At 43.5% G+C, this 243,233-nt stretch overlaps 5 protein-coding genes, 1 long non-coding RNA gene and 1 pseudogene across 40 annotated transcripts; 4 read left to right on the top strand and 3 right to left on the bottom strand.

The window, feature by feature from the left end:
• The first annotated feature begins 73,948 nt into the window (after positions 1-73,948).
• On the top strand, positions 73,949-75,794 carry LOC141276532 (uncharacterized). Its single transcript, XR_012326256.1, has 3 exons — positions 73,949-74,165; positions 74,615-74,735; positions 75,738-75,794. It is a non-coding gene; the product is annotated as an uncharacterized lncRNA (long non-coding RNA).
• A 913-nt stretch (positions 75,795-76,707) lies between these two features.
• On the bottom strand, positions 76,708-105,866 carry LOC109552665 (uncharacterized). Of its 3 annotated transcripts, none has more exons than XR_012326255.1 (6): positions 105,666-105,864; positions 104,580-104,909; positions 104,137-104,227; positions 103,862-104,053; positions 80,381-80,453; positions 76,708-77,535 (listed from the first exon to the last, which is right to left on the bottom strand). XR_012326255.1 is itself a non-coding variant. In XM_073792830.1 (6 exons), the coding sequence occupies exons 1-6, from the start codon at positions 105,772-105,774 to the stop codon at positions 77,494-77,496; spliced, it is 750 nt and encodes a 249-aa protein (XP_073648931.1). In that variant the 5' UTR covers positions 105,775-105,866; the 3' UTR covers positions 76,708-77,493. The 3 variants fall into 3 exon arrangements, 2 of the variants coding, with proteins under 2 accessions (XP_073648931.1, XP_073648932.1); XM_073792830.1 differs by having other exon boundaries at positions 103,862-103,966; positions 105,666-105,866; XM_073792831.1 differs by lacking the exon at positions 103,862-104,053 and having other exon boundaries at positions 76,711-77,535; positions 105,666-105,861.
• Positions 104,872-157,126, top strand: PSMF1 (proteasome inhibitor subunit 1). 2 transcript variants are annotated; one of them, XR_012326254.1, is made up of 7 exons: positions 104,872-105,138; positions 111,399-111,551; positions 113,066-113,148; positions 124,910-125,092; positions 149,809-151,202; positions 154,821-154,874; positions 156,002-156,138. XR_012326254.1 is itself a non-coding variant. In XM_019950795.3 (7 exons), exons 1-7 carry the CDS (start codon positions 105,010-105,012, stop codon positions 156,751-156,753), a joined length of 813 nt encoding a protein of 270 aa, XP_019806354.2. In that variant the 5' UTR covers positions 104,872-105,009; the 3' UTR covers positions 156,754-157,126. The 2 variants fall into 2 exon arrangements, 1 of the variants encoding a protein (XP_019806354.2); XM_019950795.3 differs by lacking the exon at positions 149,809-151,202 and adding an exon at positions 156,702-157,126 and having other exon boundaries at positions 156,002-156,160.
• On the bottom strand, positions 154,447-200,126 carry TMEM74B (transmembrane protein 74B). 31 transcript variants are annotated; one of them, XM_019950891.3, is made up of 6 exons: positions 199,431-200,085; positions 195,797-195,838; positions 186,870-186,923; positions 183,424-183,517; positions 180,960-181,062; positions 154,447-172,342 (listed from the first exon to the last, which is right to left on the bottom strand). In XM_019950891.3, exon 6 carries the CDS (start codon positions 172,299-172,301, stop codon positions 171,603-171,605), a length of 699 nt encoding a protein of 232 aa, XP_019806450.1. In that variant the 5' UTR covers positions 172,302-172,342; positions 180,960-181,062; positions 183,424-183,517; positions 186,870-186,923; positions 195,797-195,838; positions 199,431-200,085; the 3' UTR covers positions 154,447-171,602. The 31 variants fall into 31 exon arrangements, 22 of the variants coding, with proteins under 22 accessions (XP_019806450.1, XP_019806441.1, XP_019806443.1 ...); XM_019950882.3 differs by lacking the exon at positions 183,424-183,517 and adding an exon at positions 181,346-181,762; XM_019950884.3 differs by lacking the exon at positions 183,424-183,517 and adding an exon at positions 181,491-181,762.
• C15H20orf202 (chromosome 15 C20orf202 homolog) lies at positions 190,369-194,480 on the top strand. The gene is made up of 2 exons (XM_033840995.2): positions 190,369-190,475; positions 192,370-194,480. The coding sequence occupies exons 1-2, from the start codon at positions 190,410-190,412 to the stop codon at positions 192,601-192,603; spliced, it is 300 nt and encodes a 99-aa protein (XP_033696886.2). The 5' UTR covers positions 190,369-190,409; the 3' UTR covers positions 192,604-194,480.
• Positions 200,127-211,965: 11,839 nt separating the features above from the next.
• Positions 211,966-238,472, top strand: RAD21L1 (RAD21 cohesin complex component like 1). Of its 2 annotated transcripts, XM_004316458.4 has the most exons (13): positions 211,966-212,140; positions 213,331-213,460; positions 215,025-215,118; positions 216,790-216,896; positions 221,082-221,252; positions 222,176-222,271; positions 223,241-223,351; positions 224,678-224,904; positions 225,136-225,235; positions 226,077-226,201; positions 228,412-228,507; positions 230,820-230,897; positions 237,777-238,472. In XM_004316458.4, exons 1-13 carry the CDS (start codon positions 211,997-211,999, stop codon positions 237,963-237,965), a joined length of 1,668 nt encoding a protein of 555 aa, XP_004316506.1. In that variant the 5' UTR covers positions 211,966-211,996; the 3' UTR covers positions 237,966-238,472. The 2 variants fall into 2 exon arrangements, with proteins under 2 accessions (XP_004316506.1, XP_073648921.1); XM_073792820.1 differs by lacking the exon at positions 211,966-212,140 and having other exon boundaries at positions 213,283-213,460.
• LOC109552636 (small ribosomal subunit protein eS27-like) lies at positions 235,655-237,357 on the bottom strand (annotated as a pseudogene).
• Positions 238,473-243,233: the final 4,761 nt, after the last annotated feature.

The raw sequence follows: 243,233 nt of genomic DNA, 5'->3' as shown, positions 1-243,233 counted from the left end.
CTATTCTGATTAGCTCCACTTTACAGGGGAGCAAAGGGAAGCTCAGAGAGGCCAAGTGACTTGCCTAAGGCCACACAGCAGATCAGTGGTTTGTCTGGGTCCAGTGTCCACCCTTTTAGCCACTGCTTGGGGCACAGAGGAACTTACTCTTGACAGTCTCTTGCTGACCAATTATCCTTCCTTTATCCTGTGTGTGTAGTTTGATTAAAAAAAAAAAAAAAGGAAGGTAAATGCCGGCATCTCCTTCTCCAGCCCCTTGTCCTCATCCTTAGTAAGGCCCCCAGTATAATGAAGACATTTGAGGGCATGTCGGGGGAGGGAAACACAGAGAGTGAGGCAACTCTGCCCTGGCTGTTCTTCTTCTGTAGGGCTCCACGAATACTGACAAACAACATCCTAGGGGTCTTGGTGGAATGTCAGAGCCACCCCCCCAAAATGGCTCTATTCCACAGATGGGGCTACTGAGACCTCGGGATTGGAGGTGCCTAGCTCAGGCAGCCCAGCAAGTCTAAGGCAGAGGTGGGATGGGCACCCAGGTGTCCCAGCATGGTCCCCATCCACCAGACCCTACAAAGCCCTCTTGTTCTTACTTCTTTGATCTCTGTCTTTCCCTCTACTCCACCTTTCACCCCCTTAATCCCAGATCTCAACTCCTTGCAGTATTTCACAGACACCTCTCACACCTCTGAGCCTTTCATTAGTGGCCTCTCCATGGGATGTTGGTCTACATGCCATCCCCATCCCCACTGACTCATTCAGGACCCAGTCCTGAATAGCCCCTCATCCAGAAAGCCTTACCTGATTCTCAGGCCAGGTCCAGTGTCTCCTCTGGGCTCCCACAATCTCTTTATTACAGCTTGTATCACAGCAGGTGGTAACTATGGATTTGTCTGTCCCTTCCTCTGAACTGTCAACTCTTTAAGGCCAGAGATGAGGTCATATTGGGATGCCTGGAGCCTAGCTCGTGCTGGACACAGAGCAGGTATGCAACATGTTTGTAGAATGAATGAATGAATGAGTTCTCCAGATGCAGGAGTCTCCCAGCTTATACATGGAATTTGGGTACTTGGAGAAATGAGATGACCCTAGAAGTTCAAACTTTAAGAAGTTTGAAAGTCAGCCCCTACCCAGCCACCACCGGTCCTGAAGTCTCCAGAGTCCAGAGCAGGCCATCCCCCAGGTGAGCAGGGCTGGGGCAGGGCAGGGTGCATGGGAATCAGGCAGAGGCTGGGGCCACTTAGTAGCCACAGAGCTCCGCAGCCTGTAGCCTCTCGCCTCTTCTCCCCCTGACTCCCTCTGCTCCACCTACACCGCCCCCCCCCGCCCCCGCCCCCGGCCTTCTGCTTCTCAAACTCTGCCATGTGTCCCCAGCAGGGCTTTTTGCTGTTACCTCTGCTTGGAAAATTCTTCCTCACATATCCTTAGGGCCTGTCTCCACTCAAGGTCACCTCCTCTGAGGGGCCCTCCCTGATCACTCCAGACAAAATAGATGCCTGGGCCCTTTATCCCCTGGTCCTGCTTTATTGTCCATAGTACCGAGCACCACCAGGCCTGTTCCTGTTTGTAATTTGCCTGTTTGTGAATTCCATGAGGGCAGGAATCTTCTGTTTTATCCTTGTGCCTGACACATAAAGTGCTAAATAAATATCTGTGGAATGAATAAAAGAATGAATGAATGTTCACTCATCCCTTCATTCATTGTGGGACGTCAGCTACCTCCTATTCTCTCTCAGGGCCTCAGTTTCCCCATTCATTCATTGGTATGGATGGGATTTTGTGTTCTCCAGGGGCCCTTCCAATCCTTTCAGAATTTGGTATTTCCAGGGTTCTAAGAGCCAGAACTCAGGCCCCCACCAAACCTTGAGCTGCTCAGAGGGTCTTGGGTTCTCTGTAGCTGTAGAGGGCTGTCTGGGAATCCCAGCCTGCCATCCAGTCGCCTTCCCCCAACATAGGTACACAGGGAGGACATCAAGACCAGTGGTGCCGATGGCAGAATAGGAGGTGTACACGCCAGGGGCCATCAGTTAAGGAACCACTGGACACCGTCACAAATAAATGAAGATGGGTATAATGGCTGCAATGCGTTATGTTCACAGTGCGTGTTCCTGACCAGCAGATCCTTCTCTGTGGGATAGCCAGGACCGAGGTTCCTTCCAGCTTGTGCTCTGCTCTCTGGTACATGGCTTAAAGCTCACTGAGGAAGGGGCAGGGCATGGAGGACCACATATTGGAGGCGAAGATCATGTCCCCCCACATCTCACTGGCCAGAACTCAGTCACGTGCCACATCTGTCTGCAAAGGTGGCTGGGAAATATAGTCTAGCCATGTGCTCAGGGGGAAAACAAACATTTGGTGAACATCTGGCCGGTCTGCCACTCTGGCCCCATTGATGTAGTAGCTCCTGGCTGTGGCAGTTCTGGCCCCTACAAGCTCTTCTTCCTAAGCAGCCAGAGGACCGGGCTTTTCTTCCAGGTGAAGCCCAAACTCCTCCTCGGAGCTACAGGGGCTGCTGGATGGCCTCTGCTAGAGTGACCAACTCTCCTGGTTTGCCAGGGATTGAAGAGTTTCCTGGGATGCAATTTTATCTCGTGTATAGTTTCATGTAGCCACTACCACATCAAGATGCCTAACTGGACCATGACAAGACTCGCGCTCTTGTGCTTTCCTTTAGGACCCCACCCACTCCCTCCCCTCCACCCTAACCCCTAACAGCCACTAATCTGTTCTCCATTTCTATAATTATGTTGTTACACTTATGTTATATAATAGAATCATGCAGTATGTGTCCTTTTGAGACTGTCTTTCTTCACTTAGCATAATTTCCTTGAGATGTGTCCAAGTTATTGCATGTATTAATAGTTGCTTTTTATTGCGGAGTGGTATTCCATGATATGGATGTATTATAGTTTGTTTAACCATTCATCCACCAAAAGGCATTTGAATAATTTCAAGTTTTTGGTTATTAAATCTAAAGCAACTGTGGACGTTTGTACACAAGTTTCTGTGTATCCTCTTTGGCAAAAACGTCTGTGCATGTCTTTCTGCACATTTTTAATTAGATTTTTTTATTGTTGCATTTTAAGACTTCTTTATTCTATATGTTATTTGCTAATATTTTCTCCTAGTCCATAATTTGTCCTTTCATTCTCTAACCAGTGTCTTTCATAGAGCAGAGGTTTTACTTTTGATGAGGTCCACTTTATCAATTTTTCCTTTTATGGATCATGATTTTGGTGTTAAATCTAAGAACATTTGCCTGGTCCCAAGTCTCAAATATTTTCTCCTATTTTTTTCTAGAAGTTATATTGTTTTACATTTAAGTCGATGATCTATTTCAAATTAATTTTTGTATAAAGGGTGAGGTGTAAGTCAGGTTCTTTTTTTGCCTGTGGATGTCCAGTTAGTCCAGTATTATTTGTTGAAAAGGCTGTATTACCTCCATTGAATTGCTTTTGCTCTTCTGTCAAAAATTAACTGGGTATATTTGTATGGATCTATTTCTAGGTTATCCATTTTATTGCATGAACTCTGCGTTGTTCTGGCTGCCAGTACCACATTGTCTTGATTATGGTAGTTTCATAAGAAATCTTGAAATTGGGTAGACTGATCCTACCCATTTTGTTCTTTTTCAAAACTGTTTTAGCTATTCTAGTTCCTTTGCCTTTCAATATAAATTCTGTAGTAATTTTGTCTATGTCTTCAAAAAATCTTGTTGGGAATTTGATCAGAATTGCATTAAGTATGTATATCTATTTGGGGAGAATTGACATCTTGACTATGTTGCATCTTCCAATCCATGAACATGATATGTCTCTCCGTTTATTAAGATCTTCTTTGATTTTTAAAAAAATCAATGTTTGGTCATTTTCAGCATATGCATATGTTTTATTAGATTTACACCTAAGTATTTCTTTTCCTTTTTTAAAAAGCAATTGTGAATGGTACTGTATTTTTAGTTTTGCTGCCTCACGTGTTCATTCCTAGTATATAGAAATGCAACTGATTTTTAAAAAACTGAAGTATAGTTGACTTACAATGTTGTGTTAATTTCTGATGTACAGCAAAGTGATTCAGTTATATATATGTATTCTTTTTCATATTCTTTTTTATTATAGGTTATTATAAGATATTGAATTTAGTTCCCTGTGCTATACAGTAGGACCTTGCTGCTTATCTGTTTTATATATAGTAGTTTGTATCTGCTAATCCCAAACTCCTAATTTATCCCTCCCACCCCCATTTCCCCTTTGGTAACCATAAGTTTTGTTTTCTATGTCTGTGAGTCTGTTTATGTTTTGTAAGTAAGTTCATTTGTATCATATTTTAGATTTCGCATATAAGTGATATCATATGATATTTCTCTTTCTCTGTCTGACTTACTTCACTTAGTATGATAAAATCTAGGTCCATCCATGTTTGCTGCAAATAGCATTATTTCATTCTTTTTTATGGCAAATTCAGATATATATATATCACATTTTCTTTATCCATTCATCTGTTGATGGACATTTAGGTTGTTTCCATGTCTTGGATATTGTAAATAGTGCTGCTATGAACATTGGGGTGCATGTATCTTTTCGAATTAGAGTTTTCTCTGGACATATGCCCAGGAGTGGAACTGCTGGGTCATATGGTAACTCTATTTTCAGTTTTTAAAGGAACCTCCATACTGTTTTCCATAGTGGCTGCACCAACTTACATTCCCACTAACAGTGTAGGAGGGTTCTCTTTTCTCCACACTCTCTCCAGCATTTATTGTTTGTAGACTTTTTAATGATGGCCATTCTGACTGGTGTGAGGTGATACCTCATTGTAGTTTTGATTTGCATGTCTCTGATAATTAGGGATGTTGAGCAGCTTTTCATGTGCCTCTTGGCCATCTGTATGTCTTCTCTGGAGAAATGTCTGTTTAGGTCTTCTGCCCATCTTTGATTGGGTTAATACAACTGATTTTTATGTGTTGCTCTTTTATCCTGCCACATTGCTGAACTCACTTATTAATTCTAGGAGTACTTTTAAAAAGATGTTTAGGGCTTTTCAAAATAGACAATCATGTCACTTGCAAATAAAATAAAAGTTATTATTTCTTTCTTTCTGATTTATGTTCCTTTTATTTCCTTTTCCTGCCTTATTGCATTGGCTAGAACTTCCAGCACTGTCTGAACAAGAGTGATCCTTGCTTTGTTCCCAGTCTTAGTGGGAAAGCATTCAGTCTTTCACCATTAAGTATGATGTTAGCTGTAGATTTTCTGTAGACGCTTTTTATCAAGTTGAGGAAGTTCCTCTCTATTACTGCTATTGCTATTGCTATTTTTTTCTGAGAGTTTTTATCATGAATTGGTGTTGGATTTTGTCAAATGCTTTCTTTGCATCTATTGATATAATCATGTGATTTTTCTTTAGCCTGTTGATATGGTACATTCATTGATTTTTGAATGTTGAATCAGCCTTTCCACCCTGGAATAAACCCCACTTGGCCATGGTTTATGATTCTTTTTATATATTACTGAATTCTACTGGACAATATTTTATTAAGGATTATTGCAGCTATATTCATGAAGGATATCGATCTCTATATATTTTTGTCTACTGTCTTTGTCTGGTTTCGGTATTAGGATAATACTACCCCAGTAACACCAGAAGAACAAAGCAGGTCAGAAGAGAATTGCAAGGGCTGTGGAAACCAAATGGTCATTGCAACTACAGCCCCCAAAGTAGGTGAGAAATTATATGCTATACCTAAACCGTGAGACTGCATGCTAAAATGAAAGATTTAAATAGGACCTGGAGTTTTCCAACATAATAGCCCAAATGTCCAGGATATACAGAAAATTACCTGTCATACCAAGAACCAGAAAACCATAGTTTGAATGAGAAAAGACAATCAGCCAGTGCTAAACCATGATGATTCCAATGTTGGAATTATCTGACAAGGATTTTAAAGCAGCCATCAAAAAAAAAATCCTTTGAGAAGAAATTATACAGTCTTTTGAAAAAAATGGAAGAAGGAAATCTCAACAAAGAAATAGAAGTTACAAAAAAGAACCCAAAAGAAATTATAAAACTGAAAAATACAATAATTGAAACAAAAACTTTGCTAATAGACTCACTAGCAGAGTGGAGATACCCAGTGATGGACAAATACCCCCACTCCCTGCTTCAGTAAGTGAGAGAGCCTGAGGCACGTTCTATGCTGTCTCCCAGAACTCTCCAGCACGGTTGAGCTCAAATTGTGCCCAGTGGTAACTGTCTTGATGAGCCATCCTTCATGGGCTGCCTTTCGGTCCTGTTTCACTCCTTATTCTCATTCTTGTGTTTCTCAAGATCAATTCCCAGATAAACTTCCTGAACTCCAATCTGTGTCTCAGGGTCTGCTTCTCAGCCACCCCAAACCAAGACAGTATTTTACTAATTCTGTCCTGACTGCTTCTGAGGTAGTGCAGGTAAAAGCAATGCCTAATCCAGAGTAAATCTTCACTAATAATTTCCATTGTCTATACCTCAGTTTCATCATCTGTAAAAGAGAGGCATTGAACCCCCCACCTTCCTCCACCGGACTTCGTCTTGTTCTCCTCTTAAATCACAACCTCTGCAACCCCTGTCTTCATTCTTCACTTTGGTTTTTCCCAAGGGAAGGCAAGCAGCCTTGGCCCTGGGATGCTCAGGCAAACAAAGGAGCTACTTCAAGTCATCCACCCCTCCCTCACCAACCCCAGTGGAATCACAGCCTCTGTGGTAGGTTGGGTTGTTGTTTTTAATACCAGTGTGAAATAAATTGAAAAATTACCCATAAAATACAGGTTTTCAGCAGCTGGCCCGAAATTTCTTTCCATAAACAAACAAGTTTAAAGAGATGCCTTAATGCCACCCACCAACTCCTCCCCCCAGCCTTTTAGGTCCCTGTGTAGGAGTGGGGTCTGCTGAGAGACTCAGCCTCCTGGGCACAGGCATGCTGCTGGGGGCCATGGGTCATCCTTAGGCCTTTTGCTGACCTGCATCTCTTACCCCTGTCTGTCTGTTCCATGAAGAATCCCCCAGACTCATCCCCCACCCTAGTTCCTATACACAGCATAGACTTGGGAGCCAAACTGCCTGCGTTTGAACCAGAGATTTCCTGTGTATTAAGTGTGACTTTAAGCAAATTACTTATTTCTGCCTCAGTTTCCTCCTCTGAAAATAGGGATGATATTAATACCTACTTCTTAGGGTTGTTTGAGGATTAGATTAAATATACATGAAGCTCTTAAAACAGTGCCTGGCACAAGGCCATGCTGTGTAACTGTTAGCTATTATTAGTTTTACAGACAGAAGAGAAAGTGGGATAGAAGATGGAGTAGGAGGCTTAGTGACATTTAGATTTTTCCACAATAAGCCTTGTTTGGGGTTTCCTCTGGGGTGTTTATATAAACATCTGCCCAGTGCCCTACAGTTTGCAAAGCTTGCTGACATCTACTATTTCATCTGGCCTGACATTTAACTATGGAAGGATTCAGAACACAGGTTATGGTTAGCCCAGGTTACAGAAGAGGAAAGTGAGGCCTCGTAGGTGGACTGACTCACCCAAGGTCTCAGGAAGTGATAGACTCCTATTTGGTCATTCAGGGACCCAAGATGAATCCTGATCCTGGTCGTAACATTGAACCCTGATTCTCTCATCATAGACTGAGCCTTGGTCCTTCATCACACACCGATACTTGACCCTGATCTTAGACTGAATCATAATCCTCGTCCCAGGTGGGGCTTTGACCCCATTCTTTATTTTTTTTTAAATAAATTTATTTATTTTATTTGTTTATTTTTGGCTGCATTGGGTCTTCAATGCTGCGCACGCGCTCTTCTCTAGTTGTGGCGAGCGGGGGCTACTCCTCGTTGTGGTGCGCGGGCTTCTCATTGCAGTGGTTTCTCTTGTTGAGGAGCACGGGCTCTAGGCACACGGGCTTCAGTAGTTGTGGCTCGCAGGCTCAGTAGTTGTGGTTCGTGGGCTCTAGAGTGCAGGCTCAGTAGCTGTGGCGCACGGGCTTAGTTGCTCCGTGGCATGTGGGATCTTCCCGGATCAGGGCTTGAACCCGTGTCCCCTGCATTGACAGGTGGATTCTTAACCAGTGTGCCACCAGGGAAGCCCTGACCCCATTCTTGATTATGGACTGAGTCCCAGACTAAGCTACCATCTTGGATTTGGTCAGAACCTTGAATGTTGTTTCACAGTTTCCAGCCTCCGACTGAGCCTGATCCTGTGACACGCTGAGCCCTGATCCTTCTTGTAGACTGAGTCATACCCCGGGCCCCATACTGACTTATGATCTTGGTTTCACACTGACCCCCTGCTTTGGCCCCAGACGGAGCCCCCAGTGGGGTCTCTAACCTGGGACTCCAGATCTAGCCTCATCCTGGATCTGCTGTATGAATCCAATTTCCCATCTTCCCCAGGCTTCAGTCCATCTCCCAGAAAAGGGTGGAAAAGAAAACTGCTCTCAGCACCCTTTGGAGAAGGTGCAGGCATCAGAGCAGGATTTACAACCTATTACTGGAGGCAAGATCCCCATATCCTCTCCTGTGTTTGCAAACCCTGTAAACCCCACCTGGGGGCAGCCTCAAAGACCCAAGTCCTCCTGATGCCAGAACTCTGAGGAGTTCTATTGTTTGGGTAGTTTTCAGTTCTGATTATTTAATACAGTCGTTCCTGGTTTTACACTCACAGCCATTGTCTGCTAGGACAGGGTTTTTCTTGTTCCTGCGGTTGAAGTTGTAACACGTTTTCAAATAAAGGGAAAATGTTTCAAACAATAGTGAAAATATTTCTAAAACATGTTCACAATCAAGTTGATCTCTCAGTAATTGGCTGGGGGAGAGAAGGGAAGGACAAAGAGAAGTTTTGCATAGTTGGGGGCAGCAGGTCTCTGGTGGGCTGGGGGCAGGGGTGCTGGGACCAGCCTTGGCTCTGGGAAGATGAGGGAGAACTGAGTGTAGAAAGGTGGAGGAAAAAGCCAAGGTTCAGGCCTCTGAACTTCCCACTCTGGGAGGAGCTGAGAGCCAGAGCCTCTTACTTTCTGTGCACCCTTAAGTCTGAGCCTCACTTTTCTCATCTATGAAATGGAGATAATACATGCCCAAGGAGGACTCTGGAGATCAACAGATAACTGCAGAGCACGCAGACAAGTGCTGACCCTGGGAAGGTGCAAATTATAGCAGGTGATGCCACCATTATTATTTATATCCATTGTTTGTCAGCTGAGAGGCGGTAGAGCTTGGTGACACATGGAGGCTGGCATCCAACTGCCTGGGTTCAAGTCCTGATTCTATTACTTACTACTCATGTAACCTTGGGCAAGTTGCTGAACTCCTCTGTGCCTCAGTTTCCTCATCTGTAAAGTGGGGATGGTAATCAAGTTATTGTGAGGATTAAATGAGTTAATACCTGCAAAGCACTTAGAACTGTGCCTGGCACATCGTAAGTGCCTAATAAGTGTTAGCTATTACTATTTGTTCAAAAAATATTTCATGCAGCCCTATTATGTGCCGCTTTTAGGGATAGAAAAATTACTTCACATGAAGTGCAGTGAGGGACACTGGGCCCCCAAGTTTTCTTGACCCATATCCCCTGTCTTGATTCCAACCTTTAGTAGTTGGATAATTGATTGATTGATTCATTCATTCATTACCTAACACCAACTGTGTGCCAGGGAGCGGTGAGGGTTAAAGACACAAGGTCTTCATGGCCTGGTGGGGAGCAGAGAGGGAAAGCAGGCAATTACAACAAAATTGGATAAATTCTAAAGTGCAGGCATGTTGCAGGGGTGGTGGAGACCCCAGGAAGGTGCTGGAAGGAGGCCTGCAAGAGCTGATATCTGAACTGAGTCTTAAACAACTCCCAGAAGTTAAACATTCATTTATTCAACAAATATTTACTGAGCACTGGTCCACACGCTGAGGACTCAACCAACAACATGACAGGTCCAGATCCCGCCCTCCTGGGGCTTACAGTCCAGCAGGGGAGAGGGCGAGTGCTATGAAGAAAATGAGTGGCGTGAGGAGGCAGAGAGCGACAAGGGGTAGTCAGGGAGAGCTTCTCTGAGAGGTGACACTGGCCGGAGACCTGAATGAAGTGAGGGAGCGAGTTGTGTGGAGATCTGGGGAGAGCATTCCAGGCAGAGGGAACAGCAGATGCAAAGGGTCGGAGGTGGGAATGAACTTGGGGTCAAGGCAGTGAAGGGAGGTAGAGTGGCTAGGATGGAGGGAGCAAGGGGGTGTGCAGGAAGGGGAGCGGAGCAGTGGCAAGGGTGGTGGGATTGGGGCAGGCGTGGCCTTGTCTGAGTGTATTCCCAAGGAGATGGGGAGGGGGCGGGTGGCTGGGGGTGGGTGGGAAGAGAGGAAGTAGGAGCTGCCGCCCTTGAGGAGGACTGGGGAGGGACAAGATCAGACACCGGCCTTAGAAAGGCTAGAGTTCTGGGTCCTTCCACACTCTGTCCTTAGTTCCCATAACGACCCATTTCACAGGTGGGGAAATGGAGGCCCCAGAGAGTCACACGGAGAGAACACAGATCTGGCTGCCTCTAGCTTCCGAGCCCTGGTTCCCAGAGTTCCCCACTGTCTTCTCTGGTGTCTGACTCCCAGCCCTAAGGATCCTCGGGACCCCCAGCCTCCCCCAGCCTACAGAGTCCTCAGCCACCTCCTTCTCAGCCAGCTCCGCCAAAACTGGGCTGAGGAGGAAACGATAGGCACCAACCTTCTGATCTTCCTCAGCCCCTTAATCCCAGTCCCTACCTGGGCCTCAATGGTCCCCCACCAATCGCTCGTGACTTCTGACCAGTTCAGCTCCTGAGAATTCTTGGCAAAGGCATCCAGTCCCAAGTCTCTCCGTCCTGCCATTTCTCCGGCTCTGTCAGTGGGTGCCCTGCCCATACCATTTGGTGTTCATCATTCAGGTACTTGCTGTGCAGAACCCAGGGCTCCAGCCACCCACCGGGCAGGCTGGGAGTGCTGGTAAGTTAACACACCTCCTCCTCGCCCCGTCCCAGGATGATACTGGGAGTTGTGGATAAGCCCGCAGCTTCCTCGCCCCTTGGGTGGGATGACTCTGTCTCCAGACTTCCCAGTGGGATTGAAGCCGGGTTGCCCGACTTGATCTTCACTCCTTCCATTCACTTCCTTTCCTTCCCTGTCTTCCTTCACTTCCTTGCTTTCTGGGGTCCACTCCCAAGTAACCAATGTGCACTTGAATTCTAATTTCCAGGTCTGCTAAGACAATGACCGTGACTCGTCAGATTTGCCTGTGAAATAGCTCTCACACCAGCCCTTTCTGTCCATCACCTCTGTGACTGCTTAGTCCAGGCATCCGGCACCCCTGACTGCACACACGTAAAGGCCTCCCAGGTGGTCTTCTGCTTTTACCCCTGCCCTCTACCCCCACCCCCACTCCCACCCGGCCCCAGGAAGCCAAAGGGATCTGATATAAAGAGAACCAGGTCATCCTCTCCTGCTTAACACCTGCCATGGCTGCCCCTGGTTCTCCCCTTATCACGGCCCACAAGGCCCACAGGATCCAGCCCCGCTGGCCGCTTCTCTGTCTCTCTGCCCCAGGCCACACTGGTTGCCTTCCCGCTCTTTAAGCACATCTGTTCATTACTATCTCAGGGCCTTTGCTCTTGCTGTCCCCTCTGCCTGGAACACTCCCCAGATCTCCAATGGTGAGCTCGTTCTGGTCCTCCTGGGCTCATCTTGAATGCCACCTCGCCAGGGAGGCCTTCCCTGACCACGCAGTCAAATACACCCGGTCCCTCGTCACCACGCTCCATCCCTTAGGCTGCTTCGTTCCCTTTATGCCTTTCCCGCCATCTGAACCGATCTTGTTGATTTGTTGTCTTGCTGACTGTGCCCCCAAAGCAGGGACCTTGTCTGCACACATTGGGCTTCTTGCCCCAGGCCCTTGGCCAGCTTCCTTGTTTAGCTGTGGGTTTGGTGATGTCCCTGCCCTCCTGGAGTTGATAATCTGGTTGGACAGGGGCTGGGGGGAGGAAGGCAGATGATGCACCTGTTGTGGAAAATGCCACAGAGGAAGAGAACTTGGAGAGAGAAAGTAGACAGCTGGGGGAGCAGTGGGTGCCTAGATCCTGTGTAAGAACAGAGAGCTGGGATAAGAATGATTTAAATAAGGTGCAAGTGTAACTCTTCCCACAGCAGCCTGGATGTGAGCAGCGCAGCCTGGTGTCCCTGGTGCGCGGCTCCCCGCGCGGCTGCATGGTGCGCGGCTCCCCGGGGGCTGTCCGAGATAGCCCCCAACACATCTATCCTCCAGCGGGTGGGACAGGTCAGCCCACGACCACATGGCTATGTCCAGCCACAAGGGAGGCTGGCAAATGTGGTATCACGCAGGGCAGCCATGCGCTCAGCTAAAAATCAGGGGAAATATTATTCTCCAAGACAAAGGGAGATTGGGTATGGGGGCTGCCTGGCGGTCCTTGCCTCAGGCACCAGCAGGAAGCCACCAGCCCCGGCTTGCCTGTTTTCTGCATGTCTGTCTCTTGGTCCTTCTTTGTGTGAGGAGGAGGGAAAGGTGGCTGCTCGTGGTCCTGAACGAGCCTGAATCCCACCTCTGGGATCCCACCCCCTCTGCTAGTTCCCTCCTTCCCTTGGTCCTTTCTCAGCGATTCCAGCTGGGCCCTCCCCCTCCCCCGCCTCCATCTGCCTGTCTCTGGTCTCTGTCCTCTCTGTCCCCTTTGCTCTGATCTTCACTTCACTTCTCCCTCTTGTCATGAAACATCTTAGAAGTTCTGCCCACCTGTGTGTGGGCTGCTTTCTCATCCTCTTCTCTCTCCACCCTCCCTGGAGGTCTGGCCTCTCCACTCCCTGTTTACTCAGGGACCAAGCTCTTCCCACGCATCAGCTCAGACACGCTGCCCTTCCCATGGCCCTTCTGTGCTCTTTTCTCCTTCTTTTCTAACTCCTCTTGCTCTTCCCTCACCTAGCTACATTCCTGAGTCAGTTTTCAGCTCCGTTCTCCTATCTCCGCCTCCGGGGGGCTCCCCAACCCCGTCCCCAGCTGTGACATGAGGCTCCATCTGCCTGGCTGGTCCTCTCCACTTGAAGCCCTGTGGGCATGTCAAACTTGGGGCATCTGGAACCTGACTCAGCCTCCTGCCCTCCTGGCTTCCGACCCTGGGAAGGGCCGATCCACCTCTTCACTGGGTCTGTGGGGCCAGGCCTGGTCCTTGGTAGCCCCTCCTCCATCCCCAGCCCCAGCAGGGCTGGGCTGCAGTGTCTGCTGCGACCACTTCCCCGGGCCTCAGCCTCTGACTTCCTCCCGTCAGTGCCCGCCTGCCTTCCACAGCTGCTCAGTTATTCTTTCTAACACACTACTGTGCGTGTGTCACCCCACCTATATCACAAGCTGTCGTTGTCCCTTTGGTGTCAGTGTGCCCTTGGTGCTCGCCTTTCCATGCCCAAGGAGCCTTCCCAAAACATCTGCAACTCTCTGCCCGAGGCCAGAGGTGCTGGGGAATCAAGGGTCCCCCAGCACCTTTGGCCAATGACTAACAGGATTTGATGGGTAGATACGCAGCTCCCAGCCCTCAGTTGGGATGCCTCTTTGTTGTGTCTCTCACTGTCTCCCAGAGGTCCCCGGCTGAGGTCCTGTTGGGGTTGAGCTCTCATAGCCCACATCAGCAACCTGCTGGATTATTTTGGTTGCCTTTCCTTCCAGGCCTCACTTCCCTCTCTTCACAGTGCTTCCTGGAGTCACCTCCCAAATTAACCATTTGCTTGGTTCCTCATCTCTGTGTCTGCTTCATGGGGAACCCCAAACAACTCCCTCTTCTGTTTAAAAATAAAACACAAATCTTCAGTGGCGTCAGTGGCTTACCCCAGTGGACCCATTGTCTCTGGGTCACAGAATTTTATGAAAGTGACAGCATCTCTCCCCAGAGCCCATCTGTGGAGCCCCTATTTGAGAAGCCCTGGTCTCCAGGATGACATCCAAGCCTGGCCTTTAAGGCCCTCAATGCACTGACCCCACCACACGTGTCTGCCCTTCCACACTGGACTCATGCTGTTCCCTCTGGTCTGAAATGATTGTCCTTTGCTTAATGAGTTGAACCTACCCTCAAGATTCAGCTCAAATCACCTCCTCCAGGAAGCCTTGCATACTACATTAATCCTTGGAGAGTTCCCACAGCCCTAAGTGTCTGCTTCCTACTTGTGACACAAATAGTGTCTTGAGTTTTACGTGGTTTGTTTCTCCGGAAAATAGTTAGGTTAACACTTTCTCTGAGAGCTGAGAGAGCCAAGACATGGAAGTGAATCAGCACAGACCCTCCCTTGAGGTCTGAGCAATCCAGTGGAGAGGATGTACAGGAGATGGCATTCCAGGTAAGACCATCAACTCTAAGAAGAAAGGGACCATTTTTATACACCGTGAGAAATGCATGAATCATTTATTTTAGTGGCTTAAAGCAGGGGTTGGCAAACTATGGATCAGAGACTGAAACTGACCCACTACTTTTTATTAGAAATAAAGTTTTATTGGAAAACAACCACATTTATCTACGGCTGATTTTGCTCTCGAATGACAGAGTAGTTATGACAGTGACCACGTGGCCCACAAAGACTAAAATATTTACTATCTGGACTTTTACGGAAAAAGTTCACTGACCCCTGGCTTAAAACACCAATAATTATTTATTATTTCACACAGTTCCTAAGGGCCAGGAACTTGCAAATGACTTGGCTGGGTGGTTCTGGCTCAGGGTCTCTCAGGAGGTTGTTGTCCAGATGTCAGCTGGGACAGCACTCACCTGAAGATTTGGCTGGGACCAGAGGGTCTGCCTCCAAGGTGGCTCACTCACATGGCCAGCAAGCTGGTGCTGGCTGTCGGCTGGGTGTCTTGGTTCCTCTCCACGGGGGCCCCTCTGCACGGCTGCTTGAGTCTCCTCACTACATGGTGGCTGATTTCCCCAGTGAAGGGTTCCATGCTAAGCACTTTACACACAGTCTCATTTAATCCCCACAACATCCTTAAGGGCCAGAAATGATTATTATATACATTTCTCAGATGAGGAAACCAGAGTTCAGAGAGAGGAAGCAACTTGCTCAAGTCAGGGACAGAGCTAGGACTCAGCTTCAGGTCCCTCTGGCTCCAAAGTGCTACTCCTAACTACTGGGCTGCCTCTCTGAATCATCACAAAGTTCCAACAAAGAATCCGTGGCTGGGGGTCCAGGAGCATTTTGGTTTGGTTTAGATCTCCCCTTGCTGGGAGCATGGTCCCACTCTCCCTCCAGTTTCCAGCTCCGCTGTGGGCTCCACCCTTTATCAGACCCTCTGTTAAGTGAATCGCTGGTCCTACCCATCCTTCCTTCCCAATATTTTTGCCATATACTTCTCCTCTTTTCCAGCCCCACAACTTCATTTTTATCGTGGGTCATCTGGTCTCCCACATGGAGACAAAGTCAGAAGAGGCAATACTTGCTGCCGATGTTCCTTGCTTTTACCCACCCGATCCACCCTCAGCTCTGCCTCTGCCCATTCTCTTAGAAGATAGAGGTCCAAAGGATGACCCCATAAGGCAGGATTCATTCTGCGTATTTTGCAGATACGGAAATAGAGGGTCAGCGAGCATGAGTAACTCAGCTAAGGTAACATAAGGAGTGGGCAGAGGATTGGAACAAAAACCCAGGTCTGTCTTATTCCAAACCCAGTGCTCTTTCCAATCTACTTATTGACCCATCAGCTCATCAACCCACCCTCCCATCCTCTCATCCATCCATTTCCCCATCCACCTATCAATCAAACAATCAACCCATCCTCCCATCCACCAAACTATAATCACCCATCTTCCTACACTACCATTCTCTCATCCATCCATCCTCCCATCCACCAATCCACCCAATAATCCCTATTTATTCGATAGTTACTGAGAGCCTACCATCCCGCAATCACTGTTGTAGGGTCTGAGGTTGACTTGGAGCTAGACAAAGTCCTGCCCCCTTGGAGCTCATACTCTGGTTGTGGGAAGCAGACAAAAAACAAATCAATACACACTGTACATGAGGCATAAGTGCTGCAAAGAAACGTAAAGCCGGGGAGCAATGTTGGGAGTAACTAAGGCAAGATGGAGGTCAGGGAAGTCCTCTCTGAGACCTTGTGACAACTTTGGAGAAGAGCATTCCAAGTGGAGGGAACAATGGGGCAAAGCCCCTGAGGTGGGAACAAGTTTGATGGGCCTGAAGATCAGTGAGGCTGGTGTGGATGAAGCAGAACAAGGGACGGAGAGAGAGAAGGTGAAGAGGCAGGTTGGGCTAGATGACATCAGCCCTTGTTGGTCACTGTGAACACAGGTTTCCTCTGCTATCTGAAAGTAGAGGGTTCCTATGAAAACTTTTGTAAGCCAAAATGGTGTAGGGTGAAAAAACGATTGCTTTAGGACACATCTTGCTAATGGATATGCATGAAATAAATTGAGATGAAGCACAGATGCCCACAGCCACAGTTCAAAGCTAGGGCAGCTTGATGCTGAGATGCTGAGTGTAGTTCTGGGCGGCGGTTGGGGGGGGGGACGAGCTGGATGGGGCCATTCTCACTGCTCAGGGGGTGCGCTGCCTCTCTAAGGGCTCGCTGCAAAGCAAACGCTGAATGCTATTTTCTGTCTTTGCTTTTCACCTTTTTTTTTTTTTATAAAAGTGTAAATCCTCTTCAAATTTCTTTTGGTTAGTGATAACAGGTACTAATATAGATGTTTCATAAAAGCAGAGTAGCGTAAAGCAAGCTTTCGAAAAGAGGGGGATGCCGGTGAATACATTTTATTTGAGGTGAGTTAGCCAACAGAGTCTCCCCAATAGCAGAGTGATTCCTCATCTGCCAGGGAAGGGGCCACAGAGCTGTGGGCATCATTACTTCCTGATATCTCCCTCAAGCAACCAGCCAGTGCTTTTCACAGCTGCCACTGGAGCTGGTGCCAGAGATGGGGGCCTACGAGGCTGAGACCTGTGCATCAGCTTCCACAGGAGACGAGTCTGTCCTTCACTGGGTAATGAAGGGGAGGGGCCAACCATTCCTAAGCACTGTTCACATCCCTTAACCTGTTCCATCTTCACCACTTTCCGAAGCTGGCATCATCGAATCCATTTTACAGAAGAGCAAGTCGAGGCTCGGAGAGGTCATGAGCTTGCATGAGGTCACATGGCCAGGAGGTGGCACCAAACTCGCCCACATTCTACCTTTTCAACTCTACTCAGTTAAATCTTTCAAAAAATTAGTTTGAGTTCTTACTGGGTGCTGGACTTAGCGTGAGAGACACTTGTAGGCTTATGGCCAATTCTGGAGGCGAACTCCACAACCACCCGGCAAAATCCACTATTCCCTTGATGGGGAAACAAGAGGCTCTGTGAAGGTACATCCTGCAGGTCACACAGCATACAGAGGAGGGAGCTGGGCTAGTAACATTCAGCTTATTTTACTACATCTCTGCATGGTAGGAAAGGGAAAGAGCCCATATTTTCCTCCACAATTTTAGTAACTTGACTTGGAGCTTGACAACAGATGTGTTCTCAGACTGTTGGCTGTAAAACGAACCAGCTTTCCCCCCTGATTGTCATTGTGTTTTGGGGAATAGAGCCTAGGACTTTGCTGTGTCCATACTGGGTCAATAACTCTCCCAAATAAGCACATCTGGTAAACATGGGAATTAATTCATCAATAGGTTTCTTAATTGATTGATCAATTGATTTCTACGTCCTTATTGTACAAAGGGTTCGAGGCAGCTTAGGAAGAAAGCCAAGAGTGGAAACTGGTCATCTTCTGTGCTTCTTACATTCCACTCATCAAGGAATAAAAAAAAAAATCCAGCTGCTACATAGCGGGGGAACAAATTCTTGGTATGGAAGTAATTCTGCTAAGGCTAGCCTCCTCAGAGTACATTCCAAATGCTTTTCCTATTTTCAAATTTAATTAGAAGACGTTTCTGTAATGTGAGTCATCACTTAATAATGGGGGTGTATTTATTAGGGAATGGGTGGGAAGGGGACAGGACCGTTGGACAAGTCAGATTCGAGCTCTGTGAGTCGCTCACTGGCTGTGTGATCTTGGGTGAGCCACTTCACCTCTCTGAGCACCAGTTCCTTTTGTCTGTAAATTAAGATTTAAGTGGCAACTGTTTTCAGCTTCTTTCTTGTGTTTCCACTCAGAAGTGGTTTATGCACTTGTGAGCATATGCACATACATTCCCTCCTCCCCTTTTTTCTTTACCAAATGGTACCTTACTTTTCAGTGTTTTGCACTTCATTTGCTGCGACACTCCCTGGCCAGCGGTACTTAGAGATCCGCCTTTTTTCTTTTTCACAGCTGCATGAATTCCATGGTTTAGATGTGCCATCACTTATTTAATTGGATGAATGTTTAAGTTGTTTCTTGTCTTTTGTTATTGCAAAGGCTGCAACGCCTGTCCTTACGCAGACATCATTTTGCAAATATGAGTACGTGCAGAATAAACTCCTAGAACTGGAATCAGTGCGGAGATGTGTTTGTAACCTGCTAAATGTTGCCAAATGGCCTGACACTCCAACCAGTGTAGCAGAATTCCTGTTCCCCACTGGCCAGTCTGTCACCCAGTACTTTTCATCTAATCTGCAGTCTGTATTCCAACTTTGTCAACTGTTCCGATTATGTCCCTTATACATTTTTTTTTTTTCCGGTGCAAGGTGCAGTCGTTACCCATTTGTATTAGTTGTTGTGCCTCTTTAGTCTTCTTTAATCTGGAACAGTTTCTGACCTTTCTTTGTGTTTTATGACTTTGACAATTTTGAAGAATATAAATATGTTGTTTTATAGAATGTCACATCCCTCACTTTGGGTTTGTGCACTGTTCCTCATGATCAGACTCAGGTTATGCCTTTTTGGCAGAATGCCTTAGAAGTGGTGGTGTATCCTTTCCCGTGTATTACATCAGCAAACACATGGTGTCAATTTGTCCCCTTATTAGTGTTAACTTTGATCACTGGGTGAAGGTGGTGTCCTTTCTCCACCATAAAGGTATTACTTTTCCTTTTGTAATTAACGTTTAGGGATGTACTTTAATATCTTTATTAAATAGCTGTCCTTGTCAAACCCATTGTACATTTTAAATGTAAATTTCTTCATTGGGAGTGATGGGGAGCATTTGCTCCTGTATTTAGGAAACACTGGGTTTCCTTTTTATTAAATTTTGATAATGATTTTCTTTTCTTAAATTTAGATTTTATTTAATTTAAATTTTACTTTATTTATTCTATTTATTTTTAAAAACCTGCATGGTTTGAGCTTAGCCCTATAGCTCTTGATCCACGATGATACTAATAATTTTTTTAAAATCCTTATTTCTCTAGCACATGCAAGTAGGATTGCTTTCCAAAAGTCATCTGGGTCTCAGGTCGAGGGATGGGCCTGGCATGCCTCGCCCTTCCTGATGACAGCCAGAGGCAATCTTTGCTGCAGGAAGGGGCAGAGAAATGCCTCCTGCTGTTCCCAGGGACTGCAGCTGTCATAGGCTGTAGGTCAGAGGTGGCCCCGGCCAAGATTACAGCCTGCCCTGAGAGCCAGCCCTAGCCCTACAGTTATCACCCCCTAACCATGCCCCGGGGAAATGGTTATCACCCCAGTCCAGGGAAAGTCCCTCTACCCATTGCATCCTCTGGATGCTGAACTTTGCTCCAGAATGGTGCCCCCCGCCACCACCACCAATGTTGTGCTGGCCTCAGGCTCCCAGTACTGCCCCTACTACTCCAGACTGTCCCATACCACCTTTCCCACCCGGGAGAAAGCCCAGGAGTGGCCCCAGGAGAGGAACGTTTCCAAGGCATTTTAGCCACAGATCTCTGCTCACATAAAATCCTACTCAAAACTCCAGCTCATTCAACATCTCAAGTTGGAGTTGAAAATCCTTTGTAGGTTCTAATTTTTTTCACTTTGCAAGCATTCCCAGGGGTGCATGCCAACTGCCATAGAGTTTAGACAACTGCTAATGAAATAAATTATTCATAGCCAGTAAAAGGTAAAAGATTTAAACTCTTTCAAGTTATGTATGGCTAAAAATATATTTAGTGTAGGTACATTTTAGAATATTTGATTCAATTTGATTTAAAAATAAAGGATGTCAGGGGCCCATAGTGAGTCACCCTCTCACACCTCCCCCCTGCCAAATAAATCTGGTTTTGTCGGTCTCTACACTGTTCCCTTTAGTGTTATCCTCACTTCGCATGTTATTGATGGGACTAAGTTCTCTCCCCTTCGACTGTTAGCTCTGTGAGGCAGCCTGCCACCATCATCTCCCCAGCTCCAAGAATAGGGCCCTATCATAAAAGAAAAGATTGATACATTGGGCTACATTAAATTAAGAAGCTCCTTGAGGTAAGGTGCTCAAAAAATAGCTGTTGGATAGATGAGGGAATGAATGAATGAGTAAATGAATGAGTGAGTGAATCCGTGCTAGTTCCTTGTGAGGTCTGAGGGGTGTGACGCCTCATTTGCGCGGTGATTACAGAGTGTTTTCAGTGATTGGATCTGGAGGGAGAGAGGCTGCCCTTTGTCCCCACTTCTCATACCCCACTGATGTGGGGAGCCACTCCCACGAGACTGTGGACACCCTGAAGCCACCTCATCCTTCCCTGGGGGGTGTTTATTTCGATGCTGTCTGGCAAAGTGACCAATCACATCAGTGACTCTGCCAGACCCCATGGGACTGCAGTGCCCTCTCTCCACCATATCTCTGAGAGGGAGAGGAGGACGCCCTGTTTTTTTTTTTTTGTTTTTTTTGTTTTTTTTGCGGTACGCGGGCCTCTCACTGTTGTGGTCTCTCCCGCTGCGGAGCACAGGCTCCGGACGCGCAGGCTCAGAGGCCATGGCTCACGGGCCCAGCCGCTCCGCAGCATGTGGGATCTTCCCGGACCGGGGCACGAACCGTGTCCCCTGCATCGGCAGGCGGACTCTCAACCACTGCGCCACCAGGGAAGCCCAGACACCCTGTTTTTAAGGGGGCTAACCTGGACTCCAGGGGTGAGGATGGGGGAGGCCTTCCTTGTGTCCGGCTGGTGTTTAATGGGAAGGTCCTGGGACCACGTCTGGACATCGGCTCCCATCACCTGTAGGGGTGCTCCTGCCGGGAACACTACACAGCTCTGGGAGGGCCCTGTCACAAGGAGATCTGACCTCTTCTCCCAAGCACTAGGGCAACCTCGGCCCTGGCTGCAGGCGGGCAGCTGGAGGGAATGGAGCTGAGTTGACATGCCCACTCTGGCACTTTGTAGCCCTGTGACCTTGGGCAGGTGACTCCTCCTCTCTGGGTCATCCTGAGTTTCCTCCTCAATAAAATGAGGATAATCATCCTTGCAGCTCTGCACCCGCATAATGCCAACGTGAAGTTCAGACAAGGGTGGATGTGAAAGGGCTTCGCAGGGAGCTCTGCACACACAGGGGAAACATTCTTATTAAGAGGGAAATATACTTTTATTCAAGGAAAAATAAAATTCTGAAGAATGAGCTGCCCAGCATCTTTAAAAGAAGTGGCAAACAGGACAGTGCTTATTCCTGGCTCATTCCTGACCGCTGCACTCCTCCTCCACCTGGCAGGCTCCTGCAGCTCTCTGAGGGGCAGTATCTCCCCGAGAAAGCCCTGCCAGGCTGCACTGTCCTCCCATCATGGCTCCTCCATCACCACCCTAACTTATGACTGTTTACCTGACAGTCTCCCCTACTGGCCTGGGAGTTTCTCTGGGTAAGATCTGCATCTGATTCATTTCAGAATTTCCAGCACTTAGCACAGAGCCTGGTGCATAGTAGGTACTCATAAATGTTTTTAGTCAGAGTGACTGGCTAGAGTACAGTTAATGGTGGAATATCGGGGGCTGGAGTCTAAGGTTGGTGGAAATTTAAAGCAGGCAAGTTGACACTTCCTTCCTAGCAACTTCTCTGGATGACTTTCTGCATCCAGGTTAGAGACAACGTCTAGTCTACCCCTGACTTCAGGCCAAGTGAAAGCTCCTTGGCATAGGGTGACTGACATGTCCTGGTTTGCCCAGGACTTTCTCAGTTTTAGTTCTAAAAGTCTCATTTCTCAGGCAAACCAGGGCCTTTGGTCACCCTACTTTGAGTTAAGGATCTGGGCCCCGTTTGCCACTGAATCTCTGTGGCAGATATTGTATTTGCTCACTGATTAGATATTAGAGAGCAATCAGAGAGATCAGAATCAGAAGTTCTCTTCTTCTCCCATGCTGGCAGAGCCCACCTCTCATGGTAGAGGCCAAAAATGCCAGATACTTTCCTAGCCTCCCTTGTAGTGAGGGTTGGTCATGTGACCCAGTGGCCAATAAGGCAAAAGAAAGAGTCAGCTGAGAGCTTCTGGGAAAGGGTTTCTTCCCTCTATCTATACTTATCTCCCCCACTCCCCTTCTTCCTGCTTTTGGTTATTGTCATGTAAGAATGTGTTGCCTAGAGCTGTGGCAGCCATCTTGTGGCCATGAGGGAACATCCACACAATATACAGAAGGATCAAAGGAGCCCAAGACTTTGATGATGAATCAACCCTGGGATCAGAGATTTCTTACCATGTGTGATAATAATAAATCCCTTTTGGTCTAATGAACGTTTTTTAGAAGAAAACATATTATAAAAATATTTTAATAATCTTGGCAATTGTCATATACCTTACACAGAACACAAAAAGCATGATCACAAGAAAATTGACAAATTGGACTACACTAAAATTAAGAATTTTGTTTATCAGAATAATCATTAAGAGAACAAAAAGACAACCCATGTGCTTGGAGAAGATATTTGAAATATCTTTCCAACAAAGAACTCATCTGTATAATATATCAATGATAGATGAACAACCCAATTTTTAAAAAGTGGGGCAAAACGTGAATAAGAACCCCACAAAAGAAGAGATCCAAATATCCAATAAGCACATAAAAATGTGCTTAACTTCATTATTCATCAGGGAAATGCAAATTAAAACTACAACGTGATATAACCTCATACCCACCAGAATGGCTAAAATTGAAAAGACTGACAATACAAAGTATTGGTGAGGACATGGAATAACTGGAACTCTCATATTCTGGTGGTAGGAGTGTAAATTTGTATGATCACTTTGAAAAGTGTTGACCAGTAGTTACTAAAACTGAATACAAACTTACCCAGTGACCAGGTAACTTCATTTCTTGGTATTTACCCAAGAGAAATGAACACATGTCCACCAAATGATTGTGTCCATGTAGCTTTATTCATAATAGCAGAACACAAGAAACACCACCAATGTCCATCAACAAGAGACTAGACAAATAAGTTGTGATATATCCATACTATTCCATACATAATGGAATATTACATAGCAGTAAAAAAGAATAAACTACTGATATATGCAGTAACAGGGATGAATCTTAAAATCATTACGTTGAGCAAAAGAAACTAGACATTAAAAAGTACATACTGTATGATTCCATTTCTATGAAGTTCAAGAACTGGCAAAACTAATCTATGCTGTTAGAAGTCATGTTAGTGGCTACCCTTTGCAGAGGTGGCAGATGGAGGGAGAATTAGCTGTGAAAGGGAAATGAGGTTGGCTTCCTCATTATGGGGTTCCAATAATGTTCTATAGCTTGATCTGGGTGGTGGATACATCTGCAAAAATCACTGAACTGTATGGCTCAAGATTTAGGCACTTTATTTATGCAATACACCAATCTAAAAAGTTAAAAATAATAACATTTATGGTTTAAGTCACTTTAAATCAGGTATTCTGTTACTTGCAGCCAAAAGCACTCCAAGTAACACATTTCTTTAACACACCCTGGAGGCTCAGAAGATGTTTGTTGGGTGAGTGATGATAATGGCCATGCAGAGCTTTCTTACGGGGAATAGAGCACAGAGCACATTCACATCCAATGCCCATCATCCTCACCTCAATCTTACCAGGGAGAGTTTATTAATCCCATTTTACATATGTGGAAACTGAGGTCCAGAAAACTGAGGTCCAGAAAATGGACCTGCCCAAAATCATACAGTGAGCTGGTCAGTCTGAAATTTGGGCCCAAGATTATTTCATTCCAAACCCACTGTTCTTTCTTCTACTTTTCTCTCACCCCTGGGCACATCCATCAACAAGCATTTATTAAGCTCCTATTGTGTACACTTCAGGGAAACCTTCTCTGGTCTCTACTTCCACTGAGCTTATAGTCTAGTGTAAGATTTTCTCTTAGAGCAAGGATTTTCTCTAACAATAATAATTATGTATTTTTAAAGTAATAGCATTAAAACTACTTCCATTAATAAGCACCTGCTGTGTCCAAGTTCAGCGGTTTCCAAAGTGGAGGTCAACCACTGCAGGATACAACCTAGTGGGTTGCAGGAAAATGATTAGTAATTCTATCTGCATATTTTTATGTCATTAAAATTTTTTTTCATTATTGTGTATATCATATAATAAAGTAATGATATATTGGGACAGTGATACATGTTTTCACTTTATAAATAAATAAAATATACTAGGGTGGATGAGAAACCAAGACCTTCGAAGACCCATTGGGTCACCTGATGACATTTAAACCTCACAATACCCACAAGGACCACCTGTATTACCCCATGTTACAGATGAAGAAACTGAGCCTCAAAGAGATCAGGGGATCCAGGCCACACAGCCATGTAAGCAACAAAGCAGGGACTGGAATCAAACTTGGTGGGCCCAGTACTCCTCTCTGTCAACTGTCCTGACACTAAGACCTCACTGTCCCCTTGATCAAATCTCTTCTCAGAGTTCCAGTCCCTTTGTGTAAAATTGAGGGGCAGACTAGATTCAATTTAGATGGACCCCAAAATATAGTGATGAGGATGTGACTGTCCTCCAGAAAACCCATGTGGGGGGCCATTGGGAGCACAGGGGTTCCCCCTAACTCCACTGGCCGGGGTGTCAGTGACACTCTAGCACATGCCCTTCGGGTGGCTTGAAAAGTATGAGTGCTACACACAGTGGCACAACCAGGAGCCTAGCGTCTTTATTGCCCTTGTGTGATGTGGTGAAATTCTAAATTTACCTCCCACTTTGCAGGGATGTAACCATTACCTCACCTGATCCAAAATGCATCTCAGTATCTTTAGTTGTGTCTGCTGGTATTGACTTCCACATTTCTGAATCTCACAAATGTATAGCTATTTCTTGATGCAGCAGTCTGCAACATGTTTGGCACCAGGGATTGGTTTCGTGGAAGACAGTTTTTCCACGGAAGAAGTGGGGATGGGTCAGGCAGTAACGCGAGCTATGGGGAGCGATGGGGAGCATCAGATGAAGCTTTGCTCGCTTGCCCGCCACTCACTTCCTGCTGTGCGGCCTGACTCCTAACAGCCGGTAGCAGTCCACAGAAGCCTTGGCAAAAGCCCAGAGGTAGAAAAGAGGGGTCGAGGTACGAGGCCAGTCTGTCCCTGCTATGGCAGAAGTGCCACTGTTCCCACAGCCCACTCCTTCCTCCCTGCAGGTCTCTGCTTAGACATCCCCTCAAAGGGAACTTCTGCCCACCACCATTTTTACCTACTACCTCTGCTTTATTTGTCCTCACTTGACTGCCTGGCAATGGATTAAATATTGACTTATTCATCTTTACTGTCTCTCTAACCCACTAGAATGTGAGCTCCATGATGGCAGGAGTTGTCTGCACTTCTGTAGGCCCAGTGCCTAGCACAGGGCCTGGTATATTAGTAGATGCTCAATAAAGAGCTGTTGAATGAACCAATGAATGAGTGGCTGCATGAGTTCCAGGTTTCTATGAGAAGGCTGAAGCTCCGAGGACACAGACAGAGGCCAAGCGGCAATGAGAGAGGCTTGTGGCCCAAGCAGTGAGGCTTGAGCTGCCTACCATGGTGGCCCCTGCTCTTGGGAAGCCACAGCTGCTTCCTCTCTAGTATCTCCCTCCTTGGAAGCCAGGGGGCTATGAGAAAGAACACAAAGTCCCTTTATTCAAGGGAGTGGATTCCATCTCGAGACAAATTGTTACCTCCGAGGCCACCAGCCGCCCAGCCAGCCCATCACCATGGCCTCCCTCTCAAGGATGTGGGCACAGGCTGAGCCAGAGCTGAAATTGCCCTGGAAAATAGTTCTCTCTTTAATTAACAGGGAGAGAGACCAAGCCTGCTAATGGGGTGGGGTATGGAGTGGGGGTAAGGGCAGGTTCAAAAACTCCCCAAAGGATCAAGGCGTCCTTGTTTATTTTCCTGAAAATGTTCCCCTTTACACAGAACAGGGTGGGGGCCCGGCGGGCTGCAGGCAGGGAAAATGCTTTAACCTCCTGCCTGCTCAGCTCAGCACGTCACAATTTGACTTGCACTTTTGTAATAACTGCAAACTTAATGAAAAAATAACCTAACCCCCAAACAGAGCAGGGACTCATGGCAGTTGGCGGGAGCCCCTGGCAGCTGTGAGGACAAGACGCAAAGGGTACAGAGGAGCCACTGGAAGATAGGGGACACCCTTCATCTGGAGACTCCCTCTTTCCATAGCCAGCCTTGGCTCCCTATTGCCTTTTGTATCATGTCCAAATGTCTCAGCCTATTCTTAGAGCTGATTTTCCTTAGGCCCTACGTGGAGGACATGGAACCCAGAAGGGAAAGTTGTCAGGTGTGTGCATGTGAGAGCTGCAGCAGGTAGTGAAGTTGGTTGGGATGACTTCTCAGAGAGAGCTGGAGGGAAGTGAGAATACATCCCTGTTACAATCTGTGCCCCGGCTGGCTATGCCCAACATACCAGGCAGCTAGTCCTGGGAAGCAGGCAGTATGATTACCTGTTTTCACATCCCAGGACTTGAGCCCAGGCCTGCCTGGTTTTACCCACAAATTAAGCGCTCTGAAGGGAGCAGGGGGTAGAAATCAAACAACAACAACAGCAGCAGCTTCAATGGATTTTGGACTTGCTCAGTGCCAGACACCGAGCTGAGTTTCCACCATCACTATCTTTGTTTAATCTTTACAGCAATCTTACATGGTAGGTGGTGTTATTGGCCCATTTTACAAATGTGGCACAGACTGCTGATCCACAGTTCTGCAGTCAGGAAGTGGCCTATGCTCTTACCCCCTGAGCATAATGCTCTACAACGAGTGGGGCCAGAAGTGAGTTTCATGATCTCCCAAGAGCAGAGACCTTATCTGTTTTATTCACTTTGTGTCCCCAGGGCCTAGAACAGAGTTTAGCATATGGTAAATGCTTAATAAATATTTGTGGAGTGAACAAATGAATGCATGTGGACCTAGAAGTAACTTCCAAAAGAACCGTCTCAAATCTCCTGTCCCCATTGCAGATGACCTCAACTTACCATGAACTGGACAAGGTAGAGAGGGGCTCCAAAAGCCAGGCTGAGTTACAGAACTTGGTTTGAAAGACACTGGGGAGCTATAGCAGGTTTTTGAGAGAAGAAGTTCCAAGTTATGGAGAGGGGGTGGGTAACTGTCTTCCTGTGTCCCATGGATTTCAGGAAATAGTCAAGGTCAGTGAACCTTTGGCCAGAAGGTCAAGTTATCTCCGGGGCCATGTGTGTGTTGAGGGCAGAAGAGGACACTCCTCAGAGTTTGCAGATCCCAGGCTTGTCATTCTCTTTGGGTTGGTGGCTGGGAGTGCCAGGATCAAGCCAATCAGCCAGGCTCCTCAGCTTGCCCTGGTAGATCCTGATCCCAGGGCAGGGACATCAAAACACGTATGCCCACAGCCAGCCTCCAGAATCAGTGCATCACTGAATTTTTTTTTTTTTTTTTTGCGGTATGCGCAAAAAAAAAAAAAAAAAGTACCTGCACTGCCTCAGGTACTTAAAATCATTGAGACTCAGAATCTCAGGTTTTTAGAATCATAGAAATTTTCATGGCAGGGACTTAGAGCCACTGAAATTTAAAATCGTAGCGTTTTAGAACTACCATTGTTGACTTGTCAAATTCTGCAGTCAGAAAATCTGGGCATTTTATAATCCTGGAATTCTAGGCTCTTGGGGGCTTTGAGTTAGCGAGGTTTGGATTCTGGTGTATTAGATCGACAGAAAGGAACTTGGGTTACAGGCCCTCTCCCATGGCAGACAGGGATACTGAGGACCACAGAGGGGAAGAGAGGTGTCCAAGAGAGGCAGAGTCTGGCGGACTGGGTGTTGCTGTTTAGAGAGAGAAATCTGAGTGAACAAAGCAAGGCCCTGGGTGGGCAGGGATCTGCCTGTGATTAGCTGTGGGTTTTAATGCTGCGGAGGAATGTGCCCACGGTACCACTACCCTGCAGGTTGCTGCCTCCTTTCTTCCCCGTCAGATGTTTTCCTCGGAGCCTGCCTTCACCAGCCTCAATACCCTGTTTATACTGCTGACAAATTGAATTTTCAGAAGTTGGCCTCCTAGAAGCGTTGGAGGTTTTCTTTGCCTGTATGCTGTTTCTTGGTGAGATGCCTGCTCTCCAGAAGCCCAGAGGGAGCCCATAGAGATTTTGAACACTCAAATCAGCAGCCCAGGATAGAGGAGGGGCAGGAACCATGGGACAGGTGATAGGGGACATGGAAAGACCCCAGGGCAGGAAGAGAGAGGGAGTGTCCCAAGGCAGGGGGTGATAGGCCTTCACAGGCTCCATGCTGCTCAGGCCACACCTGGGAAAGCAGCTCCTAACTAGAGGCCCTTGATCTTTCAGTGACATCAACCAAATGGGGCTCGTCCAGTGGAGGGATGGGGAGAGGTGAGTGGGAAGCCCATGCACTGGGAGGTCTTTAGCCTGGAGCCATGTCCTGAATTCTAAAGCTTAGCCTCCCAGGTGCTGCCTCCTTGAAGGCAGAGGAGAGACAGGTGGAGTTCTCCGGGGCAGACCTAACACCAAAGGGTAGAAACCATCCGGATATTTTGGTTCCATCAAAAGCAATGGTTCCCAAAGTACAGTCTGCAATCTCTGGGGTCCTGAGACCATTCCAGGGGGTCCATAACGTCAAAATTATTTTTACAACACTGAGACATCATTTGCCCTTATCACTCTTAGTGGAATTTTCCAAAGTTGATGTGACACATGATAGCACTATTGCTTCAAAAACAATGAAAAAAATTAATGCAAAAAAAATTTCATGAACAAAATATCATTTTCAATAAAGATCAGTATTACTGATTTTTTCTTTTGCTTTCACCTCAGGCTCCAATATGGATTTTTCAAAATATTGCATTAAAATATTTATCATGTGGGCTTCCCTGGTGGTGCAGTGGTTGAGAGTCCGCCTGCTGATGCAGGGGACACGGGTTCGTGCCCCGGTCCGGGAAGATCCCACATGCTGCGGAGCGTCTGGGCCTGTGAGCTATGGCCGCTGAGCCTGCGCGTCCGGAGCCTGTGCTCCACAACGGGAGAGGCCACAACAGTGAGAGGCCCACATACCGCAAAAAAAAAAAAAAAAAAAATGATCGTGATAATTGAGATTTTTGGCACCCTTTAAATTTTATGCTTATTTAACTCCCCATGGTCCTGGCTCTAGATATAATCCACATGAACAGAAGCTCTTTGGGGTCTTCAACTTTTAAGGGTATAAAGGGAGCTCAAGACAAAAACGTTTGAGAATCACTGATCAAAGGGACCATGTTCCTTCAGCTCAAACCACCCGACAATGAAAGGGATTATGTTCCAAGGTACTGAGTTTCCAGTACAAGGTGTGTGCAAACAAAGTGATTAAAACATCAGGTGTGGGGAAAGGAGACAAATGTCCAGCATCTCTTGTCCAGATGCCTAGGGCAGCTGCCCCTCTGGCTACCCCATGGCCCCTGGCAGGCAAAGGATCTTCTCATTTTCCCACTTGACACTTCCCAATAGTTTCCCATCATGCTCAAAGTGAAAACCAAACTCTTGACTATGGCCTGCAAGGCCCTGTGTGCCCTGACCCCATCTCCCACTCTTAACCCATAGCTGGCTCCACTGTCACCACACTGGCCTCTTTCCAGTTCCAGACATGTCAAATCCTTTCCCACCTCAAGGCTTTGCACATAATGTTCCCTCTGCCTGGAACACCCTTCTCTTCACTCTTCCTCACAGCCATTCCTTCTTCTTCTTCAGCTTGATGGTCACTTCCTCTAGGGAGCCTTCCCTGATTACCCCAAAGAAATCAGGATTCCTCTAACATCATCTCTCACCCTCTTGTTTGCTCTCTTCACAGATGTCACACCATCTATTTTATTGTCAGCATGGATTGTTCTCATCTGTTCTTCCCATGAGACCATGAGCTCCTCCAGTGCAGGAAGCGTGTCCTGATGTTGGGTACCAGCATCTGACCTGGCATGGAGGAGGCCCTTGAGAAATATTTGTTGAGCAAATAAACAAATTCATTATGAAACAACAAATGAACAAATTAAATAAGTAAGTGGTGAAAACAGTGGCCTGCTGATGCCCTGACACTTACCAGGAAGCCCAAGTCAACACAGATTGCTGGAAACGTCAGTAACCAATGCTGAATGGTGTGTGTTAAAGTGTTTGCCCCTCAGCATTAAACAAGTGGGAGGAGAGAGAGATCAGCCTGCCTGGAGAAATAAGCTAGAACTTGGATGAGTTGGGGCCTGAATACTAACCTCTAGGCCTTTGCTAAGGCAGTTGCCCCTGTCTGGAATGCCTTCCTATCTTTCTCTGATGATTCATATTCTATTCACTGTCAGGGCTCAGCTCAAACAGCCCTGCCTCCTAAATCCCTCCTCTGACTCTCCTTGGGTCAGAACGAATCACTCCTTGCTCTGAGTATTCTTTTATTAGGACAACAAACCTTGTTTATTGCACTGATTTGAAAACATTAGCTAATAGAAATGTCCAGACAGCCTAGATGTCATTGTCCCATTTTATTTTATTTTTTTATTTTTTTTTTAACATCTTTATTGGAGTATAATTGCTTTACAATGGTATGTTAGTTTCAGCTTCACAACAAAATTAATCAGTTATATATATACATATATTCCCATATCTCTTCCCCATTGTCCCATTTTAGAGACAAGTAAAGGCCCAAGAAGCATTTACATTCCATGGAAGAGACTCATCTGAGGCAAAATAAACAGATCCCTATTATATGGGGAGTGATAAGAGCTATGGTGAAAATATTGCAGGGCAAGGGGATGAGGGAGGCCTCTCTGGGGGCTCAAATAGATGTGGGTTCAAATTCTAGCTAAGAATATCTGCTAAAATTCAGTTAGCTGTTATTCTAGTTAGCCTTTCCTTCCAGGACGTCTGTCCCATGGGGGCAGGAACTGTGTCTGTTTATTCACTTCTCTGCCCCCAGCACCTAGAATAGTACCTAGCCCGTGGTAGGTACTCAGAGTATGGTGTAGGGTAAATACAAGTATGCACCAGGCATTATACATGTATTATCTTATTTAATCTCAATGGTCAGTGAAATAGGGGTTATTATTATCCCCATTTTATAAATAAAGAAACTGGGGCACAGCAAAGTTAAAGTTAAAGACTAATTTACCCAAGAACACACCACTAATAAAGGTGGAGCCAGAGACCACGGATTCTACTCCAGTCCGGCCTGCCTTGCATCTTAGCCATTACCCAGCATGGCCTTACTCCACTTGCTTGTTGTGTGATCATATTGCCTAACCTCTCTGAGCCTCAGTTTCTTTATCTTTTAATATAATACCCATATCACAAGGTTACTGTGAAAGTTCAATTCCTGCAGAGCTCTTAGACCCCTGCCTGGCACACAGTAACACCTCAGTTCCAGCGAGCTATTCTCATTTGATATTTTATCAGCTATTATGGAACAAAAGGACATAGAATGAAACTTTCCAAATGGACAGACCTTCTGTGATTTCTGGAAAGCCTTAGGCAACTTGGTCAGTTATGGAGCCTTCAGAGAAGAAAGGCTTAGGGGGGAAATGGGAAAATGGTGACCCTGCCCAGGCAGGTTGATTTGTAAACTACCTTCAGAGGGATTGCATAGGAGGTAGCACTTATGCTCTCTGCCCCCCAGGCACTGTGCTAAGAGCTCTGTGTGCCCCTTGTTGATTCTCCCCAGACCCATTATACACTTGGCACCACTGAGGCCTGAAGAAGTGAAAGGACTTGCCCAAAGTTCCACAGAGGGTCAGAAACAGAATTGGGACTCAAACTCAAACTCAAGAGAGGGCCCCAAAGCCAGTACCCCCAACCACTGTGATCAGTCAGCAAGGAACAAGGCGGGCCGTGAAGACAAGGGCAGGAGGAAGGTTGGAATGTTCCAGAGACCCAGAACGGGGCCACCTGGCTTTTCTGGGCCAGGGCCCCACCCTCTTCTTCTGGCCTTCCTTTCCATCTCCACCCTCCCGGGTTCCTGCCCTGGAACTCCTGCCACACCACCTCTTCCACTGGTTCCCGAGATGGAGGTCAGTGTTCAGGAGTTTATCCACGAGAGCTCTCAGGACTACCTGTGAGACGGTGGGGAAGACAGGACTGCGGGGACAGAAGAGCTGACACATGGTGGAGCTGTGACAGAAATCTCAACTGATCCCACAAGGAGTTCTGGAGTTGAGATGGCCCTTCAGGGTTGCCCCCAGCTGAGGGGTGTAGTCGAATATTTATAATACAAATCACCAAACACAAATTTGGTGATTTGTATTACATGTCACCAGGGGTTGCCCCCCAGAAAGGATGTGTCCTTGGGCAGGGCAGTTACCAGCTGGGAGCCATCAGTAGCCGATATTCCCATCAGCCAGAATGGGTGGCTGAGGGGATACGGGCAGAGACCCCAGCGACCACTCCACCTGCCCGTTGTTATGTAACCATGATTGTGATATGGAGGCTCCCGCTGACCAGGCACTGTCTACCTCTCAGGAGCCTCCCTACATGTGTCACGTGGATTCCCTCATTTCATCCTTGAAGCGGACGCTATTATCTCCCACTTTACAGATGTGTTCACTGAAGCTCAATGAGACGAAGAGCTTGCTCGGAGTTATATGACTGCAGAATGCTGCAGCTGGGATTCTACCGCAAGCTGTGGGACCTCAGGGTCCTACTTTTGTCCCTTATAAGAACTCCTTCCTTTAATCCAACTCAGCACTGGGTCTCTGGAATCAAAGTTTCTGCCTTCAAGGAGCTTATAGTCCAGACAACTGATGTCTTGTAATAAATGTTGTGATGAGATGCAATCTGAGGGTGGGGGATGGAGGCATCCTGCCCAGGAAGCCAGGGAAGAGAAGCAAGGTCAGCCAGGTGGAGAGGCTCCAGCCACAGGGCGCTACATGACATAGTCTCTGCCCCTCGGGAATATTTGCTGAGTGAACAAATGCATGAATGGTCAGATGGATGAATGGATGGCTGCTGGTAGAGCGTGAACTGGAAGATCAGACAGGAGGCAGGGAGACCAGTGAGGCATCTAGAGCAACTGTCCAAGTGCGAGAGAGTGGGACCTAACCCTGCAAGGAATATGGGGATGGGCAATAAGAGAGATAGGAGGTGGACCCTACAGGATTCTGTGCCCTAGAGCCTCTATCTGCACCATCACTCAAAACCCCACCCCGTGTTCCCATCTCCATGCCCTGCACTGTGCTGATTCCTTTCCTTTTCTCTCTGCATCGCCAGGTGTTGCCCATTTTCCCCAGCTGTCCCAGCTCTGCTTCCTCTGGGAAGGCTTCCCGACACTGCAGCTCTCCCTCACTCACCCTGTGGCGACACTTCCCATTCCCCTCACAGTTTAACCTTCCATTTGCAGAGGCCTGTGTTCAAATCCCAACCCTGCATCACTTGAATGCCACGCCAGTAAGGAACTACTGAATGCCCCTGGGCAGGGGTGGAATGGGAGGAGTGTGGCGCCACATACCCAGCACGGTGGGATCTCTCTGCCCCCGTATCACCTGCTCATTAGCCCTCTAGAGGCAGCATCTGAAGGCAGAAGTCAGAGCTTGGAATTTGGATCATTGAAAAGAGGACCATCTCTGGGGACGGTCCCTAAATTCTCATGGAGCAAAAAGCACAGCTCTTCGCAGAGGGGCTTTGCAAGAGCCCTTAATTAAAAGGTGCCATGAGAGCAAAAACTCTCCAAAGTAAAAGAATTTGGATCCAATCAGAGCCCTTAGTCCAGGGAACCAGGCCTGTCCGAGTGTGCAGCACAAAACCAAATGAAGCCTGAGGAAGAAGAGGCATGTTGCCCATGTGAGGGACCCTCATGTCTGTATCTGTTTTAGTTGACTCCTTTGGTTGCCGGCAAACTGGCTCACTCAAAAGGGGATCTACGGGACTGGAAAGCCCAGGCATGAGCTCCAGGTGGGAAGGGTCTAACAGTTCCAATGATGTCATCAGGGTGAGTTTCCATTTTTTTGCTCAGCATCCTTTAGAGTTGACTTCATGCCCAGGTCCCTGTGGAGGCATAATGGCATTAGGAGTGTCTGCTTGGACCGGTTTGGTCATACACCCTGAACCAATAGCTGTGGCCAAAGAGTGCAACACTCTGATTGGCCAAGGTTTGGGGGATGCCCCACATTACACTGACCAAAGAGCAGTAAGGGGTTCCCTAAACAGAAATCAGAAGAAGAGGGAACGGACTCTGGGGAGGTAAGTAACCAACGTTTACCATAAGGACCTATACTATACACTAGGTAGCTGTCGTTTGCTTTGCTACCTATAGATGAGGAAACAGCCTCAGAGAGACGAAGCCACGTTCACAGTTCAGAAGGGCCAATGGCAGGCTTCCATCTGGCACCAGAGCCTGAACTCTTAAGGACTCCAGCATCCTGTTGCTAGGCGACATCTGCCAGAACTCGGGCTTGGTGCAGGGTGATGAGGAGGACGATGACACTCCCAGGAGGCCTTCCTGGACCCCCTCTCAGACAGCCTGACACCTGACAGTATGGGCTTTCGTTAAAACCACACTCAGAGCAAACCCGTCTGGGACTATCTGGGGGGATAGGAGAGCTGGGAGGCAGCAGCCACAGCCTGTGTGTATGACCTTGGCCTCACCAGGCTTAGAGGAAGAGAAGGCTCCATCCTCACAGGGTTCTGTGGGGTTATTCTGAATAATGGTAAGTAACATTTTTTGAGCACTTTTTTTTCATGGCAGGCACAATTCTAGATCCTTTACGTGTCTTAACTTCTATAATCTTTTCAGCAACTCTGTGAAGTTGGTGCTGTTATTAATTCCCATTGGTGAATTATGGAAACTGAGTCACCATGTGGCCTCAGCTTGGAGGAAGTGCTCAGTAGGTGCCACTGTTTATCGTTATATCAGAGGATCTTTAAATCTTGGATCCTGTGGGTTTCTCTAGGACTCAGTTTCCCCATCTGCAGCTCTCGCCACCTCTCAAGGACTGAGTTTCTACCACATCATGGAACCAGTATGTCTATTCCCTTTCTCTCCTGCCCTCTCTCCACTCAAAGGGCAGAGTTTGGACAAGGGTCATTCTGCACTTAGACTTGTGAGAATGCACCCCAGTCACCAGGGGGAAAGTCCAGTTAGGTGCCAAAGAACAGAATTATTCTAGAAAGATTGCTGACTTTGGAGCCAGCCAGATCTGAATCCAATTCTGATACTGTTTCCATAGACTGTGGTGTAAAAGATGCCTCCAAGAGCTGTGCAGTGTGCGACCTTCACAGCCTTATGTGGCAGCCCAGCAAGATGTCTGTGTCTATAAAGTAAGTAGGGGGCTGCCTCAAAGAGCTGCTGAGAGAATTGAATGGGCCAACATTTGTAAAGTGTTGAGCATGAGGCCTACATATAGCAGTTGCTCAAAAATAACGTTGGCATGAAATTGTCTAAGGTCACTAAGTCTGTAAAAGCAGAGCTCAGATCCAATCCCAAGTCTGATAGCCAACAAAGTAAGACTTTTCACTATGTACTTTTCATCATGTGACATAAAGGCTGGAGGGAATGGAATGAATGATTTGCTCATCTCTATTTTAGTCGAAGGCACAAAATTAATGCCAGTTAGATCTTGGATCACCCTGCCTTGGAAGGACAGATAGATGTGTGTGTGTGTAGATGGATGAAGGGATAGACAGAGGATTGAATGGATGGGGAGTAGATGAGTGGTAGGTAGAAGGATGGATAGAAAAGGTGGAAGGTTGCATGCATGCTGGATTATTGGCTGGGTGGAAGAGTAACTTGGTAGGTGGTTAGGTGGAAGGATGGACATGTGAATAGGTGGGCAGATACTTGAATTCCTGGGTGGGTAAATGAATGGGTAAGTGGAAGGAAAGGTGGAAGGCCAAGTAGGTAGCTAGATGGGAAGACAAATAGAATAATCCTGACAAAAGCACAGGTGAGTGTCTCTGGCCTCCTGATTACCTCTTCCTGGCTGACTTTTCCAGTGGAAAATTGAAAATCATGGGCCCTGAGAAGACATTTCCCTGTGTGGTCTGTTAATAGAGGCCCAGAAAGGCCAGCTGAGGCTGAAAGCTCACCGCCTACCAGGACCCTGTCATTAGCCACGCTCCCCTACCCTGCCCTTGGGTGAAAGCATGAGCTGGTGGCCACTGAGTGTCTGGGCCCAGCCAGGCCCCTCATTAAGCCTTATTAAGCCTGTAGACGGGGAGGAAGAAGGGGAGGAGACCTTCCTCCCAAAGGTCAGCTGTTGGAAAAAGAAGGTACAGATGGACTCTGGGGGTGGTCGTCTACTCTCAAGCCCTGAGGAATGTGGAAGTTTGCCTGACCCAACTTGCTCCACCCCAATCTTGCAGGCTGGGAGACCAAGGCCCAGACAGGAGAGAAGAAGGACACACACAGAAGTCAGCACAGACTCAGACTCAAACCCAAGCCTCTTGACTCACAGACCACAGCCTAGCCTTTCCTTGAAATCTACAGCCTCAAGATCGACATTGGAGAAAGAAAAGAATTAACATGAACGGGGCCCCTACATAGGCCGAGCCCTGGGGACAAGTATTTTCTGTCCTTGAAGTCACTGGTTTCCTCGCGTCCCTACTGGTAAAATGGAAATTATTTGTCCTTTCGTTGATTCAACACCTATTTACTAAATGTCTACTATGGACAAAGCACTGATTGAGGTGCTAAGAATATGGCATTAACTAGCTAAACAAGATTTTCACCCTAGAGCTTACCCTCTAGAAGGGGATAGAAACAATAAACTAGCAGGTAAATAAAATGTACTATGAAGAAAATCAAATAGCGATATGATTTGTATGGTAATGGGACATTACCATACCTATCATGTATGGTAAAGGGACATTCTTTGGGTGGGATGATTGGGGTGGGAGTGCCTCTCTGAGAAGGTGACCGTGGCCAAGGTAGTCAATTGTCCATCAGATCCATGCTCCCCTTTGTGGGTATATGGCTGGAGCTGACAAGTGCTTCCCAAGCAGGGGCAATGTTTCCCAGCCCTCTCTGAGCATCCAGGTGTGGCCATGTGACCAGCTCTTGCCAATGGGGTGGGAGTGCCACTTCTAAAGCTAGGCTTTCAGAAGTGGGTGAGCTTCCTGCATGTTCTTTCTTTTCCCCTGGTGGAGTGCAAGTGACAGCAAGGATGGAAGATCCTGGATCCCTGTATCACCACGTGGAGGAGAGCCACCTACTGCATCGGCACATCCATTACATGAGTGAGAGACACACTTCTGCTGTGTTTGAGCCATTGCACATTCCAGGGCCTTTTTGTTTCAGCGCTTTAGCAGAGTTGAGGCATACCATGATGTTTGAACTGAGACCTGAAAGACATGTGATGAGCTGGGTTAGGGCATCGCAGACAGAGGAAATGGAAAGTGAAAAGGCCTCAAGGCAGGACTGAGGAACAGCGGCATATCAGAGGAACAGAAAGGATACCAGTGTGGCCAGAATGAATGGCACAAAAGGTGAGACACACAGACAGAGCCTCAATCTGGAGTACAGACTTTAGGGGAGGCCACTGTGGGTTGGGCCACAAGCAGGGGAAAAAATATAGACTGATTCACATTTTGTAAAGGTCCCTCCAGCTGCTGTGCAGAGATGAGCTGGAGGAGGTGGGAGTGGATGTGGGACCATGAAGAGCTGGTGCAGTCATCCTGGCAGGAGGTGATGGTGGCCTGGGTGAGGCTAGAGGGTAATAGGGAGTAAAGTGAATCGATTCAGGGTATATTTTGGAGGACTTGCTGACGGGTTGTTTGTGGAGGGCAGGAGAAACTAAATGAGTCAAACAAAGTCTAATGCAGGAGCCAATACATATTAATAGACAGTTTGGGGGTATCTTTCCAGCTCATAACTGCTTCCCCTGAGAACCTCCCACCAATGGAAACTGCTTAGCTCACAACCTGGGCCGTCCCCTGTTGCTGAATGGACCAGGAATGGGCTCCTGATTGGGGCTCAGCCAATCAGATCATCCTGGCTGTCAGAGGTGAGGCTGAAGTGGGAATGGGACCAGGTCCAGGGCTCTCTCCTTGATAGAGACCCCAAGGAGATGGGCCTAGAAGCAGAGGAAGAATGAATCCTCCCAGGGTCATTCACCCACCCCTTAGGAGAGGAAGCTTGTAGCTGCAAATGGAGTCAATCCCGCTCAACCACAGCTGGAATCGCCACCAGCCAAGCAAGGAGAGGCTCACCTTTGCAGAGCCCTGGATGGCAGGGCAGGAGTGGGTCTCCCAGGGCAGAGGACAGATGAGGTGGGCTAGACCCTGTGCCCCAGGCTGGGAGGCCTGACCACTGGGGTCTGTCCATGTGTGACTTCCCCATCTGTCAGGTGGCTGAGTGGGGTAGATTGTGCTTTCCAAAAATGGCCACATTTTAATTCCCATGCTCTTCAAGAACCTTGGCACTCTCTTTCATCAAGAGGGGAGTCTATTTCATCTACCCTGGTCCTGGGCAGAACTTGGGACTGACATTGAACACAATGCAGCAGAGGTGACACTGTGGAGCTTTCAAGGCTGGGATAGCAAAGATGATAGAGCTTCACTCTGGCTCTGTCTTGGGACACACCCTTGGAACCCAGTTTCCACGTTGTAAGGAAGCCCAGGCCCCAAGGAGAAGTCAGATATAGATGATCAGGCTGACAGCCCAGCAAGGTTAAGTGTGCAGGTCCTGGAGTCTAACTGGGTTCAAATCCATGACCCTCAAGCAGTTCTTTCACCTCATTTCTTCATCCGTAAAATGAGGATGACTGTAATAGTACCTCCCTCCAATTGTTTTGTCAGGATCATAAATTAATCCATTTAAGCACTTAGAACAATGCCAGGTAAGGTGAGCTAGTTATAAAGTGGTATCAACAGCTGCAGAGTCCTCCACCAGTGCATGGGCTTGGCACATGGTAGGTACTCAGTAAACCGAAGGGACCTTTCTTCGATTTCTCTTACTCTGTATCATGGATCACCACCCAGCATGGTATTTATCTGCTTACTGGATTGTTGTCCCTGTCCTCCACCAGCATGTGAGCACCATGAGGGCAGGGATTCTCTTTTATTCTCTGCTTCATCCCCAGAGGCCAGAACAATGGCTAGTACATAGTAGGTACTCAATAAATATTTGTTAAATGAATGCATTTCTATTCTGGTTTTTAGTTCCATGCTTAGCAAGTACTCAATAAATGCTGATCCTCCTCACCCCTACCACCTTCTCCATCCTGCCAGCCCCATTTCAACCTGCTCCAGGAAACCCTCCTGGGCTTTGCAGCACCCACCGATCACCCTGTGGCCCTAGGGTCTTAGCCGCCCCAGGCCAAGTTCCCCACTGACCACCTGAGCCCACCTCGCATATGCTTCATCTTCCTGTTGAGCAAACACTCATCTTGTTTCCCCAGCCCTCCTGCCTGGCATGTGTGTCATGCCAGGACTTGGGGACCAGAACCAGCCCAGAGAGAAACCCCTACTTCCCTGTCCACCTCTAATCCCAGCCCAGACACACTCCTGTCCCCGGACAGACCACAGAGATTTTCCACATTGCTGAGGGCCCCATGGTCAGATGCCACCAGGCCCTCCCCTCTGCCACCCCTCCTGGCTGCAGGAACTGCAGTCCCAGGTGGGCCATAGCCATCCCCCATGCATGACTCCAACATCTGTAATACTTTCCCTTCTCCTCGTAGACCTCCTCCTCCAAATTCCTCCCACTTCATTACTAGTATATATAAAAAATTTTAAAAATTAAGCTGTCTTATCATTTTCCATAGTAGCTGACAGCCGGCTCCCATATGCCTGGGAGTGAGACCATTCCTCCTGTGCTCCCGTCTGCTTTTCCAAAATAACTAACACCAAAAAAAAACCCCAGTTGTCAAAAACCCTCAGTCTTGGAGGCTCCACAGCCCTGTCTCCTCGGGGTTCCGTCTGGCTGGTGTGGCCTGAGTCAGAAGTAAAGGGTGGAGGTTCTCTTACGTCCCCAGCAAGCACAGAGCTCAGACCTGGGCTGATAATGGTTCAAATCCCATCATCATCACTCACATTTTTCCTTTGTCTATTTTGTCTAGCCCAGACCCAGAAAAGGAAAAGGTACGAATTCTAGAGCAAACAAATCTGAATTCAAACTCCAGTTCTGTCATTTACCAGCTGTGCAATCTTGGGCCAGTCACTTAACCTCTCTGAGCCTCAGTTTCCTCAACTGTAAAATGGCAGAAACAATAGCACCAACTTCTCAGTGCTGTGATGAGGTGTCAGGAGCACCATGAACGACATCCAGTGCGCCCTGCTGCATGCCAGGCACTGAGCCAGGCCCCTACCTTCATCCTCTCATTTAATCTACACTACACCAGCTTTACAGAGAACAGAGGGCCTAAGAGATTGGGAATCTCCCCTGAGGACAAGCAGCAGGGAGGTAGAGGAGTTGGATTCTAACCTAGGTTTCCTGACCCCAGCCTCCACATCTTCAGGACCCATCCTGGTGCTGGCCTCCCTCCCACTCAGGCTTCACCTTGGTCTTTCCTTCTCTCTTGGCCTTGAACCTGGGCACCAGGAATTGGCAGCTCTTCTGTGTCTGCCCCCACTACCCCCACCCCCTCATTGCTAGGCTGTGGGCATGAGGAGGTAGGAAGGGGCCTGTGGCCCATGCATGGCTGACTCAGGCGGTCCCAGCTCCACTCTGGTTGCTCATCAGAGTCACCTGGGGCACCTGTGTTCCATCCCTGGGGTTGAAGAAACAGAGGTTCTGGACTGAATTTGAACGGAATGTGAAGTCCCAAGCCAGAAGGAGATACATTATTTTTCTAGACCTCAAACTTGAAGACTATTTTTGTTTTTGCTTAATTGACTTTTTTTGCAAATGAATTTTTTTCTTTACCAAAAAAGTGAGTCAGTTCATAATAGAAGCCCCCAATATATCTCCTAGAATTTCCCGAATAGAGCTTGGCTAAAATAGCCACCCCTTCTTAGAATATTTATACTGATATTGATATGTCATAGAGACTTCTAATACTTCCTCTACACCCTTGATCCAAACCCCAGTGGTTTTAGTTCTCTATGTTAAGTATTCTTTGTGAGCCATGCACTTTCCTTATACAATAATTTCTCATCCTTCCTACAGCCCTTTGAGGGTGGTATCATTTATCTCCATTTTAAAGATGAGGAAATTGAGGCTCAAAGTGGTTAAATGATCTGTAAGAACCGTGAGCTGGATTTGAACCCAAGTTCCTGCTGCAGAGCCACGTTTGTGTTAACAGGGCCTCCACATGATTCTCCAGGAAGCCCCTGGCGCCACCAAGAAACAACCCCTTCCCACAGCCCTGACCCATAGTCCACGAACCTCCCTCCTTAGACCAGACTGGCCTCTGCCCTGAGAGGCAGCATCAAGTCCAGCTGCCTGGGCTCGAATCCCAGCTCAGCCTCTTACTGACCATGACCAAGGGGACAAGTCCTTTACCTCCTCAGCTTCTATATTCCTCCTGTGTTCAGTAGAAATACTATCCCTCACCTTTTAGGGCTATTGTATGGAATGAGCAATCATGTACCTAAAGAGCTAGCCCAGAGTAGCTAGAATTCTTACTTTTCTTCTAAGTCCGTAAGTGGGGTGTGTAGAATAGGTGCTTGAGAATTACTCATTGATAGTGAAAGGAAGACTTAGAACAACAAAAACAAGGGACTAGAAATATTACAAGATGCTGGCAATAGATCCCTTTGGGAATGAGATTATGGGTGATTTTGTTGTCATCTTTGTGATTTTTCCCCCCAAACTCTCAGCTTGAAGACTATTACACCATGTTTCCCTAATTCTATGACATTGTAAACTGTGAGATGTACCACCAACTTAACAGCATTTTTTCAGAGGAAAAAAGGAAATCTGACCATATGTTATTGTAAGACTTCTCCCAATTTTAGAAAAGTTAAAATCTATGGGGGAAGGTGTCTTAGAGTCAAGGAAATATGTTTGTAATCAAGCAATCACGGTGGTGGTCTGCAGGGGAGAATGAGATTTATTTATTTATTCATTTTTGATTTTTACTTTATTTATTTATTATTGAGGCATAGTTGATTTACAATATTGTGTTAGTTTCAGGTGTGCAGCAAAGTGATTCAGAATAAATAAGTACACACATATATATTCTTTTTCAGATTCTTTTCCATTATAGGTTATTACAAGATAAGGAATATAGTTCCCTGTGCTGTACAGTAAATCCTTGTTTATTTTATATACAGTACCGTGTAACTGTTAATCCCATACTCCTAATTTATCCCTCCCCCCACCTTTTCCTTTGGTAACCATAGGTTTGTTTTCTATGTCTGTGAGCCCGTTTCTGCTTTGCAAATAAGTTCATTTGTATTAGATAAAATTTATTTTTTAAAAAAAGAAGAGCATACAATGAAAGTTTCATCGCTTTCTAGAACCCTGGAACATCAGTTTAACCCTGCTGCACACACCTGAATGACATGGGGCACTTGAAAGTAAATACGGTACCCAGGGTGGCCCAGGTCCTAATAACCCAGCATCTCTGGGCTGGGCCCTGGGGGTCTGGGTTTTAAGTTGACCGGGAAGATGCTGGGAACTGTGTTGGAAACAAACCTCCTCCTCCACTTTGTCTCCGTCTTACAGATGAGGAGTCTGAGGTCCCCGAGGCGGGTCACTAGGACCGTCCTGCTTAAGTGGTATAAGAAGCAATCTCCTCCTTCAGCCCAAGGGTCTTTCTCACCCTCAGCCCCAGCCCTTCTCCTCCTCCCTGCTCTGTCCGCCTGGAGCTGTTTCTTCCCTTTCTCCCTAAGGGAGTGTCCCCTGTTCTTTATTAAGGAGTCTCTGGGTACTTCCACTTCCTTTCCCTCCTAATTGGAAGTCAGGTGCAGAGAGTTAAGTTAATCACATGCCGTGGCTCCAGCCACACTTTGTTACTAGTCGAAGGAAACCCTTCCTTGTTTTATTATTTGTCCCTTTCACCCACCCGCCCGGCTCCCATCCTTCCTCCACTTCATCATCCCCTCAAACACATCTGGTATATGTCTTTAAACATGAACATGCCCTTGGAAAATGTACAATGTTGTTTTCTGTGTGCATGCTTTTAATTTACGTAAATGCTATTAATATCGTTTCTTACCTTTTCACTCAACACTGTTTTAAGATCTAGGCTCTGTGTGAATGCGCAACCACCATTTCTAACTCCTGAGTAGTCTATCACAACGGGCATCCTCCATGCTTTACCTGCCTATTCCCTGGTGCTGGAGGCCTAGGTTGCCTCTAACTCCCCACAAGAAACCTCCAGACCACTTGTCACGCAAGAGGACTTAACAGCTTCTGATTATTGCATAAGCCCTTCATTGTTTAATGATAAGTGGCACGTGCCTAACTCAAGCTGGTTTAAACAAAGGATAGAGTGTAGATTTGGATGTTCATTAGCGGCCGCTGCTAATTAAATGCCACTCTCTCCATCTTCGCAATTCCTCACTCGCAGCCTCCCACCTCTAGCAACTGCAGGGTAAGGAGAGCTCCTGCAGAGTGGCAGCAGGTGACTGCCAGGACCACAGTCTTTGCCCACCTCCTTGATGATAGGGCCGGGTTTTTTCCTGTCTTCAGCTCCCTCCCCAGATGCATATGTTTCAGAGGACGCAGTCTCCAGGCTCAGGAGGTGAACCTTGGTCTAAGGCAGTGTTTCTCAACCTTTTTTTCCCATTATCATCTTCCTAAGGAGCCTTTTAAGACATTCTTTCTCCTAATTGTGCCCCCATGAAATTTTAATGCCACAGATATATACCTGTTTATATGCTATGGCCCTTTGGAGAGCCACAGATCGTTGTAATATCTAAGATTTTTTTCCCATCACCCTCCACTAAACAAATTTTTGTCTCCTCGGGGGAGATATTGCCCTTATTGAGAATGCATCAACAGAGGCAATTTCTCTGGCCTGTGATTCGTTAGAACATGGGCTGGTGAGACCAACGTAGATGATAGATGGGAGAACCACAAAGGAGGAAACAGTCCCTTTTCCACCTTTGGTCTTTATCATGGCTGGATGTGATACCTGGATCTGCAGCAGCCATCCTGTGACTGTAAGGATAAGGTTGATGGCCAAATAGGAGATAGACCCTAAGCCACTGATCATATTGTTGAATAGCTAAAGTAACCATTCCTGAAGGCGCCCTGACCATAAACTTCTCATTATGTGAAATAATGCATTTTCTCTTTTTAAGCCTGTTCAGCTGTTTTATTGGTATTTGTAATTGCAGCTGAAGGCATCCTAACAGATTTTGTTCTTTTTCCTAAACGTTCTAGCAACGGTACCAATGTACCGTTCTAGCAATGTGCCCAGGAAGTATATATAGTCTACCCACGCTCTTGAGTGGCCAATCTTCATGGCGTGAAGCACCTATCCACCCAACATTAACTAGCACTTTTCTGTGGCCATCCCCAGGCCTTGGGGTACCAAGAAAGAATAAGACATGATTCCATCCTCAAGGATTTCACAGTCCAGGGGAAGAAGCAAGACTCACGGGCATTGATGGGCCTGTAGGCCAAGAGCCCATCCCCAAACCAATCATGTGGGAGGCTTGTGGCTTAGGGGTACAAAGGGGCCAACTCCACCTGGACTGAGAGTGGGGGCCTCTCCTCAGAAGAGGACCAGGAAAGTATTTCCCAGAGGGATCCTGAATGCTGGGAAGGTAGAAATTACAGCTGGACTCCACACTCACACTGTCTCTTCTGCATGAAGCATCTCTGCCCGCATCCCCAGCCCTACACACTCATCCTAGTGCAGCTCACATCTTCCTCCACTGGAAGCTCTCCCCAGAGACCAGCTGAAGTTTATCCTTCTCCTTTGGTGGTGCCCAGGAAGTATATATAGTCTACCTGTGCTCTTGAGTAGCCAGTCTTCATGGCATGAACCACCTACCCACCCATCATTAACTAGCACTTTTCTGTGGCCATCCCCAGGCCTTGGGGTACCAAGAAAGAATAAGACATGATTCCCATCCTCAAGGATTTCACAGACCAGGGGAAGAAACAAGACTCATAGGCATTCATTCAATACACATTTTTTTAGAGCCTTCTCCAAGCCAGTTCCCAGCTTACAGAGGTAAGATATCCTTATCCTCAGAGAAAGCAGGAACTCCTTAGCTAGTGGGACAAGCAGACTCAGAACAAATAAGTAAAATGTATTATGAGGTCACAGAAGCCACTCTCCGTCACTCTGACTAGGAAGAAACAATGAGATGCCTTAGACAGCACTGGCTGTGAAGATGCCAGGCAAGTTGGCACCATTTCCAGGGGTTGGTGCAGTGGATGCCTTCGTGGCCTGACCGAGGGGACGCTTCACCTCAATCCCAGGTTTGCCAAGCTCATGCCTGGGGGACCTGCTTGTGTAAAGAGACCTGGCTCTTATGCGAAGAAGAGGTGGAGGAGACAACGCCTGAACTCTGGGAATCAGAACTAGGGCTGCAGGAGATGAGGTCTATGCAGGCAGAGGCTAAGAGTTGGAATGGAAAGTGATTTTTTAAGGAATCAACATCTATGGAAGGAAAGGGGAGGAAGCAGGGCTGAGCAGCAGGTCTAGTAGAGCTTTGGGCAACATGGAGAGGAAGCTGGGAGAAAGAATAGCCCTTCAAACTGTCTCAGACGAGGATTAGGTTTCTGGACCTTTACCCCTGTCGCTCTCATTCATCAGATGCAGGCTGCCCCAGGAAGGCACGACCTCCATCCAAGCAGACACCCTGATGGGGCTGACACTGAGGCACTCTGCCTTCAGTAGTCCTTCAGGATTAGCCTCAGTGACTACCATTAACGAGTGGGGGGGGAGTCGGGGTGGCCCAAGTTAAGGTCTAAAGGGAAGGACCCCCTGAAAAAAAACCAGTTGTTTTGCACGGTTAGCTTTTTGAAGCATGAAGCTAAATCTTTAAGTTTGAGGCTGCCCGAGAGACCTTTGATAGAAAACTTCATAGACAAGGAAAGCAGAGGGGGTGCACGTAATGACTGCTGATGCCTCACCGCAGTCAAAAAGAATGAGGAGGAACTACGTGTGCTGATGTGAAAGGTTCCGACATGTTTTGGTCTCATGGCAAAGGGCATGAATGCTGGAAAAGGTGAGAAATTTGGAAGAATAATATAATCTACCATGGCATTTCTGGTGAATGACAACCCCTCCAACTTCATCCCTTCATGACCCTTACTAACCTCACTGGCCCACCATGCTCAAGGTCAATTCCTCTAACCTTCAGTCCTTTGCAGCTTTTCTGTCTTTTTTTTTTTTTTTTTTTTTTTTTTTTTTTTTTGCGGTACGCGGGCCTCTCACTGTTGTGGCCTCTCCCGTTGCAGAGCACAGGCTCCGGACGCGCAGGCTCAGCGGCCATGGCTCACGGGCCTAGCCGCTCCGCGGCATGTGGGATCTTCCCGGACCGGGGCACGAACCCGTGTCCCCTGCATCGGCAGGCGGACTCTCAACCACTGCACCACCAGGGAAGCCCCTTTCTGTCTTTTGAACACACTGTACCTTTTGCCTAAAATACTCCTTCCTCCCCGCCTCCCCATCCAGATCTCAGCTGAAACGTCGCTTCCTTAAAGCGTCCTGGGGTCTGTGCCAAGAGATTTGCATGGACACCAGCTTTGCCTCGGGGAGGTGGTAATCCCAGAAACAGGCCTGAATGGGTGAGCCCAGAAGTCCAAATCTAACCCGAGCCCCACCTCTCATGGCCGTGAAACCCTGGGAAAGCCTCGTCTCCTTTCTGTACCTCCATTTTCCCTTCTGCTGAAAGTGGACAAGAATACATTCCTGTATCAGGTAAGAAGGATCTCAGTTGCAAATAGCAGAAACCCCAAGTAATAGTTGCTTAAACAATATCTGACAAACAAGAAGCCCAGTAGGGCTTCCCTGGTGGCACAGTGGTTGAGAGTCCGCCTGCCGATGCAGGGGACACGGGTTCGTGCCCCGGTCTGGGAAGATCCCACATGCCACGGAGCGGCTGGGCCCGTGAACCATGGCCGCTGAGCCTGCGCGTCCGGAGCCTGTGCTCCGCAACGGGAGAGGCCACAACAGTGAGAGGCCCGCGTACCGCAAGAAACAAAAACAAAAACAAACAAACAAACAAAAAAAGAAGCCCAGCAGCAGGAAGCTCCAGGGCTGGTTTACCCGCACAGAGATGTGATTAAGGACCCAAGCGCTCACTCATACTGTCTCCCCTCTTCCCTCCCCTTCTCACTCTTTCCATTCTATTTGCACTCTGCCGTCTATCAACCATTGCCTTTCATCTGCAAGCTGTTGCCTCATGGTTGCAGGATGTCTGCCACAGCGCCAAGCATCTAGAAGGAAGCTTGGAAAGGAGGGGTGGCGTCTATGAATTCTGCTCACATGCCTGTTTCTTTTATCAGGAAAGAAAATATCTTTCCCAGAACCCACCCAGCAGCTTACCCTAACAACCCACTGGGCAGACATGGGCCACATGGCCACTCTAGTAGGTAAGGAAAGTGGGAATGCCAGGATTAGGCTTTTATCTTCAGCCTCCCAAGTGGGAGGCAGCAAAGGAAGAGAAGGTAAGAACTGGCTCCTGCAGTCAATCCACAGAGTCTATCTTTCTACCTCAGAGTTTTTGTGAAAACTTGGGTTTGCTGGTAGCACTCTGAAGGGCACAGTCTACTTTTATTGTTATTCACGACCTATTAAGAGAAATCAATATTGGAAGAGAAACATAATACTTTGCATTTGTTCAACAACAGACTTTACAAAGGTGGAGAGAAAAGCTATTACTGACGAGGCACAGCCCAGGTCCCCAAGACCATGCTGAGTGCCTGACCTGCAAACCCATTTCCTCCCCCAGTGACCTCTTCAATCGGGCTGAAACAGCCTCTGCTGAGCCACCCAGGGTCTCCATGCTGCCAAATCCTGTGCTCATCTTCCTGCTGTTACATTTATTTGAATCCCCCTAAGCATTCATGTTATTTCATCGACCAGTTAATTGCTCTCCCCTTGATACATGATCCTATTTGGGCTTCTGTAGTCTCATAGGCCTGGCTGCTCCTCCTTCACCAGGTTTCTCAATTCAGACTGACTCAGGACTCACCTGTGCGCTCTTCTCCTCTTACCCCCCCACCTCCACTCCATCTATCCCAGGGCTTCTCAGATCCTAGCTTGGATCAGCCTCACCTGGAGGGCTTGTTAACACACAGGGCACTGCGTGTCACCCCCGCAGTGTCTGATTCCATAGGCCTGTGGTGAAACCCGAACATTTGTATTTCTAACCAGTTCCAGGTGATGGTGATGATGCTGGTCCTGGGACTCCACCTGGAGAACCACTCACTATCTCAGCCAGGATTCAGAGCCATGGTTCTCAGCCTTGGCTACATATTGGAATCACCTGGGGAGCCTGAAAATACTGGTGCCTGGGTCCCAACCCCACAGAGATTCTGATTTTAATAGACTGTGTTATACCTTGAGCACCTGGAGCTTATAAACCTCCTTTGGTGATCCCACTGTGCACCCCCTGTGCAGCCAAAGTTGAGAACCACTGGTTTGGATACTACGTAAATGCTGATGACTCCCAGCTTTATTTCTGCTTCCCAGACTTGTCCTTGAGTTTCAGCCCAGCATACCCAATTACTCACGCAAAATCTCCACTTGGATGACTCACAAATGTCTCAGCATTAACACATCCAAAGTGGAAGTCTGAATCTTTACTTCCAAACATGCTACTTCTCTATCTTCTCCATCTCTGCAGACAGCAATTACATCCCTCTTATTGCTCAGGCTAAAAATCTTGGAGTTATCCTTGATTTATCTCACCCCTTTAGGTCCCAAAGTGCAATCTTTCAGCATTCCCTGCTGGTTTCACCTCCACAGCATATCCTCCAGTTCTCCTCTTCCTTCACCTGCACTGCAAACACCTGGGTCAGGATACTATCAGCTCTTCCTTGGGTTGTCTTTGCAGCATCCTGACCATACCCCTACTTCCTCTCTTCACTCCCTCGCCAATGCATCCTCCACATAGCAATCAGAATGATCTCTGAAAATCATAAACCAGACCATGACATACCCTCTATTTAAAGTCCTACAAAACTTCTTCCCCTTGACATAAAATATAAGCTCTTGTCCCCCTCTCAAACTGATTTATTCCACTCTTTCCCTGGCTTACAGGCTCCAACCGTACTGGCCTCCCTTCTGTTCCTTAAACACATGCAGTCATTTCTTGCATTTGCTGTTCCATTTGTATTTGCTGTTCCGTTCACCTGGACTTCTATTTCCCTGGGTCTCTGCTTGGCCAGCTTCTTCTCATCATTCAGGTCTAAGCATCACATCTGTGGAAAGAATAACCCTGATCCATCTGTTATTCTTTTTCTTTTTAAAGTCTTTTTTTAGCTTTATTGAGGTATAAATGACAAAAATTGTATATATTTAAGGTGCACAATGTGATGATTTCATATAAATATATACTGTGACATGATCACCGCAATCAAGCTAATTGGCATTCATTACCTCACGTAATTACCTTTTTCCGCCTTTTAATCCTCCCTCCCTACTCCCCTCTGGCAACCCCATTTGTCCTCTATGAGTCTATTTCTGTTTTTTTGTGTTTGTTCATTTGTTCTGTTTTTTAGATTCCACGTATAAGTGAAATCATACAGTATTTGTCTTTCTCCGTCTGACTTATTTCAGTTAGCATGATGCCCTCAAGGTCCATCTATTTTGTTGCATATGGCAAGATTTCATTATTTTTTATGGCTGAGCAGTATTGCATTGTGTATATATAGCACATTTTTATCCATTCATCTGTTGATGGACACTTATGTTGCTTCCATATTTTGGCTATTGCAAATAATGCTGCAATGAACATAGGGGTGCATATATCTTTTTGAATTAGTGTTTTGGTTTTCTTTCATCAATATCTTACAGTTTTCCAAGTACAGGTCTTTTACCTCCTTAGTTATATTTATTCCTAGGTATTTTATTCTTTTTGATGCAATCATAAATGAAATTGGTTTCTCAATTTCTCTTTCTGGTAGTATGTTGTTAGTGTATAGAAACAAAACAGGTTTCTGTATATTAACTTTGTATCCTGCAACTTTACTGAATTCATTTATTAATTCTAATAGGTTTTTGGTGGTGTCTTTAGAATTTTCTATATATAGTATTATGTCCTCTGCAGACAGTGACAGTTTTACTCCTTCCTTTGCAATTTGGATTCCTTTTATTTCTTTTTCTTGTCTAATTGTTGTGGCTGAGACTTCCAATACTATGTTGAATAAAATTGGCAACAGTGGACATCCTTGTCTTGTTCCTGATCTTAGAGGAAATGCTTTCAGTTTTTCACTGTTGAGTATGTATGGGCTTGCCATACATGGCCTTTATTACATCGAGGCATGTTCCCTCTATAACCACTTTATTGAGAGTTTTTTTTAAGCATAAATCGATGTTGAATATTGTCAAAAGCTTTTTCTGCATCTATCGAGGTGATCATATAATTTTTATTCTTCAGTTTGTTAATGTGGTGTATCACATTGATTGATTTGTGGATATTGAAACTTCCTTACATCCCTGAGATAAATCCCACTTGGTCATGGTGTATGATCCTTTTATTGTATTCTTGAATTTGGTTTGCTAATATTTTGTTGAGGATTTTTGCATCTATGCTCATCCCTGATGTTGATATTTTTTGTTGTTCATTTTCTTTTTTGTGGTATCTTTGTCAGGTTTTGGTATCAGAGTAATGCTGGCCTCATAGAATGAGTTTGGAAACATTCCTCATTTTGCAGTTTTTTGGAATAGTTTGAGAAGGATAGGTATTAACTCTTCTTTAAAGGTTTGGTGGTGTTCACCTGTGAAGCCATCTAGTCCTGGACTTTTGTTTGTTGGGAGTTTTTTTTTTAATTACTGATTCAATTTCATTACTGTTAATTGGTCTATTCATATTTTCTCTTTCTTTCTGATTCAATCTTGTGAGATTATACATTTCTAGAAATTTGTCCATTTCTTCTAGGCTATCCATTTTATTAGCATTTAAATGTTCATAGTAATCTCTTATGATTCTTCTATGATATTTCTATGGTGTCAGTTGTAACTTCTCCTCCTTCATTTCTGATTTTATTAATTTGGGTCCTCTCTCTTTTTTTCATGATGAGCCTGGCTCAAGATTTATCAAATTTTTTAATCTTTTCAAAGAATCAGCTCTTAGTTTCGAGTTTTCTTTTTTCTTGAGGAAGGCTTGTATTGCTATAAACTTTCCTCTTACAACTGCTTTTGCTGCATCCTATAGGTTTTGGATTGTTGTGTTTTAATTTTCATCTGTCTCCAGGTATTTTTTAATTTCCTCTTTGATTTATTCAGTGACTCACTGGTTGTTTAGTAGCATATTGTTTAGCCATCACATGTTTGTGTGTTCTGCAATTTTTTTCTCACAGTTGATTTATAGTCTCATACCACTCTGGTCAGAAAAGATCTTGATATGATTTCAATCTTCTTAAATTCGTTGAGACTTGTTTTTCGGTCTAACATGTGATCTGCCCTGGAGAATGTTCCATGTGCACTTGAAAAGAATGTGTATTCTGCTGGCTTTGGATGGAATGTTCTATAGATATCTATTAAGTCCATTTGACCTAATATGTCATTTAAGGCCAGTGTTTCCTTATTGATTTTCTGTCTGTATGATCTGTCCATTGATGTCAGTGAAGTGTTAAAGTTTCCTACTTTTATTGTGTTACTGTCAATTTCTCCCTTCATGTTTGATAGTATTTACTTTATGTATTTAGGTGCTCCTGTGTTGGGTGCATATATATTTACAATTGTTATATCTTCTTGTTGGATCAATCCCTTTATCATTATGTAATGTCTTTCTTTGTCTCTTGTTACAGTCTTTGTTTGAAAGTCTATTTTGTCTTGTGTAAGTATGCTACCCTAGCTTTCTTTTCACTTCCATTTGCGTAGAATATCTTTTTCCATCCCCCCACTTTCAGTTTGTGTATGTCTTTAAGTCTGAATGCAGCATGTATATGCATCTTGTTTTTATCCATTCAGCCACTCTGTCTTTTGATTGGAGCACTTAGTCCATTTATATTTAAAGTAATTATCAATAGACATGTACTTATTGCCATTTTGTTCATTGTTTTCTGGTTGTTTTTATATTTCTTCTTTGTTCCTTTTTCTTCTTTTGCTCTTTTCCCTTGTGACTTGATGACTATCTTGCTGTTATGTTTGGATTCCTTTCTCTTTGGGATGTGTGTGTGTGTGTGTGTGTGTGTGTGTGTGTGTGTGTTATAGATGTTTGATTTGTGCTTACCACGAGGTTCATATATAGCAACCTGTATATATGGGATTCTGTTAAGTTGATGACCTCTTAAGTATGAACACATTCTAACAACCCTTCATTTTTACTCCTTCCCCCAACATTTAGTGTTTTTGAGATCATATGTTACATCTTTTGGTTTTGTGTATCCCTTAACTGCTTGTTGTGGATAAGATGATTTTACTACTTTTGTCTTTTAACCTTCCTACGAGCTTTATAAGTCATTGATCTACTACCTTTACTATATATTTGCCTTTGCCAATTAGATTTTTCTTTTCATAATTTTCATATTTCTAGTTTTGGTCTTTTCTTTTCCACTTAGAGAGTCCCTTTAACATTACTTGTAAAGCTGGCTATTGGTGCTGAACTCTTCTAGCTTTTGTTTATCTGTAAAACTCTTTATCTCTCCTTCAAATCTGAATGATAGCCTTGCCAGGTAGAGTATTCTTGGTTGTAGGTTTTTTCCTTTCACCACTTAAAATATATTATGCCCCCCTTTCTGGCATGCAAAATTTCTGCTAAAAACTCCCTGATAGTCTTATGGGAGTTTCCATGTATGTAAATAATTTCTTTCCCCTTGTTGCTTTTAGATTCTCTCTTTAACTTTTGCCGTTTTAATTACAATGTGTCTTGGCGTGGATCTTTTTGGGTTCATCTTGAGCTTCCTGGACTTGGACGTCTGTTTCCTTTCCAGGTTAGGGAGGTTTTCTGCTATTATTTCTTCAAATAAATTCTCTGCACCTTCCTCTTTCTCTTCTCCTTCTAGGGCCCCTATAATGCAAATGTTAGTATGCTTGATATTGCCTCAGAGCTCTCTTAAACTAATCTCATTTTTAAAAATTCTTTTCCCTTTTTTCTTTTCAGCTTGGCTGTTTCCACTACTCTGTCTTCCAGTTTGCTGATCTGTTCCTCTGTGTCATCTAATCTACTGTTGATTACTTCTAGTGCATTTTTAAATTTCAGATATTGTATTCTTCAGCTCTGTTGATTCTTTATATTTTCTAGCTCTTTGTTAAACTTCTCACTGTGTTCATCCATTCTTCTCCTGAGTTCATTAAGCATCTTTATGATCATTAGCTTGAACTCTTTATCAGGTAGATTGCTTAGGTACTCTTCACTTAGCTCTTCTTCTGATGTTTTATCTTGTTCCTTCATTTGGAACATATTCTTCTGTTGCCTCATTTTGCCTTATTCTCTGGTTTTATTGCTATGCATTAGGTAGGTTGGTTACATTTCCCAATCTTGGAGAAGTGGCCTTATTTGGGAGATATCCTGTGGGACCCAGCAGCATTCTTCCCCTGCTCACCAGAGTTATATGCTCTAGAGGTGCCCCCCTATGTGGGCTGTGTGGGCCCTTCTATTGTGGCAGGGCCAACTACTGTGGTCATGCTGGTAGGTGGGGCTATCCATTGGCCTGGTTGGCTGCCAGTTCCTGCCTCATGTGGAGGCTACTGGCTTACTGGTGGGCAGGGCCAAGTCCCGGGGTAGCTGGCTGGGTTACCCATGGGGGCCTTGGGGCTGTTGCCAGGTGCTTATGAGCAGGTCAGTGCTCCTGAATGGCTGGATGGTCACTCTGCGGGGGGGGGGGGGGGGGGCGGTAAGCCGCTGGTACTAATCAGCTAGAGGGAGGACTCCAAAATGGTGCTTCTAAGCACCAGTGTCCTCATGGTAGAATGGGCTCCCCAAAATGACTGCCACCAGTGTCTATGTCCCCAGGGGAGTCTAAGATGCCTCCTGCCTCTCCAGGAGGCTCTCCAAGATCAGCTAGTGGGTCTGACCTAGGCTCCTTTCAAATTACTTGCCTCTGCACTGGGTCTCAGAGCAAGTGAGATTTTGCATGCACACTCTAAGGATGGAGTCTCTGTTTCCTACAACCCTCTGGCTTTCCTGTACACAATCCCTGCTGGCATTCAAATCAAGACATTATGGGGGGCTCACCTTCCCAGTATAGGATCCCCAGGCTGGGGAGCCCAATGAGCGGCTTGGACCGCTTGCTCCTCAGGAAAACCCCTACAGTTGTGATTATCCTCCCAGTTTTGAGTTGCCTACCCAGAATTGTGGGTATTTACTATATATACCACATCTCTGCCTCTCTTACCTGTCTTGTTGTGGTTCCTTCTTTATGTCTTTAGTTGTGGAAAATCTTTTCTGTTAGTCTTCGGGTCATTCTCATCAATAGTTGGTCTGTAAACAGTTGTAATATTGGAGCACCTGTTGGAGGAGGTGAGCTCAGCTTCTTCCTACTCCACCATCTTGGCCACCTGTTATTCTTTATCATCACACTTTATATCCTTCTCAGCCCCTAAGAGTCTGCAATTATTTGTTTTGTAAATTTACTTGTTCATTGTCTTTCCGACTAGACTATGAGCTCCTTGAGGGCAGGAACCATGTCTGTCTTGTTCAAGGCTAGAGCCTCAGTACCCAGAAGAGGGAATGAGACTTAGTGGGTGCTCAAAAAATATTTGGAGAGGGAGGAAGGGAGGGGAAAAAAGGGAGGGGAGAGAGAGAGAGAGAAATGGGGGGAAGGAGAAAGGAAGGTCTGGCAATTCTCAGAGCACATGAACTACCCACTACCCCTCCCTTGCTTCCACCCAAGAGATGGTTCAGATCAGAGATTAGATCTCAAATCTCCAACTTGGTAGCTCAGAACTGCTTTTACTAGAGAAACAGAATATATAGGTAGCAGAAGCGAAATGTGTAAATGCCTGTAAGTTCTTTGAAAGCAGTGACCACAGTTTGTTTACTCTTTTCACTGGTGTGCTGGTGTGTGCACAGACCCTGACCTTGAGTGGGTGTTCAATACATGTTCCATGAATGATTTGAATGGCTTTTACCTGAAGGAACTCTAAGATAGTCTTGTCTTGGTTTCCCCATTAAATGAGGCAAGCAGTTCTGATATCCACTTCCACAGGACTGCTGCCAACCTTAGAAATTCATCCTGAAAGAAAGGACTGGCAGTTACTTCCAGCTGATGGGGATTCTCAGCTGCCCTGGCTACACCTGCAGCCCTGCCCTTCCTAGGTGACCCCAGTGGACTGGCCTCTCCCAGCAGCTGGAGCATATCCTTAGTTATGAGCACTCTGCAGGAAGATGTCTAACTGCCCTTGCTAGCACATAGTTAATCCCCCAGGGGGCTTCCTCTAATTAAAACCAAAACCACAATTATAGCTGTGCTAAAGCATATGCACATGGTGCTGCTTAAAAGGGACAGATTTACAAGGTGTTAACAACTCCAGAGGCAGCCCTGTCCCAGCACCGGGTGCTAGAAATCCTCAAAATTGGAACCAAATGAGTCACTGGGGCTCAAGATACAGTATGCTAAATATGCTCCTGCCACAGGGCCTTTGCATTTATGATTTATACTTAAATCATGGATTTAAGTATGGTTTATGCTTTTCAATCCATTGCATTTTAATCTTAATTGACCCTCAAATTGTCTCATCTTTGGCCAGTAGGAACCTCTTGGCTCCTGAGTCCTTTTGACATATCTCCATTGGTTTTATATGTAGTAAAACATCTATGTAGAATGACAAAATATTCCAGGCTTTTGTTGTCCTCACTTCTTACCTCAGACCCAGAACAGCCATTTCTCCAAGGAGTCCTGGTTTCTTTCAATGGGAAATGGTAGTTCAAGACCACAATCTGAATGCTGGGAATGTTCATTGCTACTGGGCTTGTCATTATTTCTAGACCTTGTCAGTGGACAGAGCTGTAATAGCTCATGAGTTCATACTGGTACTTTCAATTCTAACTTAGAACTCAGGTTGTTTATTCAACTTCTTTATATTTGTATCTTTTTTCTTATGGACTGAGAATTCTAGTTCTTAATGTCACAGAGGATGATAGCAATAGTCCGTAATTAGTCATTTTCTTGATCCCATGCTATACACACAACAATCTTAGATTAATAATACTAACACTATTACCATTAATTATAATTACTGAGAAGAGATTTAAAATTTTTGCATAGGTGATCCCATTCCCGTCCCCATTTTTAACTTTACATTATTAGATAATAAATGTTTTAATACTATGTTCTCTTCTTTTCAACCATCACCTATCTTGGTTCTATAAGTAAGTATATATTAATGTTCACCGCCAGTCTTTATTTTGACATCTCTCCACCATGTTCTTTTTTTTTTCCATATTAAAGTTTCCTTTGTTTAAAAAAAGAAAACCAGGATTGCAAAGACAAGGCCTTAGGGAAATTGGCTACCAATAAAAGTTGAAAAGAAAACTTAAATAATCATTTCAGAAATGGTTAACCATCTAAGTCTGGCAATGGTGTAGAAAATGGGCAGTTTCATAACTTGTTAATAGGAATGAAAATTATTACAGCATCTCTGAAGAAAAATGTGGCAATACATTATTAGTGTATTTGAACTTGCATACCTCTTGACTCAGCAATTCTCCCTCCGGAATCAAAGGGGAAGGGGCCTTTAGGCATACAAAGATATACCATGTTCATTTTTGTTGTCTGAAGCTCATTTTCTAATAGATTCTTCTGGAAAGACTCATGGAAACAATATTCTCTAAGTTCCTGTGTGTGGATAATAGTTTGTGTCCTTTGCATTTGAAAGTCAGTTTTGACGGATACAAAATCCTTGGTTATCACTTTCTTTCCTCCAGTATTTTAAATATGTTGCTCTATTTCCTTTGACCATAAAGTAGTGCTTTCAAAAAAAAATATGATGACAACCTTATATTTTTTCTTTATGTAAGGACTCTTTTTGCCTGATACCCAATTTTTCTTTATTTTTCTTTAAAGTCTAGGAATTTTACTGCAACATGTCTTGGTCAGTTGAGGTCAATATTGTCAAGTATGTAATGTTCTCTTTCAATATATAATTTCAAAAAAACATTTTTTTGCTTCAAGAAAGTTTTCTTGAATTGTAGTTTTTAGTATTTATTCTCTTTAGGTTTTTTTTTTTTCCACTTGATTTTCTCTTTTAGATACTTCTGTTATCCATATGATGTATCTTCTTTGCCTACCAATATATGTCATTTTCTCTTGAAATGTTTTATGCTTTTCTTCATATCTTTTTTTTTTTTAACATCTTTATTGGGGTATAATTGCTTTACAATGGTGTGTTAGTTTCTGCTTTATAACAAAGTGAATCAGTTATACATATACATATGTTCCCATATTTCTTCCCTCTTGCGTCTCCCTCCCTCCCACCCTCCCTATCCCACCCCTCCAGGCTGTCACAAAGCACCAAGCCAATATCCCTGTGCCATGCGGCTGCTTCCAACTAGCTATCTACCTTACTACGTTTGTTAGTGTGTATATGTCCATGACTCTCTCTCGCCCTGTCACAGCTCACCCTTCCCCCTCCCCATAACCTCAAGTCCGTTCTCTAGGAGGTCTGCGTCTTTATTCCTGCCTTACCCCTAGGTTCTTCATGACATTTTTTTTTCTTAAATTCCATATATATGTGTTAGCATACGGTATTTGTCTTTTTCTTTCTGACTTACTTCACTCTGTATGACAGACTCTAGGTCTATCCACCTCATTACAAATAGCTCAATTTCGTTTCTTTTTATGGCTGAGTAATATTCCATTGTATATATGTGCCACAGCTTCTTTATCCATTCATCCAATGATGGGCACTTAGGTTGTTTCCATCTCCAGGCTTTCATATCTTTTTGATTGTTTAGGAACTTTCTCCCTTCTCTCAAGGTATTATATATTGTGTTGATTCACTCTATTCCTTCTGGTTAAGACTTTATTTTTTAATGGTGTTTCTTTTATTTCTAAATATAATTTCTGAGTTTTTCCTAATTTTTTTAGGTCATTTGGAAATAGTACATTGCATTTCTAGTCTACTGTATAAATATGTTTCTCTGGAATGCTTTCATTAACTGTAGGGATGTTATTGTCCATATTCCTTTTCATTTTAAAAAGTTTATTATTTTTTTTTTCTAAACAATAATTTTCTATGGGATTTGACCTTGACCTTGATAGTTTTCTGAGGCTCATTTTTATGTTAAATTAGTTTACCTGAACATTTGGAAGGAGGCCATTTAGAATATACTCACAGTTCAGGGGCACTTTTCTAAATTCTTAGAGCTCCCTTTTTTGTTGTTTTTAATGTCTAGAAACATGGTTGCTTTCTGAGATATTCTGGCTCTATTGCTCTTTCCTACTTTAGTCAGGGCCTGCTTTTTCCTTCTTCTCAATCATCTCTGTCCTGCTCAATTTTGAATACCTGTTGGCTCTGGGGCTTATCCCCTTTTCAGGTCTGTCAGACACAGGCTGCCTAACTTGGCTTCCTCTGGCACAGACTTGATATCCATAAATTTTGTGACTGTTGATGGTTTCCCCACAGTGTACTTAGAGTTAAAGGGAACACTTTGTTACTTAGTTTTGCTATAAATGTTGTCCATGGGTTTTGGCTTGCTATCTATCTGCTCTATTTTCATGTGGGAGTTTAGGAAGATCCAAAGATGAACTGTGCTTCTATCATTACTGCCATCTTCCCAGAATTTTCCAAGAAACTTTCAATTTAGATTGGATCGAATTCACTAGGCTGTAAGGTAAGCACAAAAAACAGGAGGTGGAGGAGGTGGTGGTGGTGGTGTTTGCTATTGCTGCTGTTGTTGCTATTGTTTTTAAATATAGAATTTTAAATGTTTTCAAGTTGTCAACATTTAACAATGGCAAGATTTCAACTACACGTTCAGATTTCTGACTTCTCTAGAAAAACCGAAGTTCTGGATACAGTGGGCCTACAGTTCAATACAGTTCAACTGGACTGGACGGCACAATGCTGACCCCATTCAGAGGGTACGTGTGCTCTCCAGCTTGCTGCAGCCCCATTCCAGCTTGCTTCACTTACTTATGTTATGTGTTTGGCCCCATAGGCTTTTGAGTTTACAACCTCTGTACTATGGGGACTCTGGGTGTATTCATTTCTTACAGCTGCTTGTAACAAAGTACTACAAACTGTGTGGCTTAGAACAACAGAAGTTTATTGTCTCACATTCTGGAGACCAGAGGTCTGAAAGCAAGGTGTCAGCAGTCATGCTCCCTTTGAAGGTGCTAGGGAAAAACCTGTTCTAGTCTTCCTCCTAGGTTCTGGCAGTTCCTTGGCTTGTGGCAGCAAACTCCAGTCTTCACATGGTGTTCTACCTGTGTGCATGTTCTACCTTTGTCCAAATTGCCATTTTTGTAAGAACACTTACATATTGGATAGGGGCCCACCCTACTCTAGTATAATCTCACCCAAATAAGGTCATATTCTGAAGTACTTAGGGTTAAGACTTCAAAATGTGAGTTTGGAGTGGCGGAGAGCGGGGGGGACACAGTTCAACCCACAATACTGGGTTTCTACAGTTTCTCTTTGGGAGAAAAATCCATGGGCCCCAAGGTCCCTAGAGGCCCCAGAAAAATTCAAATCCAAGCCCACGTCTCTCTGAGTATTTGCAGGGGAACAGGTTCCCATTGAGAGTGGTTAGACACTATCTGTGTTTCTCCAAGACTGTTTTGAGGGCCCCTAATCAGCCTGCGTCAAAACCAAATGGGGAGAAATCTCCAAATGAAACTGGTAAGGGAGAGAGAGCAGGCTGATATGAGCAGCTTTCTTTTCCAGTGAAGTCTGAGCCCACACTGAAATTAGTCTCACGTCACTTACTTTTCTTACATATAGGGAATAGCCCATTGAATCAAACCCAGAAAGGGCAAGGGATCCAGCCAGGGTCACAGAGAGCAATGAGGGGAGATGGACCCCCCTGGATCCACACACTCCAGAGTCATCACATAACACGAATCAGCCTCAAAGTATGAATTCTAGAAGAGAGCTTTGGCAGGGCCATCCTAGACAGATCTGTGACCTTGATGATGTTTGTTTCAAACAATCCCTACTTCCCCAAGTTCATCATCCAGCTGAACTGCCCAGATGTGCCCTCTGCCACAGTTGGACACAATTCTGAGGTACTGTATCACCATGGTATGGTTTTGGCCAGATCCACCAAAAACTGCATTTTCATTGACTCCATATTTTTTAGATTCCTTTTTTCTGTATGTAAATAAATATTTTAAAATACATTTAAGAAGATATACTTAAATTTTGAAAAATCACATCACAACTATAAATGGAAAAGCAACATCTATCTCTTGTTATGACTAGAAGGTATCTAACAAGTAAATAGTGTTATTAAATTCTCGCTAGATACTCTTGCCTACCTGAAAAATTTGAACCTGAGGAATGTTCTCTGTTTAAAAAATGATTAGTGTCAGAGAGGTGCTGAAGACATACTACCTCCTGAGACTTTCTTTTTAAAGATATCAGGAGGACTAATGAAGACTTAGAAATGGAATAACACTCCCTCAGTGTAATTCAGTACTTTTCAGAGTCCTGCCTAGGTCCCCTTGGGTACACCCATGGTGCTCCATCCACACTTGAATGGGAGCTGACACAGTGGAGAAAGAACTGGAGGAAGAATTCATTGGTGCCATTAACTCTCTTCCCTATATCAATCAGCAGTTGGAGTATGACAACCACCCCAAAGCTCAGTTGCTTGAATCATTTATTACTGTAGCTCATGCATTTGTGGGTCAGCTGGAACTCTGTTCATTTTGACTGGGCTTGATCATGTGACTGTGGATTGGTTGGGAGTTTGCTCAAGGCTGGACTTGGCCAGCTGCTTGGCTAGGGCAGCTCTGCTCAGTGTTTCTCACTTTTGTCCTGTGGGAGCCCAGACACATTCTTCTCATAGTGATGGCAAAAACACAAGGCAGCAGGTGAAAACATGAGAGGCTTTGTAAGACCTAGGCACACTCTCATTTCTGCTTCATCTTATTGGCCAAAACAATTTACATGGCTTAGTGTAGAGTCACCTCTTTTGTAGGAGGAACTGCAAATGGCATAGATACAGAGAGAGGTAAAGAACTGGGGCCAATGATACAACTTCCCACAATAATGCAATTGTTTGCATTATTTTTACCAATTTTGCCACTTGTAAGATAATGACATCATACTATAGTTATCAGCATTTCAGCCTTTTCACCCTGAGGGCATTTTAAAATTTCTTCTCCACAGGTCCAAATTCTGAAATGTTTATATGTCTTAAGTAAACTGCATTTATAAAGGTGCAATATCTTTTAGGTTTTTGAAATAGTACTGTCTTCTGGGACCTCAATTTTGAAAACACTAGATTAGATTCCCTTTACATATCTAACATTCCATTTATTCCAAGATTCTACAAAACTATTAAGCAATTATTCTATGATTCTTTGCTTTTAAAATATTCAAGAATCTAGTATTTTTCTGTTATATACTTCCAGGACTCAAAAACTAGGCAATGAAACTTCATTTCCAGAGAGTCTGTGTATGTATTTTTAGGATTCTCTGATTTTCTTCTAAGATTCAAAGACTTTATGTGCTAGCACAACTTAAAATATTAACTGAAGTGTTTTCCCTTGCATTTTTAAATGTCTTTTGTCCTGTTTCCTCATGCAGGATAAAGTCTGTTTTAGTGAAAGTTCCATGTGCACTTGAAAAGAATTCTGCTGTTTTTAGGTAGTCTATAAATGCCAGTTAAATATAGTTGTTTAATGGTATTGTTCATCCTATATTCTTGCTGATTTTATGTTTAGTAATTCTATTGATTACTGAGAGAGCTGTATTGAAGTCTTCAACAATAATTGTGGATTTGTCTATTTCACCTTTTAGTTCTATTTGCTTCCTGTATTTTAAAGCTTTTTGGGGGATGCATGCACACACACTTTAGGATTGTTTTGTCTTCTTAGTGAATAGATCCACTTATCATTATTTAATGTTTCATTTTACCCCTAGTAATCTCTTGGCTCTGAAATTCACTTTGATATTAATGTAGTCACTCTGGCTTTCTTGCAACTAGTGCTAGCACAGTATATAATTTTCATCCTTTCAATTTTAACCTGCCTATATAATCATATTTAAACTGAATTTCTTATAGACAACATATAGTTGGGTCATTTAAAAAAATCCATTTAGGCTGTCTATAACTTTTGATTAGTATGTTTAGACCATTTACATTTAATGTACTTATTATCGATATGTTTGGATTTAAGTCTACCATTTTATTACTTGTTTTCTGTTTGTTCACTCTATTTTTCATTCCATTGTTCTTCCTTTCCTGACTATTTTTGGGGGTTATTTGAACATGTTTTAGTATTCCACTTTAATTTATCTATTGTGTTTTTTACTATATCTCTTTATATAGTTATGCTTAGAGGCTGCTCCATTGATTGCAATAGATGTACATACTTGTCACAGTCATTTAGAGTTAATATTTTATGACCTCAAGTGGAATGTAGACATCTTACCATCAGATATGTCTGTTCACCCTCCTCTCTTTATGTTACAGTTGTCTTATGTATTACATCTACATACATTAAAATTTCCATCATATAGATAATGTTCAGACAAATTTTCACTTATAGCTTTCAAATATATTTTAAAGAATGCAAGAGAAAAAGAATAGTCCATTATTTTTTACTCAGATATTTATCATTTTATGACCCATTATTACAATTTATGTTGCTCTTTCTTCATTTCTGATCTTCCAAGTTCCCTTCTGTTTCCTTCTATTTGGAGAATGTCCTTTAGCAATTCTCTTAGAACAGGTTTGCTGGCTACGAGTCCTCTTAGTTTTCTTTCACTTGAGACTGACTTTATTTCACCTTCATTCCTGAAGTGTATTTTTGCTACATACAGAATTCTGAGTTGACAGTTCTTTTCTTTCAGCATTTTAAATATGTTACCCCACGTCCTTCTCATCTTCATGGCTTCTGCTGTCAAATCTTCAGCCAAAATGTAGGGGAAAAGTATTATAGGGGGTGTCAGTTAATAAAAATAGTGTTTTATTTTTCTGGATCTTGTATTGCTTATGGTATTTGTCAGCTTTTAAAAATTTGTGGTTTATTTTCATTTTCTTCTCTCATTCTAAATAAATATTCACATTTATGCCTAAATTTATATTCATAATTTTCTTTTATTTTTCTTAAAGAGGGTCATCCAAGATGGTATAAACTTTAGACTTCACAAAAACTAGATACTGTCCTGCTTCCACCCTCCACCTTTGCCCTCGATCCCTTCAAGGAGATGTCAAGGTGAACAAAAGGCACTGGCTGAGTCCCAGCTAGATTCCTCCTTCTTGGCCCAGTTCGGGAACTGAAAAATTCTTCAGGAGGTGCCTAGGCAGACAGCTCTGAGTAGCCTCCTGCAGATTTCTGCAGGTCAGAGAATCAAGGTGAGACAGACACCTGACGCTGGCACAGGTGAGACATCAAAAGCCAACAGTCTCAGCTGAAAATCAAAATGAGGAGGGCATAGCAGGAGCAGCCAGTGTGGCTGCAGGACTAGATATGTGAGATATACGACTAGATGCTCCCTACATCTTGGGATTGTGTGATGCCCTCTAGATTTAAACATAACCCAGCAGGGAAGAAGAATATTAAACTGAGATTTCAACCTCAGTCTCTGCTCCTCCTCCCTTCTCCCATCTCTGCCCAGCCATCCAGGTCTCCCTACTGTTTCTCCCAGGACAGGCCAAGCACACTCCAGCCCAGCCTCAGGGCCTTTGGACTTCCCATTCCCTCACTCAGATGGACCCTTCCATCTGAGTCTTCATGGGCCTCACTCCCTCACATCTTCTAGGTCTCTGAATGAAGGTTATCTCATCAGGACACTTTCTGTGATCACCCTCTATAAAATAACACTCCTTCTCCATCACTACCTATCCCTTCCCTCTGCTGCATTTTTCATCAGAGCACTTATCACCACTTATGACATTCTATCATATATTTGTTTTTTTTTGTTTTTAATCCATCTCTTCCACTGGAATGCAAATTAAACTTAATGGTGGCAGAAGTTTTTATCCGACATATCATGGTAATATTCCTACTCCCTAATAAAAGGAAAATACCTAGTACATAGAGGCCTTTGATGAACACTTGTTGAATAAATTAATTAAGTGTCTCCTACCTGTGTGAATGGAAGCTAATAAATTCAGTTTGTGCAAGGAAAAATAAAGTTATAGTTCCTGGAATTTGTACCTGGCCCGTCTATGCTTGGTACTAAGATAGATTGACTTTTAAGAGTCTTGTTGGGTATAAGATTCTATAATCTGCCCTGTTTTTGTTTCTGAGTTTCTATAATACTGTGATTCTCTGTGTCTCTGTCAAGGATCTTGGAAATCCTGGCCCCAGTGGCTCCGGACAGCTCACCCTGAAATATAGAGCCGTATCTTAATGACTCCAAGATGTACAGGATAAGCCAAGGGCACCCAGCTTGATTTCACATAGCATTTCCAGCTTGGAGGGATAATTGGAAAGATTATCACCAGGAAATTGTTTACAGGACAAGCAAACTCCAGACACAGCCATCACCACCTCCAGCCCCTGCCTGGTTTTAATTTCACATAAATGATTTTCTGAGCAGACAAAAGGGTAGAACCCTGCATGATTTGGTGGGTTTATGGGACAAAAAGAGGATGCCCACAGACATCAGGGATGTCCCAGCCATCATGGGAAAGGAAAAGGTCCTGAGACAATGGGCACGCCACAAGGCAATAGGATGGCTCAGTCCCAGGGCCAGCACTCCCACATGCCCACTGAGACAAGGCAGGTGACCTAAACAAGCAAAGACAGCCAGATGGAGGCCAAGGTAGACAGGACATCTGTATCACTTCTCAAGAGGGCAACTCTGACTAATTTTTACCAATCAGGCATGCCAGTGTGGCCAGATTTTCTGATTTCTCTTTAAAAGCCAAAAACCCAATTTTGTACATGGAATCTCCCAATTTTAAATGTTGGTAACAGAATCAAAAATTTTAAAAGCACGATTTTCTAGTTAATATTTCCACCTAACAAGTAACTCCAAATTCAGTGACGTAAAGCAACCATTTCATTACGTCCATGTATCCTTTGTGTCAAAAGTCTGGACAGGGCACTGTGGGGACAACTTGACTTTGCTCCACAGTGTCTGGGGTTTCAGCTAGGAAGATTCAAATGGTTGGGGCTAGAATCATCTGGAGGCTTCTCTGCTGGTGCCTGGGCTGGGATGACTCAAAGGCTGGGACTGTTCATTGGAGCGAGTGCCTACATGTGGCTTCTCCATGTGGCCTGGCCTTCTCACAGCATGTGGTTGGGTTCCAAGACAGAGTATCCAGAGAGTGAGCACTGCAAGAGAGCCAGGTGGAAGCTGCATGACCTTGTATGATTTAGCCTCTGGTCCCATAGTGTTATTCCAAGATATGCTACTGGTCAAAGCAGCCACAGACCCACCTGGATTCAAGGGAAGGGGTATACAGACCCTACCTCTTGAGGGAAGGAGTATCAAAGAATTTGCAGCCATTTATAAAAACACCATACACCTGTGGTCTTGCCAAATGGGTCTGCAGGCTGGGTTTGGGCAGCCAAAGGGCAGAAGTGAATAAAAGATCCAGCTCATACAGTGAGGTGAAGACCAGCAGTGACATCCCAGAGCACAGATATGAGCGTGGAGTCAAGAGCAGACGGGTGCCTGCCTGGGTGGGCTTCCCCTGCAAAGCACAGCCACCTGAGACCTCTGGTCCAGACCCCAATCCATGCACCATCATAGTGTCTGCTTACGGCCACCCTTTCCCCTGTCCACAGACTTGGGCTGATCTCTAGCCACTGCCTGACCCCAGAATGCACCCTCGGCATGGCCAAGGCATCCACTTCCTCATGGACCCAGAACCCCAAACCCTTCCCCTTCCTCTTCCTCTCTAGGAGAATCTTTCTTTAAGCCCTTGGACATTAAAAACTGATCCTACCCTTTTCCTGAGCAATCTGACTTAAGTGCTTGCTGTGGGCCCAAGTTCTCCCAAGGGGAAATGCCTTCATTACCATCCTCTCAAAGGCGATCCCCAGAGGAATGCACGGAAGTAGGTGTGCAAGGGAGGAGTGAGCATGGACTTTCTGCCAAGCACTTTACACCTCTTCACCTTTTTACGGCCTCTTTACACCCGTTCTTTCTTGTAATACTCACAATGACCTTGTGAAGCAATTGTTCCCATTTAAGAGATGAGCAAACCAAGTTTCACAGAAAGTACATAACTTTCCCAGGGTCACCTAGGCAAGTGGGTGGGTTCATACCAGTTGGAACCATGGGATTGACTCTGAAGCACAGGAATGCAGGACAAGAGAAGACCAGCCTATTTAGAAGGGAGGAGGTGGGTTAGGTAGGCCAGGTGGGACCAGACTATGAAGAGCCTTGTAAGCCCCACAAAGAATCCTCAACTTGATGAATCAGGCAGCAGGGAACCATTCACAGTTCTTGAGCTGAGGGGTGACTCTACTAATTAAGGCCAGTGATGACGCAAGCAATTCCTTACAAAGTGTTTTATTTTGCAGATCTTGTTTCTGTGCATTTCCTCATTTGATTCCCACCCATGTGGTTGGGCTCCCCATTTGCCATATAAGCAAAGTAAGAGTCCTAGAAACTATAATATGCCAAAAGTGCTAGTGGCAAAGCCAAAACCAGAACGTAGGTCTCCTGTCTCCATACCCTAGTCAGTGAGGGGCAGTGGGAACTGCGTTGTACTGTGGAACATCTGCCATTCTGGCCACCTAGCATCACTTCCCCCTAGCCCCTCCTTCCCTTTTGGAATCTGTCCCTTCCACCTCTCACTCCAAGTGATTCTAGTGGGGCTGTCAATCGTGTGGTCCTATAGTGGGTGGGCACAAGGCCAGGATGACCAATCAGAATCCTTCCCAAGGATTAGCATAGATGCTAAGGGAGGGATAGTCTCAGTGTTTTCTCTAGGGCTGGCAACAGTAAGGATCACAAAAGTCAGGAGTCTCTGGCAACTGTCTTTACTGTCATCTAGGGAATGCCTGCTTGAGAAGGAAGACAGCAGAGAGGACAGCTGGGCTAAGAGGTAGAGGGCTGGAGACGGCCCCAGTGACACCAGTGAGAGCCCCCAGGTTCAGCCATGCCTGGCCTCTCAACTGTCAGAGCTACTCTGACTGCTTTTCTTTCACTTGTACCTGAAGCAGCCCTGACACACAGATTTAGGGGTAAGACAGACTTGGGTTCTCTCTGAACCTCATTTTCTCCATCTGTAAAATAGGAATAATCAAGCAAACAGACTTCCTGGAGAATTAAATATACTCCATAAACTATCAGGTTACAAAAAGAAAAGAAAAGAAAAGAAAACAGAAGGAGAGAAAGGCATAAGGGAAAAGTATAATAGGAATGAATAAAAGTTACTGCCATTTGCAAGTAATATAATTATCCTCAAAGAAATTTTAACCTGCAGACATTATAATAGAACTCGATAATCCAAATTCAGAATCTAATAGTGTTTCTATATTCCAGCAATGACAAATTTTAAAATATAATTTTTTAAAACAACTCATTCACTCTAGCCACAAAATCTATAAGATTCCCAGGAATAAATCTAACAGGAGATGTGCAAAACCTCTATGGAGAAACCTGTAAGTCTACATTGAAGGACATGAAAGAGGGCCTAAATAAATGGTGGAATACGCCAAATTCACAGATGGGAAGGCCCAATATTTTAAATATGGCAGGTGTTCCCCCAATTTACTTTACAGATATAATACAATATTTGTCAAAGTCCCAATAGGGTTTTTCATTGAACTTGAACATTTGAATCCTAAAATTTATGTTGGAGAATAAATGATCAGAAATACAAACCCTAAAAAAGGAGGACTTATCCTATAAGACATCAAAATCCACTCACTCTAAGGTTGTAGTGATGAAACCATGAAATACAAAATACAGATTTGTTATGTCCCACTGTTAAGGAATGCCTTTTTGGATTAGTTAACAATCTAAATTAGGAAGTATTTTAAAACAGTGCGGTTACTTTCAAAATGACAGAATGGACAGTATTTTTTATTCACAGAGCTCTCTCTCCTGTAAGAGGATTATACTTTCTGTGACATTGACATCAGGTCTGGCCACGTGACTTACTTTGGCCAAAGATCTATGAGGTTGAATGATGTAATGCCACTTCTGAGCAGACGTTTTAAGAACCATCACATTCTAACATGATTTTTCCCCCCTTCCACCAGAGCAGCGTATCCCAAATAGGGTCACTGGGTCCCAGAAGGAACCAGCTGGGTCCTAGAAGGAAGATTCTTTGGAGAGAGCTGCAGCCAATCCTGGTGTAGGGTGAGCAAGAAATAAACATTTGTTGTTTTAAACCAGTGAGATTTGACATTTGTTACCTCTGCATAACTTAGAGAAGCTGACTGATACAGAAATACAACCAATGAATTGATAAAAGTTTTGTTCTTTGTTAGAGTATAAATGGCAACCTTTTATAAGTAGTACATTGATACTTTACATTGGTTTCTGGTCGTTCTAATAAACAGAAGCATTCCCCCCAAATATTTACAAGGATTTATATTTTTAAACAAGTTTGAGGAAATGCCACTGTCTTCCACAATGAAATCCATCCTTCATTTTAGGATATTAAAGACTGCAAAGTCCTGCAATAAGGAAAACTTCATTAACTCAGTGTTTCCCAAAATCACCTGGTGACAGAATCTGCCATTTAATGTATCATGAGAGTTTGGGACACAGGTTTTTCTCAAAATGATTTTTTTCCTTTGCTATTAGGTGGTAAGCACTAGGTGCTTTACATGTATTATATCATTTAAATATTATAACAACCTCTTATTTTAGTTTTATTTATTTTTGGCTGCATCGGGTCTTCTCGTTGTGGCACGCAGCCTTCTCTCTAGTTGTGGCGTGCGGGTTTTCTCTTCTCTAGTTGTGGTGCGCAGGCTCCAGGGCGTGTGGGCTCTGTAGTTTGTGGCATGCGAGCTTTCTCGTTGAGACACACAAGCTCAGTAGTTGCGGCACGCGGACTTAGTAGCTCCGAGGCATGTGGGATCTTAGTTTCCTGACCAGGGATCGAACCCGCGTCCCCTGCATTGTAAGGCGGATTATTTACCACTGGACCACCAGGGAAGTCCCTATAACAACCTCTTTGAGAGAGGCAACACTATTCCTATTTTACAGCTGAGGAAATGAAGGCTTAGAGAGACAAATGGCTTGCTCAGATAAACCACACCAAAAAAAAAAAAAAAAAAAAAAAAAAAAATGGCGGAGGCAGGGCTTGAATCCAGGTCTGGAAACAAAGACTGAGCTCTTAACCCATCTAACTTCCTCTTGCCTCCAAAATCGCCTCCCGGCTCTGGAGCTAATGGTTGATGCTGCAGTATCCACTGAATCCAGTCCTCTCCAATTTACTCCTGACCACACCTCCTCAGGCTCCTCACACCACCTTCGTGACCATCCCCTTCTCACTCAGGGCTTCCTTCCTGCTACCATCCTTACACTTCTTCTCCATCCTTAAGCCTTCTTTGAGGCTTAGTTCATGACCCCTCCTCCAAGAAGCCTTCTGTGACTACTTCTCTCCACAGTGAACTCTCTCTGACTTTATACAAATAGATAGTGGATCAGAACATTTCCCTGAGATGTAAATTCTCAGACACCCCCTTAGACCTACTGAATCAAAAACTCCAGGGAGGGCTTCCCTGGTGACGCAGTGGTTGAGAGTCCGCCTACCGATGCAGGGGACACGGGTTCGTGCCCCGGTCCGGGAAGATCCCACATGCTGCGGAGCGGCTGGGCCCGTGAGCCATGGCCACTGAGCCTGCGCGTCCGAAGCCTGTGCTCCACAACGGGAGAGGCCACAACAGTGAGAGGCCCGCATACCACAAAAAACAAAAAAAACAAAAAAACTCCAGGGATAGGGCCCCGCCGTCTGGGTTTTAACAAGTCCTCCTGGTAAGATATCAATGTACTTCAAGTTTGAGAACCACCAGTCTAAGCCGACAACTTTGGCTCCTTTCCCCCGACCAGCAGTTAGTGTAGGAGACATTGGACAAAATTCTGGACATGTGAGATGAGTCTGTAGGGAGGGGGCTTATGGGAAATTTCCTCATTCTTAATAAGAGAAATAGAATGAAAGATTCTACTCATTAAGATCCTTTTGTTTCAAACCGTAGAAAATCCAGCTAACAGGAGCTTAAATGAATAGGGGTTTTATTCTTCTCACTTTCAAAAAATCTGGAGCTAAGCAGGGGCTAGTGTTGGCTTGATGGTTCAGCAATATCTGTGATTCTCTTGGCTTTTCCCTCTGAACACAGAATGGCTGCCACAGATCAAGTGCAACATCATATTCTAGGCAGAGGGAATGAGTGAGGAAGGCTGCTGCAAGCCACGCCTGTCCCTCTTATAGGGGAAAGTAGAGGCTTCCCAGAAGCCCCCAGGAGACTTCCATGTATGTCTCACTGGCCAGAATTGGCCATGGGGGCACCTCTGGCAGCAAGGGAGACTGGTTAAGTGGGTATTTGGGTTTTCCAACCTCTATAATGAAGGCAGGCAAAGAAGGGTTGGGAATGATGTGGGGTGAGCAAATCCACAGTGTCTTCCTCGCTGAGTTAAGGTCTAGCTACTCACAGCTGAAAAGGTTCCTGACAGGAAGTGGTACCCGTAGGTGGAGGGATCAGTAAAATGGTGCAGAAGTCAGGCCCAGGGTCGGTGTGCAAACTAATGATGCTCCACCACAGTAGGTACAGATTTCTCCAACATGCCTTTCTGCTTCTCCTATCTTACTGTCTGTTTTCCACATAAGCATTCCTCCTGGAATATCAGAGGAATGGGCCCTCAGAATTTACCAAAAGATGTGGATAGGGTAGAGCAGTTCAGGATCTGAGGTGGGAGAGACCCAGGGCTAACTTCTGGTCTGTCACTTCCATGCTGTGTGACTTTGGGCAAGTGGCTCCACCTCTCTGAGTGTCAGTTTCTTCATCTGTGAAATGGAGCTAATGAGAGCCCCTGTCTCTCCTCAGGGAGGTATGAGGATAAAATGAGATCAGCTACATAAAGCAACGAGCTCTGTGCCTAGTACTAAGGTAAGCGCCCAGTGAGCTGGTATCTATTGTCACTATTATCAATTATTTTAGCACAATCCTGCTATGGTGGAGTTGAAGATGTTGCTGTTTAGACATCAGGCCACGGAAAATTAGTGGGCAGGATTCTTATTATACCTCCTTTGAGTATAGCCTTAATGAAATACAGAACGAAATTCTTATTAGCACATCAGTCATTTCTGTGTAAATGAGTGTCATCCTAAGCATGAAAGTGGTACCCTTGAATGTAGGGGGAAGAAGATGCCAACCCCCTTAGCCCCTTTATCAGCAGCTCAAGCCTAGTGGGGGGAGGGGAGGTCAGTGACTCTCCCCCTCCCAGGACGGAGGTGGCCGGCATTCTGAGCTACCCTCCGCATTTCCTGACATTTGTGGTTTAATCAAGCTCCATTAATCCCTCCAAGTTTCAAAGCCCAGCACAGGAACCATGAACTCCTACGGCCTCTGACGGGAATCGTGTGGCTAAAGCCAACGGGAACTCTTTGAAAGGTAATTAGTGTCCTTTGAATCCAGGGCCCCTTGATTTTGCTTCCTGTCTTTAAATGGTCACAGGAGATTTTGCAGCAAGGGGGAAAACAGAAAGGCAGCAGCAAGAGCTGCTTCCACTGGGCCTTCTGCTGCCTGTCAAGTTGCGCTGTGGCCTGAGAGAGGACGCTTGCGAACGTGGTCAAGGGTGGATGAGTTGTTGAGGAGCTCTTTATTCATTCAGGCTCATGCTCTGTGCCAGGCACCATGCTAAGCAGTTTTCATTGATGTGCAGTTTTCATTGATCACTCATTCATTTTTAATATCTCTGTGTCAGACACCAAGCTAGGCCCCACAGCCCTAAGCTTGTTGTTTAGTGGAGCAGGCACACAATAAACAGGTAAATAAATAAAAATAATTGCTTTGAGAATAAAGTACCAAGAACTAAATAATGTTCCTTCAGCGAAGAACGAAGGAGCGTCTTTACAATGGGGAGTTAGGGAAGGCCACTCTGAGGAGAGAACGGTACCAGGAGGCACCAGGAGGCACCATGATATATATAAGCCAGTTATTTAAAACAGGGCTGTAGGGGATAAGGGATTGATGGAGGGTTGTACTGGTTGCCATGGAAACCCATGGGTCATGATCAGCTCTGTTTGAGGAAAGCTTAAGGATGCTTTCTTAGAAAAGGAGTCAACACAGGCTAGGTAATGCTGTTGTAAAAAACCCTGGAATCTTAAACCACAAAGGTGGGTTTTTTGCTCAACACATCGAGCGTGGCATGGCTGTGGCCCTGCTCACACCATCATCCTCAGTCCAGGACCCAGTTGCTCTGGCAGAAGGAAGAGAGAATTCTAGAGAGGCTTGGTCCTGCTCTTCAGTGCTCCAGCCTGGAAGAGATATGTGTTATTTGTAACCACAACTCATTGGCCAGATCTCGTCACAAGGTCCCAACCCAACCACGAGGGGACCAAGAAGTACTACCCCACAACACACCCAGGAGAACAAGATGTGTTTGGTGAACAGCGTTAAGGACAACCTTAGCGGGTGACTGTGAACTGAGCCTTGCAACAGAGAAGCAGGACATGTAAATTGCAGACAGAGGGAGAAGAATGTGCAAAGGCATGGAGGCCTAAAACAGTCTGGAACGTTCAGGTAGTTAGAGTGCTGGTAGGACAGGAAATAGAGCTGGAAATGTAGTCACAAAACCCTATGTGATGGGTACCATTATTATCTCCATTTTTGAGATGAGAAAATTGAGGGCACACCTGATGAGGGGTGGGGCTGATATATGAACCCATGTGGTCTGATCCCAATGTCTGATCTCTAAATCTCTATGCCACATTGTCTTTAAGATAGGGAAGGGCCAGATTACAAAAGATCCTCACTGCCAAACTAAGGATATTGGCCTCCACAGGCCAGACAGTAACATTTACAAGCTGTAGTGGTTGTAGTTGTTTAAAATACATATACTTTATGTGCATATTACATATACAGGGATATTCTCCTCTCCTAAAAGAAATGTGGTCCCTCTAATTCTTCTTAAACTGGGAGGCCTTCTTTATGCATCTTTCCTTTGCCATCTTTTAACATAGATGAGGTTGAAGAGAAGTATTTCTTTCAAGTAAGGACACAGCCCAAGAATAATTATTAATGATCACTAAAATTCAGTTTCCCTGTCAGGGATCAATAAAGAACTGCGGCAAATGTGGCAAACTAGAAAGAATCATGTCCCATGCAAAAAGGGCAGCTGTTGGTCACTGCCACCCTATTGTTACATGTGGAAATGTGGGACATTTTTAGATACTTTAGATATTTTGTGAAATCTCCAAATTTAAAAATAATGACTTAAAGCATGGTGAAAGTCTAAGAAAATACATCTATAGATCAAAATACTCATGGGAGCGTGAGTTTGCATCTTCCATATGATAGATAGCCTCTAAGATGGCCCCAATGATTCCACCTCCTGGTATTTATTCTCTTGTGGCATCCTTTCCTACACTGAGTCAGGGCCAGCCTGTGTGATCAATAGAATATGGCAGAAGTGACAGTGCGTGGCTTCTGAATCTAGCTCACAAAGGCATTGAGATTCTACCTTGTTCTCTTGAATCACTCACTCTGGGGACAGCAGCCATGCCATGAGGACAGTCAAGCCATCCTGTGTTGAGACCCATGTGAAGAGGAACTGAGGCCTCCATCAACTGAACAGCCATGTGAGTAAATCTTCTTGGATAAGAATCCTTCAGCCCCAGTCAAGCCTTCAGGTAAGTGCAGTCCCTGCCAATACCTAACTGGAACCTCATGAAAGACCCTAAGCCAGAACTGCCTGGCTGAACTGCTCCCAAATTCCTGACCCATAGAAACTATGAGGGATAATAGACGATTACTGTTGTGTCAATCCAAGGGTGACAAACTTTTTCTATAAAGGGCCCGGTAGTAAATATTTCAGTCTGTGTGGACCATATAGTCTATGTTAAAAGTATTCAACTCTGAAATCAACGTAGCCATAGACCATACATAAATGAATGGGTATGGCTGTGTACCAATAAAACTTTATTTACTGACAACAAGTGGTGGGCCAGATTTGGCCTGGGGACCAGTTTGCAAATCTCTACTTTAAGCCACTTTGTTTTGTGATTTGTTATGTAGCATTATATAACTAACCCAGTCCCTGAATTTGTGGAGTGACCTGAATACCTCACATTTCCGACAGAGCACACTGTTGGTGATTTGGAGGCCGTACCAGATGCTGCTGGCACTACAAGCATCGAGGGACGATGATCCCAGGAAGAGACAATGAGCCCAGGCTTGGGCAAAGAGATGTATGGACCCAGGTGATGACATAGATGCCTTTTGTTCTTCTTACCAATCAACATCACAAGAATGATTTTACTGCCATAATGGAGACCATTTCTTCTAATTCTCCCTGTACAGTCTGGTGCTGACCGTGAACTGTCTCTAGAATGAGCAAATGGGACAGATAAGGAGGAAGCCTTCTCCCTCCCCTAGTGCTGTGAAGAGTACACAGAGCCAGCAAGGGGCAAGCTCCTAAGCTGGTAACAAGGCTGAGCCTTAAGCCTTGAGCCCAGAACAAAGAAACTCCCTGTGGAGGGTTCTAGGAACACTGCCTCTTGCCCAGTCTCTGCTCCTTCCATGTGCCCTCTGCAGCCTGTTCCTAACAGCCCCTCTGAGGACCCAGTTCCCACTCCTGCTGGGGTCAAGGCTACGGCTGGGCCAGAGCACAACCTGGGACAGACCTGAGCCTGAAACACAAATGTCCGCATATGTGGTGGGTGAGGTCGCAGCGGGAGCAAGGTGCTCAGGAGCTGGGGAGGTGGAGGAAGAGAGACAGGGTGCAGAGAAATAAAAAGGGGAGGAGAAAAAGGAGGAAAGGGCCAGGAAGAGAGAATCAAATCATCCAGAAGAGGCTGGATACAGGGTTCAAACAATGTCGCCAGAATCTTGCCTCTCTCTTGATCCATCTGTGTGAATCCCATTCTCCAGCAACCTAGGTAGCTCCAGCTTTTGGATTCTAGAGCTGCACAAAGAAGTGACAGTAGCAATCCCAGCAGCAGTTTTGGGGATACACTCTAGTTGACTCTCAGGTCACATGCCCGCATGCTATAACCAATCACTGTGTCCAGAGAATGCCTAAGTCAGATTGGCTTGGGTCCACTGCTCCAACCCATCCCTCCTGGACTGGAAGAAGAGAAAACCAGGGCGTTTACTAGAAGAAAGGGGAATGTTTAGGGTTAGGGCAGGAAACCATAAATGCCTCCTTTAGAGTTTACTGGCTGATTGAAAATTTCCTTTCCAATCCCTTCCTTGTACAAAAGGGGAGATCAAACTCCAAGAGGAGAAGGATGTGCCTGTGGTCACACAGCTTGTCAGTGGTGCTCTGCATTGAAGGTTTGTGTCCCTCCAAAATTCATATGTTGAAGCCCTAATTCCCATTGTGATGGTATTTGGAGGTGGGGCCTTTGGGTGGTAGTTAGGTTTAGATGAGGTCATGATGGTGGACCCCTATAATGGGAATAGTGCTCATGTAGGAAGAGGAAGAGACCAGAGGCACCAACCTCCCTGCCATGTGAGGGTACAGCAAGAAGGTAGCCATCTGCAAACCAAGAAGAGGGCCCTCAGCAGACAGCAAATCTGCCAGTACCTTGATTTTGGATTTCCCAGCTTCCAGAGCTGTGAGAAATAAAATGTTTGTTTGTAAGCCACCCAGTCTATGGTGTTTTGTTACAGGAGCCCAAGTGGACTGAGACAGTGACAAAACCCAGGCATGATTCTGGGTCTTGCTCTCTGGCAACTCTCTCCTCAGGGGCAAGGCCAAATGAGCCAGGAACCAAGGGAGCCGGTGGGATCTGAGGCCAGCCGGGAAGATTTATTGTTGCAGGGGGTGTCACGGTCTTTGAGCAAGGGCTTGCAGGGTGGGCAGAGTTTCTACGCACGGAGGGCAGGGAGGAGGACTGGGCTTCCCCCAAAGGGAGTTCTCTCTCTCTGGCTCTCCCTTCCTCTGAGGACCTAACCATCTGGTGGGAGAATAAGACAGGGGGACCAGCTGTTGCTACAGAGTGTGACCAGGACCTTATAGGAGAAAGCATTATAGAGGGGGGTGGGGGCCCAGGCACAGGCCTTTGTCCAGCTGGAGGAGGTCAAGGAGGCTTCCTAGGAGCAGTGATGTTTGAGCTGAATTTTTAAAGATGAGCACAAGTTAGCTAGAAGGAGAGAAAAGGCCTTCCCAATGATGGGACATCATATACAAAAGCACAGAAGTACAACAGCTCACAATGTGGTTGTAGAACAGTAAATAGTTTCGTATGCTGGATGTGCCAGAGAAAGGTAAGCACTGAGGCTGGGGGTGTCAGCAGGCCCTGATGGTACAGCCTCATGTCTGAAGCTGACCAGAGCCCTGACTTTATTTCTCTAGCTCGGGGGGACTGAGGGAGGGCATGGGAGGATGTAAGACGGGCAGTGACCACTTGTAAATATGCAGGTGACTTTGATCTTGGGAGGGATGGAGGTGGCACAGGTTGTAGGGGGCAAAAGGTTGCCAACTCAAACCCCTTGACCAAAAGAGCAGTTCAGGAAGGATCCTGGGGTGACTTGTGTTAGCAATTCAAGTTTTGCGAAACATCTGTGGGGAGATAACCATGAAACTTGGTGTTTTCTTTCTGGAAGACAGCTGGGCAAAATGAGCTAAAGCCTAAAACATGCATATTCTTCAACCTAGAAGTTCAACGTCTAGGAATTTATCCTAAGAAAATCAGCAAAGGTGAGAGAAAAGATTGAGCTTCAAGGATGTTCATTGCCACACTCTTTATATAGGAAATAACTGGAGACGAACTGAATATCCAAAAACAGGAGGCTGGTCTAATGACTAGAAATCTGATGGTGGACTCTTCTTTAGTCATTCGACTTGCTGCTGTGGTAAAGATCAACGATTACCAGACATTTGTCCGTGGGCCAAGGCTGCTCTGTGAAAAAGTTGTTACTAGTCTATGGCAAAAATCAGAAAAATAGAGACAACAAAATGTTCATAAAACTTTTTCTGTGTGTGTAACATTATCTCCATTCTACTTCTTTGGCTTAATGATGAGAAGAGTTGTTAACTTTTTTCTTCTTTCTAGGCTGCACATAATAAAAAATCCAATTAACAGAGGCATAAACATGTAGGGGCATATTTTTTTCACATTAAGAGCAGTCTGGAAGTAGCAACCACTGGGGAAGTTTCAGTGCTTACCAACGCTGGGCAAGTAGGGGTCTCTGTGATTCTCTTACCCTTTCCCTCATGGTCCCAAGAAGGCTGCCACTGCTCTTGGCAAGGTATATTCAAGGTAGGAAGAGTGGGGATGAGATGGTGTCATGACGTTTTCCCTTTTACAGGAAAGCAAAAGCTTTCCTAGAAGTCTCCAGCAGACTTCCTCTTACGTTTCATTGGCTAAATTAGGTCACAGGGCTACCCTCAGCTGCAAGGGAGTCTAGGAAATCAAGAATCTGGCAAAAGAAAATGGAATTTCCATGTTGGGTTTACTACTGATGATTAATTGCCAGGACAGGGTACACAGCCCCCTTAAACAAAACCAAGAAAGAAAGGGGTAGGGTGGTAGGAAATGGCTATCGAGAGCGCAGCTAGCCATGCCTGCCACACTTGATGGAGAGAAAGTTGGCAACGTGAGATCAGTCTCCCCTAATTTTTTGAAGGTGAAATTTACTAGTTCATGAAATGCTGAAGACTAGGAACCACTGGAATAGATGACTGGTTTTCAAACCAGATTCCTATGTTGCCCAGAGTTATTTAGGGGCTTCTGTTAGGGTGAGAAGGTGGGGAGAAGGGTGGAAGTACTAGTCCCCAATCATCCTTCAACCCAATCATTTCCACTTTTGTCTGAATATTATCTTGAGCATCCACATGAAATTCCACTGGATGTATGTGGACGTATGTGTGTTTTTCTGTATATATGTGTGTATGTGTATACATTGTATATCTTCATATATCTACATGTTTATTCATGAAAGGAGGCGAGTTCCACGTCCGAAGACTCTGCCATCTTGATTCTCTGCTCCTATCTACATATTTATACATATATATATATTTGAGAGAGAGCGAGAGAGATCTAGAGAGATACACAGCAGGAGTTTCAAACTCGTGACCTCTGGTGCCTCAGTCAGTATTTAAAATCTCTTTGACTTTTGAATGTCCCCATACTAGCCACAGACTCTCAATTACTCCAAAATTCAAACATCCTGACATTTTTAATATCACAATTCACATATTTATATTAATTTTCATATAAATCAATTCACCCTCACACATTTATACTAATTTTAATACCACTTGATTCACACATATTTATTAATTTTAATACCATCCAATTCACATTTACATTAACTGCCTGGCCCCCCTGTGCATTTATTTTGTGACCCCTGAATACACCAGGGCATTAACAATGGCTCTCTCTGGGTCATGGGTCATTTTTAAGTTTTTCTTTTTCCTGGTCTGGCTTGTCTAATTTTGCTAAAATAAACAGACATGGCTTTTGTAATAAGGGGGAAAGACGCCATTTTAATTAAAAAGTGAGAACAATGGGGCCTGTGATCCCGTGAGCTGTTGGGCCATGCTCCATCGGCCCCCGCAGAGCCTGGCTCTCCTGCGCTGCCCCTGTGTCCCCAGCCTGCCTCAAATGTGCTGCCAAGTGAGCGGCTGGGGTCCCAGCCTTGCCCTATGAGTGAGGCTCTCCCCAGAGGTGTGAGTGGGAGACACGGGCTGGACAACCTAGGAAGAGCGGGCCCTTCCTGGAAGAGTTTAGACACCCAGTTGGGGTCTGAGGCTCTTCCACACACTGAACTCCAGTGTGGGGACATGGTCCCTGCAAATGCCAACTGCTTCAAGCTAATGTGGTGTCATCACAGCACAGCTTCACTCTCGGCTACTGGAAGTCACCAGGACAGCATCTAGTTTGAATCTTTTCTCCTTATGACCTAAAAAAATACAAGCTGAAATCTAAGCCATGCCTTTAACACTCTGTATCTCCTCTTCCTTTATTCCTCTCCCTTTCTTTTCCCCTTTCTCTTTCTCTTTTTCTCTTGCATTCCAGAAACTTCAAGCCAGGTGTAAGATTTTCAAAATTGTCCAATCTAAGTGACTTTCTGTCATTTCTTTACAGATGGAGACACTGAGCCTCAGGGAGGAGTGGCGACTATATCACAAACCTTCTTACTGACCGGCTAAGTAGCCTGTGGCAAGCAACTTGAGTGCCTCAGTTTCCTTTTCTACAAGGCAGGATGGTGTTGACACCTCCCAACCCTTCATATCCGAAGGTCCCCTGCAAGCAGCAGACAGGAGACTGGGGAGGAAGTGCTGGATGATCAGCAAAACAGTTGTCCCTTTACTCAAGGGCTTATAATTAACTGGTGGCTAAATTAGGTTTTTCTAGAACTCAAATCCTCTGATTTCTAATTGTAGCATCCTCTACAATTTATTTGGGAAGAAGGACTGGGAAGATAGTAACAGTAATACCTTTTGACATACTAGGTGCTACATTCCGTGCTTCAGGAATAGTGTAGCATCAGAGAAAAGAACAAAATTCTGCAGTCCAGCTATGGCCTCAAGCAAGCACATCACTCTCTCTATCTCAGTGTCCACATGTGATCAATGGGGCGATAATAGTGTCTACCTCACCAGCTAGATATGAGGATGACACAAGAGCATGTCTGTGTGTGGTTAGACATTACCATGGCAAGCAGATGCGCACAAATGATGGAGTCTTTGCTTTCTCTGATCTCTTTGCCACTCTGGATGTTTGATAGCAGCCCACCTTGCGTTGCACTGTGTGTGTGTGTGTGAATCAAAGGAGCTCCCAGGAATCTTGCTTCCTCCTCTCTCTACTTCTTTTTCCCTGACTTCTCTCTCTAGTCCCTGGTCTTCCTTCCTAGGCAGAAGGGACATCCCTAAACAACTTAGATATTTTCCTACCTGTGGTTTATGGTCAAGGTCCATCTTCCTGCCCATCAGGTCAAGGTCAGGCTTTTCACGTATTGATGAAACCCTAGGAATTGAGAAAACTTGTTTCTCTCTGAATAATTCAGGCTTTCCAGACTATTTCCTTGAGAGGGACTCAGAAATCCTATTTTGAGAGTCCAAAGCTGAATATCAACTTTTTCCCTTGAGCTTCTGCTGTAACAATCCTGACCTCCTGAAGGCAAATGGATGCCTCTGGCTGCCTCTGGGAAGGTGAGGTGCAAGGAAAGGGAAAGGAGAAAAGTACATGGAAATATTTTAAGCCTCATTATACTTCCGTGAGGCATTTACTCAGCACCTGACTTAAATAGAGCTCAATAGCCTTAGCCAATTTATTATTACCATTTATTCCCCATAATATCAGGTACTATCATTATAATCATTTCTGAACATAAGCAATTTTACTCAAGTATAACTTATATACTTACATACTTACATACTTTGTATGACACATACAAAGTGAACATACCGTTTAACTGTCATCCTCATGCTCCGTCTCAGTCATTCCCCCTGCTCTGCTCCAAAGAGTATCCCCCTTCATAACTTCTGACAACATGGACTGGTTTTGCCTGGTTTTGAACTTGTACATGGAATAGTGAAGTATGTGTCTATTGTGTCTGTCTTCTTTCACTCAAAATTATGACCGTGAGATTCATCCATCTTGTCACATGAAGTAAAAACTATTCATTTCTATAGCTCTTTAGTTTTCTACTGTATAAATATACCATAATTTATTTATTCATTCCCCTGGCAATGGACATTCGAATTGTTCCCAGTTTGGGGCTATTACAGATAATTCTACAAACCCTTTTTGTATATCTTCCGGTGCTCATTTGGACTAATTTCTATTGGGTATAAACCTGAGAGTGAAACTGCTGGCCATAGGGTGTGCATATATTTGGCTTACTAGACACCATCAGTTTTCGAAAGTGGCTGTACCGATTTTAAACCAAGATATGAAAAAGTTTGAGTTTGCTCCACATCCTTGTCTACATTTGGTAGTGTCAAACTTCTTCTTTTTAGCCATTCTGATGAGTGTGTAGAGGTATCTCATTTAGGCTGAAAATTTCATTTCCCTGGTAACCAGTGAGCTTGAGCATGTGCCTTATTCACCATTTGAATATTCTCTTGTGAAATGCTTGTCTGTGTGTGTTTTCCTTTTTTTTAAGTTGATTTGTATTTTTCTTAATGAGTGGAGGTGCTCTTTATATGTTCTGGTTAACAAGTCCTTTATTGGTTTTTCATACAGCAGATATTTTCTCTTCCTCTGTGGCTTACCTTTTAACTATCTGAGTAGTGTCTTTGGATGAACAGACATTACTAATTTTAGTAAATTCAATTTATCAATCTTTTCCTTTATAGTTAATGTTTTGCTGAACTGTTTAAGGAATCTTTGCTTAACCCAAGGCCATGAAGATATTTACCTATTGTTTTAGTATTTAGTTTTAATTTTCACATTTAATTCTCACATTTAAATTTCAAATTTAATTTCACAAACCACTTGGATTTTTTTCTTTGTGTGTGTGAGGTAGGGAATTAAGATTCATTTTTTTTCCCCCAACTGGATATCCAATTGTCCTACCACCATTTATGGAAAACTGTATCCTGTCCTCACTGTACTACATTGTCAATTCTGTCCTAAATCAAGTATCACAAACATTTGGGTCTGATTCCAGCCTCTCTGTCCATTCCATTTGTGTCTTTTGCTAATACTACATCATCTTAATTACTGGTTTAATAATACATCCTGATATTTGCTAGGGTAAATTTTCCTAACTTTCTTCAAGATTTTAGTGGTAACTCAGCTGTTTTGGATTTTCATGTAAATTTTAGAATCAGCTTGACTTTTTTCACAAATGAAAGGGGAGGGGAGAGAGAGAGAGAATGGAAGGAAGAAAGAAAGAAAATTTTCCTGGAATTTTTATTGAGATTACATCGAATTTGTAGATCAAATCAGGGAGAATTGATATCATTGCAATGAACATGTATTATACCTATTTTAGAGGTGAGAAAATGCAATTTCAGGTCCGGAATGGAGAGGTGTGACCCAGTCATCTCTGAAACAGGAGGATCACAAACACCTGAGGGGACACACTGTCAGGACTAACTCCTTGGGGATCACTGGAGAGGCTGAGAACTAGGCAAAAGGAGTCTTACACTCTGTCAGTTTGGGAAGAGAAATGTCCTTGGCCAGAGGAAGTACCACTGAGGGCGGAGGGAGAGGAACTTTTCATGTCCCTATACCTCGGCAGAGCAGAAGTGCTTTAGACTCATCACCTGCCCTCACGGAGCCTCAGTTTCCTAACTCTGTGGAGCTAATAAACCTAGACTAACTTTACAGTGTTGGTTTCCATTTCAAGTGAGATCCTGGGGGTATTCTTTCATTCATTCATTCATTCATTCATCCATTCACAAAACAAACAGGTACTGAGTGTGACAGTAAGTACCAGATGAACTAGACAAAGTATCTGCTCACCTAGAGAGGGAAAGAGACAAAAATAAAGAGATGATGAATAAATAATCACAGTAATGGCCAAGGGTCATGACTGCCTTGTGGTGGGTGGGACAGCCTCTTTGGAAAAAGATTTGGGAATACTTTGTAAAAGGGCTGCACACACTTGAGAGTCATTTTTATTCTGCTTCTTTCCCCCTGCTTTTTCTTCTCTAATAAGTAGAAGTCAATATAGGACAAATTATAGTTAATTTATTCCCCCATCCAACTAAGCCTAGTACATTTTTTTAAAATAATTACAGCTAATATTTAATGAGCTTACCTTGTGTCTGGCACTGTTCTAAAACTTTTTAATTAACAGATAATTCACATATCATAAAATTCACCCTTTTTAAAGTGTACAGTTCTGTGGTTTATACAACTATTGCCACTATCTAATTACAGAAAATCACCCTAAAAAGAAACCCTCCACCAAGGGTGAACCCTGACGTAAGCTATGGCCTTTGGGTGATGATGATGTGTCAGTGTAGGTTCTTTAATTGTAACACGTGTACCAGTCTAGTGTGGGATTTTGATGGTGAGCAAGGCTGTGTGTATGTGGGGGCATGTGGTATATGGGAAATCTCTGTACCTTCTGTTCAATTTTGCTGTGAACCTAAAACTGCTCTAAAAATACAGTCTATTTCAAAAAAGGAAAAAGAAAGACACTCCATACTCATTAGCAGTCATTCCCCAGTCCCTCTCTTCTCAGCCCCTGGCAATCACTAACCTGCTTTCTGTTTCTAAGGCTTTGACTATTTTGGGTATTTCTTATAAGTAGAATCACACAGTATGTGGCTTTTTCAAACTGGCTTCTTTCACTTAGCTCAATGTTTTCAAGGTTCATCCATGTTGCAGCATGTATCAGCACTTCATTCTGCGATGATTGAATAATATTCTATTGTATAGACATCACACGTTTATTTAGCCATTTATCAGTTGCTATGGACATTCATGTACAAGTTTTCAATCGAATATATGTTTGGTTCTTTTGAGAACATACCCAGGATAGGAATTCATGTGTTATATGGTAACTCTAAATTTAACTTTTTGAAAAACTGCCAAATCATTTTCCAAAGGAGCGGCATCACTTTACATTTCCACCAGCAACATAGGAGAGTTCCAGTTTCTCCACATTCTTGCCAATAGTTGTTATCGTACATCTTTTTTTATTTTACCCATTCTAGTGGATGTTAAGTTAGCACTTAATTGTGGTGTTGATTTGCAATGCCTTGATGATTAATGATATTAGGAATATTTTCATGTTTTTATTGGCCATTTGTATATCTTCTTCTGAAAAATGTTTAAATCCTTTGCCCATTTTAAAATTGGGCTATTTTTTTATTGTTTATTGTTGAATTGTCAGAGTCTTGTATATGTTCTGGATACTATACCCTTACTAGATAAATGATTTGCAAATATTTCGCCTATTTTGTGAGTTTTCTTCACTTTCTTGACTGTTCTTCGAATTACAGAAGTTTTAATTTTTTTTCTTTGGTTGCTTGTGCTTTAGGTGTCATATCTAAGAAATCATTGCCTAATCCAACTATTTCTAAGTTTTATTCTAAGCTAGCTCTCAGATATGTCTTTCATTTTTAGTTAATTTATGTATATATATTGAGATAGAGGTCTACCTTCATTCTTTTGCATGTGGATATTCAATTGTCCCAGAACCATTTGTTGAAAAGACTATTCCTTCCCTCATTGAGTTATCTTGGCACCTTTGTCAAAAATCAATTGTCCATGGTAATTCCCCGGCAGTTCAGTGGTTAGGACTCCATGCTTAGGCTGCACAGTGTGGCCAAAAAAAAAAAAAAAAAATCAATTGTCCATAAATGCATGGATTTATTTCTGGACTTTCTATTCCAATGATCTATACATCTATCCTATGCTAGTACCACAGTCTTGATTGTTGTAGCATTGTAGTAGATTTTGAAATAGGAAAGTGTGGGTCATCCAATATTGTCCTTCTTTTTAGGATTATTTTGGGTCCCTGGCATTTCCATATGAAATTTAGGATCAGCTTATCAATATCTTCAAAATCATCAGCTGGAATTTTGATAGGGATTACAATTAATCTGTAGATCAATTTGATCAGTATTGCTAATATTATGTCTTATATATGAACACAGGATGTCCTTCCATTTACTTAGATCTTTTTAAATTTCTTTCAATGAAGTCTTATAGTTTTCAGTGTACAAATATTTCTTGAAGGGCAGGTTTGCTAACAACAAATTATGTCAGTTTTTATTTGTCTGAGAATGTCTTAGTTTCTCTCTCTTTTTTTTTTTTTTTTTTTGCAGTACGCGGGCCTCTCACTGCTGTGGCCTCTCCCGTCGCGGAGCACAGGCTCCAGACGCGCAGGCTCAGTGGCCGTGGCTCACGGGCCCAGCCGCTCCGCGGCATGTGGGATCTTCCCGGACCGGGGCACGAACCCGCGTCCCCCGCATGGGCAGGAGGACTCTCAACCACTGCGCCACCAGGGAAGCCCTCTCTTTCATTCTTAAAGATAGTTTTGTGGAATGTAGACTCTTTCAATGACAGTCTTTTTCTTTATGAGCTTTGACTATGTCATCTCACTGCCTTCCGGCCTCATGGTTTCTAGTGAGAAATCAGCTATTAATCTGAGGATCACTTGCATTCAAGGAGTCACTTCTCTCTTGCTGTTTTCAGGATTCTTTCTTTGTCTTTGACTTTCAACAGTTTGATTATGGTGTGTCTAGGTATGGATCCAAGCAGCCAAATGAACTCTTTGTCTAGAGTCCATTTGGCTGCTTGGATGTGTAGATTGAAGTTTTTCATCAAATCATTTCTTCAAATGTTCTGATTTTCTCTTTTCTTTCTTGGGCTCTCATTACGTAAACAGTGTTATGCTTGATGACGTCCCACAAGCCTTTGACCTAACTTCAAGTTCACTGATTCTTTATCAGCTTGCTGCAATTTGCTGAGTCCCTCTAGTGAATTTTTCATTTTAGTTGTACTCTTCATCTTTGAAATTTCCATTTGGTTCTTTTTATGTAATTTCTGTCTCTACTGTAATTCTCTATTTGGTGAGACATCATTCTCACTTTCCTTTACTTCTTTAGACATGGTTTCCTTTAGTTCTTTGAATGTATTTAAAATAAAATATTTAAAGTCTTTTTCTACTGGGTCTAATGTCTGGACTTCCTCAGGAACAGTTTCTATTGATTGCTTTTCTCTTGTGCAGGGACTATAGTTTCTTACTTCTTTTCATGTCTCATAATTTTTGTTGTTGAAAAGTGGACATTTTACATAATATAATGTAGTGACTCTGTAAATCAGATTCTCCCTTATCTCCAGGGTTTGTTGTTATTGCTGTTTGTTGTTGTTATTTGTTTTAGTAATGATTCTGAACTAATTCTGTAAAGTTTGTACTCTTTTTTGTGTGTGTGGCACTGAAATCTCTGTTCAGTTACCTTTCTGGTCAGCAAATGGTTGGGCAGAGATTTCCTTACATTCCTAGAACTAGTAGGTCTCCCAGTCTTTGCTGAGGTGCTCTCTGTGCAAGATGGGTCGCACTCTCAACACTCAGCCAGGCAGCTGATAACTCTGTCTTAGCCTTCACTTCCTACTTGTGCAGAGCCTTAAGGTTAGCCAGAGGTAAAAGCTCAGGATCTTCTCAGATCTTTCCTGTGCACCTGCACAGCTCTGGGCATACACACAGTCCTACACTTGCACATGGCCTTCTAGATTCCCAGGAATATGTCAGAGCTTTCCACAGCCCCTATGGACATCTCATTCTCCAGCTTTTCCTTTAAAGCCTTTTGGTTAGCTGATTGTTTTCCCCAAATATTATCCACTGCCTAGGCATCCCCAAAGTTAAACAATTGCCTCTAAGTATTTTTGAAAAATGCCCTCAGGGAAAAGGCTTTTTGTGCTGGGTAAGCTCCTAGTCAGTTCAAATAAAAACAGTCTTACAAGTGGGGTCTTCCAGGGAACCACCAGACAGGCCAACTAATGACAATAGTCTGGGAATGAGGCTTTGAAAGAGGTTCACCCCTATTCTGTCACCTTTGGTGGCTGCTAGGCTGCTGCATTTCAAGTCTACCACGGAATTGGGGGGTGGGAAGATGGGAATAGGGCAAGTTAAAATGCCACAAATGTCAGTGTTCTTACCAAGATTTAACCCTTTGTAAAATAAATACTTCTCTGATTACTGCAAGCCTTTAGTTTCAAGAGTTCTGAAAACCATTGATTCTGACAATTTTTGCCCATTTTGTCATTGCTTTTATAGAAGAAAGAATTTTTGAAAGCCCCACTCCACCATTTTCACTTTTCTAAACGTTTTACAGATATCACCTTATTTTTTGTCACAACTCTATGAGGTAGGTATTGTTATTGTCATTACCTCTATTTAACAAATGAGGAATCTGAGGCAGAGAGGTAAAGTGAACAGCCCCAGGCCACACAGACAACAACTGCTGGAGCCAGGATTCAAATGCAGAGGTTAACTCTAGGGCTGGCAACCTCACTAGGCTCTTTTTATTTTTTTTAACATCTTTATTGGAGTATAATTGCTTTACAATGGTGTGTTAGTTTCTGCTGTATAACAAAGTGAATCAGCTATACATATACATATATCCCCATATCCCCTCCCTCTTGCGTCTCCCTCCCACACCTCTAGGTGGTCACAAAGCACCGAGGTGATCTCCCTGTACTATGCAGCTGCTTCCCACTAGCTATCTATTTTACATTTGGTAGTGTATATATGTCAAGGCCACTCTCTCACTTCGTCTCAGCTTACCCTTCTCCCTCCCCGTGTCCTCAAGTCCATTCTCTACTTCTGCATCTTTATTCCTGTCCTGCCCCTAGGTTTGCCAAAACCTTTTTTTTTTTAGATTCCATATATATGTGTTAGCATACGGTACTTGTTTCTCTCTTTCTCACTTACTTCACTCTGTATGACAGACTCTAGGTCCATCCACCTCACTACAAATAACTCAATTTCGTTTCTTTTCATGGCTGAGTAATATTCCATAGTATATATGTACCACATATTCTTTATCCATTTATCTGTCAATGGACACTTAGATTGCTTCCATGTCCTGCCTATTGGAAATAGTGCTGCAACGAACATTGCGGTACATGTCTCTTTTTGAACTGATGAGGATGATTATAATTTTTGTGACTTTCTGTTTGAATAAAAAAAAATGCCACAAGGACTCAGAGGTAAAAAATATACAAATCGATGTTCACTGCAAAGTAAAGGAGCTGTTACAGTGGAGGATTCCTGGACTGAATGTCAATATTATGACATAGTATGAGTGTGTTTCGTGTTTGGTAATTGCAATCATTGTTGCTTTGGTTGTGGTCATCCATTTACAATGCTTGGTGTCAGTTTATTTATCTCTTGTAAAAATAAAATACAGTGTGTGTGTGTGTGTGTGTGTGTGTGTGTGTGTGTGTGTGAAAAAGAAAGAAAGAAAGAAAAAGAAAGAAAGAAAGAAAGAAAGAAAGAAAGAAGGAAAGGAAGGAAGGAAGGAAGGAAGAGAAAGAGAGGTGGGGGGAGGGAAAAAAATTATGGTTTTCTCAGAGTATATGCCCTCACTAGGCTCTTTTGTCTCCCCAGGATTGAGAAAGGAGCACTGGCTCTGGAGTCAGGAAGTCTGAATTCGAGTCCTAAGTTTGCTTCTATTCTATTGTGTGACCCTGGATGCACCAGTTTCTCTCTGTGTGTCTTAGTTTCTCCATGGATAAAATGAAGTGGTTGGCTGATTATCTCCTATTCTCCCCCAAGATTTTGGATTTTCCCCAAGCCTGGAGTGCCCACCAGACACTCAGATGAAGTTATGACCCACAGATGGGGGGCAGGCCTGGATGCTCCTGCTATAGAGAGTTGGTGGCAGCTGTCACAGACTTCTCTGGCCCAGCCTAGTTGTCCAGAGGCTTTAGGTGACTCTAGGGGAAGTTTTTGCCTGATGGGGCTGTCACTAATGACAGGGTCCCTTATCAGCTGTGCCACTGATTCCCCTTCTGGTACCTGGTCTGGTCCTCCGAAGACCAAGGAGGGCCAAGCTTGGAAGGGGTGGTACTTGCTTCATCTTATTCTCCCCCCACTTCTCCCTATGTCAACTACCCTCTCCACCAAAGCCTACAGGAACCTGACTCTTCTGTTAGGCCATGGAATAAAGAACTTGCTTTTCAAAAAAAATTTTCCAAGTCTTTTCCTAATATTTGGCTTTAGGTGATGCCTCTGACCTCATATCCCACCTCTCCCTCCCTCCCTGGGCTCTGGACACACATGCCTCAGACACAAAGATCTCAGGGTCTTTGTACTTGCTGTTCTATCTGTCTAGGATTTCCACCTCCTTCAGGTCTGTGCTCAAATGTCCCTTGTCAGTGAGACCCTTTCCTGTCCTCTCTAGTTAAAATATGCCCTCCTTACTCTTATCCACCCTTTCCCGTCCCCATTTCATTTTTTCCTTGGGACGGACAGTTTTGTTACATAAGCCAAAAAATTGTGGGTTTTGTCCCAACTAATTTGAATTTTCCTTCCTGTGCAAACCAGGCATTCCTAAACATTACAGCCCTTGATGAAGACTTGATAGCTGACCCCTCCAAAGAAAAGGGCCCCTCCCTTAGCCTCACCAAAGCACTTGGCATAGAGTCGGGTACATCAGAGGCCATGACCCAAAGCAGGACAACCTGCCTTGTGGCTGCAGTTGGCACAAGGATGCTCTAAGATAACAGATGTGTGTAGGATGACAGCTGGGCCATGGATAAGGCAGAGGAAACACATTCATTCAGATGGAGCTGGCCTGTGCCCCATCTTTCCCATCCTTGCCAACCTAGGGTTTAACCCAGTGATTGGGAAATACCTTTTCTTTTTTCCTTGTTAAGGGCCAGCCAGGGCCAGCCCTTTCCACCGGGCCTTGTGAGCAAGGTTGAAACTATGGTGCTTCTGGGCAGGCTGAGGTTTGTGGCTAGAGGCTGGACCTGATCCCTGCCATGTCCCTGACAACCAGTCTCCCTGACCCTGCACACCCACGCCACCTACCCACCAGGCCATTCCCAGAGTTGCTCTGGCCTGGCCAGCTCAGCAGCTGTGAAGTGCCCCAGAGAGTGGAGGGAATGTGAGATGTCATTCAGAAGCCAGCTGATGCAACCCTCCTGGAGAGATGGGCAGACTGAGGCCAGTGAGGGGAGGAGACCCGCCCAGGGTCACACAGACGTTCAACAAAAGCCCAGGGCTTGTGAGACCAGACCAACCTGGGTTTTAACCCAGTCTTCGCTTAATTTCAGAGTGGCTTTGGGCAAGTTCCACCACCTTTGTGAGCCTCGGTTCCCTAATCAAAGGTCAGAACAGTCTCTCTTGTATTGGGTTGTGAGCAGGATGAAATGAGGCATCTACACAAACAGCAGGGACCTGACCCCCACAGTCCATCAGCAGGTGGTGACTCCCCCTAAGAATAGCTCTGGAGCCCCAAAAAGAGGAGGCCCCATCCTAAATGCACTACTCCACCAGCTCATTTCACCCTCACAACAGTCCTGGGACGTAATACAATTAGTAACCCCATTTTACAGATGAGGAAACTGAAACCCCAAAAAGTTGAGATGTGCTACACTTCCCCAGGATGAGAAGCCTGGATTGTTCCTGCCAAGATGTACCCCATCTTGGAAACCACAGCACACCCTTGCTGTCTGATTCTAGCCGTGTTCATTGTCTTTGAGCTATTTTGCACCTTTGTAAACCGTAGGTAACTGATGAATGTGCAAACTCTGTCTTGTCTGGTAGAATTGACTTCCCTCCCCTTTGTGGAAAAACTAGCATTGCCTCTATTTATAACTCAATTCCTTTACTCCATATAAGTTTGTGCTTTTTTGACTTTTCCTTTGGGCCAGTTATAACATTTATCTGGTTCTCTTACTGTTTAACAAGTAAAATAGAACCTTCAACACATCATTTTTAGATTTATATGAGAGTCATGATTTTACCTTTTTCTGAAGGTTATCTTTTAACAAGGCCTAAGAAATCAGGGCCTGATCCTTATGGCAACAGTCCTGGAAATCAACTCTCCTGTCCTCCCTTGCTCACCTCCAGTGCTCCAGACTCAGCCCTTTCATGTGTATTTTCTAGATAATCCTCATATAGGATGCTACTTATCACCCTTCAGTTTACAAATGAGGAAATTAGGGCTCAGAGAGGCAAAGCAACTTAGCCAAGGTTACACAGCTAAAGCCAGCAATTTCTCCTTCTGGAGCTCTGTGTGTGTGTGTGGGTGTGTGTGTATGCGTGTGTGCGTGTGTGTCCTGCCTCCTTGACTAGATTGTGAATCCAGCTCCAGGTGGAGTCCAAAGAATACATTTGGAAATGGTGTGGTGTGTGATGGGGGTCAGGGGATACCGTTAAATAGCAGCTTCCAGAGGCCTTGGCAGGTCACTCAGTCTCAAGGGAGTGAGGCTGCAGTGTTACAGTTGGCCGTGCCTTTGACCCCTCCAAATCCTGAAGGATAGTCCAGGCCTATGCGGTGGCCCCCTCTGTCCCTTCCTATATCTCCCCACTGAGAAGGTTGCCCAAGGTCAAACAGTTTGTAAATGTTGGAGCCTAGACTTGAACCCAGGAAGTCCAACCTTGCATGCTGCAGTCTTTAAGACCTGGACTTAAGTCCAAGGTTTTTCTTCTCAACAGTGTGTGACCCTGGGCAAGTTATTTAACCTCTCTGAGCTACTTAACCTCTCATGAAGTAGTTAAGATAATTGAATTAGATCATGTAAGCCAAGTGCCAGAAACATGGTAAATCCTCAATAAATAGTGCTATTTCCCAAGGCCTCATTATCTCAAATAATGAGCCACCACTTAGGACCCCTGCCATCTGCCAGGCACTGTGGGAGGTGCTTTGATGACATCATCTCCAGGAATCGTCCCAACAACCCTTGAGGAGAGACTATGGTGATCCCTATTTGACAATTTGATGCCATTTTCCCGAAGTTACACAGAGAGTAAGCAATAAGGTTGCGATATAAACCAGGTTGCCTGACTCCAAGACCTAGACACTTTTCCACTCTATGCATTCATTAATTCATTTGATTCAACAAGTATTTATTGGGCATCTACTATGTATGCAAGGCACCGTTCTAGGAGGTAGAGATACAGCAGTGAACCAAACAGACACAAATCCCTGTGCTCATGAAACCGACGTTCTAGTTACAGGAGCATCAAGAAAAGCTTCTGGCCTTTCAAGGTGAGGCTGGTCACCCATCCCACCTGCTTGACCAAGGCGGGGCAAGTACCTGATGGGACATTGGAGTTGGAGCTGGACATGGCTAGGGTAGTGGGCAGGGGAAAGGATCAGGACCAAAACTATGAAAAGATGAATACAAAGCTGTCTGCTGAGAGAAGTGGGGAATGGCCTCAGAAACAACAGAGCAGAACCTCAGTGCCCCTGGGACTTGGATTCCCTGAGGACTGTTTTTTCTCTGAGGTCAACAATGTCCAAAGCTAAAAGCAGGTATTTCCATGCATGAAGACTCTGACTACACTGTGGACAGAGCCTGCTTTGGGGCCCCCAATCTAGGGCTCCCCGAACCTCCAGGTAGAAAGAATCAGGATGAAGGTGATACATACACCTCACTCGGCACGGCTGCCTTCGGTGGATATTTGGGTGGGCCCAGGCGCCCTCTTGTGGCTTCCCTTGTCTATGCATGGACCCTGCATGTGTCCCTGTGTTTGGAGGGGCTGCCTGTGCCTAGACCATTTCTCTGTTTCCAGCCTGGACCTTTTCCCCTATTCCCAGCTTTTCCTGCCTCCAGCTGAGGCCTGAAAAACTTACTCAGTTTTGTCATCTTTTACTGCGTAGACCTTGGAACACAAAATTGGGCGCCTGCAAGCCCTTTGATGCTATCAGCAGGCACAGCCATGTGGTAGTGTAGCACATAGGCACACCATTTGGTTCAAATCCTGACTGTATCCGTCACTTAGGAGCAATTGTACAGCCTTGCTGGGCCTTACTTTTCTCATTTTAAAAATGAAGATCATAATAGTTTCTACCTTAAAGAGCTATGAGAATTAAATGCGATAATACTCATTGGCCAATTTATCTGTTAAAGCCACAGTACCATTCCTGTTCTACACACACACACACACACACACACACACACACACACACACACACACACACAAATGCTGTGCCTCTCCCCTATATTGCAGGGCCTGAAGCCTGACTTGCCATCAGAGTTCCAGGTTAGATTCAGCCAATGGGAGGCAGCAAAGGCACATTATTGCTTCTCCAACAGCAGTAGGAGAATCTCTAGTTTCGGGATTCAGTTTTACAGACACCTCCGCAGGCTTTTCCCTGAACACAGCCTCAGGATAGGAGGCAGCTGTGATCATTGTCAGTGGTTTCCTGCAGTTCCTACAACTTCCAGACTCTTTGAAAGCTGTCTCCAGCCTAATCTTTATATTTTAAGCCATCTAATGGTTTTGTAAGCTCCCAGTTTTTCATATTAAATCCATTCCTGCTGGATGCAGAGCAACTAGGGCTCTCACTCATTGTTCTGGAGGTACAGCATGGCACACCCACCGTGGAAATCCATTTGACGGTTTCTTATAACATACACTACTACCACATGACCCAGCAATCCCACTCTAGGAATATACCCAAGACTAATGAAAACATATGTCCACACCAAGACCTGTGCGTGAATGTTAATAGTAGCATTATTCATAATTACTCCAACATGGAAATAATCAAAACATCCACCAATAAGATAAACTGTGGTACAGCCATAGAGCAGAATATTATTCAGAAATAAAAAGGAAGGAACTGATACATAGAACAACATGGATGAACCTCAGACATGACGAGTGAAGAAAAGCCAGGCACAAAAGAGTGTATATTTTATGTGTCAGCCATGGACGTGTGCCAGTCTCTCTTCAAGAAAGAAACTGCCAATCAGCTGTGAGGAGTGAAGGTCTCCAATAGCCCACAGCTGTAGCAACTTTGATAATGCTGAGGCCACGCTCGTCATGGCAGCTCACCCAGTGACAGGTCACAGAGGGAGTACGGAGGGATGCCCGGCTGTTTCAGCCCAACGTGGGACTCTATGGGAATCTTCGTTCTGGGCTGGTTGAGATTTTCTAAGAACTGCACCGAAGCCTGAGGCTCCTCCTCTCCAGTTTTCATTTCTTCCCCCTCTTCTTTCACAGGTGTTAGACCTGCATCGTAGTATGAAAATCCTTCCTGTTCTTTTTCTTTTTCTTTTTTTTTTTTTTTGCGGTACGCGGGCCTCTAACTGCTGTGGCCTCTTCCGTTGCGGAGCACAGGCTCCGGACGCGCAGGCTCAGCGGCCATGGCTCACGGGCCCAGCTGCTCCGCAGCATGTGGGATCTTCCCGGACCAGGGCACGAACCCGTGTCCCCTGCATCGGCAGGCGGACTCCCAACCACTGCGCCACCAGGGAAGCCCCTGTTCTCCTTTTTCTTTCACAAGCGCTATCTGCAGTAAATCTCTAGAACCGCTAACTCCATTCTGACATCTGCTTCCCAGGACCCCAAACTGACATTCTTTTTTATGAAATTTTAAGAGGGGCCAAATTAATCTGTAGAGACAGAAAGCAGATCGGTAGTTGCCTGAGCCAGAGGTTGGAGAGACGGACTGCAGAGGGGCATGAGGAAACGTTTTGGAGTAATGTAAATGTTGTATATCTTGATTATCATGGTGGATACACTGGTGTATACATTTGTCAAAACTCATTGAAGTGTACAATTAAATCAGTGATTTTACTGTATACAAATTATACTTCAATAAGGATTTTTTTTTTAAATCTCTGCTTTCGAGAAATATCTAGAGTGTGCGTGGTAGTTATAGGACTGTGCACACTTGTCAAAACAGAGACTTGTACACTAAAAAGGAGGATTTGTATTATGTATGAGTTATACTTTCATGAAAAAAAGAACGAATCAGGAAAATAATTTTTACTGATTATCTCAAGTGATGATATGTATGGGGTGGGGGATGCTCCATTGGAGGAATCACACTTCCTGATTTCAAAAATTAGTACAAATCTACAGTAATCAAGAGTCTAGTACAGGCATAAAGACAGACATATAGCCCAATGGAACAGAATAGAGAGCCCAGAAATAAACCCTTGCGTATATGGTCACATGATTTTTGACAAGGGTGCCAAGACCATTCACAGGGGAAGAACAGTCTTTCTAACAAATGGTGCTAGGAAAACTGGATATCCATATGCAAAAGAATGAAGATGAATCCCTACCTCACACTATACACAAAAATTAACTCAAAATGGATCAAAGTCCTAAATGAAGGACCTAAGACTATAAAACTCTTAGAAGAGAATAGGGTAAAAGCTTCATGATATTGGATTTGGCAATGATTTCCTGGATCTGATACCAAAAACACAGGCAACAACAACAAAAATAAGCAAACTGGACTTCATGAAAATTTCAAACTTTTGTATATTCAAAGACACTCTCAACAGAGTAAAAAGCAACCCACAGAATGAAAGACATTTGCAAATTATATATCTGATAAGGGATAATATCCAGAATATATAAAGAGTTTTTAAAATTCTACCCCCCCCCACACACACAAAATCCCAATTCAAGATCTATATCAGGGAAACTACAAACAACTCTGATGAAACAAATCAAAGAAGAACTAAATAGATATTCCATGTTCACAGATAGGAAGACTCAATATTATTAAGACGTCAGGTCTTTAAAACTTTATCTATAGATTCAATGCAGTCCCAATCAAAACCCCAACAAGCTACTTTGTGGATATCAACTTCTTCTAAAGTTTATGTAGAGAGGCAAAAATCCCAGCATAGCAAACACTATATTGAAGGAGAACAATTACCCGACTTCAAGACTTACTATAAAGCTACAGTAATCAAGACAGTGTGGTATTGGTGAAAGAACAGACAAATAAATAGATCAGTGGAACATAACAGAGAGCTTAGAAATAGACCCAAATAGGTATAGTCAACCGATCTTTCACAAAGGAGTAAAGGCAATATAATGGAAAAATGATAGCCTTTTCAACAAATGGTCCTGGAACAGCTGGACATCTACATGCAAACAAACAAAAGAATCTGGACACTGACCTTACATCCTTCACAAAAATTAACTCAAAATGAATCACAGACCTAAATCTAAAATGCAAAACTATAAAACTCCTAGAAGATAACATAGGAGATGTTATCTAGATCAGCGGTCCCCAACCTATTTTTAGCACCAGGGACCAGTTTCGTGGAAGAAAATCTTTCCACGGACTGGGGGTGGGGGGGATGGTTTGGGGATGATTCAAATGCATTAAATTGATTGTGCACTTTATTTCTATTATTATTACATTGTAATATATAATGAAATAATTATACAACTCACCATAATGCAGAAGCAGTGGGAGCCCTGAGCTTGTTTTCCTGCAACTAGACGGTCCCATCTCGGGGTGATGGGAGACAGTGACACCCGAAGTGTGTTGCTTATGTCCAGTCTACTCTGTATTCTCATTTTGGTGGCTGTCGCTGCAGAAAACCCTGCTTCACAAAGATAGGATGCTGGAAATGGAAGCAGGCTTTTCAGCGCTTTTGTGGCAATCTCAGGATATTCTGCCTTGCCTTTAATCCAGAACATACGGAGATTTGAAGTTGTCTCAAGCATACTTTTAAGGACGGTCATTTGAGATCTCGAGCAGTTGATCCTCTTCTAGCACAGACAAAACTTTCAACTGATTCACCTGGCTTATTCACAAATGGGTCGCGGATCCATTCCTTCCCACTTCGGGGGTCTTTGTGGTTGGGAAGTAATGCTCAAAGTCTTTTGAAAGCTGGGATGGGTGATCGTGCACCAGCTGGGAGAAAGAAGGCCCTGGCTCAGTCTCTTTCAAAATCTCTGCTAATGTTTGAAACATGTCCAAAGTCCCAATGCTCACTCATCGCTCCCATAATTCCAGTTTGGCTTTGAATGCAGCCACTTTATCTGCCGACTTGAACACAGCTGTCGTTACCCCCTGAAGTGGCAGACTGAGTTCGTTGAGCAGGTTGAATGTGTCACACAAGTAAGCAAGTTTTGCGACCTATTCTGTGTCACTGAAATGTGCTGCCAGTGGTGACTGTTTTTCTAAAAGAAATTTCTGGAGCGGCTCTCGTTAACTCAAAAACTCTCGTCAGTGATCTACCTTTAGAAAGCCATTTCACTTCTGTGTGTAAGAGAAGACGTGTGCTCTGGGTCCATCTCCTCACAGAGCTGTGCGAACAGACGTGAGTTAAGGGCATGTACTTTAACGTGGGTGATAATTTTAATCACATCCTGCAAAACGTTAAGTTCAGGTGACATTTTCCAGCTAGCCAGCATTTCTCTTTGGATGACACAGTGCATAGACTCACTTTCAGAAGCGACCTCTTTGACCCGAGTAGTGAAACCAGAAAACCGTGCAGTCGTGGCAGCTGCTCCGTCACACATATACCAGCACAAAATGACCAATTCCGTTTTCCTGATATGTAATCATTCAAATACTTGAATAATTATGCAACTGTGGTGTTCCCTGGCAACAAAAGTGCACATAACATAGCCTCATGCATATCCTCCTGAAAAATGTATCTCACAAAAACAAGCATTGTTGCCTTGTTGTCAACATCAGTAGACTCATCAACCTGGATTGCATACCACGGTGACTCATTAATCCTCTCTAACAATTGTCCTCAATATCCTCTGCTATTACAATTCATCTAGTTATGGTGGTAGCCGAAAGAGGAACACGTGCCACTATTGAACAGCAGCCTCTCCTAATAGGTCACGACAAATGTCCTTAGCAGCAGGCAGGATCAACTCTTCACCGATAGTAAAGGGCTTCTTAGCTTGAGCAATGCAGTTAGCCACTAAGAATGATGCTCTCATGCAGACGCATCTGATGAAGTAGTGGCCTTCAATAATTGCTTCTGTTCCTCGTGTCCACATTTTTTCTTTTGAAAAACTCCAAAGGCTTGTCTTTTAACGCAGGGTGCTTGGTCTCCATGTAGTGAAGCAGTTCTGAAGGTTTCATGGCTTCGTTGGATAGCTGGTCTCCACATATTATACAAAGCGGGCTTGGAGAATGTGAATCACCTGTTGCAATGAACCCATAATTTAAGTAGGACTCTTGGTATTTTCTTTTAAATGCAGCTTTCTTTTTGTTGGCAGTCTTAGAGTCTTCTGCTGTCTCATCATTGGGTCTTTCTTCCTTTTCAAAGAAGCTCTCCCGCGATGCTTGTGTTTTACTCATTTTGGCTAGAGTTAGCTTGTGGGCTTACCAAAACTGTGACTGAGACAAGTACGCAGTGCGGGAAAGAGGCACGGACAGAAGTGGTAAATAAAATAATGGGCGGGGGGTCACATGCAGACTAAAATAAGTGTCGGATTCTGTCTTAAAACCTGCCACCAGATGCAGCTGTATGATTGAAGTACATCAACTTTAAAGCCTGCCACCAGATGCAGCTTGTCACTTACTGATAGGGTTTTGATATGAGTCTGCAAGCAACTGATTTATTATGGTTTCTGTGCAGTCACACCTCTCTGCTAATGATAATCTGTATTTGCAGCCGCTCCCCAGCACTAGCATCACCGCCTCAGCTCCACCTCAGATCATCAGGCATTAGATTCTCCCAAGGAACACGCAACCCAGATCCCTCGCATGAGCAGTTCACAGTAGAGTTCGCGCTCCTATGAGAATCTAATGCTGCTGCTGATCTGACAGGAGGCAGAGCTCGGGAAGTAATGCGAGCGATGGGGAGCGGCTGTAAATACAGATGAAGCTTTGCTGGCTCACCCGCCGCTCACCTCCTTCTGTGTGGGCCTGTTCCTAGCAGGCCACGGACCGGTACCGGTTTGTGGCCTGGGGGTTGGGAACCCCTGATCTAGATGACCTACAGTCTGGCAATAACTTTTTAGATACAATACCAAAGGCACAATTCATGAAAGAAAGAATCAATAAGCTGGATTCCATTAAAATTTAAAAAGTCTCCTCTGCTAAAGACACTGTCAAGAGCATAAAACACAAGCCACAGACTCGGAGAAAATATTTGCAAAAGTCATATCTGATAAAGGACTTTAATCCAAAATGTACAAAGAATTCTTAACAACAATAAGAGTTGTTCAACAATAAGAAAATAACCTGATTAAAAATTGGGCCAAAGACCTGAACAGACACATCATCAAAGAAGATACACAGATGGCAAATAAGCATACGAAAAGATGCCCCACATCATATATCATCAGGGAAATGCAAATGAAAGCAATGAGATACTACTATACACCTATTAGAATGGCCAAACTTCTGAACACTGACAACATGAAATGCTGGTGAGAATATGAAGCAACAGGACCTCATTGCTTGTGGGAATGCAAAATGGTACAGCAACTTTGGAAGCAGTTTCTTACAAAACTAAACATACTCTTACCATACTATTCAGGAATTATGTTCCTTGGTATTTACCCAAAGGAACTGAAAACTTATATTCACACGAACGCCTGCCCATGTATGTTTATGACAGCTTTACTTATAATTGCTAAAACTTGGAAACAACCAAGATGTCCTTCAGTAGGTGAATGGGTAAACTGTGGTACATCCAGATAGTGGAATGTTATGCAATGCTTAAAAACAAAAAAACAGACCAAAAAAAAAAAAGCTATCAAGCCATGAAACATATGGAAGAATTGTAAATGCATATTACTAAGTGAAAGAAGCCAGTCTGAAAAGACTACATACTGTATGATTCCAGCTCTATGATAATTTGGAAAAGGCAAAACTATGAAGATTAAAAAGAACGGTGCTTACCAAGGATTAAGAGGAAGGAAGAGATGAATAGGTGGAGAGCAGAGGATTTTTAGGGCAGTGAAATTAAATTTCTCTGTATGAAAGTATAATGGTGGAAACATGTCATTATACATTCGTCCAAACCCATAGAATGTACAACACCTAGAGTGAACCCTAATGTAAACTATGAACTGTGGTAATAATGATGTGTCAATGTAAGTTCACCAATTATAAAAAATGTAGTACTCTGTGGGGGATATTGATAAAGGGAGAGGCTGCGCATGTGTTGGGGGAGAGGGTATGTGGGAAATCTCTGTCCTTCCTCCCAGTTTTTGCTGTGAATATGAAACTGCTCTAAAAATAATGCCTATTTGAAAACAACCTAATTCAAAAATGGGCAAAGGACTTGCACAGACAGTTCTTCAAAGAAGATATACAAATGGCCCATAAGCACGTGGATAGATGCTCAACGTCACTAATCATTAGGGAAATGCAAATCAAAACCACAATGAGATACCGCCTCATACCCATTAGGATGGCCACTATCAAAAAATAAAACCAAAAACAACAAGCGCTGGCAATGATGTAGAGAAATGTGAACCGTTGTGCACTGTTGGGAATGTAAAATGTTATAGCCTCAGTGGAAAACAGTATGGCAATTCCTCATAAAATTAAAAATAGAATTACCATTGGTTCAGCAATTCTACTCCTAGGTATATATTCAAAACGCCTGAAATCAAAGTCTTAAAGAAATATTTGTACACACATGTTCACAGAAGCATTATTCATTAATAGCCAAAAGATGGAAGCAACCTAAGTGTCCACCAACCGATGAGTGGATAAGCAAAATGTGATAGGTATAGATATTCCATTAGATAGATAGATATATAAATATATATATAAATATATATCTATGATACAGATATATACATGGAATATTATTCAGCCTTAAAAAGGAAAGAAATTCTGAGACACGCTACAACATGGATGAAACTTGAAGACATTAAGCTGTGAAATAAGCCAGTTACAAAAAGACAATACTGTATGATTCCACTTAAATGAGGGATCTAGAGTAGTCAGATCTTTAGAGACATGATTCTACAGAAAGCAGAGTGATGATCGTCAGGGATTGGGAAGAGACAGGAATGGGGAGTTAAGGTTTAATGGATACAAAGTTTCAGTTTTGCAAGATAAAATGAGTTCTGAAGATGAATGTTCGAGACTGCACAACAATATGTATGTACTTAATATCACTGAACTGTACACTTCTAAATAATTAAGATAGTTAAATTGTGTCATGTGTATTTTACCACAATAAAAGACTTTCAAAAAACTAAGTTATATTAAAATTATATATATACATATATATAATTTTTTTAAAGAGTTATCTCCTCCAGGTGTCAAATATGCTGGGCACCCCATCGACAAGGGGAATGGGAAGTTCAGATACTATTGAACAGTATTAATCATGGAGGGCTTCTCGGAGGAGGTGTAGTGGTTGGGCTGATGCTAGGCCAAAGGGGCAGGATTCCACTGGTGAATGATTCCACCTCAGTGTTCATCTGGATCCTGCTTCTCAGCTCACTGCTTCACAGTTTCCATGGAGACAGTTTCCAGAGAACTTGGAATACCCATGTTGCTGTCACTTGGCAACCAAGAACTGGTAGCTGCAGCAACCTGCCACGTTCTTTCCATCATCCTGGGCCCTCATCTCCGGCATGGGCTCTGTACAGCCCAGGCACTGGGGGCCCAGCTAGGGAGGCACCTTCCACCTGCTTTCCTCTCAGCCACTCACAGGCCTCACAGGGACAACTGAGACTCTTGTTGATGGAGGTAAGTCCACAGAAAATGCTAGATGGACTGGGGTCAGGACACAGACAACCTCCAGCCCCACAGGATTCTCCCATTTGCTTCCATCCATGGAGGATCCTGGGGTCCAGTGTGGATGGAACACAGTCCTGATCTCAAGGGACTCACAGCCTAGTGCAAGAGACAGAGCTCACTTCATTCTTTCAGTACCCAGATGCTAGTGCCTACTCCATGCTGGCTGCTGACCCACAGACTAGGGTGCGGGGGATGAGGCACAAAGCAGACTCCATGGTGCCCCACTCACTCCTCAGCAGGCACCGCTAAGAACCACAGGCTTCTTTCTTTAAACTTCGCAATTCTCTGCCTGAGGGCTTTTCATGCCCCCAGAAGCAGCCCTTGACCTGTGGCAGATGGGAGTCAGTGAACAAAACACACCAGTTCCCTTGCCTTCAATTGAAACAACTCTGAGGCATGTCCTACACTGTTTGCCAGAGTTGCCTGGCAGGACTGAGCTCCAGGTGCCCAGAGCTCCTGGCTTGAGCACATAACATACATTGGCTGCCTTTCATCCCGTGTCACTTCTCTACTCCCTTATTGCTATCTCCTGGAATCAGCTCCCCAATAAACCACTCAAATCCTCATCTCAAATTAGCTTCTGAGGGAACCCAAGCTAACAGGGATGATGTATAACAAGGAACCAAAGTTCTGTGAGATGCGAGCTCTAACCGATTGCACGCAAAGCAGTGGCTGAACCAAAGGGAGCTGTCTGCCCAGGGCAGGCAATAGTGGTAGGGGGGACATTGTCTTTAAAAACTTAAAAGCAGTAATAACATGGACCAACAGCCAGTCTACTTTTTATTATCACCATGAACCAGTCATTCTAACCAACTTCAGTGATAAAATTCCCCTCCCCACTGAAGCTGATAGATCTCACTGTCCCATGCCTGCTCCTTGGCACTCCACTGAGGCCAGCTGCACTGAGGAGTCACTGTGGGCAGAGGAGAAGGGGGAAGGCCTCAGTTTGTAGCAGTGACCTTCTAATCACCCAGTACCAGCTGCTTGGTACAGTCCTCCAAGTGCCCCTCTGCCATGGCAGTTTTCACTAGGTTACCTCTATCTGTAATTTTTTTTAACCACTAGACAGTGAGCTCCATAGAGGCAGGAACTACGGCTTGGTCATCTGGGACTTGCTCATAGTAGACACTTAGGAATGGGGCTGCCACTGGGTGGGTACTTTTGTGCAGTGCACAGCCTGCATCACTATCCATGGCAACCCGGCCTATGGAGGTTTAGTGAATTAGTGAATGAATGAATGAATGAATTGGTGAGAACTTCCAATAAGTGGGGAAAGACATTGCAAGCGGAAGAGACAGAGTAAGCAAAAGTAGGAAGCTTGTAAGTGCAAAGCTTCTTAGTGGAAAGGGCAAATAGCTTTATGTCACAGGCAGTACATCTCAGGAGTTCCATAGCCACCAGCTTTAGCATCACCCAGAGTGTCGTCAACATACCTGCACTCCACCTCAGAACTGCTCAGCCAGAATCTCTGCAGATGGGGTTCAAGAATTTGGGCATCCCAGGGGAACCCCAAGAACACAAAATTTGGAAAAGTACAGGGCCAGCTAACAAAGTGAGTGGTGGACTGCAAAGCGGTGAGACTGGCCCAGTTGGCCTGAGCCCAGGCCAATAATTCATTCATTCAGCATTCATTCATTCAATAAGTATATATTGAGCCAGGAAGGCATTCAGGTATATACCTGTGCACAAGACAGACATGGTCCCTTCTCCCTTGTCACAGTTTAGTGGGAAGACAGTCATTAAATAATTAAGCAAATAAATATCTAATATAGTGTCAGCTTATGAGTAATGCTTTGCAAGAAAGAAAGCAAGGTAAGGGGTTAAGAATAGAAGGTTATTTTAGATGGGATGACAGGGAAGCCCTCTGCTGAGACTGATAGGAGGTGAGGGAAGGAGTCATTTAAAATGAAAGAGCAAACCATGCAGATGTTTGGGGAAAGAGCAATCCAGGCAGAGGGAGTATATGCAAAGGCCTAGAGAATAGAACATGTGGAAGAGGGAGACTGGTTAGGAAGCTTCTGCAATAGTCCAAGTATGAGATGCCGGAGGCTCAGACCAGGGTGGAGGCAGTGGAGGTGGGTGGAAGTGGTCCGATTCAGAATATATTTTGAGGGTTAAGTTGACTAGCTTTGCTGTTGGATCAGATGTGGGTGTGAAAGAAGAGGGGAGTCAAGGTTATTGCAGTCAAGAGTGCAGGGAAATTGGAGGGAGTAATGTTAGAGAGAGACATTGGGGTGGGGAGCACAGACCACAGGAAGGTTCCTGCAGACCATGGGAAGGACTTACTTTTCTTTTGAGTGTGATGGAAGCCCTGGGAGGGTTTTGAGTAGAGAAGCGATGTGATCTGGCATGTGTTCTAACAGCATCTCTAGTTGCAGAGTGTAGAACAGACTTTAGGGAGACAGAGATGGAGTATGGCAGTTTAGAGGCTGGTGCAGACATCCAAGCGAGAGATGATGATGGCTTGCAGGGTGCTGACTGGGATGGGAAAACTAAATTTATCTGAGTAAAAACAGTAAGTGGTAAAAATCATGAAGGAGACAGACAAATAAATGACTGACATTTGGTAGTGGATCAGGAGCGCCAGCTCTCCAGTCAGCAGCTGCGTCTTCTTGGGGGAAGCGGCTTCCATTCTCCAAGCTGGTGACAAATCTGCAAAATGGGAATGATAATGGAACATACCTCATAGAGTTTTTGATAGGGTGATGTGAATGTTTTGACACAGGATCTAGCACACAGGAAACATTTAATAAATGCTGTCCAAGGAGCCAGACTGCTAGATTGCAGTACCATCTCTGCCACTCACTCATCTTTGTGACGTTTACCCCTCTGTGTGTCTGTTTACCCATCAGTAAAATGGAGCTATCAAATACCAACTTTATGGGGTTGGGTGGTGAGGATTAAATAAATGAATACAAGTAAAGCATTTAGAATAATGTTCCATGGAGCAAGCACCGCATGTGTCAATTATTATTCTGAATATATTATAGCCCTATTTCATTACCTCTTCTCCCACCAGCATACGTCCACCCCATTGTGCAGATGGGAGGTCTGTGGCTCAGAACAAGGTAACCTCTCTTCAAACGATGCCACAACCTACGTGTAGCGGATCTGCCCGCTGCGGGGAAGACGGAGATTCCAGCTTTGAGGGACCTTGTCCCCAAGGGTCCTGTCCCGCCCGCGCGCTGCCTGTTGGAACCCTTTAGCATCTCCCTTCTGTTTCCAGCCGGGCGCGCTGGCGCAGCAGCGCCGGAGCGGGACGCTACTTCCGGCGGCCACACCCCAACGCAGAGCGTCTCCATTTTGGCCGCGCAGGTGGAGGCTCGACGAGAACCTGCGGAGTAGGGGAGTGGAGTCAGCAGTACTGTGAGGGCCGAATCGGCTCACCGCACTTTCTCCCTTTCTTCCTCCACCCGCAGAAGCCGGGGGCTCTCATGGCGGGCTTGGAGGTACTGTTCGCGTCGGCGGCGCCGGCCATCACCTGCGCGCAGGACGCGCTCGTCTGCTTCCTGCACTGGGAGGTGGTCACGCATGGCTACTACGGCTTGGGTGCCGGCGACCAGGTACGCCACGGAGCCGCCCCGGGGCCAGTGTGGAGGGGGTAAGGTGTCTTCTGCCCAAACCCAGAGGACCGGAGGCTCGGTCCAAAGTGCCTGACCTTCCCTCCTCCCAGGTCTGGGTCCTAGGAGTCATGACACCGTGGGTACCTGTAGTCTACGGGTCGGGGAGGCGCTCTGTTGTCCTAGCCTAGCTGGCACAACACGATTTGAAAACCCAAGGACGAAACTCGCTGCAGCGCAGGCTGGCAGCCTCCGAGGCCGGGACTGTGCGGGTCTGGCTGCGAGACAGGGGTTCCTCTCCTGAGTACTCCTCACCTACCCGAACGCCGCCAAGCTCCTTCCCACGCTGCTGGGTGGGGTGGGGCTGGACCCAGTACTACCCTCCTCATACTGTAGTCGAGCGCCCACCAGACATCTGGATCCAGGCACAGGTATGGGGGGAGGTTGGGCCGACTCAGCTCCAGTCAAGGGCCCTTAGAGCTCAGACAGCCCTTCACGCTTTACTGAAGGGCCTGGTGCAGCCCACTCACCGTTACGGTCTTCACTCAGGCTCCGGGGGAACAGCCACCTCCCACACACGTACAGACATGCACCCTGGGTGTAGGGCCAAGTAAGTTTCCTCCCCAACAGCTGTCCCATCCTCAGGCTCTGCCTCTTAGAGCAGGGGGCCCTGTGATCATCCCCACAGAGCCCCAGGACTGGTGGGCCCGGCCGACCTCACTGATTCTTTGCCGTAGCATGCTCCCATCTTCCCTGCCGCTTCCCTGTGACTGTCCCCCTGTACGTCATTGTACACACCAGCTTCCTGTGAGAACGGGGCCTGGGCCCCTTACAGCCCCTTCATTTCCCTTCTGCTCCATCCGAGGAAATATCCTCCCATACACACGCTCAGGACTCACTGCCTGCCCCTCGCTGTCACTCTCTTCTCGCTCTCAGAACCGAGACCAGCTCTGGGGAGCAGGGCGCTTCACTCCTTTCGTCGTACAGTGAGATTTTAACCTCACTCTCATTTCTAACTGCTTTAGTTCTCAGATACCCTAATCCTTTTTTAGTTTCTCAGATATACATCCAGCGTCTTAATCTTTCCTCTTCTGTCACAGAGCTTTAGGGATCCCTCCTCAGACAGAGTTTACACATCCTGGGCTCCTAGAGCCAGGTTCGCCCCCCCCCACCCCCACTGCTCCATTTCTCTGTCCCTTAAAACTCGTGACCAAGACTATCACACCCCCTCATGCTTTACCCTCACCAACAGGAATAAGAAACACAAGAACTGTCATGGATTTCTGGCTCTTTTTTTCCCCCCCCTCCGACCTCAAGTGTCTCAGTGGGACCCCAGATACACACAGTAAACTTCTCCACCACCACCTCCAGGCTTACGGGAAAAGAAGGACCAGCCTTACACACAGACACACAGACACACACACTCACCCACCCACACACCCTGGAAGCAGGAACCATTCTCCCTCCCAGATGCCTTTGTTCCTGGCCTTTCTGTTCACCTTTTACTTCCTTCCACTTACCTTGCCTTTCAACATTTCAGACCTTGGGATCAGGTAGAGGCAGGGCCCAGAATCCTGAGTGTCAGGTTTCCACTTTCAGTATGTAATCACCCCAAAAGAAACCTTATGTCTCCTCGCTTGCCTCATTCCAGCTTTCTAATCTTTATCAGCTCTTTCACTTGCCCCAGGCATTTCATTTCACCTTTTCCTGGGACATTCTCCCAGAAAGCTGATGTGTAGGATGGTGCAGGGGACAGTGGAATTGGAGAGGGGGTAAGACTTGTTCCTGACCTTCGGGCTCCCCTTTCGACTCTCAGCGCTGCCCCCCCACCCCTCCCTGCGTCTTGCCCTGTCCTTCAGATCTAACAGGTTTGCCCTGCTTTCTCCCCTCCTCATATACCTCACTCTCTGTATTTTACTCTCAGCTAGCTACTGCTGCCCTGACACACTGTTAGAATCTCTCCCCCCAGGAACAGGAACTTGTTACAGAGAGCCTGTGTGACTCCCTTCTCTTCTTCCCCTTCAGCACTGCAGATCTGCTCCCACCACTCGTCCCCTCACAAATCCTGTCAGCAACTCTGTCTGAGTCACTTTGACAGCTTAGGGACATCAGTTCATGTAGGTCATTGCCTCCTCCTAACTGGCACCATCCCCTTGCCATGTACTCCAGGCTTCCAAATTTTCAGAAAGAACACAGTCTCATTTCAATACTGGTCTAAAAAAATGAATAAGAGATCCTTAACTGAATCCCAAAGGTCCATCTAATTCCACTCTGTTTATGATGCCACATGTCGAGTTCATGCAAGCCAGAAAAAGATTCTGGCTCCAGACGTCCTAGGGGAGGCCCGGGGGAGTGCGGATGGTGGTTTAGAAGGCATTGCCCACTGTCCATCTGTCCACCCCAGTGCTGAATCAAGCATGTTCCCCCATGGTGGGGGATGGGCATTTGTTCTGCGCACTAGAGCATGGTGTGTTTTTGCTTCTCTCTGCCCCTTAAGTGCCACTGGACTTCAGGTTGCACTTGTCCTCCTCTCACTTCTGCTGAGTTTACTTTCACTCAGAGTAGAAACCTTTTGGAGGCGCATCTTTCCTATTAGTTTATTTAAGAGAGGTTTTAGTTTTCCAGTGTGGGGCCAGCAGTCTCAGCTGAGACCAGTAGTATTTGCCAAGTTCAGAGGATGTTTATGTTGCCTCTCCCGCCACCTCCTGCTTCCCACCCTTCTGGGGGTGATAAGAGAGAGAGGAAGGTCCTGAAATTGTGTACTTGATCATTTAATATGTTGACAGTTAAATAGAAAGCTAAATTGTCTGCTTTTCTCTTTGGTTTTGTGTCCTCTGGTACAGGGGAATTGTGTACATAAAACTTGATTAGAAGAGCAATACAGCTTCAATAAAAAATTCAATATTTGAATTTCGATTTCTTTCTTGAAGTCAGCACCACTCCTCATAAGAGCTTTACAGCTGTGTCAGGTGGTTTAAGTAGCAAGGGAATAGAGATGGCCGTAGACTTAATTTTGAGAATATTGTTTTCTGTTGTAGGAATCTAAAGATTATGACAAAAGAGAGAAGATGCCCCAAATGATCTTCTTTGGGTGCATGTTAGCCCAGGGACACTGGAATGAACTCATGGCCATTAAAGAATGCTTCCAGCCCCAGGATTTTGCCTAAGGGGACAACTATCTTTACTTTTGGGAGGCCCATCTGGGGGACTTGGCTGGGAAGATCTCCAGCCATAGCGTGGGCAATCAGGAGCTCTGAATGCCAAACTGAGCTCTGCACTTGACTTACCATGACCTTAGGCAGTTTTCAGCCCCCCTTAGATTTTTTTTCATCCGAACCAGTTAAACAGCACAACCATGTACTTTGGCTGCTTTCCAATCGTAGCTCTTTGGGAGGTCTGATATTTGATGTCCCGCTCTAGAGGGCAGTTGAATGCCATGTTTGGCTTGATATCACCAAGGCCAGTCTCTTTCAATCCCACCTGTTTTCCCATATCAGGGCAGCCCTTGAGCTGGGGAACATTGGTTCCACTGCAGTGAGAGGTATCAGTCTCACTAGGCCCTAGGATTCTCTCTTGCTCTGGAAGCCTGAGGTTATGGGAGAGTGAGCAGGCTGAATTATTTATACTCCAAGAAGAAATTCTGGTGGGTTGAATGCTGTAATGGAGGGTATAAATATAAATTCAAAGGCCTTTGATAGAACAAAGACAAGGCATGTCATCAAATTCTTGGCTTCCAAAGTAAACCTTAAATCCAGGACACTAAACATGGTTATAGGAAATTTACCCAGTTGAGGGTGAGGGGATAGTTTCTCTTTCTTTTAGCAGAGTGGGCTGATTAGTTTCACTTTTGTTTTCTGTCACTCTCATTTCTCTGCTTCAGGCCTGAGTTTCCTTGTCATTTAGCCAGGTTTGAAACCATGCCAGTTGCAATGTCTTGAATTTTATTTGGGACCACTTTCCCAGTTTGATTCCTGAGCCCCAGAGGTGACCAAAGCGGCCCACGATCTCTGTTCTTGGCCTTCTGTTGTCCTTGGTGAGATGTGAGGTCTGTGTTGCTGGATCTTTGTCTTTTGTTGTTGTTTTTCATCTTTGGTCGCACTCCCTCCCGCTGTAGTCTCACGAATACAGATCTTCCCAGTCCACTTGCTGCGTGTTTAGCTGTAGAACTATGCTTCTATGAAAACAATATATAGATTTTTTGTGTGTTTTAAAATTTTTTACATAAATGGTACCTGGCTATAAATCTCATTTTTAAAAAATTTTTCTTTGTGACATTGTTTACTTTTATCTATAATACTGCAGTTAGATCTAGTTTGTTCCTTCTAACTGCTATACAGTATTCCACTGTGAACATATTTTGCATTTTAACTCCCATTTGGTTCCTCCAACAGGGTTGTGATGAAGATCCCTTGTCATATTCCCTGTGCCTCTGTGCACAGAATTTCTTCCAGGAGTGAAGGTTTTGGGTCACGGGGTGTCAGCTTACCTAATTGCACTGAATATTACCAGATTGCTCTCCAAAAGGGTTGTAAGAGTGTGAACGGCCACCAGCAGTGCCTGGAGGTTACCATTCTCCCCACACCCACACAAACGCTGGCAAAAAAATAGAAAAATAGATAACAGCAGTCTGATGGGTGGATCCTGGTATCTCATATTTTAGCCTATGTGTGTCTGAGTGCTAGTAAAGTTGAATGATCCTTTATACACTGTTAGCTGCTCTTATCTTTTGCTTGTTCATACCTTTTTCAAGTGGGTTCCCAATTTTTATTGTTCGTTTTCCAGGCATTCCCTTTTTGTACTAGTTATTAATTTGTGTTGTGCCAGCTAGGCTAGGACATAGCTCATCCTAGCCCGTGACTGCCTGTTAACTTTGTCTGTAGTATCTGTTGTTGATCTGGAGCTTTAAATTACGAGCAGCGTCAAAGACAGCACTTTTTTTTTTGTGGACTCATTTAAGAAATCTTTCCCCACCTGGAAACACTGTATTAGTTTTTACTATCAAGGTAGTTTCAGAACTATTTCTCAAACGTTAGTATGTAAAAAGAAAGTCCTAGGATTTTTTTTTTAAAGAGATGAGGCCATCACAACTCACAGTGATGCATTTTTACTCCCATTAGGTTGGCAAAAATTTTTAAATTGGACAACAGCAATGTTGCTGACCTCGTGGAACAAGAATTCTCATACATACATTGCTCATGGGAGTGTAAATCCGTACTTCTTTTGAAAACAATTTGACTTTATCTTATAAATTAAAAGTTCTTCCCCTAGAGATACTCTGTAGGAGTTCATCCATATGTGTACTAGAAGATGTGTACAAGAATGTTCATAGCAGCATTTTTATAATAGCAAAACAAATAAACTGGAAGCACTCCAGATATCCATCAACAAGTGAGTTTGTAACTTGCAGCATATTCATGCAATGATGGGCTATATGGCTGTGAACTATATAGCAAAAACTGTACAGTGAGTCAGCTATAGTTAAGTGCATTGACATGGATGAATCTCAAAACAATATTGATTGAAAACGGCAGACAAAAGTGATGCTGTTTATATAAAATTCAAAAACATTTGAAACAGTATATTTTTAGGGTTTGTGTATAGTAACACAACTATAAGGAAAAGTAAAGAAATTTTTAAAACAGCTTAGTGATTACCCATGAGGAAGGAGGAGGGAGATTCATTGGGAATAGGCTACTCAAGGCTTGAACAGGATTGGCCACGTTCTGTTTCTTAAGCTGGCTGTAGATACGTACTTAGGTGTCCATTTTATAATTCTTTTTTTTATCTTGTACGTGTGCTATATTTTGTATGAAAGTTGTTCATAATTTTTATTAAGGCACTACAGTAGTCTGGTGAGGTGTACATTAGAATCTGTAGTTTTACTCAACACTTTTGTGATCCCTTTGCAGATGGCCTGAATTCCAAACTTCGAGAAACACTGTCTTAGAATTTCACAGTATCCCTTTAGGTGACTGGCCTTATTCTTGACAGGGGGATAGAGAAGAGATTGTTAAACCAAGGCTACAGATTCTTGACAGGTTCCAGTGCTCTGTCACAAAGGCAGTCAGATATGAGGGAGGATCACTAGAGCAGGAGTCCAGAGACCCCAGACCTCTGACTTGCTGTAGGACCTTGGACATTTTACTTCTCCTGACCTCCGTGTCTTCATCAGTGAAGTGAGGGAGTGGGATTAGATTATCTGTAAGGTCCTTTTTAGATCTGAGGTCATGATCTTTCACCTCTCATCTCTGGTGTCTTCTCAGCCAGGTCCCAATGATAAGAAATCAGAACTGCTGCCAGTGGAATGGAACAACAATAAAGACCTGTATGTCCTCCGGTATGAGTCAAAGGATGGGTCCAGAAAGCTCCTTGTGAAGGCTGTCACTGTGGAGAACAGCATGATCATCAATGTACTGGTGAGTCCCTAGGACACAGAGGCCTCTGCTGATGGGAGTAGATCTTGGGATCGCCTTTTTGAAACCCACTTAAGAACCCTCAATGTTCGTGAAGACTTTACTCAGTGATCCTACTTCCAGAACTTTATTCTGAGGCCAGGACCCTAAATGTAGAAATGCTTTGTGTTCAGAGATGTTCCCTGCCTATTACTGTAAGAGGAGGGACTTTCCTTCACAGAGGAATAGTTAAGTAAATTAAGGTAAATCCATTCAGGGACAGCTTGGGAGAAAAAAGCTTATTGTAGCCTCGGGGGCTACTTTTAGTTCTTTAGATAAGCTTAGCTTTCTGCCGCCTTGGAGCCTGTATACTTCATGTTTCCTATGCTGGAAAGCTCTTCCTCTGTACCATTGCCGCCTCACACAGATACACACCCTCCACCCTTCCTTTAGCCTGACTGACTCCCTCTTGTTTTTCACTTACTCAAGAAGTTCAGTCCTGACTACTTACTCTCACCTGCCAGAAAAATCTAAATTATGCCTCTGCTTCATCATTTTATTTTCCTGCCTGGTACTTAACACAGTTTGTAATTAGTGTGCTTATTTATGCTTTGGTGTAATATTTGTATTCTACCACTATAGCAGAATATTCTGTAGTCTATGTAATATAGACTATAAGCACCCTGAGCGCAGTGACCCTTTTTTTAAGTTTGGCCTGGTTGTCTGTATTTGTACAAAAGTATCATGCAGTCTGTATTGTGCTGCACTTTGCTTTTTTTCCCCTCAGTATGTTTTGGAGGTCTTTACATGGGAATGCATATAGCTATATCTTATTCATTTTAGCCACTATGTAGTATTCCATAATACCATAATTTGTTTATCCGTCTCCCTTTTGATGAACGTTTAGATTTTGTATCACACAGCGTTCTTAGTTATAAACGACAGAATCCCCTCAGGTTTGTTTAAACAGTCAGGTTTATTAAAAGAACTGGGATAACTCACTGAATTGTTGGGAGGGCTGGAGAAACAGTTTCAAGGCTGGGCTTCCAGGGCATTGCTCCAAACCATGCCATGGAAACCACTGCTGCTGCCACCACCCCAGGGCATTAGGTACTGGCTGACTGCCAACCCAGGTGCCCCTTCTCAGGAGCCACTGATGTTGTGACCCCTGCTGCCTCTGCTGCTACTCTTGATAGCAAGACGTCTGCCCCTTACTCAGCCTGTTTATCCATGGTGCTCACCTCCAAGTTGAAGTTGTGCATCCATTTGGCACCTCAGTTACATGCCTGTGTCCAAGCTGCAAAAGAGCCTGGGAAGTAGGTTTTTCTGGGCTCTGCCTCAGAAAGGCATTATTCCTAGATCAGAGAAGTCCCCAAGCATGAGACATGCACTTCATCTATTACGAACAGTCCTTATATATGTCTCTTTGTATTTCTTTAGGTTGAGTATTAAATTGTTCCTCTCCCCCCACCGCCCCGCCACTTACTCATTAGACCAGAAATACCCCAGTCTCTCATTTTCTATTTTCATTTTTCTAGGAACATGGCTCACAGCAAGTGTCAGACTTGACCCTGAACTTGAATGATTATATCGATTCAGATCACCTGGTTGACTTCCACAGGTATTTCTAAGGGTTGGCCTTTCCCTGGGAAAAAGAAGAGAGAACCAGTGGTCAGATATAAGGAATGGACTTGAGGTGTCAGAGAATGGAGGAGGGTTAACAGAAGGATCTTTCTCTCTTGGGCACAGTCACTTCTCATTTCTCTTTTCTGTTTATTTGAAGAGAAGATTCACGTGGGAAATGCCACTTGAAATAAAATGATGCAGTCAAGAGTCCACAAGTCTACAGGGTAGAGATGGGGCCTAGCCAGTGGAGTCAGTCGGAGTGAGTTCCTAGGAGGAAAAAGTGTACCTAATCTGGTACACTCCATCCCCCAATTTTTAAAATAGACTTCATTTTTTACAGCAGTTTTAGGTTCACAGCAAAATTGAGTGGTAAGTGCAGAGAGTTTCCTTGAACCTCCCCCCTGCCCCGCACTCTCACAGTCCTGCCCAGAATAGTGCATTTGTTACAGTTGATGAACCTACGCTGGCACACATTATCACCCAGATTCCATTCTTGGTGGTGTTGGAATGTGTTTACTTTTGTAAGAAACTGCCAAACTGTCTTCCAAAGTGGCTGTACCATTTTGCCTTCCCACCGGCAGTGAATGAGAATTCCCTGTTGCTCCACATCCTTGTCAGTGTTTCAGATTTTGGCCATTCTAATAGGTGTGTAGTGGTATCTCATTTTTGTTTTAATTTGCAGTTCCCTGATGACATATGATGTTGAGCATCTTTTCATATGCTTATTTGCCATCTATGTATCTTCTTTGGTGAGGTGTCCAGGTGTTTGGCCCATTTTTTAATCGAGTTTTCTTATGGTTGAGTTTCAGGAGTTCTTTGTATATTTTGGGTAACAGTCATTAATCATATATGTGTTTTGCAAGTATTTTCTTCGAGTCTGACTTGTCTTGACTTTTTATTTTGAAATTTGCAACCCCACAGAAAAGAGGGTTGGCAAAAATATTACAATGAACACCCATATACCCATCACCTAGGTTCACCAATTTTTAACATTTTGCCACTTTTGCTTAGTTTTTCTGTATGCTTTTTTGTTCTTGAACCATCTGAGAATTATTTCCAGACTTTATAAACCTTAACCCCTAAATATTTCATCATGTATCTCCTTGTTCTTACACAGACATCCTCCTGTTACCACAATTAGGAAATGTAGGATTGATGCATTAATGTCATTTAATACACAGTCCATGTTCAGATTTCTGTAGTCATCCCAGCAGTGTCCTTTTTAGCTAGGCTTTTGGTTTTAGGTTTGAGGTATTTTTTTTCTTATCCAACCAAATACCACACATTGCATTTATTTTCACGTCTTTTCAATTACCTTTCATCTAGAACAGTTTCCTAGACTTTTGTTGTTCTTAGCATTGGTATTTTTGAAGACTTGAGGTCAGTTGTTGTGTAGAACATTCAGATTGTTTCCTCATCATTTGATTCAGGTTGAACATTTTCAACAAGAACACTATGTAAGGGAAGCTGTGTTCTCCTAAGTGTTTTACATCAGGCACGTGACATCTGTCTTATTGTTGATTTTGTTCAGTTTGATCATTTGGTTATGACAGTGTCTGCCACCTTTCTCTCCAGTAAAGGCATCTGTTTTCCTTTGTGTTTAATAAGTGATCTGTGGTATTATATTAGCAGACTGAATTTTCTGCCTCCCAACAGTCTTTTACCCAGTGGTTTTAGCATCTGTTGATGATTCTTGCATGAATCAGCTATTACTGTGATGATTATAAAACAGTAATTTTCTATGTTTATAATTCTTTCTACATTTATTAGTTAGATTTTTTAATTAAAAGCTTTCTATTCTCTGTCCCCCTTATTTTTAATTTTTTAAATTTTTAAATTGATTTTTGGCTGCGTTGGGTCTTCATTGCTGCACGTGAGCTTTCTCTAGTTGAGGCGAGCAGGGGCTACTCTTCGTTGCGGTGTGCAGGCTTCTCATTGTGGTGGCTTCTCTTGTTGCAGAGCACAGGCTCTAGGCACGCGGGCTTCTGTAGTTGTGGCGCACGGGCTTAGCTGCTCCGCGGCATGTGGGATCTTCCCGGACCAAGCTCGAACCCACGTCACTTGCATTGGCAGGTGGATTCTTAACCACTGCGCCACTGGGGAAGTCCCTATTTTTAATTTTTAAAATATCAAAATAGACTCCTGGGTTATTTTTTATTCAAAGTTACATTCCATTTCTGTCATTCTTTGAATGCTCAGCTTGTTCCAGAGTTGACCAGTAGGAATTCCCTCAAGCTACCTCACCTGTCTTTTTGACATGTCACCATGTCAGAGCGTTTTCACACTTCCTGGCACAATAAGGTGTTCTGCCCTCACCTTGTACTTTACTTGCCCCTGCCTTGAAACCAGGGATTTTTCTAAGGAAACATGATTTCTGTTGGTGGGTAATAGTTTCCAAAATCTGGGCCCTGAGTGTGCTCATTAATATGAAGGATGTCATTGCTTTCAGGCTTTTTCAGAGAACAGAGCTAGGAAACTTTCCTGGAGTTTTTTTTTTTTTTCCTTAACATTTCAAACTGATACTTTTATTTTTAATCTAACACTGCAGAATTTGTATTCTCTTATTCTGTACTTGTAACTCCCTTCTGTGTTGAGAACCCTGATGCCCAACAGCCTCAAAATACTTAACTCATTTGTTTGATTCTAAAATACACACAGATAGTTTTTGAACTGCTACATCAGTGCCGACCAAGAACAGATCTACTAAGTAAAGTCACAAATACAATTTCTTTCCAGTTCTTTTTGTCCTTTGACTGTGTCCCACTGAGCATATATATTGTCAGAGTATTGTGTTCAAAATGCATTTAGATTTAATGCTTGTTGGTCCATCAGTGTAATGAAATTATCTGTTTGATAGCTAGTTGGGCCCATTTGTTTCCACTTTATTCCATTTTGGGGACTTTATCCCCATCCTCATTGACCTCTTCAGGGTTTTGGAGGAAGCCTGGCATCACTATAAATTCAGTTGTGAGAACTGCCTGGAAACCCTGTTGGATTTAATTGCACTAATCAGCGATAACCATCTTTAACCCGCTCCACTTCTCTCAGACTTCGGACAACCTGCCCGCATCATTCTGGCCACCCCTCTTTGTCTCCATCCTTCTTTCATGCATCCTCTGTGTGAGGAGATCCCAACTTCCACTCCTGGTCATCACCCTCCAGTCAGTTTCCCACACAGCAGTTGGACCAGCGTTTTTAAAACACAGATCAGGTTATGATTAAAAGTCTTGCTTGGGGGCTTCCCTGGTGGCGCAGTGGTTGAGAGTCCGCCTGCCGATGCAGGGGACGCGGGTTTGTGCCCCGGTCCGGGAGGATCCCACATGCTGCGGAGCGGCTGGGCCTGTGAGCCATGGCCACTGAGCCTGCGCGTCCGGAGCCTGTGCTCCGCAACGGGAGAGGCCACAACAGTGAGAGGCCCGCGTACCGCAAAAAAACAAAACAAAACAAAACAAAAGTCTTGCTTGAAATCCCTCAGTGATACCACCTCACACATGTTAGGAAGGCTACTATCAAAAAAACAAAATAACAATTAGTAAGGATGTGGAGAAATTGGAACCCTTGTACACTGTTGGTGAAAATGTAAAATGGTACAGCAACTATGAAAAATGGTGTGGTGGTTTCTCAGAAAATTAATTACCATATGATCCAGCAATTCCGCTTCTAGACATAAACCCAATAGAACTGAAAGCAGGGTCTCAAAGAGATAATTGTGCACCCACGTTCATAGAAGCGTTTTTCATAGTAGCCAAAAGGTGGAAGCAGTGTAAGTGCCCATGAATACCTAGGACAGATGAACGGATAAACAAAATGTGGTATATACAGACAATGGAATATTACTCAGCTTTAAAAAGGAAGGAAATGCTAACAAATGCTTCAGCATGGATAAACCTTGAGAACATTGTGCTAAACAAAATAAGCCAATCACAAGACAAATTCTATATGGTAATATGTATATGAAGTACCTAGAATAGTCAGACTCATAGAGACAGAAAGTGAAATAGTGGTTGCCAGGGACTGGAAGAGGGGAGAACAGGGAATTATTGTTGAATGGGTACAGAGTTTCAGTTTTGTAAGAGGAAGTGTTTTGAAGATAGGTGGTGGTGGTGATAGCACAACAACGTGAATATACTTAATACTACTGAACCGCACACTTAAACTGGTTACAGAGTTGGTAAGTTTCTTACAAATTAAATCTAAAAAAGAAACCCCAAACCCTTCAGTGAGTGTTCATTTCTCCAGGGATGAAGAACAAAATCCTTGATGAGGCCTAAAGCCTAGGGCCCAGCCCCTCTAACCTCATCGTTTGCCACTTCCCACTTAGTTCCGGTGTCTCAGCTGTGGTGCGTGTGCCTCCTCCCTCTTCAGCGCTCTCCCCTTGGCCGAGAGTGCTCTCCCCAGCCTCTTCCCACAGCCAACTACTCTTCTTCCTTCAGTTTCCATTTAAACATCAGCTCCTCAGAGAAGCCTCCCCTGCTCCCCCCATGTTTGAACCTTTTAAGCATTTAATAAGTGGGTATTTTATGATTAACTGCCTACTAGCCTGTGATCTCCTTGAGGGCAGGATCTGGGTCTTTTTCACACAGTAGACAAAGGAATGAAGGAGTGAAGTGAGGCCAGGCCTGGCCTTGGCAGAGCTGCTTTTCTGGGTGCTGTCCACACCATGACCCTACCTCACCCCTTCAGAGGGTAAAGGGAAGGACACTGAGAGTGTGGTCTCTCTCTTGACTTTTTCATTCTGGAATTCCATTGGGAGAGCAATTGACAAAACCTCTGGAAAAACCCAGGCCTGTACACCAGGCTGGTCATGCTCCTGAGAGCATTTAGTCCCCTCAGCAATACTGAGAGAGAAACGGTGATAACCGTTTTTTTTTTTTTAATTAACATTTGTTGTTTTGTGTGTGCTTGGGGGGGTGTGTTTTGATTGCTGTAAAATGACATAGTAGGACTATGAGAATGAGATGAAATGTCAGCACAGAGTGCTTAGTGCTGGGCCCAGCCCTTCATGAATATGCAAACGGAAAGAAATCTGATCACAAGGAATCATCTCCGTGGAAACTGAGGCTCAGAGAGCTGGGGTATAGATCTCTCTCCTGATCATAAGGCCCTCCCTCTCCTCTGCCTTTCTGGCAGCAGCACTGAGCTGCCTGCTTCTGGCCCCCTTCTACCATCTGGCCCTCCTTGTTAGGTCGTCATGGCATGTCATGTCTGTTCTAGGTAGAAATCTGTGCCCCTAGTTGAGCAAACTGATTTGCTAAGGAGTATAAACCTGTTCCTTTCTGTCATGCCTCTACTATGTTAGGATGACAGGCTGTCTTTTGCTACTACCAAAATGGCAGTTCTCCTAAGGCTTAGAAATCATGCGAGAACTTCTCCTTCAGGACTTAGTAGTTTTTTAATCAGACCTGAGTTCTACAGGTAAACCTTTTGCATAGGGAGATCAGAGGGCTTCCACCTGTATCACACACAGTTCATCTGACTGAAAGGAAAGAGGACTTAGATATATCCCCGCTACCCAACTTGGTCAGGGAAGCAGCATGGTGTACAAAGTTCTGTGTTCTAAGTAGGAACCTGATCTTTGTAGGGATGTATGGACCACAGGCCCTTAGAACTTCTAAACCATTGCAGGTATTACACTTTTTAGTCATGGAACTCTTTATTCAAGCACGCATAATATTCCATTGTCTGTATTGACCATATTTTGTTTATCCGTTCATCTGTCCTAGGTATTCATGGCCACTTACATTGCTTCCACCTTTTGGCTACTTTGAATAATGCTTCTTTGAACATGGGTGTACAATTATCTCTTCATGTTCTTTAGGATTCTGGAGGAAAGAGTAGGGACAGCAAATGGAGGTCCTTGTGCCCTATCCACTTGGCTTTCTCCATTGCCCTTCCTGGGCCCCCTTCCATGCCAGAGAAGCCCTGAAACCACTGATCTAGTCTAATCTCAGTGATTTTATGGTTATGTAATAAGTGATTTTTTAATTAAACTTTTTATTTTGAGATAACTGTAGACTTACATGCAGTTGTAAGTTGTAAGGTATAATACAGAGAGACTTGTATCCTTTATACATTTTACCTTTATACATTTCACCTCAATTATAACATTGTATAAAACTACCTTAAATATTAATAGTAAGGATATTGACATTGATACACTGACAGTAAGTATTTCCATCACCACAAGTATCCTTCCTGATGCTTTTTTATAGCCACACCCACTCCCCCTCCCCACCCTTCACCCCCTGGCAACCATCATTTATTCTCCATTTCTAAAATTTTGTCTTTTTTTTTTTTAATTTTTATTGGAGTATAGTTGATTTACAGTGTTGTTTTAGTTTTAAGTGTACAGCAAAGTGAATCAGTTATACATATATATATATATATATATACACCACTCTTTTTTAGATTCTTTTCCATATAGGTCATTACAGAGTATTGAGTAGAGTTCCCTGTGCTATATATATTAGGTCCTTATTAGTTATCTATTTTATATGTAGTAGTGTGTGTACGTCAATCCCAGTCTCCCAATTTATCCCTCACCCCGCCGATAACCATGTTTGTTTTCTACATGTGTGACTCTACTTCTGTTTTGTAGATAAGTTCATTTGTACCATTTTTTTAGATTCCACATCTAAGTGATATCATATGATATTTGTCTTTGTCTGACTTACTTCACTCAGTATGACAATCTCTAGGTCCATCCATGTTGCTGCAAATGGCATTATTTCGTTCTTTTTTACAGCTGAGTAATATTCTATTGTATATGTGTGCCACATCTTCTTTATCCATTCCTCTGTCGATGGACATTTAGGTTGCTGCCATGTCCTGGCTATTGTAAATAGGGCTGCAGTGAACATAGGGGAGCATGTATCTTTTTGAGTTATGGTTTTCTCTGGATAGATACCCACAGAGGGATTGCTGGATCATATGGTAGCTCTATTTTTAGTTTTTTAAGGAAGTTCCATACTGTTCTCCATAGTGGCTAAACCAATTTACATTCCCACCAACAGCGTAGGAGGGTTCCCTTTTCTCCACACCCTTTCCAGCATTTATTGTTCGTAGATTTTTTGATAATGGCCATTCTGACCCGTGTGAGGTGATAACCTCATTGTACTTTTGATTTTTGTTTCTGTAATGATTAGTGATGTTGAGCATCTCTTCATGTGCTTTTTAGCCATCTGTATGTCTTCTTTGAAGAAATGTCTGTTTAGATCTTCCACCCGTTTTTTGATTGAGGTTTTTTTTGATATTGAACTGCATGAGCTGTTTGTATACTTTGGAGATTAAACCCTTGGTCGTCTAGTCATTTGCAAATATTTTCTCCCATTCTGAGGGTTGTCTTTTTGTTTTGTTTATGATTCCTTTGCTGTGGAAAAGCTTTTAAGTTTAATTAGGTCCTACTTGTTTATTTTTGTTTTTATTTTTATTACACTAGGAGACGGATCAAAAAAGATCTTGCTGCAATTTATGTCAGAATGTGTTCTGCCTGTGTTTTCCTCTAAGCGTTTTATAGTATCCGGCCTTACATTTAGGTCTTTATTCCATTTTGAGTTTGTTTTCATGTATGGTGTTAGGGAGTGTTCAAAAATGTTATATAAATGGAATCATACAGTATGTAACTTTCGGGATTGGCCTTTCTCACTCAGCATAATACCCTTGTGATCCATCTGAGTTGTTGCATGCATCAATAGTTTGTCCCTTTGTCTTGCTGAGTAGTATTTCATGGTATGGTAGGCATGGCATTTCACAGTTTGTTTAACCATTCACTAGTTGAAGGACATCTGAGTTGTTTCATTTTTTGCTATTACGAATAAAAGTGCTATGAACATACATGTACAGGCTTTTGTGTGGACATATTTATTTCTCTACAATAAATGCCAAGAGTTCAAAGGTAATTGCATGTTTAGTTTTTTAAGAAACTGCCAAACAGTTTTCCATAGTGTCTGTACCATTTTACGTATCCACCACCAGTGTATGAGTGCTAGTTTCTCTGTATCTTCACCAGTTTCTGGTGTTATCGCTATTTTTCATTTTAGTTATTCTGATGTATAGTAGTATTGCATTGTGGTTTCAAATTTGCATTTCCCTGATAGCTAATGACAGTTCCTTGTATATTTCAGATGCAATTCCTTTGTTGGATGTTGGTTTATAAATGTTTTCTCCCAGCCTGTAGTTTGTTTTTTCATTCACTTAACAAGGTCTTTTGCAAAGCATAAGTTTTTAATTGATAATAGCTATTTGATAAATTTTTGCTTTTATGGATCAAGCTTTTGGCGTCAAGTGTAAGAACTCTTTGCCTTGTTTTAGATCTCAAAGCTATTCTCCTGTTTTCTTTTTCTAAACATTTTATAGTTTTATGTTTTACATTTAAGCCTGTGGTCTATTTTAAAGTAATTTTTGTATAAGTTGTGAGGTTCATTTTCTTGCCTGTGGGATATCCAGTTGCTCCAACACCATTTGTCATTGAATTGCTTTTGCAACTGTGTCAAAAATCAGTTGTCTGTACTTGTGTTGGTTTATTTCTGGGTTCTCTTTTTTTTTCCATTGATCTTTGTGTCTGTTCTTCTGCCAGTGTCACACAGTATCTATTATTGTAACTGTGTATCAGTAGTATACCTGAATATTGAGTAGAGCCATTCAAGATCGCCCAATTCTTCTTTGTCAAGATAGTTTTCACTATTCTTGAGTCTGTGCCTTTCTGTATAAACTTTAGAGTAAACTTCTCTTTGTCCATAAAAAGCCTTGCTGGGATTTTGATAGGATTTGCATTAAACTTACAGATCATTAAACCTAAAATGGAAAAAGTTGACATTTTTACTATGAATGTGGTATGTCTCTCCATTTATTTAGGTCTTGCTCTGTTTCTTTCATCATCATTTTATAATTTTTAGCATATAGGTCCTGGACATGTGTTTTGTTCTTTTCGGGTGTGAGAGGTGATTATAAATGGTGTTCTGTCCTTGGTTTTGATTTTCAAATGTCCACTGTTAGTATATAGAAATGCAGTTTATTTTTGTGTGTTGATCTTTTATCCTGTCACCTTGCTGAATTCGTAGTGTTCTTGGAGGGGTTTTTTTGGTAAATTCCTTGGGAATTTCAAGGTAGACTGGCATGTCATCTGCAAATAGGAGCAGTTTCATTCCTTGTTTTCTAATCTGTGTGCATTTTCTTTGTCTTGCCTTACTGAAGTGGCTGGAACTTCCAGTATTATGTTAAATAAGAGTGGTTAGAGAGAACATCCTTACCTTGTTCCCAGTCTTAAAGACAAAGTACTCAGTCTTTCATTACTAAGTATATTGTTAGCTGTAGTTTTTTTGTAGATGCTCTGTATCATGTTGAGGAAGTTCTCTTCTATTCCTGGTTTGTTGAGAGTTTTTATCATGAATGGATTTATCGTGTTGGATTTTGTCAAATACCTTTTCTGTATCAATTGATATAACCATATCATTTTTCTTAGCTTATTGATATGTAGGGATTTGTAACTATTGAACCAGCCTTGCGTACATACAATAAATCCTATGGTATTAAGTCTTTTATATATTTTTGAATTTAATTTGTTAATATTTTGTTGAGCATTTTTGCATCCAAGTTCATGAGAAATAGTGGTCTGTAGTTTTTTGTTTGTTTTTTTTTTTTAATTTTATTTATTTATTCATTTTTGGCTGTGTTGGGTCTTCATTTCTGTGCGTGGGCTTTCTCTAGTTGGGGCAAGCGGGGGCCACTCTTCTTTGCGGTGCACGGGCCTCTCACTGTCGTGGCCTCTCTTGTTGCGGAGCACAAGCTCCAGGCGCGCAGGCTCAGTAGTCGTGGCTCACGGGCCTAGTTGCTCCGCGGCATGTGGAATCTTCCCAGACCAGGGCTCGAACCCGTGTCCCCTGCATTGGCAGGCAGATTCTCAACCACTGCGCTACCAGGGAAGCCCTGTAGTTTTCTTTTTTTTGTACTGTCTTTGTCTGGATTTGATATCAGCATAATACTGGCCTCATAAAAATGAATTGGGAAATGTTCCCTTCTCTTGTATTTTCTGGAAGTGACTGTAAATTGGTGTTAATTCTTTAAATGTTTGGTAGGCTTCTCCACTGAAATCATGTGGACCTGGATATTTCTTTTGGGGGGTGCTTAAGTAGGAATTGTGTTACTTTAATAGAACTATTCAGATTATCTATTTCATTTTGCCTAAGTTGTTACAGTTCGTGGTTTTTGAAGAATTAGTCTATTCTAAGTTGTTCAATTATGTTGTTATTAGTATTCTCTTATCCTATCAGTGGCAACAAATTTGTTATAATATCCCATTGCATTCTTGATATTGGTGATTTGTGTCTTCTCTCTTTTTATGTTTGCTGCTCTTGCTGGAAGTTTATCAGTTTTGTTCATTTTTTGGAAGAACCAGTTTTTTGTCTTTTTAATCTTCTCTTGTTTTTCTGTTTTCTCATTTATTTATTTTTATTCTTTATTATTTCCTTATTTCTGCTTGCTTTTGGTTTAATTTGCTCTTCTTTTTCTAGGTTCTTGAGGTTAGAATTTAAATTGTTGATTTCTTTCCTCTTTTCCAATGTAAACATTTAGTGCTATAAAGTTTCCTCTCAACACTGTTTAGCTATAATCTCATTTAGCTATAATCTCACATAATTTAATATGTTGTACTTTTATTATTATTCAGTACTTTGTATTTTTTTCAAGACTTCCTCTTTGATCCATGGATTATCTAGAATTGTATTGCTTAACACCATGTATTTAGAGACTTCCTTCCAGTTTTGATGCTTAGTATGATTCCATGTGGTCGAGGAACATACTCTGTATGATTTCAGTTTTTTTTTGACATTTATGAGGTTTGCTTTTTTTAACTTATTTTTTATTGAAATATAGTTGAATTACAATGTTGTGTTAATTACTGCTGTACAGTAAAGTGATTCAGTTATACATGTATATACATTCTTTGTCATATTCTTTTCCATTATGGTTTATCACAGGATATTGAACGTAGTTCCCTGTGCTATACAGTAGGACCTTGTTTATTCATTTTATATATACTAGTTTGCATCTGTTAATCCAAACTCCCAATCCAACCCTCTCCCACCCCCCCTCCCCCTTGGCAACCACCAATCTATGTCCCTGATTTATACGGTTTGTTTTTTGACCCCGGATATGGCTCATTTTAAAACACCAGGTTTTTAGGAACTCTGTGGAGTCCTGCCCACTCCCTGTTACCTCAGTCTGCCTCAACACTTCAGCTATAGCTCACATTGCTTGTCTCTCACCAGCAGAGAAAAAAGGCCTAGAGCAGCCTTCCAAGGGCCCCTGAGTTAGTGACAGAATTGGACATTAAGCCCTGAGAGCCCTGCCTGCTTGGACTAGGAACCTGGTTCATCATCCCCATGGAGACTTGCCTTCCATGACCCCTCCCATGACATGTGATGAACACACAATGAGGCTGAGGGTGGGGTGGGGTGGGGTGGGCAGGGTACAGAGGAGTAGCCAGTCTAGGCCCTGTGCCCCTACACCCTCACCGCTTTCTAATGGGGTGGTAAACGAGAAGGGGCAACTCAGATGCCTAAGAAGCTTAGGCCCAAATCTCGGAGACAACGCCAGGCTGTTACTCCCATCACCCAGGTCCGCCGGGCAGCCCGTTCCCACCCTTGCAAACAGTCCAAGCGTGACGCCAAGAGCTATCAGCGCCGCCGCCGCCGCCGAAATACTATACGCAGGGTTGCCAACCAGCTGCAAGCAGTTGACACCTCGTGTCCTTCCTGCAGGGTCTACAAGAAGAGTGAGGAACTTCGGTCTCGTCTTGTGTCTGGGATCATCACACCTATCCATGAACATTGGGTCAAGGCTAGCGAAAGTCCCCAACAGGAGTTTCCCCCTGCCACTGCCAGAGAGATTGACCCACTCCGGATTCACCCACACCACCCACATACCAGCCGGCAGCCTCCCTGGTGAGTACAGAGCCCACAGTGGCAGCCCATGCCTCTGAAGAAGGAGTCCAGCCATGACCATCTTGCCACTTGACCCCCCTCTGGCCCCCATGTGTCTTCAACAGAATTGTCAGAGTCTTGGTATATGGAGATAGAAAGTGGAGATGTAAGTGGAGCAGTGAGTTCTTGTACTGCTACTAGTCACCCCAATAACCCAGCATCCTAAGGCTGCCTGCCTCCTTTCTAGAGGCCACACACAGCCTCTGAGTCTGCCCAAGGGTCAGCGCCTCTGAGGCGTGTGTGCAGTCCTCCAGAGTTGCTGCCCAGGTAGTTCAGTTTTTTATTCCAGAGCTCTTTGTATGTGCAGGACCCTGGACCAGGCTTTTGGGGAAAATGTAGAAATACTGGAAGTTCCTGGAGGGAATATGTTCCCAATGTTCCCTTTCTTTGCCTTTCACTTCATTATAGTCCCCTGATCTCTTTTACAACTTGAAAACTTTGCCAAAACAGCATGAGGTATGAGCAGGTCATATACAAGGTCTTTGCAGATTAGGATGGCAGCACTTAGGACTGGAGACTTCTGCTCTGAGGGAGAAGACAAGGACCAGGGACACCTTAGTCTCTGGTTGAGATGGCATGTTCCAGTTTGGAGTCCACAGTGTGGTAGTAATGGTGGGGTTGTGGGGGAGGGCTCACTGTGCGGCCATAGTAAGCACTCAATAAGGGTTAGCTGCCATTGTTAAAAATGACTCTGTTTTGCAATTATATACCTTTGGTTAATTAAATAAATAGGAAATTTGTTTAATTACTATAATAAGTAATAATTGGCAAGTCTCTGGCAACCTTTGGAAATATTGGGTTCTGTGGGGAGAGTGGAGGATAATAAAAAGTGGTTGAAAGGTTGGGAACAGCTTGTCTGATTTAACCTCTTTATTTAAGATGACCTGCCTAAGGTCACTAGCCACTAATAAAGAGACAGAGCCAGGGCTGGGGGTCCAGGTGTCCTCACTCCAGCACAGTGCTCTGTTGTGATGCAACCAGAATATGGTGGGAAGATTTAAGGGTAAGCCCTGGACAGCAATCAAATTGGGGGAGACTTTTAGACCTTAAGTAGATAGTAATTCTCAGGTCTCTCAGATTCACTTCCTATTTCAAAACAAATATTCTCTGAAGTCTCCTTCACTGTCTCAAAATGGAATTCATAGATGATCTATGAAACTGTACCAAATGGACAGTTTCAAAAAGGATCAGTAGAAAGTCCTGACTATAATATAAATGAGAAATAAAAAGTGAGTAATTAATAAGATAATGTGTGTTTCATTGTGTAGATGCCTGAGCATGATTACACTGGAAAAGATAGGCATTTGCACTTGTATATGGAATTATTTTGAATTCGACAGTAACAAAAGCAGGCACGTGCTATGTTATAGTTACATTTCTGGAAAAATTTTTATTGAAACGTATAAAAATACTTTGTGTTCACATATAAAATGGCCTTAGACTAACTTATGGTAGGTAATTTTATGTAGGCTTTACATCTCTATGAATGTCTAACAAGACTTTGGCAAGTTGTGTAGGATGTAGATTATTCATTATGTGGAGCTCTACTGTGGATTATAGAGCATGAAGCATCTTTGGTCTTTGCCTATAAATGCTATAAGCACTCTCCAATCACTGTGACAAACAAAAACACCCCCGGGGCTTACACAAAAACACCTCCAGGGCACCTGGAGACTCTGCCATCCTAATTGGGAATCACAGACCTGAATCTGGAATTATGAAGGTAAGAAATCCTAGCCTTGGAAGAACAGAAAGAATGAGAAAATCACCATATTGCAGCTTCTACTGAAATAATGTAGTGACTAGGCACAAATTGTCAGTGGTTGCTAAAACCATTAGGTAAAAGGTTGATGAGCAACTTTATAATGGATGAATCAGACTGATAGCACCTGAACCCATAGGTCAATCTTAACACTAAAAGTGGGACAGCCAGACTTTGTGAATTCTAATATAATGCAATAGTAGGTTCACAACAACATGAATCTAGATTGAACTCCCAGTTTAAAAGAAGCATGAGAGGTAGAAGAATGAGTTAAAAAGACACATGAGGATACATGGGTTCCAGCCAATGTATGGAACATGAAAAATTTTTACAGGATTAATTGATCTTGTTTTTTTTCATCAAATAATGGCATGGGGAGAAAAGGGAGAGGGGGCTTGTTAATTAGAGTCTTATCAACTAAATCCAGTGTTGGACTTTGTATTGATCTTGATTCAAATAAACTAATTCTAAAATTATTTTTGAGATATTTGGGGAAATTTGAACAGGGACCAGGTATTTGATAATGTTACTGCTAATTTTCTTAGGTGACATAATTAAATTCTGGTTATGTTAAAAAAAAAAAGAAGTCTTTGTCTATTGTATATATATAATTTTATTAACTGAAATATTTAAGGGTGAAATGATGTGTCTGGGATTTGCTTTAAAATAATTTCACCCCCTAAAAGAGTGAGACATTGGGAAATGAGTGTAGGGGAAATAAGAATGGTAGAATATTTTGTTTTTTAATTTATTTATTTTATTTATTTATTTTTGGCTGCTTTGGTTCTTCTTTGCTGTGCGTAGCTTTCTCTAGTTGCAGCGAGCGGGGGCTACTCTTTGGTGCGGTGCATGGGCTTCTCATCATGGTGGCTTCTGTTGTTGCGGAGTACAGTCTCTAGGCACGTGGGCTTCAGTAGTTCTGGCACACAGGCTCAGTAATTGTGGCTCGTGGGCTCAGTAGTTGTGGCTCGCGGGCTCTGGAGCACAGGCTCAGTAGTTGTGGCGCATGGACTTAGTTGCTTCACAGCACGTGGGATCTTCCTGGGCCAGGGCTCGAACCTGTGTCCCCTGCATTGGCAGGTGGATTCTTAACCACTGTGCCACCAGGGAAGCCCAGAATGGTAGAATACTGATAATTATTGAAACTGATTGGAAAGGTACATTGGTGTTCATAAATTAGACTTTGTACTATTTTTTGGTCCCTTTGAAAATGTCCTTAATAATGAGTCTTTTGTTGATACCAATCCTTCAAAAATTCTTCCAAAAAATAGAAGAGGGGGCTTCTCTGGTGGCGCGGTGGTTGAGAGTCCGCCTGCCGATGCAGGGGACACGGGTTCATGCCCCGGTCCGGGAAGATCCCACATGCTGTGGAGCGGCTAGGCCCGTGAGCCATGGCCGCTGAGCCTGCGTGTCCGGAGCCTATGCTCCACAACAGGAGAGGCCCCAACAGTGAGAGGCCCGCATATCGAAAAAAAAAAAAAAGAAAAAAAAAAGAAGAGGGAGGAACACTTCCCAACTCATTCTGTGAGGCCAGTATTACCCTGATACCAAAACCAAAGACATCACAAGAAAAGTACAAACAAGTAGCCCTTATGAATATAAATGTAAAAATCCTCAACAAAATACTAGCAAAAGAAATCCAGCAACATATAAAAAGGGTTATACACCATGACCAAATGAAACTTATTCCAGGAATGTTTGGTTTAACATCTTAAAATACATCAGTGTAATATACCGTATTAATATAACAGTAGACAAAAAACACATGTTCATCTCAATAGAGAAAAAGCATTTGACAAAATCCAACACCCTTTCATAATAAAAGCATTCAACAATAGAAGGAGACTTTCTCAACTCCCAAAGCACACAGCTAACATCCTACTTAATGGAGAAAGATGGAATTCTTTCCCCGTAAGGTCAGGAACAGGATAAGGATATCTGCTATTGCTACTTTTCTACAACATGGTACTTGAAATTCTAGCCAGCATAATCACTCAAGAAAAAGAAATTAAAGGTATCCTGATTAGAAAGTTAGAAGGAAAGCAATCTTTATTTGCCAATGACATGGGATCCTGTATATAGAAAATCCTAAGGAATCCTTTTTAAAAACCTTCTAGAGCTAATGAATGAGTTCAGCAGCATGACATGATGTAAGATCAGTAAACAAAAATCAATTGCATTTTCTATACACCAGTAGTGAACAATCTGAAAATGAAATTAAGGAAATAATCTCATTTGTAATAACCCCCAAAGGTATAAAACACTTAAGAATAAACTTAACAAAAGAAGTACAAGACTTATATACTGAAAACTACAAAATGTTGCTGAAAGAAGTAGGAAGATTTAAAGAAAAAGATACCCAGTGTTTCATAGATAGGGAAACAGTATTTGGCAATACTCCCCAAATTGATCTGCATACTCAGTGCAATCCCAATCAAAATCCCAGAGTTTTTTTGTTTGGTATGGGGTAGGGGGGTTGGAGGAGGCTTGTGCGTGTGGGTTTTTCTGGTAGAAATTGGCAGGCTGATCCCAAAATTCATATGGAAATGCAAGGGAACCAAAATAACTAAAACAATCTTAAAAAAGCAAAGTTGGAGGACTCACAGTTCCCAACTTCAAAACTTATTACAAAGCTACAGTAATTAAGACAGTGTGCTATTGGCCTAAGGATATGTAAAGCAAGGGAGTAGAATTGAGAGTCCAGAAATAACCCGTACATTCATGGGCAATTGATTTCAACAAGGGTGCCAAGACAGTTCATAGGGGAAACAGTAGTCTTTTCAAATGGTGCTGGGACACTGGATATCCACATGAAAAAGAATGAAGTTGGACCCATTCTTCAAACTATACACAAAAATTGACTCAAAATGGATCATAGACCTAAGTGTAAGAGCTAGATAGGACTATAAAACTCCTAGAAGAAAACTTAAGAATAAATCTTCATGACCTTGTATTAGAGGTGGTTTCTTAGATACAACACCAAAAGCACAAGCTACAAAAGAAAATATAGATGAATTGGACTTCAACAAAAATAAAACCTTTTGTTGCATCAAAGAACAGTATCAAGAAAGTGAAAAGACGGCCCACAGAATAGGAGCAAGCATTTACAAATCATATATCTGACAAGAGACTTGTATCCAGAATACATAGAGAACTCTTGCATCTCAGTAATGAAAAGACAACCCAATTTTAAAAAGGTTAAAGGATTTGAATAGACATTTCTCCAACTAATATGTACAGGTGGCCCATAAACATGTGAAAAGATGTTCATCATTAATCATTAAGGAAGTGGAAATCCAAACTACAATGATATACTACTTGTTTGTGCACATATTCATGTACAACTTTTGTACATGAATGTTCATAGCAGCATTATTCATAATAGCCGAAAAGTGGAAACAACCTAAATGTCCATCAGCTGATGAATGGATAAAGAAATGTGATATATGCATACGATGGAATATTTCAGCAATAAAAAAGGATGAAGTACTGATACTGATACACGTCACAACATGTGTGAACCTTGGAAACATTATGCTAAGTGAAAAAAGCCATTTATGTGAAATGTCCAGAATAGGCAGATCCATAGAAACAGAAAGTAGATTAGTGGTTGCCAGGAGCTGAGGTGGAAGGATTAGCGAGCATGAATGGGGAATGACTAATGGGTACAAGGTGTTTTTTTAGGGTGCAGAAAATGTTCTAAAGTTAGAACATTAGAACACTGTGAACATCTAAAAACCATTGTTAAGTGGCTGAATTTTATGATACATGAAATATCCCAATAAAGATGTAAAAAAAAAATTGAAAGGTCCTAACCTTGGCTTAATTGGAAATGTGAATATATAACAATAGAAATGAGGCTCTCAGGATCAAACTATAAGAGAACTGATAATAATCGCCCATGATTGAGACTTTTGTATTTTTCCTTCAACTAGAGGGTGGTTTGGTAATACCTAAAAAATATTTTATGGGACCAACATTATACTAGCAAAAGGATTCTTGCCCCCTAAGAAACAAGGCAAGGATATCCACTCTCACCAGTCTTATTAAGCATAGTACTGAAAGTTTTGCATTTGTCTTTCTTAAGGCAAGAAAATGAAAAGGCATATAGGTAAGAAAGGAAAAAGTAAAAGTTTATATTCACAGATGACATAATGCTCTATATGGAAAATCTCAAGGAATCTACCCCAAAAAATAATAGCAAAGTTGCAGGATGCCAGTTCAACATTCAGAAGTCAATTATATTTCACTATATTTCAGTAAACACGTGGAAACAGACATTTAAGATACAATACCGTTTACAATCACTGAAAAAAATACTTGGGTATAAATCTAACAAAACATGTTTAAGACTTTATGCTGAAAACTGTAATCAAAGAAGACCTAAATAAGTGGAGAGACATAAGATGTTCAAGGACGGAAGACTCAACATAGTAAAGATGTCAAATACTCCACAAATTAGCTTACTAGTTTAATTGAATTCCTATAAAAAACCCAACAAAAATTTCTGTAGATAGAGCAAGATTATTCCAGAAGTTATCTGGAAAGGCAAAGGGATTTGGAGTAGCTAAAACAATTTTGAAAATGAATAAAGAGGGAGAAATCACTCTACCCAATGTTCAGGCTTATTATATAGCTACATTAGATGGATGGACTCATAGATCAATAGAACAGAATAGAGAACCCAGAAATAGGCCTACAGACATATAGCCAGTTGACTTTTGACTGGGGTGCACAAGCAAATCAATGGAGCAATTGGATAGTCACAAGCAAAAATAAGAGCCTTGACCTAAACCTCACACCTTAAATCCAGTTTAACTCAAATTGGATCATAGATTTAAATGTAAAACTTAATATTACAACACTTTTAGAAGAACTCAAAGGAGAAAATCTTAAGGATCCAAGGCTTGGTGAAGAGTTCTTAGCTATGACTATAAAAGCACAAACTATAACAGAAAAAAAATCAATAAATTGGACTTCATCAAAATTAAAAACTTTTGTTCTGTGAAAGACCCTGTTAGAATAAAAACATAACCTACAGATTGGGAAAGAATGTTTGCAAACCACATATCTGGCAAAGGAATTGTATCTAGAAAGATAATCTTAAAACTCAACAGGTTAAAAAAATGAACAATCCAATTAGAAAATGAGCAAAGGATATGAAGAGATGTTACGCTGAAAAGGATATACAGATGGCAAATAAGCACAGGAAAATGTGTTCAGCATTACTGGCCATTGGGGAAATGCAAATTAAACCACAGTGAGATACTTCACACCTATTAGAAAAGCTGAAATGAAAGTAATGATACCAAATGCTGGAGAGGGTGCAGAGAACTGGGATCTCTCACACATTGCTGGTGGAACATAAAATGGTACAGCTACCCTGGAAAATTGTTTGGCAGTTTTTTAAACTAAACATACACTTAATGGTAAGACCCAGGAATCACACTCCTGGGCATTTATCAGATATGAAAATTATGCCACACAAAAACCTATCCACAAATGTTCATAAATAGCTTTATTTGTAATAGTCAAAAACTGGAAACAACCTGGATGTCCTTCAATTGGTGAATGATTAAACACACATCCATTCCATGGAATACTACTCAACAATATAAAGGGATGAATTGTTGATACACAAAACAGTTACATGGATCTCAAGGTCATCAGGCTGAGTGAAAAAAGCCAATTCCAAAAGGTCACGCACTGTATGATTCCATTTATATAATATTTTTTGCAATAACAAAATTATAGAGGTACTAAACAGACTAGTGTTACCAGAGGTTATGGATGGGACAGGGCTGTGGGTGTGTTAATAAGGGGATAGCATGAGGGAGATCTTTGTGGTGGTGTAACTATTGGGGAAAACTGGGTGAGGGTACACAGGATTTCTCTGTACTACTTTTCCAACTTCTATTTCAAGGTAAAAAAGTTTATTTTAAAGTTTAGATGCTGAGGAGTCACGTAGGTTCTTAAGTCCACCGTATTTACTGAGCTCACTATATGCGGGGCACTAGATCTCCCGCTGGGTGCTTCACAAAGGCCAATGATGCCATTCATGCTCCTGCTCTTACCTCATCTCATGGGGATGAACAGGATACTTGGGAGCGCGTAGGAAGAGGAACCTGAACCACACTTGGTGTTCAGGGAAGGCTTCCCTAAGAAGGGACTCACCTCCAAGCAGGAGGAGATGTTAGCCAGGCAAAGAGTAGGGTAGAATGGGTGCTCCAGCCTGAAAGCCTGTCCTGTGCAGAGCCCTGGAAGGACAGGTGGTGTGGTTAGAGCCGGGCAGGGGTACAGTGGTGGTGTTCCTTTGGTTGGCTAAAACTCCTGGCCCCCTAGCCCTGGCATTCATCCCATCTTTGACAATACTACCACTCAGTTATTTTTTGTCTAATTGCAAGATTATTGGCTTTTTCCAAGTGCATATCCCCTTTGCTCTACTTTTTCACCTCTTTGTATCTGCATCACCCGGACCTATGCCTTGCACATTTTTGGTGAATTCTGTGTTCAGCAACTGTTCGCCTCTGGGTTCAGCGATCCCTGGGCCTGGGCTCCTACTCTTGAGGCATGTGCTCTCCCTCTGACGTGGGAGACAGGTGAGTAAATAAGAGTGCCATTGCAGAGGTTAGCACAGAGATCCTTCATAGGTAACCTAGGAAAGGCTTCTTGGGGGAGGTGCTGCCTGAGCTGTGTCTTCACGGGGAAGAGGAGAACTATTCCTTAAGCTCCTTTTCTTTTTTCCTTTTCATGTGTCTGAATTATTTCCTAAGATTCCTTTCGTGGGGAGGTTGTTCCAGGTTGAGACCAGCAGGCCAGAGGCATCAAGGTCTGAAAGCGTGGGACTGTCCCTGAATTTTGTCTAGAGAAAGAATTCATGTCAGAATCCTAGGATATAACAGCTGTGAAGGTACATGAATCTTCCCCCATGGGCAGTTGGAAACCATTGAAGGATGCTGATGAGAGAGAGTGTTAGTGTCTTTGGCTCAGGATCCTGGTGGATTGGAGGGAGTGAGGCAGAGGGCCAAGCCTCATCACTCCTGTATACCACTCTTAGCAGATGGGACTTGTTCCCTTCTTTCTGCTACCTCACCCACCTCCCATGTCAAGAAGAGAGTATTATATGGCAGTTAGCAGCACAGGCTTTGGAGGTTGATCAGCTGGGTTCAAACCCTGGCCTTGTAGCTTTGCCTGTCTCTCAGTGAGCACAGTTAGCCTTGGTTTTCTCATCTGCACCTTGGGAATTATTATACCTGTCTCAGGTTTCTTCGCATGGAATATGATGATGTCACGTATTGAGCTCATGGCTCAAAATATAGTAGATGCTTAAGAAATACTCCATGGATCCTATTCAGGTAGCAAGCAGAGATGAGAACAAGACTGAAGGTATAATGACTAGAGGGTTTCCCGAAAGAGAGAACCTCTTTTATTTTTTAAAATACATAGTCTGTTCCTCCTAGAAAAGGATTTGATGCTGTGGAACCACTTAGATGTGAGAGTATCGACCCAGAGGGTGTGCTGGGCAACTACATTTAGGCCCAGGACCTTTATGGACATTGTTTCCTCTGTCATCACGTTGGCCACCACTTATCGAGGATAGGAGAAACTGCCATTTCTTGGCTGTCCACTATGTGTTGACCACCATACCAAGTGTTTCCATTTACGGTTGCTCATCTTCCAGGCGGTCCTACACGGAAATCAGCAGCATCCCTACTTTTACAGAGGGGTATACAGTGGATAAGGGAGGTAGCATAACTTCCCAGAATTATCTAACTGAGGGGGTGAAGACTGGGGTTTGCCCCTACATGGGACTCAGAAGCTTATGCTTTCCCCATTGCACCCTTCAGTGTTAGTTCATGTAATCAATTTGTGTACAAGTTCAGTGTAGTGAGTGCACACTGATGATGGAGAAAAATCCATCCCCTAACCCCCCTCAGTTTGATCTTTCTTAGGCAAGCTTATCTCCCGGGACTGGAACACTGAACTAGAAGATGAGGCGGAATGTTTAGGAGGCTTTTTGTCAGCCACTGGCAAATTGACAGGTCTTGCCTCTGCAGTCCCCTTCACTCTCCACCCCCACCCATTGCAGCCTCCTTCCTCTGTCAGCACAGATGCCTATAATGACGACTTCTTTGTGAGAGCCCCATCACTACCATGTTGCTGGGCAACCAGCCACTCATACTTTCACCTTTTTGTTTTTCCCACAAATGCCAGATTTAAGGGTGGGGCCTTAGGGCAGGAAGAAGGGAAAGGAGAGCAGAGGGCCCATCTGGCTGCTGCAGGTTGTTAATTACCCTATCACTGAACAGCCTTAGTTTATATTCTGAGTAGGAAACAACAGCCTCTGCCCCTTCCCATAGGATACAGTTCTGTGTCTCACCCCTCACTTTCCACACCATATTGCCTATCCCACACCTGGAAACCTCCAGATGCTAACTGAAGTTGGGATGTCTTGCTTCACTAAGTGTGTGGTGATGTGTGTCCAGACCTTGTCAGAGGCTACTGGTGTGATGCTGGTATAGATGGAGAGGATATTCCATTGTGATAGAGAATTGAGGGTGAAAATTAGGTCTGTTCTACTCCTGAGATCTCTAGGGAAGAAATACTGAAAACAAGCCATCTCTAAGGGAAGTTTTTTTCATCTAAGCCTAACTTTTTGTTGTTGTTGTCATTACAATTCTAACCCATTTCCCTTTGCTCCATCTGTCCTCAGTCAGGAGACTGTATGCCCCAAATCTTGTTCTTTGTTTTGAAAAATCAAAATTTCCTATGCTTAACCAGCTTTGCTAAAACTAATCCTTAAATATAAAGCTCTTATTTATGTCATTCAGAATTTATTTTTAATCCCATTCACTCTTTATCTTTACATATTTTCTAAATGTTCCCAATATTTGTGTTCCACATTTTCTTTTTCTTTCTTTTTTTTCATTTTAACATCTTTATTGGAGTATAATTGCTTTACAATGGTATGTTAGTTTCAGCTTCACAACAAAATGAATCAGTTATGTATATACATATGTTCCCATATCTCTTCCCGCTTGCATCTCCCTCCCTCCCACCCTCCCTATCCCACCCCTCTAGGCGGTCACAAAGCACCGAGCTGATCTCCCCGTGCTGTGCAGCTGCTTCCCACTAGCTATCTACCTTACGTTTGGTAGTGTATATATGTCCATGCCTCTCTCTCGCTTTGTCACAGTTTACCCTTCCCCCTCCCCATAGCCTCAAGTCCATTCTGTAGTAAGTCTGTGTCTTTATTCCTGTTTCACCCCTAGGTTTTTCATGACATTTTTTTTTCTTAAATTCCATATATATGTGTTAGCATACGGTATTTGTCTCTCTCTTTCTGACTTACTTCACTCTGTATGACAGACTCTAGGTCTATCCACCTCATTACAAATAGCTCAATTTCGTTTCTTTTTATGGCTGAGTAATATTCCATTGTATATATGTGCCACATCTTCTTTATCCATTCATCCGATGATGGACACTTAGGTTGTTTCCATCTCTGGGCTATTGTAAATAGAGCTGCAATGAACATTTTGGTACATGACTCTTTTTGAATTATGGTTTTCTCAGGGTATATGCCCAGTAGTGGGATTGCTGGGTCATATGGTGGTTCTATTTGTAGTTTTTTAAGGAACCTCCATACTGTTCTCCACAGTGGCTGTATCAATTTACATTGCCACCAACAGTGTAAGAGGGTTCCCTTTTCTCCACACCCTCTCCAGCATTTATTGTTTCTAGATTTTTTGATGATGGCCATTCTGACTGGTGTGAGATGATATCTCATTGTAGTTTTGATTTGCATTTCTCTAATGATTAGTGATGTTGAGCATTCTTTCATGTGTTTGTTGGCAGTCTGTATATCTTCTTTGGAGAAATGTCTATTTAGGTCTTCTGCCCATTTTTGGATTGGGTTGTTTGTTTTTTTGTTATTAAGCTGCATGAGCTGCTTATAAATTTTGGAGATTAATCCTTTGTCAGTTGCTTCATTTGCAAATATTTTCTCCCATTCTGAGGGTTGTCTTTTGGTCTTGTTTATGGTTTCCCTTGCTGCGCAAAAGCCTTTAAGTTTCATTAGGTCCCATTTGTTTATTTTTGTTTTTATTTCCATTTCTCTAGGAGGTGGGTCAAAAAGGACCTTGCTGTGATTTATGTCATAGAGTGTTCTGCCTATATTTCCTCTAAGAGTATTATAGTGTCTGGCCTTACATTTAGGTCTTTAATCCATTTTGAGCTTATTTTTGTGTATGGTGTTAGGGAGTGATCTAATCTCATACTTTTACATATAGCTGTCCAGTTTTCCCAGCACCACTTATTGAAGAGGCTGTCCTTTCTCCACTGTACATTCTTGCCTCCTTTATCAAAGATAAGGTGACCATACGTGCGTGGGTTTATCTCTGGGCTTTCTATCCTGTTCCATTGATCTATCTTTCTGTTTTTGTGCCAGTACCATACTGTCTTGATTACTGTAGCTTTGTAGTATAGTCTGAAGTCAGGAAGCCTGATTCCTCCAGCTCCGTTTTTTATTCTCAAGATTGCTTTGGCTATTCGGGGTCTTTTTTGTTTCCATACAAATTGTGAAATTTTTTGTTCTAGTTCTGTGAAAAATGCCAGTGGTAGTTTGATAGGGATTGCATTGAATCTGTAGATTGCTTTGGGTAGTAGAATCATTTTCACAATGTTGATTCTTCTAATCCAAGAACATGGTATATCTCTCCATCTATTTGTATCATCTTTAATTTCTTTCATCAGTGTCTTATAATTTTCTGCATACAGGTCTTTTGTCTCCTTAGGTAGGTTTCTTCCTAGATATTTTATTCTTTTTGTTGCAGTGGTAAATGGGAGTGTTTTCTTGATTTCACTTTCAGATTTTTCATCCTTAGTGTATAGGAATGCCAGAGATTTCTGTGCATTAATTTTGTATCCTGCTACTTTATCAAATTCATTGATTAGCTCTAGTAGTTTTCTGGTAGCATCTTTAGGATTCTCTATGTATAGTATCATGTCATCTGCAAAGAGTGACAGCTTTACTTCTTCTTTTCCAATTTGGATTCCTTTTATTTCCTTTTCTTCTCTGATTGCTGTGGCTAAAACTTCCAAAACTATGTTGAATAAGAGTGGTGAGAGTGGGCAACCTTGTCTTGTTCCTGATCTTAGTGGAAATGCTTTCAGTTTTTCACCATTGAGGAAGATATTGGCTGTGGGTTTGTCATATATGGCCTTTATTATGTTGAGGAAAGTTCCCTCTATGCCTACTTTCTGCAGGGTTTTTTAATCATAAATGGGTGTTGAATTTTGTCAAAAGCTTTCTCTGCATCTATTGAGATGATCATATGGTTTTTCTCCTTCAATTTGTTAATATGGTGTATCACGTTGATTGATTTGCGTATATTGAAGAATCCTTGCATTCCTGGAATAAACCCCACTTGATCATGGTGTATGATCCGTTTAATGTGCTGTTGGATTCTGTTTGCTAGTATTTTGTTGAGGATTTTTGCATCTATGTTCATCAGTGATATTGGCCTGTAGTTTTCTTTCTTTGTGACATCCTTGTCTGGTTTTGGTATCAGGGTGATGGTGGCTTCGTAGAGTGAGTTGGGGAGTATTCCTCCCTCTGCTATATTTTGGAAGAGTTTGAGAAGGATAGGTGTTACCTCTTCTCTAAATGTTTGATAGAATTCACCTGTGAAGCCATCTGGTCCTGGGCTTTTGCTTGTTGGAAGATTTTTAATCACAGTTTCAATTTCAGTGCTTGTGATTGGTCTGTTCATATTTTCTATTTCTTCCTGGCTCAGTCTTGGGAGGTTATACCTTTCTAAGAATTTGTCCATTTCATACAGGCTGTCCATTTTATTGGCATAGAGTTGCTTGTAGTAATCTCTCATGATCTTTTGTATTTCTGCAGTGTCAGTTGTTACTTCTCCTTTTTCATTTCTAATTCTATTAATTTCAGTCTTCTCCCTTTTTTTCTTCATGAGTCTGGCTAATGGTTTATAAATTTTGTTTATCCTTTCAAAGAACCAGCTTTTAGTTTTATTGATCTTTGCTATTGTTTCCTTCATTTCTTTTTCATTTATTTCTGATCTGATTTTTATGATTTCTTTCCTTCTGCTAACTTTGGGGTTTTTTGGTTCTTCTTTCTCTAATTGCTTTAGGTGCAAGGTTAGGTTGTTTATTCGAGATGTTTCCTGTTTCTTAAGGTAGGATTGTATTGCTATAAACTTCCCTCTTAGAACTGCTTTTGCTGCATTCCATAGATTTTGAGTCGTCGTGTCTTCATTGTCATTTGTTTCTAGGTAGTTTTTGATTTCCTCTTTGATTTCTTCAGTGATCACTTCGTTATTAAGTAGTGTATTGTTTAGCCTCCATGTGTTTGTATTTTTACAGATCTTTTCCTGTAATTGATATCTAGTCTCATAGCATTGTGGTCGGAAAAGATACTTGATACAATTTCAATTTTCTTAAATTTACCAAGGCTTGATTTGTGACCCAAGATATGATCTATCCTGGAGAATGTTCCCTGAGCACTTGAGAAAAATGTGTATTCTGTTGTTTTTGGATGGAATGTCCTATAAATATCAATTAAGTCCATCTTGTTTAATGTATCATTTAAAGCTTGTGTTTCCTTATTTATTTTCATTTTGGATGATCTGTCCATTGGTGAAAGTGGGATGTTAAAGTCCCCTACTATGAATGTGTTACTGTCGATTTCCCCTTTTATGGCTGTTAGTATTTGCCTTATGTATTGAGGTGCTCCTATGTTGGGTGCATAAATATTTACAATTGTTATATCTTCTTCTTGGATCGATCCCTTGATCATTATGTAGTGGCCTTCTTTGTCTCTTCTAATAGTCTTTATTTTAAAGTCTATTTTGTCTGATATGAGAATTGCTACTCCAGCTTTCTTTTGGTTTCCATTTGCATGAAATACCTTTTTCCATCCCCTTACTTTCAGTCTGTATGTGTCTCTAGGTCTGAAGTGGGTCTCTTGTAGACAGCAAATTATATGCGTCTTGTTTTTGTATCCATTCAGCCAATCTGTGTCTTTTGGTGGGAGTATTTAGTCCATTTACATTTAAGGTAATTATCGATATGTATGTTCCCATTCCCATTTTCTTAATTGTTTTGGGTTCGTTATTGTAGGTCTTTTCCTTCTTTTGTGTTTCTTCCCTAGAGAAGTTCCTTTAGCAGTTGTTGTAGAGCTGGTTTGGTGGTGCTGAACTTTCTCAGCTTTTGCTTGTCTGTAAAGGTTTTAATTTCTCCATCAAATCTGAATGAGATCCTTGCTGGGTAGAGTAATCTTGGTTGCAGGTTTTTCTCCTTCATCACTTTCAATATGTCCTGCCACTCCCTTCTGGCTTGCAGAGTTTCTGCTGAAAGATCGGCTGTTAACCTTATGGGGATTCCCTTGTGTGTTATTTGTTGTTTTTCCCTTGCTGCTTTTAATATGCTTTATTTGTATTTAATTTTTGACAGTTTGATTAATATGTGTTTTGGCGTATTTCTCCTTGGATTTATCCTGTATGGGACTCTCTGTGCTTCCTGGACTTGATTAACTATTTCCTTTCCCATATTAGGGAAGTTTTCAACTATCATCTCTTCAAATATTTTCTCAGTCCCTTTCTTTTTCTCTTCTTCTTCTGGAACCCCTATAATTCGAATGTTGGTGCGTTTAATGTTGTCCCAGAGGTCTCTGAGACTGTCCTCAGTTCTTTTCATTCTTTTTTCTTTATTCTGCTCTGCAGTAGTTATTTCCACTATTTTATCTTCCAGGTCACTTATCCGTTCTTCTGCCTCAGTTATTCTGCTATTGATCCCATCTAGAGTATTTTTCATTTCATTTATTGTGTTGTTCATCATTGTTTGTTTCATCTTTAGTTCTTCTAGGTCCTTGTTAAATGTTTCTTGCATTTTGTCTATTCTATTTCCAAGATTTTGAATCATCTTTACTATCATTATTCTGAATTATTTTTCAGGTAGACTGCCTATTTCCTCTTCATTTGTTAGGTCTGGTGGGTTTTTATCTTGCTCCTTCATCTGCTGTGTGTTTTTCTGTCTTTTCATTTTGCTTATCTTACCGTGTTTGGGGTCTCCTTTTTGCAGGCTGAAGGTTCGTAGTTCCTGTTGTTTTTAGTGTCTGTCCCCAGTGGCTAAGGTTGGTTCAGTGGGTTGTGTAGGCCTCCTGGTGGAGGGTACTAGTGCCTGTGTTCTGGTGGATGAGGCTGGATCTTGTCTTTCTGGTGGGCAGGTCCACGTCTGGTGGTGTGTTTTGGGGTGTCTGTAGACTTATTATGATTTGGGGCAGCCTCTCTGCTAATGGGTGGGTTGTGTTCCTGTCTTGCTAGTTGTTTGGTGTAGGGTGTCCAGCACTGTAGCTTGCTGGTCGTTGAGTGAAGCTAGGTGCTGGCGTTGAGATGGAGATCTCTGGGAGATTTTCGCCGTTTGATACTATGTGCAGCTGGGAGGCCTCTTGTGGACCAGTGTCCTGAAGTTGGCTTTCCCACCTCAGAGGCACAGCACTAACTCCTGGCTGGAGAACCAAGAGCCTTTCATCCACACGGCTCCTTAATTTGGGATGATTGTTGTCTATTCATGTATTCCACAGATGCAGGGTACATCAAGTTGATTGTGGAGCTTTAATCCACTGCTTCTGAGGCTGCTGGGAGAGATTTCCCTTTCTCTTCTTTGTTCTCACAGCTCCCAGGGGCTCAGCTTTGGATTTGGCCCCGCCTGTGCGTGTAGGTCCCCGGAGGGCGTCTGTTCTTTGCTCAGACAGGACGGGGTTAAAGGAGCCGCTGATTCGGAGGCTCTGGCTCACTCAGGCCGGGGGGTGGGGGGTGGTGGTGGTAGGGAGGGGCACTGCGTGCGGGGTGGGCCTGCGACGGCAGAGGCCGGCGTGACGTTGCCAGCCTGAGGTGCGCCGTGCGTTCTCCCAGGGGAGTTGTCCCTGGATCCCGGGACCCTGGCAGTGGCTGGCTGCACAGGCTCCCCGGAAGGGGGGGTGTGGATAGTGACCTGTGTTCGCACACAGGCTTCTTGGTGGCGGCAGCAGCGGCCTTAGTGTCTCATGTCTGTCTCTGGGGTCCGCACTTTTAGCCGTGGCTCGCGCCCGTCTCTGGAGCTCCTTTAAGCAGCGTTCTTAATCCCGTCTCCTCGCGCACCAGGAAATAAAGAGGGAAGAAAAAGTCTCTTGCCTCTTCGGCAGGTCCAGACTTTTCCCCGGACTCCCTCCCGTCTAGCCGCGGTGCACTAACGCCCTGCAGGCTGTGTTCACACCGCCAACCCCAGTCCTCTCCCAGCGCTCCGACTGAGGCCGGAGCCTCAGCTCCCAGCCCCGCCCACCCCGGTGGGAGTGCCATTCGGTCCTGATCCTCTGTGCAGGAATCTCTCTGCTTTGCCCCCCGCACCCCTGTTGCTGTGCTCTCCTCCGCGGCTCCGAAGCTCCCCCACTACGCCACCCGCAGTCTCCGCCCGCGAAGGGGCTTCCTAGTGTGTGGATACTTTTCCTCCTTCACAGCTCCCTCCCGCTGGTGCAGGACCCGTCCCTATCCTTTTGTCTCTGTTTTTTTTTTTCTTTTGCCCTAACCAGGTACGTGGGGGGTTTCTTGCCTTTTGGGAGGTCTGAGGTCTTCTGCCAGAGTTCAGTAGGTGTTCTGTAGGAGTTGTTCCACGTGTAGATGTATTTCTGGTGTATGTGTGGGGAGGAAGGTGATCTCCGCGTCTTACTCTTCCGCCATCTTCCCAGAAGTCCTCCACATTTTCTTTTTAAAATTTTGTATTTTGTTTACTAAGGTGGTAAACATATATATATATATATTTTTATTATTATTATAATCATGTCATATTGTCTGCTTCTTTGTCCGCCTGATAATTTTTTTTTTACATCTTTATTGGAGTATAATTGCTTTACAATGGTGTGTTAGTTTCTGCTTTATAACAAAGTGAATCAGTTGTACATATACATGTTCCTTTAACATATATTTTTTAGTATCTGATATTTTATTCTACTAATATATGCTGTAGTTTGCCTAACCTCCACAGGGAATTTCAAGAATGTCCAATTTTTCATTTTAAACAGTACACTGTGAACATCTGTATTTAAATTTTTTCTTTTGTTTCCTGGAGTTATATTTTCTGTGCTGGCAGATCTCAGGCTTTTTTGTCTCAGGAACTCTTTTGCATTCCCCCAAATTATTTAGGACCCCAAAAGAGCTCTTGTTTGTTTGAGTTGCATCTATCAATATTTACCATATTATAAATTATAGCTGAAATTTTTAATTAAAAAATTAAATTTTAAATTTAAATATACATTTATTCATTCATTTAAACATAATAATAAACCTGTTGTGTGTTAACCTAAATAACAAATTTTATGAAAATAACTATTTTCCAAATCAAAAACTTAATGAGAAGAGTGACATTGTTTTCATTGTTGCAGATATCTTTAATACTGGCATAGAAGACAGCTAGATTCTCATTTCTGCTTCTGCATTTAGTCTGTAGGTGATAATGTTTTTGTTTAAGCCTTAACATAGGTTGTTGGAAAAGAGAGTAGTAGTAATTGTGGATATTCTTTGCATTACACCAAAACTTTATAAGTGATAGTTTCTTTAAGGTGTTAAGGTAAAACAATAAAATAGCCAGTTATTACCAACAAAACAGGTTTATCCAGGAGCAGCAAAGAATTGCAGTTTGGAGCATGCAGCTGTGGTTCACCACATGCAAGTCTGGTAAAGCAAAGGAGAAGTTCTTTTATAGAGAATAAGGGGAAGTTGGGAGGGGCTGTTATAAACCTAAAGTCCATTGGAGAAAACTGGGAGTTTGCAGTATAATGGCTTTTCATTGGCTGAGTTGTGAGATTCTTTCATTGGCTGAGCTGTTGCCGGACAAGGAGAAAATCTTTCTTCCTCTTCCTGGCAGTAGTAAAGTAGTAGTACTTCCTGTGGGAGATGCAAGGTACTCTTTTCCTTCTGGGGTCTGTGTTGATGTCAAGTGATTCGTGCATGAAGGCTCTGCTCTCCCTTCTGGCCTCTTGATTCCATTTTAGTTAGTTTCCCTTTATTAATTTTCACAAAGGGTTAGTTGCAATGTAGAATCCGAATCTATATCAGTGAACTTTTTGTACATTATTACATTAAAATCCATTGCTCTATCATGCCCTTTTAATGGATCTTTTACCAGTGCATGCTATTGGGAGATCATGAATTGGTTATTTGGAAACTGTTGGTCCACTGAGATGTGCAGATTTGCTAAACGTTGACACATTTATTACACAATATTTTAAAAATCAGATTCATCAATATTACTGATCTGATCAGCATCAGTATGGGAGAGCCGTCAAGCTAGTGGTGAATACAAATTTCCAAATTGCTAATTTTCACTTGAAAGCTTGAATTTTATCATTGGCAACATATACTGTAAGTTATTTTCCTTGTAGTAACAGGTTCACATGGTTTTCAAGAAAGTATCAACTGTGTAGCCCAGTCTGAATAACCATGTTTTGTTTGTCTGTCATTGTTTTGTATAAAAATGGTTTTCCATGGAAAAAACGGCTACTTCAGCTAGTAACTTAAACAACTGCACGAGTACTTCTCTTTGAGACAACCGTTGTATTTCTACATGCACAGAAGTACTTTATGCATATTTCCCATTTCATCACACAGACTATTAAAAAGAGGTGTACTCAAAGATTGAGAGTTTAGAATACTTGGTAATTTTCAATGATTCTTTAAGGACATTCTGAAGGAAAACTGGATGGGGGTGGGAGTGGGAGTGGCTGGTGAGGGAGGTTACAGTGACTGCTAGTTGAATGCTTCTGCTTTGATTCATGCTAAGTCATCAACTGTTTTACCCACCATTGCTTTTGCACCATCAGTGCAAATATCAACACGGTGAAAAAGCAGATAGCTTCTAAGATGAAATAGTTTTGACCTCATGGACCCCCCCTGAAATGAGAGTCTCAGGAACCCCCCAGGGGTCCATGGACCACATTTTGAATCTTTTTTTTTTTCCCTCTTGTAGTTTGTCTTTTCACTCTGTTAATGGTGTTTTTTAAATTAAAACATTCTTAATATTTTATGTAGTTTGGCTTATCAATACTTTCCCTTTATATGTGATGCTTTTTTGATCTGTTTGAGAAATTTTTGCCCTACCCCAAGGTCATGTAGAATTTCTCATATTTTCTAGAAGCTTTGTTGTTTCACCTTTTATATTAAGATAATCCGTTTGAAATTAATTTTTATGTGTTGTGAGATAGATTCATATTTTAGCTTTGATCTAGCACCAAATTTTGAAAAGAATTATCCTCTACCTATGCCACCTTAATAATTTTCATTTTTCATTACTTGTGAAACAATAATAGTTGCCCTCATTCTTTTCCTTAGAATGGACGAAATTTTTATCCCTTTGATCTTTTTCCCATGGATGGCAAAGCTAGTTCAGTAATATTTAATATGGCTACATTTTATTGAATGCCAACTATTGCAGACAACATACTAGTCATTTCATCCTCATGCTTTTATTTAATCCTCTCAACCCCATGAGATCAGTAAGGGCTATCCCCCTTTTACAGTTTACATGAAACTGAGGTTCATGTGTAAGTAACTTGACCACAACCATTAAGGAGCAGAAGTTGTGTTATAATAATAGAATATTGGATACTGCTTATTAAACTCTTTATTGTATACCAGGTGCTAAGCTTTTATAAACATTCTCATTTAATCCTTATAACAACCCTGAGAAATAGATACTATTGTCTGTATTTTACAGGGGAGAAAACTAAGGCTTAGAGATTTCATGATTTGCCCTAGGTCAGACAGCTGTTAAATGGTGAAGCCAGAATTTGAACTTGGGTCAAACTCTGAAACCTTTGCTTTTATCCTTTACACAATTTCTTAGCCCCAAGTGGGTCTAAGTGTCAATTATGTGTCAGATACTGTGCTAGGCACTGGGAATACATGATGAGGTATGGACCTAACTTTCAAGGAGTTCACAGTCGATTAGGGCTGATTGCCCCTTTTATTCCAGACCGTTAATTCTTTTTAAAATCGTGAAAGAAGTATGTCTGAGGTCTTCTGCTCAGAAGAGGTTGATTATTATGAAGGACTGAGTTGAGATAGGATATAGAAGGAAGGGCTTCACTGAGATAATGTATGATGAACTAAATTTTAAAGGACTAATAAAAAATCTGTAGTATTGGGAGTAATTGGCATTTGTGGCCAAGGGAACAGTGGGGACAAATGGGGCTATGAAATCATCTTATCGTGTGTGTGTGTGTGTGTGTGTGTGTGTGTGTGTGTGTGTTTGTAGGCAGGGGAGGGATCAGGGGGTTATATATTACTTGTGCTGGCATGTGAAGGGAGAATAGGTAAACATGGGGGCCACATCACAAGGGGCCTTATGTGCTAAGGAGCTGGGTTTGATCCTGGGGTAATGGAAGCCATCAAAATGTTTTGGTTAGCAAGTGATCCATTTGGGACCCCTTTAACCATTGACTTTTTTTTTTTTTTAAGGGATCCCACTTAGATTCTGGCAACTAGCATAGGTAATATTTATTGAGCCTTTACTGTGTGCTGAGCTATTACGTTAAGTATAAAGTATAATCTCTTTTAACCTTTATTAACAAGAGAATGAGAGATAGGTGCTAGTGTTATCCCCATTTTATAGAAAAGAAAACTGAGATACAGAGAGGTTAATCAACTTGCCCAGAGAAACACAGCTCAAACATTGGTGTGGGATTCAAAGGGATATTTTCTCCTTTTGGCACCTATATCAGCAGTTGCTTCAAAAGAAACTGTCTTGGCTTGGATTATTCCAAGAACAAAGAGAAAGCTAGTATGGTTGGAGCATGGTGCAGAAGAGTGATGGGAGATGACACTGTAGGGGTAAGCAAAGGACAGTTTGTGTAGAGCCTGGGTCATTGTCAGGAGCAGGGAAGCCACTAGGTGTATTTAGCAAGAGAGGGACTTGATATTATTTACCTTTTTTTTTTTTTAAAATTCTTCTGGCTCCTTTGTAGAGAATGGATTAGAGAGGGACAAGAGTAGAAACAGAAAGACCAGATAAGGGGCTGACACAGGCATCCAGGCAAGAAATAATGATGGTAGGTGGTAGGTGGTAGGTGGTGGCAGATATGTAGATGATCTGGGATATATTTGGAAGTATACTATACAGGACTTGCTTATGGGTTGGCCTGATGATGGGAAGAAAAAGCAAGGATGATGCAAGGAGTTTTTTTTTTTTTTTTAGCCCAAGTCATTTCTAATTTGGGGCTACCATAGGTAATGCTTCAGGGAACATACTTTTCGTGCAACTTAGAACACATCTGAATATTTCCTTAGCATGCATTCCTGACAGTAGAATTAATATATCAAGGACTAAGCCTCTTTTTAAAGATTTTGATACGTATTGCCCAGTTGCCTCCCTAAACAGTAGTATTAATTCGCATTCCCCCTATATTTTGGTGTCATTTCCACATCCTTTTCACTGCTGGAGTTAGTCTTTTTCTTTCAAATTATTTAGAAAGGCATCATCCACATAACATTTGTAAGCTAACTGAACCCAAATTCAGTTTCTTGTTACCCCATTCCTCACTGGCTATTGGCTGGAGGCCTCTCTCTCACCTCCTTAAACCTCTTGCATTTCTTCTCACGTGGCTGCCTCCATATTTAAAGCCAACAGCAGTGTGTCAGGTTCTTCTCATGCTTCAAATCTTCCCTTCCACCTTTACTTCTGCCATCAGCTAGAGAAAGTTCTCTGCTTTTAAAGGTCCATATGATTAGATTAGCTCACCCAGATAACCCCCCCCCCTTTTTTTTTTTTTCCCCCGGTACGCGGGCCTGTCACTGTTGTGGCCTCTCCCGTTGTGGAGCACAGGCTCTGGACGCGCAGGCTCAGCGGCCATGGCTCACGGGCCTAGCCGCTCCGCGGCATGTGGGATCTTCCCAGACCGGGGCACGAACCCATGTCCCCTGCATCGGCAGGCGGATTCTCAACCACTGCGCCACCAAGGAAGCCCAATCCCCCCTTTTTGAGGTCAACTGTGCCATAAAACATAAATGCAGGAGTGATTTCTCATCACACTCACAGATTCTGGGGATTAAAGGGTGTGGAATCTTGAGAGGGGGACATTTCTACCAAAGGCAAAATACATTTCCCCTCCCCCAGCGTTCTGAGGAGGCTTTTGCCGTTACTGTATCAGCTCAGCCTAAAATCTTATCTAAATCTCATCAGCTTAAAGGACCTAAATCTAACCTTGTAAATCATCTAAATCAGGTACAGTTGAAGCTCCTGAGTACAACTGCTTTCTGTCTCTTGACCAGAGAAATAGGTTGTCTGTTCCCATCATACAGTGGTCGGATGGGCAAAGAATAACAGTTATTGATTTCTAACCTGGAAAAAAATATGAGCATGAAAGTTATTCATTACAGCATTATTTATAGTTAACACACACCAGAAGCAATACCCCAATACCTACAGTAGAAAATTAAGTAAATTTAAAAAATTTGCTTCACTTGAGTGACTATTATTTGGCCATTAAAAATGTTAATAGCAAAGAAAAACAACATGAGAAATATAGGACACAAGTGGAGGAAAACAGTGAGATCTAAAATTATATTTATTATAATTGTCTAAAAATATGCTTCTAAAAAGACTAGGAAAGAATAGCAAAAATAGTCATGGTGTTAGAGTCAGATGATGGGTGACATTTTTCTTATAATTTTTTAGTATATGCATATATTTTCTTTCTCTTTTGAAAATCTTTGTTCAGTTAGCCTAAATGTAGTATTTTCCAACCATTCTCAGTCCCCAGTTCACCTTTGAACTCATAGGATATCCTATCCTATGAGTTCATCGAGGGGTGGGGAAAAGGAAAGGTGTAGTGCCCTGCTTGCTCAGAGCACATAACTGGTGCTCTCCTTGTTTATGTGCACACACTGTTGTCTATAGCTATCAGCATTTCCATTTTCCCAGTCCTAAGTTTCCACACTTGGCAGGACAAAGCAAATAAACCCAGACCACAAAAATTCCCCAGCTTGTACCCTCGCTGGGATGCAGCCTAGCCATTGGTGGTCTCCAGACGAGCAATGCCAGATCATGTGGGAGCTTTCAGAAAATGAAGGATCTCAGGTCCCATCCCTGATCTTCTGAATTAAAACCTACATTTTAGCAAGATTCTCCCACTGATTCATGTGCACATTACAACTTGAACAGAACTGGCCTAGGTGGTTCAAACAATGCCATGAAAACTGACTCAGGGATCAGGGTCTAGAAATCTTCAGGTAATTGCTGCTGGATGCACTGTGAAAGCACAGCCGGCACTCCTAAAGAATTCTGATGTGCATATGGAGAGCTTTGCGTTCATGCCTGGTGATCACCAGTGGGTGCAGACCAGCAGCTGTGTTGAAAGCAGCCATATTGATGTTCTGTACCAGCTAAGAGCCTAGGTTTGGAAGACTCTGGTTCTGGAATAAGCACACTCCTTCCTGACTTTCCCATTGACTGCAGCTATATAGAATGCACAGAGCAATTATTTGAGGATGCTGAAAAGTAGTAGCAGATAGATTGGGAAAGAAGACCAGAGGTTGAAATACCACCATACTGGCCTCCAGTATGAACTCAAGGAAGCCCAAAACAAGGAATTAGATATTGGCATGGAAAGAGAGCACTCCAGGACAGCCCTCCATTCTGGCTAAAGGAGTGGGAATGGGGTCTAGTGCTCAAGAGAGAATGAGGAAAATCTCCCGTGTTTCTTCTTCCTTTTCTCCATTGTTTTATACCCCAGCATGTGACAGTCCACAAACTTAAAACTGAGGGAGAAGACCCTTCCTTTCCAATAAGACTTGTGTCAAGAGTATGGAGTGAACCACTGTTGCTTTTTTTTCTTTCTTTGTTCTCCCTCCATTTGATACAGGCATGTGGACACAGGCACTGTCAGGGGAAGTACATGGCAGAGCAAGGTAAGCAATGTCCCAGCTTTCTGGCCAGAGGACCAAAAGAGGAGCCCCAGGGAACTGGAAGGTATCAAGGAGATAGATCACAGAAACGGAAGAGTTCAGAAAGCAACTCCATAAACTTATGGACTCCAGGCCTTACCTGCAAACTGTACATAAGTGGATCTGATTGTAAATAGCACACCAAAGACTTTGAGAACAGAACTACAGGATAGCCCACTGCCAGGTCTCAGACTGACCACTGGTTAGCACATACGTGGTACACAACTGGATAGCACTGCAAAGGCTTTCCAAACAGAACTGACATTGAAACCTGAACTTGGATCCCAAACCCAGCTGGGTCGATTGCCTGCTAAGACAAAAATACCAGGATTCTCCCCAAACCTCATGACAAAATGTTCAAAATTATTGGGCATACAAAGAATCAAGAAAATTTCAGCTCACAAAAAGACAATCAACAGATGCCAATATGCCAATGTGATGCAAATGTTGGAATAATTATGTGACAGAGATATAAAGCAGCTATTACAAAAATGCTTAGAGAAGTGAGGGCAGTCTAGAAACAAATGGAATGATAGAAAATCTCAGCAAAGAAACAAGGTACAAAAAAGAACCCAATGGAAATTTTAAAACTGAAAAGTAATAATGCAGTAATCAAAATAATTTCACTGGATGAATCAGTAGCAGAACAGAGATAACAGAGGAGAGATTAAATGCTTGAAATAAATCAGTAGAAATCATCTGAACAATAGAGAGAAAAAATATTTTAAAATAAAGTTTCAGGAACCTGTGGGACAATTATAAAAGAGCTGACATTGCAGTCATGAAAGTCTTAGGAGGAGAGGAGAAAGAGGGAAGTACAGAAAAATTATTTGAAGAAGATAATGGCTGAAAACTTCTCAGATTTGGCAAAAGACATAAACCTACAGATTTAAAAAGCTCAGCAAATCCTAAGTAGGATAAACCCAAAGAAGTCCATGCTCAAACATAATCAAATTGCTAAAAATGAAAGTCATGAAAGCAACTAGAGAAAAAAACACATTGCTTATAGAGGAATAAGAATTTGAATGATTATGGATTTCTCATCAGAATACATGGAAACCAGAAATAAGTAGACCACCATTCTTAAAGTATGGAGAAAAAAGGATTGTCAGACCCAGAATTCTATGTCCAGCAAATACATCATCTTTATTTCTGAAGGATTTTAAGATATTCTTAGTAAAAGGATACGAAGAGAATTCATAGTCAACAGATCTTCTCAGAAGGAATTGCTAACGAAAGTTCTCAGACAGAAGGGAAGGGATACCAGATAGACACTTGGAACATCAGGAATAAAGGAAGAGCAATAAGAATGGTAAATATCTAGATAAACATAATAGACTGTTCTCTTGAATTCTCTAAAACATGTTTTATAATTGAAAGCAAAAATTAGAACAAATTCATTGTAGTTATATATGTCACATAATATGACAATATTGTATGTTATATAAGACAAGGAAGGTGAATGAAAGGACTTACTTATGCTGATAAGGTTTTTACCTTCTACTTGAAAGGGTAATATACTATTTCTCAGTAGACTGTGAAAAGTTACATCTGTTTATTGTAATCCCTCAAGCAACCACTGAAAAAACTACAAAGAGATCTAGTCAAAAACTCTGAAGTTGAATTAAAAAGAGAGAAAATAGAGGAAAGAAAAAGAACAATTGGAAAAGCAATAGTAAAATGGCAGATCTAAATCTAAACATATCACATTAAATGTAAATGGTCTCAACACACCAATTAAAAGGTCATGGCTTTTGAAGTTGGGTAAACCTAGTGTGAATTCATTCTTGGCCACTTACTACCCATCTGGCCTTGTGTAAGAACACTTGCTTTTCTGAGCCTCAGTTTCCTCACTTGTAAAATAGGAAAAAAATTGTACTTCCTTAGAGGGCTATTGCAAATATAAAATAAGGTAATATTTGTAAGGAGCTCAGCATATCCGTCTGTTTAAAAAGTAGGGGAAATGCATATTTGCTCATATATGCAGAGTATCTTTGGAAGAACATACATGAAACTGATGTCATTAGTTGTCTGTGGGTAGCCTGGAGGACAGGGCTAAGAGGGAGATTTTTTTTACTTGTAGGGGTCCACAATCTCTTATCTTACAACTCTGAAATCAGAAGAGCTCTGAAAACCCGGTGTTGTTGATTTTTTTGTTTTGTTTTGTTTTGTTTTTTTCATAAGATTGATGCCACACCTTGTTTGGTAGCAGAACCTGAACTGAAGTGGCATTAAGCTCCTTATATGTTCATTTTGTGTCAATTCTCATTCATTTTGCAGAAATATTAAGGTATTGGTTATAGGGTACTACACAATAATATGTTAGGTATATTCATCTGACCTTTCTGAAACATGAAAAATAGTGAATTCCAAAACACATCCAGCCTAAGATTATGGATCTGTGTATCCTTTGAATTTTGAATTCAATCTGTGTATTGAATTTTGAAACTGGTGAAGGCATTACCTATTCAGAAAATTAAATTTTAAAAACTAAATTTAGCATGGTGCCTGACACAAAGCAAGCTGTCAGTAAGTATCGGCAGCTGCTATTATTCCATTCTTCCAGGCCTTTCCTGTCAACAAATCTGTTCATGTCCAATACTATGTTTCACCATGACAGCAGACTCTGAGTGTTACTACTTAGATTTTCCATCATAGAAGACTGAGGTGCAAACCAGCCAGACCCCTGCCAACCAGCCAGACAGTCCCCCACCCAGAGTCCTGAGGTTTTTCCTGTTCACCAGACCACCTCAGCCATAAGAATGGCGTCAACAGGATTTGTGTGCCCAAGAGAGGCGTGTTGTTTTTATCTAAGAGGAGAGGAGAGCACATAAGGAGGAATTGTGTGCGGTCAGGATCACCCCCAAATCCCAAAGGGCCTTCAAAGGGCCCCAATCCCAAAGGGCCCGTTTTAAAGCTAGGCCTTACTGTCCAGTGGGCCCAGCTAGGCAGTTGCGCCTACAGCATTTAGTGTACAGCACTCTCTTTCAGCTGATTACTAGATGAAGTTTTAGGGGCTTGATTCTAGAGACCATTTACAAAAATTAGCTTCTTTTTTTTTTTTAATCCCGAGAGCCTCATTCAGCATATCCAGTACTGAGACTGTTTTATAATCGGATCTGGGCGTGTATATAATGAGCTCACAGAAGCATGCATGTGTTGCAGTTAGACTATGTTGAGTGTGAGCCTAAAGGATATGCCGTGACAATTGCAAGAAAGCAGATTGTTGGGGTGGGCCTGGCAGCTGCCTTTCTAGCCTCCATTGTTCTTTATCTCTTCTTTCCTCCCCACGCTCTGTGGCCTAGGAGAGAAAAACAGAGATGGCTCCATGTTTCAGGAGCCATCAGGGCTCTGTTTTCCAAGTCATTTTTATAGCCACTAGAAGCTCCTCCTGCTTGCTGCTCTGTAGGGGGCAGTTTGTGGAGGCAAGTGTAAAATGCTTGCTGCCCTCTGCACCACTTGGTCTGTCCAGTGAGGCAGTTGTTGGGAGGCCACCAGAAAGTTTGAACTGCCAGCTCCGTGAACCATGGCTTGGAAACAATAACCTAGGTCGGGAAAAATTGCTTCCCTTGGAAGCCATGTCCATCTAAATCATGGTGTCCTTTCCAGCTTATAAGGTAGAACTACCTGGAGAAGCACCTACTTTTGGATTATTTTCCTAGTTGCTTAATTAATGGCTTCTTACCTGTAAGCTTTGATTAGCTGCTATTTACCAGGCTTTTCTGAGGTCTCCCATGCCCCAGAACTGTCGGGTTTGTATTGCTCACTGGGGCTCTAAGCAGATTCCAAAGCACACTTTTTCAAATACCAAATCTTCTTTGTTTTATTATATCCATAGCCATATCCTATATAGAAAAAATAGGAAAGTATAAAGAAGAAACTTCTCCCAGGTTTAACTGTCACTGTTTATATTTTCAGTTATGCTTCTTTCTAGTTTTATTTATACACACACACACACACACACATTTTTCATAGTTGATTTCCTAGGCTATTGATAATCCCCTTTTCTCCCACAGTTAACACTGGAGCATAAACATTTTTCCACATCATTTTAAAACATTCTAAGAACATTGTTTCCATGGCTGCATTACCATGATCTGCCTAACTGGTCCCCATTTACAGCCAATCCAGTTCCTTTGGTTAAAGTCTTTATGATGATATTTTCATTTGAATTATGTATTATTTTTTTAAGATGGATACCTAGGCATAAAAGTATCAGATCACAGAATGTAAAGATACAGAAGGCTTTTGAGAGACAGATATATTTTGCGTGTATATATATATTAGTATAGACTTGGTCTCCACAAAGCACACACTGATTTATTCTCCTGGCTCCTGCAGTCTCAGTGTGGGCAAAAATTGGTTCTTGATTGGGGGGTGAAAAAAATCTTAGAAATTACAATGGTTTGTGGCTATCCAGTGCAGTATCTGTGATATTAGCATTTCATGCAGGGGCCATAATGAGAAAAAGGTTGAGAAGCACAGTTCTAGTTGTATATGAGCACCCATCTCACTCCACCCTTCGAAGCTGTTAAATCTGAGCTTTTGGTTTGGGGTTTTAGAATAGTATTTTTCTGATCTAAATGTTCTTGGTTCTTTGTACAAACTTTAGGAGCCTGGGAAAGGTATGAATAAAATAAAATTTATCTGGTTGCCACTGTTCATATTTTTATCTTTCTACATTATTGGGATCCTCCATGTTTCTAGTTTTATGTTCAGCTCTTTTCGCGTAATTGCCATTGTAATAATTTCAGTGTTAGTCTGTGCCGAGGATCACTTTGAAATATCCCTTGTGTTCTGGTCTCACGCAGGGGCTTCCCCTGTCCCCCATGCCTGGGAGTACATTTGTGTCCCCAAAGGCATCAGGTTTGGACCTCTGGGAGCCCAGGCTGCTCTGGGACTTTCAGTAATTGTCCCTTGTTTGTTTCAGGTGTGATCCCCTGGGCCCATTTGCTGTCGGGGGAGAGGACCTAGACCCCTTTGGGTGAGTACTGCTGGGGAGGTGACAGCAACACGACTTGCTCTTATGGCCTTTCAGCCCAAGCTCATCTTCTAATTTTAGAGCTTTTCATCAGTCTTCCTTTGGGGTGAAGGAAGCAGTTGTTGCTGAGTGGCTGAGAAAGCATTGCCGCTGCTCTGCTCTGCCGTACCTGGAGCAGTGCAGGAGGGCTCTGAGTGTTGGGGAGTGGCTGAGCAAGCCCGGTGGGCAGCTCCTCTGTTGTTTTCTGGCCCTGCTTGTTTTGGTGGAAGACAGCAGCTGTCCCTTGGATGGAAGGATACCATGGGGATCTATCAGGTGCAGACTGAAGAGCACACAGTGGGCTACAGACCTGAGGGCAGTTCAGGGCTATTCAGAGGTCACCTCACTTGGTAAGGGGAGTCTCTGATCCCCATTAGACTCTGGTGTGGTTCTTGTCAAGTCCCCAACAAAGTTATTTCAGCCTCAGCTAGGCACTGTCTTCTCTGAATGCTTTTAGATTTTAACCTCTGCTGCAAAGTGTCCCCAGCTTGAGTGTCTCACCTTTAGACCATGGGGAAATCATATAAGTCTGCAGTTAAGCTTGAACAGTGACTTCAAAGTTTGGGGAACATCAGCTTATTCATCCTAGTTTGAGCCATGAGGTCGGATCCATGGAATTCAATGAGGGACAGATGCTGTCAAGAGCCAGACTTGGACAGCCAAATTATGGATTGCCCTGAGACCAGCAAAAAAGCTAGCATCATGAATTATCTCAATTCATTAGTCCTTAGACCTAAAGTAGTAGCCTGCAGAGCCTTGTGATGGTTCTGCATTGACCTTGACAAGTTCTGGCACACGTTCTTTATCGAATTGTTCCCCCTTGGGTGCAGGAGATGGCAGGGACCTCAATTTTGTGGGTTCAGGGAGCCTGTAGAGCTGAAAGTACAAGCCATGATGGCCAGAGAAGGTGTGCTCTGTGTGTTGTTGCTCTTGCCCACTTCCTGCTGGCACTCAGGCAGCCATCCGTGTGTGTCTGCTTGAACCATCCAGCGTTGATGTCCCAGTCATTTTTAGTCCATTCTCACCACCTTCACTCCTTCTCCAACAGCTGCTTGCCACATTTGCTTACCCATCGTTCCTTCTTGCCTCAGGTGTCGGAGGGGTGGCATGATCGTGGATCCCCTGAGATCCGGCTTCCCAAGAGCACTTATTGACCCATCATCGGGCCTCCCAAACCGGCTTCCTCCAGGCGCTGTGCCCCCAGGAGCACGCTTTGACCCCTTTGGACCCATTGGGACCAGCCCACCTGGGTAGGTATTCACTCAGGTATGCTGAGAAGTAGGACGTGATGGCAGCTTAGCTCAGCATTGCAGGGATGAAGGCGTCTGACGCCAGGCGCAGAGTCATCACTACCTCTGTCCCCTGCTGCCAAGAGAGTGGAGCCTCCTCCAGGCACCTGCCTGATGCCTCCCTGGAGCCTTCCAGGAGCTTCCCATTCCTCAGTGCCTCCCTTCCCCAGCTCCCGTCACGGAGGACTCAGAGGAGGGGTTGCTACTCACACTTAATGGACTTTTTGTATGTGTCAGGAACTCACTGGATCCTTATGTCAACACTTGTGGGTAGATATTACTGTCCACATTTCACAGATGCAGAAATCAAGGCCTTGAAAGGTGGAGTAACTTATCCAAGGTGGGAGAATAAGAATTCAGACCCAACTCTAGAGTGCATGCTCTTGAACTGCACAAACCACCACATCATTCTGAGGCAGGCTCTCTCCATTCAGGACCCTGTGTGCCTGTGCGCCGCTGGCTCTCCATCGCCCCAACTCACCAGCCCCTCTTTCCATTCCAGACCTAACCCAGACCATCTCCGCCCGCCGGGCTACGATGACATGTACCTGTGAAGGCCTCAAGAATGTAACATACCATCCTTCCCTCTACTCTCCTGGAGCTGCCACTGCTAGCCCCATCAGCAACCGTTTTCTTGTGGGCTGGGGGCAAGGGACTCTGCCCATGTGTTTGCAGGCCAGCTGGGATTGCCTCCCCACCCCCTGCCAGGGCCAAGGTACCTGCTGTAGCTGTCCACCTGGCTGCATATAGGTCCCAAAGAGAAATCAGTGTCTCTCACCACCAGCTCCTCCCCACTTCCCAGGGAAGACTCCGGCAACATATACCCTCGACCCGATGCAGTCCCAGTTGCAGCACTGTAAGAACAGAACACATTTTGGATGTTATTATTAAGAACCAAATGTCAATACAAAAATCATGTTGCCAGTATCCCACTCTTCTTTGCTGCTCAGTTCCTTCCATTTATGAGACTTGAGAGTTTGAATGTTTGAGGGGCTAAATGACTCTTTTTTCCTACCCAGGGCCTGTTCTTGCTTCTCAGGCACCTTCCTTTCATAAATTGCTCTTGCTCCTGACACCACTAAGAATGGGTCCCAGTCTGGCTTCATGGATGAAAATGAGTGACTGGAAACCCCATAGGCCACAAGGATGCCTTTCTCAAGGACAGGCAGATTGTGGAAAGATTGCATCATTCTGAAAAGGGCAAAATCTTCCAGTTCTGCTTGTCTGAGCCAGTCCTCTGGGTCCCTCTGTGCCTGGGCAATGGCAGCCTATGAACAGAGGAATAAACAGAACAGACCTGAAGGCTAATCTCTTTTTGCCACTAACTTACTGAGTGACCCTAAGCAGGTCCCTTCCTCCCAGGGCCATCGTGTCTACCTATGAAATCTGAGGTGTGCCTTTCTTGCTCTAAAACATTCTGGTGTCTGCTTCTATGTCTGATGACCCCTGGGAACTGGGGCAAAAGGGAAAGAATAAAGGTTCAAGGCTTTGTATGGTACTTACCTACAGAGTCCGCAACTGTGTGCCTCTCACCCCTCTTGCGGCTCAGACACAAGCATAGCAGCGTGGTGCTGAACTTCAGGACAAGCAGGGAGCCTGGTCTCTGAAAGCCAGTGGCAGGGGGTGGGTTGGGAGGAGTGTGTGATAGGGGTGAATGAAGGAGCTAGTGATGCAAGAAACAACCCAGGAAGTCTTTTCAGCCTGAGGCCTGACAGATGTGGTCAGGGATGAACCCCTGTGCTGGAGTGGAAAGAGCACTCTAGAGCACCAGACTCTGAGGCAAGAGATCAAGGCACTAGTCACTTTCACTCCCTAACTAGCATTTCAGCCACGGGTGGGTCCTTAAACTTTTCAGCTCCTTGGATTCCTTCCCCTAAATTAGGATGTATTATTTATCTGTGGGCAGAGGGCCACCAGAGCCTTCCTGAGGCATCTGCTAATATGCTGTAGCCTGAATTGCCTGTCTGTTGTGTCTGAGAGTGGGTTAGGAGTAAACTAAACAGGCATATGTGCCCGGGGGCAATCCAAGATGGAGGCTGGGACTAGGGGAGGCTCGCATGAGCTGGCTTCCTGGGCATTTCTGGCAGACCCCATTTCAAGCACTGATTTAGTAAAAGACCACCTTGAAGCTTTTAGAACAGCTCTGCTCTGGAGAAAGACCCAGAGGTCAGGCAGAGCTACAAATGCAGTCATTAATAGTCGTCTTCCTCAAGAGCCAGCTAATGGGTGGAACGTTTTTGTTTTGAAACTGGATCATACCTTCAACCAGAAGGACTTGGGGCAATTTGCTCATAAAAGCATCTTTTATTATAAAACGAAGCATTTAAAGGAACATCAGACAAGTGGGAGAGGTAGATAACTTTTAGGACCCTGATTCAAGGAAAGGACAAGATTGAAACAATAAATTTGCCACTTAGATTTTCTAATAGCAAAAGTGGAAAGGATAGCCATAAATATAATTCTGTTTTCTGAAAGTAGAAACTTTAGTGATCCACCTGCAGAATCAGCAGGTTTTTTGAGTGGGTCTCCTTGCATCAGGGACAGTGAGGAACACAGACTATGTCTTAGTTATGTGGGGGAAGGTGAATGGCGCCTTCAGGAACTTCCAAGTCAGGCTGTCGGTATGTGTTGTATGTCTGGGCCACTTCCCTCCTTCCAGCCAAGCAGCCAAAGGGAATGGTTCAGGTATATGTTTTGTGGAACCCAAAAGGTTGGAGCCTTAGCAATAAATATCAGCACTTAATAACCTGTTCCTCTTTTTTAAAAATACAGCTTTATTGAGATATAATTCACATACCCATAAAGTTCACGTTTTTTAAAGTGTGCAATTCAGTGTTTTTAGTATATTCACAGTGTTGTGCATCCATCACCATATCTGATTCCTGAACATTTTCATCACCCCAAAGAGAAAACCCACCCATTAACAGTCACCCCCCATTCCCTCCTCCCAGCCCCAGCTAACCACTAGTCTACATTCTGTCTCTAAACATGTGCCTATTTTGGACAGTTCTTACACGTGGAAATCACACAATATGTGGTCGTTCATGTCTGGCTTCTTTCACTTAATGTTTTCAGGGTTCATCCATGTTGCAGCATGTATCAGTAATTCATTCCTTTTAATGGCTAAATAATATTCCACATTTTCTTTATCCATTTATCAGCTGATGGACAGTTAAGGTGGTTCCCGCTTTTTGGCTATTATGAATAAGGCTTCTATGAACATTTATGTACAAGTTTTTGTGTGGTCATATGTTTTTGGTTCTCTTGGGTATATCACCTAGGAGTGGAGTTGCCGGATCATATGATAACTAATTGTTTTGAGGAACTGCCAGACTGTTTCCCAAAGTGACTGTACCATTTTACATTCCCACCAGCAGAGTGTGAGGGTTCTGGTTTCTCCACAGAAACTACTTCAGCTTTTTTAAACAAAGAATTTTGACCTAGATCACGCAAAACAGAGACCAGAGACAGTCACCCCTGGGGAGCAGACTATGGCTTTGGTAATAGCCTTGGGATGACCACGGCTGGTGAGCCACAGAGGAGTTTGGGTTTGACTTTTGGGGAACTTTCAGGGCTGGATGTGATACAGAAAAGGTCCTGTCTGTAGGGAAGTTGCCATGACCTTTCTGGGTCTAGCGTGATTCATGGCATCACTTTTGCTTGGTTTGAAATTTCTTTGTTGATCCAGTGGCTTACAAGTAAAATAAAGGTCTGGTTCTAAATCTTTGTCTTTCAGTGAAGTGCCATAGACCACGTGTACCATCTCTGGCAGCCCCTACCCTCCCACCTTCTCTTCCTTGCCTTGTCTCTTTCCTGATTGTTAGAGCTGGCTGTGTTTTTCATTGCGTTGCATCTATCTACTTAGTCATGAGCTTCTGCCAGCCTCCATGGTGAAATCATTGGTCTCAAGACCCTGACTAAGAATGCGTTATGTTCAAAACAGATTTTATATTCCTGTGCTGGATGGTCAGTACCTGTTGACATGTAGTTAGAAAGTGGGTAGCAAGCCCTGTAACCACCTCATTCTTTGGAATCCAGCTTCCTTCATGGCCTCCCTCTACTCTCATTAATGACATTCTGTTACTGATCCATGCCTCTTCACAGAAGAAAAATTAGAATCTGTGGAGCAGTGAATATCTGTCACCTTCTAATCTTGTCTACTTTGGGCAGTTCCAATGAGACAGGTCCCACCACCAAGGAGAGGAAAGACCCCTCACATGCATATCCTCAGCTTTGTCTTTTATAAAACTTAACATGCTTATGGACCACTATTGATGTTTTGCACCAAAAGAGAGATGCAAAGGCAGGCATCCAAGCCCCCAGCTCTTGTTTGTCCTTGGGATACCACAGGGCACACACTAAGTCACTCCAGCTGTGCTGGACCCTGAACCTGACCCAGAGGGTGTGTCACAAGTAGAAGTGGCAGGCGGTGAGTGTGGTGGCCAGAGAGGAGTGGCAAGACCCAGGTGACTAAAGATAGAGCCTAGAGTGCAGAGAGCAGCAATGACACGAGGTTGGAACACCTCACTTGTGGCAGGGCCTGTCTCTGCTTAGGCTGATAGGGCAGTCTAATAGAGGAGATTGGATAGGCCGTGTTGCCTATTAGCCACATAAGGTGAGTGTTGTGAGTATGACGGGTTCTGAGAGAGGAGACAGTGGGAGGGCTGCAGGAGACAAACTACTTTAGCTTTTTTAAACAAGAAGATTCGGATGCAGACATCAGCAAGATCACATCATCATTGCCTTGATCTGGGGATCAGGAAACTCCAGAGCCTCACAGCAACTGCCTAGATCTGTGCCCGAAAGTAAATCCCCTCATACTGCCACCTTGACCGCCCTCACTCTCAGCTCAGTTCCAAGTGCAAGGCTCAACTGCATGCATCTGATAGTTGGAACCGAAATCACCTCTCAAACCATAGCTGCAAGGGAGCCTGGGAAAATGTTCTTGTTTCCTTTTCCTCCCTGTCCCTTCAGGAAGGCACATTTGGAACAGAGGTCTGATGAGCCAGTCTCTCATTTCTGTCTACAACATGGGCCTTGATAGAGATGAGCACCACAGCCATGCTTCTCCAGCTTGCCCAGGCCTACCCGTCTCCTAAGATGCTTGCTTGAAGGACACAGTACATCCTGGACCCCAACCCAGACCTGGATCCAAATCACTAGGCAAGGGCCTTTAAGTCCATTTTTTACAAGTTCTTCAGGTGATTCATGTGACGAGACCAGTTTGAGAATTCCTGAGAAGGGAAGGCTACATCCTTGCTACACAAACCAGCAGCACCAACAGTATCACCTACAAACTTGCTAGAAATGTGGAATCTCAGGCCCCACCCAGGCTTATTAAATGAGAATCTGCATTTTAACAAGTTGCCCAGATGATTCGTGTGCACTTTAAAGTTTGAAACTCTCTAGTGTACAAACCTTATATCTTTTTCCTTTACCTGGATATCAGGTGAAAAGAATGAAGTCAGTCTTCTCGATTCATGGCATACTATGACTGACGCAAGAACCTCCTCATTTTAAGTCTTTTCCGTTTTACCCCCTGTAACCTCTCTATTCTTTTCTCCCATATCACTCAGATGTGTTTCATATATGTTTTAAAATATGCATGTACCCTTGTAAAATAGCATACATTATATCTTCAAATCATAACAACTGTAATGAAATACTATGCCCATTTTCTAGGCCAGAAAAAGAGGGTTTGGAAAGGTCTAGTAATTTGCTCAAAGCCAAGCAGGGCTCTCAGAATCAAGCAGGAGTGGGTGCGACTTCCAGCCCTCCCTTTGCTGATACGTGGCTTTATCTGCAAAATGAGCGTCACGTCTACCTTCAGGATTGTTGCAGGGTCCAGCCAAATAATGTGTCTTATAAATTAGATAGCAGGAACTCAGTGGCTACCAGCTATCATTACTGAAGCCACATGGGTAGATAAGACTGTCTTAGGCTGCTATCCAACAAAGAAAACAAGCTTGTATCTGGTGCCCCCAGTGTGCTAGGCTTTTCCTTGTCTCATGTAGTACACCTGGCTACTCCCAAAGTAAACACTGTTAGCAGCATTAGTTGAAGTGGTGCTGGGTTTGCTCTTTTAGGGGTGGCAGAACCATGATGGGGACCTGAGTCAGCTGGTTCTAAAACCAGTGCTCTTTTTAGTAAAACTGCTGTACCTAGACCTCACATCTTGTCCAGACGAGGAGTATGGGCAAAACCCACTCCTGAAGCTGGAAAACAAGTCAGGTCTTATATGAAAAAGGAACGATGCTGCATAATTCCCAAGATGGTCTAAGAGTCCTAAGTCAGTCCTGTTTGCAAAGTGTATCTCATGTTTCTGAGCACTTCCACCTACAGCCACAGCACCCAAGCACCCAGGTTAGGGGCATCTGAAAACACCCAGCCCAACCCCTATCCCACAGAGGAAGAAACAGGCCCACAAAGCCTCTCTGGAAGGGTGACCTCCTGAGAGGCTTCACTGGGCCCCAGAAATGGCCTCGGACTCTGTGCTCTGACCGCAAGTGATGCTCGCCCCAGCCTTCTGAGTTTGGTAGGATGGGAGCTACTCTCCCCATTGAACATATTAAAAAGCAGGTCCAGAGCAGTTGAGTGACCTTCCCTATGCCACAAAGACCACAGAAATCCTAGCCCAAGGCTTTCCTACTAAACACTACCCAAAACAGTCATGTTGGTCTCTGAGGGACAAAAATGTGAGAATCCCCTTCCCTCTCTCTCCCTTTTCTCCCCTCAGCGAGGCTGTAAGAGGAAGGGGCCATACAGATTCAGCACCCTGGTCAGCACCCAACTATGCACAGCTGCAAGAGGTGGCCTTTGGGCCAGGATAAGCTTGTGTCTGCTGCTCCCCAATCCAGGATGGCCCTCCCCTGGGGACAGGCAGGCATCCCTAAGAGAAGGAGACCTGAACCTAGGTATTCTGCCTCCAAGACAGAGCCCCGCCTTCCCTCTCTCCTTCAAATTAGAGCCACAGGAGCACAGTTTCATCCTGTAGGCTTCTTGATTCCTAGGATATAAATTCACATGAGAAGCCTAGGAAGAAGAGAGGCGGCCTGAGCCATGGGGCCCCTGGGCAAGTTCCACCCCCCTTTTTGGTTTTCCCCAGTAGTAAAATGGGGATAAAGGTGGGCTTGACTGCCTCCAAGATCCGGCTCCTGCTTCCATGATTTAAGTAGGCCATGGGCCTGCTCGAGTTCAGTGCTCCCCCAACTGTCCTCTCCTCCCCCCTACAGAGCTTCCCAATTCATGTCTAAACCACGAGACTCAAAGTGGCAGCCCACAGCCCAGATCCACAAACATGCTCTGACTGGCCTGCATGCTATGAAATTTGAGTCTTGCCTCTGCTATTTACCAGCTGTGTGACCTTGGGAAAGTCATGTAGCCTGACTGTGCCTCAGCTTCCTCATCTGTAAAATGGAAGTAATGAGAGCACCCACTCTCCGAGATGGTTGTGAGGTTTAACTGAGCTAGTAGATGTAAAGACTTAGAAGATTGCCTGGCACAGAAAGAGCACTATATTTGGTCTAATGTGTATAATGCATAACGGGTTCATTGAAATGTAGAAACATGAAGTGTTTTCTTTTATCCAACTAACCTCTATCAAATCCCCCTTTCTCATCTCAGCATCTAGGGCCCAACCAATAACTAACTGGTCACTTTGATTTTCAAATTCAGTCCAGTCCAGTTTAAAACTTTCCAACTTATATCCAGTTCCAAGAGGTCTCCTCTGACCCCTTTTGAACCCTTGCTCCTCCACTGTGGTGGGATGGGGAGGAAGAAGGGAGAAAAATGAAGTGTCTCTTCACTAGCTGTGATGATGGGCCGGGGGAGGTGCTCTTACTCTAACTCATGCTGGGGTTTTGTTTGCTTTTGATGCTGGAGTCTTCAGTAGACAACATGCCAAATTGGGGGGCGCGGTGTTGAGAGCTTTATCCTGGACTCTCAGAGAGTAGTGAGGGTCTGTGTCAGTCCATAAGAGGTTCTTAGCCCCTCTGCTTCTTGAAGTAGTATGCTGGGCTGCATAGCCACCTGTGCCACCCCACAGCTCCAGCCTCCCCTCACCTGCCTACATCAACACTCGGAGCCCTGGAACACCGGGGTCCTCCACCTACCTTCAAGGGCCTCAGAACACTGGGAGGGGATGCAGGACTGCCCTTATTCCTCCCTGATTCCCAGCACCGTCATCCCTTCAAGCCAGTGTGGGCTGTTTGCACGGGCCTCCCACGTCAGAAATTCTCCAGGTCAGAAATAGACCTCATCTCCATGTTCACACTAATTCACGAGCTCCAGAAGATACCTGTCAAGGCCTCTCAAGAATACTTTCCTAGTCATTTCCTGCCTAATCCAGGATGTGTGGCCATTGGGAGTGCATACCCGTCGGCAGGATGGTTATAATCCTTTCTGAACTAATAAGGTTAAGAGAAAAAAATAAAAACATTCCCAAGAGGTTTGTCGTCTCTGCCAAGGCTCTGCAACATCAGACTAAGGTCAGTCAGGCAGATGAGTCAGACTGAGTCAACAGGTACTCTCTGCTTTGGAAGTGGATACTTCAGATGATGGAGGCAGCCCTTTCAGCTGACGCTGAAAGGCTGGCACTCATTTTGACATTGAACAGTTCTCTCTAAGTGTTTGGTAATAAGAGGGTGATAGATGCTATGGAACGATGATGTATTATAAGCCATATTATAGATATATTATGTGCACACACATGTATATACATATAATACTTGGCTGAAACATACACAGCGGTGCTGTCCAACAGGCATACAATGACAACCACATATATAATTAAATTTTCTCTAGTAGCCACATTATAACAGTAAAAAAATATATATGAAATTAATTTTGTCACCTGTAAACTGGGTTTGCCTCTTGGTGGGTATCCAGCCAAAAGACACAATCAAGCCAAAGATGGGGAAAAGAAAATAAAGCTGATGGCAAACTTAGCTTCCGATCAAAAAAAAAAAAGAAGAAACAAACCAAACAAACAAAAAAGAATACTTCCCTAACCTTTTTCATCTGTTTGGTGCTATACCTCAAAACCTAGCACAGAATGGTGCTTAAGTCTTTGTTGAAAGAATGAAGGATCTTGGATGGGAAACACTCAAGTGACACTTGTAGCTCAGTGAGCCTCCAGCTGGGAGGCAGTCTAGTCCACTTCTTGAGGATGCCCCCATCTCTATGAGTGACTCAGTAAGCCCTGGGCCAGGGAGGGGGTGGATGTCTGGCCCCAGCAGGTGGCATCACATTGGACACTCCCTTGTCCTCAGTTCTGGCCTGTCGCAACTCTCAGGCAGTAGGACAATCCCTTTCAGCATCCTTTTACCCACACAAAGGTCCAGATGTCCAGCTGCTCTTGAAAAATCAGGAGCTCTGGCAACCCTGAGCCTGTCCACCAGGGCAACAGCCAGCCAGCTGAAGCAGCACCCCTTTAATCCTGCCACTGCTGTTCACCGCCACCTGCTTCACTCAGGAATGTCACCTGCCAAGCTGTACAGGCATTTGCATTTGGGCCCCTTCTTTCACCTTTGGCGGGGGAGGGTGGAGACTCGCAGGAGGAGAACCAGGTGGCTGGCAGGTGAGTCAGCAATAGTAGCAACTCACCTGTGGGTGCCTAACCCCCAGGAGTGGCTTTAGTGAAAGGAGATGCAGACACAGAGAAATAAAAAAGAGGTTAGGGAGAGACTGGTTGAAGGGAAGAATTAGGAGAGGGAGAGAGATGGCCTTTTCTGAATGCCCTTTACCCTAAGTCATTGTTGGCTCCGATGCCCTGCCACCCGGGAAAAGGTTGGCATGGCATCTGCCTTGTTCCGCTGTCCTCCCTGCTCCCCTGGGGCCAGCTTTCCTGCCAGAAGATCCTTCCACTCACTAACCTTCCCCCAGGCCCAGGAGAACAGCAGCCTCCACCTCGACCTTGGCAGCTCAGAGGCTGAGAAGGGACAGGCTGCAGAGATGGAGGCCTGGAGTTCAAGGTTATGTCCTCTGGCTGCAGTTGGACAGTCCCATGGACTGGCCTCCCCAATGCCAGCATCACCCCTACAATGCACCTGCCCTCAGAAGAGCCTTCCTGGGGCTTCCCTGGTGGTGCAGTAGTTAAGAATCCGCCTGCCAATGCAGGGGACACAGATTCGAGCCCTGGTCCAGGAAGATCCCACATGCCGTGGAGTAACTAAGCCCATGCGCTGCAACTACTGAGCCTGCACTCTAGAGCCCGCGAGCCACAACTACTGAGCCCATGTGCCACAACTACTGAAGCCCAGGCGCCTAGAGCCCGTGCTCCGCAACAAGAGAAGCCACCGCAGTGAGAAGCCCTCTCACCGCAACAAAGAGTAGCCCCTGCTCACCGCAACTAGAGGAAGCCCGCACGCAGCAACGAAGACCCAACGCAGCCAAAAATAAATAAAATAAATAAATTAAAAAAAAAAGAAGAGTCTTCCTGCCACACACATCTGTAAGCAATCATATGGCTGACAGTGAGTTCTCCCCATGTACCAGGCCCCTAGGTATGCGCTATACCAGTGTGAACTCCGAGTCCTCATAACAACCCTGTGAGTTAAGGGCTGTGGTTGCCGCCAGTCTGTAGATGATGAAAGGCAAGCCCCCACTATGACGCCCCTGCTCTTTAGCATGCCTCATCCCAACACTCCAGCCCAGAACCTGCAGACCTCCCGCCCACCCCTGCCCCTCCCCAGTACACACCAGGCTGTTTTATGCCTCTGAGCCTCTGCTCATGCTCTTCTTCTCTGCCCGGAATACCTTTCCTGCTCCCCATTCTCACCCCACATTGGATACTGCCTCATTGTTTAAGAATCCTATTAGACATCACCCCTTCCAGGAAAGCCTTTTCGGACCCCAACTTAATCAGATACCCCTCTGTGCCAACACCCCCCAACCTGGCCACACATACACAGTCCTCTGGGCACTGTCCTGTTTCCCCAGGGGCAGGGCCCATGTGTCCCTGTAGTGCCCCACCCAGGGAAGAATACAGATAGGTGTGAATGAACGAACAAATGAATAGTTAACATTATTGAGTGAATTATGAAGTGCCAGGCACTATGCTAAGTGCTTTACAGGTATTTCATTTACTGCTCACTATGCCTTATGGGGAAGGTGCTATCATTCACCAGATGAAGAAACAGCAGCTCAGAGGAATTGGACATCCACCAAGCATCCAGGCAATCTGACCCCAGAGCCAGTACCCTTATACTATTACGTGTGGGCGCTCCTCACTGGACTCTCTCCGTAAGGGGCTCTGCCCCCAACCCCTCTGAGACTGGAGTAGGGAGAAAGCTCAGAAGCGCTTGGTCCCCTTGGAGGAGGAAGGCAGTAATCCTGCCGCCCTCTGCACCATTCAGATCCCCTGGGCCTGCCCATTTGCTCAAGGACAACCCGACCCAGGAAGAGGCTTGATCTTGGGAAGAGGGTGTTGGGGCCAAAGAAAAGAAGATACCGAGGGCCAGGGTTGCTACTGTCTTTAGCCAGGCTCTGGCCATTGGGGCACAGGCTCTCCTCTAAGGAGGGAGGTTGGGACCCTGGGGAACCTCGTGACTAAATCCTACCCAACTCCACTATGCCTTCTCCCTGAAGACACCCAACATCTGACCAGTAAATGCTAACGTACCTCCACTGACAAGGACCTCCCTATCACCCCAACCCAGGCAAGACCTCAGCAAGCTTCTCCTTCCCTTAGCTGAAACTCACCTCCTTGGGGACATCAAGAGGAGCCCACTCTCTCGGGAGAAACCAACGGACCCAACTGGAGGGCACCTCCCTGACTCTTGTCAGTGCCACTGATCCTCCCCTTTCCTTCCAGACAGAACACTTAGAACTCTGCCTCCTGTGGCTTCTTCATAATGCCTTATTTCCTCCCTCTCCTCTTGCCCTTCCAAAGCTCTCCAGACATGGTACCATGGTCTTAACTTAGGAAAGCCCTCTTCTTGTGTTTCCTGATCCCCTCAGTCCCTAGAGAAGGCAGAGTGGGAAGGTTTCTAGTCTCACTCTGGAAGACCAGAGAGGTAGAATAGTTTGCCCAAAGGCCCACAGCGAAGGGGTGCCTTCCAGGAGCAGCAAGTGCAAAGGCCCTGAGGTGGGAGTGTGCCTGGCATGTTGAGTGTGCCTGCAAGGAGGCAAGCATGGCTGCCATGGAGTGAGCAGAGGCTAGGGTGGGGGATAAGTTCAGAGAGGCACAGGGCCCAGATTGTGTAGGCCTTTTATAGGCCACTGTGAGGGACGGACCTGAAGCTTATGCAATTTAAGGTGCTGTCCTTTTTTAAAATATCAAAATTACAAATAAAAGTTTGACTCAGGGCCTTGGAAGGAGCCTGGGCAAGTGAGGGGCCTGGATGGTAAATCTACCCTTGACTGGTGAGAAAGGTGGCTTTTGCCTGGAATGAGAGGGAGCCATAGGACAGTTTCGAGCAGAGGAGCTGCCTGACCGAATTAACCTTTGAATAGGATCTGCCTGGCTGCCAAGTGGAACATGAACTGGGGCAGAGTAGAGGAATTAGGACACTAATGAGCAACCTGAACCAGGTGGTTATGGCTGAGGGGCGGGCAGGGGTCAGATTCCAAAGGTGGAACCAACAAGATCTTCTGATGGGTAGAATGGGAGGCTCGAGAGAAGTCAGAAGGGTTGACCCTGAGGTTTTAGGCCTAATCCAGTTATCTCCAACTGGGGCGGGGAAGAAGCGTCATCATGGTAACTGGACCTCATACACTCAGGCCTCTAACTTCTCTATGATTTTCACCAACCCCCCTCTCCCCGCAAGGAGGCTGAGGCCGAAGTCTCATTCCTCCCACTTCACAAAGAAAACAATACTCAGGATACTCAGAGAGATAGAGCACCTTGCCCAAGGCCACACAGCCAATAAATGGCAGACCCTGGACTCAAACCCAGGTTCTACCAGCTCCAAAATCAGTTATCTGTTCTCATACACCAGGAAAAGCAAGGTTTGGCGACCCTAGTAGACTGTCGGGTGGCAGAGGGAGTTCCTGCAGATGAGGCACAATTCAGCTACCACAGGGTCCCTCGGACCACTTCACACCTACCCCCAAAAAGCCTTCAAAGAAAGCTCTCGGCACCCTACGCCATGCTCCCTCCTGACGCTGTTTCTGATCCACCGGCTGGGAGGTCTCAGCTGCAATCTCGGGGAAATGTTTTCGGCCTCGCTCAAGTTTTCTTAACACATTGACCAAGTAATGACTGCCTCCCTCCATTTTACACATTTCCTAAAGGAGTTTCTGTATTAGGATGCAAAGCTGGCTTCTCTGACTTAGAGAAAACCTGGGATTCCTGGTTTAATCTAGATTTAATCTTCTAACAGATTTAGCCCCTAAAAACAATCCATTGCATTTAAACTGACAATAGCTCACAATAATCCAATGGCTTGGACTGATATTTTTATTATTATCATTATGGATATGAAAGGCCCATCATCTGGGATGTTCAATTCTACTACCTAGAATGGCTCATGCCACTTTCTGCCTCCACTCCTCGCGTGGAGCCTTGACTTGTGAGTCTTTCACCATCTTGAGGCTTTGTCCTTTTCAAACCACACCTCTTAAACACCAGGAACAGAACCTGACAGGCCAAGCTGAATAGGCTTTGTCCCCTCCAGCCCTCCCCCAGCCCCCTACTCCTGGCAAAACCTGCCAGCAGGAGCAGATATTTGATCCGTCATAGAAGCTATGATGTTACACTGCCCAGATGTTCAACTCACCGGACTGAAGGCTCAGGTTACAGGTAATCAGGGCTGCTCTAGCCTACAGACCCCATGCCCACCCTATCCTCCCACCCTGAAGAGTCAGTTAGGATCAATGTCCCACATGGCCAACTGAGATGGAGTATGTAGGACCTGCGTGGGTCGGAGGCTCACAGAAATGACCCCTTTAGAGTCTTCACACCAGTGGCCTAGAAGGCACGTACTCTCAAAGCCCTCTAGGGCCTTTCAGAATGGACGATGCCCTCCCCCAGTCCTCAAACACCTTTATCTCCTTGCCCGCTAGGGCCCACTTCCTTTCTTTGTCAGTAGTTGTTTTTTTTTTTACGGTACACGGGCCTCTCACTGTTGTGGCCTCTCCCGTTGCGGAGCACAGGCTCCGGACGCACAGGCTCAGCGGCCATGGCTCACGGGCCCAGCCGCTCCGCGGCATGTGGGATCTTCCCGGACTGGGGCACGAACCCGTGTCCCCTGCATCGGCAGGCGGACTCTCAACCACTGCGCCACCAGGGAAGCCCTCTTTGTCAGTAGCTTAAAGAGAATCTGGACAGAGCCTGGAAACACTCGACAAGAGAAACAGAACAAATGTGATCAATGTGGCTAGAATTTTCAGGCCACCAGAATGTGCCTGATTCTCTCCCAATAAATTGGGGCTGCACTTTACAGCTACGGGAGTTGGGGAAGGAAGTTACAAATTCAGCATTAAAAAAAAAATTTTTTTCTGTTACCAGGATAAGGTCAGGCCTAAGAGACATATTATTGAGGAAGGGGAGGTAATGAAGGCCCACACTGTGTCCACAGAAATACAACAAAGCCCCTACCCTTTCCTGTTTAAAAGATCCCCCCGCCCTTGTCCAGGGAGTTAGTGAAAACTGTGCACGTGACTTTGTAAAATGTGTGCTAAGATCTAGTCACAGCAGGTAATTCAATCCCAAGACCAAGACCAGGCTGTAGCAAACTCTGGATTTAGCCCAGTCTAACCTGAGGGCTTAGGGGGTCCTTTAACAGGACCGAGTGAGATGCTGGCTGTGTGACAGTGGTGGCCACCAACACTGGGTCAGAAAATGGCACAGAGAATGGTCAGCACCTGCCAGACACTCTCGTCCCCTGAAGGAACGGCCAGATGCAGAAACTGGGCTCCCATTCCATATAGGAATTCCTAGGGCAGAACTGGAGGGGCCATCCCTCTCACCTCACAGTCAGGGGGACTGAGGCCTGGAGTGGGGAGGTCGTCCCAGGGCTGACTTCTCCCCTCATCATGAAGCCACCTCCCACCTTAGACAGTCAGGGCTCAAAGCCAAGTTTGCCCAACACCCATCCATGGCTGATGAGGACAGCAGAGAACCCGGAATTCCCCAAGACATGGGGAACAGGATGGGCAGCCTTTCAGACAGCTCTCGACCCTCGGGCAGGCCAAGAAACTCATCCTCCAAGGGCAGCAGTTTCCAAACTTCTGTATTTTTAGCAGCAGAAGCCATCCTTCAAACAAAACCTTATGCAAAACCTCAAGCTACAAAACAGATCGGGGGCAGCTCTCCCAAGCGAAGCCTGGGCCAGGCCCCAAGCTCCCCCTCCAGCACCCGGGACTCCTTCCACGGGGCCCCATGTGGAGCTCAGTCCAAAACCCCAGACTCGGAGGCCTTGTAGCCCTGAAGCTGAAGCAGCCAGATAGGGTGGGCTCTTACTTAAGACCCCTGGAGGGTGCGGCTGGTCTCCGAGACCTGGACGACTTCGTTCTCCACCAGGGCCTGGCTCCCATCCCCACTGAGCTGTCTCATGCGCAGGTTAATGGAGCCGTAGGTCTTCCTGGAGCCCCTGCCAGGGACGAAGTTCGGCCGGCGGTACAGCTCTCCCTTGCACAGGGAGACCATCAGCAGCACGGACAAGAGCATGCCGCCCACTGTGAGCAGCCCCAGGCCTGCAATGATGCACTTGTCCAGGTGTGAGCCCAGGCGCGCATAGTACATTTCTAGTCGTTCCATCTCCCGTGCTGACACTGTGTCCGGGTTGACACGGGCCTCTCGGGGGATGGTGTATGCAGTCACCACCAGGAGGATCCCGCTCACCAGGAAAACCAGAGCGGAAACGAAGCCGTAATCCACCGGGCGGCTCACAGGCTCCAGGCCTGGCCCCTCTTCTGAACGCAGGGACAGGTCGTCCCTCTGGGATCGGGGCCATGAGGGGACGCCCTCAGGGGGGCTGGGGGAGCTGCCCAGTCTGGCATCCCTAGGGTTCTGGAAATGAGTCTCGTGCTCCTCCGCAAAGAAGCAGGCATTCTCCACACCCTCCCTGCGTGGGGCCGCTGGACCCAGAGAAGCTGGTCTCCTTGGGGCCTGGGGACCATTGCTCAGTGTCTTCAGTTCCAGACCAGGGGGAGATGCCATTGGGAAGGCGGGCCCCAGCTCATCCCTTGGCCGCTGGGCAGCTAGAAGAGAAAACAGAAAGTCAGTGGAATTTAGCGAACCTCTACTGAGAGCCTGCTGGTGCCAGACATCACAGAAGGCCCCGAGAGATGTGAAGGTGAGTCAGGCCGAGTTTCCACCGGGGAGGAGGGGGAGCCCGCCAGCCAGAGGGGGAGGCAGGGGATAAGATAATGACAGAGCAGTAAGACCCAATCCGCGCTAGGATCCTGCTTCACCACTGGCGGGCATGTGGCTTTGGGCAATTCCCGTATCGTCTCTGGGCCTGTTTCCCTCTATATTAAATGACAGTAATACTACCACTCCGTATTTAACAGGGCTGATATAGGGATTGAGTTAATCCATATAAAGTGCTCAGAATAGTAAGGACTCAGTAAGTATCAGAATGAGCTATTATGATGGAGGGAATTTAAATACAGTAGATAGGTTCTAATTCCAGCGTCACCACTTGAGCTTTGGCAAGTGAGGTGACCTTTCCAGACTCAATTTTCTCATCTGTTAAATGTGAATAAGCCAAATGTCTCCCTCATAGGGATGATGTGAGGATTTCATAAAATAAGGCATTTAAAGCCCCCTGCCAGTTCAATTAATGGACACTGTTGTGATGAAGTGAGAATGACTGGGGGCAAGGGAAGGGGTAGAGATGAAGGTGGTCCTAAGAACAAAAGGAGAAAGTTAGGGAAGCTTCTAGGAGTTGGTGGCATTTGAGCCAAACCTCGGAGGATGAGTGGGAAATCCCCCAGCACTGAGAGGGAACAAGGGCATTCTGGAGAGGGAGAAGGGGTGCCTTGAGGTCAGCTGGGACCAGCTCGCTAGGGACTCTGAAAACCAGGCCAAGGAGCCAGGGAGGCGAGGCGTTGGGGATGGGAGGGCTAACATCGCCTAGGTTTTGGAAAGCTCTCTCTGGCTGCTGCATGGAGGACAGACAGGATGGGGAAGGAGGAGAGTGGAGGCCAGGGGTCCAGGGAGGAACCCATTGTGGTCAGGGGAGACATGGAAGCTGAGAGGGCAAAGAGAAAGGAGCATATCTGAGAGCCATGACTGAGGTCAAGGCCAAATGCCTTTATGTAAATAGAAGATGGGAGGACCTGGATGCAGACCACAGAAGGGGAGCTGGGAGAGGAGCAGGTAAGGGGGTAAAGAGGAGACACCCTACCCAAGTACCTGAATACACACCCACACAGACAGACAGCACATGTGCCAAAGGATACCAGCTTACAGCCCATGGGCCATATTTGGCTCATAGAAGTTTTGCTTTTTTTTGTTTCTGGTCTGTTCATCTGGTTTTTGGTGAAGCAGTTGCCAATATATAAAAAGCAAAAGATTTTACACTTTATTTTTTAATTTATTTTTTTAAATAGATCTTTATTGGAGTATAATTGCTTTACTATACTGTGTTAGTTTCTGTTGCACCACAAAGCGAATCAGCCATATGCCTACCCATGCCCCATATCCCCTCCGTCTTGAGCCTCCCTCCCATCCTCCCTATGCTACCTCTGTAGGTCATCGCAAAGCACCGACCTGATCTCCCTGTGCTATGCTGCTGCTTCCCACCAGCCAACTATTTTACATTTAGTGTATGTATGTCGATGCTACTCTCACTTCGCCCCAGCTTCGCCCTCCCACCCCATGTCCTCAAGTCCATTCTCTATGTCTACCTCTTTATTCCTGCCCCGCAACTAGGTTCATCAGTACCCCCCCCCTTTTTTTTTTTATAAATTTATTTATTTTTGGCTGCGTTGAGACTTCACTGCTGTGTGTGGGCTTTCTCTAGTTGCTGTGAGCAGGGGCTACTCTTTGTTGTGGTGCGCAGGCTGCTCATTGCAGTGGCGTCTCGTTGCAGAGCACGGGCTCTAGAGTACAGGCTCAGTAGTTGTGGCGCATGGGCTTAGTTGCTCCGCGGCATGTGGGATCTTCCTGGACCAGGGCTCGAACCCATGTCCCCTGCATTGGCAGGCGGATTCTTAACCACTGCACCACCAGGAAAGCCCACCACCCTTTTTCTTTTTTTAGATTCCATATATATGCGTTAGCATACAGTATTTCTGATTTACTTCACTCTGTATGACAGACTCTAGGTCCATGCACCTCACTACAAGTAACTCAATTTCATTTCTTTTTATGGCTGAGTAATATTCCATTGTATATATGAGCCACATCTTTATCCATTCATCTGTCAATGGACATTTAGGTTGGTCCCATATCCTGGCTATTGTAAATAGTGCTGCAGTGAACATTTTACACTTCAAACCTTGGATGCCTGGCTTCTCTTGCAAAAGGAAAGAATCTCACCACCCTAGCCCCCATTCCCTCACAGCCACACTCAGCTGGAGCTGATGATGGAGTCCTCCCTCAGGCAGATCTGGTGCTCCCCCGACACGCCCCAACTGGCACATAGAACTCCTGATCCCACAGCAGAACTACCCCATTCGCCCTGCACACTGATGTACTGTGGGTACATACACCACAGACCCAAGTCCCCACACTGCACAGAGACCCCCAGGTGCAGAGTGGCTCATATGCCCTAGTGTGTCTACACACATGTACACAGGATTCTAGACCTTTCTCTGCATTCGTGTGCCTGAATTTATTCTCCAGTTCTCTGTGCTTCAGTGTGTGTGTGTGTGTGTGTGTGTGTGTGTGTGTGTGTGTATGAGAGAGAGAGAGAGAGAGAGAGAGAGAGAGAGAGAGAGAGGATATAAGCAAATGAATGAAGTGAAAATGAATGGAATGAATGAAATTTAAAGAGCCTCAGGGCAGGAAGGCTCGATCTTTCTGATCTTCCTTCCAACATGGGCCTGCATCAGACACCTCCTCTTAGCACACACAGGGCCTTTCATGTGAGTACAAAGCCTGTTTCCACTTACAACCCATCTCTATGACCATGTCCCTTTTTCCTGAGTTCCAATTTAATAAATGTTTACTGAGCACCTACACTCCCTGCTGGGCCCTACTGCGGGCACTTCGCTCAGGAGTATTGTGTAGAACCCCCACGAGCCCCACGAGCAGTTATTACTATCTCCATTTTACAAAATGTGGCCAAGATCCCATGGCACGCATGTGGGGGCCAGGAGTTGAAAGCAGGTTCCCCAAGAATTGTTATCACTTAAAAGCCTGCAAACCCACACACTCTTGTACCAGTGGCATCATTCCGCCCTCCTTCCCTGGTCTTCCAGGCCTCATTTGTAGATTCTCTACTTTATCCCACTGTTTAACATCAACCACGAGCAGCTTGAGGGCAGGGATATGTCTGGGTCCGCGGCCCCCTGCACAGGGCTTGGAACACAGCCAGCCCTCAGGAATGGTTTGGCAACCTGCCCAGGCAGACAATCCTTCCCACACACAGGGTGGGGAGTGCCTACTCAGGGCCAGGCTCTGCCCAGACTGCTCCCACTTTCCAGTAAACCAAGAGGAGAGGTGTGTTCATTGGCTTTTTTTACTTTTGGCACCAAAAGCATTTTCCTGAGTGCCCAGCCAGTAACAGGGACTGGCAGTGACCACTCCTGCCCAGTTGGTGTCCAGATGTGGTCCCCCACCCATGTCTTAAGCATCCTCCACAGAACTCAGCCCCTGGAGTGGCCCAGGAACCCCCTTCCCAGACCAACACATTGATGCTTCCATATCCCAGAAAAAACCCAGGACACCCAAATTCTTGGAGCAGGGCTCTTTCACTTGGCAGGAACCCAAAACTTTTTCCTTAGGATGCCAGCAGAGTTAGGAAGAGGGTGGAGGAAAAGGAGGTTCCCTCTTACCTAGAGCTGCTATGTATCTGACACACAGGTTCAGAGATGCCCACCACTTACAAGGACATGCCCAGTAAATTATCCAAAACATAAGCAGAAACAGACAAGCTGACAATGATGCTGGTGTCCACTGCTCACACCCCACAACTGTACCAGTAACACTCCAGTTTCACATGCAGTCCAACAGGACCTGAAAAGCACACCCCAGTTCCACACTCATACCCCCAGGGGCCTTTTCCACATGCAACAGACATGGGAAGCCACGCAGTGTGAGCCACGGATCCATAGACCACATTGGTACCCACACCCCAGCAAGGGACAGAGCTGGTTACACACACACACACACACACACACACACACACACACACACACACACACACAGAGTTTACTACCCTCAGGACTGCTAAGACCCACCAAGATCGCCCCAGGCCCAGCACCCCACCCACTGGTGTGCACTAACACGCGGGGAGACAGACGCACAGCGGGAGTGGGTAAGCTTCACAAAACCCAATCGATAGACACACGCACGAGTTGTACACAAAGCCTCGGGCTCTCAGATATGTCCACGCTGTTATACCCAAAGTTCCGCGCAGAAAGCCCCAGCACCCCGACTGCCCGCCGCACCCGCGCGCCCGCCAGCCCGCAGCTCACACCCCCTGCTCCTGCCCTTGACCACAAACGCCACTGGGCCGGGCCAGGCCGGACCGGGAAGAGCGGCGCCGGTTGCCAGGCGGCCAGGCGACCCACGAAGGCCAGGATCTGCGAGGACAGGCGTGCGCCCGGGTCCCCTCGCCTCGTGTCCTTCGGCCGGGCCGCGAGGTCAGGCTAGCTCTCCTTGGCCGCCCCTCCCCGCCTCGGGCCCTCGGTCTCCCGCCGCCCCTCGCAGTCCCCTTTTCGCGTGCGTACCTGTGCCGGGCCTCCCTCACTGCCTCCCCACGCGGGAGGCGAGGGCGCCGGGCAACGGCGAGGGCGCGTCCTCCCAGTGCGCCTCCCCGCAGCCGGTGCCCGCCCGCCGGTGTCTGTGCTGCGGCGCAGCCCGGGAGAAAGCGGGCCTGGCCGCCGCCTCCTCCTCGCCCTCCCCGGCTCCCGCCCCCTTCCCGGCCGGGCCCGGCCGGGAGACGCTGCCGCGGCGCACTTACCTGCTCGCTCCGCGCGGGGCTGTACCGAGGCGGCCACGGCCTCTGAGGGCTCCGGGGAGGGAGGACGGGGAAGGGGCGGGAGCCGGGGATCGCCGAGCGCAGCGGATCGGGCTCCGCCCGCGGCCGGCGAGGGCGCCGGGAGAGTTAGCGCGGGGAGGCACTGGGAGGAGGGTAACGGACTAGGGTGAGAGTGGGGGGACACGGATCCATCCTCCTGCCCTCCCCACCCCTTGGGGCAGGTCTGTTTCGCCAGCACCTGGGCTTAGGGAACTGGAGCCTTCATCTCGTGGTGCCTGGGCGCAGCGGCGAGGCGCGGGGGTGAGTGCTGAAAGAGACCCCTCCCTCGGCCGCCGGCCTCGCCCCTCGGCTGGGGAGCCCCTACTGCGCCAAGCCCCCACTCTTCCTCCTCTCCTCACCCCCTCACACACACACAGCCCTCAGGTAGGACCCAGGGTCCTCTCCGAGGTCCTTAGGTCGGGATAGTCTTCTCTGGCGTTTGTGACTCCGTGGCTCAAGGGCGCCACCTGAAGGCTGAAAAGAAGCCTCTGAAGACCACCCCTCACCCCCAAACACACACACACACGAGCGCGCGCGCGCGCACTCCTCCTTTTCCCCTGCTCTTCTTTTTTTGTGGGACACTGAGGTACACAGCCCAAGACGGGTGTTATCTTGGAGGATTACCAATGGCCACACACACCTTCTTCCTCCAAGGCCCAGCTGTAGTGCCCCCTCCCCTGGGAAGCCTAGCTCGCTGCCCCACACACTCCCTCGCCCCAGGGGCCCCTACAGCTGTGCTCTTTGCCTGCGTTATTGTCCTTATTTCTGAGAGTTGTGACTTTCAGTGAGTGCCAGCATCCCTCATCAGACTGGCACCTCCTGGAGAACAGGGCCCCTGTCTGATCCCCCCAGAGCCCATTGGTGGGTTTGGGTTAGCAGGTGGTGAGTAGGGCAGATTCCACTATTTCTCTCCATTAAAGGGCTCAGATTAGGGTGAATCAGTGAGATGCCTAGAGCACAAAAGTTAAGGAGACTCTCCCTCTTTGGGGGCCCAAGTGAAGCCCAGAGAGGAGGTCCGTGTGAAGATCATGGGGTTTCCGGAAGTCTCCGTGGCCAGCTCACTCTCGTGGCCTCTGGTAAGTCCTCCCGCCTCTCTGAGCCTCAGTATTCGCCTCTGCCAATGGAATCATGAAAATGCAGACTCCAGGAGCTTTGGAAGTGTCAGCAGAGGTCAGCCATCTGGAAGGACAGATGTGAAAACCTGACATGTGAAAACCTGACATGTCCTGCTCCAAAGGCCTGTGCTGTCCTTGACAAGCAGGACAGTGGAGGCCACCCTGGAGGCCAGGCCTTTGAGGCCAGTGTGACAGAGACCTGGGCAGGACCTCCGGGGATGGGAGGGCTTCAGTCTCCTCCTGCCTTCCAGAAGCCTATTGTCAGGGACCTCAAAAGGAGCTGGCTGTGGCACCAGACTCCCGAGAGAATCCCAGCTCCACCATTCATGGGTGTGTGGCCTCGTCCCCTCTCAGAGCTCAGTTTCCTCATCTGTTTAATGGACTTAGTAAGGGTTATAGGGATTAGATGAGATACTCTCTGTAAAGCGTGCACAGTTCCCTCCCTCAGCCCTGCCTCAGAGCCTTTGCCTTTGCTGTTCCTTCTGCCTGGGACACTCTTCTTCCTGAGACCCCCAGAGCTCGCCCTCACTTCCTTCACGTCTTTGCTCAAATGTCACCTTCTCAGAGACACCTTCCTACATCATCCTTTTAAAACTAGCAGTGCCCCAGCACCCTTTACTCCTTAACTCTGAATTTTTCTCCATAGCATTTATCAACTCCTGACAGTTGCTTATTTCTTTCTTTATTGTCACGACCACTAAAATATGTGTCAAGAGGCAGAAGCTTTGCCTGTTTCCCTCCCTCCTGTATCCCCAGACACTAGAAAAGGAGCCAACACATAGGAGGCCCTTGATAAATATTTATTGAATAAAGAATGGAGAAAATGAGCAAATATTTATTGAGCTCCTATTATATACTGATTAATTAGGTAGACTTCATCCCTACCCTTTAGAAGTTTGTATTCCAGTGGGAGAAAAGGATAAGTAAATGTAACACTGCCACAGAGCAGAGGTACATAGTGCTGTTCAAGCTTTCAGCAAGTTGCTGACCTAGTCTGGGAGATGGGGATGGCTCCTGGCTCCACTGCAGAAGTGAGGACTGAGCCGAGATTGAAAGGATGAATAGGAGGCAACTAGGTAAAGACAGCAGGAAGAGAGGCCCAGCAGAGGGACTGGCATGGGCAAGGGCCCTGGGGTAGAAGAGAGTATGGTGAGTGTGAGGCTTGACGGACACCAGGGTGGTTGCCCTGAAGGGCTCAATAAGGAACGTTGGAGATGAGGCTGGACTGTCAGTGAGCCAGGTCACTGAGAATCCTTGTAAGCCAAGCAGTTGGTTCTTTATCCCCAGAGCAGTGGGGAGTCATTGACCAGTGAGTAAAGAGTTAACAAACTTTTCCTCTTCTGCATGAGAATTTGACCTTTGGTTAACTGTCTAGCTCTGTTTCCTTGGAAACAGATAAACATATATCACTCTGTTACTAGGCAACATTGCTATGATAAAAATGACCCCAAGGAGGAGCCTAGAATGATCCATGTGGTAATGGATTAGAATTGGAGATATCAGTATGAACTCATGTTTAACATAATATTGATGTAGATGAGTACGTATTTATGATACATGTGATAGATAACTATAAATGTATATATACACAAGTCAGTATACACTATATTTCCTTTCTCTGTCAGCTGAGAGAACCTAGCTGCATGACACTGCATAGCAACAAGCGCACCTGGTTCCCATATCTTGGTTTCTAATACCACTCTCCAATAAAAGGAACCAGGGAGAAATGGCTGATTCTAGGACTGGAGCAGGAAATGTACAAGACAAGCCTGGAGCATCTGATAGTGCCAGAAAGTAAGGAAGGAACAAACCACACGCACACACACACACACGCACACGCACACACACACAATGATGGGGGTATGTCAAAGGACATAGGGGCTGACTAAAAGAGCTCCTAATAGCCAAAGTTAGAAAAATTTGATCAAAAAAAAATATTGGATTGTAACCTAAAATATGATAAATGAAAAAATGGGGGGAAAAGAGAAATCTCTGATGCTGAATTCCAAATATTCCATCCTCAAGGAAGCAACGTAACACCCCAATTCTTTTTTTTTTTAGACTCCTGTGTAGAGATTTTTTATACAATTTTTAAATGTTACATTCCATTTACAGTTATTACAAAATATTGGCTATATTCCCCCGGGTTGTACAATACATTCTTGTAGCCTATCTTACACACAATAGTTTGTACCTCCCACCCCTCCACCTCTGTATCGTCCCTCCCCTCTCCCCACTGGTAACCACTAGTTTATTCTCTATTATTTGTGCATAACTCCCCAATTCTTAAGTGTGGGCGGAGCATAGTGCCTTTCAGAGAGTACAGTATGGAAGTGGGGGTGGAGATAATTTTATAGTGGAGAAACTGACAAACCTGATTACCTCAGCCAGGGGATCAAAGTCAACATCAACAGTCCAATTATGTTAATAGTATGTATCCTTGATATGGTGTGATGGGACTGGCACTTTACCTCTGGGATCTCTCTCACAAAACCCATAACCCCAGTCTAACCAGGAGATAAACATCACACAAATCCCAGCTGAGGAACATTTTACAAAATACCTGACCTCAGAACTGTTGAAACAAGGAAAGTCTGAGAAACTGTCACAGCCAAGAGGAGCCTTAAAGATGCATGACGGCTAAATGTACTGTGGTGTCCTGGATGAGATCCTGGAATAGGAAAAAAGGACATTAGGTAAATACTAAGGAAATCTGAACAAAGTGTGGACTTTAGCTAATAATAATGGATCAATATTGGTTCATTAATTATAACAAATTTATCATACTAATATAAGGTGTTAATAATAGAAGAAATTGGGTATGGGAACTCTTTGTGCTATCTTCCCAATTTTTCTGTAAATCTAAAACTGTTCTAAAAACTAAAGGGTTTTTTTTTTTTCTTAAAGACCCCTGATTGGTAAATTGCATCTGGGATGAGAGGAACTATAAATACCTGGTGGGAAATCATATTTTGGGCTTCATGAGCATGGTGACTCCTGTAACTGGGCAGGTACAAAGGTATTGGCTCCCAGGGGACATGAAGCTTTTAAGCCACGATGACTCCTGCACCCACCAGATGGGGATTCATTTCCTCGAACCTGTGCTGTACTGCTCTGGTACACATGCAGCAAGGACTCCCCCGCTGAGAGGGAGAGTGGAGTGCTGGTGCTGACATTGAGTGCCATTCTAGCAAGCTGAGGTTCCTGTCTTCCATCCATCAGAGTATGTCAATGCCAAGTATGGCTTGTGGTCATCTGTTGAGTCTGAGTGTGTAGTTGAACCTAAGAAGACTCCTTGTGGACATTGCAGTGGGTGGTAAGCAGGAGAATGACGTGATCAGATTTGCATTTTGCAAACCTTCTCCCTCTGGCTGCTCCCAGGTGCAAGGGGACAAGAGAGAAAGCAGAGACGATCAGGAGGTTATTGTGGTCATGTTGGCATGTGATAAGTCCTCAATCAATTCACTGCAGTTAGGTATCTATGAGACGTGTGGGTCTGTGAGAGAATGTTCTTGTAGAATATTAGAATATCACTTAATCCAGAATTTTCCAAAGGGTATGGTACATGACATGATTTCTTGGTGTTATATAGATAAATGTGTTTGGTTATCTATGGCTGCACCCCAAAATTTATCAGCTTAAAAGAAAATTATTTATTTGCTCAGTTTTGCAGTTTGGGCTGGATTTGGTGGGGACAGCTCAATTCTTCTCTACATGGTGTCAGCTAGGGTGATACAAACAGCTGGGAACTGGCTGTGGGTTCTTCCATTATCTGCCACACTCTCCAGGTGGCTAGCGTGGGCTTCCTTATACAGTGGTGGTCTCAAGGTAGTCAGAGTTTTTATGGCACTCAACTTTCCCAGAGTACAAAAGCAGAAGCTGTTGGAGCTTCCTAAAGCTGAGGGAACAGTCACAATGTCACTTCTGCTGCATTCTATCGCTTTAGTGAATGTCACAGGCCAGCCCAGAGTCAAGGGGAGGGGTCTACATAAGTGTATGAATACTGAGAGGCATGGATCACTGGAGGCAGTAACAGTCTCCCACCATCTATCCTGTATCTGTATACACACACCCCCATATGTATATGTATTCATTTTAATGGCTAGGTATTTATTTTATTCTAATGTGTTTTAGAAAATAGATAACTAGCTCAGGAAACTAAAGATATCATGGATAATATTGCTTAGAATGAGGACAGAAAAATATATGCGTCTATATGAAGTTGGAGCAACATATTCTGCTGGTTTCCCCCACTATACACTCTCCTTTTCTTCCACTGGGATAGACTTGTTGACCGATAGCTAGCACAGTGCAATCAGAATAAGGATTCCATTTCCCAGCCTCCCTTGCAGTTATGTATGAACAAGTAGGCAATGAGCCATTATTCATCATCAGAGGAGAAGGTGTGGGCAAAATGTATTAAGTGTTCTTAAAGGAAGGGGATATGCCCTCCTTCTCCCCTTTTGTCATTCCTGCAGCCAGGATGCAGACCTGATGGCTGGAGCTGGAGCAGTAGTCTTGGACCATGAGCTGGAAGCACGTTAGGATGGGGGAGCAAAAAAATTGAAGGAATCTAGATCCCAGATGACCATGGAAACACCAGCCTGGGATAGTTTCCCACACTTTTTTTTTTTTTTTGCGGTACGCGGGCCTCTCACTGCTGCGGCCTCTCCCGTTGCGGAGCACAGGCTCTGGACGCACAGGCTCAGCGGCCATGGCTCACGGGCCCAGCCCCTCCGCGGCATGTGGGATCCCCCCAGACCGGGGCACGAACCCATGTCCCCTGCATCGGCAGGTGGACCCCCAACCACCGCGCCACCAGGGAAGCCCTTCCCACACTTTTATTTGTTAGAGAAATAAACTCTTGTATAAGCTATTATTACCTGGAATTTTCTGTCACTCAGAAGAGTTTTCCTATCTAATATGATCGGTTTAAAGACAAATACAAGTAAGTCAAAGTAGAGGTGGTAGGCAAAACCAAGAAGGAGGTATGTGAGTAGCTGAAGTTTGAAAAATACAGATCCAATCTGACCTCCTGTGTTCCAGGTGAGAAAACTCTGAATACAGCCTTCAGTGTGTCCAAAAGGGTCATATGAAAGAATAACCCAGGCAAACTTAAAGTTTCACTAGGGGAAGAAAGGGGGAGAAAGGAAAAGTATTACTGGAGGAGGGAATAACTCTTAACAGGCTCAAGGATGAGGTAATAGTAATGAATTACTTGTGTGTTTATTTTAATTGACAAACACTTATGTAGCCCTCTCCAAATGCCAGGCAATATTCTAAGTGCTGTACAAACATTAGCTCACTTAATTATCGTACCACCTGTCATGCAGGTGCTATGATTATCTCCATTTTAAGATGAGGAAGTGGAGGCAAGAGTGGTTAATAACTTGCCCAAGGTCACACAGCCGGTTTACGACATTTCTGGGATTCAAATCCAGACCCCAACTAAGTGCTGATAGCCACTATGCTGAGTTCCATCATAATTTTCAAAGCATGTGCAAACTTCCTGAGCTGTTAATGTTATTCTCTCCACTCCCCCCCACTTTTTTTTTTTTTGGCCGAGCCACAAGGCTTGCAGGATCTTAGTTCCCCAACCAGGGAATGAACCCAGGCCACCGCAGTGAAAGCGCCGAGTCTTAACCAGTGGACCACCAGGGAATTCCTAATCCCCTTTCTTACATTTAGGAAAATTGAATGCCAAAGAGAGGAGATCGCTCTGTAGCCACACTGAGGGGTAGTAGAAGTACAACCAGAACCGAGGGCCTGGACTTCCAGATGGATTGGGGAACCTCAGATAGACCAGGGCTGATTGGCCGCATGCCTACTCTCCCTACCCCATTCAGTTTTATCTCCCACTCATTCACCTGGCGAGGGAATTGGGACTCACATCAACTGGGCAGCTTGCCTCAGAGTCACACCCAAGGCTAGTTGTGGCCAAGAAACACTTTTCCCACAGTTCCACTCTGCTTCCAGAGTCTCCACCACCTCGTCAGGGTCAGAGGCTGTGCTTCCCTGACATAAGGACATAGGGTTGTGTACTGGGTACCTGGGCATGGGACAGGTGTGTATAGGATACACGTACACAGGGTGCCTGTGTACAGAGCAGAAGGGCTAGAATACCCGTATACAGGACACTCATGCACAGAAGAGGTGCACGGGACTCATGTGTACAGGGCACACAGGGATAGGATGTGTCATAGGTTGAGTTCCCCCAGAAGCAAACCCGAGACAAGAATTTGAGGGCAAGTGGTTTATCTGGGAGGTGGTTCCAGGAAGCACTGCAGAGGAGTGGGGAAGTTCGACACGGAACGGAAGGGAAGGCTTCCGATGTACCAGTGGGCAAGCCCATGGCTGCTGCAGGCAACTGGGACTCAGTCCTGCTGGACTGAGTATTGTCCCACCAGAGAGCTGAGGGAAGGGAGGTATTTATCTACCAACTCCTTTTTGCCAGCACGTCCAGCCTGTCCTCTGCACAGGTCAAGCACGTTCCTTAAGCAGAGAGTCAGATGTACTTTGCAGTAGGAAGCCCTGGGCACACATGGAGAAGGGGAATGTCAGGGGGATGTGGGTGGAGCTCTGGAAGCATTTGCTACAGGACACAGAGGTGCAGGGCGTGTTCAGGGCCCATGAGTACACAGATAAAGAGCACAGGCAGAAGACAAATGATCAGATTACCAGCCTTGCTGTCTGGGGTGAAGCGAGGGCCTGCTGGGAGGGGGGAAATAGCACAGAAGAAGAGGCAGTGTTGGGACCCCCAAGTCAACTGGTCCTCCATCCGTGTGCTCCAGCTGGCTGCTGTGATGGCACGAGCTTGCGTGGTAAGAAAGGTGGGCTTAAGGGCTCTCACAATGTGGAAGCTTCTTTCTGCTAAACTTCCACCTTATTTGGATTTTACAAAGTGGGGATGAGGCCGAAGGTGCCCAGGATAAAAGAGGGACCGCCCTCAAGGCTGGGTAGGGCCCTAGATTAGGAGTCAGACACGGAGGCAGTGAGATCACTGAGCCCACCTGCTGCATCCAAGAGATGGAAATAACTCTGCCCATGTGTCTCAGGGCAGGTCGCCTACTACTCTTACGCCTCGGGTTCCCTGTCTGTCCAGTGAGCATCACGGAAGTCCTCTCCCTGCTATGGACTTCACAGAGCTGTTGTGAGGAGCAGATCAGGTCTCAAACAAGAAGACACTTGGAAGAGAATAAAATATATAGGTGGGGGGATTATGGAAGGGCCTGAGTGGGGGCAGTCAAGGAACCTGGCTTCTCCCTCTAGCTCTGCTGCTATAGTTTTAGGATATTGGTTTGACTCCTGTAATAAAGAGGCCCAAAATGATAGTGCCTGTAATAAAACAGAATTCATTTCTCTTTCGTGTAAAAGCACACACAGCAGTTAAGGCTGATACGGTGGCTTCACAAGTCGCATGAGACCTCAGTTCTTTCTATCTTGTTGCTCTGCCATCCTCCACCTGGTGGCCCAAGATGGCTGCTCCACCTCCAGCCCTTATGAGTATATTCCAGTCAACAGAAGGAGAAGCAGGGGGAGGTGCAGGAATCCTCCTCCCTCCTTTTAAAGGCACAGCCCAGAAATTGCACACATCACATCCATTCATATCCCACTGACCAGGATTTAATCATCTGACCACACTTCCCTGCCGGGGAGTCTAGGGATAGTCTTTTGCCATGTGTGAATGGGAGAAGGGATATTGAGGAACAACCTGCAATTTTTGCCACAGCTGCTGACTTGTTTGGGCAACTCACATCACCATCTGAGCCATGGTTTCTTCATTTGCACATTTATTCATTCATCCATTCATTCATATATTCATGCATTCATATATATATTCCGGGTTTGTGATATAAAGTATGATTTTTGAACCACTTGATGGCTAACGAATTCTCCTACTAGCTGGACCATAAGCCCTGTGAGGTCAGGTGTGAGGTCTTTTTACTCAGCGCCATACCTCTGGCATCCAGGGCAGAGTCTCGTCTGGCACATGGAGGCCAGCTGCCCATGGATGAGGCATGGATGGCCATTCTGGCTTTGATAATTGGTGAGGACATTTTTCCTCGCTGAGGAGTTTAAGTTCTTTCCTTTCCTAGGCCTCCTGGTTCCACCTCCCCTTCTCCCCATGTGCCAAGGCTTTCCAAGCCTATGAAATAAAACGTTCTCTGAGCCAGGATCGTGAGAGTAGGATTAAAAATAAATGAAAGTGTGTCAAAACAAGTTAACCACAAGAAATGTCTTCCCAGGATAATTCAATGTTGGCACTGGAGGCCAAGGACAGAGCATCAGACTCTAATAGCCAAGCACTCCTATCAACACCACTCCTCTGTTGGGCAGAGAACCTGCTGGGCTGCCCAGGATGGCAGCAGATGGCCTAGCCTGAGCCCCCGCTTGACCCTCCACCCCTGCAAGACAACAGGCAAGACCCTCCCACACAGGTCAGGGAGAACAGGTTCTAATTCCAACCCTGTTGCTTACCTGCTGGGGTGATCCTAGGAAAATCTATGCCTCTTTGAGCCTCAGTTTCCTCACCTGTAAAAAAGGGTTAATAATAGGCTCTTCATCAGCTATAACATGCAGATAACAATGGTGCCTACCTCGTAGGCAGACGTTCCCAAATGTTCTCAGTTCATGGCATCCTTATCATCTCTGTAATTTTTTCACAGTGCACCAGGCCCGAAGAAATGTCTAACAGTTGTTTGTTAAATTAGGTTCAAACAACTTAATGGTAGTTTGTACAGTATTCAACAGATATTATTGTATTTCCCTCAAATTTTGAAAATATTTTGCAGTGCCCCTGTGAGTTTTCTGAAGTGCCTCTGGGTGCCTTGGCGCTCAGTTTGGGAACTGCAGTCACAAGGTTTTGAGGATGAGATGAGGTTGTGTTGTCAAGGGCTTATCACGATGCCTGGTCTGGAGTCAGAGAGCAGTAAATGTTAATTGTCCTAAATCATCCTCCAGTCTCTCTAGTCCTTTCTGTGTCTCCTGCCGCTGCCACCCAGCAACTCTTCCTGACTCCAGCTCCTGCCATCTCATGGTTTCTGCTTGCCGCCTTCCGTCTGGACCCCTCGGGGTCTGTGGCCCTGCTTCTGAACTAACTTCCTTCTAGTATAGAATCGCCAGCCCCCCTTCTTCATTCCTCCCTAACTCCACACGTGGCACAATCTCTTCATAGGTGGAGTATACATTCTGGCCTCTTAATTTGGGGCTTGGCTGTGTGACTCACTTTGCTTACATGGCAAAAGTGACAGCTTGGGGCTTCCCTGGTGGCGCAGTGGTTGAGAGTCCGCCTGCTGATGCAGGGGACACGGGTTCGTGCCCCGGTCCTGGAAGATCCCACATGCCGCCGAGGGGCTGGGCCGGTGAGCCATGGCCCCTGAGCCTGCGCATCCGGAGCCTGTGCTCCGCAACAGGAGAGGCCACAACAGTGAGAGGCCCGCGTACCGCAAAAAAAAGAGGCCTCACATGGTTCCACTTGCTCTCTATCCTCTGCCATTGCCAAGAGAAGAACTTGCCCCAGTAGCCCAGTGATTCTAGGAGGAGGACAAGAGACCCATGGCGAAGGCACAAATCTGCAGACCTGAAGACCGCTGCAGACCACCTTAGCCAAACCACAAACTCAAGAGCAAAAATAAACAGTTGTTGTTTGAAGGTATGGAGTTTTGGAGAGTTTCATTACACAGTAGTCTTGGGACAATCCAACCCCTCTGACTGTGGCAAATTCAAATTCTCTGAGAGAAGGTCTGATTGGATCATTTGCTCACCACCCAGAACATAGCTGCTTTCACACCATCACCCACGAGCCGAGGGTCTCCCTCCTGTCCAGTCTGCAGGTGGCTGCCTTGGGCTGGGACACCCATTTCTGATCCAAGCAGTTGTCCCATAATTACATGGTCAAGTGACACAAAGCCTGGTGACCTGCCTGGAAGCAATCATTTCTGGCCCCTGTGTTCAGAAGCGGTGTGAGTGTGGTAAGCAGGAGATTCTTGGATCCTCTTTGGTTCTAAAGAGTAACAGCTAACTAGGAGAAATTGCACATAAAATTTTCTCTGCATGTGGCAGTCAGGATGCAACTTAAGCTGTAAAATCCAGGATATAAGAAATGTGATTTTTCTTACAACTCATTTCTGTAGCTATTTTGAGCCTCATTATGCTTAAGATGGAAAGGATGAGGCTCAAGCTCACTTAGAAAATTTGGTACAACCGGCTTAGAACCCAGTTGTCCTGGCTTCCTATACAGTGTCCTGGCCCCCTTCCCTGTGCAGTCAGTCTCACACTTGCAAGGATGCTGCAGGTGCCATCTCTGAGCCAGTGGAGCCCCTTCTCCAGCCTCCCTGATCGTCTGGGCCGTGCTTCCCCACTCCACTGGCTGAGTGCCCACTGCCTGGAAGAATTCTAAGCAACACTTTCCTCCTACTGAGTCGTAATCTGCCTCCCTATGTCCTGTATCACCTGCCCTAACTCTGTCTTCTGGCACTACACTTAAATGTACACTCTTTTGTCTTTGATTTATAAACATTTACTATAAATTTTACTTCTATAAGTTCTATTTAGTTATTTTTCATATCTGCCTTTTTAAATAGTGTCTTTTTTCTTATGTTTTTGAATTCTTTTGTATGACTTTAATTCTTTTCAAAGTACTTTTTTTTTTTTTAATCTCATCTGAAGTTCTTAGGGGAAGTGGGTCTAATCCTGCTATTGCTGGTGTCTGCTGACTCTCACTTATAGTGGATGGTTTCCTTGTATAGTTTGTAATTTGGGGCTAAGCGTTCACCTTCAGTGGACCCTTATCTGTGGACAGCTTGTGTAGCCCAGTTGAGGGCAAGTACCTCCAAAACAGGTTACGTTTGCTTTGCTGGTCACCTCAGCTCCTTACCTGGGATCACTATGTTAATTCTTAGTTTGGGGTTCCTAGTTCAAGTGGATAGAATACATTTTTTTAAAGCCCGCATGAGACTAGATCCTATCTTTTGGCGTCATAATATTAACTTGATTATAGTTTGTTTCCACCCACTAGGATGTCAGCTCCAGCCTTTGTCTCTCTGATTTTGGGCTCTACCCCTCTATCTGCCTACAGCAGAATTTTAAACACCGTAGGCACTCAAAAGTATTTGTTGAAAGAGAGAATTAAAGGATGCCCACTTCACAGTGTGTTGTGAAGAATAAATGGGGTGTCAGTTAGAACTGTGTTTGCCCAATTAAAAATTGGGTTTCTTGTCTCATATAACAGGCAGATGATGTTGGGGGTTCTGTGACTGAGTGATTTCAATGACTCTGCAATTTTCTTGGCCTTTGTCTTAGGGTTGCAAGATGGTTACTGTAGCTCCAGGCATCACATCCACATTCAAGGCAGAAGGAAGTAGAAGAAAGTAAGAGTAAAGGGGAAGCACCCCCGACATTTTTCCTTACCGTGTAGGTAACATTTTCCTAGAAGTCTAACAGCAAATTTCTGCTTTGGTCTCATTAGCTAGAAATGGGGCGCATGGGCATCCAGAAGAAAGGGGACTTGGAAAGTGAGCATTTCCCTTAGCTATAGACTCCATAGGTAGGTGAGGGAGGGAGGGAGAGGACTGGGGACAAAGCTGTGCCATCTGCCCCAGATGAGCTTTTATCTCTGTGTGTGTGTGTGTATAACAAAGCATTGAGAGCAGAACAAGCCCTCAGAAAGCGGACACCTATTTCCATAATAATTATTAATTTTATCATTTAAAGCTTTATAGTCTCTGTGATCCTGTTGGCATCAGATTGGGATTCTGGAGCCCACAGGCTCTGAGGCACCCATACCCCAGTGATCTCCCTCCCCCCGCCCCTTGTTCTATTCAGAGTACTGAAGCCCTTTAAAAAAAAAACACACACTACATTTTCCAATGTCAGCTACTTCCTGCTCTCATTAACTCCATCCTCAGTGACTTAGCCAGACTCTGCTCCTGGCCTGAAGCAGAGAGCAGACTGTCCAAATCAAAGGTCCCTCAGGCCCGTCACCAGGTCAGCATCAAGGTCTCTCCCAAGGACGCTGAGATGAAAACAGCAGAAGAGCCAACCTCAAGTCTTGGGCAGACCCTGGAGTGGCTGAGAAAGGAGCTGGTAAGTCTTTACATTTCTTTTTACCTGGTGCTTTCACACCATATATTCCAAGGCTCCCTGGTTCCCCACTCCCAGGTGCCCCCTAGGCTGGGGAAGAGCTTCAGGCTGGGGTATAGGCCCTGCAGGCACCCCTCTGGGACCAGCCACACAGTGCACAATCACCACCTCAGGTGCTGGGATAAGTAGGTCGTGGCCTACATAGGAGGCTCTGGGTACAGTACTTGCCTGACTGGTTTTAGAATTACACTGAGTCCTGGTATGTGCCCAGCTCTGCAGCTGTGTGACCTCTAGCAAGTGGCTTTACCTCTTTGAACTTCAGTCTCCTTATTGTAAAATGGGGATAACCATAGTACCAGCACCACAAGGGTTATTGTAAGAATTTGGTGAGGAGATGGTGTAATTCACTTAGCGCCTGCGTTGGCTGTTACAATCCTGACCCAGCTGGATATGGAGTACATCAGCTGTCTTAGCCTGGGTCTTCTAGAAAGCAGAGGCTTGCAAGGGTTGGGGTATTAACCGTTTATTTGGAGGTACAAGCCCAGAGTGGTGAGAGTGAGGGAAATAGGGAGTGGAGGCAAAGGCCGATGCTATTTGAGGAGATGCCTTGCGTTACCAAGCTGGCTGCCACTTAGAAAGGAGCCCTAAGGAGGCCCAGAGGCCCTCTCAGCAGCCGGTTTACCTGGCTGCAGGATTCTCTGCAGGGGTTGAAGGAGGATCTGCACCCTGGGGGAGAGAAGAAGAGGAAGTTTATCTGCCCAGCTCACTCCTGTCTCCCATTTCCTGTCTGTAAGGCTCCACCCCATGGGGCACTAACTCACCTGAACTTATGAGCTGTGTCACTTGGCCCCTCAGTGGCCGCTCAGGAAGCCAGGCCTTATGTCTCTCCTTGTGATGTTTTCTCCAAGTCCAAAAACAGAAGGGAGCCCCAAAGTATGTGGGGACACCAGCCCAGAGAGAGAAGGAGGTGGTCTGGGGAACCACAGAAGGCACCCAAAGTTTGTATTCCAATAACGCCAGCTTCTTCTGGGGAGGGACAGAGAGGATTGTCCAAAAATGACCTGTCTGGGTTGCCAGGCAACGGACGAGCTGGGAACCAACCCTGTCCTCACCTCGGTGGGAGGGGCTGACCCAGTAGGGCTTCTCATGGGCCCGGGGGACTCCAGCAGCAGGAACTGCAGCCACTTACAGTCCTCAGGGATCTAGAGGCTGGGTGGCAGTCCCACCCCGTGCTCCCCCTAAACACTAGGCACTATGCTGGGACTGCTTAGTACCTGAACCCAAAGTGCCAGCTTCCACTTGATAAAGTACCTCTCTTCTCTCCTACCCATGAGGAGGGAGAACAGGTAGGGGTGGGGGGAAGCCTACCCAGGGCACAGCCTCCCGGGGCCAAATGTCCTCTGCCTCCACATATGACAAGAGATGAGCCCTGAGTCTCCACTTGCTGGTCCCTGACTCGCAAATTTCTCAGTCAAGTGTGTTTTTAACCTCCATCACAGGGAATTTACATGACATCACAAGGGCTCCCCTGTGGAGCCCAGCCAAGAAGCCCCCCTTGACCATCAGTGAAGTATGTCAGTCACTTTATGCAGCAGAAGGAACAAGTCAGTAACCCCAGCAGCTACCACTGATGAGCACTGATGAAAGTCTGGTGCTCTCCCTCCTTTCCTGGGATTATATAAGCCCTCAAAGTCCTGGTGGGATCTAAAACAGGGAGAGAGCCTTGAAAGGCAAGTAATTTGCTTTCTAGTTTGCAAATGAAGAAACTGAGGCTTCGGTGGACATGGCTTCTATGAGGCTGTGGGCTTGTCTCCAATGAGACAATGATAGGAGCAGGCTTTCTGGGGGAACATCCAGCACTCTGGCCGCCCCCTCACAGACTCCTTCTTTCTCCTAGGCTGAGATGCAGGTCCAAGACCAGAGACTTCTGCTCACGCTGAAGCATCTTCACAGTGTCCTGCAGGAGCTGCGTGCGGAGAGTGCCCACTGGGAGGATGCCAGATCCAGTGGCGGAGCCTCCCCCATCAGACCTCGGGCGGGCTCTGAAGGCAGGGGCCACCAGCCCTTTTCCTCCAGGGGCCTGGCCCAGCTCCTCCAAGGGGCAGACAGCAGACGAAGCTCCCTCCCTTAACAGGCCAGAGATGACCCTGACTTTAAACCCTCCCCCCACTAGTCTAAACTTTGATTGTGATGAGAGAGAGCACTGGAATGGGAGTCAGGAAGGCCGGTCTCTGGGTTCACCCCTGCCCTCATTCACTGTGTGTCCCTGGACCTGTCACCCAGCTTCTCTGTGTCACTCTTTCCTCTCCTGTCACTTCTCAGGGTTTTTGCACAAATGAAGTATCAGATGTGAACACATTTGGAAAACGCAAACATGTTACATGGCTTCTGGCAAGCACCACGGTGGTAATCCTATTCTTAGGAATTTCCCTCAAGGTGATTGTTAAAACAAAGAAAGAGCTCAATGTGCCCGGATGTTTATCTAGTGCTGCCATGGCAAAAATACAGAACCCCGTGCAGTGACTTGATGGTTGTTTTCTGTCTTCCCGGCAGGCCTACTTATTCCCCTTTATCTGAAAGAAACAGGCCCTACAACCAGCCTGGCCATAAGGATGGGCATGTAACCAGGCCTGGCCAATTACAATTCATGGTCATCCTAACAACATGATTGGCCCAATGAGTGGGCATGTGGCTCAAACAGAGCCAATCACAGCCCTTCTCTGGGATTGCCCTCTTGATTCTTGTTCTACTGCGGTCGCAAACCTGGGGCTGCCAGTGGCCATGACTCCTGTCAGGTGAGGGAGACCTGCTGGCAGTAGGAAAGAAAGAGGCTAATCTTCAAAGAGAAGCAGAGAGAGGACCACACAAGAGATGGGCAGAGAGGAAGGGTGCTGGCTCTTTTTAGTCCCTGGTTTCAGACGCTAATTCTGTGAGTTACTCCTGCTGTCTTTCCAGAGCAGAAGCCAGTAGATTCTACCACCACCACCCACAAAAGCACACACCAGTTTGTTTTTGCTTAAGCTGATTTGAATAAGGTTTCCCTTATTTGCAACCAAAATAGTCCGGATGGTCAAAGAAGCAAAGAAGAGAAATCATGAAAAAAAATGGCATTTCTGACAACCGAGTTTGGCAGGCAGGCAACAAGGTGTATGTTGTGGCAGAACCCTCAATTCTTTGGGGTGCAGGAGTCATAACTTTGAAAAATTATATCTTCCTATAAGAAAGATATAAATGGAACAGGTAAAAATAAAGTCCTGGTGTTAACATGGTCCGATTATCGTCAGGCCTTTTTATTTTTGAAAATCTTCTTGCATGTTGCTAGGATATTGCTTTTAATGGCCTTGAAAAAGTAAATCCATTGCATACAGAGGCAAAGGGTGGGAGGGCTGCATTATATGTACTATGGTTATGGTCAGACTAATCTGGGGTTTCTATATAATATTTGATAATACAAAAAAATAGTTCTCCATCAATGGCTGAATGGAGAAACAAAATGTGATATATACATGAAATGGAATATCATTCAGCCTTGAAAAGGAAGTTAATCCCGGCACATGCCACAAGACGGGTGGACTTTGAACACATTGTGCTAAGTGGAGTAAGCCAGTCACAAAAGGACAAATATGATTCCACTCATACGAGATACTTAGAGGAGTCAAATTCATGGAGACAGAAAGTAGTTCTGGTTGTCAGGAGTTTGGGGGCAGGGGGTTGGGGGGTCATTTAAGGGGTGCAGAGTTTCAGTGTTGCAAGATGGCAAAAGTTCTGTGGATGGATGGTGGTGATGGTAGTATAGTAACGTGAATGTACTTGATGCACTATGTACTTTAAAATGGTTAAAATGGTAATATTTATCATATGTTATATTTTACCACAATTAAAAATAAATACTTTAAAATTTTAAATTACCTGCTCTGTGATGCTAGGGCTGGAGTCCCACAAACCCTATTTCTGCATTACTAGCTGCTCCAGGTTAGACTTTGCCAATAAGCAGGGTGGGGCTAGAGGGACACCACAGGGCTGGAGGAGCGAGAAAAGACTTGCTTCTTCATCTTTGTTCTTTGTAGCTTCCTGTGGCCTTCCTACTCTCATGAACATCACCCAGCAATGCTCCTTCACCTCAAAGCAGCAATTCCTCCCTGTGGCACCAGCCAGAACCCCCTTCTCAAGGCTGTAGGCGCCAGCCCTGGGGGGCCCTTCCGCCAACCTCAGAGACACCAGCTCCAGATGGCCAGCATCCCCTCCCCTGAAGTCTCAGTTACTGTCCTCCCTGGCTCCTCTCTGCTCTCTGAGACTTGAGCCCAGCTGAGCAGAGCTCCCTTCTCAGATGCCTGAAGTGGAGCTCTGCAAGGCTGAAAGCTTTAATAATTTCAGTCTCCTCTCTTTGCTCCCTCAGCCCTGGGAGTGGTAGATGCTTCCTGCAAGTGCTACCTTCATTCTAAGAGTTCTTTTTATAACCTTTCGGTCATCCAGTTAACAACTTTATACCTAGTTAGCAATTCTTTATATTAAATTCTCTCTGTTAAAATAATCAGTTTTTGGCTATAATTACCAATGCTTCTGTGATCACTTTTGTTCACGTGCCCCGGTGCACAAGCCCAGTGCCCCTAGGATATACAGGTTTTCTCCCACTAACTGAAAGTAAAGCATTCCTATGGAACCTTTCACAAGCCCAAATTGGGTATAGTGAAGAAGCAATTACCTTAGGACACATCTTGCTAAAAGAGGCCCAAAATAAATTGAGATAAAGCACAGATGCTCATAGACACAGGTCAAAGCCAGGTCAAAGCTATGGTGGCTTCGTGCAGAAATGCTGAGTGCCGTTCCTGGGGAAGTAGCTTGGTGGCGCCACTCCCCCCCAGGGTGTTTGCTGCCTCTGTAACGGCCCACCCCAGATCAAACGCTGAACACCATTTTCACTTTTCACCTGTTTTTGTAAAAGTGAAAATCATCTTTGGCTTTCTTTCAGTTCCTGAAAACAGGTACTAATGTAGCTCTTTCATGAAAGCAAAGTGGCATAAAGTGAGCTTTCGAAAAACAACGGATACCTGTAGAGCAAAGAGTTGAACTGGAAGTACGTGTGTGAATACTCAAGTTTACAAGAAGCGTGTTTTCCAAAGTGGGGTATTCACTTAAACTCCCACAAGCCGTGTCCAAGAGTTCCTGTTGCTCAACATTCTCGCCAACACTTGGTATTATCAGTCTTCTTAATTTTTGCCAATATAATGAGTGCAAAATGGTATTACACTGTGATCTTAACTTGCATATTCCTACAAATGTGGTGGTTAACCTGAGTTTTAATTCCACCTCCACCATTTACTTACTTTTTGATCTTAGATGAATTACTCAACCTCTCTGAGCCTCATCTGTAAAAGAAGGGATAATAATATCTACCTCATAGGATTATTATTTATATTGTATAGGAGAATGCATATAACTCACTTTACACAGCACTGAGCATTGTAAAGGCTAATAAATGACAGCTTGTTATTATTGCTGTGTAATCACAAATATAATGATTTCTGAAACTATGACTATTACAAGTAGACAAGCTTGCTAGCAACCATCATTAGGAGAGATATCTGCCTGGCCATGCAAAGTAACAATGACATTGGTTTTCCATGCCCAATGCCAACAACCTGCACCCTCTGCCTCTCCCAGCTTCCCACAGCTGGGCCCCCAGACCAAAAACATCTGCCAGTCCCCCCTCTACCAATCTGCAAAGATAAACCTGACCCTCTGCTTGGGTATGTGTTGTTCTCCAGACCCCACCTCTGGAACCAATGTTCAGTTCCTGATCCCAGGTCAGAACAAGCTCAGTCTGAGCCCAGATGCTGGGGGACAAGGGGGTTGGAGTGGCAATGACATCCTCAGTGTCGGTTCCTCGAGGGCTGGGTTATAGATCATGTTCATCCACGAGAGCAAGTGAGCACTAGAGGGAGCCTGTGGATCATGGTCACAAAGGAAAATCTGGGGTTTTCTCTGCTGAGGCAGCAAAAACAGGACTGTACACCCAAGCCTCCCATCCAAGGGTGAGGAGAGAAGGGGACACAGGTGGGGAAAGGACGGATGGGGGTCAGAAGCTAAAAAATTAGGAGCAGAAGAAGAACAGTTCAAGATGTGATACCTATTGTCAGGGCCGGCAGTTCAGGACTCACCCTGTGACTAACCAGAAAGGATCAGAGGCTCACTTTTACCTGGGGCCAGCGTCCAGCCCTGGGCCAGGCTTGATGCCTTACAGTGCCCAAGTGTTCTGGCAGGTGTGTAACAAAATGCTCCCAAACTTAAAACAAAAACAGTCACTTCATTATTGCAACAACCATTCATCATTGCAGTAAAATCACACTTCCCACGGTTCTGGGGACTGACTGGGTTCAGCTGGGTGGTTCTTGCTTTTGGTCTCTCAAGTGGCTGCAGTCAGATGGTGTCCAGCTTGATTCATCTCAAAGGCTTATTCACATGTCTGGCAGTGGACGCTGGCTGTTACCTGGGACCTTAGCTGATGCTGTCACCTGAAACACCTACCCATGACTCCTCCCTGTGACCTAGGCTACCTCATAGCATAGTGGCTGGTGCCAAGAACAAGCATCTGAAGAGAGCCAAGAGGAAGCTGTATAGGCTTTATGACTCAGTCTTGGAGGTCACAGTGTCACATCCATTGCATCTTATGCAGCAGAAGCCAGGCACCAAGGCCAGCTCACATTCACGGGGAAGAGAATTAGACCACCTCTTGATGGGAGGAGCATCAAAGAACTTGTAGACATGTTTTAAAGCCACCACACCATGTAAGACTGGATGGGTTTCCAGTGTGGCACATCAGCTGCAAGGAATAGGCATCGACACTTTGTAACCTCAGGCAGAGTGATAAGACAGAATCTCATCAAAATCCACGGGCAGGAACTCCAGGAGGTGAAGGGTAGGTCTGGATCTACAAGAGTTCACTCCATCACTCCAGCATCACTGTGTTTCAGTGTGCTACTGAGAGGTGGGCTCAGCTCTGCTGCTGTGACAAACGAACTCAAGGCCTCAACACGACCAAGGTCCATTCCTGGCTCACACTACATGTCCTATGGCTCTATTATGGGGGGGGGGGGGGCTCCTGCTCAGGGACCCAGCCACCATCTGTGCTGTCACCAGATGCTACAGCAGGGAAGATACATAAGGAGAGTCACACACTGTCTCTTCCACACTTTAGCCAGGCAGTGAAATGTGTCCCTTCTGCCCACAGCCCATTGGCTAGAGTTAGTCACGTGGTCTGTCCCAGCGTGGGGGCTGGGAAATGTGAGGAGTGGATGGAGAGTCTGGTGAACACCTCCATGTCAGACACATCCTCCATTCTCTCTCAACAGACCAGCTTCCTCAGCGTGTCAGAGTGGGTCCTCATCAGTCTCCACCACTGTGCGCACTACGAGTGCGGACCCCCAGGCCCACCCATGCCTGCTGAACCAGAGCCTCTGAATTGGGGTCGGGGGATTGAGTTTCCACAGCCCCCACTCCCCCAAGGGAAGTCTGAGAACCGGGGCTGGGGGCTGTTCTGCCATCTGTCCTAGCTCCTAGCTTCAGTTTCCTTTAACTATGTCTGGGCTTTACTTTGTCTTCTTTCTGCATATTTTCATTGTCCACTCCCACTGCTAAAGATAGCACTCTCCTGTTATTTCTCTCTGTCAAAGTCTAGAGAGAGGTCTAAAAACAACAAATGCTGGAGAGGGTGTGGAGGAAAGGGAACCCTCTTGCACTGTTGGTGGGAATGTAAATTGATACAGCCACTATGGAGAACAGTATGGAGGTTCCTTACAAAACTAAAAATAGAATTACCATATGATCCAGCAATCCCACTACTGGGCATATACCCAGAGAAAACCATAATTCAAAAAGACACATGAACCCCAAATTTCACTGCAGCACTATTTACAATAGCCAGGTTATGGAAGCAACCTAAATGCCCATTGACAGATGAATGGATAAGGAAGATGTGGTACGTAAATACAATGGAATATTACTCAGCCATAAAAAGGAATGAAAATGGGTCATTTGTAGAGATGTGGATGAATCTATAGACTCATACAGAGTGAAGTAAGTTAGAAAGAGAAAAACAAATATCATATATGTGTGGAACCTAGATATATGTTCCATATATATATATATATATATATATATGGAACACATATATATGGAACCTAGAAAAATGGTACAGATGAACTGGTTTGCAGGGCAGAAATAGAGACACAGATGTAGAGAACAAATGTATGGACACCAAGAGGGGTAAGCGGCGGGGTGGTGGTTGTGGTGGTGTGATGAATTGGGCAATTGGGATTGACATGTAAACACTGATGTGTATAAAATTGATGACTAATAAGAACCTGCTGTATAAAAAATAAATAAAATAAAATTCAAAAAAAAAGTTTAGAGAGAGGGAATCTGATGGATCAGCTCAGCCTTTGACATCTGAACACATCATAGGTGGTTGGTATAAGGTAGGTTTGTTTTCTCCTCCCCCTCCTCTTCTTCTACCTCTTCTCCTTCATCATCATCGTCAATACACAGGTAATACAATGTAATGATTAAGAGTGAGGGCCTTGACACCAGGCTGTCTGGGTTTGAATCCCAGTTCTGCTACTTATTAGCTCTGTGACGTTAAGCAAATAACATAAATTTTCTTGCCTCTCTTTGCTCCTCCATAAAGCAGGGATACCACAGAAATTACCTCATACAGCTATTGAGCAAATGCAGTGAGTCAACATGGTCCTGGCACATCAATCTTAGCTATTATAATTAATAATAACAGCTACCATTTTAAAGCTCAGGATAGTGTAGTGGCTGTAAGTACAGCCTGTAGCCTCACTGCCAGTCTTTGAATCCTAGCTCTACCATTTACTCATTGTGTGGGCTTGGGCAAGTCATTAAACTCTCTGTGCCTCAGTTTCACCATCTATAGAATGGGAATAATAATGTACCTACCTCCTGAGGATGATGTGAAGAACAATGAGTTAATACATGCAAAACGTGATTGGAACCAAGATGGTGGAGTAGAAGGACGTGTTCTCGCTCCCTCTTGCAAGAGCACCAGGATCACAACTAGATGCTGGACAATCATCAACAGGAAGACACTGGAACTCACCAAAAACGATACCCCACGTCCAAGGACAAAGGAGAAACCACAGTGAGACAGTAGGAGGGGCACAACCACAGTAAAATCAAGTCCCATAACTGTTGGGTTGGTGACTCACAGACTGGAGAACACTTATACCACAGAAGTTCACCCACTGGAGTGAAGGTTCTGAGCCCCACGTCAGGCTTCCCAACCTGGGGGTCCAGCAACAGGAGGATGAATTCCTAGAGAATCAGACTTTGAAGGCTAGTGGGAATTGATTGCAGGACTTCGACAGGACTGGGGGAAACAGAGACTCCACACTTAGAGGGCACACACAAAGTGGTGTGCACATTGGGACCCAGGGGAGAATGAACCACACCTACCTGCTAGTGTTGGAGGGTCTCCTGCAGAGGAGGGGGCTGGCTGTGGCCCACCGTGGGGACAAGGACACTGGCAGCAGAACTTCTGGGAAGTATTCCTTGGCGTGAGCCCTCCAGGAGTCGCCATTAGCTCCACCAAAGAGTCCAGGTAGGCTCCAGTGTCGGGTTGCCTCAGGCCAAACAACCAAACAAACAACCTGGGTGGGGAACCCAGCCCCACCCATCAGCAGTCAAGCGGATTAAAGTTTTACTGAGCTCCGCCCACCAGAGCAACAGTCAGCTCTACCCACCACCAGTCCCTCCCATCAGGAAACTTGCATAAGCCTCTTAGATAGCCTCATCCACCAGAGGGCAGACAGCAGAAGCAAGAAGAACTACAACCCTGCAGCCTGTGGAAAAAAAACCACATTCACAGAAAGATAGACAAGATGAAAAGGCAGAGGGAGGGACAGATGAAGGAACAAGATACCAGATGAAGGACCAAGATAAACCCCCAGAAAAACAACTAAATGAAGTGGAGATAGGCAACCTTCCAGAAAAAGAATTCAGAATAATGATAGTGAAGATGATCCAGGACCTCGGAAAAAGAATGGAGGCAAAGATCGAGAAGATGCAAGAAATGTTTAACAAAGACCTAGAAGAATTAAAGAACAAACAAACAGAGATGAACAATACAATAACTAAATGAAAACTACACTGGAAGGAATCAATAGCAGAATAACAGAGGCAGAAGAACGGATAAGTGACCTGGAAGACAGAATGGTGGAATTCACTGCTGCAGAACAAAATAAAGAAAAAGGAATGTAAAGAAATGAAGACAGCCTAAGAGACCTCTGGGACAACATTAAATGCAACAACATTCGCATTATAGGGGTCCCAGAAGGAGAAGAGAGAGAGAAAGGACCAGAGAAAATGTTTGAAGAGATTATAGTCGAAAACTACCCTAACATGGGAAAGGAAATAGCCACCCAAGTCTAGGAAGTGCAGAGAGTCCCATACAGGATAAACCCAAGGAGAAACACATTGAGACACATAGTAATCAAACTAGCAAAATTGAAGACAAAGAAAAATTATTAAAAGCAGCAAGGGAAAAATGACAAATAACATACAAGGGAACTCCCATAAGGTTAACAGCTGATTTCTCAGCAGAAACTGTACAAGCCAGAAGGGAGTGGCATGATATACTTAAAGTGATGAAAGGGAAGAACCTACAACCAAAATTACTCTACCTGGCAAGGATCTCATTCAGATTTGATGGAGAAATCAAAAGCTTTACAGACAAGCAAAAGCTAAGAGAATTCAGCACCACCAAACCAGCTCTACAACAAATACTAAAGGAACTTCTCTAAGTGGGAAACACAAGAGAAGAAAGGACCTACAAAAACAAACCCAAAACAATTAAGAAAATGGTCATAGGAACACACATATCAATAATTACCCTAAAAGCGAATGGATTAAATGCTCCAAACAAAAGACACAGGCTTGCTGAATGGATACAAAAACAAGATCCATATATATGCTGTCTACAAGAGACCCACTTCAGACCTAGGGACACATTCACACTGAAAGTGAGGGGATGGAAAAAGATATTCCATGCAAATGGAAATTAAAAGAAAGCTGGAGTAGCAATACTCATATCAGATAAAATAGACTTTAAAATACAGAATGTTACAAGAGACAAGGAAGGACACTACATAATGAACAGGGGATCAATCCAAGAAGAAGATATAACAATTATAAATATATATGCACCCAACATAAGAGCACCTCAAAACATAAGGCAACTGCTAACAGCTGTAAAAGAGGAAATTGACAGTAATGCAATAATAGTGCGGGACTTTAACACCTCACTTACACCAATGGACAGATCATCCAAAATGAAAATAAATAAGGAAACAAAAGCTTTAAATGACACAATAGACCAGATAGATTTAATTGATATTTATAGGACATTCCATCCAAAAGCAGCAGATTACACTTCTCAAGTGCGCCCGGAACATTCTTCAGGGTAGATTACATCTTGTGTCACAAATCAAGCTTCAGTAAATTTAAAGAGTTGAAATCATATCAAGCATCTTTTCTGACCACAACACTATGAGATTAGAAATGAATTACAGGGGAAAAAATGTAAAAAACACAAACACATGGAGGCTAAACACTACATTACTAAATAACCAAGAGATCACTGAAGAAATCAAAGAGGAAATCAAAAAATATCTAGAGACAAATGACAATGAAAATACAACAATCCAAAACCTATGGGATGCAGCAAAAGCAGTTCTAAGAGGGAAGTTTATAGCTATACAAGCCTACTTCAAGAAACAAGAAAAATCTCAAATAAACAATCTAACCTTACACCTAAAGGAACTAGAGAAAGAAGAATAAACAAAACCCAAAGTTAGCAGAAGGAAAGAAATCATAAAGATCAGAGCAGAAATAAATGAAAGAGAAAATAAGGAAACAATAGCAAAGATCAATAAAACTAAAAGCTGGTTCTTTGAGAAGATAAACAATATTGATAAACCATTAGCCAGACTCATCAAGAAAAAGAGGGAGAGTACTTAAATCAATAAAATTAGAAATGAAAAAGGAGAAGGTACAACAGACACTGCAGAAATACAAAGCATCCTAAGAGATTACTACAAGCAACTGTATGCCAATAAAATGGACAACCTGGAAGAAATGGACAAATTCTTAGAAAGGTATAACCTCCCAAGACTGAGCCAGGAAGAAATAGATAATATGAACAGACGAATCACAAGTAATGAAATTGAAACTGTGATTAAAAATCTTCCAACAAACAGAAGTCCGGGACCAGATGGCTTCACAGGTGAATTCTATCAAACACTTAGAGAAGAGCTAACAGCCATCCTTCTGAAACTCTTCCAAAAAACTGTGGAGGAAGGAACACTCCCAAACTCATTCTATGAGGCCACCATCACCCTGATACCAAAACCAGACTAAGATACTACAAAAAAAGAAAATTACAGACCAATATCACTGATGAATATAGATGCAAAAATCCTCAACAAAATACTAGCACACAGAATCCAACAACACATTAAAAGGATCATACACCATGATCAAGTGGGATTTATCCCAGGGATGCAAGGATTCTTCAATACATGCAAATCAATCAATGTGATACACCATATTAACAAATTGAAGGAGAAAAACCATATGATCATCTCAATAGATGCAGAAAAATCTTTTGACAAAATTCAACACCCATTTATGATAAAACCTCTCCAGAAAGTGGGCATAGAGGGAACCTACCTCAACATAATGAAGGTCATATACAACAAACCCACAGCAAACATCATCCTCAATGGTGAAAAACTGAAAGCATTTCCTCTAAAATCAGAGGACAAGTGGACAAGTATGTCCACTCTCGCCACTATTATTCAATATAGTTTTGGAAGTCCTAGCCACAGCAATCATAGAAGAAAAAGAAATAAAAAGAATACAAATTGGAAAAGAAGAACTAAAACAGTCACTATTTGCAGATACCATGATACTATACGTAGAGAATCCTAAAGATACCACCAGAAAACTACTAGAGCTAATCAATGAATTTGGTAAAGTTGCAGTATACAAAATTAATGCACAGAAATCTCTTGCATTCCTATACACTAATGATGAAAAATCTGAAAGATAAATTAGGGAAACACTCCCATTTACCATTGCAACAAAAAAAATAAAATTCCTAGGAATAAACCTACCTAGGGAGACAAAAGACCTGTATGCAGAAAACTATAAGACACTGACGAAAGGAATTAAAGATGATACCAACAGATGGAGAGATATACCATGTTGTTGGATTGGAAGAATCAGTACTGTGAAAATGACCATACTACCCAAAGCAATCTACAGATTCAATGCAATCCCTACCAAATTACCAATGGCATTTTTTACAGAACTATAACAAAAAATCTTAAAATTTGTATGGAAACACAAAAGACCCCGAGTAGCCAAAGCAGTCTTGAGGGAAAAAAATGGAGCTGGAGGAATCAGACTCCCTGACTTCAGACTATACTAAAAAGCTACAGTAATCGAGACAATATGGTACTGGCACCAAAACAGAAACATAGATCAATGGAACAAGATAGCAAGCCCAGAGATAAACCCATGCATCTATGGTCAACTAATCTATGACAAAGGAGGCAAGGATATACAATGGAGAAAAGACAGTCTCTTCAATAAGCGGTGCTGGGAAGACTGGACAGGTACATGTAAAAGAATGAAATTAGAACACTCCCTAACACCATACACAAGAATATACTCCAAATGGATTAAAGACCTAAATGTAAGACTGGACGCTATAAAACTCTTAGAGGAAAACATAGGAAGAACACTCTTTGACATAAATCACAGCAAGATCTTTTTTGATCCACCTCCTAGAGTAATGGAAATAAAAACAAAAATAAACAAATGGGACCTAATGAAACTTCAAAGCTTTTACACAGCAAAGGAAACCATAAACAACACGAAAAGCCAACCCTCAGACTGGGAGAAAATATTTGCAAACGAATCAAGGGACAAAGGAGTAATCTCCAAAATATATAAACAGCTCATGCATCTCAATATTAAAAAAACAAACAACCCAATCCAAAAACGGGCAGAAGACCTAAATAGACATTTCTCCAAAGAAATCATATAGATGGCCAAGAAGCACATGCAAAGCTGCTCAACATCACTAATTATTAGAGAAATGCAAATCAAAACTACAATGAGGTATCAGCTCACACCAGTTAAAATGGACATCATCAGAAAATCTACGAACAATAAATGCTGGAGAGGGTGTGGAGGAAAGGGAACCCTCTTGCACTGTTGGTGGGAATGTAAATTGATACAGCCCCTATGGAGAACAGTATGGAGGTTCCTTAAAAAGATAAAAAAAGAACTACCATATGACCCAGCAATGCCCTCTGGGCATATATCCAGAGAAAACCATAATTCAAAAAGGCACATGCACTCCAATGTTCATTGCAGCACTGTTTACAATAGCCAGGTCATGGAAGCAACCTAAATGCCCATTGACAGACCAATGGATAAAGAAGATGTGGTACATATATACAATGGAATATTATTCAGCCATAAAAAGGAACGAAATTGGGTCATTTGTTGAGACGTGGATGGATCTAGAGACTGTCATACAGAGTGAAGTGAGAAAGAGAAAAACAAGTATCGTATATTAACACATATATGTGGAACCTAGAAAAATGGTACAGATGAACTGGTTTGTGGAGCAGAAATTGAGACACAGATGTAGAGAACAAACATGGACACCAAGGGGGGAAAGCCGTGGGGGGTTGTTGGTGGTGGTGTGATGAATTGGGAGATTGGGATTGACATGTATATACTGATGTGTATAAAATTGATGACTAATAAGAACCTGCTGTATAAAAAATATATATATGTATATATATTATTCAAGTCATCCAGTGATGGAATGACCCAGTTGATTGTATGACTGATTTGACCAATAACAGAGTGATGTGAGTAAAAAAAAATATATATATATATATTTTTAATATATATATGCTTACACCAAAAAAAAAAGCATACACTGTACATCTGCTCTAACCATTAAAGAAAAGTGTGCATTGTCCAGAAGTAAACAACGTCTGTTTTGAAGAGAGAGATAAATACCTCCCTTCCTGGAACATCAATGCTAATACTCCTTTGATGATAAGACTCTCTTCACAGGTGCCAAGGCCAGGCTGATTTGCTGTGTACGTGCTCATCTGTCTTCTTTGAAATTTTGAAGGAATGTATCCTGTAATGTTTGATGTTGTTTGCTCTGACAAGATACAAAACTGTGCTAAAAACCATGCTTCTTTGGAACAATGCCTCAGAGCTATCTGAGAGACTGTCTCCTTGGCTATAGTCCTCAGTTTGGCTCAAATAAAACTCTTTTCTGGTCCCATTTAAAAAAATACATGCAAAATGTTTTCAGCAGAGCCTGCCATCTAATAAGGGCTGTGTGTGTGCCATGTAAACTATTCATTTTTATTACCAATTATCTACCCTAACTACCAGCACCATAAGAAACATTGTAAAGATACTGTTGCTGTGAACCCACTCAACAGCTCTGCAAGGGTGATATTACAGATATCAGATGAAGAAATTGAGCTTTAGTGGAGCTAAGTGGCCCAAAATAACACACTGAGTAAATCTTAGATCTATCTTCTGCCTAAGCAGACCTCTGACCCACAGCATGATGGTGCTCTTCCAATCAGCAGCAGTGGAGGGAGGGGTGCCGTGGGAAAGAGGATGCAGAGATGCTGGGTTCACATGCCCCCCTACCAACCCCTCCACTCTTTCTGGCAGAGTCTGAGGCAAGACAGTCTCTGTATGTGTGAAAGGAACTCAAAGACATCTCTAGACAACACCATCTGGAATCACCATGGTTGGTGAGTAGGTCTAGAGTCGGGGTGTCTCCAGTAGCGTGCCCCCTTCCCTGCCTCCAGCATATCTTGAACCCAGTTCATAGGTGGGGTTTCTGCCCTGCCTCTGCCCCATGGTCGCAGTTCCGCTCCTGTTTCACTGGACCAAAATCGAGGTGTGGGCCAGGCTGCACTCCCTTTGGAAGCTCTAGGGGATAATCTGTTCTTGACCTTGTCTAGCTTCTGGTGGCTGCTGGTACTCTGATTTGAAGCCACACCCATGCCTTCTGCTCTGTGTAAAATCTCCCTTTGTCTTCCTCTTACTGAGGATACATGCGATTGTATTTAGGGTGCACCTGATAATCCAGGATAATCTCCCCATCTCAAGATCCTTAATTTAATCACATCTGCAAAGGAGGACCCCCCCCCCCTTTGCCACATAAAGTAACATTCACAAGCTCCAGGGATTAGGATGTAGGGGTCATTTTTCCACCTACCACAGTAGGTGATCAACAAAAAGGAATTTTCTTCTCATTCCTGCTGGAAATCATTCTCTTATGATTTATGTATTTATATAATTTATATAATTTATAAAATCATGTACTTATAATACCTAATACAGTGTAAATGCTATGTAAATAGTTGCCACTGTGTGGCAAATTTAAGTTTCGCTTTTTGGAAATTTCTGGAATTTTTTTTCAAATATTTTTGCTGAGGTTGATTGAAACCACGGATGCAGAGCCTGTGGATACGGAGGGCCTACTATACTACTTTTATTACCATCTACAGGCCATTTCTTCTGTAAGACATTGCTAGGGCAGAAATGCTAAGTAAGGCATGACCCAACACAATGAGATCATACAACACTCAAATTCCCTCATGGACATACTCGCTGTTTACAGTTCGCCATATCCCTACAAACATAGGACTTTGATGTCTTCTAGTTTGTGCAATTCCTATTAGAAAGGAAGAAAAAATGTGCAGTGCATTTATAATTGTATAGGCTGCACTGCCAAATATACTTCTGCTTTTTTTTTTTTTTTTTTTTTTTTTGCGGTAGGCGGGCCTCTCACTGCTGTGGCCTCTCCGGTTGCGGAGCACAGGCTCCGGACGCGCAGGCCCAGCGGCCATGGCCCACGGGCCCAGCCGCTCCGCGGCATGTGGGATCCTCCCGGTCCGGGGCACGAACCCGCGTCTCCTGCATCGGCAGGCGGACCCTCAACCACTGCGCCACCAGGGAAGCCCCTATACTTCTGCTTTTAACCAGCCTTTGTGGGGAGCCAAATCCTCTGCATATAGTTTAATACATCTGATGATCAGAAGAATTTTCTGTAGATTAGCTCTAGCACTGTATGTTCCAAATCTTGTTCCACCCATTTTGCACTGATGCTGGGCAATGATACAACATGTGGCCCTGCACCTTCCTGTCACAGTGCAGGGTGAGTCAGCACAGTGGACAATAGGGATATTCCTGGAAGCCATTCCTACACTGAGACGGACAGCAATGACACAACTAAAGATGAAAGGGGCTGTGAACTGTATAAATTGATCCTTCTTGTCCTAATCTGTTCAGGCTGCTATAACAAACTACCATAGACTGGGTGGCTAAACAACAAACATTTGTTTCTCACAGTTCTGGAGGCTGGGAAGTCCAAGATCAAGTTGCCAGCAGATTTGGTGTCCGGTGAGAACCTGCTTTCTAGTTCACAGACAGCTGTGTCTTCACAAGGCAGAAAGGTTGAAAGGTCTCCTTTATAAGGGCACTAATCCCATATTATTAACCCATCAGGGTGGAGCCTTCATGACCTAATTACCTCCCAAAGGCCCCATCTCCCAATACCATCACATTGGGGATTAGGATTTCAACATATGAATTTGGAGGGACACAAACATTCAATCCATAACACCTCTGAACCTAAATTAATGTACACCTAACTCAACTCTGCCTTAGCTGCATCCTTCAGGTACTCCATTGCCACAATACAGTATGATAAAGGGAGAGTTGAAAGACATCGATCTTAAAGGATTACCATTAAATATCTTACTTCTGCAATGTTTACAAAAACACACACCCAGGTGAACACACTGCTATGTTTCTCCCAGGGCCTTGGAGGGGCCCATGCAAGCAAGGGCCCTGAAACTGAAGATTCATTGTGGTCAGGATAAATCCACCCATAGGACATGAAGCTAGAATAATAAGTAAGGGGGAGACTATACAGGACCCTGTAGTTGTTAGGAGGGAGTTTGTTTTTATTCTAAGAGCAACAGGAGGACTTAGAGGGCTTTAAAGGGGGGAGACCCTTCTGGCTTCAGTGTGGACAATGGGCTCAAGGAAGGCAAGTGACATGAGGGAGATTGCTGAGAAAGCTGTTGGAGCTTTTCCAGGAGGGAAGTAGCTTAGACCAGGGTAGAGAGGGTAGAGGCAGTGAGAAGTGGATAAAGTCCTATTTGAAGGTGGAGTGATGGGCTTGCTTATGGAGTGATATTAAGGTAGAGGTGAGGTTGGCATCAAGGGCATCTCCCAGATGTCTGCCTGAGTGGTCATTGTGATACCATTCCCTGAGGTGGGAAAAGGGGAGCTAAACCCGAGCTGAATTCTGTCTCTAACATCCCCTACTATGTGACCCTGGACAGGTGGCTTCTCCCTCCAGGCCATTTCCTCATCTCAAAAGGAGGGAAATTACTAACTACCTTGTGAGGTTGTTTGAAGAGTAAATAAGACAACCCATCAGCAAGGAGCCTGGGACCTTATCAATAACCTATATATTGGATGCCATTGTTATTCCAAGATTTATCAGTATTTACTATGAAGTTCAAGGGAGGAAAACAGCCTTTGATCCATATGCTTTTGTATGATTTTTCTTATGTTGTAGCAGTTGGCTTTAGCTATTGAAAGCTGTGATATTCCAGGCAGGAAAATGTTTGCTGTCCCTAAAGTGCTGGTCAACGTGAATGATCTTTTTAACAACAACAATAATGATAGCTAATATTTATTGAGCAGTTATTATTGCTAGGCTCTTTACATGCTTCATCTCACTCATCTCTTACAATACCCTATGGCACAGGTACTTTTATTATCATCATTTCCATTTTACAGATGAGAAAAACTAAGGTTAAAGAGATTTAATAACTCTCCAGGGACCTCCTCGCTCTAAGTGCAAAAGATGAGACATCGTCCTGGTGATGTTCAGAGGCCAAGCAGAGGGGTCAGACATTACCACCCCTCACAATTGTTTTGCAGTGGCTAGTGACCGGGTCGCTGAACAGATAAGCTCCAAGAGCAAGCACCACGCGGGAAACTGCTCTCAGTGTCCCCCATCCCCGCCCCGGTCCGGGTCCCTGTTCCCTGCCCCGCCCTTTGCCCCACCCACTCATGCCGCTGGCCCTTAGCCCCGCCCACCCTGCCGCCCCGCCCTAGGCCTGCCCTGTTCCCCGCCCACTGCCCCGCCTATAGCCCCGTGCCGTCCCCATATGCCCCTCCCCTCGCCCCGCCCCGGTCCACTGCCCCGCCCCTCCCCGCCCTGTAGCCCGGCCGCGCACTCCCAGACGCACAGCAGCTCAGGGCGTGGAGCGCCAGAGATCTAACGCGAGGATCTAGCGACTCCTCCTCCAGCCCCTGTTCGGGCACGCCTCGCTTCAGACCCTGCGCTGGAAGTAGGGCGATGGGCGGGACCCGGGGGCTGGAGGCGGGCTGGATCACGGCGGCCGCGGCCACCCTCATCCCCACACGTGTGCCGCCGGGCTCTTCACCGGCATGAGCCCTGAGGGACCCCGCCTGAGGGGAGGCAATGGGCGCTTGCGGTCACTCCTCAGCCTCGGTGTCCCTCTCTGAGTACCCGGCCTTCAACTCTGAGGAGTCGTGTGTGGAGGGAGCCCTAGGCGTCCGAGCCCTTGGCTCTCGCCGTCTTCTCCTCACACCCCTGCCCCGCTCCCCGACCCCAGCACCTTCCATTCCTCGCCCCTCCCCCCTTCTCTCTTCCTGGAAGGAGCGCCCTCTGTGGCTCTCTCCACCCCCGACGCCACTCGCCCCCAGGGTCCGCTTTCTAACCCTTCCTCCCGCCCTCACTCTCCTCACTGGGACCCTTTTCCACGAATTAAGCCTCCTGCCTGTCTCCTAGTTCCATGTACTATCCTTAGCTTTACTTTGCATGAAGTCAATTCAACCTAGAAATAACTCACAGGACAATGGGGCTTCTGTGGGGGATTTTTTGTGGGGTGAGGTAGGAAAATCAACGTCTCAGGAAAATCAACGTCTCAGGAATAGTAAATCACAGGGTTGTTTTTTTCTTAAAGTTTACTAGTAATCATACACCTGGGAGCAATTGAAAAAGACAAATTGGAATTTATTCTAAAATACCAGACACAGGAGAAAGGAAGAAAGTGGAGCCAAGGCAGGCAGAGGCCACACACATTAAAATCTCTAGCTGTGGGCTTCTCTGGTGGCGCAGTGGTTGAGAGTCCGCCTGCCGATGCAGGGGACACGGGTTCGTGCCCCGGTCCGGGAAGATCCCACATGCCACGGGGCGGCTGGGCCTGTGAGCCATGGCCACTGAACCTGCGTGTAGGGAGCCTGTGCTCCGCAACGGGAGAGGCCACAACAGTGAGAGGCCCGCATACCGCAAAAAAAAAAAATCTCTAGCTGTCCCATTGAGGAATGTGGTTCGGTAGATTGCATAACCTTTATTTTGGGCCCAATGATTTGATTCTTGGGGTGGAAATGGGCATTGATCAAAGGTCATCTAAGTTTTTAATTCCGTGGCTGATTTTGTTTTTGTATTCGCTTTTGTTCAGTTTTCTCTTTTATCAGAACTTTAAGTAGGAAAGAAGTTAAAAAATGGTTCTCTAGTGGCAGTTTAAGATTACCTATATGTAAACAATGACTTGATTCTTCTCTAGAAGTCAGCCAAAGCGTTATGACATTCCTTTGCCTAGTACTGGAGCCTTATGATGTTATTGAGAATAGTACAATTTGTGGAAATGTGCATAATTATTTTGTCTTTAAGTGAAGGTTTTCTTTTACCATTCTTATTTCAAAACATTAAATTGGATTCTTTTTTTTCTTTCCTTCCTCTGATTCTTTTCCTATAGTTTCTTTTCTTTTTTAAAAAAAATTATTTATTTTTTGGTTGTGTTGGGTCTTCATTGCTGTGCGCGGGCTTTCTCTAGTTGCGGCGAGCGGGGGATACTCTTCGTTTCGTTGCAGTGCGTGGGCTTCTCATTGCAGTGGCTTCTCGTGTTGCAGAGCACGGGCTCTAGGCTCATGGACTTCAGTAGTTCTGGCACACGGGCTCAGCAGTTGTGGCTCACAGGCTCTAGAGCTCAGCCTCAGTAGTTGTGGCGCACGGACTTAGTTGCTCCACGGCATGTGGGATCTTCCCGGACCAGGGCTTGAACCCGTGTCCCCTGCATTGGCAGGCGGATTCTTAACCACTGCGCCACCAGGGAAGCCCAATATAGTTTTGTATTTTAAATAAAAGTTTCTTTTTATAAGAAAATAATTTGAATTGAATAATGCATTGAATTAGAAGATAATCTATTTTATATAATTAATGAAAAATGGTTTTGCTTGCTGTAAAATAGCACTGAAAGATTTTTGTATTGAAATTTAAATGTCTTTTAATGTTCTCTGTAGTTCATTAAATACTACTAAGGAATACGGGCACCATGTTCTACACACATGTGCTTATGAGTAAGCGAGGGCCATTGGCCAAAATCTGGCTTGCAGCTCACTGGGAGAAGAAACTCACAAAGGCCCATGTATTTGAATGTAATCTAGAAATAACCATTGAAAAAATTCTTTCACCTAAGGTATGTTATTCATTAAAATTATAGTATGTATTTGCTATGACTTATGGAGAGGAAAGGAATTAAAATACATTATATCATGAAATATATTTCCAAGGAAGCTTTACTTCTTAAATGGTCTTCTCTTTTTTATTTCCTATAGCATTTATTTTCTGGACATAAACATATATTGATTTCTGTTGGTAATTAACTCTTATATGTTTATCATAAATTGATTGGATCCTGAAGGACAGAGGCCATGTTTTATACATATTTTGTGATTGTTTCTTATTCCCTAACAAAATATTGTATACACAGTAGGTACCAAATGAGTATTTCTTAGAAAAATAATGGGTGAATGAATAGGGAGAGTAGAAAGAAAGGAGGATTGAGTATAAATCAAAATATATATGAAGTCACTTCATAAGCAAGGTACTATGTTCATTATAAAATACCATAACAAGCTATTAGAATTTGCATTAAAATATCATTTTAATATTTTTATAAGTTAAGTAGTTTTCTTCTTGAGAGAAGGATGAATTATAATTGAAAATTTACCATGTGTCAGGCATTGGGCTAGACTTTATGTATGTTCATTAGTTTACTTAATCTTCACAATAACCCTATGAGATAGGCTTCTTTTAGCCTCAGTGAAGTGTGGTAATTAAGAGCATGAACTTCTGAGTTGGTCAAATTTAAATTTAATTCCTCCTCTATCACTTAATAGTTTTGTTACTTTGGGCATGCTGCTTATCATGTCCGAGTCTCAGTTTTTGCTTCTGTAAATAGAGGTTGTTGTCCAAATTAAATAAATTAGTGTATGAAAAGCTCTTAGGACAATGCCTGGCACAAAATAAGTATATAATAAATTGTAGCCATTATTAATAAATTGAAGTTCAGGAAGGTTAAATGACTCAGCCTCAGCAACTGAGCCAAGGCTTGACCCCAAGTCTGCCCGACTGCAAAGGTTATATACTTCCCATAAAACCAATAATAGCATACTTCACTTAAATGCCACATTAGATTATCTTCACTGAATTAAAAAAGTTAATCATTTTACAAGGTGAGGTAAAAGTTAAGTGATTCACCTTAAATAAGAATACAAAATGTCTGCTTTTTAAAGAGAAGACATTCTCATTATTTTATAATTTTCAAAGAACAGAGTTTATGAATCTAATTTTTAATATTCTAATACTTTAAAAATTTTTTGAAAGGTGAAAATTGCACTTCGAACTTCAGGACACCTTCTTTTGGGAGTTGTTCGAATCTATAATAGGAAGGCAAAGTATCTTTTGGCAGATTGCAGTGAAGCATTGCTTAAAATGAAGATGACATTTCGCCCAGGTATACATGCAATATTGATTTGTCTCACTCATCTTTGTTCCCTTTTGCATTTTTATTTTGGGTGGGCTCTTGTAATTGGCAGCACTCTGTAGTTCCAGTGTGAGTATGGTGAATGTAAACTTCCTTCTGACTGAATCTAAGTTTCCATGGTTAAGAAAAAATTATATTATTTTCCTTGCTCTTTTCCTGTGTTTGCAGGAAGAGGTTATGCTTTCAAAAACTTGGAATGTTCCTGCATATTTACACAAGAAATATACTTAATGCTACCACACTTGTGTAAGAAACTCTGATATTCAGTTTTAATGGGTCACTTGGTTTGCCATATCTGTTTTTGCCTTTATGAGATAAATTAGAAATAGTGTGATTGACAAAACCTAGATATCAGTAATTGTCATTGTTTTCACAATTCTCAAGACTCTAAGTACAATAGCATGCTATTTATGAAATATTATAGAAAATTTTTAGGCATTCCAAAGTGTTAGAGATTTACATATGTCATAAATAGAACGCTTTCAAATTTTTATTTTAGTTTTAAGACTTTAGTCATTTTCCACCTTGTATTATGTTTATCTAGGTACAGACCTTGCCTCTCACACTAGACTGCAAACTCCTTGAAGGCAACATCTTTGTCATACTTATTTTCTGAATCTCTTATAGTGCTTGTCTCAGTGCCTTGCACATACTATTGCCTCAGTTAATATGGGTGAATCAGGATTGACAAGTTTTTTTTTCTTTATTTAAAATATCTGTAGAATCTCTTAGTAGATTTATAATTATATCAAATATGGTTCAGTGAAATAAATTTGTTCATTATTTCACTTATATATTCCATAAATATTTATTGATCTCATACTTTGTGTGAAACACTATGTTAGGCTCTGGGATACAAGGACAAACAAGACAAATAAGGTCCCTTTGAGCCTGGTGAGAAAATCAGATAATGAAAAAGATTTTCTAAAAAAATTATTATAATAATTATAGATTGTGCTATGAAGGAATATAAAAAGAGTACTACTACAGAAAATAAGAGAGAAGTGTATTTTAGTTAGGCTAATTGGGAAAAGCCTTTCTGAGAGGAAAGAATTTAAGCTCAGACTCGAAGAATGAGAAGTATCCAGCCATGTAAGAAGTCCATGAGGGAATAGCATTCCGGAGAGAGGGAACTGCAAGAGCAAAGGTCTTGAGGTGGTAAAGTGCTTGACTCATTCAGAGAGCAAAAAGACCAGTACGGTTGGAGTAGAGTGAGTACGGGAAGGTGTTGTTAGATGATGCCTATAGGTTTTGTAGGGATACAGGGCCCTGATTAGAAATTTGGATTTTATTTAAGTGCACTAGGGAAGTCCCTGAGTCATTTTACATATGGGGGTGATCTGATATAATTGCATATTTAAAATATCACTCTGGCTGTTTTGTAGAGAATAGACTGAAGAGGAGCAGGAGTGGATACAGGGAAACCAGTTAGGAGACTAAACAGTTAGTCCAGTGAGAGAAAGTAGAGATTTAGTTGGAAGTTGATTTTATATAGCATCATGGCTTATTGAATGTGGTATTTTATCCTTTTCAGGACTGGTTGACCTTCCAAAAGAGGATCTCGAAGCAGCTTACAATGCGATCACATTGCCAGAAGAATTTCATGATTTTGATCCCCAAAATATGAAGTAAATTATTTTATTTTCCTTCAATTTGATTTTCCTGATATTTTGTTGTTTTACATTTTCAGATTTCATGAATGCAGATGGAACATAGTTAACAACTGAAATACACATGCAGTTGACAAAGACTTAAATTTAGTGTGAAAGTTCGAAGTAGAAAACCAAAAATGTATCATTATATTTGCTGAATGTAGTTTGCAATATTGACAGTATATTCATTCATTCAATATTTGTTGGGTGCCTGCCATATGCCAAGCACTGTTCTAGGCACTGAGGAGATAGCTCCTGGCCGCATGAATCTTATATTTTAGTTGGGGGAGACAGGTAATAAACAAACAAGTAAATATATAGTATGCTAGGAGATGATCAGCATTATGAAGAGAAATAGAAAATAAAATAACAGAGAGATTAGAAAAGGCTTTTCTAATAAGGTCCAAACAGAAATCTAAAGGAAATGAAGGAACAAATCATTCAGTAATGTGGGGAAGAATGTTCCATGTAAAGCAAATGGAAAGGCTCTAAGGCAGAGCATGTTGGACCTATTCAAAGAACAGCAAGGAGGCAAGTGAGACTGGAGTGGAGTAAATGAAGGGCCCAGTGGTAGGAGATGAGGTCAGAGAAGTAGCTGGGGTGCAGATGATGGAGGGTGTCATAGGCTGTAATGAGGACTTTTCTTTTAGTCAGATAGGGAGCACAGGAGGGTTTTGAATAGGAAAGTGACTGGATCTGACTTGACTTCAACATGCTTCCTCTGGCTACATACTATAAGGGCGAAAGGAAGGAAGCAGAGAGCCTGTGAGAAGATTATTGCAGTAAGAAGTCCAGACAAGAGATGATAGTCTCTGTGATCAGTTCTCAGTCTTCATTCTATCAAGGTGGTAGCAGTCAAGTTATGGATATATTTTGGAGGCAGAGCTGACAGAGAAAGAGAGAAGTGAAGGTTGACTATATGATTTTTGGCATGAGAATGGAGTTACCAGTTTAATGAGATTAGGATAACTAGAGCATGGCAAGTTTAAAGAGGGCAAGGTAAAGGAAGTAAATTAGGTTTTGGATATAGGTTTTGAGATGACTGTTACACATCCAAGGGGAGTAGGTAGGTAGTTGAATATCTGGGTCTGAAATTCAGGAAAGATGTTTGATGGGATATATAAATTTGAGAGTTGTGAGTATGTAGATGGAACTTCAACCATGAGTCATAAGAAATCCCTGAGGGAATGAGTGTAGATTTGAGAGAGAGAGGTCTGAGGACTGAATGTTGGGTCATTCCTAATAGTTAATAATCTGGGAGATGAGGAAGAACTAATAAAGGAGATGGAAAAGGAACAGCCAGTGAGGTAGGAAGAAAATCAAGAGACAGTAGTATTGCAGAGGCCAAGAAGAGAATGTGTTCCATGAGGAAGGGAGTGAACATCAATTTCAAATGCTGTTGGGTATGGTAAGTAAGATAGGGACTGAGAATTGCCCATTGGATTTGACAACCTGGAGATCATAGTTCATTATATCATATGTATAATGAACTAGTGTTTGTAAGGAATACTATTGAGAAAATAAAATTCTCCTTTGTTTTTATAATAAAACATGTTTTTGTTTAAGGGTGTTTGTTTGTTTTTCAGTATACTGCAAAATCATTGTGTTCTGTTCACATGCTTTCCTCAATCTTATGTTTCTCCATAGTGCTATTGATGTTTCAGAATACTTTACTCAGAACCAAAGCAAACCAGAAGAAATCACACTTAGAGAAGATTATGGCAATGATCTACTATTCCACACTGGGAGCTTTGGTGAGAATATTTGAGAAATTCAAATTACAAGTCATAATCAATTATATTTGCATTTTTGTATTAAAACAATGCCAAAGCTATTTCTATGCCAGTAGAAATATCTTTAGAATGAATGAGTTTTTTGATGTATAAATGTAACCCCCCAATAAGCTTATTCTTGCCTTTTTCTACTGTAGGTGTCAATGCCAAGACTCAGGCTTAGCCTATGCTTCCCTTCTCAGTGTACAACCGTTTATTAAATATCTACTATATGTCAGGTGCTATCACAGGCATGGGCAATACAAAGTTTAAAGAAGCATTTCCTGCTCTCAAGGAGCTTCAGGCTGGGAGAGAGACATATAAGTAAACAGTTGCTGTAGTTAACAGATACACAAGGTTTTACACATGTGCTGCATACAGAGCCTTCAAAATATATTTCCTCTAAATATATATCAATAACAGATTTTAAAATAGCTTGGGAGTGAGGAGGAAATACACACTAAATACACATTGATTGGGAAACAGAAACTGTTGAATGTATTTTAGAATTAAAGCTATATGGTGTAATTTAACTATATAGTATTTGTTCTTTTTTATGGCGTTTACCACTCTCTGATTTGTATCACGATATTTATTGTATTGGTCTGTTTTGTTCTGAAAACTCCATGAGGGTAAGATCTGTGTCACATTCATCTTTGACTTTCTTATAGTGCCCAAAGCAGTGAGCATAGGAGAAGGCTGGCCTAAATTTGTCTTAGGTGGAGGAGGGTGATCAAGCATCAGTAATGCTCGAGCTACCTCGTAACCTCCACTTCTCATCCTGACTCTCCTTCCATAACTCTTACGATCTATAGCTGTGTTTCTCAAATGATTTGTGGTGAAGGACCAGTTTTATAATTTTTGTCAATTTCCTATCTGTCATGGAATGACACTTTTGTAAAATATAATAAAAATTAATTACTAGAAAAATTTAAAAACTTACTTAAAAATCAACATGTAGCCTCCAGTTTTTGTTATTAGATCCAACATGTATAAAATTACTCTGCGACGTTATATTAAAACTTTGTGAACATTTACCTCTAATTTGTGTATTTACTCTGTTGTGGACCAACACTGTCCACAGACCCTACTTTGAGTAGCACGCATCTCTTACTGGCTGTTACCCCAAACCTTGAAATATAACACATTGGTAAAACGTTAATCATATTTCCTACTGCCCAAGATATTCTTTACACATTTCCCTGTAAATGCTACTGCTCTTCTTCAGCCCTGCAACTTTAGGATCACTTTTAACTATGCTTTCTATAAGCTTCATACCAGTGCTAATTAAAAAAAAAAAAGGAAATGTCTCAGGTATTCTTTCTGTTTCCCTAGCCACCAGTACTAAATATATATATATATTTAGTTCACCAGTACTAAAGTGCTGAAGTGCTGTATACCCTCCTACACAGTTTCTTCCAGGCCCCACATTTTATACAGCTCTGCAAGAGGAATTGTCCTTAAATTCCATTTTTTTTCCACATCACATTTCTCTTCTTAAGTGCCTTGGGTCCCTATAACTTACTGATAGATACTCCTGCCTCTCCTCAAGGCCCTCTACCAATTTATCACCATCTTTATTAACTTTGTTTTACCTTAATATAGACTTTTGGCTCTAGTCAAGCAAATGTCTTACCAGTCAACCAATACAATTTAGTTGTTCTCAGTTCTGTCTACTACAATTCAAGAAGGTGGGGAGAATATGTCCTGAGTAGACTGACAGTCCTGGGTTTGAATCTGGGCTTCCTCTGTTGATTTCCTGTGTGATATTGGGCAGATCACCTAGCTTCTCTGAGCCTTACTGCCCTATATGTTAAATCGGGATATTACTAGCAACATCACAGTTATTTCCCTTATTCTCTCCTTTAGTACTCTCTACCAATAAGGGATTTTCTCTCCTTCAAAAACTATTTCAAACCTAATGTCCTCTAAGAAATATTTAATGTTAATCCATCCTATTCTGGATTATAGTATAAGAGTGAAAGCAAAGATTATTTCTTTAATTTTTTGGTGTACTCTCAGGTTCTCATGATGTTCAGTGCTCAGAATATACTGTCTGTTCAAAATGTTATTATCTTATTGACCAAGAATGATTTTTCTTTTGGGAGCTATCAAGGTGCATCTGGAAGATGTGAACAATATCTTTAGTTCTTTTGAAAAAGTTAATCTTTTCTATTGAGGAAATCTTTAGTCCAATACAATGAAGGTTGCCTTTTTTAGCTCTTTCTTTCTAGAAGATGTAGGCCTGTAGAAAAATTTCCAGTGAGTGATACTTCATGAGTTTCTTTACTGACTAGCAGTGACGTGGGTTGCTAGAGGAAGGAAAGAGAGGACCAACCTCTGACCTCTGGGATTTCAGACTTCTAGACTCTGACCCCTGGGGTTTCAGACTTCTGGACCCAAAGATTCAAACCCAAGGAAGGGAAAGAATATGCATGTACTGACAGCCAATCTGGAAGCAGGCAGTTTGAAGCAGGGAGTTCATTTTATCTGCTGCTGTCAGTGTCTTAGGAGTTTTCTCTCATTAGTCTCCATTTTGCTAGAATTCTAACACCGTTACTAAGACGATCTTTGCTGCCTTCAGATCCTGGCTCTATCATTTATTAGGGTGTGACTATGTGCAAGTTATGAAACCTTTCTGTGGATGTTTCCTTGTCTGTACAATGAGGATTATAATAGTATCCTCTACTACATAATACAATGCACATAGTAACCACTCAGTTTATGTTAGCTGACCAGTTTTATCTTTTTTACTGCTGTATCCAACCCCTAGCATATTGCCTAATACCTAGTCATTCAATAAATATCTATTGAACAAATGTTATAAGCCCATTGTTTAATATTTTACCTACCTTTCCATTACTTAGAAGGCAGACATACTCCTTATTTTCCAATCCCTCCTTATGGACAAACAACTCAAGCAACTGTCCATGAAATAATACTCAATCAAGTGGGATATGACCCACCTAAGGTAGAAGAAATCATTCGACTGCCAATAATAACCTTCTGGGAAGTATTAAACTGTACCACCACTAAAAACTCTATCCTGATATTTTGGAAATTTTTGTTATTGTATTGGAAAAAGTGTTAGGCTAGAAATCCAGTCTCCACTGATTAGCAGAATGACTTGAATAATTCAAATATTTTTTTCTTTTTTCTTTTTTAAATTTAAGTATAATTTACCATGTTGTGCTGATCTCTACTGTACAGTAAAGTGACTCAGTTTTACACATATATACATTCTTTTTTTAATATTCTTTTCCATTATGGTTTATCCCAGGAGATTGGATATAGTTTCCTGTGCTATACAGTAGAACCTTGTTGTTTATCTATCAACCCCGAATTTCCAGTCCGTCTGTCTGCCTCCTCCGCTCTCCCTTGGCAACCACAAGTCTCTATGTCTTTGAGTCTGTTTCTGCTTTGTAGATAGGTTCATTTGTGCCATAATTAGGTTCCACATATAAGTGATATCATATGGTATTTGTTTTTTTCTCTCTGACTTACTTCACATAGTATGATAGTCTCTAGGTCCATCCATGTTGCTGCAAATGGCATTATTTTGTTCTTTTTTATGGCTGAGTAGTATTCCATTGTGTATATATATACTACATCTTCTTTATTCATCTGTTGATGGCCATTTAGGTTGTTTCCATGTTTTGGCTATTGTGAATAGTGCTGCTATGAACATAGGGGTGCATGTATCTTTTTGAATTATAGTTTTGTCCAGGTATATGCCCAAGAGTGGGATTGCTGGATCATATGGTAATTCTGTTTTTAGTTTTCTGAGGAACCTCCATACTGTTTTCCATAGTGGCTGCACCAGCTTACATTCCCACCAACAGTGCCAGAGGATTCCCTTTTCTCCACACTCTCTCCAGCATTCATTATTCGTAGACTTGTTAATGATGGCCATTCTGACCGATGTGAGGTGGTACCTCATTGTAGTTTTGATTTGCATTTATCTAGTAATTAGTGATGTTAAGCATCTTTTCATATGCCTACTGGCCATCTGTATGTCTTTGAATAATTCAAATAAATGTTTAGCTCTCACTTTTCTCATTGTAAAATGAAAGGAGCTATTCAAAATGATATCTAAATTCTAGCTTCTAACCCTAAAATTCTGTGTTTCTATGACTAACTCAATATTAATTATATGTATTTATTTAGAGGAGGAACCTGAAATTCTCAGAAGACATAGCTTCTTTGATGACAACATATTGCTAAATTCCAGTGGTCCTTTAGTTGAACATAGTTCTGGAAGCCTCATTGGAGAAATGTTTCTGTTCTGTGACAGTGGAGATGGATTTGGAGATGAAGGAGCTGCAGGAGAAATATTTGGTATACTATCTGGTCATATAGAAATTGGATATTTGTTTCAGTCAAATTACATAACATACTGGAAGTTTTATTCCATCAAACTAAAATTTCAGATATGCTTCTGTGTCATATAGGTCAACACAGTTTTTTACACAAGTTTTCAAAGTCTATGGTATATTTAAAAACTTAGGCTAGTTCCAAGTAAATAGCTATCTGTTTAAACACATTTATCATATAAGTTCTTGTTTTTATTTTTATAAATTTCTAGTCTTTAGAGGGGAAGAAGTGAGGTAAATATATTCCTCACAAAATATACTAGATTGTATACTAGAAAACAGTGTTTTCTTTAGCAGAAATTGTGGGACAGCTATTCTAAAGGATCTGTCCAGCATTTTATATTATTATTTTATATTTATATTATGATATTATTTTAAAGTCATCATAGAAATAGGATAGAGAAAACTTGGAAATCGAAATGCACTTAATTTTAAAGATACTGACTATTATATATCAAATCTTTTTTTTTTAATTCTCTAGTTTACAGTAAAAGGCTGGTTATGGCAACCTTTTTGAAATTTGAAAACTACGAAAAATAGTGGCTCTACCTTAGATCTCTATCAAAGGAGTTTGAAAACTTTTACTTCTTAATTTGAAATCTAAACATGGCTTTGTAACAAGGCTACTATCTTGGTAGTTTAGTAAATATTTCCTGAAATAAACGTTTATAAATAGACTTTTAATAAAGGAAAGGAAATTAAATATATAAAATTCTATGTCATACTGCATAAAATGTGTTAGTCTATATAACCAGTCAAATCTAATTAAGTAGGGTTCACTCATTTTTGTATCCCATCACAACTCCTTGCATGCAATACTGTCAAGTGTTTAGTGAACAAATGACAGATTCAACTCTGTATAACCAAAGTGTTTATTGTGTTTTCAAGACAATCTATTGCAAGATGATCAGAATATCCTGTTAGAAGACATGCATTTAAATAGAGAAATTTCCATGCTTCCTGAGCCTCCCGATACTATAGTGGGTATGTTGTTTCTTTTGTGTAGAATGTGAACAGATACTAATATTCAAATTAAGCCTCAAAACTTATGGGTTTAAGTAGCAGTATAGTATAGTGAAAGATAATAAAGAGTGTTGTCCCTCAAACTCTTAGTCTGACTTTAGATAATATAGAATAGAAAACTAAGTTCTGGGAAAAGTACAATGATGGGTATTTAATCGGGATTGGGTTTATTTGTTATGAGAGCACATTTAAATACTCTGCCAAAATACCCTGCTTTTGAATCATTAAAATAATATATGTTACATAGTAAAAGCATCATTAATGTTTGACACTAACATGGTTGTTAATTATTAATATCACATTAATATTAATATAGCTTGACAATCTATATATAATTTGATAGAAATTATAAATTTGGGGATATTTTCTACTTGAAATTGATGTGAAAGTACCTCAGATGATTTGAAGTCTTGTAGTCTGATTTTTCTTAAGAATTAAAAGAATGATTAGCCCCATTTTGATTTTTCACTCTTTTTGATGTTACATTTGCTTTCTAACACAGTAGTAGAAATTTTAAATGTAAAAAGAGGCAATAAAAATTTAGTTATGTGTGGTTCTTTATGGGTCAACTAATCATTAACAGAACACAATTTTTTTAGCAGACATATTGCCAAATTTATGTCAATCACTTATTGTGGTTCCTATCTCTGTTTTCACTTCTGATGTGACTGTAGCCCAGCCTTAGATGTGACAGGTGCAAAAGAGGGTGATACTACTTGACTCACCTGAACACTGCAGGCCCCAGACTGTATAATCTCTGAGTCTCTTCAGCTCTATTAAATACATGATTCTAAGAATTCAGATGTGGCTCCAGTTAGCAATATAAATCTACAGTTAGTTTATCTTTCACTTTAATTCTCATACAGTCCTCTAGTTTGCAACATAACCATTATTTTTTTTAATAAATCCTTTTATGGCAACGTTGATTAGTAGAACCAGATAATCCTGAGTGTGTATGTCCACCTGAAAATGAAAAAATGGATGAAACCACATTATCAAATGAAGAGGAAGGATTTACCCTTGAGCCAATTGATACTTCAGGTCAGAGTCATTCATGTTTTTATGTTTAGTTTTGATGCACTACTATCTTATTTACCCTGAGATATTTTAATAATTATTAAAATATTATAGGAGGTAGTCAATCTAGTAATAACATTCATAATACAATAAGGGAAAGGTGTGAAGAAAATTTGGGATGGTCCTTTCATTATATTCAGTCTTGGTCAAACCATCTATCCAGCTTGGGAAATTGGAAAATGTAAAACAGAGTTCAGTTCCAATAGTTATCAAGCCATTATTCTGGGCACAGAAATGAAGACATAGTTCCTGCTTTTAAGAAGCTTACAGTCTGATCAGGAGATAAATAAGCATGCAATATAAAATAAGACAGAGTAAAAGGGTCGGAACAGAGGCACTGACTATGAATCTAATATATAACTAGATCTTTTAAGAATATCCTAATTTTAAGTAGTATAATTGATATTTCAGTTTATAAACTCAGGCATGCAAAGAATAAAGCATTCAACGTTTTCTTTGCGAAATTCAACTCTGAGCCTCTATCCCACTTGGTTGGCAAGAAATGCAATCTGCAAACCTCCCCTATCTGCCCTGAGCCATGTATAGTATCAAAGTTTGGGGGAGGGGCACAGCAGGTGGAAGGGAACCTCTGGTCATCAGCCACACCACCGTGTGATACCCAGTGTCCCAGCCTACATAACCTCTGGAGTCATCACACAGCCAGCCCCTTTGGAATCTTGTCCTATTCCCAAGATTTTACTGAGGCACATCAGCAAGCAAGTTCCTTTGGCTCCATCTGATCTCAGATCTCCACCCATTCCAGAAAATCTGACTGCCCCCCACTCCCCTTTTGCATTTACTAAGGAAAAGCTTGACTTCTACTTTCTACCCGGCCAAATTAGTTAAAGGAGCAAAATCCCATGGCCCTAACTACCTACTAGGAATTTGTATATGAATTTCAATGGGGGAGGGAAAAATACACTGGACAAATACAAATTAATGTTTTAAAAAGTTATCCTGTTAGGTAGATATCTCAAGGAACTTTAGAACTGAGTGACTTCCCTCTCAATATACTCTCTGCTCCACATTCCTCAGTTGTCCACTTAGTAGATCAACAGGGTGCCTGCCTCCTAGGCACTTTACAAAATGTGTTAACCCTTGGCTGCTGAGACACACTAGCTGTGCAAAAACCGTATAAAACATAATTTTCAGTAGAGAGAAGGGGATTTTCTTCCCAAGTCAACTCTGTATGTTGTATTGTGGTAGACATTTCTTAGATATGCAATGCCTAGAATATCATTATACAAAGTTGTACAACCTATCACATTTGTATGTATTTATTATATTTAGACATTGCTGAAAAAAGAAAAGGCAAAAAGAGGAAACTGCTCATAGATCCAGTCAAGGAGCTCAGTAGCAAAATCATGCATAGACAGCTTACTTCCTTTACGGACACACTCATGGTTTTGGAACTTGCACCTCCTACCCAAAGGTTGATGATGTGGAAGCAGAGGGGAGGAGCAGACACACTTCTGTCAACTGCTGCCCAGGATCTGACTCATGCTGAACTGAAAATGGTAATAGTTTCTATTCTTTTACATGGGTGCAATGTTTGGTGATAAATAAATACATATATATATTCATATATACAACGGAATTTAAACTTGTGAAAAAATACCCCCTTTTGAATTAATTTGCTGGATGTGTGTGCATGAATAATAGTTTTAACGTTTTAGCATATATGCTTGTATTTTGTTGAATTGCTTTACTTGTACAAAAGCGAGAAACAAAAATGTATATTTTTGCAGTTGTTTACAAAATGCTTTGTGTCCTCTGGCTTTAAACTTGGAAGAAAATTGATGCAGAAGGAGTCAGTAAGGGAAGAAATGGGAAGCAAAAACATAGTAGGTGAGACATCCTAATTCTGTTGGTGTTGAGGGGAATGTTGTAGAAACAAAACTTTGATTTTACATTTCAAAATTAAGATGGGATCCAAGTCCATATTCCCAAGTATAAATGCTCTTAGAAGAGTACTTGAACTTAAAAGAAATTGTTAGATCAGTCTTACATTCTTCTCTATGGATTAATTTTTGTCCAACAAACTACCTTAAAAAGATGAAGTATATATACTATGTGGACTATTCTTAATCTCACTCTTTCCTACCTCCCCCACCTGCAAAGGCAGTACTCACAAGCCTTCAACAAAGAAAATTTTATATCTCGTAGGATAATGTTTCACTTTAAGACAACTAACATGAAAAATCACTTAGTGATAAGAATAGCATTTAAACAATACAGTTAACCTGAGATATAGATATATCTATCCCCCTAGAGGATACATGAAATTTTAATAATATTAATAATGAATTATTATTGTGACTATTATAAAGGAATAATAAAGCTAACTTATGTGGTGAGTGAACCTCTGCTTACTGAAGGCATTAAAATCTGCTGAACAATATACTAAGATGGGCTTGGTATATCCATGTTGTCTTGTGAGTTAAATGTGTGGGAACGAGAGTGGAGGAGATAGGTGGTGGAACATGGGGAGTCGAGGTGATAAAGAGGCAGATGAAGGAAAATGGAAGATAAATATGTGAGACTTGGGGTGCTATAAGAAAGTTTGTGCACGCTTAAATTCTTGGATTTTAAGTTGTCTGTCAGAAGTTTTCTTTTGTAACAACCATATCCCAATTTTAAGTTTGAAAGATATGTTAGTGAAATCTTTTTTACTTCCTTAATAATTCAGAGACCTCCATGATGGAAGAGCCAAATTCCCTGCAAGAGTTAAGTCAATCCAAAACTTGGAAGGAAGCTACTGATGGATCTAAGTGTAGCTCTTGTGAGGATACCAATAAAAATATTAACTCTGATGTAAGTTAACCAAAGAGAGTAATAAAAATATTATTATCTTCCTGTCACATACAGTGAAGGAACATTGAGACTCTGGTATATCGTCTTATATTTATAGTTTATATTTCGTCTTACGTTATTCTATAACTTCTTTAGTATGTAGCAGTACTACAGGGTAAAACATAATTTACATCTGCAGAACAGTATTTTCTAGAAGTTTAGGATAGTAAATCACAAGATTAGTAATTTCATACTGGAAGAGTATTTTTCATGGTACACTGAATAAATTATTATACCTGAATCTGGTTATATGCTGAGGTCTCACATTCAATATGTCATGGAATCCTTTAGAACTCTAGAAAATACACCCATGCTTTGCTTCTGATCATAAGTTCACCCTTCCTAACTCTAAAAATAATATGTTAGACCCACCAATTATCTTAGCCTGAAAGACTAAAGATCCATGACCAAAAAAATTTTTTTTAATTTTTACTTGAAGACATAATTTGTATTTGAAAAACAGTTATTAAAAAAATGTAGGGGCTTCCCTGGTGGCGCAGTGGTTGAGAGTCCACCTGCAAATGCAGGAGACACAGGTTCGTGCCCTGGTCTGGGAAGATCCCATATGCCGCGGAGCGGCTGGGCCCGTGAGCCATGGCCGCTGAGCCTGCGCGTCCGGAGCCTGTGCTCCGCAACGGGAGAGGCCACAACACTGAGAGGTCCGCGTACCGCAAAAAAAAAAAAAAAAAAACACAACGTAGTTGGAAAAAGTGTGCTGTAAAATATTTTCCCAATGTCACTTTACTGACTGTACAAGTGTAAATATTATACCACACCAGATAAAAAGAAAACAGTGCTTTTCTGGTTTGTTCCATCATCACTGTATTTTGATAACCACTCAGGGAATTGAGAGTCAATCCACATTGAAACTGAATGCCCTTGGAAGGAAAGACAATTTCGTAATACATTAAAACAGAATGTGTTTTAATTTGATCATATACTGGATATTGAGATACTGGGTTGCCAGTACTACTCTCTTCCTTATTTGGATTCAGACATTTCTTAGAATGCACCTACTGAAATTATGATTAGGTAAATTTGTTTAGTTTATTATTTTTTAACATAGTGACAAAATTTTGGTGCTTGCAGTGAAGGAAAGATTGTTGCACTACTTCTTTTGAACCTTTTACTCCTTTACCCTATACTTATGCTTTAACCTTCAATTTCATTCTTATTCTGCTTCCAAAAATGGTGAACAGATATGAAATATAGTCAGTAATGGAAGCACAGTCAATTTAAATGGACAGAAAAATATTGATTCTGATAATCATTTTCAAATCTTTCAAAAATTCAAACAATTTTTTGTAAAATAACTGCACAATTGAGAGTATCTAAAATGTAGAATATTCATAGAAATTAAAAGGGAAAAAACATGATAGGGCTCCACAAACATGTATATTAAAGAATAAAATGCAACCTCATACTCATGAAAATTTTTAAAAGCTAAAATGAAAAATCAAGTAAGCTATGTTGTGGGAAGCTTCTAACTTAATCACAACCACAGATAACAGCTAGGGAATGAAGCTTGGAGACAGGCTGAAGATGAGAAAGGGGCCAACAGCTTCCATAGCAATGAGAAAAGAGAGTGTTGATGAATGGAGAATTTCTCTTTTTCCGTCTTCCTTTATGTCTTCACTCCCCTTCCAGAGGACACAGTTTTTCTTCCCTCTTGCTAGTGGCAGCTCCAGCAGCAGTGGCAAGAATCCTGTCATGGCCCTAGGTAGGGATATTAATATCCCTTCCGCCATTCTCATTCCCTCTGCTTACAGTTCTTCTTCCTCTGCCACCTGGTTCTGGCATGAGAATAGAGGTAGGGCACTGGGGCAAAGACAAACTGCTTCAAAGAAAGTGGTCTCAGCTGTGCAGCAGCAGAGACTTTTGATATGACATCTGTAGTGTTGAGGGAAATAGGAAGGGAAAAGATACGTAGCCAGGAGGGCAGAACATGCAAGTTCTTCATTGCGGGAGGCATAAAGAAAACAGGAATATTTAAGTCAGGGATTGCCTATTTGGGATATTTCAGAAATAATATTTTGAGAATGCAGGTAGTATTTTAAATTACTTTTAGAAATGAGCATCCATGTGATTAAAGCATTTAATAAAATGAGATTGTTCCTGTGATGACTACTACTACTGTGATAACTTACCTATATTTCCCTAATTTGCTTTAGCAGGATATTGCTGAAATGGTATCTTCAGCTGCTGAGGAATCATCTTTAATGAATGCCATCTTAGCACAAGGAATTGAAAACTGTCCAATTGAATTGGTAAATAGATGTATAGTCTTAAGAATGTTATTTAAAACTTTGTTCCTAAATAGTTAACACCTTATTTACCTAAAAATTGTTTTTAGCTGTCACGTTACTCTCTAAAATTACAATTTAAATTTGTGTTCTTAACAAAGATGTGTATGAGTAGCTTGATAAAACATATTCAGAATTCCTTTGATCTTTTATTCTTTAATTTATTTTGAAACTTTAAGTAATTTTAAAGAAATGTATGGGATTTTTATGCTTATCACAGGTAGTCATGGGTTTAAAATGTTGAGAATCATTGTTTTAAGTTATTCTTATAACAACTGTAAAGAAGCAGAGCTGTATTATGGCTATGTCCTAGGGCATTTGAAATTTCATTTTATTTAAAGAAAAATGTATGGGCATTATTTCCCAAAACAATGACTCACGGTCTATACCAAGACCGTGGCTGATATAGACCAAGGTCTGACTCAAGACTTCTAGAGATCAGAAAAAGGGAATGGTCTGCACAGAGGACCACAAGTCAGTAGCAAAGCCAGAGCTAACATGTGACTCACCTGACTCCATATAGATTACTGTCTTATTTCTCTAGTCCTTGTCCCATAGTGCTGAAGGCATTTTTAAGATTGTAATGAATTTTAACAAAATTTCTTAAATAATATCAAAACACTTACTAATGCCTAATGTTAGTTTGTTTTTAAATAAATTATCTTTACAATGAGTTCCAAGACTATTCAATTGTTTTTTTCATATGACTGACTTCTCTGGATAATCTAGGACAGAATAAATACATGAAATTTTTACCTGAAACATCCAAACAACTGAGCCAGAAGAGAGTTGAGTCACTTTCGCCTTTCTCTTTGCTTCTAGACACAGGTTATTTTCATACATGGTCAAGAAAACCACAACACAGCACAAGTTCAGCTGTTTTAATAATCCACAGGGCTTTCCACACAATGGACTCAGCTGTAGGGTGTCCAGATAGATCAAGTGGACAGGCTTCAGCAAAATGCACAGACTATTTTTTTCTGAGCCTTTGCCTGATTTGTTTAGTTGTACAATGTAGGTGAAGCTGCAGTCTCATGGATCTTTAAAAAAGAGTTGGGCCATTGCTTTTTACATTTGAAAAATACATTTGTGTATTTAACAATAAAATAAACATTAGTAATTGGGTGAACTAGTTTATCCCAGAATAAACCAGAAAGAAATAAACATAAATTTTACCTGGAGGAATTCAGAAAACTCTTCAGAATAAAATTGACCATGTTTTCAGATCACTATCTTTGGAATGTAAGAAAGGATGCTGTATAGGCAGAACCAGGAAGCCAGTACAGCTGGCAAGAATGGGGACTTGGCAGTCCCCTTAGCCTCAAAAGATTTAAAATATCATACAGGATATGCTGAAGCTCTCTGAAATCATCTCGGAGTTCATGAAATTGAATGCAATTTTAAGAAGTGTCTGGGCTCCAGAGGTATACACGAAAACTTGACAAACAGTGGAGCTGTGATAAGGGTGACACAGAAGCTGTTAGGTTTCATGGTCAGATATAGCATTGGGAAAATTATAAAGTAGGTCAGATCTGTGCCACTTGCCTCCCCCAACCCTTTGTAGTCTTGCTTTTTTATCAGACTCATCAGCACCTTTCCTATGCCCAGTTCTGTTCTCAGCTTATAAGGTGTTAGTTGGTAAGGGCTTAGAATGAGTTCCTGTGAAGGGATTTCAACTCTACAAGTTTTAAATATTAAGGTGTTTCTGAAAGTGGCTAAAAACTGAAAAGATTGAATCTATTCAAATAACATGAAAGGCAGTGGGTTGATCTTTTTCGGACAAGGCACCCTTGAAATTCGTAAGATTCCTAACCCAATTGTACATACTAAACATCAGTTATTGTTACAGCTTTTATATCACCAGATAAATTCATATAAAGGCCTTTACAAGGTAGTTCTTCTATAGCTTTTTGTTTACTCCTGTCATCTGAGTTCAGATTGACCAGAGCTGGGACAGTCCTAGCCAAAAGTGGTCATCTTTACTTTTAAAAGTAAGTGCACAATGCCTGGGATGCATCACCAATAGAGATGGCAGAATCTCCAACTCTGGAACCCCTTGTCAGAAGATAGCCTGGGAGTATAGATATAATCCTGTAAAGACTGAGCTATATTTGTATGTTAGTCATATTCTCTCAATTATCAGATTATAAGCTCCTTATTTGGCAGGACCCAGTGTTACAGTTGTGTTTCTTGTGGCAGCTAACACTATGGTTGGCAAATAGTAAACATTCAGTAAAATTTGGTTAAATGAAATATTATATCAATTATTCAAACAGGAGTCATTGGGGAATGAACAAAATATTGAGGCGGAGAGATGGAATCGAAGAATACTTCAGATGTTAAATAGCTTGCGGGTAAGACTTAGTAGGGTTTGTCAACCCTATTTTTATTTTTAAAAATAAGTAAAATGTTGAGTTCAACCTTCTAAATATTAATAAAAATAAAACAATTTTCATTGTGTTTTTGTTGAGGCCAAATTACACTAGAGTGAAATGATTTTTAAGCTGTATACCCGAGCCTAAATGTGAGTTTGCTTTTAGTGCCTACATGTTCTAATCAATTCTTACCTATTTTCATGTCCCTAGACATCTATTCTATGTCCAATTCTTGTGTTTAGCAGCCTGTTAACTAATTCTCAATGTGAAACTAAATTTATAACAGTTTAAAAATGAAACAGATAATTTTAAAATTTAACTTATATTTTTATCAAAATAATACATGTATATAATTTTGAAAGTTCAGTAGTACTATGCTTAAGGCTGAAAGGGAAACACAGAAGTCTTTTGTCCCGCTCCTCCTTATGCCTAAGTTCTGCTTACCAGAGGAAACTATATAAACTGTTTCTTTTAGTATTTATATCTATGTTTCTAATTACATGTTCTTACTGCTCTTTCCTAATATTTCAGCTTTATATTTTATCTGTTGACTTCTTTCAGAAGAAAATGAAAATTTAGCTTAGTTATTATATCTCCCCCGCCCCAGTGTATTTTCAGCACAGTATTCAGTACTTACAATATTATAATTAGAATAGTCACGATGCAGGTTTGATTGTGACACAGAGCCAAAATGTCAGTGGCTTAAAAAGATAGAAGTTTATTTCTCTGTCAGGTAGAGTACTATCTGGTATGGCAGCTATGTTCACAAAGTTGTCAGAGGTCCAGGTTCCCTTTATCTCATTTTCTTTATTCTTGGGATCCGAAATGGCTAACTATCCACTATGTCTGCATTCCAATCAGCAGCAAAGTTTCCTTTAAGGGTATATCCCGGAAATTGTATGTATCACTTTTCACATTTAACTGACCAGCACTTAATCACCTTGCCACGTCTAGCTGGGAAACATAGTCCTTATCTGGCAACCATGGGACCAGCTAATAATTCTATTACTATGGAGGAAGAAGAAAATGGATATTAAGGGACAACCATCAGTTGCCACCACTATGTAAAAATTAGTTTAAATTGAGGCTTCATAAGCATAATTACATTTCTTGCCAACTTTATGGGTTTTTTATTTTGGTGTTAATCTTTACCTCATTTTTCACATTTGCTTAGTATCTATATACCCATCCTTAATTCTTTTTCAAAACTCTCTGACAATAAAATAAAACCCCTTTTAGTATGGTCAAATACATCAATTAATTCATCAGTTCCTTTCTTTTTTCTTGAGAATATCCTTCCCAGAGCTCATCCTCCTCTTGTTCTAATCTAGACTAGTTGCTCTCTAGGTCTGCTCCACAGTTTTTGTCTTGGGACATTCCTTTACCATAACATGGGAATTCCTTTGTCTCTTTCCTATGTTAGTCCCTCTATTTTTGATGATTTGATCTTTATCTTGAATTTTTTTGGTGGTTAACATCCTCTCATAATTTCCTGAGACAAAGAGTGCATAGGAGGTCAACTAATCTATGACAAAGGAGGCAAGGATATACAGTGGAGAAAAGACAGTCTCTTCAATAAGTGCTGCTGGGAAAACTGGACAGCTACATGTAAAAGAATGAGATCAGAACACTCCCTAACACCATACACAAGAATATACTCCAAATGGATTAAAGACCTGAATGTAAGACTGGACGCTATAAAACTCTTAGAGGAAAACATAGGAAGAACAGTCTTTGACATAAATCACAGCAAGATCTTTTTTGACCCACCTCCTAGAGTAATGAAAATAAAAACAAAAATAAACAAATGGGACCTAATGAAACTTCAAAGCTTTTGCACAGAAAAGGAAACTATAAACAAGAGGAAAAGGCAACCCTCCAAATGGGAGAAAATATTTGCAAATGAACCAATGGACAAAGGATTAATCTCCAAAATATATAAACAGCTCCTACAGCTCAATATTAAAAAAACAAACAACCCAATCCAAAAATGGGTAGAAAACCTAAGTAGACATTTCTCCAAAGAAGACATACAGATGGCCAAGAAGCACATGAAAAGCTGCTCAACATCACTAATTATTAGAGAAATGCAAATAAAAACTACAATGAGGTATCACCTCACACCGGTTAGAATGGGCATCATCAGGGCTTCCCTGGTGGCGCAGTGGTTGAGAGTCCGCCTGCCAATGCAGGGGACACGGGTTCGTGCCCTGGTCCGGGAAGATTCCACATGCCGTGGAGTGGCTGGGCCCATGAGCCATGGCCGCTGAGCCTGTGCGTCCGGAGCCTGTGCTCCGCAACGGGAGAGGCCACAACAGTGAGAGGCCCGCGTATCACAAAAAAAAAAAAAAAAAAAAAAATAATGGGCATCATCAGAAAATCTACAAACAACAAATGCTGGAGAGGGTGTGGAGGAAAGGGAACCCTCATGCACTGTTGGTGGGAATGTAAATTGATACAGCCACTATGGAGAACAGTATGGAAACTAAAAATAGTATTACCATATGACCCAGTAATCCCAGTACTGGGCATATACCCAGAGAAATCCATAATTCAAAAAGACACATGCACCCCAGTGTTCACTGCAGCACTGTTTACAATAGCCAGGTCATAGAAGCAACCTAAATGCCCATCGACAGACTAATGGATAAAGAAGACGTGGTACATACATACCATGGAATATTACTCAGCTACAAAAAGGAACGAAATTGGGTCATTTGTACAGACGTGGATGGGCCTAGAGACTGTCATACAGAGTGAAGTAAGTGAGAAAGAGAAAAACAAATATCGTATATTAACGCATATATGTGGAACCTAGAAAAATGGTACAGATGAACTGGTTTGCAGGGCAGGAATAGAGACACAGATGTAGAGAACAAACATGGACACCAAGGGGGGAAAGTGGCGGGGGGGTGGGGGGCGGGTGGTGGTATGAATTGGGAGATTGGGATTGACATGTATACACTAATATGTATAAAATAGATAACAAGAACCTGCTGTATAAAAAATAAACAAATTAAATTAAATTTAAAAAAAAAGAGGGCTTCCCTGGTGGTGCAGTGGTTAAGAATCCGCCTGCCAATTCAGGGGACACGGGTTCGAGCCCTGGTCCAGGAAGATCCCACACGCCGCGGAGCCAAGAAGTCCATGCGCCGCAACTACTGAGCCTGCGTGCCACAACTACTGAAGCCCACGCGCCTAGAGCCTGTGCTCTGCAACAAGAGAAGCCACCACAGTGAGAAGCCTGCGCCCCACAACGAAGAGTAGACCCCGCTCACCGCGACTAGAGAAAGCCTGTGCACAGCAGCGAAGACCCAACACAGCTATAAATAAAAAATTAATTAATTAATTAATTTTTTTAAAAAAAGAGTTCATAAGAGATAGAGACCCTACATACAAGTCTGAAAATGTCTTTATTTTACCTTTAACTTTATTGGGTGTATCTGAACATAGTTTGAAAATAATAACTCTCAGATCTTGAAGGCTTTGCAACATTTCTAAGCATCTGTGTTGTTATTGAAAAGTCAGATGCTGCTTGGTTGGTGGTCTTTTGTAGGTGACCTTTATTTTCTCTCTGGAAGCTTTTAGATCTTTTCTTTATTCCCAGTGGCCTGAAATTTCATGATGATGTGCTCTGGTATGGGTCTTTTTCATTTATTGTGCTAAACATGTAATAGATTCTTTATTCTGAGAGTTCATGTTCTTGCATTGGAAATTGTTTTGGATTTCCTCCTTGTTAATCTAGTCTCCTTTTCTGCACTACCTATGCGTCAGATGTTGGATCTCCTGAATTGCACCTTTCCTTTTTTTTTTTTTTTTGCGGTACGCGGGCCTCTCACTGTTGCGGCTTCTCCCGTTGCGGAGCACAGTCTCCGGACACGCAGGCTCAGCGGCCATGGCTCACGGGCCCAGCCGCTCCGTGGCATGTGGGATCCTCCCAGACTGGGGCACGAACCCGTGTCCCCTGCATCGGCAGGTGGACTCTCAACCACTGCGCCACCAGGGAAGCCCCTTAGTGATTCTCTTGAATGCATTCTTTTCTGCTCTTGAATGTTAGAAATTTTATCCAGATGTCTCTTAGATCTCTTTTTTTTTTTTAAGAGTGAGACACCAAAAAGCTGATTGGAAGTTAGATAAGCATGGATGGGGCTTGTAGACTTGTGGTCTTTATAGTGAGATAATTGGGTGGTGCCCCCCCAATACACACACACACACACGTCATTATCTATAGGATTTTTTTCCTTGGAATGTTCACTTTCCCAGCTTAATCTTCAGATCTACTGCCTAGGAGATATAAGCATGATGCCCGTGGTTCAGGAACCAAAGGGAGTAAGGGAGAGGCTGCAGTCTCACTGCTTAGACATTAGAATTTCCCATATTCCCCCAGTCTGTAACACTTCTCCTCCACCATCCACAGTGCCTATTATTCCAAGTCTAGAACCTCACTGGTTGATATCTCCAGAAAGACAACTTCCTGCTTCCTGCTAGGTATGGGAGTAGTGGTCTTAAGGTTCTGTGAGGTGGTGGAGTAGACCTGAGGATCTAACTGTTCCCAAGTAACCTTTTAAGGAACTCTCATGTTTTTAGCTTCACCCCTCATTTCCAGCTTATGACATCCTGCTGCCTACAATTCCTGAGTTTTTCCTAGGTTTTGTTTCACTTTGGGGTTTTGTCTTTTGTTTTATTCAAGTGTGTTTATAGGGATGGTATCCCTCTCATCTTGATTCAGGATGCTTTTAGAGCTGCTTCTGTCTGAAGGAGCATCCTTCTGTAAGCCTTGCTTTTATTCCTGTAGGCTGGCGAGAACAAGGAGCAACCAACACACAAAACTACTGTTTGTGCATTGCTAGAGGTGGTAGTGATTTTATGGCATCCTGGGTATTTCATAACCATGGAGTAGGAATTGGGGCTCTGGACCAGGTGCTTCTTCTCATGTTTCCTCTTCTCTTTTGGAGAGGGTTGAAGGAGATCCTTTGCAAGAGGCACATACTCATGGGGAGGCTGTCACTGCTGGAAATGCTTTTTTTTTTTTTTTAATTATTTTACAGTTTTCATGTTTTATTGTACTTAACTTAAATTTCACCATTAAATACTGAGCAGAAGTATATGCTGGCCTTATGTCCAGATTTTTGACATGTAAAGATAAACGGACGGATGGCCTTAAGGATGTGATATATTAGAGGTTGTAGAATATATTAAATAATTAGAGAATCTGGGGGTAGTAACATTCTGTCTATATACATTTACACATTTAGTGGCACAAGTAAACTCTATAGGGACAGGAAGACAGATGTAAAGCTTTGGGTTGCAATTAGAGGAAAAGCCCATTCAGGACTGAACTGAGAGGTCCTTGCCTGCTGACAGAATCTCCCCTTGACTTCAGACTTTAGACAAACTAAGTAGTTTTTTTGTTCAGTGTACAAAAACCACTGAATTGTACAAAATCCCTATTAGTCATGAGAAGCAGTAGCAACAAGATAGATTAAGGAATTGGCTCAAGCCAATTCAGATTGTAGGGTCTGGCCAGTCAGAAGTGAGCAGGGCTGGCTGGAGGCTGAAAATCCAATTGGATGTTGCAGTTCAAGTCTGGGATCTATAGATTAGAACAGCCAGCAAGAAACTCAGTCTAGAGGCAGAATGGTTAGTGCATTCCTCAAAAATCCTTGTTCTCCAAATAAGTTCCTAAAAGACTTTCCTCAAACAGGGTCAAATTTCTGTATCTCAAGTTGGCTTGCTTTTTGCTGGCTTTCCTCTCTGCTGGCATGTAGGGTTCGGCTTTCTCTAAGTCTGATAGTCTTCCACTTTGTATTTCTCTCCTTCCTTTATTCCTTTACTTTCATTTTAGAGGAGTTTCTGGAGGAAACAGAATAATCCTCTCAGGGCGTTTTTCAAAAGGATTCTTGGAATTGAGAAGGCTGTCCCTGCTCTCTCCCTGGGGAAAAAGCCACCCGATCTGCATTTTGTCTCCTCAAGAGGGGGGGATAAATGAAGGCTTGGCATGCCATCTCTGAAAGGTTGCTGACACTGGGCTGCTCCTTTGGTTGAGATAAAGTATGATAAATTATTTAACTTATTGATTTGTTAAGTGTTATGGACTGGCAAAAAAACCCAAAACAAAACAGAACAGAAAACCCTTGTATATGTTATTTAAAAAAAAAATGCTTCACAGCTATCAAATTAGTACAATACTCACAGGGATACTGACCAGTATTCACCACAGTATTTCTAACTAAAAAACAATACTCCTGTTCTAGAAATCTGATTCCAAGTACGTAGTCTAATTAAATACTTTATTGTACCTCAGTTTTTTCTAGTAGATTCACAGGTGTTCTATAGTGAATCCAACATCTTTTTAATCTGTGCAAAGAAACTGGGAGATGTATTTAGTCATATTCCCCTGCCATTACATTTACCACTAGAGTTGTTTAGTCACCCCCATCCTGCAGTACCTTTAAAGAAAACAAGCCTGATAGGCTGATAATTTTCATTGATTTTGAAGATTCCCAAGGTTCTGTGGACTTTTTTCTGCCTGCAAGTCTAAATTAATTTGCACTTTCTCCAGGAGCCATTTATGTTAACATCAATTTTTTAAGACCTAACGTTTGTACAACACATTAGAAATTTGTGTAATACTTTAGAGTTCTTTTGCACGTATTTTCTCAATGAACCAAGCTGTGCTCAATGACCTATGATGTTTTTTATGTTTCCTAATAAGTCATTTGCATTTCTCCATTTAAGAATTTCACAGTCACTTATCAAAAATATCAATATTTTGTTGTTCATTATGCATCCACAGCCTGCTCTATTTCTAATCATCTTGTTTCCCTTTCCTTTCTTCTTTTATAATTGTTTTCCCAGGAATCCAACAAGATGGGAATGCAGTACTTTAGTCTGATGAAGCTCTGCAGAAATAATGACCGAAAACAAGCTGCAGCCAAATTTTATAGCTTTCTTGTCCTAAAAAAACAGCGGGCTATTGAGCTGAGGCAGAGTGCTCCCTATGCAGATATTATAGCTACAGAGGGACCAATGTTCCATAAAATGTGAAGGAAATCCAGAACATGCAGATTTATGTCACCACTGGAATTTCTTTATAGATTGTTCAGTTTAATGCCAAAGCTGTCTGGAAGCAACTGAAGGTCTAATCCATTTCATAGATAGGTTGATCTCCTATTTCCTCTTTGTAAGCTCAGAATAATCATAGCTAGAATTGGAAACCTATATGCTTACAGCAATACTTAATTATAACTAAGTAATATTTTAACTTAGCTGACTTGAATGCATATCATTTACCATTTCCCTGACTTGAACGTTGCATTTAGAATACATTGTTAAAATACTTTATGCCTTCAAGAAACATTCAAGGATTTTTTAAAAATTGGATTATTTACTTAAATTTTATGGGATTAATTAATAATTAATGCTTTCTTATTTCCCCACAGACAATAATTTATTTGATCCTAATGCATATCATTCTTGATTTGCTATGCCCTGGCTTTTAATCTAATATCTTAATTGAAGAGTTATAAAATTCACCTTAGCTTTTAATTATCTGAGTGGCTTTAGTCTAATAATAGATCATTCAACCTATTTATATACTATTTAATGATGATTATGACCATTATTTATGTATCAGCAAAACTGCTTCTTAACATTAAAAAAATAACGCATACTTATTCAGCATGTTGTCTGCAGCTACAATTCAAGTAAAGGTCACTAAAATAAATGTTCTTCATGTGGTGTTTACTGAGCATTTTTTTTTTTTACATCTTTATTGGAGTATAATTGCTTTACAATGGTGTGTTAGTTTCTGCTTTATAACAAAGTGAATCAGTTATACATATACATATGTTCCCATATCTCTTCCCTCTTGCGACTCCCTCCCTCCCACCCTCCCTATCCCACCCCTCTAGGTGGTCACAAAGCACGGAGCTGATCTCCCTGTGCTATGCAGCTGCTTTCCAGTAGCTATCTATTTTATGTTTGGTAGTGTATATATGTCCATGCCACTCTCTCACTTTGTCACAGCTTACCCTTCCCCCTCCCCATATCCTCAACTCCATTCTCTAGTAGGTCTGTGTCTTTATTCCTGTCTTACCCCTAGGTTCTTCATGACATTTTTTTCCCTTAAATTCCATATATATGTGTTAGCATAGGGTATTTGTCTTTCTCTTTCTGACTTACTTCACTCTGTATGACAGACTCTAGGTCCATCCACCTCATTACAAATAGCTCAATTTCGTTTCTTTTTATGGCTGAGTAATATTCCATTGTATATATGTACCACATCTTCTTTATGCATTCATCTGATGATGGACACTTAGGTTGTTTCCATCTCTGGGCTATTGTAAATAGAGCTGCAATGAACATTTTGGTACATGACTCTTTTTGAATTATGTTTTTCTCAGGGTATGTGCCCAGTAGTGGGATTGCTGGGTCATATGGTAGTTCTATTTGTAGTTTTTTAAAGAACCTCCATACTGGTCTCCATAGTGGCTGTACCTATTCACATTCCCACCAGCAGTGCAAGAGGGTTCCCTCTTCTCCACACCCTCTCCAGCATTTATTGTTTCTAGATTTTTTGATGATGGCCATTCTGACTGGTGTGAGATGATATCTCATTGTAGTTTTGATTTGCATTTCTCTAATGATTAGTGATGTTGAGCATTCTTTCATGTGTTTGTTGGCAGTCTGTATATCTTCTTTGGAGAAATGTCTATTTAGGTCTTCTGCCCATTTTTGGATTGGGTTGTTTGTTTTTTTGTTATTGAGCTGCATGAGCTGGTTGTAAATTTTGGAGATTAATCCTTTGTCAGTTGCTTCATTTGCAAATATTTTCTCCCATTCTGAGGGTTGTCTTTTGGTCTTGTTTATGGTTTCCTTTGCTGTGCAAAAGCTTTGCAGTTTCATTAGGTCCCATTTGTTTATTTTTATTTCCATTTCTCTAGGAGGTGGGTCAAAAAGGATCTTGCTGTGAATTATGTCATAGAGTGTTCTGCCTATGTTTTCCTCTAAGAGTTTGATAGTTTCTGGCCTTACATTTAGGTCTTTAATCCATTTTGAGCTTATTTTTGTGTATGGTGTTAGGGAGTGATCTAATCTCATACTTTTATATACAGCTGTCCAGTTTTCCCAGCACCACGTATTGAAGAGGCTGTCCTTTCTCCACTGTACATTCCTGCCTCCTTTATCAAAGATAAGGTGACCATATGTGCGTGGGTTTATCTCTGGGCTTTCTATCCTGTTCCATTGATCTATCTTTCTGTTTTTGTGCCAGTACCATGCTGTCTTGATTACTGCAGCTTTGTAGTATTGTCTGAAGTCAGGGAGTACTGAGCATTTTTGATATTACATCCATTCTTTTTCTTTTTTCTTAGTTGAAGTTTAAGTTAAGCAATTTTCATGTAATGTTCTGTGATCTCCATAGTGTGCTATAAAATGAAGCCTGTGGGACTGTCTAAAATACTATTGTATCTGGAATTATGCTACAGACTAAATTCTAAATGACCCCTTTGAAAGTATTAACTATAAGTTTTAAATGTCAAAATTGCCTTTTTATAAATTTCCTTTAATTTTTAATCAGCACACAGAAAAAATTGACTTTTTAATTTTGGTGCACAGTTCTATGAATTTTACATGTATAGATTCCTGTAACCACCACCAGAACTAGGATACAAAAAAACTATGTTGTACTATCCCTTAGTAGTCACACCCTTCCCCCATTCTAACTCTTGGCAAGTACTCTTCTAAATGACTATAGTTTTATCTTTTTAAGAATGTCGTACAAATGGAATTACATAGTATGTAACCTTTTTGAGACTGGCTTCTTTCACTGGGCGTGTCTTTGAGCTTAGTACAAATTGTAGCAGGTATCAGTGGTTCAATCCTATGTATTGCTGAGTAGTGTTCTGTTGTCTGGATATACCACAGTTTATTTATCCATTTACCCCCTGAAGGACATTTAAGTTGTTTCCAGCTTTTGACAATTATAAATAAAGATGCTACTTATACCTGTGTATAGTTCTTTTGGTTTTTTTTTTTTTGCGGTATGTGGGCCTCTCACTGTTGTGGCCTCTCCCGTTGCAGAGCACAGGCTCCGGACGTGCAGGCTCAGCGGCCATGGCTCACGGGCCTAGCCGCTCTGCAGCATGTGGGATCTTCCCAGACTGGGGCACGAACCCGTGTCCCCTGCATCAGCAGGCGGACTCTCAACCACTGCGCCACCAGGGAAGCCCTGTGTATAGTTTTTGTGTGAATAAAAGTTTCTTCTCTAAGATAAATGTCTAGGCCTGGGTCATATGATAAGTGCATGTTTTTTGTTTTTTATAATTAAAGCATAGTTGCTTTACAATATTGTGTTAGTTTATATTGTACAGCAAAGTGAATTAGCTATATGTATACATATATCCCCTCTTTTTTGGATTTCCTTCTCATTTAGGTCACCACAGAACACTGAGTAGAGTTCTCTATGCTATACAGTAGGTTCTCATTAGCCATCTATTTTATACATAGTATCAGTAGTGTATATATGTCAATCCCAATCTCCCAATTCATCCCACTCCCTCCTTCCCCCTTGGTATCCATACGTTTGTTCTCTCATCCATGTCTGTATTTCTGCTTTGTAAATAAGGTCGTCTATACCAATTTTTTCAGATTCCACATATATGTGTTAATATACGATACTTGTTTTTCTCTTTCTGACTTACTTCACTCTGTATGACAGTCTCTAGATCCATCCATATCTCTACAAATGACCCAATTTCATTCCTTTTTATGGCTGAGTAATATTCCATCTTCTTTATCCATTCCTCTGTTGGTGGACATTTAGGTTGTTTTCCATGTCCTGCCTATTGTAAATAGTGCTGTAATGAATATTGGGGTGCATGTGTCTTTGAATTATGGTTTTCTCTGGGTATATGCCCAGTAGAGGGATTGCTAGGTCATATGATATTTCTATTTTTAGTTTTTTAAGGAACCTCCATACTGTTCTCCATTGTGGCTGTATCAATTTACATTTCCACCAAAAATGCATGAGAGTTCCCTTTTCTTCACACCCTCTCCAGCATTTATTGTTTGTAGATTTTTTTGTTGGTTTGTTTTCTTAACATCTTTATTGGAATATAATTGCTTTACAATGGTGTGTTAGTTTCTGCTTTATAATAAAGTGAATCAGCTATACATACACATATATCCCCATATCCCCTCCCTCTTGCGTCTCCCTCCCACCCTCCCTATCGCACTCCTCTAGGTGGTCACAAAGCACCGAGCTGATCTCCCTGTGCTATACTGCTGCTTCCCACTAGCTATCTATTTTACATTCGGTAGTATATATAAGTCCATGCCACTCTGTCACTTCGTCCCAGCTTACCCTTCCCCCTCCCCGTGTCCTCAAGTCTGTTCTCTACGTCTGCATCTTTATTCCTGTACTGCCCCTAGGATCTTCATAACCAATTTTTTTTGCCTTAGATTCCATATATATGTGTTAGCATACGGTGTTTGTTTTTCTCTTTCTGACTTACTTCACTCTGTATGACAGACTCTAGGTCCATCCACCTCACTACAAACAACTCAATTTTGTTTCTTTGTATGGCTGAGTAATATTCCATTGTATATATGTGCCACATCTTCTTTATCCATTCATCTGTTGATGGACACTTAGGTTGCTTCCATGTCCTGGCTATTGTAAATAGAGCTTCAGTGAACATTGTGGTACATGACTCTTTTTGAATAATGGTTTTCTCAGGGTATATGCCCAGTAGTGGGATTGCTGGGTAGTATGGTAGTTTTATTTTTAGTTTTTTAAGGACCCTCCATACTGTTCTCCATAGTGGCTGTATCAGTTTACATTCCCACCAACAGTGCAAGCGGGTTCCCTTTTCTCCACACCCTCTCCAGCATTTATTTGTAGATTTTTTGATGGTGGCCATTCTGACTGGTGTGAGGTGATATCTCATTGTAGTTTTTTTTTAATTTTTGAATTTTATTACTTTTTTTATACAGCAAGTTCTTATTAGTTACCCATTTTACACATATTACTGTATATATGTCAATCCCAATCTCCCAATCCATCACACCACCGCCATCACGCCGCCCCACCACTTTCCCCCCTTGGTGTCCATACGTCTTTTCTCTATATCTGTGTCTTTATTTCTGCCCTGAAAACCGATTCATCTGTACCATTTTTCTAGGTTCCACTTATATGCGTTAATGTATGATATTTGTTTTTTTCTTTCTGCCTTACTTCACTCTGTATGACAGTCTCTAGATCCATCCACGTCTCTACAAATGACCCAATTTCGTTCCTTTTTATGGCTG

This window comes from Tursiops truncatus, chromosome 15 (genome assembly GCF_011762595.2).
Source record: "Tursiops truncatus isolate mTurTru1 chromosome 15, mTurTru1.mat.Y, whole genome shotgun sequence".
Classification (NCBI taxonomy): Eukaryota; Metazoa; Chordata; class Mammalia; order Artiodactyla; family Delphinidae; genus Tursiops; species Tursiops truncatus.
The sequence above is the reverse complement of the archived record's forward strand: the minus strand, read 5'-3'. Positions and strand labels throughout refer to the sequence as shown.

Coding starts and splice junctions, on each gene's coding strand:
- C15H20orf202 (XM_033840995.2), top strand. CDS start 190,410: ATGAAAACAGCAGAAGAGCCAACCTCAAGTCTTGGGCAGACCCTGGAG. Junction 190,476..192,369: donor AGTGGCTGAGAAAGGAGCTG/GTAAGTCTTTAC, acceptor TCTTTCTCCTAG/GCTGAGATGCAGGTCCAAGA.
- LOC109552665 (XM_073792830.1), bottom strand. CDS start 105,774: ATGGGACAGCTGTTGGGGAGGAAACTTACTTGGCCCTACACCCAGGGT. Junction 104,228..104,579: donor GTATGCTGGTGGGAGAAGAG/GTAATGAAATAG, acceptor CCCATTTTGCAG/ATTTGTCACCAGCTTGGAGA. Junction 77,536..80,380: donor ACCTTGACCATAAACCACAG/GTAGGAAAATAT, acceptor TATTATGTGCAG/CCTAGAAAGAAGAAAAAAGT.
- RAD21L1 (XM_004316458.4), top strand. CDS start 211,997: ATGTTCTACACACATGTGCTTATGAGTAAGCGAGGGCCATTGGCCAAA. Junction 221,253..222,175: donor AGCTGCAGGAGAAATATTTG/GTATACTATCTG, acceptor TGTGTTTTCAAG/ACAATCTATTGCAAGATGAT. Junction 225,236..226,076: donor GGGAAGCAAAAACATAGTAG/GTGAGACATCCT, acceptor TTAATAATTCAG/AGACCTCCATGATGGAAGAG.
- TMEM74B (XM_019950897.3), bottom strand. CDS start 199,677: ATGGGACTTGATTTTACTGTGGTTGTGCCCCTCCTACTGTCTCACTGT. Junction 172,343..199,430: donor CTTCACATCATCCTCAGGAG/GTAGGTACATTA, acceptor TTTCTCTTCTAG/CTGCCCAGCGGCCAAGGGAT.
- PSMF1 (XM_019950795.3), top strand. CDS start 105,010: ATGGCGGGCTTGGAGGTACTGTTCGCGTCGGCGGCGCCGGCCATCACC. Junction 113,149..124,909: donor CACCTGGTTGACTTCCACAG/GTATTTCTAAGG, acceptor TCCTTCCTGCAG/GGTCTACAAGAAGAGTGAGG. Junction 156,161..156,701: donor ATTGGGACCAGCCCACCTGG/GTAGGTATTCAC, acceptor TTTCCATTCCAG/ACCTAACCCAGACCATCTCC.